At 33.8% G+C, this 265,261-nt stretch overlaps 15 protein-coding genes and 2 long non-coding RNA genes across 26 annotated transcripts; 8 read left to right on the top strand and 9 right to left on the bottom strand.

Moving 5' to 3' along the window:
• Positions 1-13,755: 13,755 nt before the first annotated feature.
• Positions 13,756-16,029, top strand: LOC123690183. The gene is made up of 2 exons (XM_045633295.1): positions 13,756-13,943; positions 14,999-16,029. The coding sequence occupies exons 1-2, from the start codon at positions 13,806-13,808 to the stop codon at positions 15,572-15,574; spliced, it is 714 nt and encodes a 237-aa protein (XP_045489251.1). The 5' UTR covers positions 13,756-13,805; the 3' UTR covers positions 15,575-16,029.
• A 19,995-nt stretch (positions 16,030-36,024) lies between these two features.
• Positions 36,025-41,538, bottom strand: LOC110997809. The gene is made up of 2 exons (XR_002600346.2): positions 41,358-41,538; positions 36,025-40,906 (listed from the first exon to the last, which is right to left on the bottom strand). It is a non-coding gene; the product is annotated as an uncharacterized LOC110997809 (long non-coding RNA).
• An 805-nt stretch (positions 41,539-42,343) lies between these two features.
• Positions 42,344-45,115, top strand: LOC123690154. Of its 2 annotated transcripts, XR_006750950.1 has the most exons (5): positions 42,344-42,424; positions 42,525-42,680; positions 42,834-42,942; positions 44,237-44,436; positions 44,724-45,115. It is a non-coding gene; the product is annotated as an uncharacterized LOC123690154 (long non-coding RNA). The 2 variants fall into 2 exon arrangements; XR_006750949.1 differs by lacking the exon at positions 42,344-42,424 and having other exon boundaries at positions 42,465-42,680.
• Positions 45,116-81,614: 36,499 nt separating this feature from the next.
• On the top strand, positions 81,615-84,219 carry LOC110996146 (calmodulin-like protein 4). Its single transcript, XM_022263687.2, has 6 exons — positions 81,615-81,772; positions 81,845-81,875; positions 82,250-82,363; positions 82,791-82,882; positions 83,121-83,228; positions 83,787-84,219. Exons 1-6 carry the CDS (start codon positions 81,770-81,772, stop codon positions 83,886-83,888), a joined length of 450 nt encoding a protein of 149 aa, XP_022119379.2. The 5' UTR covers positions 81,615-81,769; the 3' UTR covers positions 83,889-84,219.
• On the bottom strand, positions 84,215-91,209 carry LOC110996147. Its single transcript, XM_022263688.2, has 4 exons — positions 90,807-91,209; positions 90,414-90,498; positions 88,248-88,366; positions 84,215-87,675 (listed from the first exon to the last, which is right to left on the bottom strand). The coding sequence occupies exons 1-4, from the start codon at positions 90,946-90,948 to the stop codon at positions 87,503-87,505; spliced, it is 519 nt and encodes a 172-aa protein (XP_022119380.1). The 5' UTR covers positions 90,949-91,209; the 3' UTR covers positions 84,215-87,502.
• A 392-nt stretch (positions 91,210-91,601) lies between these two features.
• Positions 91,602-136,215, top strand: LOC110996170. Of its 2 annotated transcripts, XM_022263725.2 has the most exons (49): positions 91,602-92,020; positions 93,402-93,536; positions 94,097-94,232; positions 94,762-94,832; positions 95,356-95,457; positions 95,761-95,840; positions 96,665-96,744; positions 97,533-97,659; positions 98,279-98,415; positions 99,336-99,446; positions 100,402-100,516; positions 101,532-101,598; positions 102,087-102,240; positions 103,707-103,791; positions 104,233-104,299; positions 104,620-104,687; positions 105,585-105,676; positions 106,550-106,811; positions 107,949-108,069; positions 108,784-108,909; positions 109,143-109,237; positions 109,658-112,302; positions 113,092-113,192; positions 114,365-114,460; positions 115,067-115,132; positions 115,789-115,926; positions 116,599-116,685; positions 116,877-117,101; positions 117,311-117,606; positions 118,060-118,207; positions 118,951-119,110; positions 119,479-119,576; positions 120,420-120,527; positions 121,555-121,633; positions 122,400-122,513; positions 122,898-123,001; positions 125,489-125,623; positions 125,899-126,109; positions 126,303-126,454; positions 127,051-127,122; positions 127,767-127,853; positions 128,672-128,780; positions 129,555-129,969; positions 130,886-131,044; positions 131,773-131,980; positions 132,719-132,806; positions 133,476-133,574; positions 134,038-134,100; positions 134,663-134,709. In XM_022263725.2, the coding sequence occupies exons 1-48, from the start codon at positions 91,778-91,780 to the stop codon at positions 134,070-134,072; spliced, it is 8,709 nt and encodes a 2,902-aa protein (XP_022119417.2). In that variant the 5' UTR covers positions 91,602-91,777; the 3' UTR covers positions 134,073-134,100; positions 134,663-134,709. The 2 variants fall into 2 exon arrangements, with proteins under 2 accessions (XP_022119417.2, XP_022119416.2); XM_022263724.2 differs by lacking the exon at positions 134,038-134,100 and having other exon boundaries at positions 134,663-136,215.
• A 2,045-nt stretch (positions 136,216-138,260) lies between these two features.
• Positions 138,261-151,185, bottom strand: LOC110996154 (bromodomain-containing protein 8). 2 transcript variants are annotated; one of them, XM_022263698.2, is made up of 18 exons: positions 150,919-151,185; positions 150,420-150,600; positions 150,021-150,219; positions 149,566-149,667; positions 148,360-148,485; positions 147,092-147,254; positions 145,760-145,826; positions 144,926-144,988; positions 144,548-144,688; positions 143,938-144,098; positions 143,189-143,316; positions 142,620-142,783; positions 141,807-141,908; positions 141,668-141,740; positions 141,141-141,240; positions 140,630-140,764; positions 139,464-139,572; positions 138,261-138,418 (listed from the first exon to the last, which is right to left on the bottom strand). In XM_022263698.2, exons 1-18 carry the CDS (start codon positions 151,101-151,103, stop codon positions 138,284-138,286), a joined length of 2,334 nt encoding a protein of 777 aa, XP_022119390.2. In that variant the 5' UTR covers positions 151,104-151,185; the 3' UTR covers positions 138,261-138,283. The 2 variants fall into 2 exon arrangements, with proteins under 2 accessions (XP_022119390.2, XP_022119391.2); XM_022263699.2 differs by having other exon boundaries at positions 143,938-144,092.
• A 761-nt stretch (positions 151,186-151,946) lies between these two features.
• On the bottom strand, positions 151,947-156,420 carry LOC110996158. 5 transcript variants are annotated; one of them, XM_045633047.1, is made up of 3 exons: positions 155,897-156,420; positions 155,548-155,720; positions 151,947-155,270 (listed from the first exon to the last, which is right to left on the bottom strand). In XM_045633047.1, the coding sequence occupies exons 2-3, from the start codon at positions 155,717-155,719 to the stop codon at positions 152,971-152,973; spliced, it is 2,472 nt and encodes an 823-aa protein (XP_045489003.1). In that variant the 5' UTR covers position 155,720; positions 155,897-156,420; the 3' UTR covers positions 151,947-152,970. The 5 variants fall into 5 exon arrangements, with proteins under 5 accessions (XP_045489003.1, XP_022119398.2, XP_022119396.2 ...); XM_022263706.2 differs by having other exon boundaries at positions 155,545-155,720; positions 155,809-156,419; XM_022263704.2 differs by having other exon boundaries at positions 155,545-155,720; positions 155,878-156,419.
• Positions 156,421-161,547: 5,127 nt separating this feature from the next.
• LOC110996144 (putative histone-lysine N-methyltransferase 1) lies at positions 161,548-166,510 on the bottom strand. Its single transcript, XM_045633294.1, has 10 exons — positions 166,483-166,510; positions 166,194-166,361; positions 165,838-165,912; positions 165,063-165,158; positions 164,925-164,989; positions 163,859-164,026; positions 163,108-163,372; positions 162,476-162,622; positions 161,776-161,925; positions 161,548-161,598 (listed from the first exon to the last, which is right to left on the bottom strand). The coding sequence occupies exons 1-10, from the start codon at positions 166,508-166,510 to the stop codon at positions 161,570-161,572; spliced, it is 1,191 nt and encodes a 396-aa protein (XP_045489250.1). The 3' UTR covers positions 161,548-161,569.
• Positions 166,511-166,922: 412 nt separating this feature from the next.
• LOC110996161 (exopolyphosphatase PRUNE1) lies at positions 166,923-170,916 on the top strand. 2 transcript variants are annotated; one of them, XM_045633230.1, is made up of 9 exons: positions 166,923-166,954; positions 167,040-167,101; positions 167,308-167,585; positions 167,796-167,945; positions 168,385-168,527; positions 168,803-168,923; positions 169,278-169,407; positions 170,460-170,612; positions 170,733-170,916. In XM_045633230.1, exons 2-9 carry the CDS (start codon positions 167,066-167,068, stop codon positions 170,883-170,885), a joined length of 1,164 nt encoding a protein of 387 aa, XP_045489186.1. In that variant the 5' UTR covers positions 166,923-166,954; positions 167,040-167,065; the 3' UTR covers positions 170,886-170,916. The 2 variants fall into 2 exon arrangements, with proteins under 2 accessions (XP_045489186.1, XP_022119402.2); XM_022263710.2 differs by lacking the exon at positions 166,923-166,954 and having other exon boundaries at positions 166,961-167,101.
• Positions 170,917-172,878: 1,962 nt separating this feature from the next.
• Positions 172,879-184,139, bottom strand: LOC110996152 (solute carrier family 2, facilitated glucose transporter member 1). The gene is made up of 12 exons (XM_022263695.2): positions 184,010-184,139; positions 178,179-178,274; positions 177,788-177,948; positions 177,515-177,625; positions 176,760-176,847; positions 176,359-176,572; positions 175,504-175,562; positions 174,844-175,045; positions 174,259-174,395; positions 173,801-173,903; positions 173,508-173,608; positions 172,879-173,250 (listed from the first exon to the last, which is right to left on the bottom strand). Exons 1-12 carry the CDS (start codon positions 184,013-184,015, stop codon positions 173,113-173,115), a joined length of 1,416 nt encoding a protein of 471 aa, XP_022119387.1. The 5' UTR covers positions 184,016-184,139; the 3' UTR covers positions 172,879-173,112.
• A 9,284-nt stretch (positions 184,140-193,423) lies between these two features.
• On the bottom strand, positions 193,424-208,141 carry LOC110996139 (monocarboxylate transporter 12). Its single transcript, XM_022263677.2, has 17 exons — positions 207,906-208,141; positions 204,552-204,656; positions 203,804-203,929; positions 203,091-203,224; positions 201,959-202,149; positions 200,889-201,032; positions 200,447-200,629; positions 199,852-199,977; positions 199,207-199,352; positions 198,112-198,187; positions 197,413-197,539; positions 197,004-197,147; positions 196,778-196,920; positions 195,891-195,996; positions 195,479-195,552; positions 194,973-195,119; positions 193,424-194,450 (listed from the first exon to the last, which is right to left on the bottom strand). The coding sequence occupies exons 1-17, from the start codon at positions 207,936-207,938 to the stop codon at positions 194,326-194,328; spliced, it is 2,130 nt and encodes a 709-aa protein (XP_022119369.2). The 5' UTR covers positions 207,939-208,141; the 3' UTR covers positions 193,424-194,325.
• A 5,016-nt stretch (positions 208,142-213,157) lies between these two features.
• Positions 213,158-216,234, bottom strand: LOC110996140. 2 transcript variants are annotated; one of them, XM_022263678.2, is made up of 3 exons: positions 216,026-216,233; positions 215,824-215,946; positions 213,158-215,411 (listed from the first exon to the last, which is right to left on the bottom strand). In XM_022263678.2, exons 1-3 carry the CDS (start codon positions 216,167-216,169, stop codon positions 214,365-214,367), a joined length of 1,314 nt encoding a protein of 437 aa, XP_022119370.2. In that variant the 5' UTR covers positions 216,170-216,233; the 3' UTR covers positions 213,158-214,364. The 2 variants fall into 2 exon arrangements, with proteins under 2 accessions (XP_022119370.2, XP_045489220.1); XM_045633264.1 differs by lacking the exon at positions 215,824-215,946 and having other exon boundaries at positions 216,026-216,234.
• Positions 216,235-216,729: 495 nt separating this feature from the next.
• LOC110996141 (zinc finger protein 2 homolog) lies at positions 216,730-224,151 on the top strand. The gene is made up of 14 exons (XM_022263679.2): positions 216,730-216,897; positions 217,230-217,355; positions 217,439-217,592; positions 217,790-217,912; positions 218,224-218,399; positions 218,474-218,604; positions 218,760-218,834; positions 219,324-219,456; positions 220,030-220,151; positions 220,696-220,831; positions 221,577-221,690; positions 222,289-222,389; positions 223,176-223,272; positions 223,597-224,151. The coding sequence occupies exons 1-14, from the start codon at positions 216,796-216,798 to the stop codon at positions 223,726-223,728; spliced, it is 1,722 nt and encodes a 573-aa protein (XP_022119371.2). The 5' UTR covers positions 216,730-216,795; the 3' UTR covers positions 223,729-224,151.
• Positions 224,152-228,004: 3,853 nt separating this feature from the next.
• LOC110996142 (dynein axonemal light chain 1-like) lies at positions 228,005-232,211 on the top strand. Its single transcript, XM_022263680.2, has 5 exons — positions 228,005-228,250; positions 229,199-229,310; positions 230,138-230,284; positions 230,846-231,016; positions 231,765-232,211. Exons 1-5 carry the CDS (start codon positions 228,093-228,095, stop codon positions 231,816-231,818), a joined length of 642 nt encoding a protein of 213 aa, XP_022119372.2. The 5' UTR covers positions 228,005-228,092; the 3' UTR covers positions 231,819-232,211.
• Positions 232,212-234,352: 2,141 nt separating this feature from the next.
• Positions 234,353-259,922, bottom strand: LOC110996143 (BTB/POZ domain-containing protein 7). The gene is made up of 29 exons (XM_022263681.2): positions 259,648-259,922; positions 258,049-258,168; positions 257,127-257,188; positions 256,626-256,723; positions 255,325-255,616; positions 254,679-254,803; positions 254,196-254,261; positions 252,889-253,002; positions 251,874-251,994; positions 250,137-250,257; positions 249,560-249,628; positions 249,018-249,085; positions 248,104-248,229; positions 247,238-247,413; positions 245,940-246,115; positions 245,310-245,438; positions 244,422-244,756; positions 243,650-243,727; positions 243,255-243,319; positions 242,995-243,058; positions 242,184-242,302; positions 240,902-241,030; positions 240,236-240,291; positions 239,949-240,024; positions 239,105-239,158; positions 238,810-238,944; positions 238,353-238,419; positions 237,847-237,935; positions 234,353-236,879 (listed from the first exon to the last, which is right to left on the bottom strand). Exons 2-28 carry the CDS (start codon positions 258,112-258,114, stop codon positions 237,863-237,865), a joined length of 3,060 nt encoding a protein of 1,019 aa, XP_022119373.2. The 5' UTR covers positions 258,115-258,168; positions 259,648-259,922; the 3' UTR covers positions 234,353-236,879; positions 237,847-237,862.
• Positions 259,923-260,081: 159 nt separating this feature from the next.
• On the top strand, positions 260,082-262,548 carry LOC110996165 (E3 ubiquitin-protein ligase RFWD3). The gene is made up of 2 exons (XM_022263715.2): positions 260,082-260,253; positions 260,589-262,548. Exon 2 carries the CDS (start codon positions 260,603-260,605, stop codon positions 262,463-262,465), a length of 1,863 nt encoding a protein of 620 aa, XP_022119407.2. The 5' UTR covers positions 260,082-260,253; positions 260,589-260,602; the 3' UTR covers positions 262,466-262,548.
• The last annotated feature ends 2,713 nt before the right edge of the window (positions 262,549-265,261 follow it).

The following is a 265,261-nucleotide window of genomic DNA, read 5'->3' as shown; positions in this document are numbered from 1 at the left end:
ACTGCACACCTTACACCAATCTATTATTAATTCTACAGAGTTATTAGCCGTTTTCAAAGTGATAGAGAAACATGCACAAACAATTTATCCGGTAACAAAAAATAACTTGCTTAAATTAGAACGTAATATTATATTAAAGTCTTATATTGATAAGAATAAATTAGTATTTGTATTAGAAATACCTTTGGTAGAATCAGATACGTATAATTATTACAAGATTATTCCTATCCCTATAACAAAATCCTCTGAAACTTACACAATTATTCCTAAATATCCTTTACCTATTGGTGAATGGTTTGAAATACAGAAATGTATTGAGCCCTTGCGAGAGCATAGAGAACAACAAATACTTATGTTCAGAAGAAAATTTGGCAACAAATAATGAAGAAACATGTGTCGAAGAATTAATGTTAATAAAGAATAATTACAGCTTATGTTATCAACATCATATACGAATTGAGAAGCTAAAAATCCAGAAGATTATGAACAATAGCTGGCTGATATTCACAGCAGATAATATAATTTGACGGAACACTGCAGAAACGACATACATCGATTCAGTCTACTGGGGATTTACATCGTGACGCCAAGTCAGCGGTGCAGCATGCAAATTGGCAGAATGATTTTCGGCGAATCAAGCAACATGTCTGATGTAAATATGCAGTTGTCACTAGCAGTGATTCCTAAACTTCAACAGGATATAGCAACATTAGATAAAAGGATAGATTTAACAAACGTGGATTTCAGTGATGTAAAAGAAATCTTAAATAATGTTAGAAACATTAACAGTGAAATAGTTGTGAAAAGTGTAGTGACACATAACATAAGTGTATGGACATTAGTTCTCTATTTAATAGTGGTAGTAATAGTATTTGTTATTGTATTAAAGTTTAAATTATATTCTATTTGTAATAAAAGAAATTCTCCGAAGTCACCTTCAGCCCCTTCGGATAATTTCTCTCTTAGGGAGGGAGGAGTTACGAGTACCAACCCTACCCATATAAGCTTTGCTAGCACTAAACCAAATGTAGGTTGTGTGTCAGCAACAGCAAATACTTAGTAAGTAATTTTTAATGTATAAATCGGTGAGGAAATAGATATTAAGTTGATTATTGTTTAGTTCTTAATTAAGTGCTGTCACTCTGTTCATTTTAATAAATTATTTTTAAACCAAAAGTCGTTGCCGTTCCTTTACTCGGGCGCCCGTAATCGGGTTTCCCCAGGTTAGAAAAAAAAAGGAAATATTGAGATGGAAGATTTTGATGGTCAAAAGTGGTACCCAGCTGTTCTTGAGGATGTTATACGTACCAAATCTTAATTATAATTTATTTTCAGTAAGTCAGATGTTGGACAAAGGACACATTCAGAAAGTAAATGGAAACGAGTCAACATTCTATAATGAACGAACGGATGGCGTAGTTTTGCTCTTTCACGAATTTTGTAAACGTTTTTGACATTCATAAGCATGCCTTAAGTCGCATCTAAACTGAATAAATAAATTTTGATTTGATTATAGTTAGGATGGCAGAGACATTGTGGCTATATCAAAACGCAAGGGAAATCTCTACCGAATGATGCTCAGGAGAGAACAGACTAGCCTGATGGTCCAGTCAATCAGAGTGTGGCATGAGAGACTCGCCCACCAAAATGTCAAGTATGTGAGGGACATTCTGAAGAGGAAAGGAATAAAATATGTCGACGACTGGGACGACTATGTGTGCACAGTGTGCACATATGGTAAACAACACCGTACCTCACCCCCAACCAACCCAAAGACAGCTGAGCAGCCATTAGATCTTGTGAACATCGACACTGGCGAAATGAACATTCCATCACTGGGAGGAGCAAAGTACTGGCTCATGTTCAAGGATGATTTCACGTACTACCGAAGCTGTTACTTTATGAAGCCGAAAGGTGAAGCTCCAGAAAAGATTGCAAGCTACTTGAGACTAGTTGAAAATCAGCTGGGAAGGAGAGTAAAGGGTCTAAGATCTGACAACGACACCGAACTGAAGAATGCAACAACCAAAGAGCTGATGTACAAACTCTTTCACACCTTCACAAATGTTCACACTCCAAAACAGAATGGAAGGGTGGAGAGAGAAATGAGAACAATTGTCGAGGCAGCAAGAGCAGCCATACATGGAAATTATTGGACGAGAGAATGTGGGCAGAGGCACTGAATCATGCAATTTTCACAATAAACCAAACCGGAACCAGCAACGTACCAGGGAGCAGTCCAGCAGAATTTTGGTTCGGTTTTTAAACTCATACCGGCGCAAAATTACCAAAGTCAGAATTTGCCAGCAAAACTGGCATTCATCCGTTTAACCGCAATGCCGTCCAAGAGGAAGTTTTCTATCCTTCCATTTTACAAAAATGGAAGAATTATCAACCCGATAACGTCCAAGATAACCATTCGTCAGAACAGGATACTCCTAATAATAACAATGAGGACGAACGTACCGAAAAATTCATGCTTTTAAGGCCATCAGAGGTTCCTTATTTGTTTACATTTGCACTAATAAAAATTAATGCGCAGATTATGAACGGCCAAATGATTAAAAATTTCGAACAGAATGTCAGTGTCATGAGATCCAAAAAGTCAATGATAAATCACATTTTTCGAACAAAACGCCTAAAACAATGATAGAAAATGCTCCTACAATTGTAGATGTCTCATCAAAGCAGCTGCCAATACCTGAACAGATAAAAGAAAACCAACCACCGACTCTAAAAATTTCAGATACCAAAACGCCTAAAACAATGAGAAAAAATGCTCCTACAATTGTAGATGTCACATTAAAGCAGCTGCCAATAACTGAACAGATAAAAGGAAACCAACCATCGACCCTTAAAATTTTAGATTGCAAGACAGTTAAACCTAGAAACAAATCAATCCAGCTTGTTGTCCCGTTTGAAGAATTATTACTTCAAAAAATATCCATTTTCTACAATTCGCCTAGCCCTTGACAATCGATAATTAAAAACTTTTTCTCTTCGGGTGGCCCTGCTAGGAAACGGTTTCATGAGATATTTTTTTAATGGAAAAGCTGCATGTCCAACTATAACAGAATGTTCAGGAATATCTAAAGAATTATTTTCTAGTGCTTGTTTCAAGCCTGATCTTTCAAACACTCCTCCATCTGAAGCTCTGCCCTTGCATCCTATATCAATATAGGAAAAACAGTAATCGTCATCCACCAATGCTAGTAGCACTATGCTGTGGCTTCCTTTATAATTAAAATAATTTGATGTATCGTCAGGAGCAATAATATTTATGTATTTGCCATCGATGGCTCCAATACAGCCTGGAAAGTTCCATTTGGTTCGAAAGCCATTTTCTATCTCCTTCCATTCCTGCCTCGTAGGAATCTGAAAACAAAATGTCTGTTAATGCATATTAACATAAAAAATAAAACTACCTGCAACATTTGATTTTTTTTACAGGCACAACATTCCTCTCACTTGAGCACTGAAACAGAAACACCACCATCACACTCTCAAAGAGAGCAATCCTCCTCTCAAATAGTCCAGCAATCCTCCTCTCAAACAGTCAACCCACCAAACAACGAAACATTGACTGTGGCAGTCGACCAATCACACTCATCCGCTCAAGCAAGCACTACAAACGAGCAAGCACCATCACCCTCTCTCCAGGACCAAAGATCCTCCTCTCGCACTGCAGCAGTCAACCGACTACATAAAACTAGTCAGCCTAAGAAAAAACGTGTAGAACAAAACGAAACCTTAACTGCACTTCAACGCCTGGAAAATATTGCTACTGCAATCAATAATCCTGGATCAAATGAAAACAAAAGGATGAGTTTCATAATTTCGGACAAAGTGTTGCTGCTCAGTTAAGATCATTGCCATTAATTAACGCTCTGGATATGCAATCCAAAATTCAAGTTATGCTAAGTACAGAAAGGTCTCGATTGTCCACTCCGCCATCCACTCCGTATTCTAACACATCTACATATTCTGAAAAAATAGCAGCATCTGCCGATGATCGATTCATCCTACACACAATACCCACGCAGTCAAACACTAACACTATAACTTTTGGTGAAGAATCAGGACAGAATATTTTTTCTCAAGCTTGGAATAATGCCTAATGCCTATGCTGAAATAAATAAAAAATATGAAAGATATTCAAAATTGTTTTACTCACTTTAATAAAATCCTTTAGTGCAGTAGCTATTTCACTACAAACAACTGGAACGAACTGTGATATCGTCGATTTTCCTACTCTGTACAATGCTTCTAGAGATACAAATGAATCACCTGTAGCTAAAATTCTTAGTGTTATTTCCAATTTCGTTATTGCCGGGATGGCATTTCGCATGTGAGTATCATTCTTTGTTATTTTGTCCCGAATTTTTCTTCGATAGCAAATGTTGTCACCCAATTTCCTAATCTTGTTGATGAACATACAATCCAAAAAATTGACGATGAATACAGACAATTAAAACTTGATAAAGATGTCAGTGATTTATTAGAATCTGGTGGGAGTAATGCGAACCCAATTCTAAGTGTTGATAAATTTTGGGGTGCCGTTGGCAAAATCCGAAATTCAAATGGAAACTTAAAATACGTTTATGTTTCTAATTTTGTAAAAGGTTTGTTGTGTTTGCCAATGTCGAATGCTGCTTGCGAAAGGATTTTCTCTAAAATCAACCTCATAAAAACAAAAACGCGGAATAGACAAATAAACATGTCGCCTCTATTTTACATGTAGGTAAAACAGGGCATTAGTGAACATGGTGATTGCGTTTCATTCCAGCCAACTAAAGAAATGATTAAACAAATGACAAAAGCGATGTATAAAGAAAGTGATCAAGAAGAATACGATGCGAATACGAATGTATAATTTTTACTTAAGTTTTTAACTTTCTGTACAATTATTAAATAAAACTACAAAAATTACCGTGTCTATTATTTTAAATTATATTGGCATTTTGTACATAATTGTTGGGCAGGATTTGTCAGTTTTCTTGCCTAAGCGGGGCAGGATCCCCAATTTAAAGTTGGTCACACTGTTCGCTACGTATGAACAGTCGCTCCGTACGTGCCGGAGAGATAAGTAGTGACGCCTTGATCCAATCCAAGTACCTATCGAAAATGGACGACGAAAAACGTATTGAGTGTGTACGCTCATATCCAGCTTTATATAATTTAGCGAACTTGTGAGTTCGCTAAATTATATAAAGCTGGATATAATACTGTGGTATTTAGACACAAAATACAAGAATTATCTATGGCGTAAAATTGCTGTGGAATTATCGTTCACTGAAAACGGTAAGTGTTATTTTAATGCATATATTGTGGTATTTATAACTAAAAAGTTATAATTTTTTAATATGTAGCAATTACAGTTAAACTTTTTTATTATAATAAAGTGAGTTTCACCCGTAATTTTAATGGTGATGACGTGACATGGAACAGGTATTATAACACAATAATAAAAGTAATCTTAATATTCAGATACTTTATATTATAACAGATTAACCACAATTAAGCAATTCATTCATTATGCATGTTACAAGTCTCTATAGAAGAATTGAAAAATGCTTTAAATTTTTCTCGTTCACCAAATGCTTGTCGAGATGCACCACCGCCTTGAGGACATAAATTGTTAAGACTCGAATCCTGTAACGTGTTACTTTGTTGAACATCATTTTCAAATTTTTTTCTTATAAAGTCGTATATGCACATTGTTAGTATTACATTATCTACCGAATCTGGATTCATTTTGATTCTTCCCTGGTATATTCGAAAGTTACAAGATATAACTACGCAAAGGCTAACTGCTGTAAAATAAATGAATATCTTAACGGCATAGACTGGATTGACTCACTAAGAGGTGACACCATTGACATAATTGTACAGAAATTTTACTCAATCCTCCACCGAGGAATTGAGCAGTATGTGCCTAAAACTATCTCTTTTGCTTCTAACAAGTTTCCAGTGTGGTATTCTAAGTCTCTCATACATAAATTACGTGACAAACGATTAGCTCATTCTCGTTGGAAAGCAAGAAAAAACCCACGAGATTACGATGAATTCTCTTTACTTCGTGCAAGACAGTACAGAAAAAATGTCTTAAATTATATATGCAAAAAATATAAACATCGTTAAAGAGAGATCCAAAGAAAATCTGGTCATATCTAAAATCCTTACGTACTAATAACACTGGCTATCCTAATAGATTGCAATTAGGCAGCAATACATATAACAATGAATTGGAAGCATGCACGGGTTTTAGTACTTTCTTTAAGAGCGTATTTCAACTAGCAGCACCTTCATACCATGAGATCCTTCAGATTAATAGAGAAGTAACCGACAACACTATATGCAAACTAAACATAACCAAATCTGATATTTTAAAGATACTTAATTCATTAAATGCGGATAAAGGAGCTGGTTGTGACGGTATACCACCTATTTTTATTAAAAAATGTGCTCAAACTATTACTGAACCATTGTACATTATACTAAATCTATCTGTGAACATTTGGCGTTTATCCTGATGTATGGAAGGTCGCTTAAATAATACCGATTCATAAGAGTGGCTCGCGGTTGAGTATTGAAAATTATCGCCCAATATCGATACTTAACAGTTTCAGTAAAATCTTTGAAAAAATAATTTATAATGCCATCTATAATATAATAAGTAATTCACTTCCAGATGAACAGCATGGTTTTATCAATAAACGTTCCACAATAACCAACTTAACTGTGTTCACGAACTACTGAGATAAATTCTCTCTATTCGATTCTCGGTGTATAATAATAAACGCCTGCTTTGTTACAACAATAACTAAGTATATTTCCAACACTTCTTATCCTTAAACAACCACACAGCTTACAATTTAACGTCCGTCTTCGTCAAGCGGATCGGTCCGAATAACCTCACTTATTTTAGATCGTATCAAGACTACCCTTCATTATGTTTGTCACTGTCGGTATCGAGTCAATCAACTAACTTACATCGAGTAAAACATATTAAACAAATACAATCATCAAATAATCTATACTGTAAATTATAAATATTAATTATAAACATAATAAAATTGTAAAGTAATAACATATCATCATAAATTCGTTACATCGTGAATCAAGTACAATCATCAAAATAAAGTAGCTTGTAAATTGAATATAAATATTATTTAAAAATAAACGTGATTTAAATAATAAATTTGTAAAATAATAACAAGTAATCTTAAATTCATTACATTCGGCCGTCCGACTACGTGCGATCTCCTGACGCACGGTATATAATCATGGTAAGGTTTTATAAATTCAAATAAGTACACTAACAAAATATTTTAGTTGCATGTGACCTAATTGTAACCTATCTATACATTTGGTTTTTATCAATTATTCATTACATTCATATAATCATGGTAAGCTTTTATAAATTCAAATAAGTACACTAACAAAATATTTTAGTTTCATGTGACCTAATTGTAACGTATCTATACATTTGGTTTTTATCAATTATTCATTACATTCATATAATCATGGTAAGCTTTTATAAATTCAAATAAGTACACTAACAAAATATTTTAGTTTCATGTGACCTAATTGTAACGTATCTATACATTTGGTTTTTATCAATTATTCATTACATTCATATAATCATGGTCAGCTTTTATAAATTCAAATAAGTACACTAACAAAATATTTTAGTTTCATGTGACCTAATTGTAACGTATCTATACATTTGGTTTTTATCAATTATTCATTACATTCGGCTATTATTTTCTTATTTTGGACGTTGGGGGAAGAAGCTGGAAGACTGCTTGCGTTTCTTCTTTGATCACTTTTTGTGTCTCTTAGACTTAGTTGCTGCTTTGGTGGACGATCGTGAACGCTTTCTCTGAAGTTCGTCATTACGAGTAGGCGAGCCTTCGGGAGTCATCGCTTCATCAGTATTCATACCTCAAGAATAAAATATCATTTTATCATGTTAGTATATCAATTCATTGTCTAAACGTACTGAAACTATATGGATATTTTTAAAACATTTCAAAATTAAGTATTTAAAGAAATAAACTTCATTTATTTGAAATTAATCCTTGACTGAAAACAATATACAATAATGATCCTTTAACGTTGAAGCGCCCTAAGGGGCACGAAGTATTCTATAGGCATACTTAACTTCTTATTTCAGCACGTTTTTCTTCTTCTAGGTACACATGACCTCTACTCCAACATACTACACGCTCACAGAGACATACATAGCCTCGAGTATCTAAAGCACACATGGCTCGATAGGCATACATAGCCTCTAGTAGCTGAAGCACACTTGGCTTCCTATTGTAGGCACACATAACCTCTAACAACTGAGCACACATGGCTCGATAGGCATACATAGCCCCTAGTAGCTGAAGCACACTTGGCTTCCTATTGTAGACTTAGTTGCTGCTTTGGAGGACGATCGTGAACGCTTTCTCTGAAGTTCGTCATTACGAGTAGGCGAGCCTTCGGGAGTCATCGCTTCATCAGTATTCATACCTCAAGAATAAAATATCATTTTATCATGTTAGTATATCAATTCATTGTCTAAACGTACTGAAACTATATGGATATTTTTAAAACATTTCAAAATTAAGTATTTAAAGAAATAAACTTCATTTATTTGAAATTAATCCTTGACTGAAAACAAAATACAATAATGATCCTTTAACGTTGAAGCGCCCTAAGGGGCACGAAGTATTCTATAGGCATACTTAACTTCTTATTTCAGCACGTTTTTCTTCTTCTAGGTACACATGACCTCTACTCCAACATACTACACGCTCACAGAGACATACATAGCCTCGAGTATCTAAAGCACACATGGCTCGATAGGCATACATAGCCTCTAGTAGCTGAAGCACACTTGGCTTCCTATTGTAGGCACACATAACCTCTAACAACTGAGCACACATGGCTCGATAGGCATACATAGCCCCTCGTAGCTGAAGCACACTTGGCTTCCTATTGTAGGTACACATAACCTCTCACGACTAAGCACACATGGCTCGATAGGCATACATAGCCTCTAGTAGCTGAAGCACACTTGGCTTCCTATTGTAGGCACACATAACCTCTAACAACTGAGCACACATGGCTCGATAGGCATACATAGCCCCTCGTAGCTGAAGCACACTTGGCTTCCTATTGTAGGTACACATAACCTCTCACGACTAAGCACACATGGCTCGATAGGCATACATAGCCCCTAGTAGCTAAATTACACTTGGTTTCCTATTGTAGGCACACATAACCTCTAACTAATAAGCACATATGGCTTGCTATTGTAGGCACACATAGCCTCTAACTCAAATCAAAATTTATTTATTCAATTTAGATACGACTTAGGGTATGCTTATAAATATCAAAAACGTTTACAAAATTCGCGAAAGAGCAAAACTATGCCATTCGTTCGCCAAACTAAGAGGAGGCCTTGTTCTAAGGAGAACGGGCAAGAAACTCAGCAAGTTTTACCCTCCCTCTATCTACATACAATAATTCAAAGCAAAATGTCATAAACTACAACGTCATTTAAGTTACATAAGTAAAAAAAATTAAATACAAATCTGTTCTGTGATTTACCACATTCACCATTACATACATGTTCACAACACTTCCAAGATTACAAAACAAATTATAACAATATAATTAGAACTATTTCCAAGCGTTTTCATCTTCTACATAGTCATTAACTGTGTAACGTAATTATAGGTGTTTGTGAAGAAAAAAAAAAAAAATCTTCAAAAATATCCGCAATCTCTGAGCTTCTTATCATCTACCTTTAAAAATAATGAATTATTAAGGGATTTTAAGGTTTTCCAGTTTCTCTATAAACTATGATATTCCAAGTAGTTTTAATTTTATTACTTGAATTCTTAATTTTCTTACGTATATGCAAGGCCTTTTTATATTTACAGACTTTTCTAAAAGTTTTGGAATAATTTCTGACATATTTTATAAACACTGCGTTGTGATTATATTTTTTTTGAATGCATATAATTCATATAGCCTATTCCTACTCTTATAAATACAACTCGTGGCCCAGTCATCAAACTTGATATTTTTGTTGCACTTTGCAGTCTAATGGGTAAACTAAATCAAACTCATTTTGAATAACATTTAAAAAAAATCTTTTGCATTGACTCTCCGAATTATTTAGAATTGAGTAATCTAACAACACAGCACAAACCTTGGAATTAACGTTATGCCTAAAACTTTCAATGCGACTTTTTGTGAAGGGTTGATATTTAACGTGCTTGCCTTAATCTAATATTTTATCAGAGAAGCCATCAGACCACAATGGTCAGAAGTAAGGTTTGTTATTACGGATTTAGAAACACATTTGTCACTCAAAAATATGTTATCTAAACAAGTCGCTGAATGGGAGGTGATTCTAGTTGGTTCAGAGAATTGGTTTACAAAATTAAAACATTTAAAAATTGAAATAAATCTAGTGCTTACTGAAGTACTTTCAAGTATGTTTAGGTTAAGGTCTCCGTAAATATACATCTTCCATTACTGCCTCAAATTTGTAGTAATCCCCGGAAGGGGGCCTGTACACGCATACTATAACATAATTCTCCAGTTCTACACAAGATAATTCAATAACACATTCAATTGATAGACTTACAATATCCTTACGATCTTTGTATTTGACACTACTATTTACTAATATTAATGAACCTCCACGAATAGTATACATATAATATACATACACAATTGGAAGTTGTCAATGACAACAGTTTCATAACTTCTTAGCTAATGTTCTGTCATGTAAATAACTTCAATTTCGCGACTTTTTGTAAACAGTTCTAATTCTAATTAATTGCCAGCCAAACCTTGTACATTTTGATAAACAATTCTTAATAAAACTGGCTTGGCTTTTGTCTTAGGTCCTAGTTTAAATTTGTAAAAAGTACATTTTTCGTGGCAGTTTTACTATGTGTCACGGATACCTTTTTATTATAATCACAATCATATTTCTTTATCAATTTGACAGTTTCTTTAAAATTATATGCTATAACAGCTTAGCAATTTGTTCTTTTTTATTTTATAAGAAAGATACAATGTATATCTTTGGTCAGTGTAAATTTAGTATTTAGTAGTTTAATAAGAAACTTGTTTCAATCAAAATATAAAAAAATACGTCACTATGAAGACATGTCAGATGGTGCATAAATTGATTTAAATTATAAATCTGTCGATTAAATTTATAATCTTGCATATAGAAAGAACACAGTGTTATTTTACATTTTTTTTCTGCCAAACTCCAAAAGTTAGTGATTGTTTGAGTAATGTGGGTTTTTTTTTATTCCCCATACTGTCAACACACAATAATATTAATTAAGAGCTGCTACCTACACAATGATAATTTAATATTTTATCTACAATCCCTTGGTAAGACATTCCAGGTAAACAAAAAATGACATTTTGAGGTAACTCATACCCCAGTAACTGTCCCAGCCCATGCCCTAAGGCCTAACCTATCTGAAAATATGTAGGTATTATTATTTCTTTGAGTGTTTGAACTGCTTGTAGGATAAAACTCTGGCACGTGGGACTTTGGTGATGAATTATCTCTATTCAGCTGTGAAGGAACTTGGTCATTATAAATTAACTTATTACCTTGCTCAACAGCACAAGTACAATGCTTACTGGTGAGAGATGCATACCTCTCAGTACTATAATTACATAATTCAATGATGTCATGCCTTGCAGATACTTGGTAATCTATTTTTTTTTTTAACATGACATGATGATTATGACATTATTATTTATACATTGCTCCAGTTGATTACTCTCACATATGAACATTGACTTTCAATTACATTTTCTTTACAAGTTTTCCATTTCTGTTTTAATAATGTATGTTGTTGTCTTAGTAATAAGTGATGTTTCAAATAATTTTTCCTTTTAATTAATTTGTTGGTTTTTTTTTAATAAATTTACTAAGCCGGACATAATTTTTTTTAATTCTTTTCCTACTTGTGAATAGGGAACCGATTGGGTATGACTTATTGCACCCACAGATCAATATTGTTACATAGTTCATTTACAATACCTGGATCACAGCTTTTTAACTTACTGAACAAGCTCTGAGAGGCATTAGCTTCTATGGCAACCTTATTTTCAAGTATTTGGACAGTTTTATGTGCCTCTGACAAAGTTAATTCCAAGTCACTGGTGCAATTCAAAGCCTGTTCCTGAGTATCATAGCACTGTTTATAAGAGTCAATCCTGTAAATGCACACACTGATCCACAATATCTGAATATTTCATATGTATTTCAGATAGTTCACATTTAAGTTCACTGTTTTTCCTAACAATATTCTGAATTCCCGTTCACTGTCCTCGCGTTCTTGCAGCAATCTATTATTGAGATCCTGCAATTTCTTCTGCTCCAACAAAGCCTGTTTCAGTCTCATTTCAATATCTTTAGTTGTGGCTTTGCGAGTCATTATTTGTGGTGTTATTGTTTTCTAGACTTAGATTGGGTCTTATCCCACTTCTGAATTGAGATAAATTCTCTCTATTCGATTCTCGGTGTATAATAATAAACGCCTGCTTTGTTACAACAATAACTAAGTATATTTCCAACACTTCTTATCCTTAAACAACCACACAGCTTACAATTTAACGTCCGTCTTCGTCAAGCGGATCGGTCCGAATAACCTCACTTATTTTAGATCGTATCAAGACTACCCTTCATTATGTTTGTCACTGTCGGTATCGAGTCAATCAACTAACTTACATCGAGTAAAACATATTAAACAAATACAATCATCAAATAATCTATACTGTAAATTATAAATATTAATTATAAACATAATAAAATTGTAAAGTAATAACATATCATCATAAATTCGTTACATCGTGAATCAAGTACAATCATCAAAATAAAGTAGCTTGTAAATTGAATATAAATATTATTTAAAAATAAACGTGATTTAAATAATAAATTTGTAAAATAATAACAAGTAATCTTAAATTCATTACACTACTTACTGCAAAGTATGGATGGTGGTGCACAGGTTGATGTGATTTACACAGACTTTGAGAAAGCGTTCGATAGAGTGGATCACATCATCTTATTACATAAGCTTCAACTCCTAGGGATACGTGGTAACCTTCATAGGTGGTTTTGTTCATATATAACAAATCGTTGACAGGCGGTTGCGATCAGTAGTGCTAGAAGTGACTTTGTTCATATAAGTTCTGGAGTTCCTCAAGGATCTATACTGGGTCCCCTGTTATACAATGCATATCTCTATGACATAAATAGCAGCATTAAAGGTTCTAATTACCTTATGTTCGGATGACAAAAAGATATACTTAAAAATAAACAAAGAAGAAGACTGTCATAAAATCCAGGCTGACTTGAACAACCTTTGTAACTATTATAGACAAAATCGAATACCGGAATACCGGTTAATACTTCAAAATGTGTGAAGATAACGCTCACCAGAAAAAAAAACAAAATTAACTTTATTTATAATATCAATAACAAACCCGTTAAAGAAGTAGATTCTGTTCGTGATTTTGGTATAACGGCCGGTTCACACATGTCTCCGTTTTGTCATCGAATACTGGACGACGGAACAGTAAAAATATACGGATACGTAGAATTTTAACGGATAGGTATTGTGTGCGTGACGAGCGGTGTGTGCGGGGTATAGGAGGGGGAGTGATGCGACAGGTTTTGACTCGCATTTTCTATTGTACATTCATAGAGAACGCGCGCGTGCATTGTGTGTAATAATTATTATAATCACTGATTAACTATGTCAACCAAGGAGTGGGAAAAGTTAATAGACAAGGAAATGTTAATTAGTTTGGTGGAAGATAGGCCAGTCCTTTGGGATAAGACGCTGGATAAATACAAAGACAATACTGCAAGTATTGCAGGTTGGCGCGAAATATAAGGTATTCTAATGGAGGATTTTGAGGTTGTGGAACAAAGACAAAAGTTCGGTAAGTGTCTGTTTTATTATTTAATTACATTCTAAATAGCTTCATGATGCCATGGAACTGATCCAGCTTCGAACATGCAATAGTTTACGAATTCTGTTCGAACTAAATTGGCAGTATTACCACCTCGTGTTCTTACTTCATGGGGTAGGTTTTCGTAACTAAATTCTTCAGATACGTTATTATCACTGTTTGAGCCCTCCTTGTCCCTTATAAAGTTGTGTAGAACAGTACATGCCTTAACGGTCCATACAGCTGTTGTTTTATCGATGTCTAGAGGCCGATGGAATATTCTCCACTTATTAGCTAAGATACCGAAGGCACATTCAACGTATCTCCTAGCTCTAGTCAAATATTCGCTTATTTTTGTCCAGATGCGTCCCGCCAAACGGCCTTAGTAAATTTTCGTGTAATCCGAAACCTTCGTCTCCAATGACCACATAAGAAACTCTCGTTTCTGAGTCTCTTGTTAATGGGTATGGTGCTGGTATTTGTAGACTGCCGTCTAGCATCATTTTCCAAAATGTTGTCTCCTTGAATATTGATGAATCGCATTCTTTTCCATAAGATCCGACACTGACGTATACAAAGCGATAGTCGGAGTCTACGATCGCTAATAATATGATGGAAAAAAATCCTTATAATTGATGTACAGTGAACCGCTATTTAGTGGTTTTTTAAGTCGGATATGTTTTCCGTCGACAGCTCCGAGACAGTGGGGAAAATTTGCTTTTTTGTTAAATCCACTTGCTATCTGTTCCCATTCGTCGACTGATGTAGGAAGTCGCATAAATTTTTCACTTAAATTGTTCCATATGCATCTTGAAACTTCTTTGATAATGTTGCTAACAGTCGATACACCAACGCGATAGGTGTAATGAAGATCTTTAAATGAACACTCGGATGCTGCATACCTGAAAATAAAATTACTTATTTTATTTTCAGGAAAAGTGGAGACAGATGAGAGATGCCTGGGTAAGAACACTAAAAGATAAAAAATAATCAGATGTTATTTTTGAAAAAAGTAGTTGCTGCTGGTGAAACGCACGAAAGCGTCTCTGCTAAACAAACTGTAGAACACACCGAAGATGACACCACAAGATCGAATGAACCTACAAAGGAAGATGACAGTGTGACTACAATGACACAACTTGACAATGACAGTCAAAAAGACAAACAAAATCTAACCCCCCCGCCAAAACGCAGAGAACCAGCCAAAAGAAAATTTAATGAAATGGATGCCAAAATGATGTCCTACATTGACTATCAGATAAAACCAAAGAAAATTGAGCAGGAAGATCGCAATCTATCGTTTTTCAGAGGTATTTTGCCGTCTTTGGCGTTGCTTGATGATGACCAAACTTTGGAATTCCAGTCAGGGGTGTTAAACCTATTAAAAAATATTAAACATAGGAGAGTTGGCCAGTCTACTTATGACTGGTCAGCCTATACACAAACATCTGGTGCTAGTCACTATCAATCCCAGGGCTATTTTAGTACACCACAGCCTACTGATAGTGCACTATCGCCAGTACAATCTGTACACAGTGATGCTACGTTATTAGATCTGTCCGAGTTTTAAAAATAAAAGTACGTACCTTAAAAATATCGCTAGTTTTTCTTCTGGGCAGATACTTTTCCTCCAACGAGTATCTTGCATTTTTAAATCCTTTTCCAATAGTTTAAGAAGTTCATCAAAAGTGGACATTGACATACGAAAGTAATTGAAAAATTTCGATTCATCACCTCGTAATTGACTCATAAGTAAACTGTAAGCACCCTCTCTAGATCTTTGGGCCATAAGTGGATGCTGCCAATAACGTCGAATCTTCCTTCTCCGACGATAGTACCAATACAACACGACAGCGTCCATCCTTGTAGAATAACGGCGGTATACTGCGAGAGTTTTCTGTTCACACATCGGATCCAGTAATGACGGATCCGTTGAACGTTATACGGTGCATATGTGTGAACAGAGCATAAATTTATGACGTATCCGTTAAAAACGTACAAGTAAAACGGACTCCCATGTGTGAACTGGCCTTAAGGCTGGACTATAAAATAACGTACAATAACCATATTGACACAATTGTTGACAAAGCCTATAAGCAGCTTGGCTTTGTAAGACGTGTCAGTGAACATTTTCATGATCTTGAATGTATGAAAGTGCTATACTATACATACGTAAGAAGTATCATCGAATATGGCTGCTCGGTTTTGTCACCTAGTTACTCTGCACACATTGACAAAATCCAAAAAAACGTAATTAAATTTATTTCCTATAAGACTTAATAATTAATACGTATAGAGACGCGTGTGATTATTTTAATATTAATACCCTGGAATTTAGACGAAAACAATATGATATATGATTGCAGCTCACTTCTGGAAAAGTTGCCTTTCCATGTTCCTGTTTATAAAACTCGTACTCGTACATTGTTTCATGTTCCTCACATGAATACAAATTACGCTAAAAACTCAGTTTTATATCGCGCTGCTCGGACATACAATGACCACTATTTAGACATTGACTTGTTTAGGTTATCGCGGAATGTGGTTAAAACATGTATTAAGAATATACATAGCGCAAAATCATCTACATCATAAGCACGACCCACATACACACCATCACGTACACACACCCACCATTACACAACACAACCAATTTAGGTTTAATTAATTAAATTTAATCAGTTAAATGTAATAAATACTTTGTTTGTTTGTTCCCTTTTTTAAATCTTTTTATTATAATGTATCATATATTCCATCTGTGGCTATGTTCTCGGTGTATTTGTTTGTTATTATATGTATTTTGTGTAAGCTGTAGGAGTACAATATAAATAAATAAATAAAGCTATATAAAATATTTTTATCGACTCTCCACTGCATAAAAAATTGGCCGCCAAGTCAATCATTTTGTATGGAGATTGGAGAGTAGATTTTATTTTTTCATATCCGATTATGTTAGTTTTACTTAGTAGTATATATATATATAGTTGCTTTGGAAAAGTTCCTCAAAATGACGATCTCTGTCCATGGTTTAAGTTTTCGGATAACCGAAATTAAAATTTAATTTTATAATGATAATTTAGTAAATATTGTTTGTTTTAGATTGGGTGATCTGCAAACAAAGATGGATCAATATAAGAGACCAGTACAAAAAAAAAAAGTCTAAAAACTACCACCGGTCAGTCAGGCTGCGAAAAAAATCAAATTGTACAAATTTTATGAACAACTTCAATTTATCAAGGGTGCTGACGAGGATAGAGATAAAATAGAGAATTTTGTTTAGCAGCCAAATTATGCTTTCTCCACTATCAGAAGTAACACTGTCCAGGAGCAACAATTCAGACATTAATCAGCAGTCAAATTCGCAGACCCACATTGATCTTGTCGCTAGTCTATCTGAAGTATCACCAGTTGCATCTTTGACTACAAATAAGGAAAATGAGTCTCCACCAGATCTGCCAATACAGCGTCAGACCAATTCGCGACTGAAAAAAAAGACGTCTGCCCCTGTTCCTGAATCCGCTTCATCTACCCTAATGAAATATGTGCTCATGAATAAAAACGACAATACTGAAAAAGGGGAACAACATCCTATTGACGCATTTTTACAGGGGCTTGCACCTACTTTAAAATCATTTTCTCCATATTTGCAACATGTGGCAAAAGGAAAAATATTTCAAGTAATCCACGTTCTTTGTAGAGAGTGTGGTATTCTCCTTCTTGTTCTCTTTTATGCCATGTAGGATGTACAGAAAATCTCCTTTTTTTCTTGACGGTCGTAGCTTCTTCGTCATCTAGAGCAATAGCAATTAAAGCCAATTCTTGAATTGAAAAATCCATCTTTCGTTGTTCACAACACTAGCACATTAGATCCGAATCAATGTCACGGTGCGTATGCGTTTGCACCACGTTCCCGTTTTGAACGAGGCAATCACGTGCCCGTCCTGCTCACGTCCCGTCCGAAGTATTTACCCGTCACGTATGCAGTGGCCTTAATTGTCGTTACTTGCTAGAAAGAGACAGCTATATGACGCTGAACTGTCTCGGTAATGTGTAAAAATCCGTTATTTTTAGTTGAAACTTTGACTGCTTATCAACTGGACGCGTTACTATTTCCTAATTGTTTTTGAATATGGCTCCCTATGGTGATCGGTGTTTTAATTCGTTTCTCTTGACTCGTCATAAAAAAGGTGTAAAAATATCTAAAACATTAAGTGAAAAGTGGACAATTTCGCCTGATTTTTATGTGTGTGAGTCGTGCAGGAAACGGCTGTTACGTGAATCCCCTTCAGAGGCAAATATTATACAGTCACAATCAAGTCAGGCATCAAGTGATTATTCACAACCTACCAAAGATGAAGCTTTCATTCCAGAAGACAAGTACCAGACAGACTCATCAATGGAAAACGAAGAAATTTTGAATCAGCTCAAAGAAAAGTTCAATCATCCTTTCACTTCCTCATCCATCAAGACTTTGATACTCCAATAGTGAGTATCAAAGTCCGATGTCCTGGAGTGAAAATAAACTGCCTCAAGAATTCGGAACATCCCGACGACAAGCAAAAAAAGCAAAGCAACTGGTAGAACAGTTTGCCATGTTGACTTCACCGAATCCTCGCGATGGTCGTAAATTACCTGCGGAAACTGAAAGCTTGGTAAAAAATTACTATCTTCGCGAAGATATCAGTCGAGTGATGCCAGGCAAAAAAGATTTTGTATCCATTAAATTAGAAGATGGAAAAAGAACGCATGTACAAAAACAACTTCTAGTGTGCAATATAGATGAACTTTATCAAAAGTTCAAAACAGAATATCCGAGCGTAAAAGTTGGCTTAACAAAGTTTTTTACTTTAAGACCCAGGCAATGCATCTTCGCTGGAGACTCTGGAACACATATGGTATGTCTATGTATGTATCACCAGAATGTTAAATTAATGTTGAGAGGAGGAGACGTGGCCAATCTAACATCTGGAACTACCATGCATCTTTCATCCTATAAAGTGTGCCTACAAATGATGATGTGTGCCAATCCAACGCCGAAATGTCATTTAATGTCTACAAAGACAGCGAAATCTGCAAATGAGAGTTGCTCTTCCTTTCCTGGTTTTAGCGGAATACGTGATCACTTAAAAATGGTATTTGATGAAAATCTAGTGACAAATATTCAGTTTCAAAAATGGGAAGGTACAGACCGCTTCACGACAGCCACCCAAGTGCTTTCTACTGATCTACACCCCCATATATTGGTGACTCCGAACAACGATGGACAATCAAGACGCGCGTGACGCTCCCGGGATCAATAGCGTCATGTGTCAACGACGTGGCATGTGTTAACCACGTGGCGTCCCCGCACGACGAGATAAAAGAACTAAGGAATTGCGTTGTCGAGCCAACCAAGCAAGTCGCAGCCCTGTATACATATACATCTCCGCGTCGACGCTCGCGATTGGGTCAGTGTGCATACGAGTCGCGACGCCGATCACACAGCCATGGCCGTTCACGGGATGCCTCAAAAAGTGGCGTGTGTTGGTATCACCGCACATTCAAAGAAAACTCAACAAAGTGTCGTGCGCCATGTTCATATAAGGCAAACGACAACAGCAGTCATTAATGTTATGATGTTAATCAGTCCATGGCAACTGTAAAATGTATGAGAGTGAGTAAGTTAAGAATTACTTTTATATTTCCTGACATCGAGGACGTAGCCAGCGTCCGCCCGGAGGATATAAAGACAAAATTGCCTACACCAATGACATGGATGAAACGTGGCAGCTTAAAATATAAATTTGACAAGCCAATCTGGATCATACCAAATATAAGATAAGTTTAATTAAGTCTAACATCGTGCAGTGCTGATTCTAAGTCACATTGTTTAATTTTTCTAAAGTCTATGATAAGAAAAAATGTTTGTATTACAATTTTTTATAGTAATGTTATATAATACTTAAGCCTAGTAGTATAGTAAAGCAATTTCGTGCATATTAATAGATAAATACAGTGCCCAAACCTCCCTACAGGGGTGTGTGTATATATATAACTTTGAGACTAATTACAATATTGAAACCTATCCTAATAATAATTACTGCCAAATATGTGTGCTCCATATATTAGGAATAAAATTTTGATTATGATAAAAAAATAACAGTTTTATTAACATTTATGTAAAAACGTGTCCAATGCTCCCCTACCCTTCCTATCTAACCTTCAAGTACCACGTCATGTAGGTGTACCTAGAACTTCTTCACCCATACTGCTGGCATTTTGTGATGCCAGTGAAAAGGCCTATGGTGCCGTAATTTATCTATGTGTACAATCTGAGCGAAATAACACTATCCGTATATAGTATAGTAAATCTAAGATTTCACCGCTGAAAGTTGTTTCTTTAGCTCGACTTGAGCTCTGTGCCGCTCACCTCATGACAAAATTATTATCTGCCGTGACACGTGCCTTTGAAAAACAATTTTCTGTGCAGCGAGTAGTCGCTATGTCTGATTCAACGATTGTTTTAAACTGGATAAATTCCAGTCCCCACCGCTTAAAGATTTCTTACCTATTTAGGTACATAGGTAAATTAAAGTCTCGAGGTAAAATATCCTCTCAAGATTTACAAGAAACTGAAATAATTATCCTGCGTGCTGTTCAAAAAAAGCACTTTCATTTTTTAACTCAATCTCTTCTACTTAACAAATCGTACTTTACGTAGCTTTCCGTAAACTTAGCCCATTGTTGCACATGTTTATGATGTAATTCAAGTCGGCGGTCGTCTTTCTAACACCGACCTAACATTTCATCACAAACACCCTATTATTTTGCCTTTTAAAGATCATGTAGTGAATTTAATTATTGATTGTATGTATGCACAGAAAGTCAAGTGACGCTGGATTTAATTTCGTTGTTACAACAAAGATTTTGGATTTTATCTGCAAGTCAACCTATAAAAGAGGGTGTTATTGTACTTATTATGGAAAAAAACGCACCATCACTTCATTGGCCTTTAGGAATTGTAGAAAAAACTTATCCTGGTAAAGATGATCGTACTCGTGTCGCCTTAATTCGTACCAAATCGGGAACGTTTAAACGTGCTATAATACGTTTATGACCTTTACCTATTTTATTATCGTAGTTTAGTTTTTATTTGTATTATTATATATATATTTTTTTTTATTCTATCAATTTTTTCCCCTCTTTCTTACCGCAATCCTCTCTTTTGAAAGATGAACTTTCAAGGCGGGGGAGCTATGTGTTCAGTCAAAGAAGGATGACACTTCGATTTGACTTTGTTTAAACACGAACCGGAGGCGGTAGGTGGCGTGGCGCAAGAAAGTTGAAATTTATCCGTCGTCGCGTGCGCACTGAATGTATATTTACCGCAAAACCGTACCGCATTTACATATATTAATAGATTTAAGGATCCAGGGTTTGGAGCAAGACACACCACCGTTGATGGTAAGTGCTAGTTATAGTCTTATCGTTTGTTGGATTCAGATATAGCTTCCGGATACCGAGGCCCACACAGATGTAGTGATACTTTTAGTAACACTTCATTAATTAATAATAATTTAAATTAGATAGTGACAATAGAGGCGACCTCTAGCAAAAATTTTTCACAACTCAGCTCAACACAAACATGTAATACTATTATTAACAACAACTGTTTAAACTTGATGCATCAAAACATGCAAAGTATGTTGGGCAAAGAATTAGAATTATTTTTAAAATCAAGTAAAATTGATGTCCTATGCATTACCGAACATTGGCTTAAAGAATGCCAAATCATCTTTAACTTTGATCAGCACCAAGTTGCAAGTTCGTTTTGCAGATTGATGGGGACTCTTGATTATTGTTAACAAAATTTGAAGTGTAAATAGCGCAATGACATCGTTCGTCTATCTGTAGAACACTCTTTGGAGGTAGCCTGTGTAGAACTAAGTTATTACAAACGGTTGGTTGTTTTAATAATTTATTAGAAATTATACGGAAGGTAGAAAGAGATGCTACGATTGAGAACGTCAAGAAAAAAATAAATTCATTAAGGGCTGATTTTAGGGCTGAAAGAAATTTCAACGTCGGAAGCAAGGCGATGCAGTTCCTGGTCATCCACTGATGCTCTTGGTCGTATTTACACAGTTCATCCGAAGAATGATGAATGTTTCTATTTGCGGTTGTTGCTGGTACATGTTCGAGGGCCAACATCATTTGAATCACTACGAACTGTAAATGTTATCGTGTGCCCCACATTTCGTGCAGCATGTAAGAGCTAAATTTGCTTGAAAACGATACTCATTGGGACACTACAATCGCTGAACCAATTATTACTGCATCTCCAAGTCAGATACGCACATTATTTGCTATCATCACTTCAACATTAGTTAGGGAGGCGAATAGGGGAAATTTCGAAATTAGCCAACAATGCGACTTGTGGATGAGAACAAATGCTGGATGTCGGATAACGGATTACGACATTGCTGGTTTGGCCAAAGAAGCATTTATAAAAGTAGCTCGATTGGATATTGCAGTGTCTGGATTAAAATGCACTTGAATCCATCCATTTGACAGACATTTATTTTCTAACCTATATTATTTGGCTGCAGATATGACCAATATACCACTAGAACAAACAGAAACTTCATCGAACGCACTAAACAACGAACAAGCTGTCGTGATATCAAACTCAATCATAGAAGAGCAAATGAAAGAATCTGAACAATCTATTAGTGAGCCTATAACCACAAATCCCAAATCGTTGACAAGTTCTGCTCCCGACCTTGTTCAGATACTAATCCATAACGTATCACCGTTGCCTGACGCAGCAAAAAAACGAACAGCAGCTCGAAAAAGAAAGAATGAACGAAGTGAAATTTTAACTTCATCGCCATACAAAAAAGTGGCAGAAGAAAAAGAAAAGAACATGAAAGATAAAAAGAAGGAAATAAAATCTAAGTTTGAAGTAGCAATGGGAGGTAAAGGAAAGCAAACCGAAGAAATTAAAACTGAAGGAAAGAGCGTAGACAAGGGAAAAGAAGCGACAAACGTGAAGCCTAAAGGAAAGAAAGGAAGTGAAGTACGACTGTTTGGAATATAATAATTTTAGTTTATAAAATTTAATGAGGGTCATGAGGGTGGTCCCAAAAATATTTTAACTCGGCTGATCCGCGCATAGGTAATGAGTCGTTGTAGAGCATTCGTTGGGTTAAGTTAGATGCAATTTTATATATACTGTTTTTGTGCATTTCTTGCTAATAGTTACGTCCTGCATTAAAACTTATAGTGAGTGTTTTTGTGCGTGAACTATTATTGTAAGGCAAGTTCAACATCAGTCTAACCTCTCTTGTTTCCAAACTGACAGTTTCTCCATCCTTACGGCTGACGTCATTTTGTGCCTTTCGCCCTAATAAGGAGCAATACATTGAGGTATGTACTCAGGACTTATTTTAGTATAAGATTACGTATCGATGGCCACTGTTCTTTGTGATACAACGACCATTTACTGAAACATCTAACACAAACATAACAATTTGCGTAGTTTGCTTAGAAGACACTGACGAAGACTGGATCCAGTGCTCATCCTGTCGTGGGTGGGTACATGAAGCATGTCAGAGTGTGGAGATGGCTACATATGTGATCGATGCAGGTTATTTTGAAATGTCCGGTGCTAGGGGTATGGCAAAAATATTCGTCCGGTACTTGGACCCACTTTTTTAAATTATATTTTTTGTTACCAAAGTTTGATTGATAGTATTAATTATTTTTTTGCAGAGGTTGCATTTTTGTTAATTTAATTTCTAACTTTGTTATCTAACATAAGTCATAATTTAATAAACATTTCGTAAAATATTTTTAAATAACCTTAGGTGTCCGCCACTAGGAGACTTCCTCTAATTTATTGAAGAAATTGTCTATATTCATTCGGAAAAAATTTTTTCTTCAAACTGATGTAAAAAATCGGCCAAATAAATTGATTGTTGTATGGGAAAACATTATTTTCAGGCCAACCCATGGGAGGAAGGTTGTCGAGACGAAGTTCAACAAAACGAACGGAACAATGAGGATCTGCGACTGGCACAATGTTTTATATGCGAAAGACCACGGAAAAGTTTTCATGGAAGCGAGGTTTCCCTGGCCGTAAGGAAATCTGGCACTGTCGATCAAATAAAAAGCGCGGCACGGAATTTTTTGATCTAAAAATGTTGGAAAAAATCAGTTCTTTTGCTAACGAATCCGATATTCGTTATCATAAGTGCTTTAAAGATCAATACTTGCGCAACATTTCAAGGAACGAGGACCGAGGATTTTTCATTAAAAGGAAGGCATCAAACACTGCCTACACGGTTTTGTGCCAAACGTTGGAACAACGCATAATAGATGAAAAATAATGCTTGTTTTTTAACACTGTAAAGAAAGAGTATGACGAGTTACTAATAGAAGAAACGAAATCGCTATCACATTCTATCAAGACCACAGCAGTCTCTGATCGTCACTTGGAAAACAAACTGATGGAAACTTTCCATCGCAGGATTAAGATAATTAATGCAGAAAAGAAAAAAAATATTTTTTTACAAGTTTTTAAAAGTTTGACGTCGACATTGTAACCTACCAGGATTTATTCAAAAGTATGTCGATGAAAGAAAATATTCGGTCCATTGCAAAGACATAAGAGAGGAAATTGTGAACTACACCACGACAAAATTACCCCATGACCTTTCTGCAGAAGATTTACTGAAAGGAGAATGCAATTCCGTACCAGAGCTTTTGACTTGCTTCTAGGAGGCATTTATTTTAGGCGATGCGTCACGTATATCGAAGAAAAAGCGTGAAACTCAAAAAAGTCGCAACGAACTCACGATTTTTTTCTCTCGGACTGAAGATCTGATGTACGCTACGTACAGTTGCAGAGCTTTAACATCGAAACACGTTTCTTTGGGGTTGGCAGTGAAGAGCATGTACAACAGCTAAAAATTGTCGAGTTACTATCCAAGTTTGAGCATTGCTGCACATACGACACTCGAAGAACTGGAGACTGAATTGACATATTCAACAATAAATTCGACATACGGAGGATATTGCACGCCGCCCTGATTTGAATACTGGAGTCGCGTTAGATAATTTTGATCGCTTTGACACACTCGATGGTAAAGATACACTGCACGACACGGTGGGGATCATTTATAAAGAAATCATGCCGAATGAAGAGGCAATCATATCACTAGCAGTTTTCCGTACAGACAATTCCACCACCAATGAATCTGCTCACGCAAGTACGGTAGAAACATCGCTGAGGTCTACGCAGCAGGAAAAGACGCAGGACGTTCTGTTATATCATAGCCTTGCACCCTATGTTGCTGACATACTAGTACCTTCTGTTTAGTCAGCATTTCCCAACCGAGAGGTAAAATGATAATTAAAATATGAAATCAGTTCGGTATCATCCTTCGTCGCGCACACACATTTTTTGGCTTTCATTATAATATTCTGTAATCTTTATAATTAAATAACAGTTCCATTGTATCGTGATCTCATCTTTCTTTTTTTAAAAACCCAATTAATGGGATACTTCTAACAGTTCGAAGAGATCACATTTGAGTTACGACCATTTACAAAAAAAAATGAAGATTTCAGGATGGAATGAGCTTGAGGTTTCGCAACTTAATTACCCAGCTCATAATTTAACGAAATGTGTCCAACTGGATACTGCGTGGATGCTGTTACATAAGCTCAACGTTGACGATGTTCCCATGTGGGTCGGTTATCAAAGCATTATTACGATTGACATTTCACCAGTTCAGAAAGTCTCGTATCTCACACCGATCAATTTTTCTCCAACCAATCATTCGACAGTATTGAAAACTTTGGTAATCAGTCAAGAAATTGCAGCTGAATGCGAAGCCTCCTACATTCAAATCACGTATGATTTGGCTATCGCTCAAACGAGTTATTGTATCCAAGCTCAAGAATCCCCCCAATTCGACAACATTTTTATTCATTTGGGGGCTTTCCATATTGAAATGGCTTTTATCAAAGCGCTTGAGACCTTCATTGAAGAGAGTGGATTGACTAACATAAAGGTTGAGACTAATCTGATAATATGCTTGCCGACTCATTTCAGTATATAACTACCTGGCAAACAGGTAAGTCAAAATAGGTGACTCCATCGATCTGCTAACTTATCTAGGCATATTCTGTGTATCAAAAACTATCAGTCAAATAAATTTCATTTGGTTATCAAAAGGATGAAGGTGATGAAAAAAAAATCGATAAAAGTAAATTTTATTAAAAATAGCCAGTACCACTTTTCGATAGGCCAGCAATTTTTTATTTATTTATTCAATACATGTGATAAAAAAATACATGAGGGTACATGCAAATAACCATGCGCTGAAACCAACAGATTTAAGTGCGGCATGGTGTGGTCGCTGCTACTCGACTGTTTGATTACATAATTAATTTAACACTTACATAGTATCTTATTTTATAGCATAAAGTACAGTCATACGCCAACATTTCTAGATACAAACAAAGTGCCGGAAATATGTCTATACCACTTTAATGATAATATTATTACGTTCATTTTGTTACACAATATCAAGTCAGTCTTATCTGTATATTTTTAAGCATAACGGGACAAATAGTGGGATTTGAGTATAAATTTACTTTTGTTTATATTATTTAGTAAACTATTCAAGGTTTGGTTCGGTATATTATTTAAGATGCTAGGAAGCATGTACTCCCAGGTCCGTTGACCGTATGAATTTTTAAAGTTGGGTTTTATGTAGTTAGGTGAGTAGGGCAAAACACGTAGATTGTTATGTCTTTATTTTTTTACTAACGAATCTATATAGGCATATTTGTTTATAAAAAACATTTAATAAAAAATACGTCTCATCTGGTTATCAGATCGGTGAAGGACGACCTCCCACGGGCTCTCCTAATACGAGGTGGTTCAGGGAAAATTATTGTATCAAATAGCAAAACCGACACTCCACCACCTCACACATTGTTCTTTTACTTGAAATAAATAACTTGTACTGAAAAACTTATTAAAGCTTAGCTTCCTCGGCCCCGGGGCGTACGTCGCCGGGGAGGTAGGCCCACTAGACAATAATAATAATAATAAAAAAACAGGTCGGCTAAAAGAAAGAAACCCGCATGCACCCCGCCCTTTGATTCCATTAAAATAAGACAATATAGGACATTTCCCTTAGACCATGGAAGAAGGATGCTGCAGGTTCTGCCAAAAGAAAACTGTCGTCGACTGATTGATGTGGAAATGGAGAGATTCATAATATCAACAGCGAGTGATAGCGACACTGATTCTGATAGTGAAATTCAAGATATAACTGATAGCGATTGTGATGTTATGGAACTAAATCACGATGACCATACTTATTTTAAAAAGATCTCGCATTAAATTAAACATAGATGAAAAGTACCTATTTTTTTTATAAATCTTAATTTTTATCTATGCCTTATTTATGTTACGTTGGGGTAAAATACGTCAAGCATTAGCAACATCTTAGTTCACCGCACTAGCGCCGCGTCCATTGGCAATGAGTGGTTGCGCGGACTCTACAGCTCTCAGATTCCACCTGCGTCAGGCGAATCGAAGATATTTTGAAGCATATTTCTGATTGTATCATAGATGACTTGAAGAATTGTAAATATTTCAGCTTGGCATTTGATTCGAGCACCGATGTTTCCTTGAAATCACAATGCTCAGTTTTTGTACGGTACTATACGGAACAGAATATTGTTCGAGAAGATTTTCTGAAGTTTCTGCCCATGAAAGGTCAAACCAGAGGAATTTATTATATCGATACTATTTATACTTTTATGGATGAAAATAATATTGATATAAAAAAACTGGTAAGTGTTTGCACGGATGGATGTCATAGATGACTATGACTGGATCCGATGTTGGGTTTAATTCACTTTTGAAAAAAAAATATGATCTTAAAAATCTTCTATCATTTCACTGCATCATACATCAAGAAAACCTCGCAGCACGTACTACTGTGCCAGAAATTGACGCCATAATGAAAACCGTTGTAAACATCGTCAATATTATTAGAGCACGAGAACTGAACCATAGAAAATTCAAGAGCATGTTACAAGAATTAAATAGTGAGTATGGCGATGTTCTTCTACATACCGGGGTGCGATGGCTGAGTAGGACAAAAGTTGTAGAACGGTTCTACGCTTTAAGGCACGAAATAATATTATTTCTACAACAAAATAATAAAGTTTATAAAGAGCTTGAGCAAGACAGTTGGTGGTGTCTTTTAGCGTTTATTTGCGATATAACAGAAAAACTTGAACTTAATCGTCGATTACAAGGTGAGCATGACCTTATTTCTCAAATGGCAAGTAAAGTTTCGAAAACAAACTTCATATGTATATCGAAGAAATAAAAAATGAAAATCTTCATAATTTTCCAACATGGAAACAGGATGGAATTACGGTGTCCCCGGATAATCTGGTATATATTTCTAATTACTTACAACGAATTTCTGAAAAGATTTCAGGATTTACGTATAATAAAGAAATGTCTTCTCTTAGTTGAAATTCCCTGGCATTTAGAAGTAGTCACTACAACAGAGCTTGCATTATTGGGGTTTGATAATGTAAAATTATCTGATGAGCTGATTGATTTAAAAAATGATACTAATCTGGAGGCAATTTTAAAAGAGAAAAGAGAGACACATCAATATGAAGAATTTTGAAAATTAGTACCGGATAACTATAAAACGTTAAAAAATTGCGCACATATGTGAATCTTCATATTCAAAAAATGTCTACAGATCTCCACTTACTGATTCCCACCTAGACGACGTCTTGAGAGTAGCATGCAGTAACTATTTGCCCGATTTAACAAAAATTGTCAAGCTGTTACAATGTCAAAAATCACATTAACTTTTAAAACATACTTAAATAAATGCTTATATTTTGTAATATATAGTTTTATTTTATTGTCGCATAATCTTCCCTTCACTGTTAATAACAAATACGAAAGAAACCCAGTCTGTCTGTTACGCTTTCGTGACTAAACCATTGAATCGATTTTGATAAAATTTGGTACATAGATAGACTATTCGCTCGGGTCGTACGCGACATAGGTACGTAGGTAAATTACTGCGGCCCGTAAGATAAACAGTAGCATCTATGTGGCCCGGGGTAAAAAAAGGTTGAGTATTGCTGATATAAAAGCTAAGCTAAGAACCTCAAATCTGATTAAAGCCAAGAGGCTGATTGCAAGTGGAAAAAAAACTGTACTTCGGTATCAAGTGGCAGTGTCCGCCTCAGAGAACATATAAATTTGACCATTAATTTCACAGTAATTGGCAAGGTCCGCTGTGACGGACACCAGTTTTCCCAGCAGTGGGCTATTGTAGATTTTTTTTTAATTTTTCCAGAACTTTATGACATACTTCTGAAAGCACAAAGTTGTCAAATTCATAAATTTTTATCGGTGCGGTGTTATTGCGTTGATACATATCAAATGTGCTTAAGTCCACTATAATCTTATTTTAATGTTTTTGATTGACTTGATTTTACGCGCAAAAGTAGAGATTTCAGTTCAGAACAAATTAAATAAAGTCCACTCTAACTCATTGAAATAAAGCTCAAAATATCAGGTTTCTTTTCAATATTTCTTAAGTCACAATGTCGGTATAAATATAACTCGCCTAAGTCCGAATCGACCAATGACAGACAGCTCTGCGCATTGTCATAGCCGCCATCGTTTGCATAGACATGTCCATGTTCGTATCGTGTGCTTTAATTTTTAGCAAATTATGGAAGAAAAAATAAGTGTTGTGAAACCAGAATTAGCTAAAAAGAAGTCAAAGTTGAAGCTTAATGAAAAACATAAGAAAAAACAACAGGACTTGTAAGTTTACTGATCTAATTTCACTTTGTTTGAGTTGTGTTGTGGTCACGCAGTGATTCATACCGTTCCATAACAGGGCTGGACTTCAAATACTACTTAGTAGATATTAACAACTCCGGGTTCACAGTTCTGAGTTTATAAAATGGAAAGTATATATTTTACTATTATTTTTACTTATTGTATTTTATGTTATTTATAATTAATATTTTATATTTATAGATTTTAGTTTATTTTTAGTATATTGGCCAGTATTGGCCATGTATTCGACAAACATAACAATTATTGGTTCTCGTTAGATCACACAGATTACAATAAATGCTTTGCATCTCCATACAGTGTATGTAAAATACCGTATGTATGGAGTAAATCATTAGACAAGGACTGTGGGATCCATGCAATATCTGGTGGCTCAAACACGAAAACAATTTGCAACCTAGAGAGAGAAGTATCCTCCATTTCTGAGACTGTTAGGATTACTTAGATACTTCTAGTTGGCTAATTACACACTCCTTGGAGAGCTTATGGCTGTTAATTGTAGAAATGGGACTAGCTCTATCAACCGGATAGAAACACTCAGGGGCCAATCACGTGTCACACTACCTGGTAACTGTGAAGGCTCCATACAAGACTTCATCTTGACACCTCAGTTGATAGCATCAGAATGGTCTACTAAGGTCCCTCACTTAATACCTTACCAAGCATTCAACATGACTGCTCCTATCATATCCGATAATATTGCCAAACTAAGCAATTTGGACGCACAAGTAAAAAATGGCACTAGGAGATACAGGGACAACATGTATATCTTGACTACCAAAGTGCTTGAATTACACAAGAAGGTGGCAGATCAATCTCGTGTCGGTTTCGATATATGGAAATGGTTCAAGTCATGGGAATCATGGTCAATATTGCTCTGCTCAATAGAGGGCATTGTATCGTTGACTGTCATCCTCTTACAATCTAGGTCATGCTGGAGATCCACAATCCCTGCTGTCACAGCAGCTCATTTGCCTTTGAAAGGTTTTACTGCTTCCATCAACGAAACTAATGCAATTCAAGCTCCCATTCCGACAATTAATAGCACTGTTGAGAATGTAACTGATACCATAAATATCACAGAATTATTATCACACATGGCAAGCAAGTATTACATCGGTTCTATTGTTAATACTGATTTCCATTTACAGATTTTACAAACTTTGGCGTTCATGTTGATGACTATATGGTTAACAAAACGCTTATTCTTAGCTGAACATAGATCTTTGCTATCGAGATTGGGTTTATTCACACGGAACACAAGGCGCACTTTTTCAAAACAATATTTTATTAGTAAGCACAAAACCAAAGAAAAAGTTCCTGTCTGCCTCGCTGCGTTTTGTGGGATATTAAAAATTAAACAGGGCCGTATTAAAGGGGTCTCTAATCGATTCGCAGCAACAGCAGAAACCCCATCAAAAAAACGCGGAGGAGACCGAAAGTACTTCGATTTCCGCTCGAAAAGAGAAGCTGTGCAGAAATTTGTGATGAAATTTCAGCCTCTAGAAAGCCATTATTGTAGAGGCAAAATAAAAAGGAGAATATATTATTTGGATCCCAGCCTAAACATCTCTAAACTATACAAAATGTATGAGGACCAGTCGATGCCGGGTTACTCGGTGACTAAATGTTTTTTCAGAAAGGTATTTAATACCTCCTTCAATATTGGGTTCGGTTCTCCTCGCCAAGATGTGTGTTCGGACTGCTTGCAGTTGTTAGAAAAGATAAAAATAAAACAAAGTGAAATTGAGAAACAGAAATTGCGTACGCTATGTAGAATACACAAAATTAGAGCAAAATTTTTATTCGAAAAATTGAGAGAAGATGACCCAGAAACCTTTATTTTATCTTTTGACTGTCAGAAGAATTTACCGTTGCCAAAAGTAGCTGACCAATCAGCTTATTATTCTCGGCAGTTATATATATAGTACATATCTTCACAATTGTTGAGGGTAACTCTCACGCTAGCCTCACCAAAAACAATGTTTATTCCTATTGTTACGAAGACGGGTCAACTGCAATGTTTTTAGATTTTTCCACTACTTAGAGAACTTTTCAGCAGGTTGAAATATGATTTATGACCGTTTCGGGAGAGGGTCAATCACATATTAGAAAATCGAAATTTACGTAATGTTGCCGTAGTTTTCAGTCGGTTTCAGAACACGCATAGACGAATGGTACACTTTTCAGCAGACCCGTTTTCAGGCGTTTTCAGGCCTGGTTATAGCCCTTTGATGAAGGGATATTCTAGAACGAATTTTCTAGGTGTGGGACAAGCACTGTTTGATACGCGAAAGAGAGAAAAGATAAGAACCTTCTCCGACCGAGAACTCTAGAACGTCGTACGACAAGCACGTAGCAGTGTGCGAAAGAGATAGCAAGTACGCGCGTTCTAGAATTAGGCGATCGCTACTCAGTAGCGCTCCCGCCTAGAAAGTTCTCGTAAACATCGGAAACGTCGTTCGAGATTCTTCCCAGGGATATATAAGCGAGCCAAAACGCGACCACTCAGTTCAGTTTTGAATGCGATTACACACGCAAATGAATTGAATGCGATTTAAACGCTGTCACATAAATAAGATGCGACAGGAGATGGCCAGGAGCACCTTCAGACGTTCGAGTGCCAGGCGTGAACCAAAGCGAGAGGAGAAAAATCCGGAATCTATCGTTTAGCCTTGAGTTTAGTGACGGAGAAAAAAAATGTGTGTGCAAGTGCGTTATAAGTGAAAGTGAAATTGTGTCGTAAGCAAGGTGTAGTTATTATAAACATATACATATTTTATATCTTTCTGGTTATCCATATTACAGGTTCTTACCTAGTTTGGAAACCAGTCTCCCAATACTGTTACTATATTAAGAATTATTATTGTTTAATGTTTAAGGGAGAAAAATAAATAAATTATTATTATACATTATACACATTGTTGTTTTTGTACTTTATAATATTATTTTTTTTCTTTGTACTTAATATGTACATTTTATGTAAGAACTTAAATGTATGATAAATTAGAGTTAAAAAAGCAAATTGAGAGTATAAAAATTAATTTAACGAAAATGAGTAAAAGTAAAAGAACTAAAAAGTTGTTAGAGCAGAAATACTTAGAGGCAAAATGTTTATATAATGAATATATTAAATACCGTGACTATTTAAAGTTTAATGTTTCGAAAGGATATGTAAAACAGGACCATATAAATAGCGTATTACCTGTATTTGAGGAAATTGAAACGTATTATCAAAAAATCCAAACATTTTGTTTAGAAAGTGGACAAAATTTTAGCATCATGACTGAATTTGACATAAAAACTGCTACTTCTCTTCTACCTATTATGACAGGAGATGAAGAAGTTACAAAGAAGTTAATTGATTGTATCGAATTTTATTGAGACTGGTGACACATGCTCTCACTGTGGTGAACTCCATCACAAAGCGATTGCCCCAAATTTGCCATTGGAGAGCCCCCGTCTTGCATAAATTGCCGTAGATCGAACGGGGAAGGCAAGCCGCACAACGCGTTTGACGAAGATTGCCCGGTGCGCAGGCGATGGGACGCGCTCGCTCGAATCCCAGTGGCATACTGCTAAGGGCGCCCCAGGCCAGAATAGCGCCATCACATGCATCCAGGCGAACTTGAGAGAGCGCCACTTGCCACCGACGAGCTGATTATTGTAGCGCGGGCAAGGAGAGTCTCTGTACTGATAGTACAGGAGCCGTCGGACGGATAAAGGAGGACCGAGGTACGAGGGTTTACCAATGTAAGCGCGCCGCAGAGGGCCCCGTCAAGGCTGCTATTGTAGTATTGGATGATGCCATCGATGTAAGTTTGAAAAAGGATCATGAACAGTTACTAATTTCATTTGTTCTTAAAACTCGTTTATCTAAGCATGCCAAGTTACGTTTCGCATCTAAATATGATTCTTCCATAGATCTTGTTACCGACATGAGAAATAACCTGTTGACTAAGCAATCGGCCACGGCGCTACAGCTAAAAAATGTTAAAATCGAGACAAGGTTCGCAGAGTATTGAAGAATTTGGTAAGAAACTTGAGGATTTATTGTTGAATTGACGATTTCCCAAGCTAACGGTGACGATAATTCGACGATTAGAGATGTGCTAAAAAGTAGTGTTGTCGAGAAACATGAAAAAGTGATTTCGATACGCTTAGTTGCAGATGGTTGCAGTGGCCAGAATAAAAATTCTTCTGTACTTGGTATGACCTCTAAGTACCTTATGGATCATGCTCCGAATAGGATTAAAATGATCGAGATTGTTTTCCCTATTGTAGGCCATTCTTTTCTGCACCCAGACAGTCTTTGCACAAATCGAAAAGAAAATTAAAAAAAGTGGAATCAATACCTAGACCAGATGGTTATGAAAACTTTTTTAAAGAAGAGGCTGCTGTGCTCTATTACTGGTACTGACGTGCAAACTATGCAATGGAAAGAAGCAACTGAAAAAATATTTAAAACTACAACTGTAATGCACTTCTCAATTAAAAAATTTAAGAGATTTTTTATAAAAAAAAACAAACAAAAGACAAACATCGTGGTGCGTGCCGAAGAAAGTTACCACAACCGTCTGGGAGATTTTAAGAACATTTGCAAGAACGGAAAATCTGCTAGTCAGATTAACCCAGACCCTGTACGTCAAAGTACAGATCTGTACTTTGTAAGATACAGAGGTAGGAGAGAATTTACAACGTCGATGAAACAAGTGTTTGTACAGTTCCAACTAAAAACACTAGGTGTTTGCAAAAACTGGACGAAAACAAGTGGCACGTGTTCCATCAGCGGAACGTGGAGTCGCTGCAACGGCTGTTATTTGCATGTCTGCGTCTGGAACTTTCGTTCCACCTATGTTTATTTTTCGAAGAATCCGTATAAAGATTGAGCTTATGGAAGGGGCACCCCCAGGGTCTGCTTGGGCCTGTAATGCATCAGGGTGGATGAAGCTGGAAGTTTTTATCCAGTGGTTTTAAACATTTTCTACGCCACACGAAGCCATCCGAAGAGGATCCAGTAATGCTGATATTAGACGGTCACCCGTCTCACACGAAAAATTTAGACGTCATTTTGAAAGCACGAGCGAACCACGTTACAATTGTTTGTTTGCCGCCACACTGCACACACAAAATGCAACCACTAGATGTCAGTGTGATGTATCCCTTGAGTGTTTATCATAACCAATCACTGGAAAAATGGATGAACAATAACCCAGGAAGACCAGTGTCTGTGTTTCAAATTGCAAAAAAATTTTGGAGAGGCCTACCTAAAAGCTGCAATCCCAACAAATGCAGTCAATGGATTTGCTAAAATAGGAATATGCCCCTTAAACCCAGAAGTATTCACTGAGGTTGATTTTATTGCGGCTGCAACCACAGAAAATGAATTGGACGAGGAACAGCCGGAGTTGCCGAAGCCGCCAAGGCGTCGGGCTAATTCAGACACCGAATTTATAGATGGTACATCGCCATCTCTGTTAGAGAGATCTGCTAGCCCAGATACGCAGCGGCTGCTCGCTACCAGTGTTGCTGAATTGGATTTGGAATTGCCTAGAGCGCATAAAACTCCTTTATCAGTAAACGAATCGGTGCCGATTCGCAGTCCACTGTCGCCAATCCCATCTACGAGCCGTGCAGTCAACCACAGTGAGATATCGCTTGATGATAACAATATTGCAAATTTTGCCATTACACCTGCTTCATTGAAACCTTTGCCACAAATTGTGGGCAAAAGAAACACGTTGAAAAGGAAAACCACTCATACGACTGTTTTAATTAGCAATTTGTAAGGTTTTAAAAAAAAGGAAATATTTTAATGAGACCTTAATTAATTTCTGGTTTTGAGTATTAGGAAAGTTGGATAGATAAATATACTAGTAGTAATCGCCTTTATTTTTGGTTTACCTTGAAAAATATGTATTTTAGAGCGATTCCCGCTTAAGGGGATCATCTCGTACTACCTTCCCCTACTAAAAAATAAGATTGGATCATGTAGAGGAGCAAGTGTGTAAACAAGCATACATCATTCTACATGGAATAACAGCAGGAAGATTGCGGACACTACATGGAAAAATATGTCGAATTGAAGCTTAATTAAAAACGGAAGGGGCAAACGTGATGAAATACCACAATCACATCAGATCCTTTAAAGCGAGGCAGTCACATTCATAATTAAGTGAGAACCCTAATATAATGTATTTGGAAGAAACGTTGACCCTTACAGAAAATATACGTTTATTATATTATATACATTTAAGAAACGTAATTCGGATTAATTTTCTTTACATACTATATTAGAATGTATTCAAAACTGACTTCAACATAAAATTTAGGTGCCACACACCTCTCCATTAAGAACAAATATCAATGTCTGCAGGGAAAGTGTCAAACCTGATAAACAAGTGAAGATTTTTTCCGACAATTAATGCTGACCTGAACATACCCGACGGGTGTGAATAACCTTTGTTACTATACGTCTATGATAGATTACCCAATAAAGATTCAATATTACCAATGCAGTTACCTACTATTTTTTTGTGGTAAAACAACATACATAAGTCAAATTTTATTAATTTATTTTTGTCAAAGACTTATGTCATTGTGTTTTTTAACCTCGTCACTGAAGATTATTGTCAACAAACTAATGTTTTTCTCGAAACCCTTCATGTGATTTAGCGACAGAAAAATGGCAATGCAAATTCTTGAACAAAAAAAAACGCTATATAATATTTTCGCTGACTTGGGAGCGTTACACACAGAGGTGGCATTTTTAAAGCCCTCGGAAAATATATTGTCTTTTGTGGATTAGTGGAAATACTGGTGCAAGCAGAAGTATTAGATGGCGGCTCCATGAATAACTTTTTAGACAGCACGCATTTCAATCGTTTACCGCTGTCGCATTTAAAATATTACATTTTGAACAGTATTTACCACAACTAAGGTAACACTTGAGGCGATGGATGTACTGCTGCAAAAGCAAGTACAGAATGCATCAAATCAGGCTGCGTATGACGTCAACGGAACAATCTAGTTACCAGATTTATTGAATCGTATTTTGAACCTTTTTTTTGAGAAAATGGCTCAATTTTATTACCAGTGCTTACTTAATTTTTACCTTCGGTTTTCCAGAAGTATACCGGTAACTTTGAACTGTACTTACTAATGTGTCGTGACGGTTGACAGACGAAGAGAGAAGAGATGGGGAGCCTTGTTCACCTGTCTGACCACAAGGGAAGTACGGTTTGATATAGGGCCCAGCCTGACCGACGGACTCTACAATAATGGCGTTAAAGAGATTCGCTGCACGAAGAGGAACGACGGGAATTTATTTCGATAATGATACAAACTTTGTTAAGGCTAATAAGAACTCCAGTCATTGAAGAGCTAAGAGAGAAAATCGCCACGAAAGCAGAGGTCGGCCTACAATGGGAATTTATTTCGCCCAGCGCGCCGAATATGGGAGGACCTTTTGTAGCACTACTAAAATTTGTGAACCCAAAGGAGAAGGAATTTAAGAGTTTATTAATATTACTACGAAGACGGGTTAACTGAAATATTTTTCAATGTTTCCAAAAGTTAGAGACGTTTTCAGCACGTTGAAATGTGATAGCATAGTTTCATGAGAGGCTCTATCATATATTACAAAATTTCCATAATGTTATTCTCGTTGTCAGGTGGATGAAATATTTTTCTAAGAGTTGCAGAACACGTGTAGACAATTGGAAGTTTTCAGGAAAACCGTTTCCATGTTTTCTAGGCTAGAATAGCTTATACCTTTATATTATATATTTCATGAAGAAATAATGTACAGCGAATTTTCTAAATCTGGACAAGGACGGAATGAACACGCTGAACACTCTAGAACGCCGTACGACAAGACAAAATTTGCGAAAGAGTAGCGAACTAACGCCACCAATCCTGCCTAGAGAGTTCTAGATCTTCATTCTTTAACTTGTGAGGTATGTAGTGGCTGCTGCGGGTGATTGCCTTTTTGTTTTCGTTTAAGAAAAGAAAATCCCCGAAATTGTGTAAATTTGGCAGCCGTGTGTGATTGGTGCATTCTTGATTGACTTCACTAATGATGATCAAGAATTTTTAGTGAAAAGTACAGTAGAAAAATGGCAATATATACTTAAAAATGCATCTGATAGCTTACCAAATATAAAAAAAAATATTTCTTACCTACTCTTCGTTCCTGCAACTTCAGCTTTTACTGAACGAGTTTTTTCAGTAATGAATCTGAAGTGGCGAGAAGAGAGAAATAGAGCATCAATAAATTTAATTAAAAACGAATTATTTATCTATTTAAATTTAAATATTGATTGTCAAACAAGCTTTGTAACATTTAAAAGATAACAAGAAATTGTTATCATGTGCTTAAAGCACACAAAAATACGTTTTTAAAGCAAAAAAAAACATAAAATTTGAAATATACTTTTTTTTCTTCCTAATACTTTATTTTTTTCCTATCCAAACCACTTTTATACGTTTTATTTGTCAAAAAAAGTTGGCAACCCTAGGTCCACGACCTGTCTGATGACAGTTCATCGATGTATGTTTATCCTGACACTACTGCTAAGAAAGGTGCGAATGAAGGCACATCAATGTTACTCATTGATAATGCATTTTCCGGTAAGAGGTCATTCTAACTTAACAAATGACAAAGATTTTGCAAGAAGAAAGATTTCAAAAAAGAATAGGTGTTCAGCTGATGTTCTATTATTCTGGAAGCCCGAAAACATGGACTAATTCATCAACCTCGCCATTAAGAACAAATATCAATGTCTGCTAGAAAAGTGTCAAACCTGATGAACCGGTTTAAAACAAGTGAAGAATCCAGATATTTTCCGACAATTACTGCTGACCTGAACATACCCGACGGGTGTGAATAATCTTTGTAGCAATTTTACCAATGTAGTTACCTTTTTTTGTGGTTAAACAAGTTACACTTGTCAAATTTTTATAATGTATTATTTGTAAGACATGTCAAACTGTTTTTTTCCTACTTTTCGTCATTGAAGAACATTATCAACAAACTAATATTTTCTAAACCCCTCATGTCTAAAACCCTTCATGTGATTTAGCGACAGCAAAAATGGCAATGCAAATTCATGACCAAAAAAAACCGCTATATAATATTTTCGCTAACTTGGGAGCGTTCCACACAGAGGTGGAATTTTTAAAGCCCTCGGAAAATATATCGACTGTTCTGGATTAGAACTGGAACTTGGAAATACTGGTGCAAGCAGAAGTATTAGCTGACGGCTCCATGAATAACTTTTTACACAGCACGCTTTTCAATTGTTGCAATCGCTTACCGCTGTTGCATTATAAATATTACATCTTGAACAGTATTTATCCACAACTAATGTAACACTTAAGGCGAAGGATGTTCTGCTGCAAGTACAGAATGCATCAAATCAGGCTGCTTATGACGGTTATGATGACAATTGCTCAATTTAATTACCAGAGCATAGATTCATGAGAGGCTCTATCATATATTACAAAATTTGCATGTTATTGTCGTTCTCAGGATGAAATATTTTTTTGATGAAAGAGTTTCAGAACAGGTGTAGAAAAATGGAAGTTTTCAGGAAAACCGTTTCCATGTTTTGAGGATAGTTATACGCCTTTAATGAAGAAAGCGAGCAAATTTTCTAAATCTGGACAAGGACGGAATGATACATGAGAGGGAAGAACCTTCTTGAAGCCATGCTGAACACTAGAACGCCGTGCGACAAGACAAAATTTGCGAAAGAGTAGCGAACTAACGCCACCAATCCTGCCTAGAGAGTTTTAGATCATCATTCTTTAACTTGTGAGGTATGTAGTGGCTGCTGCGGGTGATTGCCTTTTTGTTTTTGTTTAAGAAAAGAAAATCCCCGAAATTGTGTAAATTTGGCAGCCGTGTGTGATTGGTGCATTCTTGATTGACTATTTTTCAATTTTTCATAACTTTTTTTAGAAACCAATATCCCATGCATGTGTTTCCAATTCTTCTGCCTATTTTTCTTGTTGTTGAATCATGATTGGATATTATAGATAGTTGTCCTTCATATAGACATGCCTATACATAGTCTATTGTTTGCATCCATTTTTATAATATTGGCATTTCTACCAGAACACTTATTAAATCTTCAACTTATTTACTAGCTGTATTTTGTTCTAAGAGCATTTGTTCAAGTTAAAGACTGCTATGTTGTTCACTAATCTTTTCCAGTTATGTTAAAGACTATAAATATATATTATGTTGAATCATTCCAAATATTTACTCTAGAACAGCTGTAAACAGTTTCAGCGATAACAGGTTGCCCACCAGTGAAGCAAATGCCTTGTTGTTGGCTGCAAAGCACGAGTAATATTAAATATTATATTCATGCACATTTTGGCCATCTGTCTAGCAATGTGTATGTGATCTACAGTCAAGAAGTTTTTTCTGTAGCCTGTCTGCTTTAGTTGTAAATATTCATCCAAGTTTTTAGAGATGCAGCTTAAAATTAGGCTTATAGGCCCTATAAATGCCAATGTCATCTATGTTTCTTTTTTTGTGCGATAGATAGATTTTGTGCTGTTTTGGAATAGCTCCTGTCTGTTTCCAGGATTATACTGAAGATTTTAGTTTTAGTTTATAAGATTGATAACTAGATTTTTTGTTGTAGTTTTATGGCATCTTCTTCCTCCAGCATTTTCTAATAGGTTCTCTAAAGTCTCTTTGAACACTAATTCTGAGATCTTTGCTTGGTTGAAAAATGACTGCTACTGCTAGTGTTGTTTGTATAATTTTTGCTCTGTTTACAGTTATTTTTTTCTCTTTTCTGCCTGTATATCTTTTTCTATTCCATATACTTCAGTTTCCTTACTAAATTTACTTAGAATATCTAAGAGTACACTGTAGGCTTTTAGTATATTCAGTCAATGTTGATGGCATAGTTAACAAGGCTGCAATTTACTCCTCTCCAAATTATGAGACGACTCGTGAGTATGATCCTATAACAAAATTAAAATTGGTTAACATATTGTTAATTAATTTTCGAATATCCTTTAGATATGCTAAAGGCCACTCAAAAAATATTTCATAAAAAACAATCAAAATAAAACTAAATTTTGTCTTAACTAGCGTTAGATCGTTGTTCGATCGTTGTCTAACGTTTAGATCGTTAATTGATTTGTTATATTTATCTCAAAGTTCCCTTCCCTTAAAACCAACCCTAAATTAGAACTGTAAAAATGAAACACCAGTTTGTTTTATTTTTACAGTTCACAGTTCTCTCTAGACAGTAAATATTATACGAGTATAATAAATAATTGCTACATTGACACAGAACTGGACTCTAAAAACTAGAAGCGCAAATTAATAAAGTAGGTACTTAATAAAAACAATATGGAGTCGCGTATTTCAATCGTTTGCAATACTAAAATAAAATCTGAAGAACTATACCTTTTAAGTCAGTCCAAAATATATTGTTTCCTTTACTGTAGATACACATTCTAGTTTTAGTCTAATTTCAATCTCCCTTCTCTGGAAGAGGACACAAAATCATTCCTAAGTAAAATAGTCCAACTCTTGACTCCATCTTGTGAGTTGTGAATGTTCGAATAAATGAACAATGAATCAACTATGAACCAGTGTGACCAGATTTTATTTGGCGAATCTACTGCTTGTGGAAGTTAAGAACTACTGAATTTTACCAAAATGAATAAGAAAATACCAAAAATTTACGTGTTACAACGTAAAACATGTTTTCTTGATAAATCGATAAAATAATAAAATGTTTAAAAAGCAGCGACTTCAAAGGCAAACAATATGCTAAAATTCAACCCAGGATCACCAGTAAACCAAGGTTCTTTAAAGCTAAATGTTCTAAAACTGTCACTTGTATAATTTCTAGAATGAGTTTGCTTTTGAGTGGAATTATAAGCTTTAAAATATAAAACGGGTTCACCTAAGTCAAAAGTATTAAATAATATATCAACAAGAATAATTAATTAAGAATTACATTCCACACATTAATGTACCTTGCGTATCAGTAAAATACCGAAATATCCTTTATATTCCTCTAAAGACGCGACTCTACTTAGTACATACTTTACAGTTGCATGCTTTACAATGAATTCGCGTAGTGTTTGTTTGCCTTAGATTTAGGTAACAAACTTTTGATCGAGGGATCTTGCTACAATTCATCGTAATATCGTTGTGTATATTTACGTTTCATTTTAAACTTCACTGTATTAATTCTCAATCATTTTTAAACCGAAATAACTAATTATCATGTGAATACACTTGATAACGCTTTTAAAAACCACATTTTTTTAGTTTAATTCTCAATTATACTTTATTTTTCATACAAATAGCCCATTATTAATTAAAACCGAGTGGCAACATCGTCACTGTTTAGTATATTTGTAAATAAAAAATCACGACTATACAGTGAAGTGTGAACTCTGAAATGTGAATGTTTAAAATACCTGTGGATGTTTTACTAAATCTGTGGAGCCTGGTGTCATGTAATTGCACTTTTATATTTGTATTTTATATTATAGATTATAGATTGCTACTCTAACGGCTTCAGCGGACAGCCAATACTCGTTGTTTTCTATTTTCCAGTTTCCACTGAATATTCAAATAACTTAATATTTAGACTAAATGGATCCACTAGAAGACGAGATATGTCATGTATGCTTAGATTCTGGAAGAAAAATTATCAAACCTACATGATTGTAGTCTCAAGGAATGTTTCAAACTTATTTTTAAAAAGCTACAGTAAGTACAATATTTAATAATATTTTAGAAAAAATTATTGAATTTTGTTTGAAAATTTGCCGACACGAATAGCTATTATAGCTGATTGAGAGATCTTTAATAATTAAGGTGTTTAAATTACTTATTTTTACTGAAACTTACTTTTCATTTCAGGTTTCTATGGAACCAACTATATTTTGAATGTGTGGCTATACTCATAAAGATTAAGAGATTTTAAGAAAAAGTAATAAGCTCAGAAAATCTTTGGAAGTCAATGAAGAAGGTATTATTTATTTATTTTGTTGATATGTAATTAATTTTTAACAGAGTTCATAAAGGTTGATATTGTTTTGTGATTAAAATAAAACTTAATGTAGGCTTATTTCTCCTCTGTTGATTGTACTTTAATTTTCCATCCTTCCCAATCAGTTTCATTGATATTGTTTCTATATATTTATGATATATTTAACAGTGTGTGCCCAAAAAGTGATGTTTATTTGGCATATGAAATTTGTTATCTATTCTAATACTGCTTCTATTGAATAGGAAAAATACATTAATTTTTGTCTGAATAGCTTATCAAACCACTAGTGAAGGTATGCCATTAAAAGTGTTTCTTCTGGTTAAGGTTTACAATTCAATACCTAGATTTTGAGGTCGGGCGAGGGTATACTTATCACCCCCAACCAATTTCAAGTACTAGAAACAGTTATAACAGTAGAAAAATAAAAATAAACCAAAACATACATATAATACCTAACATTAACTGGGCCCATCGTCCTCAAAGTCATCCACATAAGCCGGTCGTTTACCAAGCAAAATTCACCAAGTTTAAAAAAAACAAATAAAAGCACGCACATTGACGAGAAAACAACAGAAATGTAAAAAGTAACGGCTTTTTAACGAATAATCTGCACTGTAACACTAACACACTGTTCTGGCGGATTGTTTACAAATTTCTAATATTGCACAAAACATCGAAAAAAAAAAATTAATTAGCTTAAATTACAACTCAAGCAGCATAAATTACTCCAAATCTCACAGAGGTTTTCGAATCAAGGTCCCCCGAGACTCCTACATACTCAGTATAATCAAATTCAAGGTATTGAATATAAGATCCAACCCTTTCTTCTTTTACATTACATTTTTCCATTACCTCATGCTCATCTTACTTTCTTTTAAATATACCAAACAGCTATATGGACTGCTATGTCTATTTAAAGAGTTTTTAATTAACTAATGGCAAAACCAAATTTTTAAATACTTATTGTATGGAAATATTACAGTATAAAATTTTGCAAGAAAATACATGTATGCCCTTTATTAATAAAAACTAAATCAGTTAAATTTCACTCTCTTGAACCGCAGTAATCTTTCCTTTTTCTGTCTAATTGTGTTTAGACTATGATATAAAGAAATAAATGAGCACTTTAGTTAATATTGACATTGTTTTATTGTATATAGAAAGTTTTGTCTATGTCATTAATTATTTATATTAAACTATTTACAATTTTAGAACACATTACAATCTCAAACCAGCTTGCAAACAAATAATCTCTTTAATTTGTCATCAACAGATATAATAAATGAAGACTTAAAACTGGATTTATTGAAAGACTTCACTGAGAAAAACATTTATACTGAGGTGAAATTGAGTAGGGAGGAAATAAAAATATGTGATGCTTATGTCAATGCTATGCTTAAGTGTGAGTTGTGTATAACTACATATACAAATAATCAAGATCTAAAAGAACAAATAAGTGACAAACATGGTGAAGTAAGTATTTTTTACTTAATTCTAATTAATTCAATCTATTATATATACATAATTAAATATATGGGACACTTCAATATCATAACATTAAGTATATTTCAAGTCCTTTGTTGTGAGAATCTGGTAGTGCGTGTCTAGAAGCTATAATTTCAGATCAGATGAGGCTTCTGCCAGTTTGCCCTGTTCTATAAAAAAACAGTTAAATCTAGATTGAAATTAACTTTAGTTTTCACAGCATTTATAAATACAGATACAAATACAAAATAAGTTGAACTATGTTTTGTTTTCAGAAAACTAAATACATCTGTACAATATGCAAGTGCACATTTAATTCTGCCATATTATTTAAATACCACACAGATAGACATAAAAAACGTTATTAGTGCATGGTCTGTAACATAAGATTTTCATACAGAAAGGATGTCATCAAACAATACAATCTTGTACACTGTCATGGGTATGTTTTGCCTACTTATCTCTGAACAGGGCCGTCTTAAACAAGGCTGGGGCCCTTGGGCACACAAGAACTTGGGGCCCTTTTGGAAAGTAAAAAGCGAGTTATAATAAAAAATAAGTATGACCATTTATAATATGTAATCAAGTGTAATAATAATAATTTATTTATTTTTCTCCCTTAATCCTTATTATTATTAAATTATTTACCTTTCTCCCGCATGCGTGTGTTAGTGAGTGTTTAACACTGTGTGTGTGGACATGACTAAGAACATATTATGTGAAAATTATTTTATCACATCTAGTAGAATTTCCGTTTGGTCACAGTTTAAAGTAAGTAAAAATTTATGAACTGTTTGCTTTACACATTTTTTTGGTTTAGGATATATATTCAGAGTTTTATTAGTATGTTATACAAGTAACAGCCCAGAAAAGAGTATCTAATTTTTCTCAACGATCGTTGAGAAAAATTAGAAAAAGATGGGGTTGTACAAACGTTATATTTGCGACGTTTGTCCAATATAGCGGTATCAATGAATAACAGCGAATGTTGTTTAAGAATAGCGTATAAGATAAATAGTTGACGAACTGTTAGTACAGAACAGGTTTTATAAAGTTCATCAGTAGGGAATCGGAAGGGGAGAGACAATGAGGTTTTAAGAACTGCTCGTTGGGCTCGCTCAAGTTTCAGGAGAGACGTTTTATAGGTGCCTCCCCAGACCACCACACAGTAAATTAGCAGGGATTGGCAAAGCGCCTCGTACACCATTCTAATTGTAGTAGAGTCAGCAACCCCACGCAGGCTCCTGAATACATGCATTAGCTTACGCAAGCGTCCCGAAAGCAATTCAATGTGACCATTATAGCTGAGATTATGGTCTATAAGTACGCCGAGGTACATTATTGTGCTAACGTTTTGCAGCCGTGGGCAGTCGCACGAACCATTCGAGCGTTGCAGACGGGGGCAGCAATGAGTCACGATTGTCCACTGACGTTGTGGATGGCACCCTCGTTTTGTAAATGCCATGTATTTTGTTTTGTCTGCATTGAGCGTTAAGACATTGTCGCTAAGCCAATCCGTCACCCTATCCAGTTCATATTGAACGTGAGCGTAAATCTGGGGGAGATTTCAAGTCGGTGCATTAAATAATAAAGCCGTGTCATCCGCAAAGGTTACAATGGTTCCATTGGTTGTAATAAAATCATCAAATTTTCATTTCATTGATTGAATGTAATAAAATGAAGTATGATATAATATGTCATTAATGATATTAGAATGCTACTGGTTTTTTGGTTACGATTACGATAACGGTTTCTTTCGCGATTTCTGTTGAGCAAAATCTTCTATTGTAACCAGTAAGTCAATTTTTTGAAGGATATCACTTTCTATGCACATAATTCACAAATTACTCAGTCGTTCTTGTAATATTTTTGTTCACAATTCATTTTTTATTCTCTTTAGCGAAAAATGACCGCTCTCCAATACAATCGGTAACAATAAGGCAAAGGAATATTCTTGTAGCAATTTCTACGTTTGGAAAAGTTTCTTCCAATTTATCTGATTTTATAAGGTTGAGATATTTAAATCCGCTGATTGCTTTGCTATATATAACCTGTCGTAGATCTTCGCAGAGAGTATCAAAGCCTTATTGTCCGACTACATTATTTATGACAGCTTGAAATCTAGTGCGAGAACACTTCATATTTTCAGAAACTTTCGAATCTGGACAAATCTTCTGTATTAACTTGCCCAGATGGTCAGTGATTGCATATGGCAAGTTGTGTTCAGCAACAAAGCCGGCCATCCGAATTTCACCTGAAACAAGTTAGATGCAGTGAGATGAAATAATTTAAATAGTTTTGTTTTGTTAAAAACAACTTGTAAATCTAAACCAGGAATGTAGTCAAAAACATTCTATCCCTTAAACATGGACCGGATAAAATTATCAGTATTATACATTATTAAGTATAAAGTCATTATAATACTATATTTTATTTACCATCTTTCACTTGATGTTTGAGTTGTATCATTTCTCGATTCACAAAATTAATCATCTTAGGTTGGTCCGCAATGCATTTGACACTTTTAATGTGAATCTGGGAAGATTTTACAGCGTCGAAGCAAGAAGAAATATTAATATCTTTATTACAACTTTTGCAATATGCGTAATTTTATCTAAATTTAATTTAATTTTTTTAAATTTTTCTTTCATACTTTTATTAAGCCACTTTATAATTTTGGGCGTATTTTTTCCGTTTAACTCCAGTGCTAGTACTTGGTGTATTCGTATTTCCTTCCGAATCATCGGTATCGGACATTGTGAGACAATAGAAAGTAATGCAATAACATCTTTATACATTCAACAAACAACTCGTACTCGACCATCTAATTTTAAGGTAATTTCCCCCGTACACTCACCAAACAATTATCAACCTTATTTCAAAAGCACTTCGATCTATTATATTTTAAGTATACTGCGTGTTCGGGCTGCTGCCGAACACTTTAATGATAATTAAATAAAAGATTGCTTTGCACTTAAAAACTAATTTAATGAGTGATAAAGAAAAAAATTTGTGCTTATGCTACATAACACTATCTTCGATTATCGAGAATGCCTTTCGCGCACTAACACGTTCACTTTCATTGTGAACCACTGATTTTATCTCACTGTTATCACTGCGTTGCACGCCCGGTGAGAGCACCAGACGCCGCTGACGCCGACACCTCCTCCAGGCGACGACGAGCGCTGCGGACACGCAAACGCCGACCAGGCTGTAGCTGATGGAGTATTGATGTATGTCGTGGCCCGATAGCTCAGGCATTTCATCTATGTTGCTCTTTACGCTTATTATTTGGGATTCTAAGCCGTCTATAGAGCTGTTCAGTTCATCGATTTATGTATCGTCTTTGAAATAAGGCATTGTTATATTGATAATGTGGTTGATGTCTGTAACATCTGGTGTAAGGATGTTCGGTGCCGTTTGTATAGTATTGAATTGTTGCCCGCTTGCCAGTAAATTGAAATCCTTGCTTTTAATTTCGCACTTATCTTCTTGGGTGTCATGCTAGATAGCAACCTGAATTTTCAAGCTCATATTGATCTATTGACCGGTAGAATTAGAAAATTGATTTATATATTCAAAATTTTGAGGCACATTGCTAATCACACATTAATAAAAAACCGTGAGAACCGTGTGCACCCAATTATGGTTCGCGAAACAGCTTTTATTTTGCTGTTGATTGATTAATGAAAATTAATCTAAAATTGAAAATAATAAAAAGATTGTTCAAATTTTTTACTTGAGTACTTCTTGTATTACGCAAAGGTCTTTGGAGTCTTAAGTAAAGTAACGATGCATATTTTTTATCGTAGTGTTTAGAAAGTTTACATGTTGACTGGCGTCTTGAGTGTGTATCTGTCTTAGATCCGAATGTCGGTGTCAAATAAATGTTATCACCATCATCCACGAAAAGCTCGGCAGCAGGCTAATTTCCAATAAAGTAAGATCGTGAACCCTGCGGCACGATGCTAAAAGCAATACAGTGGCTGTTCTGCGAGCCGTATCGAATAAAGTATCCCTAGGAGGGTTGGAAGAAAGCCAGTCTATTACTATCCGCGGATCCCACGTGACGGATGATTTCATTATTTTTGGTTTAGCTACTCCTATTGCCCTGTCCTACAAGGGGACCGCAAAAAGTTAAAACTGATGATTTATGAACAAGGATGGTTGCATAGGATAAATTTTCTTTTAGAAAAAGTGACATGAAACATTTTGCAATATCGGCTGATTGAGGGGATTTTGGGTCCACTCGAGAATTGTCACACAATAAGAGCCATCTGTTTATTGCGGGTAAATAGGTGGGCAAGGTGGAGTGACACCAACTCTTCAAAAGTAGATCTTTTTCCTGTGAGGACCTGTCTTTTATTTGGGCACCCCACCCACGATTTAAAACTTTTAGAGTCTGTGGAGGAGGCAGTGCCAGTTGTCATATTATGTAGGAGTGTTTCCGATAGGTGTTGAATTTCGTGGGGATGGTCTAGAGATCTGGATTTCAGGTCCTGAAACCTCGCGGCCAATCTGGAGTAACTATCAGATAGGTTCCCGTCGCCCGGTTCAGGTGAGCTAATACTCTGGGTATTAGTGGGACTTGGAGGCGGGAACCACGTGGGACTTTAAAATGTTGGACTTATAAACTGACGTAATCGTTTTTCATCGGCCGTTTTAATAGTCTTTTTATCGTCAATGTTTGTGCTACCTACCCCCAAGACCAGAGTTTTCGATTTTTTATTCGACGGATAAGTTAAAAAAAAACCGCTATCGTAGTTCGTTGGTTGGTGAGTGGCCTCGTCATTGGACGCACTGGCGTTGACATTTGGCACATATTGATGAATTATAGAATTTGTAAGGAAACTCACCTGATTACATAACGCGTCGATCCGGGGATCGACCATTACCTGTGGTTTTCGTTTCCTTTTCTTTCGTGGCGGTTCCACGCGCTCCGAGTCGCTATCAGACGCACTGCTGGTGCACGTGGAGTCCTCTTTGTCCTGCTATTGACCTTGCTCGACACTTTTCACTTTTTCACTTTAGACTACCTGCCTGGTCGGCCTCATCGGCATCGTGAGTCGGCGCGGAATTCGTGACGCACGTGTAATGTATATATTAAACGGTTTGCTAATAATTAACACCAAGAAGGTCTATAAGAATAGTTGACTATGCACTGATTTTTGTTAATATTGAGTCGTTTCGGTTTCGACCGCACGCGGCGAAAGTACACAACGCTATGACGATGGAAATGACAACGTCCTAGCTGGTAAAGATAAGTATGAAGTTGAGGCGATTACAGCGCCAACTATTGTATTTAAGAGGAACTATTTCAGTCGGTAAGTATCGCACTTCATGGCTAAGTATACATTGCTTCTTCAATATACAATGCTGTATGTTTTCCGAAGGCACATCAATAAATATATTATTATTATTATTATTAGAGTTATTATTCCAGTATTCTTTATATCGCGACTGTGTACAGCATTGTCACATATGATCCGCAAATTGTATGTATCGCAACAGAAGTACAGATACTGGAGAGGATTGTTTAAGCTACTTTGCAACTGTTATTGATGTGATTAAAAACACAAAACTTCTCGTCAGTGCTTAGATGATAAATTGGGCTCTTCAATTCGCACAAGTAATGTCCCTCGTGTAATATGCATCCTTGTAACTCGTCGATTGATAATATGATGTATGCGTCCTTGTTTACATTTAATGACACGTATTGTGATAAGGCGACTATTTCAGTCATTAATTTGCCAAATTGATGTGGGATGGGTATTATCTGATACAACTGGTATATGTCCCTGATCACTAGAGGAAATTGTATTTCAAAGATAAGGTATTGTGTAGTGATTGTATAAGTCTTTTTGTATGTTGTCGATCGGTATGCTTAAATCTTTAACATTCAGTTCACTCTGTAGTTGCTTGGGAGTCGGCAGGTGGGCGTTCAGTTGGCCTTGATAAACGTCAGTGATGGTGTCCAAGGTCCATAGGTCGCTGGTTCATATCCGGCTCGAAGGACCAAAAATGTTCGGGCTGCAGCCGAACACTTTAATGATAATTAAATAAAAGATTGCTTTGCACTTAAAAACTAATTTAATGAGTGATCGCGGTGATGGTTGATGACACACTAATGTATAAAGAAAAGCGTCGCGCGTAGGCGGCGAACTATATGTACTTATGCTAATTACAAAGTGTTCGGTTTCTTTCCGAACACTGCGGTATTGAAAGGACGTACGAAAAGTCTTGGGGAATCCCATTGTCGCTACAGTGTTACTAGATACATTTTAGTGTTGCCACAAAAAAAAGAATTTAAAAAAACAAAACTGAAATTCGGGAGATTTGGAGCAATTTATCCGTTTTCCACCCACAAGTTTCGCCACAATGCTTTGAAAGCACTCCACAATGTTGCTGTCCACGTTGTGGGCTAAACTTCGTGAATGTCCTGCTAAGCTTTTAATTATGAAAAATTTTTTTGCCAAAGTGCACTTGTAAAAAAATCTGTCGGTACATCACCAACATTTTCCTTGTTGTCTGGCAAAAATGGCTTTTGCAATTGCAATGGTTGCCGAAGTTTGAATTTCTTCAAATAGTTTTTGTGTGCAAAAGTCAATGTTGTCTTCAATAGTTTTATTATGATGTACAATACATTTAATAACAGCAGACCTTATCCACATAACCCTTTGCTTCGTTATGTACTTTCAGTACCGTATCTTTTTCAATTTAAATGAGTACATATCTTTATTGCCTATTTTTTTAAGAATATCTTGGGGAATTTCATATGTATGGCAGGTTTTATTAAAGCTTTTGAGCCCTGTTCGGATATGAAGAATTGAATTCAAAGTGTCCAAATTCATTTTATTCCTCAGTTTATTTTTTAAAATGTTCATTGAACTGAACACCCTCTCAACATAGTAATATAAATGCCAATGAAACTAGTTCACTATAGGGATTTTCGTTGTTTGCATCTTTATATTCAGATACCTCTACCCACAACTTCAAAGTGTCAGTTACATTTTCCCATTTATTATTGTTAATACTTTTCCATTGGGAAACTATTTTATCAATGGTTTCTGGATTCTACCCAAAGTGCTCTGCCAACTTTATAACCTCGACAATGCCTTTGTTCGATTTTAAAACCTGTGTGACACTCATCACATTCATATCTTTAAGAATTTTAACATTCTCAGGAAGCCGTTGTTGCAATTCATTTATTAGTTTTACTGTAAAATCGATGCAACGTTTTTTTAATATCCGTTTTTCCGAATCTGTGAAGGATTCGACAGCGTTTTCAAAGCTGTAGCCGAGGTATGGCGACGGATCCAAGTAATTTACCACATTGCCTTCAAAAATATCGAAGGAAGGACGTCTTCCCGGGATCACAACTTTGTCACAAAGTGATTCCAGCAATTTGATCAAAGTTTGTATCAGCTTTGTTGGATCAGTATTTTCGCCTTCAAACGCTTTTAGCGCAGATTGTACCTGACCAAGTATTGATTTGATGTACATTAAATAAACTTTATTTTGTGGATCTTTGTACGAATTGCATAATAGTTCAGCTGTATAGCAATTGTTTTTGGTTCTGGCAATCTCAAAAAATAGTTTCAGCTCTTGCCATTGATCGAGAATTCTATGCACAACTGGTTCAATTGAGAGCCATCTAGTAGCACATTTCTGTAAAATTTTTAATGGCTGTTGACCGCAATTAATGGTTGAGAAAATATCTGCATACTCTTGTCGTCGAGTCGCTGACATGGAGAACCAATTGTAAGTTTCTCTTAGGATCAATTCAATATTCCGCGGAATCGTTCCTTCGGACGCGTGAGCAACAGCCAATTAGAGCGAGTGACAAACACATTTGACTAAAATCAGATGCTGCAAACCGTACTCTTCTTTCAAAATTTTATAAACTCCTTTATTAATTCCGATCATAACACTGGCATTATCGGTGCCCGGTCCCACTAAATTTTCAATCTTCAAGCCCATCTCATCCTGCACTGTCTTAACAATGGCAGTTACAATACCACTAGCATCGCACGTCTATAATTGGCTCAACGCTAAGAATGTTGACGTTATTTTCTTCATTGAATAACTGAAATATCTTACAAAAAAACCTAGGTACTTGTGTACAGTTATGTCCGTCGATTCATCAATTATTAGACTATATTTACTGTCACCAATATCCTGTTTCAAGATTGATTTAAAATGTGGCGCCAGAACATTTTTAATAATTTCACCACACGTAACTCACTTTTTTTCTTAAAGGAATATCCATTTTTGTAGGTTTTATATTCACTAATTCACAACTAAAAACACTCGCTTCGCATTACTCAGTAAATTGACTAAGACAAAGAGAGAGAGAGAGAGACATACATATCAGTCAGACCTACACAATTCGTTTCGGGGATTGCCGGGAATTCCCCTAACATAGATTAGATAGATATGGGCGGATAATATAAAATGTTGTTTACTTCAAATAAATGTGGCTCGTTTTCGTCGAGTTCCATACTGGAATGTGATAAAATTAATTGTGATGAAATAAAATTAACCAATGACGTTGACTGACCTGTTTGGATATTTGTATTTTTTGTGGACAAAACACTATGGGGGTATTTTAAAAATGATTCATAGGATGTGTCGCATAGGTTTTTCTAGTTTACTCAGCAATTCTGGATGTATCAGAAGAATCTCCAATATATGTGGTTCACAGTACCTTTATAAAGTATCGGATGCACTTTTTGTTGGGATGCACTCGGTATTTACTAGGTAATATAATAAATATTCACACACAATGACACTGCTGTCATGTCACGTACCTATATAATATCACGTATATATACGTATGTACAAAGCATTCCAAAATAGTTGTGTTTGCGGTCAGTATTTTGTCGTACAGTAAATGTAATTTCGGAATCTCAGATTGCATTTCTTTATTGAGATCGGTATATATAGGCAATGCAAATTTTAAAAACTCCAGGTACAATTCAGTTGTCGGTTCGAGGGTAGGGTTGGTATCACTGCCAGATGTATTATTATATTAATCATGCTTTTCCTTATATCTAACATGCAATAGTGAGTTAACAATATTCGTAAATTATCTTTTATTTTATTAATTTGACTTAAGATTGGAGATTCATCTTATTTTTTAATATATACTCATCTAGAAGAAGTCTAGCAATATATATAATCGTTGACACGTTTTAGGTCTTTGGCAAGAAAGTAAAGCCGTGATGCTTTTAGAGTTGAGCACTCTGTGATAAAACAGGTCCATCAAGGTTTTTTGATAACCCAAGGTTTTTCCCAAAGATCTTATTGTTTTAGATAAATTAACCCTTAGTAGCCTGATTTACGCGAGTCTTCTTTTTTAAATATTACTGTATTTGCTTGAGGGTCTAGATGAAGGGAAAAATAGCTAAATAAATCACAATATTTATTTTACATATTTATTTTAAAAAAAAAACAGGTATCAATTTTGATACTTCAGGGATTATGGCCATAAAGAAATCTTAAATGACCTATGCATGAAATAATGCGAAACATCGATTGTTTTTATTATCGCATAACGATACTTTGCATTTTTTACAGAACCAGGAGGTAAGTTTCCTACAATTACTAAATTTACATTTATTCCTAGACTCCATAAATATTTTTTCATGGCCAATACAATCGGAACGCACGTCAGTTGGGGTTAGTACTTGTGCACCTGTCCGGGGTTTTTTAGAGGGTACTGTATTGTCTTGTTGACTGTTGGTACTGGGTCTGCCCCTTTTATTTTTTGAGTGACTTTGATATCTACATAAAGTATCGGTAAGCTCAGTTCTAAAATCTGCTTACTTCATAATATTCTTCTGAAGTTTTCCTTTCCTTGTGTTTACCTTTTTGTACAGTACCCAAGCATTGATGACAGTCATGTCTAACAAGTGGTAGAAGAGCCTCGTTGTCCACTTTCTCGACTTTATGCGAATGCGATATCGACCAATGAAGCTATCCATCAAATCAACGCCGCCCATGTGTGCATTATATTCTTTTACAACCCGAGGACATGATATTTGAATATTGGCCTTTAGTTTTTTTTCGTAGCGGGTTATAGTATCCGCTGGTTCAGCGCCAACATACGTGGATAGTAATAATACCTGTTTGTTGTCTTTCCAACTTGTGGCCGACAATTCTAGGCCTTCGTGAGAGGCCACATTTTCGTGATATGTTCCTCTGGGTACGTTGGATTTCATAATCTCCCGTTTCTCCGGCAACTTGCACGACTTTCCAAGCCTGTTTCTCTGTACTGTTCCAAGACAATAAATACCTTCGTTGGTCAAGTAATGTACCAGAGGAATATTCGTATAAAAATTGCCAAAATAAATTATATGATTGACATGCCTTGGTACTGGTCGTAGCAATCGAATAACTGTATTCGACACAGCTCCGAGGTCTGGTTCGCCAGGTAAACGGTCCATGTCCTTAGCTCCCGAGTAAATCTCAAAACTGTAGGCATAACCAGACAGAGAGCATAACACGTATAATTTGAATCCCCACTTATGGGGCTTGTTGGGTAAATATTGTTTCATAAAATGTTTCATTTTTGTGGAACACATCTGCTCGTCTAGTGATAGACGATGCTCAAATGGTAAAGTAATAAATTTCTTGTTCAAATAGTCTATCACTGGTCTTACTTTATGCAGTCGGTCGTGCTGGGGGTGATCAATGGGCAAATGTTTAGAGTCGTCATTCATGTGAAAAATTTCTCTAATTTTATCAAATCTGTTGCGATTCATTGTTTGTACTATGGGTTCAAACTGTGTAATGTTTGACCAGTATGACCGGACACTAGGATAATGATATACACTAGTAAAAATAAGAATTCCAATAAATTTACGTAATTCTAAGACAGTTACAGGTTCTGTAAAGTTGGGATTCTTTTGGAAGGCATATTTATTTGACTCGTCCACTAGAAATCTCAAAATGTCTTCACCGAAAAAATAAGAAAAAAACTGAAATGGAGTGTCTAAGTTCATAATTTCTTGTGAATCCTCAGTATTTCCAGCAAACTGGAAAGCATTTTGGAATAAATCCATATTTTTTACTCTCCACACTAAGTTTCTAGAGTTGAAAGGTGCAGTTTGCAGGTTGTTCTGGCTGCTGGTTGTAGGAGTTGGGTTTCGTTCAACAGTCTCTAAATTATGTTGCATGTCGGTATCTACGTTTGCTGCAGGCGGATCTGCATCCAAGTTTGGATCAGTGGGAAAATTACCTACATCCTCTTCATCATCTAGCTCCATCAGACGATCTCTTTGGCTCGAATCTCAATCTATCATCATCTATCTCAGGTCTATGTCATCTTCATTGTCGGTGGAATCGTCTTCCGAAATTTCACCATTTTCTAACCGCTTCAATATGTTCTCAATCTCTTCTGGCCGCATTTTGGATAAATTTCTATAATAAATAAAAACAAAAGTAATCCCCACACCAAGCTATGCAGAAAAAATATGAAACGAAAGTTCAAAAAGTTTTATAGCTAAAGAGTTAGTAGGTAGGTTTTATGTAGGGCGGAATGCCTGAAGTATCAATATTGATACCAAAAAAAAAAAGCACTAATTTCTTCAAGTAAAACATGCATTTGCTAAAAATAATTATATCATAGCGAAAATAATGTATTCACTTACCTCAAAAGTATTTATATTCTTCAGAAAAAGAAAATATATCAAATTTATATTCAACAAAACTTTTAGTAAAATGTGTTTACTTGTTCACTTTGCCGCGCAAGTAATATGTCACAGATAAAATAAAACAATAATGACATTTGTTTTTTTTTTAATTTCGTTGGATAATACTATACAACAGTAAAATACATACAGCCAACATATAAAAAAAAACTAATAGTAATGTGAATATTCGGTTTAAAATATTAGTATCAAAATTGAAACTCTAGGTTATTAAGGGTTAAACAGTTATAGTTTTCTTTTCAGTATTTGATTTAGATTTGAAGATATTACTGATATGTGATGAATTTTTATCTAGTTTGAGATCTTGTTCAAGATACTCAACTATTTTCACTAGACCTTCTTTTGTTACCTTAGGATCTAGGGGGACGTTTTTTTTATTTATTTACTAGCTGTCCCGGCAAACGTTGTTTTTCCATGTGAACAATTTCTAGAGAATTTCTAGTGTAGAAAAAAAAAACTAACTCATTGGAAGTGTATAAGGATGTGGAATATGAGTGAATGAAGGCCTGGAGCGCTGTGCACGATTTATTTATTTATTTTATCACTACATTTTTCTATCTTAACAGTAATTACTAATACGATAGAATTCCAAAATCCCACACCAACTATTCTAGATAAAAACATTAAAAAATTAAACTTATATTCCTAAATCTATCTATCCATAACTAACAATATAGCTAGCAACTCTTGTGAACTCAGCCAGTGTACAAACAAATAGGTCCACCTCAATAGCAACTCTGTTCACTATCCGTATTGCCCGCGTGAGTGGCGCTTTGCTAATCAAGTTGGAATGTGCGCGCGGGTTCTCCAAAAGTTTAGACGTAAGTCTCAGGTTTCTATTTGATACCCGTAGACCCAGCCTCTCCATTATATCCGGATTATGCACCCTACCCGTAAGAATCTTAAATAAATAAACTGACACAGCTAGCTCTCTTCTGAGGCCTAGCTTGTCGTATCCCACCATACCCAGAACAAACAGGGTCGGATACAAGGGATACACTCCATACAGTCTCTTGTAGAGGTAGCGAGTGAATTTATTTTGTACTCGCTCTAACATGAGACTGTATTTAGCCTCATATGGGGCCCACACCATTGCGTTGCACTCCAAGTGACTTTGATCGCACCGATGTTCTCAAAGCCACAAGCTGTTCTTAATACGAACCCCAGATTTCTGTAGGCCTTTTTGCATACCATCTCTACATGTCGCGCGAAACCAAGATTCGTATCAAAATAAACTCCCAAATCCTTGACCTCTGAGACTTGAGCCAACGTTATCCCACTAATGGTATAATTGTACCGAGTGATTAACCGTGCCCTTGAAAAAGATATCACTTTGCATTTTGCCAAATTAAACTCCAATCTATTTCTCATGCTCCAATTAACCACTCGGTCAATGTCTTCCTGCAGCCGAATGCAGTCATCTATACTCTCTATAGGCATGTACAGTTTGAGATCATCAGCGAAGAGCAAGCACTTTGCATTCTTGACAACTTTCGGTAGGTCATTCAGCATTATCAGAAATTCCAACGGTCCCAAATTGCTGCCTTGTGTCACGCATGATCTCGTAAAGTAGGCCTCTGACCTACACCCAGCGTATTCCACGTATTGCGTTCGATCTTCCATAAAACTGGCCATACGATGAGGGAATGTTGTTTAAAAATTACAAAACACTAAGCATTAATTGTTTTAATTTATGAAAAGTAATAATTCTTTCTTAATGCTGCAGCGTGAACAATATTTTTTGTTAGCCCGTCTTCAGCTAATACAAAGAAACTTGATGGTTTACCCACTCGCGAGCATGCCATGTATAATTGTCCGTGTGAAAAACATGGTGTGCTCAAATCTAAGCCACAAACAGACATTTTTTGGCCTTGAGATTTATTAATAGTCATTGCAAATGCCAATCTTATCGGAAATTGAAAACGCTTAAATTGAATAGGCATATCTGTGGGTATAATAGGTAGTCGTGGTATCACTATATTTTCCTCCTCGAAACTTGCCATTTAAAATGGTGCCTTTCATTAATTTTTTTAATGACTAATCACGTATCGTTGCATAGCCGTGTCGGGTTCAAATTATGAAGCAAAATAATTGCAGATCCAAGCTTCGATAATTGTAAGTTATGTGGTGGCATGTCTGGCAAATCCAGTGAGTTAAAATACTTTGGTGCTAAATTTACAGCTTCAGTGTCATCGCAAACTGTATCAATAGATTTTATGATATTAAGTCCCCTGGCAACAACTGTTGTATCTTCAGATTTAAAATGTCAACGTCCACATTTTTGCAGCTAACATTGATCTTTCTGCAAGCCACTCGAGATTTAATGTAATTCGTGTGTAATTGGAGTTTTATTGGATTTATTGGTATATATTGTACACGAGGATCTTTATGTTTTAATGTCTCATTTTCTGCTCTCGGCTCCCTAGGACGAATAATTGGAGGTGGTGTATTTAATCGATTTAACTTCCATTCTGTTTATGTACGGGGCTTGTTTTAAAATCATCTTTAATGTGAGGAGGAGTATCCGGAATTGGAGACAACATTTCATTACATTAAACCATTTTTTTTGGGAATTCTTTATTGTCAGTGCGGGTGCGTTTTTAAATTGTAGAAATGGAAAAATAGTTTCCGAAGCATCAATGAAATACCATGACCTCTGAGGTAAGTTAAGCACAATCCCTGCAGATTCCAAAAAATCTATTCCCAATAATGTTCTAGTGTTCTCTCCTTCCAGCTTTGCAGAGAGTGTAATCTGTAGACAACAATTATATATAATTTAGACCTATATTTATTACTATATTATTACTATTACTATCTAAAATAAGCAAAACATTTTCTGGTCTTTTTTTGAAGGCTTTGCATACATAATAAAGTGGTGTAGCCAATCCACAAATAGGCTTTCATTTATCCATCCAGAGTCTGACACAGCTCCAACCATATTAGGGTTACTACCATGCAGTAATTGTGGATTCATACGCTTCCTTTTATATATGAAAAATGAAGGAATGTATTGGCCAGCTGCACTAAATGCACAAACAACTGTTGTTGTAGACCCCCTTTCAGCACTTGTTGCCTTACCAACTTGTTTCTGACCTTTTACTGCTATACTATTCTCTGATTTTTTTTGGACCGTTGATATACCTATCTCATCGACGTTCAAGATTTTATCAGGTTGAATATGATGTTTGTTTTGTATGGCCTGCAAATTATCATAAAAAATTTTAACGTCAGTTTCATTGAATGCAGTGATACGATTCAGTGAAGTCGCCCCAGGTGTTCTCAGAGATATGCTGGGATGTCTTTTCATGAAATTGTAGTACCAGTCTTTTCCAGCTAGCTGTTTCACTCGGTCAAATTTGTGTGGAAGTTTGTTCTTCTCGGCATATTGGTACGCAATTTGGCGAATTTTTTTTATGGTTAGGCCATAATAGAGTTTACTGCATTTTATGATATAATCGACAAGTTGTGTTTCCTGATCGTCTGTAAATAAAGGTTTGCGTCCAGACCTTGGCTGTTTTATCACTTTTTTTTTCAGGTAGTCAAAAATGGTTGTGTTTGGAATAGTAAAAGCTTCTGCTGCTTTGCCGAGAGTGAGTTTTTTGGTTTTAACATCGTCTATAGCTTTTTTGAGATCTTCTAAACTGTACTTCAGTTCGGTCTTTCTTTTGTAAGTACGAGGCATCTGAAACAATAATTAAAAAATGTTGAACGGAGAACCAACACAAGGGAGTGCGGTAATACCGAACGTTCGAGAATGCCCCCACATGTAGTGTTCGCCTTTACCCTACGGCAGGGTAGGCGACCTTTCTGCATCAACGTGCCATTTTTTCTAAAAAATGTTTAATGGGGTCATTGGCGTGCCATTAAATAATTTTGACTTTCTGATTATTTGGAGAATAATAATAATAAATACTATCAAAACTCTTTATAAAATAAAGTAAACAAAAGAGGTACATTTTGGAATGTTTTTATTACACGCATAAATTAAATTAGTGTGACTTCTGTTGCTGCAGGTTAGATGACAAATAATTTATGTCAGGGTTATAAGATGTTACTTTTAGCAAAATGCATGCTGAACTGGATTCATCTGTCAAACGATTTCAAAATGAGTTTTTAATGTTATTCATCTCTGAAAACAATGACTCGCAAGCATAGGTAGATGAAAACATTGTTAAAATCGCATGAGCCAGCTTCTTCAAACAGTTAAATGTGTCTGGTAACGCATTCCATGTTTCCAGAATTTTGTTATTAGCATTTTTACTTAAATTACTTGTCAATCTTTCAGTTTCAATTAATTCCAACTCTTTCCTTGTTTCAATAAATTTTTGAATCCATATTGAACTAGATTGGAAATCAATTAGCTGCATTTCAAATTCTTCAATATCCAACCAATCTAATTGAGAGAAGTTCAGTTCATGAAATGACGTCACATCCCATGTAGTATGTACCCATAATAAACTTGAGTATTTCCGACAATTCTTTGAACTGAGAGAATCTCCCTGAAAATTCCTTGATTAAAGAATCGATCACAGCAATAAATTCTTCAGTAAATTTATCTTTGTCTGCTGTCTCGTGAATATCAAAATCATTGATATATTTTTTCAAGTTTGGAAAATATTTGTAGTTTCTTGTGATAATATCGTTTCTGAAAACTTGCAGTTTAGCCTCAAAAGCGCGAATGAATCTATCATGACAATAATTGTTTTGTTTGTCCCTTGAAGCTTTACGTTTAATGTATTTAAATGTTGGCATATGTCTGCAAAAAACATCAATTTTGAAAGCCACATAACGTCCAACAACTGTGGGTATTGTTCAATTTTTCCCTCATTTTGCAAAAACAGTCTGATTTCTTCCAAGCAATCAATAAATCTTTCAAGTACATTCCCGCGACTCAACCAGCGAACATTATTATACATCAGTAAGCCATTATACACAGAGTTGACTTCATCCAACAAAGCATCAAATTTTCGCTTGTTTAAAGCCTGTGATGAGATGAGGTTGACTATTTTTGTAACTACCGCCATTATATTATCAAGGGCAATTAAACCATTCTTAGCACACTAGGCTTGTTGGTGAATGATGCAGTGGAATGCAAGAATCGGATGTCCTACGTCTGTTTGAAATAAACTTATGAAACCATTTTTTTTACCCACCATACTTGGAGCACCATCAGTTGTTACAGAAACAATTTTTTTTATATCAATTTCTTTTTCAGCAAGCGAATTTTTAACTGCCGTGCAAATATCTGTTCCCTTTGTAGTTATTAGCAACGATTTTATCGCAATTAATTCTTCCTTGATGACGTTTCCTACGCAATACCGAGCAAAAACAGCTAAACGTGCAGATTTAGTGACGTCAGTGCTTTCGTCAAGACATAGCGATCTAAAAGAAGCATCGTTAATGTCAATTTTTTGTTGATCTGTTATATTTTCGGCCAGTTTTAAGATTCTTTCTTTTATTGTGTTTCTTAATAGAGGAGTATCTTTGATGCGCTGAATTATTTTATCTTTATTAAAGACACTTTATCTTTAAAAAGAGAGGGCGCGCATGCTAACCAGGCTTCCTTCAAAAACTCGCCTTCTTTAAAAGGTTTACTATGCCGAGCAATGACATTTGCAGCCGCATAACTTGCCGCGCTCATATGACAATTTTTGCAAACAAATTTAATCATAGATGTTCACTGTTTGTTTCTGTCATTCAACGCACTTGCAATTAATTCTTTTTGCTCTGCTTCGCTTTTTTGACTAACAGATATTATGTGATTTGTTTCAAAATTCCGTTTAACAGACGATGTTCTACATACCACTGTTCCAGAACATAAAACACACACCGCTTTGTCACCTTTCATCATGCCATATTTCTCAGTCCACCCAGTTTGAAATTCTCTGATACACTTACTATCTTGCACTTTTTGTTTTTTTTGCGGAACTGGCCATATTAACTTTTAAATACAATTATGTCAACAAAACTCACTATTACTTTATTTATGCGTAAGCAAACAATGCGTCATACGCAATTGAAACCCACGACCTAATAAAAACAAAACAAACGAGCGCCGCGCAGCTCTTCCTGCCTGCCGCCGCACCGCCCCCACCCCGCGCACTGAACTTACTACGGAACTGAAGGGCCTACGGGATCGAAAACAATAAAATAGCAAAAAACAAATTAGGTTATATATTTTCTGCCTATTGCGTCGTTGTCATTCAGTTGATTAATATGTGATTATTCCACACTGTAAAAGCTTAATTACTATTGTAATTTAAATAAAGTTACACCAACTTAAAATTACCAAAAAATTACATCCAAAACATACAAAATATTGAAAATTACATACCCTGACAAGCACGTGCGTCTGCGTCTCCCGCGTTGTTGACTGGCACTAGTGGTGGCGTGATCGCCAGATGTGTGAGTGTTGAGCCAGAGTGTTGCCAGATGACCGTTTGAAGTTCTCAAATTCCCAAATCTTTCTCAAAATACTCCAAAATTCGCGTTTAACGTGTTAAAATAAAATATGACCATTTGGAGTTCTCCCCAAATACCCCAAAATTCAGGTATTACAGAATAAAAACCCCAAATTAAAAATATTTATTTTTTATAATTTATTTATTAAAATAAAATAAAAATTACATTATTTCAGCGATAGCCTCCATTACCGCTGAATCATCATTAGCTGAATCATCATCTTCAGACGCTTCGTCAGCAGTACCGGAACTACCGGCGTACATTTTTTCTGTATTAAATTTTTTTAACATTTTTTCATTAGGCTGAAAGTTTACACATCCACCAACGTGTACCTAATTCTTAAAATGGATTCGGCAGTGTGGATGACCATCCTGTTTCTAAGTTTGTCTTTTATTATGGACACTTGGGAGAAGGCTCGTTCCACAACTGCATTGGATAAGGGCAAAGACATAATCCCCAACGCCAATTTGCTTACGTGGCCAAATGACCTGTCACCAATAGCATTTTTAAAATTATACACTTCAACCCAGAACTCTTCGGTGTCTTGTGTGGATTTCCAGACTGAACGATGCAAAGCATTCCACTCTTGCACAACAGAATCAACATAATTACATATGCTCTTAAAAGATTTAGCTAAATTGGTAATATCCGGTTTAATTTGTGATGTTGCATTCTTCGGGCTTAGTATATTGCAATTTTCTAAAGTTTTCATGTTATTTGGGAGTCTCCTCTGAATTTGTTTACATATTTCTATAAGAAATTCTTTGCATTGTTGCTTCACGTCTTTTAATTCGTGGTCTCTTATACCCACAGACTTTTCATTAAATGCATATCCAAAAATCAATGAAGACGAGTCCATGATGTACTTTTCGAAATCATAGTTAGATAATCTATGTTTGTCTGCCTTTTCTAGCTGTGCTGGAGGTATTAAAACTGTTAAGTAGGTCAACAATAAGTTATGAAGTTCTTCTAGCAACTTTAAAGGGTCTGCATTAGTGGCTTGGAATATATTATTTGTCATGGTGATAGGTTTGAGATAAGTTCCAAGAAAAGTCATGTATAACAAATTTGTCTTACTTTTGAGCATACTGTTTAATTGTTCAGCAGTATAACAGCGTTCTCTGGACGCAGCCATCTCGAAATGTAATTTTAATCCATCCCCTTGCTCTAAAATTTTTATGAGAGCTTCGTACCTCGATAACCATCTAGTGCCAGCTAATTTGTTTATTTTTAATGGAGATTTTCCTTCATACTGGAACATGTATGTTTGCTTGTAATTAATCTGTCTCTTTGTACTATTGGAAAACAAGTTGTGACATTCTTTAATAAGAAAAATCCAAAAACCGAGGAAGGGTCTTAAATGCATATTCAGCTGCTAAATGCAATGAATGACAAACGCACTTTATGGTTACCAGTTCAGGGTTTCCTTCCTTCAAAATAGAAGAAAAAAAATGGTGTTCACCAACCATGACATTAGCACCATCCACACCTATGCCCAGAAGTTTGTCTGTGTTGAGACCATCAGCAGTTAGCTGTGCTTTGAACACATCAGCCAAAGAAGTTGCATCTGCAGATTCTATTTCTATCAATCTGTAGAAATGAGTAATAATTCTTTTCTGTTTTTTACTGAAAAATCGGATAATCATACACATTACTTTCTTAGTGTCAATGGTAGTAGTTTCATAGATGATCACTGAATAATGGCTGTCTCCAACTTCTTCCAACAATTCTTCCAAGAAACAAGGACAAATATCATTTTTAATCAAAGCAGTGCATTTTGATCTGTGTAACTTCAGACCTTCCAAAACTGAAGAAGCTGGATCCAATTTTTATTAGTACTCCTAGATAGTCCACAGCTTTGATACTGGAATGCTCAGCAACATATGCGGCAATTTTTAATTCGGCAATTTTTCGTGGCTCTGTTATGGGCTTTTCAAAAAAATTAGACATTTTACTTGACTGCCCGACGATATTAGATCGTTTTATAGATTGATCATGTTTTTTTGTTTTGGAATGTAATAACAAATCCTTCTTGTGGGAGAATAACGTACAGCGACAGGCCTTGCACCATGCTTTTGTATCGTCACCAATGCAAACTGTTAGCCACCCTGAAAATGGGGAGAAAAATATAACTCAGGTTGCGACAACACATGGGTACGGAACAAATCGTGTAGTTAAAACAAAGAACAAAGTGTGTATATTTTTTCTTTTGACCACTTTAGAGATTCCAGAAGTAGATGGTTCTGGATTGTCATATGGATTAATATTTTTGGTTTCTTTCTTTTTTAAAGAAATCTTACAATTCACGTCAATTGTCTTTAATCCGAGAGAACTACATTGTTTTAAATCAATGTAAGCTTGGTTTTCTGGTGTCATCCGAACATCTGATAAAATGGTAACCTTATTTTCATCTCTGTTTTTAGTTGCTGTTTGTGGAACTGTTTTCGATCTATTCATAATTTTTTCTGCATCTTCAGATGAAATAGAGCATCCTGCTTCTACTTTAAATTTTTTGTTTACTGCTCTTTTCTTGAAAGGAGCAGGCTTTTGTCTTTTTGAGATAATCAAGAAGTGCTGTGTCTATTTTATATTTTATTTCCTCTTCATAGTGTGGCAGTCTCCTTAGGAATTTTTGAGGGTTGAAAGGAACGATACCTGTTGCTTTAAAACCTGATTTAATGTTCTCTTTACTACATGTTTTGATTTCTGCCAGCAATTCCTTTAGCAGTATAGGAAAGTGAGATTTATTTATTTGAGTTTCAGATGGATTTTTTATCTTATAATCTATAAGGATTCGTCGCCAGAATTTTTTTAGTGGTCCGAAAAAGGCTACATCTAATGGTTGAGTGATGTGAGTAGAGTTCGGTGGTAAAAATGCAAAACGTATATTATGCTCCTCACAAAGTCTTAAAATGCTCACATTCAAGTGGCTCGACAAATTGTCACCAATAACGACTTTGGGTCCATCTCCCTCAGTAGCCCATGGAATAATAACATTCTTAAACCAATCCTCAAAAACTGTAGTGTCAAACCACCCTGACTTAGTTCTATTAAATCTCGCATCTAGTGGTCCACCTACGCACCATATAGACCATAAATTTTCGGATTTGTATAACAGGTAATAACGAGCCATCTGCAAAAGCAGCAAACATGATTGATATATTGCCTTTTGAATGATTTAATATTCTTTCGGGATATTTAACTTTGCGTTTAAAAATACACTGTCGACCCAGGATTATCCGACAAATTTGTCTCGTCATAGTTTAGAATATTTTTTGCAGGAACGTCTAATACAGTGCGTTCAAGATTACTAAAGTAATTCTCAAACTCTTCTACAGTTTTCTCTGCTCGTGCCTTTTTTATATTCTGCACCGCTCGTTCTGTCAACACATCCTTATTTCTTCTCAAAAAATTTCTTACCCACCACTTTCCTGGTATCTTACCGGAAAATATGCAAGTACGACGATTTTTATACAAATATTCAAAAATTAGTAAGCGTAAATCTAGTCGAGATAATGGAGAAACAAACTCTGCAGCAGCTATCAACACATTCACAATGTCCTTTTTCCCTGCGTTACTAAGTCGCAATTGACCAGCGGGAGGCTTCATGTGCAGACCCTTCACTTTATTTTCTATTGTACGTCGTGGTATGTGGAAACGTTTTTCAGCTTCCAATGATGAAATATTCTTGTTTTTTAACTAAATCGACGGCTAAGTCTAGCATATCTTTGGTGTAATTTTTATAGGATCTTGTTCCCTGTTTGCGTCGACTGCGCGGACCCATTTCCTAAAAATTATAAAAATAAATGTATAAAACCAACTGCTATTGCACCCAAATATGGACTAGTAGTAGTAGTAGTATTAAGTTTAACTAGCTAGCATGTACCTAAAGGTGAAAAATAGTTAAAAGAAATTATTATTTATTTTTTGTTTGTGTACAATACTAGCCCGTTTCAAAAAATGGCAAAGTCGCTCTCCCATGTTAGCCGGTATACTCTGGTAGCTTTTCCAACACAATTTTATGAAAGAATTCACTCACTACGGCACTTAAAACTTCATTAATCCATTCCTCGCCATAAATACAGCATTATATCAAAAATGTACGTACTTGGAGTCGAAGTAAAGCGGGAGAAAACCAAAAAGTTTGCGGACACTGTAATTTTCTCGAATGACACTGATAGTTTTTGAAACTGAAATGTCAAGAAACGGTTACCGTGGAGTGGCCTAATTTTTTTTTTTTTAATTTATTTCATAACCATGGATACAGAGTCCTTCAGTCGGAATCATAGAGATTACAATATTACATAAAATTCTAAAAAGTATGAAATGGACTTTATATCATAACATTTTTACTTAAAATATTCTTAAGCAATTAGTAATATAAAGTAGTTAATGCAAATTAACTTTAAGATATCTATACTAAATGACAACACAAAAATACTCTATATAATAAATAAAATACACTATACAATTGCAAATATTCTTACTATCGAAAAGTATTTAGATCTGTTCAACTGTGTTTGAAATAAATTTAAACACAGGTATGAAAAAGGCACGATTAGATAATAAATCTTGAGGGCGTCGGGGAAAACTTAATGAATTTTCATCAGCAACATCACCAATGACACTGACAAATAATAAACGTTGGATGTTAAACGTTTCACACTCGAACAAGACATGCTTAATATCTGCGTTTTCCTTTGAACAATATGTACAATTATCATTAAGAATGATGTTCTTCCTCTTGAGATGTGCTGGAACATTGCAGTGTCCTACACGTAAGCGATTAATGCACGTTATGAACTTTCTATTTATGTATTTAAAGCTGTTATACCACGGGATCTTTGGTAAATCTTTCTGTATTTCTGAGTACCAATGTCCTTTATTCAATATGTCTGTATTGTAGTTCCAATATTCTTTCCATCTTGTCTTGAGATTAGTCTTTATCTGCATATAATAGTCTGTGAAAGGCACTTTGAAAGAGTCTGATAAATCATCATCATGGTCCCGACGAGTCGCCTCGTCCACAACCTCATTGCCAGTTATACCACTGTGGGAGGGTACCCATACAAATTCTACATGCTTTTCTAACGTGTACATTAAATCCTTAATTTTACATACAATATAATTTTGTTTATGTCCTAATCTACAATTGCACAATGCTGTTAAGACACTCTTAGAATCACTTACAATCAAAATATTTACATTATTTACATTACTATTTACATATGTTAAAGCAGCTAATATTGCCCAAGCCTCGGCAGTGAATATACTACAAGATATAGGTAATCTCCAGCATTTGGTTGATTTCATTTGCGGGTCATAGTATGCTGCCTTAACAGTCTCACTTTTGGAACCATCAGTATATATAATATAAAACTCAAATTTATCACTTAGAAATTGTAAGAAGTCAAACTTATTTTTGACAGAGTCTAAATTACATTGAATATTTAAGTAGTTTAATAAAGAGTTATAAGGGCTTTTGTAAATTGGCCACTTATTACTTGTGAGCATATTATTTGTTAGGTTTTTTATATATGACATTATGTTTGGTATTTCAGGTAGCGAGCCTGAAATCAGTGTATTTGTTGAAATTCTGCTTGCTTCAGTTGACTGTGTTATTTCTATAGGATAAGAGACTCTACCAAGGATAACAGTGTTTTCATTTGCTAGCTCCTTCAAACAAAATCGCTCAGCCAACTGTAAGCGTCGCAAACACAGTGGAGTTATGCAATTTTCCACTTCCATACTGTTTATAGGAGTGGTGCGCATAGCTCCACTTATTACTCTCAGTCCAATATTTTGTATTACATCCAGTTTTCTTAGTAGTGTACTATTTGCATTCATATAAGCTAAGGAACTGTAGTCAAAATGACTTCTGACTATGCTTTTGTACAGCATGTTCAAAGTTTTTGGATCTGAGCCCCAAAAAGTGCCTGCCAAGCTCCTCATTACATTGATGCTTTTCATGGCATTTAGGCATATGTACTGAATGTGTTTATCAAATTTTAGTTTGTCATCCAATACTACACCAAGAAATTTATGGTGATTAACTATAGGGATTTTATTATTGTTATAGGAAATATTTACAGTAGTCTGTGCAAATGGATCTTTACTGAATACTAATACTGAGCTTTTCTCTGAACTTACTTCTAATTTCGTTAATTGTCGTAGCAGATGCCAGTCCACAAGCACAAGCCGTTGGAGATAATATTTGGTCCTAAATCTTAACTATGTGTAAGGATAGAGATCAAGAAAGAAAACAAATAGAAAAAAAAAGAAAACGGAGACAGGAAACGAAAGGCTGAAGAGTGTGATTTAATACCAGGAGACAAAGTGTAAACTTATTAAAAAAATCTGAATAAAGAAAATAAACTAAGCTTAGACTACAATCCAGAAACACGAAAGGAGAAGATATCACGGTAAGAAACGATGAAACCGGTCAGACTCGAAGAAGGAACGTTGTGCAATTGAAAAGAGTTCAAAGGGAGTGTGTGCCAAGATCAAAATTAATTAACGACGAGGAAATGAATGTTGAAACTTGACCCGAGTCTAGCTGCATAAAACTTGAATTTCATTAAATATGTTTGATTCATGTGAAATCCATTATATACATAAAGCGTAGTATAAGTTACATTAATAAGTATTAAGAGAGATTAAATCAATAAAAATAAAAATAAATTAAACAAAAAAGAGATGTAGTGTATTGGCTAAATAAAGTGTTGCTTGGTTGTCTCATGCGCCTACGTCACGAGTCAGTCGTCAACCGTCACCCGAGCGGAGCGGTTGTGTTTAAGACGACTGTATAGTGTTGTGGTGTTGGTGAGCCGTAATACTCCAAGAGGCAGGACATTACACTCGTTACAAAACAGAAATATTTTATTTACATAAGAAACTTAAAATTAATATGTATTTTTGGCAACCAGAAGTGATAATTAAATTTAAAAAAAACAATTCGAAATAACCTAAGAAGTTATTTTATGAACAAACTAAGAAAACACGATAATTTCTAAATCACACTAAAATTATCTTAAAACTGACTTATACAAACAAAACAACACGACTTTAGATATTCTAAAAACACAACCGTTAATCTTAAAACAATAACACAAAATCACACCGAATAAAAATAACATGGAACGAACTCGCAGTACGCGGCTTCGAAACCAACCACCACTCTAGTCAACGTCCGGGCAGCAAATGCTAGCGTGCCACACTGAGGCCTTCCTTTAATAGTAAGCGGGTGGGGATCGAAACCACCTGCTGCCCTCTGTTCAGTTTCTGCTTTCTTCACGCCTACTACCCTATCTGGAGTGTGAGTTAGGTATTGTTCATGTTTTGTACGAATAAACGTGACGCCATCACGATTGACAATATCTGTCCTTATTATGATCGGTGTATAGTGTTCGCGTTGTCGTATATCACTATATAAAAATAATAAAACTTGTGTGATCTCAACGATGTATATATTTTTCGTAAAAATAAACCGCGGCGTCGGCAGCGAGATGTACGTGTGTCACTTAAGAAGTCGTGGGCCGTACTGGTGGCGGAGCGCGCTGTGGAATGCGCGTGCCTCGCCCCCCGTCTGCCGCGGAGAACAATAGACACGGTCTATACGTAAAAGTTGGTAAGTGCATTTTTTGTAATTTAATATATAATTTATTTTGATAATTTTATTTCAGCTACCAATGACGACGAGGACGCCACATCACTCCCCTGCCGAGACCGTTTCACGGTCGATAATAGTCCGGAAACTTAACTAATCTTCCACTTCTAGTCTTTTTTTCAGGTAGCGGTGCATCGTGATTGGTGTGAAACGGCAGTACGGTCATCGGTGAACGAATGGTCGTGTCGTATTCTCTGTTTTCTTTCGTTAGGTAAGCTGGTTTTGTTCTGTCTATTGTTACTGTAACTTCTTTGCCTTTTATGTCTAATGAAAATTTTTTTGTATTTCTTTTCAGAACTTTATATGGGCCGGTATATGGTGATTCAAGTGATCGTTTTGCGGGACCACGGCGAAGAAAAACAAACTGTGCAGTATGTATGTCATTCGGCAAATAGAATGTTTTACTGTTGTGGTTTGATGCAGGAGTTGGGGTTAATGCTGCCATATGATTTCTCAAGCGAGCTGTATAGTCTGCTGGATTTAGGTTCTGGTCAAGCGAAGTTGAGAAAAATTGTCCCGGTAGTCGTAGTGGTTCTCCATATACTAGCTCGGCGGCTGATGCCTGCAGATCTTCTTTCCAGGCAGCTCTTATTCCTAGTAGCACTAGGGGAAGTGTTTCAGTCCACTGTGGGTTGTTGTGACAGATGATGGCTGCTTTTAGTTGGCGATGTAATCTCTCCACCATTCCATTGCATTGCGGATGGTATGAGGTGGTGGGACGATGTTCTGCGCCAATCAGGTTAGTGATGCTTTGGAAGAGTTGTGATTGAAATTGTAAGCCTCTGTCTGTTGTTACAGTTTGTGGACATCCATGACGAGATACCCAGTTGGTAATGAACGCGGAAGCACAAGTTTCTGCTGTAATATCCGCTAGTGGATAGGCATCAGGCCAACGTGTGAAACGGTCTATTGCTGTCAGGCAGTATCTAAAGCCATTAGAGTATGGTAATGGGCCTATAATGTCCAGGTGTACGTGGGCGAAACGTTCTGATGGTACTGAAAAGGTTGTAAATGGTGCGTTCGTATGTTTGTTGACTTTACTTCGTTGGCAGTCTACACATTCCTTTGCCCAAGTTTTGCAATCGCGTCTTACTCCGGGCCACACAAATCTTTGAGCTACCATTTTAGCAGTGGTAGGGCCGCTTGGATGGCTGAGTTGGTGTATGGTTTCAAAAACGCGTTTGCGATAGGCAGGTGTTATATACGGTCTAGGCGATTTGGTGGAAAAATCGCAGTACAACTGGTTTTCAGCGATCTGCTTCAGTTGTAGTGCTGTGTTTTTGGTAAGCAAAGCTTGCAATTCAGGGTCTTGAGCCTGATCTCTTGCAAGTGCGTCGTAATTTATGGTGACAATCTCTTCTACACGTGATAGGGCGTCAGCGACGATGTTGTCTTTACCGGGAATGTATTTTAGATCGGTGGTGAATTGAGATATATAGTCAAGATAGCGGAATTGTCTTGGAGAGCACTGGCTTCTGTTTGTTGTGAAGGCGTAGGTGATGGGCTTGTGATCGGTGTAAATGCAAAAGTTTCTTGCTTCCAACATATATTTAAAGTGTTTGATACCTTCGTATATGGCCAGAAGCTCCCTATCGTATGGACTATATTTTTTTTGCGATGTCGTCAGTTTACGAGAGAAAAATCCCAAGGGTTCCCAGTTGCCTTTTCGTTTTTGTTGCAGGACAGCGCCGATGGAGTCGTCTGAAGCATCTGTGAATAAGGCTAGATCCAGGTTGATTTCAGGGTGGACAAGAAGAGTGGCTTGAGATAGGCTGCGCTTGCACTCATTGAAAGCTGTTACAAGGTTAGTCATATCGATAGGTGCATTTCCTTTGATGTTACCTGTTAAGGCATCGTTCAGAGGAGCCTGTATCTTTGCTGCATCAGGGATGAATTTCCGGTAGTAGTTTATCATTCCCAGGAACCGTCGGAGTTGTTTTGCTGTTTTTGGCTGTGGGTAGTTGGTAATAGCTTCCACTTTCTCTTTGAGGGGGCGTATGCCTTCAGTCGAGACGCTGTAGCCGAGGAAAGTTACTTCGTTAATGCCGAATATGGACTTAGAGGTGTTTATTAAGATGCCATACTGGTTAAGTCGTTCGAAGACAGTTTTAAGGTGCTGAAGATGGAGTTCTCTGGTCTTCGAGAATACTAGGATGTCGTCAATATACCCATATGTAAATTCCAGGCCTTGAAGAACTTCATCGATGAATCTTTGGAAGGTTTGAGCAGCATTTCTTAAACCAAAGGTCATATACGGAAATTCGAACAGTCCGAATGGTGTCGTTATGGCTGTTTTAGGTATGTCCTCATTCGCGACAGGTATCTGATTGTAGGCCTTAATCAGGTCAATCTTTGAAAATATTTTAGCTCCAGACAGCTGGTAAACAAAGTCATTAATCTGTCTTATTGGATATCGATCAGGGATGGTTCTGGCATTAAGTGCTCTGTAGTCGCCGCATGGTCTCCAACCGTCGTCCTTCTTTTTGGCTAAATGTAAGGGAGACGACCATGGGCTCTCTGATCTACGAGCTGTTCCATTTGCGTACATCTCTTCAAACTCTTTTTTCGCAATAAGCAGTCTATCTGGGGCTAAACGTCTGGGACGAGCTGCGACTGGTGGACCAGGGGTAGTACGTATATGATGCTTCGTTTGGTGCTTGGTTTCTTTTGGATTTCCAGTAGGTTTCGTTACATCTGGGTAGTTGCGAAGTAAGTCATGGAAGTCGGAGTTTCCAGCAACTGTTTTGATGGTCACCGTTTCCACAGAAATGTTGGCGCAGCGTGGCGCGTTGACGGACAAACTTGTGAGGCCGTCGATGAGGCGGTGACGACGACAGTCCACTAATAGGTTGTAGTGGCCCAAGTAGTCAACACCAATAATGGGTCGTGTGACGTCCGCAACTACGAATCTCCAGGTGAAGTCCCGGCGAAGTCCGAGGTCCAGGTGTAAGGCTATGTAGCCATACGTAGCTATGATAGTGTTGTTGGCAGCGTATAACTCATATTTAGTTTTATGACGCTGGTCTCTGGTCGCCGACTTAGGAAAAACGCAAACGTCAGATCCCGTGTCTATCAAGTACTTCAGTTTAGTTTTCTTTTCGACGATGAAGAGGCGGTCATTAGGAGTATGCGTAAGGCAGTCGTTAGCCGCCACTACAGGCTGCCGTTCGCGTTTAAAGTCTTGTAGGAACAGGGCGTGAGACATTTTATGGCGTTTTCACCGAATTTTCTGTGGTAGTAACACACGCTATTCATTTTGTTTTCCTTCCATCTTTGGGTGGAGCGAGAGTGAGATCTTGATCTGTTATACCTACGTTGTGGTGATCTGCTTGATCGGCTATTATGCATGCTCAGGGAAGCAACTTGCTTGGTTAATTCGTTAACTTGCCTGGCCAAGCTTTCTAAGGCGGTGAGGTAGTGGTCTGGAGGATTTCCAGCATGTTGGTTAGCTGAGGACGATGTAGCGGCGTAAACATTTGGTGGGGTTGGGGCTGCGATGGCTATAATTTTGTCAGCCAACTCTGCAAGTTTCTCTAGCGGCATATCCATATGCGATGCAATGATAGGTTGAATGTTATTGGGTAACCTATTGTGCCATGCTGATCTAATAAATTCGTCTGGTACCTGTGGTCCGGCCAAATGTTGTAGGTGACGAAGAAATTGTGAAGGCTTTCTAGTGCCGAGTTCTTGATTGTCTAAAAATTGCCTGATTTCTCCTTCGCGCGGTTTACTTAATCGCCTTATTAGCTCCGCTTTGAGGGTTTGGTATTTGTTGTCTTTGGGAGGACTTTCTATAATATCCGCAACTTCAATAGCGAACTGTGGGTCCAGTTGGCTAGTCGCGTTATAAAATTTAGTCGTGTCTGACGTTATTCCCGCCAAACAAAATTGGCCTTCCAATTGAGCAAACCAGAGTGCAGGTCTATTCGGTAAAAATGGTGGTATTTTAATTCCAACTTTGAAAATTTCATGTGCACCTTTTTCCATATTGTCCGTGTCCCCACCGTTATCGTCTTGCATGACAAAAGTGCTAAGACCGCGTGGCGTGTAGTTTTTTCTTACTCTTATCACGTCGGGGTCACCAGTATAGTGTTCGCGTTGTCGTATATCACTATATAAAAATAATAAAACTTGTGTGATCTCAACGATGTATATATTTTTCGTAAAAATAAACCGCGGCGTCGGCAGCGAGATGTACGTGTGTCACTTAAGAAGTCGTGGGCCGTACTGGTGGCGGAGCGCGCTGTGGAATGCGCGTGCCTCGCCCCCCGTCTGCCGCGGAGAACAATAGACACGGTCTATACGTAAAAGTTGGTAAGTGCATTTTTTGTAATTTAATATATAATTTATTTTGATAATTTTATTTCAGCTACCAATGACGACGAGGACGCCACAGGTGTATTCATATACGACGCGGGTACAATGAGAAAATCAACATCCAGTGCGATATTAGATAGTTCGACAGTCTACGAGTAACATATTTTCGAGTGACCAACTCTTTGACACCTATTCCCTTCAAAGAACAGTTAATCGGTCCACGTAGACTATAAAAGATGATATCAAATAAACATTAAGTGTGCCAAACATACCACTATTTATTAACATGTCAACTGGTATATCCTGGACTACGGCTGTACTAATGTCGTTGTTGCGGCTTAACCTCGTTGCAATAATTTATTCTACGCTGGTTACTATTATTACCGTTTTGAACCACAGATCGAAATATCGCAAAGCAATCAATTTCGTTGTGTCCACGTTATTTACAAAAATAACAAACCGGCCTATCATCACTCTTTACGGGTATATTACGCTTCTTAGGGTACTTATCCCTAAAATGACCTCTTTCGCCACAAATAAATACCTAATTTCTGGTTTACTTAACTACAAAAATTACGCTTTTTAGCTGCATTAGAATTTAACGATTTCGACCTATCAAAGTTGCGATTATCGAACTTGCGGGTAGACTTAACATAAGTGGCTAGAAACGAGACCAGATTTTCTGTAACTGACCAGTAACAATTTTAGTCAGCTATGTTCATTCTAAAATGCATCTTTAATGCCTTTTTGAATTTGTCAAACACTCCAAATATTGCAAATTTGAGATGGTAATTGATTAAATAATTGCACACCCTCATACCTAATAGATTTCTTCAAATAATTTGTACGCGGCTTCGGCAAGACAAGCAAACTCGCTCGACGAGTATTGCGTGTCGTTGTGTATTTGATTTTTTTAAACGACAAGCAACTATGGATAGAGTTATTTAAAAATTTTTTTATCAAGATACAGGTGCTATATACATACAGTTGTTTAATTGTCATAATTTTGGTTTCTTGGTAGATTTTATTAGTCGGTGTTAAAAATTTAATTTTTTTTAATTTAATTTATTTGTATCGCATTATGAGGAAAAAATTTATGTAATGATGATGTATATTTCCGAATTATCTGTAGTACTTGTTTTGTTAAACATTTAGTTTATTTGTAGTGAAGTAATTTAATTGATGTAAAAAAGCATATAAATGATGAAAATATATTAATATGCGATTCTTTATCTAATGTGCAATTAATAATTTCCCATATGAAATTTCATAATTTATTAATTAGCTTTTGATTTGATTTTGATGTTCAAAAATGTTAGATATGAATTTAAGTTTGATTGATGCTGATTATAAGTTAGGTAATATTTACATCATTTATTTATTTATTTAGGCGATAAACGCCTTATACAAAAACACCACAGTGATCTGAGCTAAGATTTGTTGTAATTGAGGTTTGCATTGCCTCTGCATCTGTAAATACATTATCTATACATGTAGCAGTGGAACTTGTAATTCTAGTGGGCTCGAGAAACAAGTTTACAAGATTGTAAGATTTTAATAAAATATTGAATTTTTTACTAATGGAGGTATTTTCTAATAAATTTATATTGAAGTCACCACATACAATAATATACTTATTGTTCTTAAAACTAACTTTACACAATATTTCCTCCAACTTTTCTTCAAAAAAATCGTAGGATGCACTTGGTGGTCTGTAAACACTTAAAATAATGCAATTCTCAAGTTCTACACAGGCTACCTCCAAAGAGTGTTCAACAGATAGACGCACGATGTCATTACGCTCTTTATACTTCAAATTTTTATTAACAATAATCAAAGAGCCCCCATGAATCGCCGACAATCTGCAAAACGAACTTGCAACTTGGTGCTGATCAAAGTTAAAGATGATTTGGCATTTTTTAAGCCAATGTTCGGTAATGCATAGGACATCAATTTTACCTGATTTTAAAAATAACTCTAATTCTAACTCTTTGCCCAACATACCTTGCATGTTTTGATGCATCAAGTTTAAACAATTGTTGTTAGTAGTATTACATGTTTTTGTTGAACCGAGTTGTAAAAAATTATTGCTAGAGGTCGCCTCTATTGTCACACTATCTAATTGAAATTATTATTAATACATGAAGTGTTACTACAAGTATCACTACATCCTTTTAAGAAACTAAACTGCTCAATAGAAGCAGTTGTCTGAAAAGCTAAATGTTTAGCTTTAGTTGTAAATAAAAAGTAAGATAGCATATTAGCTATCTGTTGTAAATAATAATTAGGTAGGTGGAACCTATCCTTTGTCAATAAATAGTTATATTTAAATATACAATTTAAGTCAATTAAATTAGGTAGTGTACCTAAGTCACAATTTAATTGTATATTATTAGTTGTTAAACTATTGTGCAATAGCATGTTCAACTTATGTCTAATTTTATTTTCCTTAGGTGCATCTTTGATGTAAGGAAATGTAAACAAGATAATATTCTTTACATTAAGTGATTTTAATTTATCAATATATGACAACAGTTCATTTTGTCCTACATTTCCCCTTCTCCCAAAAAGCAATATTATGGTTGTGTTACTTGTATAGTTTCCACACAGCACTTTGTTTAAAATGTTAACAGGGGTGGCTCCAGGCATACAATAATTAGTTACAGTTTTGCCGGAGGACTGATATAATTTAGTGCCAATATTTTTCCCTATATCATCACTAAATAACAAAATTTCACTTTTATTTATAAAGTTTTTATTTATAATTTTAAAACTTTTTCTATGAAACTGTCACTCTGTACACTAGGCTCACATGATAACAATGGTGGTTCAGCATTTGTCTCATTAAAATGACACTGGCAATTGTTGGTGAAAGACAGAAAGCGTTGTTCATTGTATTGAGACAGCAGCAGAACCTCATTCATGGCCGATATGTGCTCCCCTATTTGTAAAAAAATATAACAACTAAAACTAACACATAATAAAAAAAGCAGTTACAAAAGATATAAGGCAAAGGGCGGCCTTATCGCTTACAAGCGATTTCTTCCAGGCAACCCTAATAAGAGACTATAAAGAAACACCAACAGAGGGTAGAGTAAATTATTTGTATATCTGTATCTTCTGTACATGCTATCAGTCCTGGTTATTCTGTATAAACGCCATAGTTCTTTTTTCTTCTTAGTTAGATGTAATATTTCATGATTTATCCCCGGCTTTAGTAGGTTTTTATTCTTGCTTTTAGTTTTAAGAGGTATGGATATTTTAATTGCGTCTTGGATTTGATCTTTAAAGTTGATCCACAAATCATCCGATGAGCTCCCTTGAATAATCAAGGATTCAAGTTGGTTACTTATACTAATATAATCAGCTTTATAGAAGTCATATTGGGTCTCTTTATTAGATTTTACTCCATTACCAATTATTTGTAGAGAGACCGTGAGTACCAAATGGTCACTTCTATCAACTGGAGGATAATAACGTACCTCATTTATAAGAGTATCGTCAACGCAAAGTACAAGGTCCAACGATGACTCCTCGTCGTTTCTCTTTCTTGTGATTTGGTTTACAAATTGATTTAAATTACTGTTAGAAAACATATTAAAAAAGGACTTTATCTAGTTTTTTACTTGGTTAAGATGCCATTTTAATTGTGGTAAATTGAAATCACCTATTATAAGTACCGTGTTCTCAAAGGACGCACTATCGATTATATCAAAAAGCACTTGGTCAGGTTCTTGCATAGTGCAGGATCGAGAACGGTACACACAAGCTAACAGAATTTTTATTCCTTTATATTCGACATCTAGCCATAGAGCCTCAACACGTGGATCGTTGTAGTTTTTATTTACTTTAGTATAAATTTTTATGTTTTTTATTTTGGTTTCATGAGCGGCATATATCAGAACTATTCTATTCGTTCTATCCAGTCTTATATAGGGTATAACGAGGTATATTAATTAGATTATCACTCAATTTGCCGTGTAAATGAGTTTCAGTTATCATTATTAAAGCAGGTTTGTGCGTTTGGACTTCAATCAGACAAAGATCGAATTTTGCCGTTATTGATTTAACTTTTGTTTATATCAGAGATTTGCTACTAGTTAATATGTATGTGAATGCAAATCATTTTTAAGTAAGGAATGAATAACAGTTTTATTTTTGGCAATTGAATTCAGTCATCTTGTCTGTCTTGTAAGTAGGAAAAGTCATAGAAGTGGTTCACATTACTCTTACCTGTAGCAATATTCCGGTGAAATAAATATGAGTAAGAATGACCTGTGTTTTATTTATTTTATTTTTAACATACAGGAAGTACAATAAGCAATGTTTCTGCCACTGTTTTTTCTTTTCTTCTGTAAAAAATATTATTGAATTCATAAAACCTAACATTAGATGTTTTGATGATTTCATAAAATTATTTAGGTACTTTGTAACATTGTATACCAACATTTGATACATAACATACAAAAAAATCTCCAGTGACATTTTGGGACGTGGAAAAAATAGAGATTATTTTTAAAGATATAATTCTTCCCAAAATCTACTAATATATTTTTTGATAATTAATGTATAATTCACATTAAAACTGAACTTATAAAGATAACATGTAGGTAAAATAACTTCAAATCAATCACTATTTCTTACTTCTCTCCTCTTACGTTTTACATTATTTATAAAATACTTCATCCCTCATTATCAAATTCCATTTCAAGTACATAATATAAAACATGAATTAATTAAAAGTCCAGTTTATTACATCCAGTCCATTGGTGGTTTCTTTAATACTTTTAGTTGTCTTATTATCTTCTCTTTTTCTGAAAATATAATATTTATTTTGTTAATGCTTTGATCAATTTGAAAACTAACATGTGTAAGATAGCTCCAAGGTTTATTCACTAGGTAACTTTAATATTAGAACATTCAAAATTACTTGATTTGTTCCTTTGCTACTTATTATCAATTAAAGTATAACCAAATAATGTCAGTAATTCTTAAGGGATATGAATTTAAAGTTTTTTCATTAATTATTATAATACATTTCTCAATATTAACTTAGGTAATGAATAATTAAAAATGTCTGCCTACCATTCGTTATTTTTCCACTAGATTTTATATTTCCAAAGTTCATGAAGCATAAACCAACTTAATTTAAAAAATTTAAATCAATATTATATCATTAGCTTCTAATTACATTAATATATTTAGAAATACTAATTATGGTCAATAATGTTTACAAGAAACAAGTATCTTTAGCATACAAGTCATATAATGTATTTTGCAAATTAAAGAACAATTTCACTAACTTAATGTAAATATCCGTACTTAATGTAAACTTAATGTATATAAGGATCCAATATAAATAATATGTTTGAATTTCAGTCTTCAGAAAACTACTTTGAAGTAAAAGTAAGAAATACTATACTAATTTGCTGACATGATATTTTCATATTTATCTGCATCTATTATTTTATTCCCGCATTGATGATTCATTATAAAATATAAACTAAAACTTCAAAATATTAACTTTATACCACGAATTTTAATTCAATTCCTGATTTGACATTAACTACTGTCATTTTGTAAAATAATGATACCACATATAAAAGTGTAGTGATGTACACAGAGTCTTTTAGTAAGTACGCTGTAGACGAAATGGCAGCACAACATCGGATCACGGTTTTAAGACTGTCCTCGTACCAATGCGAACTGAACCGTATCGAATTGATATGGGCGCTGATAAAGGGGCATGTAGCTCAAAATAATAAAATTCAAATTGACAGACGTGGGAATTTATTTGAAGTTGTAAAAGAAGAGGGAAAAATGAGTAGGCTAGATATGTTAATTGACAATATCACAGACACATTAATAATAAATGTTACAGAAAGTGACAGCGTAGCGACGACGGCGACGATTGATAAAATTATACATCTATTTGTTTTATTTCTCACGTCTCATGTCTTATTCTTCATGATTACTAATAATACACAATTATTTAAGAAAACTCTAAAATCCTTAGTAAAATTAATCGTCATAACTAAATTATCCGTTCAGAAATATTTAATTTCCTTATATACTTAGTTTCTATTAAAGTAGTTGTTTAGATATACATACTACTATAAACCAGAGGAATCGATCCGGAAATATTCCGTTTCTGTCAATAATTTCGCAACGTCACTATTTCTTACTCGTCTTAACGTTGCAACATTGAAATTGTTGAATCAGGAATCGAATTAAAAGTTCTAGTATAGTTTTCGACTTTCTACATACACTAGGTACTGTTAAGCTGTCTTGACTAGGGTGTTTAATTTTTGATGTGAAACATCTATAGCCGCACGTAAAACCGATTTCTGGCGTGGCGACGCATGCCGTGGCGACGCGTCCGGCGTCACCACGCTATATGATATACATACAACAGTCTAAATGCAGTAGAAAATTTTACATTAAAAATATTTATTGAATAAACATTTTTCAGTTTATTCAATAAATAGTCATCGTTATCTGGAAAAATATCGTAATATTATATTTTATCATTATGACATATTTAGTTCCTTTCACAGTCTGTTCTTTTCTGCATATTACTTTTACAAAATAATGTCGATGTTTCACATCTGCCAGGCGTGCCGTGACGGCTCACATTTTTTCCTTCCGGTATATTTTCGGCTATTTAAGAATTCGTCAATTGGTCTACATAAACTCCGATTTGATGGAACCATTGTAGAATTCTACAAACTTTATCGATGAATATTTTTATTTTACACCGTAACTGAATTTTGTACAGTAATGTTTAATAGGATTTGCTCTTCCAAATGCTAATTCAATGGCTTTTACAATATTTACACCATTGTCGGTAGTGACGGCCACATTTGTTAGTTCTGCAGAGTATGAATGATTATCAATTTAAAAAAAAAACTCTTAAACTCACGTACAAAAATCGATTTTTACTTTAAAAAAACCGATACTTTCCATATTCGATTATTCTTTCACATCCCTTTTTCTTCCATCCACTTTTAACTTTGTCAGATCGTAAAAAGTAAACTAATCTTACTTTGAAACTGTTTTCTAAATTCATATTCTTTACAACTTCTAGTCTCTAGATATACAGTTATTGTTTTCCTGAAGAATTTTAACTGAGCCTTTTATACTTTTTTAAATTTATTTTAAAATGGTATGTATGTTTAAAATATTTTTTCTTTTTAGATTTTAATTGATTATTATTATTTATCTTTTTTACTTACAGGCTCGCTATTTCAAAGAACAAGACATAGATGGTAAGTCTTAACATAACACACTTACAATTTAGAATATCATATTTAAACTCAGGTTCAAATATAGTAAACTTAATTAAATAAGTATATAAAATCATAGTTCAAAGTAGGCCAAATAACTGTTGTTTATAAACAGACTAGGTATATGAAATCATTCTCAGTCTTTGTACTTAATTGTAATTAATAAGTATTTAAACATAGAAGGATACTTTATGCACAAATAATTATTAATTAAAATGCTAAATACTCTGGTCCTTCCTTTTTTATTTGTAATGACTATATCAGATGATTTTGTAATACAACAAGATATATATATTTAAAAGAGCTTAGATATTTTAGTATAAAGTTATAAACAATGAATTTCTGCCTGGTTTCAGAGTTCCGTGAATGTTTCTACTTATTTGCTCGATCAGGACAGATAACATCACTGGATGAATTGACAGTGGTCATGAGATCTTTAGGAATGAGTCCCACAATACAAGAACTCACTGGTATGTGAAATAAATTAAGGATTATTATACTATTGCACATTTGTTTTAATAAGTCTTAAATTGTCTATTATGAAATTTTATATGAACAATATGACTTTTAAAGCTTGTGTCATTTTTATAAAATAATATGTATATTGTTTTCTGTGATTAATTTATTACCATAAATAAATTTATTGTTATTGACTAAGAAAACAATATAGTAATAGCTATGCTATACTCATACAATTACTATACATTAAATAACAACTGCCATATAAAATTACATTAATCTAAAGAATTTAGTGATATATCAAGATAATCTTAAGATAACTTAATATTTTACTTCCTGTAAATATGTTTACTTGATCCCTGCCATGCCATTAATTTCTATAATTTTCTTTAGATACTATATATATTATGCAGTAATTTTGTAGTATACATTTTTCAGGCTACTTGAAAGGAAAAGGTGGTAAAATGTCCTTTGCAGATTTCTTGGAGGTGATGCACATACATTCCAGAGCTGAAAATCTACCACACGAGGTGAATGAGAACATAAATATTTCACATTAGACTCTATTATTCATTAAAAATGTATGAAATTAGGGCAGCCTTGTACAGTTTGTAAATTGAAAAATTTGTTGCTTTAGTGGAACATGGCTGACGAAAAATTATTCTGTCTTGGAGTCATTTATTAGGAAACACATTTTTTTACTTGTTTTATTAAAAATTATTATTTGCAAAAAGTTTTATGCAATTAATGTAAAAATCCACATTTCAGGTAGTGAATGCATTCAAAGCAGCAGACAATGACAAAAATGGAACAATACCTGCAAAACAGTTGCGGACTTTGCTACAGAATTGGGGCGAAGGTTTATCAGCACGCGAGGTTAGTACAGTACTTTTGCCTTACAAATAAAATAATTTTGGTTTTTGACGGTGGGAAAGATTTTTCATACACTTTGTATTGGACACGAATAGAGGACAAAATATGTTTACATTAGTATCTTGATATTGTGTGTATTTAAGAGTGAATTTATTTTATATATGAGCAGCTGAGCAATGTTTTGCTTTGAAACTAGAGCAAGATTTGATATGATGAATCATATACTACACTTAAGAGTTTTTCCCACCTCAGTCTGTTTGCTGTTTGTTTTCTGCATATACATTAAATGTTATGGGTGTTGGAACAGATTAAAGGCATTTAATTTATTTTCTTTGAGATATGGGTCAAATTAAACCCGTGTCGAGGTACCTTCATCTATTTATATAAATAAATAATATTAACTGTAATTATCTATTAACAATTTTGAAGTTTATTTTAATAACACTTGACTGTATGTACTACCTACGCGTTTTAAGAATTGCAAGCAATCAACTCAGTTGCTATTGCTGACTGTGTATTTTATTGTCTGGAATCGAACCAAGTTTGATGATTTGCTTACAGATAGACAACATATTCCGTGAGGCAAATGTTTCCAACAATGGATCTGTTCGTTATGAGGACTTTGTGAAGATCGCGTGCGCGCCTGTACCCGATTACTATTAAGCAAGCTATTGAAACACAAATGGGACCAATTAGAAGTAGATTAAAAAAAAAATAATTTCATGTCCCATCCAATTTTTTACAGTATTTATTATTTAGAAAATATATTAGTAGTAGTATAATAACTGAGGTAAACTGTACCGAGCGCCAAAAGTTTTAAAAGAAGTTGCTTAAAAAATATTTTACCTATATTCTAACAGTTTCTTCAAATACAAACAAAAATGCAGTATTCAAATGCAATTAACAGACATGTGAATAACTATTTCTAAGCTAAGTATTATTATCTATTATATTTAAAAACGGTGGAAGGTAAATAAAACAATTATATTTTCAATCGTGTTTTATTTGTAAAACTTAACAAATTGATATGGCACTATGTGAGTGTGGTCCTTTTGACAATATTCGTTATATAATACTACAATAAATTATAAATGTGAGTCGTATACAGAAATAGAAGTATACACAAATGATACAAATAACAAAAAAAACAATAACGTATTTCCTAAAATTATGATTAAGTGACACTTACTGAAAAAAAAAATACGGTGGCACTTACTGACTTGTACTTAATTGAATTGAAATTCTTTTATTAGTAATATAATATAAATAAAGTCAATATTTACATGGCGATATTTAATTTTCTGTTCATAAAATAATGAATGCGTAATTTTACCTGTCACTATGGCAATAACATAAATAATGTGCAGAATTTAAAGTCTTCAGTCTAATTTAACCTGTAAACAGGCTAACATACTGTAATATCTTTTAACATCTTGTTGCACAGAACTCACAGTTATAATATATAGGATTGTTTTTTATAAGTACAGTAAAAAAAACTATTAAAGCAATAAGTACTATACGTATTCCAGATATTCTATAAATCTACGTTATAGTCCAGACTGTCAATTTCATTGTGATAAAATGAATTGACACAGCCAGAACATAGTTTTCTCTTCTTTATACTAACTTATTCTGGAAAAGCAGAACTACATAGCTTACAAAAATGTCAATAGTTTATTAAAATCATGTAAACTCAAGACAAATCAAAACATTAAAATCTATCAAGGGGTCTTGCAAGTTTATTTAAACTGGCATGAACACGAAAAGGTAAACAAACTAACAAAAACACTGCCTTATCTAGTTTAATATGTTAAAAAAAAATGCGAATTAAAGAAACTCAATTGTTTCAAAGTATTCTATAAATATTCAAAACACATTGCAATACCTACGAAGTAATTAGAGTGTGTCAAATTTGATATGTGGATGACGTCTTAAAAAAGGAAAACTCTGACCTGATCAGGGACAGGCAGGCTGATGAAGGCATTCACATCGTGTCTAAAAAGGTTAGGTAATCCCATAACTTATGCAATATAGTTATGGGCTTACTTTACGGATGCAGAGGACTGCTTAAATTGTGAAATCTAACGACTTACTTTTTTAACGATATTAGCGACTCCGGACCGAAGGACTAAATACTTCCAACACCAAGCGCGACAGTATTTTATTCCACTTTTATAATAAGTATATTCTGTCCACTGTCCACAACAACATTTTTACGAAAATAAACAAAGGTTTCAATCAGCATAAAAATCATTAAAGTAATAAAGAACATACTCATTCGTATATATACTCTTAACAAAGTTTTCAATAGTATGCAGTCCATTATTAAAACTACTGTTGTAGTATTGTTTGATGATTTGCTTTTTTAAAAGAGTACCTAGAGTTTTTTACGCCAACTTTTTCTCTCGGCCTACACCCTCTGTCTTTTTTGCCGAAGAGTAGGGGATGCCTACAGGTTCGAATTTAATGACGTGGAATAAGTGATACCTTGATGATCTTATGTTCCAAAATAAATGTATTTTATTTTTATTTAATTTTTTAGCTGTATATAAGGGTCTCAAGGAAAGTGTAGTGGAAATTTTTATATCCAGACAAAAGTTTCATGTTAACAAAATAGAAACAGATACTTTGCCCCCAATCGAAATATTATTACTATGGAGAGCTTATATTATAAATAACATTTAATATATTGCATTGGCACAGATTTGTACAAATTATTCCATTTTTTTATTGTGTTTATCTACGTATAGAAAATTACTATGGTTTATTGGCGTAAAATTCTATTTAGTTTAATATTGGCGGTTAATACATTGAACTTTCTAATTCTAAGGAATTATTTAAGTGCTAATGCAGTCTACTGTGTCTTCCCTTAATCTAATAAAAATTTGGAAATTAGGTTTTCCTTTATATTAAAATATACATGCCATGTCTATCTGTTCCACGCTTTTGAGAAGACTTAATCTACCAAACAAACCAACTCTGTCCCAAACTTCAGGTGATACGGCATTAAGATTAAAAATATGAAATAAACTAAACTAAGGAGATTATTGCAAAACTGCACACTTAAAGGTAAATAAAATATTTTTGCTTTCCAGGGTAATTTAAATTCAAAATTAAGATAGCTAATAACGAAAAATAACGAACAATTTATAAATAGCTCTTTGCGGTTTCCTTACAATGCGGATGTAAGGTTAATCCCGTAAAAAGGTGGCAGGAGGGAAGCCATATGTTGCACAAGGTATATAATAAGTATTATTATGTTTTACAACATACTACTATATTTGGTCACGTATTTTAGAAACTATTATGTAGGTAATGCGTGATTTTTTAACAAGGGGACGTCCATAAATTACGTGAGGTGTTAAAGAGAGGGTCGAGTCAAATCTCATTTAATCTTACGTTGGAAAATATCACGCAATTATTTTTTCTGATTACAAACAAAAAAATAGGAAAACGGTTGAGCCTAAAAGCCATCTCTGCAACAGAAAATTTAAAAACAAAAACACCTCACGTTATTTATGGACGCCCCCAATTAAAAACACAAAAATCTACGATCGAAGAAACTTCACTGTTTTTTTAAAGGTACATTAAAACGATAAAATATTATTGGTCATCGCGCAAGCTACTGCGAACATTCCGAGTACTAACTGACAACTGACATTTTTCAATACAACGCAAAAAAAAAAGAAAAAAATAGCTAGAGTGTAAATCCGATGTCAAAACATTCAAGCGACAAGTAATGAGGGAGTCACATTGAATATATCTTATTAGGCAATGGTGAATAGGAAGGTGCCTTGCAAAAAAACATTGTGCACCTTAAGACAAAGTACTATAAATCCAAAAACTTCTAAGCCTAATAATAAGGTTTGACTAGAAAAGATTGCAAGACTTATATAAGCCAAGGTTTCAGCAGATTTCAAAGTTACATAAGTCGCATGTCGTTCTCATTACAACTGACAACAATACAGTCATCAAGTATTCTAAAGAATACATTCGTGAATATTTTTTAAACAAAATTGTTTAGGCGACATCTCCGAACGAGTATTTAATTGTAAAGAACATTTGGTACAAAAAAATCTTAATTTACTAAATTGTAAATATTGACTAGAAACGACCTAACCATAACTGCGGGTTGGTCATTATTGCCGCACTCAAATGCGAAAGCGAGACAAGAGATAGAGAGATACTAATAGTGTATACATTGGACATATAGCTTGCTTTAGAATCATGGCATATTTAACGCCCAATATCTGCTTATCTCTAGTTATACCTGTCAATCAAACATGTTTATTTTTTACTGGGTTTCCTTTTCGTCTTCGGAAATTGCCCATCTGTCGTAGTATTTGCACATTTTCATCGTCTAGATCCCTCTCCATCCCTGATGTACCGGGAATGGTACCCCAAAGTTTTATTTTCGATGGCAGGTAGATTAATCCAAGGAGGGTAAGTACTGGCAATAAAAGGATTGAAATTAGTAAAATGGAGCATAAATAACAAAAAGAAACTCAGTCTCAGATGTCTGAATCTGTTTCGTGATCATGATTCTGAGAGGAAAGTAGGTGTTCAGCCTTCTGTAGCTGACACGCGCTTTAGGATATTAGGCGGATGTGGTTTCCTCACGATGTTTTCCTTTTCAACTAATATTAGCATATAGGGGCCGTTCAAGTATTAGGTAAGCACTCTACAGGGGCCTTAGACACCCTGTCTTTGATTTTCTTATTTGGTGATTACGTCAACAATAATTATATACTTTTTTACATATACATATTTTGGCCATAATATAATGTGTGGGACATTGTCTATGCTTGAAAGCGAAATGCATTTTCGGGGATTCCTACAAAAAATGAATTAAAAAAATAATAATAATTCCCGTAGAATTACTATACAATTACAAATGTTTATGACCCTAGTATTTAGTAGTTGATTCTAAAAAGCGTTGCGTTTAGTATAGTATAAAAGAGAATATTATGTATAGTAAAAGCAAATATTAATATTACAAAGAAAATATAAAAAATAACTCACTATTCAAAATACAAGGGAAGACTACGTAAAAGTTGAGAGTAGTCGAGTGAAAATAGAAGGCTTCAGAGAAATATAGCACGATATTCAGCACCAGCGACCAGTAACCCATCGAAACAACCCTGAAATATATAGAATGTCATACGTCTGGGTTGTGTGAACATTCACGATAAACAATGGATATATCGGCTAAAGTAATCGTTATATTAGCAGTTTTATATAGACATATTTAAGTAAACGAATCTTTTTAACAATGTTTAAATTATCACATAGAGTGTTAACGGTTCATTTTGTTGAGTTTATTTATATCAGAAGAAAAATATCATTTTTTATTATTTTGGCTCTAACACGGTTTGTGCATTAGTCAGCGTCAAGTATGGGATTATTATAATTCGTTGTTTTAATTATTTACAGTTTATGCATAATAAAAAAAGCAAATTCAAACAAAAATCGCGCCCGTCAAATTCGAAGGTTTCCGCGTTTTTTTTCTATCATTTTTATATTAGAATCAGAATGTTACAAAATATACCTAACGACAAGTTTGATATTATAATATCAAACTTGTTAGTTATATTATTGTTAACTGTTTGAAGTAATTGTCAGCAATTGCCAGAATAAAGTTGTAAACCAAAGCAAGTTTAGAATATTTTTTTATTCATTGTACCAATTCGAGTTTAATATTGAGTTTACTGTAGTTGATATGTATAGGTTTGTCGGTTCGGCTTGGAGCAACTCATCTTCTAGCATTGTTTATAAACAGCCTTTGTTTTTTTTTCAAGAACCCTTGATTCTTTCAACTTTTTGTTGCAAGGCTACACAGCTAATTCCGACAAGTAACTATTTAAATAACAAAACAGTAAAAACGCTTAAAAAAAACAATTTTAAGTGACTATAATGAAATCACAGTTTTCTGGTCTGTTACACACCCTATTAGATATAGTAGGAGAGCCCGTGGGAGGTCATCCTTCACCGATCTGATAACCAGATGTGACGTATTTTTTATTAAATATTTTTTATAAACAAATATGCCTATAATTGCTTGCCTATCGAAAAGTGGTACTGGCTATTTTGAATTAAATTAACTTTTATCGATTTTTTTTTCATCACCTTCATCCTTTTGATAACCAAATGAAATTTATTTGACTGATAGTTTTTGATACACAGAATATGCATCTAGGCATATTCTGTGTATCAAAAACTATCAGTGCAATGCTAGAAGTTAGCAGATCGATGGAGTCACATATTTTGACTTACCTGTTTGCCAGGTAGTTATACTCTGAAATGAGTAGGCAAGCATACCTAGGCATATTCTATATTAAAACAAGGCGAGAGATTAATTTGGCATAGTCATTTTTTTTAATAGTAGTAGCGGTCTATATAACCATAATTTTATTATTGACGCGATTTTTGTTTAAAAACATCCTTAATTACTGAAATAATCGAAAACTGATTTGCCGAGATTATAAATTAATTGAAATCTCAGATCAAGTTAAAAATAATTGATTTCAACTGCAACATAGTTATCAAGAGCAATTCAATCTCAATGATCTGATTCTTGACCCATTTGTACCAAACGAGTGGTGATAGTACCTATCTAGGGTAAGTGGTTAAGTACTTTTGAAGGATTTCTTGGTGGTTATAAAATCATAATCATTGTATAAAAGACCGACAACCCTAGAGTGATACAGTAAAGCTTTTACAAAAAATATATACAGAGTTCAAGAGATAATTCTTGAGGCTTGTTGAATGTATATGAATAAAAAGTTTTTTCACATTAAATTAAAATTGTGTTTTTATGCAGATAGAAAAGGCAGTAATGTAAATTTAGTAATTTATTTAAAAAAATATTATTACCCAATAATAAGTTCCTTTCCAAACAATATCAGAAATGGGGCCTCTAGGCCTGATTATTTTGATCCACATACAAATCAAAATCCTATTATTTATTTCTAAATTATTTTAAGTATGAATAATAATATACTAAGACTGTGGCTAAATTATTCTTTAAATTAATTAAAGAACCTTTGAACATAAACATTTCATTTTTGTTATGCCTTAACAATTTCAGTCTAAATGTCTTTTTTATTAAACTTGTAAATATCCTAATCTTAAATTTTTAAAATGTCAGTCTATAATATATTATTGCATTAATAATTGTAAGTAACTTACGGTCTATAATGTATATACAATGTGCAATGAATCAATGCCAAAGCTTTCAACACAGAAAACATTCCCAACATTCTTGATATTGTACCTAAAATAGAATTTTTATATATCAAAGTAAAAAGTAGATACTGTGTCAGATGTTAGATAGGTGGAAATTTTGCAAGGTAGAGATAAAAAGTAATCCATTTTTATATTGTATAATATAAAAATTATAGTCTACTTACTAGATTAAAAAGAAACTCAGACTCAGATGTTAAACACTTGTCTCTTATTCAGAAACTTATTTTATTACATTGTAAATTCAGATTGCTACCAATATTATTCAGTGTCATTAAGATAGATAATAGGAATAACATAATATTTTAACTAGTTTGATTAATTATAAAAGTTACTTACCATCCAAGGGATCATTTTCGCCGTTATGGCTTAAAAAGGACCTTTTTTCTATGTAAGATCTGCCGGCTGTCCCTAGGTCCATGAAGGCCACAAAAGCTATCCAGCCGCGAAATGCATATAGTACTTTATTTTGAATCGCCATGGTAAAATAATGCAAGTAAAGAAATAACTTAGTCAAATGTGCACTACGCAAGAACTCCTCGGATTTGAAAGTAGCATTAATTTGATGAATAGTTTCGATTAAAGATAATTAAATTAAACAAGCATGTAAAAATACCGAATGTAATTTATAACGCCCGACGCATTGCGGCATTTTACCTGCATTACTTATTTTATGTTTTAAATTTTTACGAACATTATGAACCTTTATAGCAGAGGGACAAGCAGTACAGTCAGGAGCTCGTCTAAGACCTAAAACGTCAAGTGTGACGTCCTGTCACAATAATTTTAAATGTCATTTTACTTTCAAAATGTTTTTTTAGTTCTAAGTTATTTCAATAAAATGTAGCTAGTCTGGATTATAAAATTCAAAATAATAAAATATATAAGAAATTTATGAAATATTTGCATGTATCTTAGAGAGAAAACTCAGTATCGGATAAAGTGCATAAAATTATAATAAACAGTTCTGAAATTTAATAAATTTATTATTTATATGCATTCTTATTTGCAAGGAAATAACTAAAAATATAAATACCTTAAAAAATACAATTTTATTATTTTTAATCTCTAAACACTCGAAGTTGCCATAGTGAAATTTGATGCTCCATCCGTCTACGGCTGATCATAAATTCCTAAAAATACCGTCGCCATATTGGTATTGTCAAAATCTTCGGGATCTCTTGGTGTGTAAGAGAAAATGGTTTTTCAAATCATCCAAATCGTTATTGAAAAGCTACTGTGATTACGTACAACGTTCTTGAACTTTAGATGTATCGTTTACCGTGTATTTTAGAAATTTTTGTTTGTAAATGATGTTTCCCATGCCGAAATGTTCGAGTGATACGGAGGCCGGGAGACCTTCTGATGAGCTTGAGTCTGCCGTGGCAGCAGTGTCGGATGAAATAGGAGATATCCTAAAGGATGAATTGGGGGATGCTGATCGCGCAGATCGGATTGGAGCCGAGTTAGCGGGTTTACGGGCGGAACTAGGACTTCTTGCGGGCCTGGCAGACGAGCCTCAACAAGATTTTCCGTCTCTTTTCGAAATAGCTGTAAGTAACATACTTTTACTACCTTTTCCTATTTTCCGACTGATGGTGGTATTCTGTTACACAGTTTAAAAATTATATGTGATATTAGTAGGTATAGATTTGTGGAAAATAAAATGAAACGAACTGACTATTAGGTGCACATTTTCATATAAATTTCATTTGTTACTGGTAATTTAAACATTTTCCGTATTGATTGTTTGACTGAGGTTTGTAAAAATATAATATAAGAGGTTTTAATAATAGAAAATATATTTTATGGGAATGTGTCATTGACCTTTTGACATGAACACTACCAAAATCATGAAGTAAAAGTTGTTTATAAATTGATTTCCAAATACAAATACTACCAATTGTTATGAGGATAACTTCCTTAAATTTATCAAAACAAGCAAGATTACTACCTGTTTAAGAGTAGGATAAGGTAAAGTAGGATATCTAGGTTCTTGTTGAACTAGATAGTAATCATTGATGTTTATATATATATTCCCATTTTTAATTTCAATATTCAAATTCAAAATTTCAATATTAAATTAGTTTAATTATATATATATAAGCTAGTTTAAGGAATTTGTTTCTTTACGTTACCAGAACAAACTTGTGTCTGAAGTCGAAACTACTACATGGTGTCTGAGACTGGGGCAGACTAAACCTAGTCCAATTTAACCCTAAGAAGACACAAGTTTAGCATTTACCACCAAAAACCACCCTTTGTAACTACTCATCTTTTTGAAAATACTCTTAAAGCCACAGCCAGCACTAGAATACTTGGCTTGACATATTAAACAACATTAAGTTTTGCGGTCATTTGGAGGGGAACGCTAAATTTGCCTCCAAAAAGCTTGGTCGGCTCAGCAAGGCGAGATGGAACTTTACTCCAGGCCACTGCTTGCAACTATATAAAGATCGAATTCAGACCCACATGGAGTGCTGTTCTCACCTGTGGCAAGGGCAGAGAAGGTTTAAATTGTCGATGACCAATCCCTATCTGAGCGGCTTGATCCTCTGGCGTTGCTTATAAATGTGGGGTCACTCTGCATTTTAATAATTTATCATATATAGTAATGGAGCTTTGTAAGTTGTGCTTACATAATAGTAATTTCTTGTATGGGTAGCTGGTTATCAGTATGTACAACAATGGTGTTTCATGGTATTATTATATATACATTCAATATTTTAGTTATGGTACGATATTCAATATAACATACACATGTTAACTGTAGTAGATGTGCATTTGAACTTTAGTTGCATAAAAGCTCATTTTAGTAAATAATATACTGTTATTCAGTACTTTTAGGCTAAGATTTATCAAATTATCAAAAAGTAAATTTAAAAAAATATTTTATAAACAAAGTCAATTTCTGATGGGTCTCTGCTATTTCAGATTGGTCATCGCGCATCAGGCAGTGGCTCATCATCTACATCATCTTCATGGTCTGGGGCTCGAGGGGCGAAAGCCCGACGGGCTTCTCGACCTCATCGCACGCAGCGGCGTCGGACTATTGCAAAAGGAAAAGAGGTAAGGTCTAAGAAATAAAAGAATGTTTATCTTGACCAAAACTTGAAATTTGAACTTAACAGACAGCCTTTTAAGTATATATGTGTGAGCTGGCTATGAATGTGCGTCCGCAGTATATAAACGATAACCATACCTACAAAAGAAAATCAAATTGTCTACATGGTCCAAAAAGTTACGGAGACAATTCTCCATCTGTTGTTAATTTTCTTAATATTTCCTTTACCATACAATCATGTGTTGTTTATGAGGTTCAGTCCCAAGCTCATATAATGATTTTTTGGTAAAGGCTTTCAGCCCGTGAGGGTCTGGCTAACATTAATTATTTAATAAAATAAAATAGCCTTTATTACTGTTAAAGTTACTATATATACATGAAAATTATAGAATGTCCCTAATAACAGTGTGCCTTTCGGCAAAGGCACCAATTCTTTCCACTCTGTTCTGTCCAAGGCGACTCTCCTCCAGTTTGGACCTGCTGTCAGTTTTATTTCGTCTGTATTGACGTTCTCTACTCTTTTTTCTACTATTAATTATTTAGTAGTAAACAAAGAATTCCATAGGTTTGCCGTCGTCGCAGTATTGCAGCTCGTCGTGCGGCTTCGCTTCGCATGCGTCGTATTGAAGTCGTGTCGGACGTGTCTGATGTGGGTGCTGACTCAGATTCTGATGACCAATGGACGGAGTTGGATGACTCTTGTAAGTTGTCTTAAATCAAGCTTCCGGAAATAATGACATCTTAATTTAATTATCAGTTTTTAAACACAATTTTTGTATAGTACATTAGTAGTTAACACCAAACACCTATTGCGTCCAGGAAAAAATGCTGCTTTGCAAGTGCTAAAGAAACTTAGAGTTACATAGAAAGCATCATTACAGGCTAAGGCAAATTAAAAATCTTATTTTGGAATAAAGTAGACACCTAATCCAAACTTTTCTCATAATTTTTTGTTTAGTCAAGGTCCTAAACATGTATCTTGAAATTGAAAACATACAAAAAGACACTAAAGTTGGTATAAGACAAAAAAAATTTAGTTGCCTCATTATGAAAACTATATTATATATGATAAGGTGTATTGTTGTATCGGTGCTTTGCCTCAAAGGTTGGTAGAGACTTTTGTGCCTGTTTCTCAATTGCTATTATTATTCCCACAAATATAATATTTTCTTCTTTAACTTCTGTGCACCAACTTGAGAGCTTTATGAAAATATTACAATGTTTTCACAGCATCTTCAGATAAAGACGGTGGTAGAATGGACGACATCTGCCGTGGTTATCAGGAAAATGAGAAGGGATTGGTGAGTAAAACTACCTTAGTGAATGATTCATATGGTATTAACAAACAAACAAACAGAGAAACAAAATATCTTTATTTATCTAGGTAAACAAGTACACTTATGAACATCAAAAAAATTAAATTAATTGTAAATTTAGATTTACTACCAGTTTGCAAGTCAAGGGCGTAGAGCTGATTCATAATAATGAAATAATAATCATTTAATGTAGGTGTAGACAACATGTTTATTAATTAAAAAATAATTTTTAATGTTTCATTATTTAATAAATATATATTAAAAAAATGGACTTCAAAATTTCTAAGATTTTTTAAAGTTCTATATGTTATAGATGTAATCTCGGCGGAGTTTCACTATTATAATTTTATAACCAAATGATTTCATGACTGTGTGAATTAGAGTTATCAGTCTCTTTCCTTCACAGCGTTAATTTGAGAGACAACAGGTTCTTTAGTTAACAGTGAAATCAGACTTTTTTTTAAAAGTAGCGGTATACGCTTTAAAGATATATTTTTATGATACTTAGGTGGAAGCTCCGGCGATGGGTCAATTCCTTCTCCCTCTGCTAAGTGCTGAACCGCCTCCAGAGCCAGATCACTTTCTTATCAGACACGAAGATATTCTTCAGGTATACCAAATATATTTTTATATTCTTATTTTTTTCTATTTAACCCTAATAATTTATAATAGTAACCTAAATTTATTAAATTTTTTCTTCTATATACATGTGTCTTCACTAAGACATCATGGAACATTACGATCTAGCCTGAATTAAGACTAATAAGTAATTTGAAGTCTAAGTAAGTGTCAAATAAGACTACTTACAGTCTCTATTAAAGGGAAGACACTCTGTTATATATTATATTATAGTATTATTAAAAATGAAAAACACATTCAAATAAGAAATCTTTAAAACTGGTTTTATTTCCAGTTGTTGGCGTCTGCGGAAGAAAGTGCACGCGACGAATTGCCTCTGGAAGACGATGGCGCCTTGGAGACGCAGCCAGACTTGTGAGTATTGCCATTATTAACCCATTGTAAGCCTCACTTAAGTAATACTTGGTCTTAATGCGTAATATTTTAGACAGATATTTTTAAGAAATTAAGAAAATTTAAATTTATTAGTCTTGTTTAATTATTCCTTATGTGTCGGTCAGAATTCTGAGTCTTTTTTTAATACTAATAGGATTTCCCATGAAATTTACCATCATAGAACATGTATTAATTGGTTTTGTAGAAAGAAATAGATTGTCAGTTGTACCTAACTAATAGTAACAGTTGTCTGATGATTAAAATAAAATTAAAATATGTTTATTTTGGAACATAAGATCATCAAGGTATCACTTATTCCACGTCATTAAATTTGAACCTGTAGGTATCCCTACTCATCTGCAAAGAAGGGGTGTAGGCCAAAAGAAAAAGCCGGGGTAAAAACTCTCGGTACTCTTTTAAAAAAGCAAATCATCACAATACTTATTTCAAAAGATATATAGCAAATTAATTAGAAGTCGTCTGCCCAGCACTAGTCCCAGGACCTTTTATCAACTAGATCATCTCTAACTTTTTAGTAAACCTTTTTACACAGCTTTTCTTTAATACATTTCTTAAATTTATTAAAAGGCAGAGATAAAAGAGGCTCTGGGATTTTATTAAAGAAGAGTAACCCTTTTCAAAAAAAAAATATTACTAACTTTAGATAGTAAACATACAAGTGTTAATAGTGCATGCTTAGCCGCTAACAGCTGCTGTAATTTAGTTTGTCGTACTAATCTTTTATATAATAGATAAAAATTACTTGAGAGATATATTAATAATAATTAATATGTTGTACTCAGATTGTCAGAAGGCATGTTTGACTCCGAAGAACCAGTGGTCACACCAGAGGATGAAGCTGCCCTTCTTCACTTTGTCTGCGGTATGTATAAATCAATATAGGTTTTACTTTTCATTTTCAAGTTAACTGTATTCTAAGTTATTAAATTTATGATGTAATAATGATTTTTTAAATTGTAATAATAGGTGTTACAACTCTATATGGGTATTGGCCTGAGATAGCATTTTTTTAATTGATCATTATTAGTTTTTATTGACAAGTGGTTAGCCTTCTGTGACTGATTTTTTGGAAACGGGAATGTCTTAAAACAACTAAAGATATTCCTTACAATTTTTTTACTGTTGTGCACATTGCATAAAAGCCATAGCTGGTGAACAGATAATGCAAACATTGTTACAATTTGTTGTACCACAGAGAACGGTTCTGTGGTCTAATTATACACAATTCATACTTAAATAAGAAGTCCTGAGTACATACCTCTTTATCATCTATCCTTACCAGGAAGAAAGACACACAATATTGTCAGCCGTAAGGATTTGGAAAAATTATATTAGTTTGAGTACAAAGAGAAGTTAGAGTGCTGATTGATACCTTGCCTCACAATAGTTCTAAAACACTCACTATAAAATTTTTAATAATGGACGTAACTATTGACACATAAAAAATGTATCTAACCTAACCCGATTAAAGAACATAAAGAAATAAAAATATTTCGTGATTGGCAGAGTAAAAATATTATAAAATTAAAATTGTGTATTTCACAATTGTAATTTTATAATTACATTATCACATTATGCGAATAAAACTTAAAAGTTTATAATCAATTCCTCAATTATTTGCTATTAATATTGTTTTTCTTATATTTTCAGAGACGGAACAAACGTCTTCAGACGAAGAATCGCGAACTTTCAAACCGGTTGAGGAATGGCTTCTCGGAGTCTATCACTCCTGGTGTGAGATCAGTGCGCTTATGTATACTCTGATTGGGACCAATATGTGAGTACATTAATGATAATGTCTAGAACTTAAATTATTTTTTAATAAATTTAACTTATTTTAAAAATCTGATAGACAGCTAATGTAATAATACATTGGATTTCATTTATTACGTTGGTTTTAGCGACCAGTTAGCTATGGCCACGTTATACTGTACTATATATATATATATATATACGTACAGTAAAATGTATATTTTGAGGCATGATTTAGTACAAAATTTATGTCTGTAACTGCTACCGGATTGGAATCGAATTCTTTGATTTATTATTTTGTGATTACGTCAACAGTAATTAATTTACGTATTAAGTGTTTATATGTCTACGTATAAATATTACACTAGTTTGAGAACTTGCGAACTGGTAGTAAATGTAAATTTACAATTAACTTTTTTGACGTTCATAAGTGTACTTGTTTACCTGTATGAATAAAATTATGTTGATTTTGAGTTTGTAATATTAACCTAATTACTGCTAGTAGACTATAAATTTTCAAAAGCTTTTTTTAGCGTTTAAGACACTTGTGGTTTAACGTAGAAAGAAAAGTTCGTTACGTATATACATACTCTTTAAGTTAAAGTTTATATTCCTGTGCGTTATTTAAATAATTTTTTTTACAGGAGCGTGGAAATGGTGAAGTCTCCTTGGTCGTATCGAGCTCGATTTGGCTGCCATTGTCGGCTTTGTCTCAGCGCTGCTAATAATGTTGCCGCGTTGAGGCATTCCCTTATCGATATTGTACGGGAATTGGCGCATGGTGAGTGAATGTTAGAATAGCTTTTGTGTGTGTGTATAACAATATAGAATACTGTTACTAGTCTTGTAATAAATCGAATAGAAATTATAATTTATTTTCATAGAAAAATATTAAAGTGATAGTGTTGAAGATACTAATTAGTATCTCTTGCATATATTTTAAAATATATTCAAATAATGGATTTTTTAAATAAACTAAATCAAAGAAACATGATGCCCGAAAAGGAGGCAGCTACTTAAGAAATGATGACTTCCTAAACGGATGTACCGATTTTGATGATATTTTGAGTATAAGTGAACATTCCAGATTGGTTATAAATACAATTGTTTTTTTACAGTCTAGATTGTTACATCTTATTAAAAGTTTGTTTTTCGTATTTATGATGTGTCTTTCGTATCCACTCGTAGACTATAAATTTGTCTTTTGAGAACAGTATTTTTTTATTTTTTTTTATTGATAAAGTTTGCCAACGCTCGGCACACACATTGGTAAAAACAAACACAAAATACAATTTTTAATGTGACAAGCACTTAGAGGCAAACATGACATTCATTAAGAGCACATACAAATATCAATCGAAACAATTGTTAAACAAAAAAAAACATTACATAACAAATGTTAAACTATGTATGAATATATCCTCTAAACTATTAAATATATCATCTAGTATTTTTGACAGTCTTCAAAATAATGATTGCAAATTCGTAGTAAAATATCACTTTATATAATTTATTTATTTACACACGAATTAACTATTATTATTTTTAAAGTTTTTTTTTAGTCAGTTAATACTTTAGTGTAATAATGTTGCAATTATAATTGAAGATTTATAATTGGCCCATGTTGTTATGTATATATTCATCTATTTTTGTATTGTGCTGTGAATCTTCTTATGAATAAATAAATAAATAAATTTTCAGTAAGTAGCACGAGTGGCGTAGCGGGTGCTCTCGTGAAAATGCTGTGTCTGAACTGCGCTGAACTGACGCCGGCACATTGGCGCCTTCAGCGGCTCAAAGTGCCTGACGAAGGTATGGATACATTTATTTATAAAGATTATTGGTTCCTTTCGTTTTATTGTGAACAGATCGATTTATAGTATTGTCTTTTATTAACATAAGTTTTACACATTTAAAGAAAAACACTTTTTTAACGGATTGAAGTTATGTATTATTGTAAATATTAAAACATAATTTTAAATTTAACCGACGTTTCGCGTGCTTTACAGCGTGCGTATTCACGGCGACTGAAGACAAAAGGTGTCGAATGTCAAAAAAGTATCACAGCTGTAGAGAATATTGTATTATCTGTATTTATTTCCCCGGAGTTGGTATTGACTAAAAGATATATAGTAATTATAAGTTTACAATAATACATAACTTCAATCCGTTAAAAAAGTGTTTTTCTTTAAAAGTTCGATTTATGTTTAGTGTAAGTATCTTTGTTTATTTAAGGCAGCAGAGTTAAATGAGTTACGAATTATCCATGTTAATTATAAATGGTATGAAGATCCCTGAAAGGTCGACAACACATCGGCGTTGCGTGGACGGCAGTGCCCACCTGTTTGTTTCTATAACAGGCATAATTTGAAGTGATGAAAATGTCACTGACAAATTAGTTTTATCATTTAAATACACCTTTACATATATAAGTACTTAATTATTTCACGACATTTTAGTAATAAATCAATTTTGATAATACGGGTCGTAGAATAGTTATAAAGGTTTTACAGAAACACTCTACTCAAAAACTACCAAAATATATCAATACCAAAATATATAATCCTTAACCGGCCTATGTCAACTTGTTAAAATATGCACACTTTCACGAAGAAAATATCAATAAAAACTCGGGGCCTAAGAGATGTATCTGGATTTCAAAGAAACATCACTGTGGAAAGCACCCCCGATATACTAAGAACATATAATATAATTAGTATGTTAAATCATAAACAAAACCCCGATGTATATTCATATTTTTTTCAAGGAGCGGAAATAATTCACCAACACCTAACGAGACTAGCGCAGCAGAACGAGACGGCCGAACAGTTTGTGAACAGAGTCTGTCTTTGTCGCTCCTATTATCGTCCGTTTGAGAAACAGTGAGTATACACAAAATATTTTTATAATATTTATTTATTTATACTTGATTACTTTATTCACAAATATACACATACAGGTTATAAAAGTTATAAGGCAACGGGCGGCCTTATCGCTTACAAACGATTTCTTTCAGGCAACCTTAATGTGAAACAAAAAAAAAACACCAACAGAGGGTGGATAAATGTAAAATAATTAACAAAAAAAAAAAAACGTACCCATATTTTTTTCCATTTTCGTTTCATGTTTATGCGACGCTGGTAATAATATAATAGTGCAGTTATTTCCACGTCCATTCCTGGCTGAGTTGAGACAGAACTAAATGCATTGCCGACAGTGTTCACAACCTGACGCCAGGCAATTGTCGTATCAGGGCCGAAAAATTATCGTACATGGATAGAAATTATCGTACGAGTCAGGAAAATGGATAAAATACTTTTAAAAATCATATGAAACGTGATAATAATATGTTGGAAATAATTTATACATAGTTTAAATCTTGTAAACTTGTGTTTGTAAACAAATTAAATGTTCGACGTATGGCAAGACCTGAGCGGGGAATGGACGAGGGCACTGCGAGTGTGACGAACGTGCCAAATTATAAATTCGAATTGAACAACAATAACAACCAATGAAAGCATTGCGCCATGATGCAACGGCATGTGATCCTGATAAAACAATGAACCAATAGATGGCACACATCTACAACACTAAAAAACTGTCATTATTATTGGGCTATCTGTGTAATCATCCAATTTTTCATGAGAACAGAAATTATCGTACAATCTGCGTACGATAGTCGCGTGCCGTCGTACGTAGCTATGAAATTATCGTACGGTTGTGAACACTGATTGGCGATTTGGCGAATCAGTCTGGCGACGCAGGGTCGCCAGGCGTAGTCATAACGTCGCTGGCCACGTTCTATTGCATTGCATGACATATGCAAAACACACAGTTATAGACAACCATTAGTTTTTTAGCGTCAGCTTATTTTAATTGTATTAATGATATTTTCAGGTACGCCGTGGAGAGGTTTTTTAAAATATTGGAAAAGTTCAAAGCTGCGTCGACAATCACGTTTAAGGTGAGATAGTTCTATCTTTTAAGTTTCTTGAAGAGATTGCCATGTTTCACATGATACTTGATATTTTTATTGTTATAATTACTTTGAGTCATGTGAACTAAGGTGTACCTGTTTCATATTATAAACATTTTGTGAATTAAACATGGCGATTAAAAAGTGACAGAAACTTTCTTGCCAGTTGTCGTCTTTGAGCTTTGGCAATGTAATTTTTAAGGCATTTCAACTCAGATTTCTGTATGTGTCGTAATAATTTATTAGAAAAGTGAGTGTTCGTCCTGTACGTACCTGACAGCCGCTTACGACTTTTTGGGTCTAAGGCATGCGATTTCCTCGCGATATTTTCATCCATTGTGCGTTGGTGCACAGGACAAAGACAAATGAGATTCGCACATCGCAAACACTAGGTCAAAACTTCTTTAAATCCTTACTTATTTAATACCTAAAGTTTACTATAAAGTGGTGTTTCTTATTATAATTGTAACTTTCAGGTGGATCTAATCCCCCCAGAAGGATCACCTCCGGAAGAATGGACTTGGATGTCAGCAGCAAGGCGGAGATTGGCCAGATGTCTCGCTGCTCATCATCGGAATAACACAGCGCATCGGTTGGCGGATATGGCTGCAAGGACCGCGCCTACTGACTGTTAGTATATCGCCAGTTTTAGCAGACTTAATATTTATTTATTTTTGACGTTCATAAGTGTGCAATATGTTACCTATATGAATAATTGATTATTGTTTGTTTGTTTAAAAAGTATACGTAAATCTTACCGTACGTACCGTATACCATTATTTACTTTTTAGATGTTCGTAAGTGACGTACGAATATTGTCATATTTCATAGTAAATTTCCTTTAGGTAGTTATTTATGCACAAAACATGTCTTCATTCGAGAAACCTGTTCCGAAGTGCTTTTCTAAAATTATGTATCGCGCAAATTCTCTAAAATTGTGATGTAAATACCTAACAAATATAAATGTGTCTCTGTAGTACATTGAAAAAGTTTCATTAAATTTAATTTTAATGAATTTAAAAACACACGCTACGAAACTTACTGCCGTTAAGAAACTTAAACTTATGTTATCATTTATTTATTTATTAACAGCCCATGCATGGCCAAACTCAAACTAAAAACAACGTAAAACCAAAAAATGTAATTATTTACAAAATTGACTATGCTATCCCCTAATCCCCTCCAAGTATACCCCCAAATCACAGTATACTACCCCCATACCCTTCACATATAGGACGCTCTCCGGTGTAGAGTCGAGAAACCCATAGCAGCGAGAGTATCCGAGCAATGGGTCCTTGTTGACGCTGGTTTATGTTTCCGGCAGTGGTAAGAATTGTCTAATGATATCTCGCAGCAAGTATGCGCTTTCCGATTCGTTTTCTATTAGGCTTAAACCAAACCTGACTACAACAACATCCCTACAAAGCTCGAATAATACCCTAACTACACTGACACTGACAATTATTTAGATACTTTACTGTAACATATCATGTTATGAAGTTTTGTAAGTTTTTGTGAGAAATAAATAAATATTATTATTAACTTAGTAAGGTAGAGGTAAGGCAACAAGGAACTTATTTTGCACCCTTTCAATCATATATGATTGAATAATCAAAATAAGTTGTAGGGTCATTAAGGGACCATATGACGCAGCTGGTTTCAATTATTGGCCTTAATGATGATTATAGCATGCTAGTGGCAATGATATGTAGCATCATATGATTTAAAGTGCAAGGCACGAAATGCGGCGCGCGACTAGTTTTGAAGTAGAGATATAGTAGAGATAGATATCAGATAATTTAATGCATTGTTCAAAGTTCGATATAATACATAGTATGACCAACCATAACAATGTGTGGGTAATATGTGTAATACACCAAATAAAAAAATCGAAGACCCCCTTTATATATGCTTAAATATCACTTAAATACCCCGGCGCACGTACTCAGCCACTCGGATCGATGTAGTGACACGCCGAATATTCAATATCAGTCGCCATCTTATGTTTTTAAAAACATTAGATCACCGAGGGATTGGGGATTGGGTATACTGTCTTCTTGATATTTATTTGACTATGAAAAATAAATGTTTTGCAGTGAGTGCGTGGTCTGACTATAAGCATCGCTGCGACTGTCTCACTCCAAGAACTGTCTGTGCTCAACAACGGAAACAACTTCTCAGGTAAAAATTATCATAAAGATTAATATATAAAAATATATTAAAGATTTTTATTCATAGACGAAGGTCATCTGCTAGGTTTTATTCGTAGGAAAATGTTCCCTTTTGTAAATATTTGAACCTTTTTGTTGATGTATTCCATCATTGGCTATATTTTCAGTGTATTTGTTTGTAATTATTTATGATTTATGTTAGCTTGCATAACGAAATAAATAAATATGAAATATAAATAAAATAAATATATCAGATAAAGCTGTTGCATGTGGTTATGACAAATTTAAGAAAATTTTATTATTTAGGTTTCAAGTATATATTAGTGTATACATGTCGCTGTTAATTGGTTTAATTAGCCGTTATTGAATAGAAAAGTAAATTTTTCTAAAGAGTAATATTTTTTCTATAATAAATACATAATATTTGTAATATAATATTTTGTGTTTTTAGGATATCGTTCTTCGGTATGATGCATGCGGTCAATAAATACAATGGCAAAGATGATCCCGATGAAAAGGTATTTTTATATATTTTTGTACTTAAAATGATTAACATATTCAAAATCAATGCTTATTTTGATTTTGAATATAGGGGATTTTCTCAATACATATTTTGTGTCTAGCCCACTAAAACTAATACAATCAGTCGTCAGTCTCTTTTTATCACAGCGTACACAGAATTTGACAGATAAAAAATGAGTACAGTTAATACTATTTGTGAAAAGGAAAAATTCACATTTTTTATTAGGTAGTGAAAAAAAATATATATATATATAGGCTGTGTTTGTAAACGAGACTGACGAAAGACGATTATATATTCGAATTTAATTTTTTTAAGCATCCAAACGATGTGAGGGGGGATAGCGCTGGAAGAGAATTGCAACACGGCGCCGGTACTGGAGCCAAGTGAGTATAGGAAAAATAAAAAAAATAATCTTTTTGAAAGCAAAATTAATAATTATTAATTATTAGAAATTATACATAAATAATATTGTCGAAGAAATAGTTAGCGATGGTTTATGGCACAATATTAATGTAAATTAATTCCTTTTAACACTTTGCTACACTCAATTATAACAAGCAACCGGGTCAGGGAACAAATCTTACTTTTAATCACAATACACTAGACCGAACTCGGTCCAACCTCAAAACCGCAATGCTTTGCTAAATACTCAATCGGTACTGTACTGAAAGTTTAGTCAAGATGCCTTGACAGTAGTGTATGTAGAAAGTCAAAAACTACATTTGTATGAAAATGACAGTTCGTATCGGTAAGTTTCTCTTTTTTGTTTTTAGTTTGACTAAGCAGGTGGCTTGATATTGATCCTCGACCCCACATTTACTCTGAATTCGTTCGTAACAATATTCGTAAAGTATCCATTCTATTTAGTTGTATTAATACAACATGCATGGTACTCTAACTATTGGCCATACCCTATACCACGATGTGATGGATTAGACACACAAGCATATCAACAGAGTGTCCGAACTTCCGTAACCTTAGTATACTAAGGTTACGGAAGTTTTAAATAATCTCACATGGGCTTTTAATTTTTTTTTTATCACAACCGGGAATCGAACCTGGAATACCTGATGGCTGATAGTTAAACATACTATCCACCAGTCCAAAGTGGCGATAAATATAGCCCCATAACTATCCAATAGGTTACAGCATAGTTTTTTCCGATGAACTGTTGAACTGACGAAATTTTTTTTGACAGTCAACTGTAAAAAAAAAACTGTCTACAATTTAAACAGAGTGGTTTGAAACCTTTTTCTTATTAAGTGTGTCATTTTTTTCAGACCTCCAGATAGTATGGAGCAACAACTTCAGTTGGTCAAAGCTAGTATGGATATGGACTTGATGGATTCGCTTAGCAATGACTTGGACGATTGTAAGTATATGTGATGAATAAACTAATGATTAACAAAATTGGTAAAAAGAAACTGTAAACATTGGAAAGTGTTATAACGAACTCAAGAACTTAAATACATTTATGCAAAAGAAACTAAAATTTATCGAGTGATCGAGCTCATAGTAAAATTTAAAACATATTTATTTTTAATTTTTGTTTTGTTTTATTTTTTTATTTTACAAACTACTCCGAACGCTTTAAAGTTTATTGTGATTTTTTTGTACACCTCATAGGTTTGAGAATAGTTTGTAAACTATTTCATATATTCAGTGATGAGGGTGGCCCAACCTAGGACAAGGACATTATTTTTTTTATTATTTCTTTTAATTACAATATATATTACCCAAAATTTTCGTCTGTACCTATTTTTAAAAGAATTGTTAGTATTGTAATAATATTTATATTCGAGCAGTGTTGGCCTAGTGACTTCAGCGTGCGACTCTCATACCCTGAGGTCGTAGGGTCGATCCCCGGCTGTGCACCAATGGACTTTCTTTCTATGTGCGCATTTAACATTTGCTCGAAGGGTGAAGGAAAATATCGTGAGGAAACCGACATTTCTTAGACCCAAAAAGTCGACGACGTGTGTCAGGCACTGGAGGCTGATCACCTATTTGCCTATTAGATTTAAAAATGATCATGAAACAGATTCAGAGATCTGAGGCCAAGACCTAAAAGAGGTTGTAGCGCCACTGATTTATTTATTTATTTTAATGATATTTATATGTCAAAACGTTTGTTATGTCAGCTAGTACACTGTACGCTATACGCATATACGCAAGTCTATTGTGGATGAGGGCTGTTATTTATCTTTCTATATATTTTTATACGTTGTAACAATTAATATTCCAGTATCAGAATCGGACAACTCGCTATCAGTTCACTCTGACGGCTCCATCTCCAGCCATTCGGGCTCCAGCCTGGACTCGGCTTCGGAGCTGCTAGTGCTGGCGGCCTGTGCCGTGGAGGGAGGGGGCTCTGGGGGCGAAGGCGCCGGCGAGCTCTGCAGGACGGTGAGGCACTTGATGCGCTCCATTGCGTCCATCGAGCGCCTCATGGATAGGGTCTTGAAGCATTGTGACGATTGGCCGTCTAGGGATGCGCCTGATGCTAGGTGAGTAGACGAAATGTTGTCATAGAATTTGTAAGAGACGTTTTTTATATGCTAGTTTTAATTTTTTTTATCTATACTATATATATATATATATATATATATATAATAATATTATAAAGAGGAAAGGTTTGATTTTTTGTTTGTTTGTATGAATTGAATAGGCTCCGAAACTACTTGGCAGATTTGAAAAATTCTTTCACTGTTGGAAAGATACATTATTCCTGAGTGACATAGGCTATATTTCATTTTCAAAAAAATAGGCATCCTTACTAAAATTACGATAACATTAACATTTGTTTATTATTTGATACAATTCTAACAGATGGCGCTGAGTTAAAGGTAGTTTAGTTTAGGTCCGTGTCGTGGTACCAACGTTTCACATAAGTTCTCCTACGGTTTCCCTTGATTAATTTACTACTATGTAATATAACAAAAACCTTAGCCACAGCAACTCTTGGCCGAGTCTGCTAGTATTTAAATAAATTGACTATTTAATTAGTAAAATACTTGTATTTATATATTTGTAAACTTAAATTCTTTTGTTCTCTCACTGTTTTGCGATTTGGATGTAGCCTGCGGTACGTTACCTTTGTAATGTAAAAATGAAATATGCACCGGATACTTTATCAATGTAAAAGTACTTTTACCTTGATAAACTATCCGGTATTTCATTTTTACGTTGAACAAAATTAACGAATTCTTTAGCTTTTATAATATGTATAGAAAATAAGTTAGAACTTAGAATACATAAAAGCTAGATTTATTTCAGTTAAAATATTAAAGGTTTTTTTTAATCCACTATATTGGTGAAATAAAGACCTAAAGTATACTTTAGGGTACCTCGCACAAAGAATTAGTCTAGCTATTCAAAGGAGGAACTCTGCCAGTATCTTCGGAAACTTGCCTAAAGGGACTCCTTTTAATAATATTTTTTAATAATTAAATTTTAAGGTTTAAGTTATTAGATATATTTTTATGTATTATGTTATTTGTTTTGAATTGTATTAAAGATTTAAGACTTTAGGGTTAGAGATAGATAGAGACGATATAAAGTCATCTTTATCCTCCAGATAAGGTAAATTGGAAATTATATAATTTTCATTTTCATTAGATTTACGAAGACTTTATTTTTTATAGAAAACGTGTCGATCTGGGTTTGTCTGAAGTAGATCGTAAACTAATGGCCATGTATCGAAGACTGCCAGAGGTCCATAGACGACAGTTGCAGGTTTATAGGCGACAGAAAAAATTATCTACGGTAAGATTCAGAAAATTGTTATACGTTTGGTTTAAGTTGTCTGTTCCGTTTAAACAAGTCCTAATAATGTCTTAGTAAATGAAAAATGCCTGATTATGACGTTATTTCAATCGACGTTTGACTGAGTCTTGACATGGCCAAAGGTTGGTTGAACGACTTTCTATCAATTTAATGTCTGTACCGAATCTGTGCGGTCATTATGAGTCTAGTAAACTAGTATACGATTTTAAAGTAGTCAAAAAAACTAGGATACGATTTTAAAGTAGTCAAAAAAACTAGGATACGATTTTAAAGTAGTCAAAAAAACTAGGATACGATTTTAAAGTAGTCAAAAAAACTAGGATACGATTTTAAAGTAGTCAAAAAAACTAGGATACGATTTTAAAGTACATATTCAAAAAAACTAGGATACGATTTTAAAAAGTAGTCAAAAAAACTAGGATACGATTTTAAAAAGTAGTCAAAAAAACTAGGATACGATTTTAAAGTAGTCAAAAAAATTAGTATACGATTTTAAAGTTCATGAGTTGATTAAACGTTGGTCGATTCGACGTTGTGGTTGACTGTTTTACTAAATATCTACTAAAATATCGATACAATTCAATGTCGGCTATGGAATAAAAATAATACATACATAACGTTCTCTAATAGGACAATCAGATAAGAGACTCATGATAAATCGTCTGAATCTATCTAAATATCGTTCGTCCGCAGGTGTGTACGGCGTTAGTGGGCACGGTGGCGCCCCCTCCGCCTGCACCGGGCTCTCCCCCCACGGCCCCGCCCACCTTGCCCCCCACTAGTCTCTGTCCCGAATATCACTTGCAGCGATTCAAGGAGGTATGTTTGTATTTTTTTTTCCTTTTGGCTCTAACACTGTTTGTGCATTAGCCAGCGTCAAGTATGGATGTTTGTATTTATGCTATTGTGTGGACGGTCTGTTTCAAATATTCAAATAAATAAGTTCAATAGAAAGAAGCAATCTTATATTCTTAGATGAATTTAGGTACTTTTACAAAGAGTTTATATAAAACTGTTTATATATGCATTTTTTTTAATGTTTAAATTTGTAGGTCCGTCGTAAAGTAATGCACATGCGCGATCAGCAATTGTATTATCATCGACTTAGAATGTGGCTTGAAGACCAACTGCGACAAGAAAGAGAAAGGTATTGTTTTTCCAAATTAATTTAATAAATCGTTATTTCTGTTGTAATACTAAAATTAGCTTGATTTTTCTCTGTTCACTTGAAACTAATTGATATGAACCCTAAAGATGAAAAGTTGTTAATATAACTTCAAATGTCAGCTGTCTTATGTTATTGAACCTTTGTTATTCTTTTTTGTAGAAACACTTATGTATTGTGTTTGAAAATTACGCATTTGTTCCTATTTAACAAAGTCAAAGTCATCATAACTTTGGTTCCATGTCATGAGAGTAGAGCAGGCAAGAAGAACGCAAGAAACTCTTTGCCACTCTTTTTAATTGCCTAGTTTTGAGTCATACAAATTGTTTGAACTGGAGCAAATCAATCCCAAGGATTAGTATAATTTAAATAATGAAATAGTAACAAATATATTGTTTACAGCCTTCCTGACAGCAGTGTGACATTAATAGATGACTTGCCGAAGCGAAAACTCCGAGCCCTCAGTTCGAAACTCCCACGTCTTGCTGCACCAAAAAGAAAACTAAAACCCACGCAAACTCTAACAAAATCCCATAAAATACTCCAAATGCTCAAAAGTAAACCGAACATGGATCTTAAATCACCGTATAAAGAAATTGACGATGAACCAATCAAGTCTGAAGTAGAACCTCCGGATGCTTTTCGATGCGATAGCGACGCCGAAACAATAGTAGCTGAAAAAGATGCCGATCTCTGCGAGGAAATGAAGGATTGTTTAGCGAAATTTGCTAATTTTGCCCTCCATACGTTAGATAACAACTTGCAAGAAGACTTCAAAGAGAAATACCCAGACTCTATAAGTCCACCGCTGCAGGAAATGTCGCCAACTACGTCCGAACCGATGCCTGTTTATCAGAAAAATCCAAGAATGCTCCCGATAAGCCAGTTTCTAAAGGATGATAAGAAGGAGGAGCACAAAGTCGAAGTGGTCGAGAATAAAGATTCCAATGTTTTTAAATATGTTACCTTCGGTTTGGAAATCAAAAAGGCCATGGAGGAATGCCAGAATATAATTAATACTTACAATAGCACGGAGAATGAAAAGGATAAAGAGGACCCAGATGGGCTGCTGTCGTTAGAACAAATAGTTGAAGTTATGATGAATTTAGAAAAGAATTCGCCGGAATTTTTAGATAAAATCGAATCTGACGATCTACATCTGTATGTGACCAATGGTAATAAGTTAACTGAAATTGTAGAAAATATGCCACAGATATTAGCAAATATGCCCGAAATTGCGTCCAAGCTATCAGAATTCGCAAACGCCAGCTTTGAACTACCAGAATTTGCGTCCATTATGAATAGTCTGCCGGAAGTCAACACTGATGCTCAGTTGACTCCGGAAACTCTTAAACAAATAAGAGAATTGAAGTTAAGTAAACGCGATAATGTTAAAGTTACTAAAAGCACTGCCAAACGTAAAAATAAACCTAGACTAAGGAGTACTGATAACGATATAGATAATGATTTAGATAGTAAGGATAGTGAATCAGACAAACAGAAAAAGGACGATCAACTACCACCGACATTGCTTGCCAAGTGTTTAGAAGATGAAACTATTGTTATACCGAAAGACGTGAAGTCTTCAGAGTCATATTTTAAAGCGGCAGAATTATTTGAAAAGGCAGTGAAGGATGCCTTATCCATGGATGAACTGAAGGGAGTTATGCGTCCTAAATTTACTTTTTGGCGGGATTTCGTTACTAGTAAAGTAAAATCGATCCCCCTAGAAATTCTACGCAATGAAGTAGAAGGAATGCTAGAGAAATTTTATTTGCACATCAAAGATATGGCATGCAAACAACAGGGGCCGCAAATAGATAGACTGATTGAAAAAGCGGAGGAGGCCAGAGAGACCGTTGACAGAGATTCAGACGAAGAAAGCTGTCCACAGTCTAAAGAATCGCTCAAACAAATAACTAAGTTATTAAGCACTTCTGCCGGTAACACGTTCGATCTACTTATTATGAAGCTATCAAAAATGTCGCAAGACAATAAATCCTCTATCAAAAATCTCAAATTTAAATACTATGACGTAATTAGACGGTGTTTAGACTCCCAACAACTGTCGTCTTGGGTTCTCTTAAACCCAGAAATAGCAACCAATGTTATACAAGAACTAACAGGAATGCAAGTGACTAAAGTAGATAATACGCCGGATTTCACGACCATACCGAATGAAATAAAAATCGATTATTTCATAAATCGATTGCGCGAAATGAATCGGAATTACATGAGGAGCATACCCAAAAATTGTCTAAGTGGAGATCAGTGGTTGATTATGCTATACAAATTGGAAGAAGTAGAGAAATCTATTAAAGAAACGTTTTTGAAAATCAAACCAGAAGCGACCAAACAACCTCCGCCGCCCAAGCAAAATTCGAATCAGCCAAGCGAAGCGGAAATTTTGGCAGCCAAAGGCCTTAGCAAAATAATAGGAAAAGCAAATATACGCCCAGTCAAGAAAACCCCAACTCCACCAGCGAAAGAAGTTAAGACCGAGCCAAAAGTCGAGAAAGAAGATAAGAAATCTAAAAACGATGCATTACTAGCTAAATGCGAGGCAATACTTGTATCGAAAGGCGAAAAGTCGTTGTTGGAGAGTTTTTACGCTATTAAATCATATATTGTGCAGGGCGTGCCCGTTCCAGAGACGTATAAAAAGCACGTGATATCAATTTGTTCCAGCATAGACGCGAGACTTCTAGATGACGATATAGAAGAGACGTTGAAAGTGGAAGACGATAAGAATTTATCAGTTATAGGGTCACAAAATCCGGAATTGTTAGCCAAATATTCCGCGCAAGCTTTGCGAAATGCTAAGCAAACGCTAAATGCGGTTGCGTTCAGGAACATGAAGAATGGTGACGAATGTGATACTCCGAAGAATAATTGCAAGTACACAAATGATTGTACGTGCGAGAGTTGCAAGGAGAGTGACAAGGATGATAAGGAGAAAGAGAGACGGGAAAGAAAGCCGATGCTCAAGGCTAAACCGGTGCAGAAGCCTTGTGAAAATGGAATGCATCAACCGCACTTTTGTAAAGGTAAGTCAAAAACCTTTTTATCTTTTTTTATTTAATGGGTTGTTTATTAGAGGTAGATAAACAAAATACAGTGTAAACTTCATGTAACGAGCTACATACTAAAGTGTCGAAAACTTTTGACTTCTCTGCCATACAATGATTCACTCTATTATACCCATCCTCAATAACGAGAATTAACTAATAAAAACTACTTTTTTACGAAATCAGTTAAAACTGCGGTGCTGTGTACGTTATTTTGTCACTTTATTGTCTTGACCGTAAAAAATCATCATACGTACCGTAATTTCTAAGAAATGCGTTCTTTTGATTACAAATTGGGATTGCTCGTACGTACTTTATCACGACGATGCCTCAATATCGTAAGATATGAATAAAAATACAAATTTATTTCTGGTTCAGCAAAACTGGAGGCGAAAATAACAGACTATACGCAAAAAAAATCCAATAATAATTGTGTTTATGTAACTACTAATAGTAGTCTGAAATAAACTTTTCTATATCTAATACAGATTTTTCTTTTTATTTAACAGAAATTCTTTGTAATGTCAAAATTTGTTAACACTAATATTTAATGGTTAATCAAAGACCGCTTCCATATTTGTGAAATAATTTTTTTTCGACATTAACAGCAATCTTCCGATTTACAAATACATATTTATCTAGTGGTATAAGAAATAATACATAACTAGGTATTAAAAAAATCATGTGCTTTAATAACACATTCATACTAAAAAATAATACATCTAATGTCACTATAAACTATGGTTTTGAATGATTTTATTTATACAGTAGGACACAGTAGTGCACCGGCGCCGGCGCAAACCGGGTGTTCCAGCGAGAATCCCGATCAGCCCTGTTCTTGCTGTTATTGCACAGTTTTTGGACACGCTGTAAGTTATAAAAAACCTATTATTATATAATTCTTAATAGTGAGTTTGGTTTACGTCAGAACGGCAATTTAAAATAATTATTTATTTATTTATTTATTCATAAGAAGATTCACAGCACAATACAAAAATAGATGAATATATACATAACAACATGGGCCAATTATAAATCTTCACAAATAGTTTAATTTAAATGAATATATATAACAAGAAGGTACCTAAACATTTCAAAAAATTTTAGTGTTAAACAAAACAATAACAATAAACAGAAAAACAGAATTTAATTTGTTGACAATGAAAATGAAAAAGAAGTCAATACATTTCATTCATCCTGGTTAAAATAATTTTGTACCAGAGCTCTCCTTGTTGCCTCCACACTCCAAGCGAACATATCAATGTCCACCGTTGAGTTATTGAATTTATTTGCTGCCCTAACCATAAAGTTTCTCCCTCTATAATTTGTGTTTACTCTCCTAAAGTTCCTCCCTATATAATTATTATGTATATCTGTGTTCAAGTGTATTTCAGCAGTCGTGGTTAGCGAAGAAAACAATTTTATTATTAGTTATTTTTATACTAGTTGATAATAATTTATTGACATTAGCTCGCACTATCTAAAATTCGACTGTGTACAGAATATCATAATCGTTATATTTGTTTAATCGTGAACTTTGCTCCTTCTCCTGCTTTTCAAGCCTTTTTAGGCCATTATTTTGAATAAAAAATAGCGAGCAAAAATAAGCCTTGTTTGGACCACTATAATAGTGTTAAAGTTCCTATTTTGTACTTAAAAGTATATTTTTTTCAACTTTTCATACCATTACGGCATTAATTATTGAAGAAAACACTTTTTTTACGGATTTAAGCTGTGTATTATTATAAACTTATAATTATTTTATATAATTTTTCCCGACGTTTCGCGTGCTTTACAGCGTGCGCTTTAATTTGGATATTATTGGATCCCAGGTGTTTGGTAAATTTTAAACTATCAAACACCAGGGACAAAAACTATCAACACTTTATAATAATACATAGCTTCAATCCGTTAAAAAAGTGTTTTCTTTAAATGCGTAAAAGTTATGTTAATAAAAGACAATAATATGAATTATTTGATTCAATACTATTCATGCGTATTTTATGTTGGTAATAAATACAAAATCATATATATTTTTCAGCCGCCTCTGACTACGCCAGTGCCGCGAAATTTCAACGAAACGAGAGAAAGATTAAGATCGATTCTCAATAAGAAAAAACAGAAGTGCAAGTCAAATGTAAGTTTTTTTTTATTTTCATAGAATGCCCTTTAGTCGATTGTAAGGTTGGGTAAGATACAGAGCCGAGAGGCCTTTTTCCAGTAGGTCATATCGTCGCAGTATAATAATATTACAGGAAACGATAAAAAAAATTCATTTCGTCAATGTTCGTTAAAATATTAGTATGCCCTTGTTTTTATTTATTTTTGACCATAGTTTTGGATGGTGAAAAGAACTTATTTATTAATAAAATAAATACGTCCTTACTTCATGATTATATACCAGTTAAATGACATAAGAGTCTAAGGGTCTGTTTCACAATGTATGGATAAAGTAACAAATAGCTATGCAACACATAAATTATTTGGAGGATAGAAGTTCCGAATAAGAAACTTCGCGTTTCGTGACGAATAGCGCTATCTAATAGTCGTGAAACGCAAAAATACTGTTTATCCTACCAATAATTATCCGTACATTGTGAAACAGACCGTAAGAATAAAAAAAAATGGTTTTATGACATATATAGATCTAAGTCTCTGAGTCTTTATAAAATAGATGGAAGGTCCTGAGAAAATTATTCTGAATTGGCGTATACTTTTATCTTATTCTTTATTTCTATTCTAGGGTGATTCAAATTCGCCAACGGCTGAAACGGAACGACCAAAAATACAACCAGTTCATCGACCACCCGTAAGTTTTTAATGACATCTTTTTTTTATAATGCAATGTCATTTAAAGAAAACATAATGTATGGCTGAACAAAACTTCATTGATTCTAAATTACAATTATAAAAATGCATGTTTGTTAGAAAATGTTAACATTTATTTAAAAACGAGCGACTCAACTTATGCATTACGAAAACATTAAACATTAGTTGCGATTGCGTATATAATGTGACAAATCTTATAACATATATAAATTATTAAGAAGCGTACACAAAACTACTTAACCGGATTCTAAACAAATTTGCACACGGTGTGCAGTTTGACCTAACTTAAAAGATATAAATATACTGTACGTGTGTATGTCACTGTATTCCTCTTAATCGGCTAGACCGATTGGAATAATTTTTTTGTATGAGTTTGAGTAGAGCCCTGGATGGCGTTGCTGACGGTATTTTAATACTTTGTTTAATTTCCTAATCGCTTAAAATATCACGCAGGAAAGCAAGCCTTCGGGTCCGCTAGAATGTATTATATTATATTGTATATAATTTAAAAAATATATATCATTATTTTCGATATGGAAAAAATTAAAAGAAATTACAATTTGTGGTATTAAACCACAATGCGGAAAAACGTATATTAAGAGCGTTATTTTTTAAAACATTTTTTGTAATTTTCAGGCTCTCCCTAAAACATTACCACCGAATTTAACCCCACAAGCGCAACAAAAGAAGCAAATTTTGGATAAGCAACAAAAACAGCTCGCTGACCAAATGGCCAAAATGGCAGTGAGTGAAAAACCCGAGACAGACACTAAGGTGAGAGAAATTATATAAATCAAAAACTTTACTTAGAAACTGTTTTATAAGTTTGATTTCGCTTATTGAATACCAAAAATAAAAGATTTTAAATAAGATATAGAAAAAAATTGCATAAAGTAGAATCAAGATTTTGTAATGAAATATGTAAATTATAAAATTTCAAGTTTTTGTTTGAAAACAAAGTAGTCAGTTTCCACTCGGTAGGTGTTAATTATTGAATTATTCAAATAGACTATTATTAACCATTAATTATTAAATTCGTATTAACCAGAATTTAAAAAATGATCTGTCTTCCACTTATATATGCGAGCTCTCTGCCATTGAGAGTGTCCATGGGCGGCGGTATCACTTAACATCAGGTGAGCCTCCTGCCCGTTTGCCCCCTGTTCTATAAAAAAAAAATAATAATATACAACTTCAGGTCTTGGAGTCTTTACAAATGCAATATAGTCTATAGTAAGCCTGTATTCACTTTGATTAGTGATTAGGAGAAAACAAGTTGGAACGACGACTACTATTACTTTTTAAAGCAGCCCCTTACGAGCATGTTTGTCTTGTCTTTAGTTTATATCTTTGAAAATGATAGAAGTTTAAAGAAAAGTTTTCAAAGAAGTTAAAAAAAAGCTGTTTAGTAAAATACATATATTGATAGGATAATTTATATTACAGCCAGTACAAAATTCAGCACCACCCACTCCACCGATAAACGCGGATTGTAAGGTCAATCCAAATGCAATGGAACAGATTAAATGGCAGGTGAGTTTTAGTGTAATAAATAATTAATAATGTTAAGTGTTTCAGATCAGTATTGGTATTTCGCTAAGGATATTTAACTTCTCCACCTGGAGCTTTTACACCAGGCACTGGTTAGGCTGGTCCTGGACCCTCCCTTTTCGTTGAAGAACAACACCTTCTTCCTCCGCAGATGAAGGAATTTTTTTTTGCAGGAACAACGCACTCCCCTACACCAGAGACAAGCAATTCTTCAACAACAGGAACAAATACACCAACGACAGTTACAACAGTTTCAACAGTTGGAGAAACAGCTACAGATGCGCATGCAACAGCAGCCGCAAAAGAAACCTGAGCCGATATACGATTTGCCCATACACAACAAACCAACACTGACGCCACAACAACAACAACAAATTCGACAACAACAATTACACCAGGTTTGAAAACTGTTTTAATCTAGAGCTTTTACCTAGAGTCTGGGATCATCATATTTTATTATTATAATTTTAAAAAATTACTTAAATGTGTATTAGTACATATTTATTAATTTCTCAGCCTCATTTAAGGAATTCAGATTTTAAAAACAAAAAAAACTTTAAAATTAAAGCGACACATTACCTACATAATATAACCGCTTAACTTACAGCAACAACAGCAAATGCTCCGTCAACAGCAAGCACAACAAACTCAACAAACCCAGCAACAGCAAGCACAACAAACTCAACAAGCCCAGCAACAGCAAGCACAACAAACCCAACAAGCCCAGCAACAACAGATGCAACAGCAACAGTTTCAGCAGCAACAGCAAATGCAACAAGCACATCTGTTGCAGCAGCAACATTTGCAGCAGATGCAACAAAGACAGAGCAGGCCGCAACAACAGGGGATGTCTATATACAGTAGGGAAACAAGTGTATATTCATCAACATCTCGTTGCTCTAGGTGAGTTGTTCCCATGAGAATGTAAGTGCCTGCTCCTATTTCACCATGCCTCCTGTTGATAGAGGAGTAATCTTTTTTTTTTTTAATTTATTTTATTATTCTTTATTACTCAATATGTCATATTATGGAACATGGTGTAATGGTTGCAGCTCCTTACAAACATTGTGTAAAAGAAAAAAACATGTCGATTAAAAAGAGTGGCGGAGAGTTTATTGCCAGTTCTTCTCTTCCGTGCTATGCCCTTGATTTGAGTACTGGCAGTAAATGTAAAATTAGAATCTTTTGAAATTAGTATATTTCTTTGAATTTAAACAACAGTTAAATCGGAAAAGCTGAAGTCATATATGATTTAATTACGCGACTTTGTTTTATGAATATAGATAACAAAGGAGACTTATCGTGTACTTTTTAATCGTTGTCAAAGAAGATCTTTAAATAGACAATATTTTTTAGTGGATCTTGCTGGCGTGGGCGTGGCTGCTCAAATAGAGTTGAGGATCCGCGGGATTTAGACGCATTGCTCCAGTATATTGAAGGACCGGCGAGACATGTTGACAGAGGCAAGAAAAAGGCTAAGAAACAACGACAGAAAGCTAAAAAGGTAGTTTTAAAGAAAAACACTTTTTTAACGGATTGAAGTTATTATTATAATTATTTAAACATAATTTTAAATTTAACCGACGTTTCGCGTGCTTTACAGCGTGCGTATACACGGCGACTGAAGACAAAAGGTGTCGAATGTCAAAAAAGTATCACAGCTGTAGAAAATGTTGTATTATCTGTATTTATTTCCCCGAAGTTTAAATTTAAAATTCTGTTTATATAATTATTATAATACATGACTTCAATCCGTTAAAAAAGTGTTTTTCATTAAATGTGTAAAAGTTATGTTAATAAAAGACAATACTATAAAAAAGTAGGTATTTTTAACTTCTTTAACTGTTTGCTTATATATCTGTTACTTAATTTAGGAACATGATGGTGGACTATTTTTTAACTAACATTGACTGGAAGTAATAATTAATGCAATCTCACTGTCTATATCTACAGTATATAGGTAGTATATAAAGTTTTGCTTCTTTCGTTAAAATAAACGTTAAGATAGATAGTATCGTTTCCCTTTAAATTATATTCACTTGCTATTACTTATTAGCTTGAAGTACTTCTTTTTAATAATATGAAAAATCGCATGCAAATGGATAATTCCGGTGTACATGTTAAGGATTAAAAATCAACTGTTGAATTAAACGTTTCTCCATCTCCAGACGAGACATCTCGTGTGGAGATCTATCCGATGGATTATTTTAGCGATTTTTAGGGTAATAAAAAGTGTTTGTGTTTAAGACGGAAAGCCGCGTATCGCACGAAGTGTTAAGTTTACGTGAAGAAGTTCGACGCGCGCAGGAAGCCTGTTGGGAAGCGCAAGGCGCGCACGCAATGAACGCCGTGTTCGTACGGAACGCACGCGACAGGCTGTATCAGTTGCAACGGGCAAAAAATAAATGTGAGTATACTAATGTTCAAAAAAATTAATAAAGGTGTGCCCTTTTACCTAGTTTATCCCGTTTTAAAATACAAAATTTTGTCAGCATATTTGAAATTGGTTCCTGTAATCGAAAATATCAATAAAATGCAAGCATTCCAAAAAATACTTGATAAAGGTTATGGAATAAAATAAGGTATAATTTATCAAATACATATGAGTCACAGGTTAGTGGGAGCGATAGCTTATTTATCCCGTAAAAATCTTGATTAATGAAACATATGTAAGATATTGAGAACTCTCTAGAAACAGTTTATTCCCATATACAAATTATGAAATTGACATGAATGAATAGAAAATCGTCTTAAGAAAATTGAATATATTTTTAGGTAAAAAAGTGAAAATGAACGTCGCACAACAGGCTAAGCTGAAGGTTGCCAATGAAGACTTGATGACCATGACATGCCTCTTCCACAACAGTGCTAAGGTAACGAAGACCATTATTTAGGCTTGTTTAGGTTATCGCGGAATGTGGTTAAAACATGTATTAAGAATATACATAGCGCTAAATCATCTACATCATAAGCACGACACACATACACACCCACACTTTTACACCATTACACAACACAACCAATTTAGGCTTAGTTAATTAAATTTAATCAGTTAGTTAATTGTATTGAATACTTTGTTTGTTTGTTCCTTTTTGTAAATCTTTTTAGTTATAACATATCATGTATTCCATCTGTGGCTATGTTCTCGGTGTATTTGTTTGATATTAAATGTGTTTTGTGTTAGCTGTAGGAGTACAAAAAATAAAAATAAAAAATAAAACTGTGGACATATATCTGAACAAAAATGCTGAGGAGGAATGCTTAACAAATATTTGCAAATACATAGTATGTCGATTTTTGTGTTAGAAACAAAAAATATCAATAGTGCATGCTAATTATGAATCCCGTACGTAAAATCTGATACATTTTTGATATTTTTCACCATTATTTCAACTATCTTGATATCACAGACAAGAAGAGATATTGATCTGATCAGCCCATGTAATGCGGGTAGAGATTAAATGCAAGTGTTTGGTCGATAATTACTATTATAAATTAGTTTGTGCCACAATACTTCATAAAATATAGTGACAGAGAGTTTGTTGTCCGTTCTACTGCCTTGATTTGAAGAACTGGCAGTAATTGTAAAATTAGAAGCATTTATTAACATTCATAAGTGTACATTGTGTTACATAAATGAATAAATGAATTCAAAAAAAGTTGTAATTCTTAGAAATAGAAGAATGGACGGTTTCATAATAGTTTTAAAATTGCAGGAGTTGGAAACAGTAATGAACCACTACTTTGAACTCGGCTCGAGTCTGGAACAAGCGGAGAGACAACTCTCGGAGGCGAGGGCCTTGCAGGGATTCAAAGATGTCGAGGTTATTATACAATCGCACTTCTTGGAAAAACAAGAGATGTATCTGATATCGATATTTATTTATTTATTTTCACTACATTTTTCTATCTTAACAGTAATTACTAATACGATAGAATTCCAACTATTCTAGATAAAAACATTAAAAATTAAACTTATATTCCTAAATCTATCTATCCATAACTATATATATATATATCTACTAGCGGATCCGACAGACGTTGTCCTGTCTACACGTCTTTAATTTCAAAATTTCAATTTTTAAAAAAGCCATTTTGATGAAAATTATAATTCATCTAACGATCCAGCACATGGTCACACACGATATAACACAATGATAACAAAACTTTTTTTAAATTTCGGGACAGACTAAAATTAAAATTCGAATATTATTTAAAATTTGACACTGCGATGGTAGCGCCGTCTGTCGGATCCAATGTAAAACATTCCAAAATCAACAACAACTAATAAATTGAAAATTAATTAAAAAAACATTGTCCAGCGGACAAAATTGTGAATCTAAACCATTCCCAGATCCCCTTGAACACACACAAAAAATTTCGTCTAAATCGGTCCAGTCGTTTAGGAGGAGTTCAGTCACATACACACGCACACAAGAAATATATATATTAAGATATATATATATAGATATATCGGCGATACTTTGGGTTTGTCGATATATCGGCAATGGCGATATTTTAATTGCTGCAACGATACTTTTCGCGCTTTAAAAATTGCTAAGGCACTGACTATCTAGCCCGGGGACTGACCGCGTTTTATTCAGTTAATTATTAGTCTTAATTTTTAATATAAATAACTTAAACTTTAACCAAACTTCATATATTTTTCCTTAATTTAATTATAATTCAATAAGCGTTGGTATCGGTATCGTATCGTCAAAAAGGCATATCGATACACCCCTAGTAAATCTATTAAAAACGAAGCATTAATCGTAAAAATTTCTTCAAAAGAAAAAAGCTGAGAATTTCATCGAGATTGGATTCATTATAACCCAAATATATTGTTTTCAGCAAAACCATTTAGTTGTGAAAATGAAGATGGAAGAAGTTCGGAAGTTTCTTAAAGAATTTATGGATAAGCAACTTATAAGTGAGTGGATTTTTTTTTATATTTTACATAAAGAGCAGCGTCGGTTTGTGATCCCTGAGGTCATAGCTTCAATCCCCGGCTGTGCACCAATGGAGTTTTTTTTCTATGTGCATTTAACATTCGCTAGGTGAAGAAAAACAGTGGGGGGAATCGATAATCTATTACCGCGGCATATGCCAAACAAATGCTAATCAAATCACTTAATAAATTATGAAGTATACAGAAATTTGAGACCAAGGGATAATTGCCACTGGCTTTAAATTAATAAATAAATGTTTGAAATATGTTTAAACGTCTCAATATAATAATTGTTTATTTATTTAACTCCATTGTCCAATATAGTTACAATTTTTTCTTTTAAATTTTTGAGTCGTGGTATAAATTCCCATTCTCTGGACTGATATAATTAGTATTGTAAATATATAAAGCCTTTATTTTCTTTTTTAGCAACCAGTTTTATACACAGTTTGTCTTTTGACATAGGACCCCCTTTTTTTAGCCCATTCTGCACCATCTTTTGATTGGATGTCCCCTATTCATTTAGGCTTCTATTAGAAACTATTCCACCATGCTTCTTATATTCCCAGTATCATTTTTATCTTCTTGATTTGTTTTAGAACCTTCATTTACTTTTCTTTTTCATAGACAGCTATATTATAATTAGCATACTTCTCTCTATGTTTGATTGGCAAACATAATTTACACTTTACTAGAAAGATACAAACCAGTTGCGACGCGATAAATTTATTGCAATTTTTGTTTCCAGGTATTGGTTTGGTCCCAAAATCCCAGGAACCAGGACAGAATATGGCGCAAGTCATAAGAATGGATAATGGAGCGAACACACAACAAGACGTCATGGACGATCACCAGGCTAAAGGTACAACTCCATCCTTATTAAACAGTTATTTAATTTCTTCGAATACTTTTTTCTAGAAACTTGTACTAAGATACGACTTTTTAATGATTGAGTTAAAAATTAAAGAAACTCAACTTTTTCAAATGTCTTTTTATGTCTTTCTGATAACAAATTTAGTAAATATCTGAATCTTCATCTTCTTTACATCATGTAAATATACAAAAAGAGTGGTGGAAGAAGCGCCAGTTGCCCTTTTCATTTAATTATGTTCAATGTTTATATTGTAATGTAACGAAGTGTTAATAAATAAATAAAAATAAGTTATATACATAACTTATAAGATGTTTTTAATAGTCTACTGTCTACTAAATATAATGTAATTAATAGTTGAATTTGATGTTTCAGTCATGGAATTACTAGAAGAAGCGCAGCAAGCAAAGAAGCAAGCGGATAAGAAGCAAAGTTGGGAGCAAGCTATTGCTCATATCAATCAATTAGCTAAGGGAAAGGTAAGGCTAGGTTTTCTAAATGCAGAATAAATATTCTTAATGTATATAAACAGTTTAAACTCTATATAACAACACTCAAGGGACTTCATAATTTGACGTTACAAAGAATAAATTCCCGTATTAGAAAAAGGAAATGTTAATTTTAGACTAATGTTAGTAAGTGTTGTATTTTTCTTATTGATATCTGACGATATTGAGGCATCTTCGTTATAAAGCACGTCAAAGCAATCCCAATTTGTAATTAAAAAACGGATTACTTGGAAATTGGCTAAGACAATAAAGTGACAAAAGCTCCGCAGTTTTATGTAATTGCGTAAAAAAGTAGTTTTTATTATTTATTTGTCGTTATTGGGGGTGGGTGTAATGCTATGTAGATTTTCATTGTATGGAGAACTAATCAAAGCAGAATGGGTCGTTAAATTTAAGGATTTTACACTGTACTTATTATTTTAACCCATGTAATTGTTTTGTCATAAATTTTGGGGATTTTACTGCACTTCATATTATCCCTCTAAACCATAAAAGTATTTTTCTTTCCCCCATAAATAACACGGATATACGAAAATTATTACATCGTTGAAAAATACAAAATCTACAGGATACGATAATTTAGATACCAAAACAATTAAATCATGCGCATTATTCCTACTTGATCCACTGACATACATAATTAATCTATCGATAGTAGAAGGGATCTTTCCTGAAAAACTAAAAATATCAATTATCAAACCATTACATAAAAAAGGAGCAAAAACACAAATGACTAATTATAGACCAATAACTTTAATTCCCATATTATCTAAAATCTTCGAAAAAGTAATGTATAATAAAATAGAGAATTTCTTTTTATCATACGATATTCTAAAAAAAGAACAATTTGGCTTCAGGAAAAATCGTTCCACTACCCTTGCGTGCTTTACCCTAGTTAAACAAATTACTGAATGCTTAAATCATAAAATGCTTATAGGTTGCATCTTTTTAGACATGACAAAGGCTTTTGACTTTGTATGCCATGAAAGACTTTTAAAAAAATTAGAATGCTACGGAATAAGAGGTAATGCCTATAACTGGGTGAAAAGTTACCTTCAAAATAGAATGCAATATGTGGAAATAACAAAGATTTGTAAACTAAAACAAAAAACCTATAGATCCAACTATAAGAAAAATGAGTACGGAACACCTCAGGGCAGTATTTTGGCCCCACTACTTTTTCTAACATACATAAATGACCTCCCAGATGCTATACACCAGAACTGTATACTATTTGCTGATGACACTACACTTATAATAAAAGGCAAAAACGACCAAGATTTAAAAAACAACTTAATTAAATCTCTAGACGACGCCATCAACTGGATGAATTCAAATAACCTACAAATAAACATGACCAAAACTAACATAATTCATTTTCAGACATATAACTCTAAAACACTAATAGACGTACAATATAAACACAATAAACTGGACATAATGAACGAGTGTGTATTTTTAGGTATAACGATAGATAAATTTTGTAATTGGAAATCACATATTGAAAAATTACAGAACAAAATAGACCGTTTTGTTTTTGTGTTAAAACGACTAAGGGAAACTGTTAACCATGCTGCGGTATTAGCTGCTTATCATGCATATATTGCATCTATAATTAGATATGGAATTATAATTTGGGGAAATTCAGTCGAAGTGAATAGGGTATTTAAGGCCCAAAAAAAATGTATTAGAGCAATTTGTGGAGCAAATTGCATCGATAGTTGCGTGCCTCTATTTAAGAGACTCAAAGTGTTATCTCTTCCATGTATTTATATATTAGAAATGTCCCTGTTCGTACACAGAAATATACATATTTTTAAATCGAATGTAGTAAGTAGTAGACATGGGGAGAAATTGGCTGTGCCAAAAATAAATTTAGAATTATTTCGCAAAAACGCCTTCTGTATGGCAATTAAAATTTACAATAGATTACCGAAAGAACTTAAAGATCTTCCGACAAGAATCTTTAAAAAGCGACTTAGTGCATTACTTTTAGAAAAAACGTACTACTCAATAAACGATTATTTGTGTGAGACATGGTAATTTATATAAATTTAATTATGTATGATAATTGGCTTAATTGATATGAATCTGACTAATAATGTAAAATCTAAACTAAGATAAATTTGCGCGCCACTGTGTGTGGCAGAATATGCGAACGACTGACAATTGTACCACCTTGACTTTTTATACCATATTCGTGCAATAAATAAATTATTATTATTATTATTATTATTATCTTTAACCAATGCGTTTCACTAAGCATAGGTTTGATTATTATTATTAAAGACCATGCAGTCAACATTTAAAAAAATATTATAGTAGGCTGACCTACTGGGCTGTATAAAGAAAAAAATGTGCGAAATGAATGCACAAATAAGACTTGGACAAAAGATTTTAATTAATGTATTTTTTGTTTAACAATTTTTTAAACAAATCTATGTAATTTGTTTACAGAAAAAACAGAAAGAAGCTCAGGCTCAGGCAAAGAAAGCAGAGGAAAAGAAGCAAAAAAAACAACAAAAGGAAGAGATCAGAGAAGAAACTCCACCTCTATCCAAAAAGCAGCGGAAGATGTTAGCAAAACAACAAGTGTGTATTTTTTCCTAATTATTTGTTTTATTTGGCATATTCTGGTCTCACAAATTCGTTGAATTCTTTGGGAGGTCTACGAATTAACTAACTTTAACAATATTTTTAGGTAATTTTTATTAATAATTAAAAAAAAATATAAATTATTTTAGGTCTTGTCAGAATTTATTGCTACTTTAAATACTTATTTATCTTGCCCTGAAGACTATGTAACCGCATTAATATCAGAATGTTGTTTAATGCTTAATACTAATTCAATGTGATTGTCATAACAGGCAGAAGAAGAAGAAAGAAAGAGACAGCAAGAACTTCTTCAACAGCAAGAGGCAAAGAAGAAGGCGGAGAAAAAGGAGCAGCAGAAACAAGAAACGAAAGACAAAAAGGATAAGAAAACCGAGAAGAAAGAAGAAAAAAAGAAAAAAGAAGAGAAGAAGGAAGTTAAGAAATTGGAAAAGGAGAAAAAGGAAACTAAACAGGAAAAAATAGGTTGGAATGTTTTTTTTTGTATAGTTTGATAAAGTTTTTTTTAAATTGTAACATATACCGTAAATATAGGTATTATGTGGTAAACTTTATTTAGGAAATAAAGTTTGAGCTAAAAAAGCTAAAGTTAGTTATGAATATTTTTTAGGCTATTTATTTAATTTTAAATATTCTTAATAGTTATCATGGTTTTCAGCACCAACAACTAAGACAAAGCCCCAACAACAGCAACAACAACAACAACAACACACACCTCAGAACACCAAGAAAGAGAAGAAGAAAGAACAGATCCAGAAAGTCATCAATATAACTCCTGATACTACTATAGAAGTCGTTAATAATAAAAAGGTTGGCACATTTTATATTTCAATAATAAACATATAGTAAGTACTATATTCTTACCCTTATGTAGAGGAGATTTGACTTAAGTGAACATTATATCCAGACTAAAGTTTTAAACTACCGGAAAAATCTGTTTAATGTAAAGAATATTCTTTGAAATTTGCCTAAAAAATATTTTTTTGTTTATAGGAGCTTAATAAAGATTATTATTGTTGTTCAGGTGTCAGCACACAAATCTTTAATATATATAAATCTCCTGTCACGATGTTTGTCCGCGATGGACTCCTAAACTACTTAACCGATTTTAAATTAAATTGGCACACCGTGAGCAGTCTAGTCCAACTTAAGAGATAGGATAGCTTAGATCTTTAATTATAGTCACAATTTTATTTTATTGCAAATATTTGTTTATTATTTGATACAATTCTAACAGATGGTGCTGTGTTAAAAGTACCTTTCACATAAGTTATTCTACCGTTTCAATAGTTTACTATGTAATATAACAAAATCCTTAGACACAACAACGCTTTGTCCAGTCTGCTAGTGGCATATATATTTGGTTAGATTTATATAATTTCAGTGTGTTATCTATTTATTTTCAGCCTGCAAGTACAAATGAAAGTGAAAAGCCATCGTCTTGTAGTATTATGGAACAGCTCAGTAGTGGAGTTCAGGTTTGTTTTCAACTATCAATAACATATAAAGCGCTTGATCCAAAAATTAAACTGCTGTTTGTATGCCAAAACTAAAGATAGCCAAAAATCCTAATTTCATATTTTAACTTATAATCATACATTCAAAAACATTTGCTTGCACCAATATTAAGAGGGATTGAAATAGTGTTATTGAACTGCTTTTATTACTAAATGGTATTTATTCTTGTTATAATTTTATTCTTGTTTTGTTATAATTTAAAAAAAATTAACAAGGTATAATAATGTTACCTCATAAAAGTAAATATAGAATTCGATGTATTGTCTGTTTCTGATAAATTGTATTTATGTTGTGATGAAAAGAGATTAATATAGTTACCTAAGTGTGAATTATATACTACGGCTACATTCAATGAATACCTTTTTTTTTCATTATTTATACATTTATATCTCAGATATAAATGACAGTTTGTGTCTACACATTTTCATACAAATTTAGTCTTCAACTTTCCTCATATACTACTGTTAAGGCATTTAAGTCCCTATGATGTTAAATTACATAAACAAAAAATGATGAATTTACAAATTTTACACACACCAGTTAGAACATAGAAATGACAAACTAGTCAAGAAAAACAGATAAATGGTATTTTTTTTAATTACAGGTAGCCGATCTTCGTCTCCCTCCCGGAATAACTTTGACAAGAGTACATCCAAATGAGAAGAGAGAGACTCCGCCCATTAAGTCCGTCGTAAGTATATAAACAGATCTGGTTGTAAATAGATGTTGGCAAACTTTTGTTTTGTATGTTTGACATTTTTCTATATGTAGTTTAACACATCTACTGTTAACTCATTGTTTGACCGATTTATACGCGACGACACCGCTTTTTATATTTTTGTATGTATGTTAATTTTGGCATATGTTTCTATATATATTCATATGTCCTAATTTTTGTGGTCCAAAAAAAGAGTGTCATTGTCAAAGTGAAAGATGCTCTCTAACGGTTGGCAATTGACACTCCGAGCACCCCGCGATCCCAATCTAACATTGGTGGGGCGCGTCTTCTTGAATTGCACTATCTATAATAAATTTATGTAATAAATGTTATTTTTAAATCGAATGTAGTAAGTAGTAGACATGGGGAGAAATTGGCTGTGCCAAAAATAAATTTAGAATTATTTCGGAAAAACGCCTTCTGTATGGCTATTAAAATTTACAATAGATTACCGAAAGAACTTAAAGATCTTCCGACAAGAATCTTTAAAAAGCGACTTAGTGCATTACTTTTAGAAAAAACGTACTACTCAATAAACGATTATTTGTGTGAGACATGGTAATTTATATAAATTTAATTATGTATGATAATTGACTTAATTGATATGAATCTGACTAATAATGTAAAATCTAAACTAAGATAAATTTGCGCGCCACTGTGTGTGGCAGAATATGCGAACGACTGACAATTGTACCACCTTGACTTTTTATACCATATTCGTGCAATAAATAAATTATTATTATTATTATTAAACATTTAATAATTACGTTATTATTATTATTACTCTTCAGCCCCTGTGGAAATGTAATCAGCTTCCGGCCACACCCACTCCTGTCGCGCGGCCACCGCCTGTTATTAATGCTGAACCATCTTTAATGATGTTCTCTACAGCACAGCCAGGTATGTGTTATAACTTTTATAATTAATTAGTACATTGTTTTCTGCAGTACTTATTTATCGATGTCACCGTAAAATTGTAAATACCGTTAGGTTGTAGTCTATCTCGCGAGATTGTAACCTCAACGTACTACTTACAATTTAAATTATTGTTATTTGTTAGATTGTAACCTCTCGAAACCTTCAAATTACGCGAGAATCGATTTTACTGTAACAAATATGTCATATTTTTGATCTAATTACATTTGTATCTAATTATTCTTAAAGTGAAACTTTTATAACATCGTCTCAAACTTTTTGGTGTGTGTGGCGCATGTCGCGTGACGGTCGGCCGCGGAGTAGGGATAAAGTGAAAGGCCCTCGTCATAGACAATATGGCAGCGCACATAGTTTGCAGCAGTTGACCGCGACTATTATTCATTTGTGCCAGTGCTCCACGCTATTTTAATATGTGTATATAATCTACATAATTGTTAAGTATTATTAGTCTACTTTTATTAGTCCCATTATCATTCCAATTTTCCAAGTATAAAATTAAGATTGATAAAGCGATTTTATACCCTTAATGGAATATTATTCCAAAAAAATTTAGTTAAATGTCTATAATGTGTAAAAAAGGTTTCACTTTTACCGTGGTTTCACAAAAGCACACAACATTTTTAAAACACTGTAGTCTTTACTTAGGAATTTCTCCCAATTGATTTTTTTAAATTTAAACTTAATAATTAATTTTTTTATGATATATTAATCAATTTTATGTATGTTTTTTTATTTCAGAACCGCCAAAAACAATAATAATCCCCGAGCAGCCGAAATCCAAAAAGGCCAAGAAAAAAGCTAAGAAAGCCGCAGAGGAGACCAAAGAGCCCAAAATGGTTACGCTCCGCAACCCAATGTTCCATCCGAACTTGCCCCCTGTCCAAATAAGTGCCCCTCCGAAGAATGACATTCGCATTCCGGACCCAATCCCGATGCCCCCCACTCCTTGCCAAGCGACAATCACCCCGACGTCTAACGGAATGTATACTATACGGAACCCGTTAATGTCCATGATGCACCAGCAGAGCCTGATGACGCCACCCACCAACCAAAATTATACGCCGTATCCGACGTATGTGGTGGACAATCAGAAAGAGGAATTCCCCAATCGGCTGATCAATTTGGCCTCCTTCACGCAGAAGAATGATGATGGGTATGTTTTTTACTGGTACCAATTACTATTTGTTTAGCTAAAAATCATTCAATTAAACTTTAAACTTAAAGATCAGGTAGAAACAAATTTTAAATATTCCTCCCTATACATAAGGGGCCGTGCAAGTATCACGTAAGCATATCCCCCCCCCCCACCTGAGGGGAGGTCTAGTCAGCAAAAGTAAACAAAGCTGTCAAAAATAATAGTATATAAAAGTTTTATTTTTATATAAAAGAAAATAATTGCTGTAAATGTAATCATCAAATAAGTCATCCAAATCAATAATCACCAAAATTTTATCAAAGATTTAAATGTCAAATTTCAGCAACAACATAGTATCACACTCGGATTACGTGTCTGTATTTGTTCACCCACACGTTGTGGTCAATATACCCTAACGCCCGAACCCAATAATGTATCCACAATCGTTTTCAATCTGAGTTCTGACCGTGACAGTCGATCTATCTCCATCCCAACGAAGACACTCTGTTTTTGGTGACGGATAGAATCCAATCTCTTCACTCTTTACACTCATATTTCATAATCAATATAAACCAAATAAAACCGAATAAATAATGTTGAAATATATCCATGTTTAAAACATATCAAATAGCTTTAAATTATTTTAAAACCTGGTGTAAGGTACAATCTTAAGATGGGATATTAGCACAGTTGAACTGTACATTTTCATACAAATATTTATCCACATACTCCAATCCCACCTGCCATGGATAGCTAGTATCGACTAATGGCTAATACAATCCATCGATCTATTATTTGCATAGTTTTATTAATATATAAAACTATGCGAATATATGACATAGGTCAAAAGTCGATTGAGATAGGTTATTGGGTTTGGGCGTAAATCCACTATATATACAAATCGTATATTAAAATAAAAATATTGTAATTGCAGATATTCCCTGTTTCAAACGAACGACGATACGCAACAGAAAAGTTTTTTAGCTCCCGATTTTTATGAGCCAAAAGTATCGCCGAATCCGATTGGTACCAGACCGAACGATTCGTTGTTTGCTAACCCAATACCGGAACCGATAGGGACGCCTTTGAAACGGTAAGTTAAAATCAATAGTCAAAATTCCTAAATAATTTCCTTTTAATTATTTACTAGCAATTTTTGAAGCGTTTGTAATAATGCTTAAAAAAATAATGCAATATAGTTTTATAATGACAGTTTACATGCATGCATATTGTCTTTATTTCATTTTTATGACTGTATTTGTTACTCCTTTGGTTCGATATTGTCTATGATATTATATATGTCGTTGTAAAGTAGTTAAATCAATTGAATCAGTTAGGAGTTAATTGAATCTCTAGACACGTAATTAAAGATCGATATTCAATCAAGTCACTAGCATTTTGATATCAGCGTCGTAAACGTTTAACTGTCTGTCCGACCGTTAACCAGCGTGTTGATTAATAATGTTTTTACATTATCTTATTTTGTTTTTGTTTCAAATTGTGGTCTTTGGTGAAATTGTAAACATGATCTCAACTCCACCATCACCATTTCAGTGTGATCGTGAAGAACAAGTGGAAATTCCGTGTTTTGTTTCAAACGTTTCGTTCAGTCATTTGTCTAACGGAACTTTAGCGACTTGATTGAATATCGGTCTTTAGTTAACTTTCTAGCCATTCAAAGAACTCTCTGATTTAACTTCTGTACTGCGACATCTACACCGTAACACAGTTATCATCTTATCAACTTTTTAACAAATTTTTTCGAAATGATGGAATAATACTATTCTGATATTGAATTTTATATTTTAAAAACATTTTCAGAGGAGAAGAAAAGCAAGAATACAGTATTTACACACCATTCGGGCAAGAAGATAGAAATGTGTTCAGAAACGCTCTGTTCAATGATAAAAAAGAGGAGCTTACTAACGGCGATCAATTGCCCTATTTCCAAAGGCTAAGGGCAGGATCGCAGCTTAACAACGAAGTCAGCATACACTATGTATCGGATTCCAAGTTTTACAAGGGGCAGGTAAGTTGTTCAAACTTTCACATTCTATTATAGAAATAGGCAATTAAAATATAAGTTTATATGGATTCTGAGATTGTCTACTATCCAGATCCAAACTAGCAAATCACATAATAATTGGATTTCGAATCTACCCTTACTTATTTTGGCATGACTTAAAAGTAATAAAAACACAGCGCACGATCACAACTCTTAGCTACACTCTCAAATGCATGCGCATAAGCACTCACGTATACACTCCAAAAAAAAATCAGTGGCGCTACAACCTCTTTAGGTCCTGGCCTCAGATTTCTTGATTTTTAAATCTAATAGGCAAGTAGGTGATCAGCCTCCAGTACCGGACACAAGTCGTCGACTTTTTTGGGTCTAAGACATGTCATGACAGATTTTTGAATCTGTTTCATGATCATTTTGTAAACTGATAGCAAGTAGGTGATCAGCTTCCTGGGTAAAAGACATATCGGTGGCGACACGATGTTTTCCTTCGCCGTTCGAGCAAATGTTAAATGCGCACATAGAAAGAAAGTCCATTGGTGCACAGACGGGGATCGAACCTACGACCGCAGGTATGAGAGTCGGACGCTGAACCCACGAGGCCAACACTTTCATTGAATTACTTTATATTGTTATTTATTTATTTAATATACATTAGTATATTCTTATACTCTTCTTGATTTGCTATTTTGATTTTTTTGCGCATATATTTATAGCATAATTTAAATAGAACCGTGTAAATTTCAGGAACGCTACCCTGAAATGCCATGTCAACAAGATGGGCGTCAGTCTGTCTTCTCCCATGGGTGGCCGGATCCGCAACAATACCACACAAGTGAGATTTAATTTCCGTAATTTATCATATAATACCTAATTATTGTTTGAACGCCTAGTTTCTATATTATTACTGACAAATTTGATTCAGATATAGTATTGTCTTTTATTAACATAACTTTTACACATTTAAAGAAAAACACGTTTTAACGGATTGAAGTTATTATGATAATTATTTAAACATAATTTTAAATTTAACCGACGTTTCGCGTGCTTTACAGCGTGCATGGTCACGGTGACTGAAGACAAAGGTGTTAAATGTCAAAAAAGTATCACAGCTGTAGAAAATATTGTATTATCTGTATTTATTTCCCCGGAGTTGGTATCAACTAAAAGATGAAGGGTTAAATAATTATAAGTTTACAATAATACATAGCTTCAATGCGGTAAAAAAGTGTTTTTCTTTGATTCAGATAGTTTATACCTAATATTAAACAATATATTAGATAGAGGTTTGAGTTTTTGCTTTTTTTTAATAGTTTGAACTAACTAAACCAATTCGAAGAAGGATATTGTATCGTTCTAATGATTTTGAGTTTATTCCTTACCTATAAATTTTATTGTAGTTATTATTTATTGTATGATTATTTATTTATTTATTTATTATATATTGAAGTATGTGCTCACTTGGGTGGTAAATATTATCTAATATATAAAAACAATATTTCAGGCATGCAATCTTCAACGAGTTCTATGACGTGTGAGTCTGCGTGTGAGTCGGGTGGGACATCGCCGCCTGACCAGCACGTGCCCCTCACACATCCGCCCGGTAACTTTGATTTTGCCTTGTAGCTCCGGATGAAATATAGTTTTTTGGTATCGACATTTCACTCGGCAAGATTTTGATGTTTAAGGGAAATTTCAAAATTAACTAATTCAGTCTGAACGTAAAAAAAACAATAAATGCTTCTAATATTTAGAGCCTGTTCTTAATTAATGGAACGGACAAAAACTGACAATAAACACTATATCACTGCATTTACACTTCACAGTATATCATAATAAAAAAGTAACTTTTAAGGCCTAAAGTTTTCTATTTCAGTGGTATCAATTTATGTTATACATCTACCGCATTGGCTTTTAGATTTTTGTATGGTTGTATAGTTATAAATAAATAAATGTTGAGTCTCAAGGCAGTGCAGAGCAATCTATGCTAAATACATACTCATACACATTTTTGAATGGTGCAATAGCGGAATCGACATATAGATAATAGAAATATTTTTTTCTAGTACCGTTAGGGAACGTCAAACACAATCTACGTTAAAGCACTTTCAAAAATGGAACATTAAAAGGTTTGGATTATTGAAACTAGTTGATGCACAGAGTAGTAAATAAGGTTGGAAGGGCGAATGGATTCAACGAGTTTGATATAGAAACTCTTTCGGAAATTAAAAAAAAATTACTAGAACAACACAGAAAGTTAATTTTGACAGTGGCTCTAATCTAAAGAAGTACATATATCTATTGTGTCCCTAATATTACTTCTTGTATATGATGGACGGATAATGTTTTATATTGTACTCTTCTTTACCCAAAAATATTACAATATTTTGATTGTTTTGTTGTTACCTGTTTATTAATAAAAAATGTTTTCTTGAAATAATTTGGCTCTTAATATGCGTTAAAGAAAATTAATTTTATGTGAACTTAATACGTAAAGACAATTGCGTTGTACTATAGTTTACTAAAAATAGCCTTTTATAAAATCCTGTTCTTTGTTTTCCGAAGTTTTTTAATATCATATGAAGTATTCATTCATAATGCATTATCACACTTCCATCCATATTTATCTATTTCTCAGTTTAATCCACGCTTTAAAGGTAGCCATATACTTACAAGTTATTTTTTTTCTAGAATCGAGCGTATTCCTGCCATCGAATACGAATTTATCGTCGCTCGAAGTCACAGATCGAGAGATTGAGTCGTTCAAACGATTCGATTATTTTTTCGAGCCGCCGCAACACAAGCCCAAAGTGCAATTGGACGTTAGGGACATCGCGGCTGCGTTGAGACAAAATCATAAATAATTGGAGCAAACATATCCATGTGCTGAGCACTATGTACTTATATTAAGAATTCTATTATCTATGGTAAAATTCGAGACTTAGCGTTGAGCCGAACTCCCGTATGTCAAAATCAAATATATGTTTGACAAATGTGAGTTATTCGCATTTAGTTTCGCTGAATTGTGCTCTAGGTGCTGTGGGAAAAAGTAAATTTACCGGAATAATATTCCACACCATGTACATCTGTGGTAAATTTAATACTAGACAAAAGTCATAGACAATCAAGAACTGGGACAGATATAAATAGGTCCATATTCTCAAACATGTCAAGGTCTTAACTAGATTTTTGTTTGATTGAAGTTCTAGAATATGGGCCTAAGTGATTATTGAGTCGCATTGTGATTCGTTTTTATAGATGTTTTTGTTTACTTGGTAAACTTTAATTTTGTTTGTTTTATAATAGACGTCACCTCAAGAAGGTATGTTTAGGAAGGATGACAAATTGGTAGAAACACCTTAAAATATACATCTTTGTCGTATATCAAATGATTTATATCATAAATATCATGATAGAAATATATCGAGAATCACTATAATAGAATATCAGAATATATAGAAAACATCTTACTCAGAGATAATCTGCTTTAGCAGTCTTTTTTGCCATGAACGAAATAAGATTCATTACTTTGAATTTATAATATCAAAATTTTAAGTCACTTGCAATAATTTAAAGTAATTATCTTATAAGCGTTCATGGTTAATTGATGACGTTTCGTATTGAAACTAATGGTTTTGACAAGTAAAATATGACATTCAAGGATATGACAGTGACATTTTAAATTGGAGCAAAGATGAAACGATTAAATATGCATCTGTTGCTTTCTCTAGAGGCATGTTAGGATTTCAATGCTCAAAACTATTTCGTCGCTATACTTTTCTTTCCACACTTGCTATAAGTCTACTAGAGGCTGTCGGATCTTTGCTCCATTTAAACTAATATAGAGACATATTTAAAAAGGAAATTTCAAAGATTTTCGCTTGACTCTTTATTTGGCGTTTATTTGAAAACACGGCCCTCTTGAGCCACGAATGTTCTTTAGAGCAGGGAATTGTCAACAGAAAATGCAATTCTTGGCAATACAGTCCTCGATTAGTGAACTAATTATTAATATATAATTAAATCATTTAGTATCTCTGTGTATCACGATACGGGTGGGACACGTCACAAGTGTACTCGCGGATGACAGCTGTCAAAGTGACACTTTTGTGAGCACACTCGTGGCGCGGAACCGCCCATGGTCACGCTGATGGTTGTAAGGTATTTTAAGTGAAATGTATATTAATAGAATCGTTTGTAGTGTTTATTTTAATCTTGAAATAAATACACGTTTATAAGCTGTGCTTTCTTGTTTATTTTGATATAATAAATACCTATCGTTAAACTGATATAAGCATCGACATGACGAATACTAAATTATTTCTAAAGTTTATTTTACATAATATAGTTTACTATATCGTAACTGGTACTAAAAGTAAAAGCACGCCTTCACATACACACGTCAATAAGTATTTATTCATTAGGCAAACTAAAACACCCATTTTGGATAGTATGGAAGTACCATGACAAATATATAAACTAATATCGATATCGGCCGCAATTTATCGAAAACATTAGGAAAAAAGCAACAACCTAAAAGTAAAACATGTATCCTTTGCTGCGCACATCCTTGTAAAATCGTTTGCAATCAAAAATATTGTTTCTGGGGCTTTGGGGGGGACTAGAGTACTAGACGCTAACGTAAAATGCTAGAGGTGTTCAATAATAAGTGATGAGTATGACCTAATCGTATCTTTTATTAAATAGTATTTTATTTTCGACGTAATCACCTTACATAGTACCTACACACAGCATATTTTTCCCCATATATATGTTCCCAATTAAAGAAAAATCTCTTCGAAGAATATCTCTACCATGTGACCACATTTGCTTTGAATCAGCCTGAATAAGTTTTTTGCCTCCTAAAAAGGGTAACTTTAGATAAATTTCAAATTTAAACTACACGCATAAATCAACTTGGCACCTGTGTGAAATGTTCTTCCCCTGCGAACACACCCCACCGCCTACCGCTCTCGGCCTTGACGCGACAGTACGCTCAGGAAATGAAATACTACGTTGACATTGTATTAAAAAATAAACTAAAATTATATTTGTTGTTGTACTATACCATACCATACTATATCCATAGAACTGTTACCAAAAAATATACCTACATTTAACCTTGTTGATAGACGTTGAAATTATAAATAATCAATAGATACCTTCTATCCCGTGAGTCGAAGGGTATAAGATTAGGTTAAAGTTTACAATTCAATAGCTAACATAACCTAACCTAACCAAAGTAGATAATAATTCGTTTTTTGGACACGTTACTTTAAATAAAATATTAATATACTAACCTAACCTAACCGAACTAGATAATATTTCGTTTTTTGGACGCTTGGATTCGTACATACTCAGTATAATCAAATTCAAGGTATTGAATTGTAAACCAACCCTGAGATTACTTGATTTTTTTATTAAGTAAGTACAACACTATGAGTGTTAATAAGTATTTTCAGTGATACACCCTCTTTTGAAAATGCCATAAATCGAATTTTAGCTTACTGAAAACGTATTAAGTTGTAAAAAAATCTAAAAACAACCCGCCATCGAAATAATACTTTATGCAAACAGAAACAGTTGCTCACTATAAATCACTCATCGCCCGCATACATACGTACTTTAAATAGTTTTCTAGTCGTTTTCTCTCTCAAGGTCAAATACATAATTAAAGGAGTTGCTGAAAATGTCTTGCGAGTAATTTTCGGCACAGGTCCACCATTGAACAAGTGCATATAAAATAATGCCAGCCAATTAATCGTTTTAAATCTCATTAGACTAGAACGGTTTTATTATATTTTACGAGTTATTTAATTTTTGTTCCTTTAAACCTTGGTTTCAATGGGTTTGACAAATGATAATTTTATATCAAACATTTTTCTGAACTCCCTATATATGTAACAGTCAGTTGGTGCATTTCAATAGAATGTTACACTATACATTCTTCAACCATTGTTTCTAAGCCAAATATATTACCTGTTTATCATTGAAATTATTGTTTTATGTATATAAGCATCGTGCGGAAACCGGCTCGCTTTAAAAAAAAGTCGACAATCTGTGTCAGGTACAGGAGGCTGAACCAACTTGCCTCATGAAACAGATTCAGAAATCTGAGGCCTAGACCTAACTTGTAACGATATTTTAATTTTATTGTGTTAGATTACCTATAATATGTGGGTTAAAACCATCCTATATAAAACTTATTAAAATATTTTTCGTATACATGCCTATTTATAGAGATTTAACAAAAACTAATGTATTACGATGAAAAATTAAAAACCATATCATTCCACTAATTTATTCTTAACATTACAATCTCTGAGTCTTGAACTGCGAAGGTGAATTTGGATTTGTCTGCGGTCGCCTTTTGCGCGTCGGTGGCGCCGAATTCACTAGACCTGCGTGCGCTTGCGCAGCTAACAACATCCCCAGCTGACATTGCGCCTGTAATATATAATAATATATAATATAATTATATATAATATAATAATATATAATATAATAATATATAATATAATATAATTATATATAATATAATAATATATAATATAATAAGTCTTTATTCATTTAAGTTGGTACATCTTTCTTTTCATAGTGTAAGATTTGGGAACCCTTTTAAGTAAATATACCTGTGTTAGGGTTCCCAAAATAACATTATAATGTAATAGACATTTTTTTAGTGATTTAACTACTATTTAACGTAGTTTTAGTTCAGGTAACTGACCATACTTTCTCGTTCCGAACGGTTCGTTAAATAATAGCTTAGGTATTAAATAAAAATTAAATTAAATAGCAGTATTTCTAGGGCCTGTGCCTCAGATTTTTGTATCTGTGTCATGATTATTTTGTAAATCTAATAGTCAAGTAGGTGATCAGCCTCCAGTGCCTGACACACGTCGACGACTTTTTGGGTCTAAGACATGTCGGTTTCCTCACGATCTTTTCCTTCACCGATGGAGCAAATGTTAAATGCGCACATAAACAGTCTAAGTACACAGCCAGAGATCGAACCCACGACCTCAAGGATGCGAGTCGCACTCTGAAGCCCCTTTTCCTTGTAAACTGATATTTAACTCAAACTCAAAAATATCTATATTCATATAGGTAAATATGTACACTTATGAACGTCAAAAAAAAATTAATTGTAAATTTACATTTACAACCAGATCGCAAGTCAAAGGCATAGAGCGGGTAAGAAGAACTGGCATGAAACTTTCTGCCACTCTTTTCAATCGCCAAGTTCAAATAATATGTATAAAAAATACAAATTATTTGAACTGGAGCAAATCAATCCCAAGGATTAGGATCATTTAAGAATTCGTCATTTATAAAAGGCTTTATTAATTAATTTACTTTTAACAAGGGCTTTGAATTTATTTACTGATAGTTCTCTAATTTCGAGTTTGTTTTCAAATAAAGATAGGATGTAAAAACACTATTTAGAAAATGCATAGATAATAAATAATATAAATATTTCCGTGAATCTCACCTCTTCAAACATATCTTTAGCCATTGTGTAAACACTATGCGATGTGCTGTTGTACATGAGTGCGTTCGACAACATCAGTAACACGTCACGCTGGAATTGTGCTGTGGTTCTGGAAATTTTGATAAAGTGAGGGTAGTTATCAATTCATAGAATTTTGCAGAACTAATAGGCAATTTTAGTATTTTTAATAACATGCGTTATTAAAAATAATAAAATTGCCATGCCAAATAATAAAATTGAATTCCATAGCAGGATACTCTATCCTGCTATGGAATTCCCTACCAATCGATATTAGACGAGCGCAATCTTTAAATGTATTTAAAAAGCTTCTTTTTGATCATTTTCTTTCTACCTCGTAATTAGTTCTGCTTATATATATTTATTTTTATAGGTTAACCTTTTTATTGGCTTTTAAATTTTTGTCTATAATTATTTTTATTTATTATTATTGCTATTTTTTCTTTGATTTTGTTTTATTATATTCAATTAGTTATAGTAACGCTTGTTTTAAGTTTTTAGTTTTTTTGTTTTTTTTTTGTTAATGGTTTTTTATTTTTTGTACTCTACCCTCTGTTGGTGTTTCTTTTTCTTTGTCTCTTATTAGGGTTGCCTGGAAGAAATCGCTTGTAAGCGATAAGGCCGCCCTTTGCCTTATATCTTTTGTAACTGTTTTTTTTTATTTATTTTTTGTTATGTGTGTTTTTGTATAAGGCAATAAAGGATAAATAAATAAATAAATGAATAAATGATCTAATTAAAATAATTCGCAAGTCACAAACTGCCAATGGGCCATACATTCAGAATTTCCTTAATTACTTTTCTTTAGGCAAGAAAGTAGCTCACGTGAGGCAATATTCGTGTTCTCCATGTTATACCTTTCAATCGGAGTCTTGATTTAAAATTTATATAAGGTTTTCTAAATAAATATGTAAATAGAAAAACCATTGGTTATATTCGGGATTTAAACGCAAGACATTTATAATAATCGCCATAACCACAAAGTAATAAATAGAAAAATATTCAGGGTACCCATATTACCCATATCAAGATCGAAAACTGCAGTGAAATAAAATCAAAAAATTTCCTATAATAATTATAACGGTATATTGTTAACACATTTTTAGAAGAACCCTTCGAAGCAAAATCAGTACAATCAAAAATATTACCTAATATGCCCGGCGTCTATATTCCGTCGTATGGTGGAAAGATCCATAGGCCTCTTCACTATAGTGCTATACCCCGGAGCCTCTTCATCGGTGATAGGTCGCAGGAACAACGACGCGTACTTGTGTGCGCATAACCTTATTTGAAGAAAATGCACTTGATTTTGACAATTTTCTTTGATTGATATTTTAAGTCTTACTGACTAGAACTTTGTATGGCCTTAATAAAATTTTGGAAATGGATAATTTATAAATAAATCTTCGATCGGAGGAACAAAGTTCATTAGTATAGCGAAGACATTGGAAGAAGGGAGAAAGAGAAGAAGAATTTGCAAATAGTCAACTTTGACTCAGAGAAAGTAAGTTTGTTAAAATTGTATTCATCATCTGTAGTTAAAATTTACTTTACTATTTCCGAACAATGCAATTTGTAGGATTTACATAATAATAAAATTTGTAACTATGTTGTATATTTTAATCTTGTTAAGCTGCCCTATTAAAAAGCGATTCATACCTGCTATAGACAAGCATAACACTCTTCTTCCAAAGTCGGTGTTGTCTCTCTGCTTCGCTTGAGCTCGGTGAATCCGGGGCACTTTCCGAACCAGAACACGCTTAAAATATAACATGATGTCTCAAATGTCATACAAAAAATCTTCATCCAAAGTAATCTATATTAATAATCACTATCGTATCAAAAAGGCATATCGATACGTCCCTAATGTAATCCTTCCAAAATAAATAAGTATTGTTTAGTTAAACTTTACTGACTACGATTGAAGGAGCCCAAATTATGAAAAACTCGCGTTAAAAGTCGTATTGGAGATAAAACTTCTATCTTGTGACATTTTAAATCCTGAAATAATGTTTTTAAAAAAGGCGCCATTTTAAGCTAATTTTGCCGTCCTAGTTTCCTAGAGTAAGATTCAGAAAACTTAGCGGTAAGTAACTTCCAGTCGACAAAAATGTATTATTAGATTTTGACATTTTAAGGTTTCTAAGCATAAATACGTCACTTCATAGAACACTTAGGAAACTTACTTCTGGAATCCGGTTTCTTCTTCCTTGAATAATCTCTCTTTGTTTTTCCTTCTTTATCTTCTTCTCTGCTTAACTAAAAAAAAAACAATTATATTTAGTTATTATTACGACATATTATAACCACATTTCTTTTACTCACCTCCATGGGAGTATCGTCATCTGTTTCAGTATGAGCATCTTCTTCTTTGTCTTTCTCTTGTACTTTTTCTTCCTTTATCATATCCTTTAGTGGTATTGAGTCCTAGAAATAAAATAATAATTAAGGCGTTAACCAATTAGATGGACCGATGGAGTGAAACACTCAAAGCTCATTACAGTAAGAGAAGCAATAGTCAGAAACTATGTATTATTGTAAACTTATAATTATTTAAACAAAATTTTAAATTTAACCGACGTTTATACCAACTGCGGAAATAAATACAGATAATACAACATTTTCTACAGCTGTGATACTTTTTTGACATTTAACACCTTTGTCTTCAGTCACCGTGACCATGCATGCTGTAAAGCATGCGAAACGTCGGTTAAATTTAAAATTATGTTAAAATAATTATAAGTTTACAATAATACATAGCTTTAATCCGGTAAAAAAGTGTTTTTCTTTAAATGTGTAAAAGTTATGTTAATAAAAGACAATACTATAGTCAGAAACTGTTGGAAATAGATTGTCCGCTGCAGATGATAAAAATATTATTTGCATGTTTTTGTTGGGGACAACGGGTTTCTTAGGGTATGATTCAGAATATGGATTTACGAAACACAGAACGCTACGTCTGCCCCCGTACGTGATTTCTCTTCTCTGTCGTACCATTAATGGTTTAGGTATATTCCTCGAATATTAATCTAACAGCAATAAAATTCTATAGCCTTTTTCTACCTTTTACACCAAATGTCAAGAGGAAGTTAGAAAGCCATACTTAAGTTTTGGTTACCTAACAAAACACAACCTTACCTCATCTTCTTCTTTCTTTTCCTCTTTCGTCTCACTAACTTCTTCCATTTCCTCTTTACTCTCTTCGGTCTGCGGCAGCGGTATATCTTGTATTTGCACATTCACTTTTGTATCGGCTTCTTGTTCAGGCTGTGAATCCGTTGCTGTCTCTTCAATATCTGGTTCTAGAATTTACAAATTTATTTGAAATAATTCTTAAATCAGGTGATACTAAATCAAATATAAACTTAATTTAACTTAAGTTAATTAAAAAAATAGTATACAGTTTCTGGTAATACAGTTGATTAATACAATACAGTGCCCTACGAGTCCGGCTCGAAGGACCAATAAATATCTTTCATACTTGCTACATATATACCTATACGCGTACCATACGCGCTCTCGCTTCACAAGTATCGAATAATTTAAATTAATATTCATAACACAATAGATTTATCGTAAGTTACTAATTAGATTGAGCAGTTTAAGTTTAATTCGAAATAAATAATTAAAAACTGTTCTTTTAATTGCGTAATATTCCCTTATAATTTAGTATATTTTTAAAGGAAAGGAAGAATTTCCCTGTGTACCTTCAGGTTTAGGTGACTCCGGCAAAGGTATCTCTTCTGTCGGTATGTTTGTCTCCACCTCTGCAACTTCTGGCTCAGGCTGTGCGTCTTCTTGTGGTACATCTACTTTTACTGGTGCAGGCTCGGGTCTGAAACAAATTATTATTAGAATTTTTTTATATGTCTACATTTTTGCATTTAGTGAAAATAAAGTCTTCTGAAGACCGAAGCCAAAATAAATTATTAAAAATACAAACGATCACTCTTGATCGATGCATCAATCTTGCATTACGTACGCATACGTACGAACTACGGCAAAAAATGTTACCTATGAAAGCACACAGCTGTATAATAACTACCCACAAATAAAAAAAAATATTACTTCTTTCTATTCATTCAAATCGAAGCACAGCATCAGTTTAAACCACTTAACCAATTTTAATGGAATTTGGTAAAGAGAGAACCTTGATATTAAGACAAAAGCCTCATATAGCGAGAAAATGGTAAAACAGGGATTGCACTATAATCGGTGTCAGTCAAAGGATGATTTTAGCTTTTGACTTTTAACAAGAATCGCTGCAGCTGACATTAAAACGCATTTTCTTATTACAAATACAACTTTGTAGAAAGACTTTTTGATTTGATTTGAGTTTAATCGATTTTTGGATTTGTTTTGTTACCGAGACGTGGTAGCTTAACCAGCGTATATTGTAACATGATCAGGAGATCACATAGGTAAGTTTGTATGGAAGTTATATTTTTATGCTTACTCATCTACTTTCTCCTCTATTACTTCTTTCTCCGGAACATCTTGAATTTCTTCTACAATCGGCTCTTCTACAGGATCCTCAATTTCATTTGACTCTTGTTTAACTTCTACCTCCAGCGGGGGGCTAGCTTCTAGCGGTTCCTGCTCTACTTTTGGCTGTAACTTTTAATGGCATTTGCTTCATACAGTTTCAATGCAATAAGCTATTAGACAGTATCAAAAAATATTATTGAGAGTAATCTGTATAAAACACTTTTAAATGAGTTAAATAACTTGTAAATAATCATTAACTTATACAAAATTCCATAATACAATTTTTTAATTTGTGAGTCAAGAAACCCACACACACAGGTTAGTCAAATCGATGTTGACGTAGTATGCTTGTAAATAATATATGTTCGCGTGTTTAATTTTAATAATTCTTTGAAGGTTTATGTCGTCGAAGACTATAAAATAATATATTATCTGTAACATGTATGTGTTATATTGATAATTAATACACAATCGAACGCGATCTTGCGTAGAAAAATTATTTGGCGAGTTATAAATTAAGGCTTTAAAGGGATTTTAAAATGTTCTAAAATAGCCAATTAACGAATTCTATGAAATACCTGCGTATCATCCGACTGTATAACTTTTATTTCCGGTGTCGGAAACTTCACTTCCGGGAAAGCAATTTTTACTTCTGGCACTATTTCCGTTTCCGGTATTATTTCTTCTTCCTGTATCACTTCTGTTTTTATCGGTTCAACCTAGAATATGTAAAGCTTTTTGAAAATTATCTGTTTCCTCGATACTTTCTTCTGTATAGGCGTAGGTGCTTAGGTTTTTTTTTTTTTTTTTTATAGAACAGGGGGCAAACGGGCAGGAGGCTCACCTGATGTTAAGTGATACCGCCGCCCATGGACACTCTCAATGCCAGAGGGCTCGCGAGTGCGTTGCCGGCCTTTTAAGAATTGGTAGGCTTTAGAATAAGTGAATTAAAATACCTGTACATCTTCCGTAGTAATCGATGGTTCTACTGTCGGCTCTATAACAGGATCTTCTTCAATCTGGAATGCATCAATAAATATATACCATCTGCTATTTGTTAGAGAGCGTATACAGAAGGTAATATTCCTACTTTACTTACAAAGTGGAAAAAGACAGTATTTTTTAAGTAGCGTTACTTTCAAATAAATAATTCATTAATAGATGTACAGCATAAAAGTAAATAAATAACAAATAGTGCACCTCGTACCGCTAGCGCTCGATAAGGCTGTTTCATTTGTATCACCTACCGCCGACATATGTGTGTGTATATACATGTATATGTCGCAGATTTAACGCGATTAATAATTACAAAATTGGTGAGACTACCGTCATTATTACATAATAATTAAACACAGTACGAACGTCCGGCGCAGGCGCCGATCAGAGAGCAAATCAACGCACTACTGACAAATTAACTTTGACACATTGACATTTCGCAATCTGTAAAATGTCTATGATATGGCGTGGTGTTGCCATTCTAAAAAAATAATTGTGTTTGTACAGCAGCACATAAGTGCTAGTCTATTTGGTTTTGTACATAAGAATTAATGGACACCAAATGGACTAACATTTGCTTTGAACGTAACCCAAAAACAATCTTCTTTTTTTAGTTTTTTTTTCACATTTTTACTGTCAGCTGAGAAATTATTTATTTATGTTACATATATATTATAGATTTTAAGTTCCAATAATTATAACTATTATTATCGTTCTAAGGTAATTAAGTCTCTTGTGGTGATATAGAGTACTTTTAAGAGGCCACACTTTAAAGAAACGCTTGATTTTCTCACCTTATCTTCTGGCATAGACTCCTCAATAACACATGGTTCTTCTTCTTTCTTAAATTGCTTTTCCACCCTAAAATTATAAAGTAATTTTAACCGAGGAGTATTCGCCAAGACTTAAGATTTGTTATATTAGTTTTTATAAGGCATTTACGAGCGACGTGCTTTCAATACCAAGTTGTGGACTTGAAAGCGGACGTGAACAACCAATACTCATACGTGACGTCATGTCGTGACGTCAAAATTAACGGGGCTTGTCTAATACAGAAGACCGACTAAAAAAATAATCAGACAGAGGAAAAGAACCAGCTTTATGGTAATATAAATCTTATTTTCTACGTACGCGTAGTAATTTTCAATATATATTTACATTATATACTTTTGATTTTGAAGTGAAACTTCTTTAGAATCGTTGTGATTTCAAACCGGATGCAACGAAAAAGCGACAGTAAAAAGAGACAGAAACATTAATTCATATGATTTAACGTGGGAGAAAATGAGATAGATAAACTTCTTTCGAATCGTCGTGATTTCAAACCGGATGCAGCGGTAAAGAGAGACAGAAACATCAATTCATCATATGATTTAACGTGGGAGAAAATGAGATAGCAGGCATTATACAGCCTCTCTTTACTGCCGCTTTTTCATTTGATCGAATTTCAAACTTTCGATGTTTTAGTTTTTCCCAAATTAAAAATTTATATTAAACTTATAAATTAAAATTTATCATTAAAATATACTGTTTTAAAAGAACACACACATTTAGATAATGGAAAATGATTAATTTATATATGATTAATAATAAAAAAAATGTTTTTGAAGGTTTCACTTCTACCATGTGTGAATTGCACATATGTTTTTTTTTTCCATATTAACAAAAAATAGTGTATCGTATAAGGACGTAAGACTAGCGATTTTTACGTGCGTATAAGCTCTTTGGTAGCGGATAACATACATAAAAGACGCAGTTTTGGCACCATCCAACTCGTACGAGCAAGCACGTACGTATAAGTAATATTTCTTCGTCAGAATCCATGTTGATACTGACACGATGCTACTACCCATTCGAGCGAAGACGCCGAAATATGCCCGTTTACGCGCGTCGTTTTTAAGCGCGTATACTTAAATGAACGTATACGCGCATAAAATACGCTAGTCTGAACCGCCCTTCGTGTTGTCGACATAACAAAAAAAGGAAATTTAGCACTGCAATCTGACTTCCACAGACTTATAAAGCCACAATCTTGTCTTGCTGTCAAATATGTGCAATACAGATTTTTTATGGTTCCATGACGTTCTAGAATATGAGCTTTACCCTTAACTAAAAATATAATTTACCTTGGCTTGTGCATGGCAGCCACGGGTGGTATATGTATATCTATATCACTGAACGCATATACATCTTCCGCCTTTATCTCTATATCATCTATGTCCACTGCAGGCGTGGGAGCTGCTGTTACCACTGTAGGGGGATTAGGCACTGGTGACCCACTAGTGCTGGCTGTGTAAATATTCAAATGTTATGAACTGCTTACTTGCTCACACAAAGTTTGTGGGATGACCACAATTGATATGATATTATGATAAAATAATAAAAATGCAAGCAAATGCATGTAATTTTAATCAATACACATTGTTTCACATTTTCCCAGAATGTTTATTTTATGGGCGTGGTGGTTCTATCATACAAATCAAATAGGGGATTTCATTAGCTTTCAAATGATACTTATAATGAGAGTACAGTAAGGATCTTAGGAGTAATAATTGCTTGACACGAATTTTAAGAAAGGTGCGATTTTTTTACGCCGAGTGTATGTATGTTAGTAATTGTGTGTTGTTTTTAATAGTTTGACTTATTAAAAAAAAAATGCTGATTTCAGTTGGGTATTAACTCAGATCCGTCCAGACCTGTCCAGTCGAAAAACAAATTTTGAATTCGAATGTATATAAAACTGGACCGTAATCTAAATGAACTGGCAAGAGTAAGGAGGTTTTCGCCACTAAACATGGGGCGTTCCACCGAATTGAACGACTGAGCCCCAGAACTCACAACGTGGTGGCAAGAGAAAACCCAGCTGAGAGACTGAGGCTGTGTTGGTGGGATCTGTCAAGGACCCAGGTGTTTGAAATTGGAATGCAAGAAACACGATAAATATTGTTATTGCGAAAGGCCCATGGGCTGTACAGCCATGGATAAACTAAACAATTTTTTTTTATAGAAAAGAGGGCTAAAGTTTAGGGAGGTACATCCTGATCAGAAGATGGTAAGTGATACCGCCGCCCATCAGAATTCTCAATTAAGAGGGCTCGCAATGTGTTGCTGGCCTTTTAATATTTGGTATGCTATTTTCTTGACTCGGATTGGTTTAGAAATACTTCAATGGGTAGCTGGTTCTACATAGTAGTAGTTTGCTGCAGATACTGCCTTTAAAAAACGCTTTATATGTAGTCAAGTCATCATATTGATAACGAATCATCAATGATGTTCAACAATCAGCATACAAAAATACAGGTATTCTTTTGGTTTCGAAGAAAATCTTAACAAAATAAAATTCAAGTTTAAACCAATTTTAAAAGTTAAAATGTTATAAAACTTAAAAAAATACCTTTTAACTGATGTTCAATTTGCACCAATTGACTTTTAATATGTTCTATCGCTGCATGTTTGTTATCTTGTGGCTGTTCCAATAATAGAGACAGTGTTGGGGCACCGGCACTGGGTGACACTGTTTCTGAAAACATAAATAATCCAGTTAAAATCAAATTATTCAAAAGTCAAAAATAATTTATTCATATAGGTAACATAATGTACACTTATGAACGTCAAAAAATGAAAAGAAATATAAAATGATTCTAATTTTACATTTACTGCCAGTTCTCAAATCAAGGGCGTAGAACGGAAGAGAAGTACTGGCAATAAACTCTTCGCCACTCTTTTTAATCGCCAAGTTTTTTTTTACACAATGTTTGTAAGGAGCTGCAACCATTACACAATGTTCCTTATTAATAAATTAATTTCAAATATACAGATTCCTTGTTAGTAACATATAAACTCTATGTTAGTTTATGGTATTTCCGATTTTTCTTCAATATGAACACCTGCAAGAAGGAAAATAGATGTTCTGGAAATTTGGTGTCCTGAATAGCTAAGAACATAATTGTGTCTATACTAAGACGGCTTCAGGTCTTATGACACTTTGTTACATACGTTTTTGGCATTGGTCCTCAATTTGATGGACGGATCAAATCAGAGGCTTGAAGACAGGGGAGAGTGGAGGAAGTTAGGACCTTCACAATTTAATTCTACGCCCTTGATATGAGAACTGGCAGTAAAAATAGAAGCATTCAATGTATATTTATATTTTGACGTTCATAAGTGTACATTGTGTTACCTACATGAATAAATGATTTTTGACTTTTGACTGTAAGCTTGTGACTGGAGAAGTTAACGTTAGTTAAATTAAAATGGATTAGTAAACTAAAAGGAGCTACATGAGGCAGAAATAAATTCGTTTATGCACAGCCGATATTAGAAGGCACGCTACTACGCTAACACTGGTTATGTGGGTGGTAGTATTAAACTGTTAATAAATGCAAGATACTATATACGGTAGACTTAATAATAGTTTGTAATATACAAAACTGTCAAAATGTCTAGACTCTAGAGCATTGGAATAAAACAAAAGACGAAACGATGACGCGTTTGTCTTCTTGTCGCGATCTTGCTAACCAATCTATAATAAATAATAATTTGAATCACAAGTACTTTAGAGTAATGAGATAATATTAACACAAGGTACACATAAACTTACCAATGGAATTGTTTGGGTGTAAGATATGCTGTGGCGTGGTGACAACTGGTGTGGACTTCAACAAAGAGGATAACAGAGGTGATGAGGGTGTGGAAGATGTAACTGAAATGTATAAGAATGTTATTGGTACTGTATCTAGTGAAAAATAGGCAATGTTAAATCATAGTGAAATTTCTTTCTTACTTTCTTCTTTCTCTTAACTGACAAGACATAGTTCATATTATTTGGTAAAAAACACTATTTACATAACTGTGATGGATAGTTATTTATTTCTTGCCAACAACACATAAATGTTTACAAAAAATAATTCCCACACAATAATCTTTAGTCACTATAAAAGCGATAAAACTACACCTGTATATTTCTGTAATATAATGTGTGCAATTTTAAATTTTTCATGATTTCTCAAAGATAACTGCCTATCTGCTTATATTTCTTCACCGAAAACTACTAACCTTGTGTAGTGATGGCAACAGTGGTCTGAGGCCTCCACGTCTTTTCAGCCTTTATTATACGCTCCTCTCTTTCTTTTATCCAAGCTGCACGAGTAGCATTTTCTCGTTCTTTTTTCTGTTTGGACGCTTCAATCTCTGCCCATATCTCTCGAAGTTTTTCTTCAGATGTTGCTGAGTTACGCACTTCATTTACTTCATTCTAAAAGAACACCAATATTGTAATTCTTCTTTGAGAAATATTTTTATATTTGTCAAATCTAAATTTTGTTGCAAACATTTAATAGTACAAAATCAAATAAATGGCTTAATAATAACTATAGTTAACATGGTCATAAGTTGTGCAAGGAATTATAGTAGCTATAAAATCTTATGAATATAGTAATGCTTAAAAATGCTTACCTTTATTTGTTCATATTCTGCATTTATTTCAGCTAGGCTATTCTTTATCTCCTGTACTCTCTGATCCCTAAGCCGTTTGAGGATGCTTTCCTGTGGTGTCTCCACACCACCCTCTGAATTCCTCTTCTTACGCTTTGGAGTTTCCACATGTTCCAATAAAGCACCATACTGTACAGCACAACTAAAACAAACAAAATAACAAATGAGAAAAAAAACTATATTTCATTTCAACTATATTATTTTAGAAAAATTATTTTATTGTTACAGGGAATTCATTCATCATATTATGGAACATGGAACTTTTAATATATTAGGATTATCATTCAGATATAGAGGATTCTTAGGCATAAAGAAAACTCAATTTTTTGTGACATTTATAGAAAACCTGTTCAAATAAAATTACTATGTATTTATTTATTAGAAGTCGACGGGATATATAAGTAAAACTAGTCACAAATAAAATTTGGTAGTCGGAGGTTTAAATATCTTAATTGCTTACTTTTTTTGTGAATACCAATCCGGGGGGCGATTGGGATCAGCAAGAGACTTAAGTGCCCGCGAAACAGACATCCAATTTTGATCGCCACTTCTGACAACTGCTGAGGCAAGACATAGCTGTTCTCTTATATTCCATGTATCCAGCGGTGCACGCTTAAGTTGTAAGCGCTCTTGAATGGAGGTCATTTAAACTATAATTATAATTATTATTGCAAAGATGCCCTAAACAATAACAATGGTCTCAGGATTCAGAAGTATTTGATAATTGACATTTTAAAAATGACATCTCCTTGTCATCATTTTACATTTTTAATGAAATATGCTGTGGTAAAAATATAGATTATAGTGAACACTTCACAATCTTTTATGCGAGTTGAAGATGATATACGGTACAATAAATAAATTGTTTTGGATTTGTCGGTCTATGAAATGCATCTCATCATCGTGGGCGAGAAAAACTGTGTCAAGAGAATGATACAGTTAAAACTGTCTTAAATTAATCACATGACTCTTGACTCATTTATTTATAATAAATTGCCCCTAGAAGTTTTGAGTATAATTAAAAAACTGTAGTTATTACGTGACAGTACAATAAAAATGATAATAGAAAAAACGTCAAAATTGCCATCTAAAGTTCTAATTTGCAACTACAAAACGAATACTTGATATATTCACATAGCGTTTTTTTGATCTCCCTTACTCTCTCTCCCCCACATCTCGCTCCATAGCACTGTGCGTGATGCGACGTTCGCTCTATCTCACTCTCTCTCTTGATCTTTCTCACTTGCTTGCTCCCTACTCTCACTGCACCGATATTTGCTTCATGCTACGTTCGCCTATACTCACTCTTTCAATCGGTCTCAATTACTCTCTCCATTTTATTCGACAAAAACGCTGCACACCTTCGTGACGCTAATATTATAATTATTGCGTTTCATCCGTAAAAAACCCTCATGCGCCTAGAGAAGTTTCACCCCAAAAATACATGAAGGTTTGGAAACTAAGAGTGAGGTGCAATAAATACTAAAATTAACAAGTAAAAAATTTTATTGTCAAAACACAATATAAATTCAGCTTAACTGTCTATCAATAAACATAATTTCAGGCACTTACACAATTTTACATAGTTGAATAATGAGAACTACACCAATAAAATGTGATAATTTATACTTTTATACCTTTAGACTTATACCTTTACGACCGTATAGCATCGTCAAGAATCACTTGTTTGACACACTTTATCCAGTTCTAAAACAACAATAATTATAGATCCAGAAAAAATATCATGACGTCAACATAGCGCACCATTCTAGCATTACTGTAGTCTGTAACACTTGTTAGATATAATTAACAATATAAGCAATAGCTGATCATAAAGGGGATACTTTCCTTTAGAGAAAAGTATATCAATAACGATAAACGTGCAACGAATAATAATATAATGAACGTTGCAAAACAAGCCTATTAATGTTGTCTAAAACGAGAAAATCCTTTTTTAACGATACAATCATACAAAAGCGAATTTGGTACTTTTTTTTTTAATTTTATGGCAAAATTTGGTACTAGTTTATCTGATGTTACGAAAATCGAATGGTCAAGGGAAGTGTAATATCTATAACCATACTAGTAAATTAGTCACTGCCCCTGCATGGCGAATGCTCTTTGGAAGTTGGAACGTACCTAAGAACTGATTGGAAATTATTAAAAAAAAATGAACTGATCACTTTATTTAAAGAAGTCCTACTTGCATGTTTTCAAAGAATATAGGATATACATGTAGAGTTGTGAAGTAACGTCAGAGCAGCGAGTTCACATAGAACTAGGAAAATACAAACTAAAAACTTTCAAACCGTAATTTTAAATATGTGGATATATTTTCTTTAGGTCTCAATAAATATAGAAATATTAAAAAAAGAACCAATCAACAATTTGGATTGCCGTCAATTTTTTTAAAATTTGAATGATGTATTTTAAACATTAAGATATCTCTAAGTTGACTATAATATAAGCACACAGTCATGGAAATTAACAAGATTTCTATATTAAAAAAATGTTAATATGGAAATCTTGGATGAAGATATTGATGCATTCTGTCACTTATATGCTTTTTAACATTTTGCAAAGAAGTACTACATATTTTGCAATAATATTCTCCATCAAGTATAGTGATCCATTCATTTTTTAATAACTTTTCATCATCTTGTCGAACATTAAGCTTTTCTTTTAAAGAACTAATTTCAGTATTGCTTTCTTTGGTTTTTAATGGAGGTTTATTAATGTCATGCTCTATAAGGGTACTTTTGTCAGAAGCTGTGTGGGTTGGACTTGAATCTATCTTTTCAAGGTCAGAAATATTTTCATTGTATACATTATTACAACCAGGAATTGATGGAATTAGGTCTTGCGCCTTTAGATCAGACACAGAACAGTTTTGGTCTTTTGTTGAATCTGTTGTAACCAATATTGATTCTTCTGCAACATGTGCCTCAGTAACTGATAGTTGGTTTGTGGTTTGGTCTACATTTAGTGTTGGTTTAATTGAAAGATTTTTGATATGTAGTTTATTTTTATTTTTATGACTTTTTTCTTCAATATGTTTTAAAGGATTCTCTATATATACATTACATGCTTGACAGTAATGTTTGTTATCATCGGAAACTATATTTTCTGATTCTAAAGTAAGTTTATAATTGTTTAAATGTACTTTACCCTTGCCATGTTCACTTATATTTGTTTTAGTATTAGGAAGTTTTACTTTGCACACTTTACAAACAATTTCGGTTTTTTTCTCTCCTTCTTTTGGGGTTGGCAGTTCTTTTGTTGTAGGTAATTCCTGCAATTTTTTTAACTTCTTTAAATGAGATGCTCCAATATTGTGTTGAAGTATCATGTTGCTGTCATTAAGTAAGCTGCATTGACATATGTCACAGTAGTATATTAAACCCTTGGTTTCATTTGGTTCACTTTTCACAAATGATTCCGGAACAACTATTATTTCTGAATACTGTTGAGCCTTCTTCTTATGTGAAGCTCCATTATTGTGCATCTCTATATTATTTGGAGTGTTAGGTACATTAACTAGACATATCACACAGAAATATGGTTCACTAGTCTTAGTTTCATTTGAAGAAGGGTTGTCAATAGTTTCAGCATTTCTTTTATTATTCATTATGGCTTTATCAATACCATTTATAAATTTGTCCTGTTTACACTCTACTTTAGTTTTATGTAAATCAGAATCATCATGATTTTTGACTTCATTATTTGGTATTAATATATCACAAACACTGCAAAATGAGTAATTAGACCTTTTTTTATGATGTTGCTTACAACCAAAAATATGGACAAATTCATTTCTTTTAGGAATAGTTTTGTCACATAATTCACAAAAAATTCGAGATCTTGTGAGTCTGATTCCATTTTCTTTCAGATTTTTTTTATATAACATTGTATGGTTTGATCCCTTACAGTGGTCCCTTGCTGACTTAACTGAATTTTCTATAATATTGCAACAAACAATGCAATACAAATCATTTCCAGATTCCTTCATCATATAATGTACACTAGATACCATGTTCATTTTATGTCTTGATCCATTTATGTGTGAGTTTAATGAATTTTTATTGAAAGTTGAATAACATACATTACAATTAAAGTTTTCACCATCAACCGAAATGTAATCAGAAAGCTCTTTATTCACAACAGAAGCCTTGTCAAATAGAATAGATGTAAAATTAGATTTGGAGTCACTTTCTTCAGAAACTAATTCTTTACTTTTAAAAATATTATTTGTTTTACCTATAATAGTTTTTGAAATGGACGAGTTGGAAGAATCACATTCAACATCCAATCTTTCAAGGTCCAAAATTGAATATCTGTTTAATTTTGAACTATCTAAACTCACATTAGGGTCTTCAGGCTGTTTTTTATTACTAACATATTGTATTGAATCATTAGAATCCCAGTCCAGCTTAATGCCATCAATTTTGTTTGGTATATGTGAAATATCTGCTTCATCATGTCTATTCTTTGTATCACTTTCATTTGCATAAATTTTGTAGAGGTTTTCTAATAAATTGTCAAACATAGCTAAATATTTATGAGATTGAAGGTTTTCATGTGACTTTTGGTCTTTTTGTGAGACAGTTAAATCACATTCAGGACAGAAGTATGTTTCACATACATCATTCGTAATTTCATAGTCTTCTTTGTTCTGTAAATGTTTTTTCATACGATCTAATGCTATTTCTGCTATGCATTTATTAATGTTATGTCTTTTACTTTTACAGTGGTCATTAAAGAATAATTTTGGTACTTCTATGGCACAAATGTGACATGTTGCTTTAATAATAGCTGAAATACAATTATGTAAATTATTATAGAAATATTTGAATGTTACAATAATTTAACTACTACATATTTAAAAAAGGATTAATGAATTTACCACATTAACCAGTTAAAAATATATTTTATTAGAATCTTAAACTTAATGCTAATTTATATCTTAATGTTAATAAATGAAAGTCATGGAAAAAATGCATGTATAAGCGGCATTTTAATTCTAAACAAATCTTTGTTATAAAACTTAATAATCTATTAAAAAAGAAACTTCTGTATAAATACTTACAACCTTGTGTATTGTCATCAACTTTTTTTCGGATTTCAAATTCAAAGTACTCATTACTATCAGATCCAAAACTCCATATAGGAGCTGTTTTGGTGAAATCTCTTGAAAATGATATGGGTAAGTAATTGAAGTCCATTGCATCTAGTTGTAATTCGTATCTTGATATTCTTTCCATTCTAAAAAGATCAACATGTACAGCAGTTAAACGTAATAAGAATTTAAACAACAATGGTTTGTCAAACTTAGACCGACTACTACGAATACCTATACGAGGATCACTGTTCACTGATCACTGTTTTTATTGGCAACGATAGTCGATAACACAATATTTACCATTAAACAAATAATGTACCTATTTCATTTATTTCGTTCAACAAACTTGTAGTTTTATAGTTACATAGATCAGATAATACTAGGCACATAAGCAGCAGTTCCAGTAGTCAGTCAATTAGGTTATACCCAGTTAATTCACTTATTTCACTAATGACTAAACAATCCACCACGAATCACTGTTTAACAATGTAAAATATTATTCATATAATTTAAAATCTTTATTTCTTTAATCTTTTGTCTTCAGTGCTACCAACTATAAGACAATTATCCACCTACAAGGTAAAATAATAAAAAAAAACATCCCCGAAAACCATTATGTATAGATTTATCAATATTACAGATATTTTTATTAATTTTGTTTTAGTTTTCAAAATATGAACTTTTCTTTTGCAGTTTGCACAAGTTAGCTTTGTAGCTAAAGGTTTACAATTACTATTATTACTTGTGAGATTATGTGAAAAAAAATATTTTTGGGGGAATTCCTGACCGTAGACAATAATGAGAGAGGTTTTTTTTCATTAATTGACCGTTGACTACCAAAAAGCGTGAGCGTTAAGAGCTTATTACACCACGCGATATTCAGACAGTCTTAGAGGCTTATTACACTATGCGATATTCAGACTGAAAGGCTTATTACACCACGCGATATTCAGACAGTCTTATTAAGATTCAGCCTAGTGTAATAAGAGTTAGCCAGTTAGCCTGTCTAATTAGACCGACCGAATGGGTTCGGCGGTGCTTACTGGCTTACTTGCTGAATATCGTGTAGTGTAATAAGACTTAGCACGCTAAATCATTCAGTCAGCGCGCGGCAGTCGCAGAGCAAAGACGTTTGTACATGTTTGTTTTCTGTGGCCGCGTGCACCATGGCGTGTTCGCAAGAAAAAAAAGTACTTTGGAATGTTTTTTATTTTTTATAGATAAAGTTAGCCAACGCTCGACACACTGATACATTGGTAAAAACAAACATGACTCTTAAATTTAGAAAGAAGGTTCGGACAATCAATCTTATTATAGAATATCTTAGCTGCAAACGATGTGTCAATAAATTTAATTAATTTTCTGCGATTCTCTAATGACAACATACTAAAGTGTGCCAGCCTGGTTCTGTTCTTGATTTGTACCGAGACATGCCATTTTTATTGCCATATTGAATGTATGGAGTATCTATTAAATTACATATAATAATATAAATTACTAATATAACATTTTAATAGTCATTCAAACTCGGCAGCTCCTACTCTAAGGTAGTTTCTTAAGTCACATGGCGACATCCGTCACCGACTACGTACGCTTTGCAAATGAGTAAAAATGAGTTAGCATGCGGTATTCAGTCTAGTGTAATAGCGAGCTTGCTAATTAGATTTTAAGACAGTCTTACTAAGTCAGTCTGAATATCGCATAGTGTAATAAGCCTCTGACTTAGTAAGACTGTCTTAAAATCTAATTAGCAAGCTCGCTATTACACTAGACTGAATACCGCATGCTAACTCATTTTTACTCATTTGCAAAGCGTACGTAGTCGGTGACGGATGTCGCCATGTGACTTAAGAAACTACCTAAGAGTAGGAGCTGCCGAGTTTGAATGACTATTAAAATGTTATATTAGTAATTTATATTATTATATGTAATTTAATAGATACTCCATACATTCAATATGGCAATAAAAATGGCATGTCTCGGTACAAATCAAGAACAGAACCAGGCTGGCACACTTTAGTATGTTGTCATTAGAGAATCGCAGAAAATTTATTTAAATTTATTGACACATCGTTTGCAGCTAAGATATTCTATAATAAGATTGATTGTCCGAACCTTCTTTCTAAATTTAAGATTCATGTTTGTTTTTACCAATGTATCAGTGTGTCGAGCGTTGGCTAACTTTATCTATAAGAAATAAAAAACATTCCAAAGTACTTTTTTTTCTTGCGAACACGCCATGGTGCACGCGGCCACAGAAAACAAACATGTACAAACGTCTTTGCTCTGCGACTGCCGCGCGCTGACTGAATTATTTGGCGTGCTAAGTCTTATTACACTACACGATATTCAGCAAGTAAGCCAGTAAGCACCGCCGAACCCATTCGGTCGGTCTAATTAGACAGGCTAACTGGCTAACTCTTATTACACTAGGCTGAATCTTAGTAAGACTGTCTGAATATCGCGTGGTGTAATAAGCCTTTTACTAAGATTTAGCCTAATGTAATAAGAGTTAGCCAGTTAGCCTGTCTAATTAGACCGACCGAATGGGTTCGGCGGTGCTTACTTGCTAACTTGCTGAATATCGTGTAGTGTAATAAGACTTAGCATGCTTAACCATTCAGTCAGCGCGCGGCAGTCGCAGAGCAAAGACGTTCGTACATGTTTGTTTTCTGTGGCCGCGTGCACCATGGCGTGTTCGCAAGAAAAAAAAGTACTTTGGAATGTTTTTTATTTTTTATAAATAAAGTTAGCCAACGCTTGACACACTGATACATTGGTAAAAACAAACATATATAATATAATATGTTACATACATTATAGAATATCTTAGCTGCAAACGATGTGTCAATAAATTTAAATAAATTTTCTGCGATTCTCTAATGACAACATACTAAAGTGTGCCAACCTGGTTCTGTTCTTGATTTGTACCGAGACATACCATTTTTATTGCCATATTGAATGTTTGGAGTATCTATTAAATTACATATAATAATATAAATTACTAATATAACATTATATTAGTCATTCAAACTCGGCAACTCCTACTCTAAGGTAGTTTCTTAAGTCACATGGCGACATCCGTCACCGACTACGTACGCTTTGCAAATGAGTAAAATGAGTTAGCATGCGGTATTCAGTCCAGTGTAATAGCGAGCTTGCTAATTAGATTTTAAGACAGTCTGAATATCGCATAGTGTAATAAGCCTTTTAATGTGTGTCTTTTTGTACCACTGTCATGGCTTGAAAATTTGTCGATACGAACTGTCATTTTCATACAATTAATGTACTTGTCGACATTCTACATACACACGTTTGATGATTGTATATAAACGGTCACGTGCCATGGCGTGTGCTAATGTCAATCTCATAATAAAATATTTACATCTGCCTATAAGTGATTTTAGTTTTGTTTATATGAAAGTTCTACTTTAAATATTATGTATCTGTTCCCTACCCAGATGTTTCTCCCATTTTTTACTACACTCACTCACACTAGTGATTTCAACGTCTTGAACTTCTTGTGGTAAAAAAAATGAAAATGAGATTATGTGTTGACCTTAATATTACATGAGATGTTTTTTAAATATAAGTTGTTGAAACCCAGCAGATAGAGATTCTATGTCTGATTGATCTTGAGCAATCATAGTCTGGATATTTGAACCAACGTAAAATAAGGAGGTGTCATCAGTGTAGAGAGTGGTATACATATAATTACAATTAATGCAAGGTGTTCATTTATTTAAAAAATATGTATATTTAAAAAAATACTATTTTATTTGAAACCAAAGCGTCAGTCTGTTATAGTATGGTTGTAAAGATAATAGTTTTTGAATTTTATTTTCATTGATATTACTTTCAATTATATGGTGTAAATACAGAAATGTTCGCAAAAACATTTATATCAAACTGTTTAACTTGTCCTTCAGTACTTTATTGTTTAGCATGTGTTTATATAGGCAAGTTTTTCCCAATTGTCTTATTTTATATTTTTCCAATTGTTTTATTTTGTTTATAAAGACCGCTACAATGTAAAGGAAAATGTGCATTTACTGAACGTAACAGTCATTTTGTTTACTACCTAACCTTAAACTTTCTTGAATTCGTTCAGCGACTCAAGAACGCGGGGGTGATAATATACGAAAGATGAAACTATTTTAAGCTTCGTTCAATTATAATTGGCTAACAGCATCTAGCCCAATGGGGGTTTGACACACGACATGATGCGTCATGACATCGCGTCCGCTTGATCTATTAAAATCAAAACGCCACTTTCGTTTTACTCCTTTTGTTCTTTTCATTTTTTTTAAATTATTATAAGATATATATCTGGGTGTAGTACACAAAGAAATTTATTACAGCAGTGGAAATACTACAGCTTGTTCAAGCGCAAAAAATTCAGTCGACTTTGATACGTAAGGTAAATAATATAACTTCATTGAAAATGGCATTTAAGAAATTAATGAGAAATGTAACTAATTCAAGGACTAATGACAAAATGTATGAAAAAATTATGCGGCGTATTTCTGAAAGGTTGGCGCAGGACAATGTAAGAAATACAAATGGAACATTGAAATTCAACGAGAGTGTTGAACGTATTAAAGTGCTTTTAGAGGCCCAAGTAAAAGAAATCCATTTGAAATTCTGAAACACTAAAGAGTCTATCTACTATAAAGTAAGTTCGCTTGGAGTGTGGTAACAGCAAGGAGAGCATTGGTACAAAATTACTTCAACCAGGATGAATGAAATGTATTGACAACCTTTCATTGTCAACAAATTAAATTCTGTTTGTCTTGTTATATATATATATATAAAATGAACTATTTGTGAAGATTTATAATTGGCCCACAATGCCATATATAATCTATTTCTGTATTGTGCTGTGAATCTTCTGAATAAATATATAAATAAATTATCTAGTTGATAAAATGGCCTGGGACTAGTGCTGGGCAGGCTACTTATAATTCATTTGCTATACTTGTTTTAAATATTGTAGAATTGTTTGATGATTTGCTTTTTTTTAAGAGTACCGAGAGTTTTTTACGCCGACTTTTTCTCTCGGCCAACACCCTCTGTCTTCTTTGCCGATGAGTTAGGGATGCCAACAGATTCGAATTTAATGACGTGGAATAAGTGATACCACGATGATCTTATGTTCCAAATAAACGTATTTCATTTCATTTTTTATCATATCATTACTCGATAGTAGCAATTTTAGATATCGAATCAATCATGGTGAGCTATTAATACAAATAATTTATTTCATAGATTGCCCATATCAGATTCAGGTTTAAAGATTCCTATAAAGAGTGGTCGTCATTATGCGATACGGCAAAAAAATGTGACCAAATCGTAAACTCACGACGTTTTCATCATATTGAAGAAATAAATAATATTTATAATAGCTGCAGTCTAGTAGTATATTTCTACTAAAGTCCTTAGCCGCAACTAAGATCCGTAGCTCTCCAAAAGAACAAGCGACTGACACATCGGTGCGTTGGTTAGGCTTTGTAATATTGAGTTGATAAAAATAATATCGAAATAAAAATGTGATTTAAAACCACCTTAATTAGTTTGATTAGTCCAATTTGTAAGTAAATAGTATTAGTAGACGTATGTGTCCGAGGGTGACGGCAAGTACGTCTAAATGACCCGCGTTCTCGTCTACCTCCATGTCCCATAAAATATCTTAGGTTATTGAAACCGGTGACTTTAGGGTATCATATTAAACAGCAGGACAAGGCAAGAAATGGCAAGTAGTTGATCAATCTTGTGCCTGACACTAAGGAATGCCGGTTCCCCATATTTTCCATGTTCCACATAGACAGTAAGCCCATTGGTGTATCGAACAGCTGGGGATCGAACGTACGGCGCTAGAGATGAGAGTCGCACTGTAAAACCACTGAGCCAACACTGATGAATATGACACATAAAACATAGATTATAAAATAACACTATTTTTAAGATGTTTTTATTAGTATGTACTGTAATTCTAACGGTTGAAGTTACACTTAGGATCACCTGAAACATAAAAAAATAAACTAAAAAAGTTATTAAACAAATAAAGAGATTCGGTTATATGATAATGTTAAAAGTATTTTGCACAGAATTTTATAAAATCTAAATCAGTACAAGCGGTGTTAAACTAAAATAGTTAGATTTCAGGTGGTAAGTGAAAGTTCTAAAATTAAAACGAACCTTTATCCAATCTACCCTCAGCTCTGCAACGTATGAATTGTAACACTCTGTCATTGTCACTCGGCTCGTGCACACGTCCACTTGAAGGCGGAAGGTCGGACAAAAAAGGCGCTGATTGTATGCAAGGCTGCCTGGATACTAGCGATAATTCTAAAAGTATATTATTAAATATATATAAAATAGCTTATTTAAATAACTTATTTTTCTTACTATTAAATTAAGTTGTAGAAAATTAACATTAACGTTTTTACTTATTATACACCTACCCTAACTAGAATGTAGATTTTCTGATGTATGGCACTTATGTTATAATATTATAACATAGGTACATGTATGTATATAATATATGTGTGTATATATAGATATATACACACACATATATATATTTAAAATAAAATATAAATTTAAAGCTTTACGTTAATAATATTAACATTACATTTTTATAAGACAATAGTCAAAAAGCTACCGTCAAATTTTGGAACACAATCTTACACTACTCTAGATGACCTACCTATATATAGTTGTGTCAAAACTTAACACACATTTTTTTTAAATAGACCAACGAAACCTTTCCTGACCTTCGAGATCATAATTAGCCAAATCGGTTCAGGCACACTCGAATTTTGGCGAGATAAACTTACAGCAATTAATTTTTATATATATTAACAATCTAAACTATATCTTAATAATACCTACTAACTTTCATGTGTGTGTGCGCAAAGAAATGCTCGTAAATGGCACACACTCATAAAGGTACGATATACGCCGTGATTGCATCGTGCACAAATCATCATATCCCGCAACGAACATGTAGATGGGCAATCTTTGTTATCCTCTTCTAGATTGGCTGAAAAAGCAAGGAAGACGCAATAGATTTTCTTCACTATTATCCAATAAAATTTGAATGTTACTTGCTGTTTTGCATTTTCTCTCTGTATTGGAGAGTTATACCGGGCGTCTCAAGAATATGTGACAACAAGGGAAAGTACATTAAATATTGTACATAGGATATTTGCTGAAAGAAGACTTTCTTTCATTTTTAAAAGTAATACTGAATTTAATGATTTTGTCTCGTCTGGGAATCGACCCGCCTCAAATATGAAAAAAACTCCCCTTATTTTAAGAGAATGGACAAAAATTAATTATAATTACCTAAGAAAAAATAATTTGCTATAAAAAAACGATACGACAACGTGGGCGAGTCACAAATAGAATTGTGGCATATCATATCGAGTATTCACCATAATATCAACATTACCATAATATGATTAGAAGATACCTACCATAAAAATAGGTTATGTGAAAAACAAATTACAAGTAGGTATAACATACCGTTATTTTCTTCCGTATGATCATAATCTTTAGGTACTTTAACATCATCATTAAATACTTCCTTTTTTTCACCGGAATTTGGATCGATTCTTGTTTCTTCATTTTGCGCTACATCCTCGTTTTTTTCATCACTTCCCCTATCGGTAAAACTTTCTTTATCTTTGTTGGTTTCAGTACCATTGCTATGATCTAATGTATCATCAAGTGAAACACCTTGTTCTTCATCAATCACGTTAATTGAATCAAGACCTTCATCTTCTTTATCCTTTAATAACATATTATTGCTATTGATCTATACTTGATGATTATCTAATAATGCAAATTCACTTCATTGAGAACTAGCTCAACCATAATTTACTTTCATTCGCTAAGCGAGAGATTAGATAAGCAGTCAAATGCGTACAATTTGTTTATATCGTTTTCTGTTATTTATGCTCTCGAACATCACACATCTCAAAATCAGAACAATCAAACACTAATGTAAATGTTAGAAAAAGGATATACATGCGTGAAAATGACATGAGAACTTAAGGCGCCTTGTAAACCAGATCTATGGACCATTAAACGATGATGACAAACGTGAGACAGGCGTATTAAATGGATTCTACTTAAGTTCTGCTGTGGATAGGGATTTTGTTTAAGTAGTAGGTACGAGTAGTAGCAGAGCAGAGAAGAATGCTCAACAGATTTTGGAATCAGAAAGAAACGGAAATGATCACATGATGAAAATCTTTGTCATAGTTTACTTTACTTTATGATTGTGATCTTCGTTTGGTGTCATAACATGTTTTTCCACACTCGTAGAATTCAATACAACTAACGCTTCTGTACTGTCCATACGAGGTGTATCATCATCATCGATTTTATCATCTTGATCGTTATTATTTTCATCATTATTGTCGTTTTCATTACCATCTTGCTGAAATATGGTTTATTTATAAGATCGCGAGTCATCGACAGACCACATGATATGAGTTTAAAAATTAACTTGAAAAAAACAAGAGGGCTTCAAATGTCACAATTACTATACCCAATGTCAACGCATGCACATGGAAGAAAATTCATATGGTTGTGACTATCCAACCCTTGCGCTAGTTAACAAACCTGTTTTGGGCCCGATAATTCTAGTTTCACATGAAAGGATAGATTCGCATTAGGAACACATATATATGCGCAAGGCTGAGGGGCTGAATTAACAAAAAATCTCGGTTTGTTTTACATGGCATCAGTGGAATCAGCAATCGATGTCTAAGTAAATGTCCAGAACATGAAACTTAAAATAGATTGCTGACTTATATGATATTAAATTTTTTAACAATATTGTGCCTTACAAGTGGTATTTTTACATATTATGAGTTGGTAGAATACTATTTTCAACGCTAACAAAATGGCGTATTTGTTGAAAAAGTGGTAAGGGGTGAATACTTTTTACAATTTTCAAATGATGAAATTAATAAAATATTTCGCACTCCAAACGATATGAGCCATTACAATTACGGCAGCAATATTAATGGCTCAACAGCATACGGAGGGTTCAAGCCAAAAGTCTATAAGGAATTTTGACACCATTCGAAAGGAAATCTAAGCAATGATATCTATTCTTAGCGAACATCATTTATAAAAAAAAACATTTTTAATTGTGGTAAGCCATCACAAAATATAAATATAAAGGTGAGTATATATTACAACTTTTGATATTTTATAAACAATTTGGGCACAATGAAACGACAACGTCTCAGGTACACAGTGCGTCGTTCTGAAGTTACAGTCATAATTCGTAATACTAAGAATAAATAAAAATGAAATAACATATATACCTCATTCTCTAGCTGTTCGTCCCTTACTTTGTTATTGAGTTTTTTATTGCTTAGTTTTTTCTTTGCTGTAAAAGCTGTATACGTTTTTTAACATGCATTTTTTTAAATCGAGAAACTTAACGTATATAAGTTACGTACGATAATTCTTCACGTCGTCAGACGAAGGGTCACTCAAGTTATCTCCATATAAATACAACTTCTTCCCTTTACCAATTCTGTGAAATGTTCTACGAGCTGAGAAAAGAAAATTTTTGATTTGTCTATACTGAAGATCTCACTGTAACCCTCGAGTGTAAATATTGAATGGAAGTCAAACAGACTAAAAAACTAAAATCTCAACAGTATTAAATGGTTCTGTTCGAAAAACGTTGATTACCCATTAAACTACACAATTAGTAACCAGTCATATTTTTTTTATTTAATAATTTAATTTCATAGACAGGAGTGGAATTGTACGCAAAATACTTAAATAACCACAGACATGTTAATATTGGAGTTACATTACAACACTAGTATTGAAATTGTTTCCTTGGTAGGAAACAATTTCAATACATATATACTCAAACTTAAAATATCTTTATTCATATAGGTAAACATGTACACTTATGAACGTCAAAAAAAACAAATTAAATTTACATTTACAACCAGTTCGCACTCTTTTCAATCGCCAAGTTTCTAATACAATTTTTGTATTTTAATTGTTTGAACTGGAGCATCTTACGAGTATGATACGAAGTAGCTGTTACTATAGGTATATATACATATTATAGCAGAATTATTGTCGATTGTTGAACCGTGAACAATGTCAAATAGAGATGGAGCTGAGAATTAACCCTGAATGGTAAATTTCAATAAATTGACGTACGGGCTTTTTATTTTTAATGAAGAGTTTTTAACATTATTTTATCCTTACCTCTTTTAATCTCCCGTTTCGATCGTTTAATACTTGAATGACAATTGCGCATTGGTAGTATATATGCTTTCATGCCTAGAAATATAAAGTATTTATATAAAAAAATATAAAACTTTACGCCTAAGGCTAAGTACGCTGAATTCGGTAAATTGACAGAGTTTGTCTAAGACAACACAAGACAAATTGTCTTATCAGTAAGAATAACTTTGTTATTCGGTAAACGATTCAGGGTATGACGTCATCGTAGTTATTGTAGCCGTTGAATGTAATCACTTAACGCTGCATGTTTTTACATTAAAATACTGCATTTAATATACATGTCCCTGTATATTGTATTGAAGTTTTTTTTGCCTTACCTGGATGGCATTTTATATAACCAATTTCGCATTTATTATATACTATCACATTATATTCAATATTTTTAAATCCTTTTCTATATGTCACTTTAACACAGGTTGAGTCTTCTTGGTTCGGGCATTTTAAATTCTTGCAATTGTCACTTTGTTTTGATAATAAGGGCAATACTGTAAACGATCCAAAAATTATGACACAGGCGTATGGAAGTAATAAGAAAATATTTTTTACGAAAGTGCGAATCAAGTTAAGACTAACAAGGAAAAAGTTATAAAAGGAACACTATCATACCCAATAAAAAGTAGATTTTAAAGGACATGACTTAACCGCTTGAAAAGTTTCAGTACCGTCGTAAATGTTAGTAATAACACGCTTGGTTGGAGCAGAAATGTATATACTTTTTGTTATTGGTTTAAGATAATTTAAAAAATGAAGTTTGTTTATTGCGATTGTATGATATGCATTGTAATGAACATTTTGCGTTTATAATGATGAAAACTGTGCTTCATAACCGCTTTGAAGCATATTTTTGTCAGTAAACCAAACGTAAATAATTACACGTATGCTTTGGTACATGCCACCAAAATTCGAATATTTTAGACTAAATCTTCGAACATTTTAATCCACAGATTTGTAATATGTATATTGAAGTTTAATTTCTAAATTTTTGCTATACACTAGTTTTATGTCCATTGTCATTCATTTTATGTCAGTAGTCTCTAGGTGAATACTTAAAAAATGTTATTGCTATAATAAATGCTAGGTAAACTAAAAACACTTGTCAAAGACGACGGTAATTTTGTAATTTGAAAGTTTGTAAACATTAAAATCAGAAATTCCAATTCCAGGTGCTTTTGTGTCTCAATAATAGCCAATGGAGGATTACCTTAATTATACTTTAAATGTTCTGGTAAGTGTGGTTTATATTTCATACATTGGTGCTTCATTTGTTATACAAATTTGTGTTAAAAATAAATATCTTCGAGCCTTCTCTTTGTTAAATGTATTATTAGTATTCATGCTATTCATGATAAAATAATAATAGAATATAATTGTTTTATTAGAATGTAATTGCTCATTACTACGACAACATTACTAACCTTTTTGTTTTTCTAGAAATCACGAAATTATGTTAATCTCACCATTGTCCTTGGTAACGAGAGTTGTGATCTCGATTCAGCAGTCAGTTCCCTCGTTTACGCTACATTTCTACATTGGCAGCACCAAAAAATGAAATGTAAAGTTTGTACAAGAAATAAAAGAGATGAAAGTACATACAAAGATGACATTTTTGTATCTTTATTAGATGTAGATAGACAGGACTTACCTTTGAAGACAGAGGTTGCATTTTGTTTTAAGGAATATGGTCTGAGAGATAATTTTTTGCTTTTTAGGTAAGTGTTTTTATTAGAAAGCTGTGATAACTATTTTTTGTTCCAGTGTTAGTATACACTGTAGCATTGCATATCTCTAAATTTATTTAGAAAATGACAGAGACATCTTATAGAAAAATTATAGTTTTTTTCCACACAACAGTTTAAAATTTGTTTTGACAATGATTTTATTATTAATTAAAGTATTATAAATTTTATTGTTTTTTTTAGAGATGATATAGATCTAAAAAAGTTAGTGGAAGATAGTAAAATTAATATTGTACTAGTGGACCATCATGTTTTGTCAAAGAAGTATGAGTTTTTATCCCCATATGTCACAGAAATTATAGACCACAGGCCTATTGATAAGAATAACTGGAGGTAATTCAAAATTATTTTATGATTACTTTAGTATCCTGACTCTCCTTGTCAGAATGGTGGTGAATGTTAACACTAATTTTGCATATCTGTCTTAGCTGGCAACTAAGTAACCATATAGATACAATATCAGAACAAGAAATTAATTTATAGAAAATTTTTTGGAATGATAATCTGGCCCTATCACTTTTGCATTCATTATTTTTTCAGCAAGTATGGTATGCGTCAGCCTTTTATGCTTATAAATTATTGGCATTTATGGATGAGATTCCTGATGAGTCTCAGTGCTATTTTGACAAAAGGTTGTACAAAGGCCTGTCAGACACACAAGGCCGAAAAGACATCATTAACTATACAATTTAAGGATCCTAGAGAATTTTAGCCAAAAATATGTAAATGGTTATTTTTGGCTAAAATTTCAATGTAAAAGTGTAAATTTCAGTTACAAAGATGATGTAAGGAGTACGATAGAAATTGTAGGATCTTGTTGTACACTTGTAACTCAAAGGATTCAGGATCTTTCAGCATTAATGAATAGAGGTGATTTCTTTGAAGATTACAAAGTGTGTGCTGATTTATTACATAGTAAGTAAATTCTATAAAAAATTATATGTATTGTATCAGTTAAATACTAGGTTACGTCTTATGATAGCTTCTAGATAATTCATATTCTATTCTTATGGATAGGGATTCTTGACCTGGATGACTGTCAACATGAGCTATCTGCCATCATTACTATCCACTAGTGGAAATAAGAAAAACTTGCCAAAACAATTATGTACATAATAATAATAATTAACAGACTTAATTTTATGTTCTTTATACATGAATAAATATTGATTATTTAATTAATATTTTAGGTGTAATATTATTAGACACAGTGAATTTTTCCAAAGAAGTAAATAAAGCAACGCCACATGATATAGATAAAGTGCAATTTCTCGAAACTATATTGAAACCTAGTGATTGTATTGAAGAAAGGTAAGTCTTCTCTACAAAGTTAGAGCCTCCCGGTCTCTACTCTCTACACAAACATCATGACCAGGGTTTTAGTGCTCACCCAGTCACTGAATAGCAGAGGTTCTATTATTCAGAGTACCCCTGTCACATCTGGAGGCAGGAGATGCACCAAGCATTCCTGCCTCGGATATCAGAAACACATCTACTGTAGGAAAATAATTTATGTATTTTATGCATTTATTATGCAGTCTTCTTTAGTAAACAGCCATTATAAGCAGTTATAAATATTATCAGGATTTTTTTACACATAGATCAACAGTTGATAATAATACTTAATAATCTGTACTCAGCCTGCTGATTTATAATTAATTTTAGGAAATCAAAAGTGCAACGTCTAGTTGAAGCGAGGTCTGATGTGGCGTTACTCAACGCCGCACAATTATTGAGGAAGGATTTTAAAATTGTCGGCGACGTTTTCATACCCAGCTTTCCGATATTGGTTGAGGTTTGAATATCAGAGATTTTAATATATATTTCCGCTATCCTCGTCTGACAAATGGTATTATGCGTTAGCTCTCTTTCACTCTACCCGAAATATTTATCATCTTTAACAGCTGGCAACCCTTATTTGCGGCCGATTTATCCAGGCACCCATATACGATAATTTATAGAAAAAAATAGCTTCAATTTGATATATAATTAATAATTGTACGTTATGAAGGTATAAATGTATCGAAATCATACCTATTTACACCTGGCTGTGAAGAAGCGGCCATGTGATTTTTTTAAATCTTTATGTAAAATGTCACCATGTAAACAATGTTTTATTTAAAATTACAAGTGAAGGAAATGTTATCCCAAAAATCAATTTAAACTAATTTCACTAAAAATAGTAGCGGCCAAATTTTGGTAGATGGTAGAAAAACATTCTCCATTCGGATATTAGACCAAAATACGTACTATTACTATATAGTTTGCGTATGTAAACTATATTTCAATAAATAAATTTTATATTTATATGTTTTTAAACCTGTCAGTTCTACCAACCTTATAGATTATTTGATTAATTAATCTTGGGAAACATAAATATTTTTTTATATATCGCTTCTCGCTTCTGACTTGTTGCACATAATTAACTTGTGACATGGAAACCCCTAGTTAAATCGTTCCGAATAACAATTGCTTTGAGATGATAGGTATGGAGTTCTCAGGAACATGTCGATTATTATAAATAAAACATATGAATAAATGCACCTATTACTATAGGCACGTAAGTCTAGCGCTGGCCGATACGTGGAGGGGATTTATGTGTACTGTGGGGGGGGGGGGGGGGCGGAATGCGACTGGAGAGCCAATCGACGCTCTTCATTCCGCTAGCCCCCCTCAGGTACCTTATTTTTTACTTCTGCGCAATAACGGTCAGCGCTAGAGTTTCGTGCCGCTACTAATACCTAATGGACTCTTAAAATGTATCGATTTCGATTATGAGAATATTTTTTTAACTAATTATTCATTATAAATATAACACTGCCATTTTAAACACGATTAAATATATAGGTATATCTAAGAAAACCCGAAGCCCTAAAGGCCGTTAGCGAAGCACTGTCGCAAAGGAAGTGTACCGTAGCCCTACTTCTAGGCATGGACTTAACAGGAGCTCTGCGTAGAGATGGGGCTATTATCAGTGATGATGCGGAAAAAGTTGAATTAGTGAGTACATAGCCGTCCAGTTGTTTCCAAACGGTGTTTTAAAATCGTCAAGAAAATGTCGTAGTAATTCCTGGTTTTTTATAGAGCAGAACCGATTTTAACACAATTTTGTTTTTTTAGTTATCAAAAATACTTCAAGAATGGACAAGTCCGTGCCTCCAATTATCGCCAGAGGAAAAATCTGAATGTTTCTTTTTTAAACAATTGAATTTATCAGCATCAAGAAAGCAATATATAGAACCTGTTAACGAATTTTTAAATAATTGTAATTAATGTTTTATATATTGTTAATAAAGTTGTTGTTGAAATAGTTGTGGATTTATTTTTCCTTTACTCTTTCTCTCTTCTCTTACCTATATTGACAGACACTTGCAATTGCTACGAATGTAATTGGTAAACGGCTTTTTCTATTCGCCATAGGCTATATGCACAAATAGAATAAGGAGGTCTGACCAAAAAGTCAAATATAAGTAGCTTAAAATTGTCACTAAATCTTTCAAAGTTTAAATATATTTATAGAATACGGATAAAATGAAATCTATTCGCTCTTTTGCACTCTTATTTGATAATCAATATAAACCAAATAACTAAAACCGTACAACTTATATTAAAATATAAATTTCTATGTTTAAAACATATCAAATAGCCTTTTCATTATTTTAAAGTGTGTAAGTTAAAATCTTAAGATAGGATATTGGCACAGTTGAGCTATCATACCAAGGTGTTATCCACATACACCGATCAGACCTACTATGGATAGCTCTTATTGACAGATGGGTATTACAATCCGTCGATTGGTTATTGGCACACTTTTAGCAATCTTTTTTTAAGATATATGTCTCAGATGGTCAAAAATGGATAGATTATTGGGATTGGGCGTCAAAAAACGAAAATAGAATATAAATAATTATCCGGCTCCTTAAAAGTGTAAGTACCATAAATAATTAATAAAAGCGAAGTTCGTATGAAAAACATTTATTTTTTAACGTACAAAAACTTCTTACTTAACAAAATGCATATTTACAGATTATTAAAATTATGACAGTTACTTGCAATGTAAGCTTAAATCTTTTCAAAATTGTGAAATTATATAAAGTAAAATTTTATTGTAACTTTCTGAATACCACAGACACAATACTAATATAGTCTACGAAAAAACTAAAGCCACAGCTCATCATGCTCGAATAAATTCAAGACAAAATTTTCAATATTAATATTTTTGTAATGAAAGCTTAGGCGGCGGGCGGTTTCAGACTTGCGCATTTTCGCGCGTATAAACTCGTCTTTGAAAGAGCATTTGGGCACGTATGAGCTCGCCTGTTGCCATACTTGCTTACAAGCCTGAAACTGCCCTTCTAGTTTCGTAACAAAATTTATTAAAAATACATTACAACATTACAAAAATATAGTTCACTTTGTTGTTCGACTGGAAAGTTGTTACTTTTAAAAATATTTACAGAAGGATTTTTCACTTTTTATCTTATTATCATTTTTAAATTTAAGTACACATATATTGAATAGTTTTAAATTATATTGTATTTCACAACTTTAAGAAGTTGTGTGTAATTGTGATAATTTATCTATTTCCGTACCTAAACATATTATAAATTATTAATTCAAATATGCCTCCTTTTTGTGTTGAAATACATTTGGCAGTTAGTGTAAGAAATTAGGAGTGTTATATTAATTAATGTAAAAATAAATTATAACAACCTTACTTTATTTAATCTCATATGCGAGTTATTCAAAATGCAACCCTGTTTTCATCTAACAAGACCTATTTTTTCCCCCCAAATTACATACACAGAGATGATCCCAAATACCATATACGACGGACATTGTCTTATTTTTTTTACAGATGTAAAATCATTATACTAATACATATGTTGGATATTGTAACATTAAACTTAACCTACGGAAAATGTTTGTCAATAAATTAACTTACATCGGATCTAAAAGATAGATAATAGTTTACATCTAGTTCACATCTGAAACTTCTTTATTACTGGAGTATTAAGAAGTAATACATATACTTAGATATCAATTAGTTATGCTTGGGCTCCATGGTTAAAAGTTTTGGCGCGTTTTAATATGACAATTTGACGAACCTCAACAACTAGAACCCAGCCTAGTTATTTATTGACAGAGGTGAGTCTGTGACACAGATAATATTGTAGTCTTTCATAGACAACAAACACAAAATTCATAAACCTTACAACCCAAGCTCAACACATGACAAATAAATGAAAAGTAGTTCTTTCTAAAAACATTTCAATACGAATTCAGATCTAGCGATTTAATCGCACGTTGAGTGTAAAAATGGTAGATTGTGATGTTTGTTCATTGCATTAGCTTTGCTAATATTATATATATCCTACGAGATTGAGGAGTTTATTTAATAGCAGGAAGACGTTACATAAGGCTTTTGGTAGAAACACTTTAGCCAGGTCGCAAGGCGAATAAGCATAATAAAAATTGATTGGAAGTCTCCGTAAATGCCTTACAACTGTTGTCTAAACATAGCTGTGATCTCCTCAATAGTTTTGTTTTTCGTTTCCGGGATTTTGAATGATATGAATAATATAAATATGAACTGAAGAGCAGCAAATATGAGGAAGACGTTCGTGTCTATTATTGACTGAAAAAAGTTAATATAGGTTAGTCATTTGATTTTTTTAATTATATTAATCAAAAAAAAAAAAACTCAAGCTCGGTTTGAATAATGCACATAGCGTGATCACCTAGGTACTAGTCCACACACCTTTGACCCTCGAAGGGATTAGGTACTTGTTGATTAATTTATTGACTTTTAACGAAGTTGGAACTTTCTGTTCAAAGAGTTAGCTGAAAGATATTTTACATGAAGTAGCTATATATAAAATATATACTATTTACCTTAAGTGGCAGAAAACTTTGCGCTACTATGAAGTTAGCAGTCCAGTTAACCGTGACGGCTACTGAAGAAGCTGCAGGTCGAGCGCCTTGGTTGAACAGTTCTGCAGATTGAATTATAAAAATAATTAATTTACAAGAGCGAAACATGTGTATATTTCCACTGCTCCTTATAATCATCTTTTGACAGCTTAAACTGTTTTTTTTCGGTTTACGCGCTTTTATTATATCAGTACTAAAAACGCAAAAGTTTAATAAATAGGAAGATAATTACTGTAGGCTAGTTTTACACTTACCTGTAACAAGGAACCAGGGTATCGAACCGGGTCCGACAGCAAACATTGTTACGAAAAGAATCACCAATGCGATGCATAAATATGGTACCCAGGATATTGTCGTCTGGAACACAGATAAAAAAATGTGTAATTAACTGTTTCTTAACATTCACGCATTTTTAGTACTCTGTGACTGAAAGACGTATTAGAATTACTAAACGATTTAAAATAAAAATAAAATTTAACAGACGGGAGTATAAATATTTTAAATCTTACACCCCACCATGTAACTAGATTAATAAAAAACTTAAGAAGGATGTCCTTGCATTGAACACTAAATTAAATGCGTTGAAATGTAATATTAAATAATTTCTATTACTAAAAAAGTAACAATACAGTTTCGCAAAATTAACGAGAACTTTAAAATTATAGTAGAACTTAAGCTAAAACATATTTTTCTTGATTAACTTTAGACTTACATATTTAATAGCAATACACAACGCAATGGTGGTTGCGAACATTCCGCTAAATCCAATGAGAAGTAGGGTCTTCCTTCCCGCCTTTTCCACCAGTAGGAGACTTATCACAGTCATTACCACATTCATGGCGCCCATACCTAGATTATAATATGAACAATTAACAATAAGAAAATAATGCAGCATAAATTTTTTTGGCAGACATTTAAGAATTTTAGTTAAATTTAAAAAAATGACTAGCCTAGTGGTTTCAGCGTGCGACTCTCATCCATGATCTTGTAGGTTCGATCCCCGTCTGTGCACCAATGGACTTTCTTTCTATGTGCGCATTTCACATTCGCTCGAACGGCGAAGGAAAACATCGTGTCGCCACCGATATGTCTTTTACCCAGGAAGCTGATCACCTACTTGCTATCAGTTTACAAAATGATCATGAAACAGATTCAACAATCTGAGGCCAAGTCCTAAAGAGGTTGTAGTGCCACTGATTTTTTATTTTAATAGTTATATTAGATGCTTATGGTGTGTAGATAGTTCAGTTGAAATTATATTAATTGGTAAATCCCTATTTGATTTAAATGTACTCACCCAATGTAGCGTACTGACTCTGCCCCTCGTTCAAGCCAGCGTTCGTGAAGATATTTGTGGAGAAGAACATGACCGCGTTTATTCCCGAGAACTGCTGAGCAACCATCACCACCATGGCGATGAGTAATGGCTGACGAAGTTGCTGATTTCCGAAGAGTTCACGAAGCGTGACTTTCTTGCTTATTTTGTTCTTTTCTGCTTCCTGTAGATGAAAAAAATAGAAGTACTAGTCCTGTTGGGTTACGAAGACATATAAAATGTTTTTTTTAAATTTTTGTGTGTGTCTTGATATTTTTGTGTTAAAAAGTATGTAAGTTGCATATGAATGGTGTAACAGAGAATCGTTTATACAGAAAGTCTATTTCGAATCAAATCAATCAGATTTATTTTTTACTATGAATTATTATAAAATATAAAAGGTTTAAATTTACGACCAGAGCCCAAATCAAAGCGGGGAAGTATATTTTTCTTCAGATCCAAAAATTCGACAGTCGTATGGCACAGGAACTTGATAACCTACTTGCCAATTAGATCATGAAACAGATACAGAAATCTGAGGCCGAGATCTAAAAAGATTGTAGCGCTTTTCTCTAGATATTCGATTAATTAATTATAGGGCAATTGCCCAATTGACTAATTATTTAAGAAAATTATTGTCACCTGATGCATCTCCTCCATTTCTCCATGAACAGCTACATCGCCGCGGAGCCAATTAAGGGCTGAAACAAAACATTCTCAAATATCTCTGTCTATTCTAATTACGGATGATAAGAGGATGAGGCTTCTTAAAAAATTATGAATATATTTATAGGTAAAAAGGAAAAAGAAATACGGCTTAATCCTTAATTCCAGGCTATAAACGTCCATATTTGACAGTACAAAAAATACAGTTTTATTGGCGTAGTTTTCGTGTGAGAAATGGCATTAAAAAGCGTTTGGGTGAAATATCTTGGAAATAATCATAAATTTATCTAATAGCAATAATAAATACTAATTATTTTAATGGACCATGCTCATGCTTGTATATAATGTCTTTGACTGTGTAAACTGTCTTGGAGTTTAGTTAGATATGTTAACGGATATATAATATATCTCTGTATCTGAGAATAATAAAACACTTTAAGTGGTTAGTAAGTTTTACGTGGTTACAGGAAACTCATATGTACGCGACGCCATAATGAAACGTTTTGGCGGGAAAAGATGAATATTTTAATTTCTTGTTTTTGTATGTCATGTGTTTTCTGTAAATGTTTGTATGTGTTTCGTTGTGCCTTTTGAAATAAATAAACAAACTTTTAATACAAATCTTTAAATACTGTTTTTAAAATCCTATGTCAAATAGCATATTTATTAGTCTAACTACACTATATATATCCCTTCTTTAAAAGTGAAAATCATTTTCTTTGTGTTGTACTGCGTAAGTCTTCCAAAAATCTCCAAGCAAGCGACTAGCGTATTATATAACATAAGGATTAAGATAAATGTTTAATGCATCTTTTATTTAAAATATATTACCTCTTTGTGCCTTCAATTCCGCGCCCTTATTTAATAGCAGAAACTTGGGTGTTTCAGGACATAACGGTAAAGTACAACATTGTACAATTGCTGGCAACACTATCACAGCGAGTAGCCATGGCCACCCGTTAGCCGTCCCCAATACTACTTCTAGCCCAAGTATTTGTGAAAGAAGAATTGTTATTGTAATTACTAGCTGATATACTGTTCCGATCTGAAAAGAAAATACAATAATCGACACTAAAACACAATTTAATATTTGTTGTTCTTTGATTTATATTTTAAAATGTAGAAGTGTTGTAGAAGATCAATATAGTAATAAGAAATCTAGTAGGTACTAAGTAAGTTATCGTTTTAAGATATTCCAATTGGATACAATGTTCTGATTTGTATAAACTTACCGAGCCTCGCAATGCCACAGGCGATATTTCAGCCAAATACATTGGTGTAAGCCCTGCGTTTAATCCATTGTTAATACCGATTATCAATCTGAAAATATTCGTTTGAAGGTTTAGATATGAATTAGTAGACTCGATCTTGTTTTGAGATACAGAATATATGTTTGCTAAATCCAAGCAGTAAATAAAATAAGCGTAAACTGTATTGTAAATTTATACCTAATCCTCAATAAATTTCGTGTCACGCTGTTTGCCCGCTATGGACTCCTAAACTAACGAACCGATATCAATCAAATTTACACACCGTGTGCAGTTTGATCTAACTTTGAAGATAGGATAGCTTACATCTCAATTTATACCCGTAATACTATTTTATTGCAAATATTTGTTTATTAATTATTTGATACAATTCTTATTTCGCTGTGTTCACATAAGCTTTCTCAGTTAAATCGACTACGTGACAAAAACCTGAGCCCCCCCCCCCGATCCTGTGACTGATCGTAGTATTAAAGACTCCGCTCCCCCCCCCCTAAACGGGTCACATAGTATGGATGCGTTCCCTAAGATGTTTAACAAAACGAATATGGAGTGTTAAATTAAGATATATAGGGATTTCAATGTGGTAGTATTTTGACAAACTCCCCTATGAACATATATGAGCGGTTGTAACTAATGGTAATAGAATACGCGCTAAGGCTCGACTCTGAAACTCAAACGGTCTATATAGACCTACACTGTGATACGGTGATATTACATACCTGCCAACTATTAGCATTTCTGAGGACTGTGCAGTTTTGGATAGAGCCTCCAGCATCGCAGCCACGAAGACCAGGAGGTTGTTCCACAATAGACCACCCTTTCTTCCTAGCCTGAAAGAATCCTTAATTATAATCGCAGCTTATGTATCTCTTTTTTCCAATCTAAGATTTAATTTGTGAATAATTTAATTAAATTCTCTTCTATTTCAGTTTCTTTTGTATGTTAACAGCAGTTTACAAAAACCCTCGAACCTTATCCAAAAAGAATTTTACCTATCAGCAACCAATCCAGTAATGACACCACCGATCATTCCCCCCACACAATAAATGGATACAGTCAAAGACCAGATGTTGGTCACAACTGGGTCATCCTTTGCGGCTAGTGATAAATTGGTTCCAGTTAATGCTTCCTTCTGGAGCCATTGCGACATAACCTGAAAGTATTTGATATGATTAGCTAATGATAATGCGTGCCATTTGAAATCAAATTTAAGCCGCAAAAATAGTAGCAATTTCCCCCCCAATAGTCCCTAATGATAGGTAGTCCCAGTCTAGTTTCATCGGGGTATAGAATCCAAGAATATAATAACGAAGACCGGTCTCTCTATTACCTCAGTAGTAGGCTTACTGTTTCTTTCAGTGAAATAACAATTAGACAACTTACAAATTCTGGAGCGTTCATGACTCCCGTGTTATAGCCATGCTGAAATGCTGACAGTGATGCCGACATTATAGCGAACGCGAGCCTCGCATTCATACTCTGAAAATACAACGAATATTGTTAAAAACCTAGAATAGAATCGTAAAACTATTGCTAAAGGATTTTTCGGCATTGCATCAGTGCTATGAAGTATCTTTGGCCTAGTGGCTTTAGCTTGAAAATGTCATCCCTGAGATTGCGGACTGTGCAAATGGACATTTTAAGTGAGCATTTAACAACCGCCTGTACGGTGAGCATGCCTCATACCTGAGGTGGAAGGTTCGATCCCCGACTGTGCACCAATGGACTTTCTTTCTATGTGCGCATTTAACATTTGCTCGAACGATGAGGGAAAACATCGTGAGGAAACCGACATCTCTGAGACCCAAAAATTCGACGACGTGTGTCAGGCGCTTAAGGCTGATCACCAACTTGCCTATTAGATTTAAAAAAATGATCATGAAACAGATTCAAAAATCTTAGACCAAAACCTAGAGGTTGTAGCGCCACTGATTTTTTTTGTGTGCACACAGAAGGCTGATCACCTACTTGCCTATTGGAAAAATATAATGTTCACGAAACAGCCTCAGAAATCTAAGACCTGAATACCTTTGTAACGCCGGTTTTTGTGCATATACAAACACTGAATCGTGGGTGGCTCGTATAATTTATTTTCTTATTCATTGATGGCACAGATCAATTATCTATACTTATTCATAAAAACTAAAACGTAAACATAATTTGGCAGAAAGAGACGAAGTAGTACTTTAAGTTAAGGAATAATACTATTTTATTCAGTTAGATGGTAAAAAGGTATTTAATTTCTATCACACAAATATACATAACCAACATATATAATAATAATTAAATATGGAAGAAAACATATTTAAAAAGTTTGATAGCCGTTGCTTCTGTAATGGCATGAATTTCTTCGAGCAAGGAAAGTACCAGATCTGGAGTACTATCACAACTGCAATAGGTACAATATCTACCAGATGCCAACTTAAATCTTAGTTTAAGGTTAGATTAGAATCGATATATATAAAAATATGTATGTTAGTTTAGTTAGCTTGTAAACCTACCGAATATACATTTTTTTTTAATTCTTAAGTATTAAGTATCATTTTTATCAATGCGAGTGCCACTTGTCACAACGTTTTGCCCTCAAAAAGACCAAGACAACGGCATTATACACTCTTAATATTTATAGATAGATTAAATGGAGACATTATTAAAAGTGACGTGACGACTCGTTTGTTATTTTTTGTGATTACTATCTATTATTGAATTGCGCAATATTAACAAACTTTACAAAGAAATATTAAGACTTTCCTGGTAAATTACTTTTCCGTTACATTATTATTAGCTTATAACATTATGTCCGAAGTCAACACGCCATTTTATTTTTGGGAAATCTCTTGCGCCGGGGTAACTTATGGAAGTGACGCTGTAATGTAGGCTCGGGAGCTGTGTTAGACCCCCTAAGATTCAACGGCTTCATATTATGTTCGCTCCGAGGGGGCGGAAGGGGGGGGGGGTTCGGAGAGCCCGTAAACAATGCCTGCGACAAGAGTTGCTCATGGGCATTCAACTTAATGCAATGATCCTACTAGCGTAAAAACTATCTAGTAACAAAATATTAGTTTTCTGATAAAAATCTGTCCGGCGGTATGTTTGTTAATTAATAGATAAAAATATTATCTATGACTGAGAGACGCATTATATAATACAATACGTAGGATGCGCAATTTAGGAAATATGGTATTAATTTTACAACAAAAAAGGTTTTAGTATCAAGCGTAAGAAATATGGCGTCTTTTTAAATTCAAAGAGGAATCACCCGTAGTTTAGTTTTTCGTGACTTTGACCGTTTGACCTAACGCAAGAGAAGCTCTCAAAAACCACACAAATTCTTCCACAAAGATTATAGATGTAAAATTCCTATTTATTTTATTAGACTATTTATTTCCAATATAGAAATATCCAATATTTTTAATCTCTAAAAAAAGCCTTACAGAATCCCTTTTAAATGCGCCAAAACTTGTAACACCCTATGTGACCCTGTCACTTTTGAGTAAAGTATTTTTTCTTCAATGTGAGGTCCGAAGTAAACAAAAAGTTATGATATGAAAAAAAAATATTTCGTGAAATATAATATTATTTTTAAGACACTCCCCATAAAAAAACCATAAATAGTATGTCTAACGAAAGGTCTTATCAGTACCAATCTAGTAGGAACTATAAAAAAATTCTTATAAAAACGCAAAATAAATTAAATGAACATAATACAACCGTAGAACATTTTTTGCAGCTGTTGACCTCATCTATCCCCTAGTAGTAGACTTTTTGGCCACCTGTATATTCTTTTTTATTGTAATCATTGTTTATGTCAAAATTAATTATACAGTGCTTTTCATTAAAATTGCTGTATTGATTTTGGAGTATTATACTAGTATAATGTAGTATTTATATGCACACGATAAGATGTGACGATTTTTTATAAGGTATTGTTAGTTAATTTCATTATTGTATTATTTTAGACTCACTTTTGAAGCGTAAATAATAGACAGAAGTATAAATAATAGAGGAAATATTTACAAATAGTCGTATTTAAAATACTTATGGGACTTGCAGCTTTATCACACATCCGGGAAACTTAAAAAATAATGAACTTTAATTAAACGTTATCAACAAACTCAAATGCTCAGTTATATTATAAACACTTTGGAGTTTTATTTATAGTACAAACGTATATTTATAGTATAAATGTTGTAAAAGTGTGTGAAAAGTTTTTATTAATACATTTGAGAAGTTTCAATTGTTCGCGTTAACCAAAAACAACATGTATGTAATTATTTAAAAAAAAAATATTTTCCTCGACCTTGTGCCAAGAAACTGTCATTTTAAATGTCAAATTGCAAGTATACAAGGTGAGCCTGTTATGTCATGATTATATTTATTATATATTATAATTTTCTATAATATATTTTAAACTGGTTCCAATGTTTATAACGTGAAATTTTAAATACTACACTACTTACTAGATATAGATTGTAATCATTGCATCGAAAAAAACTTGAATATCAATATATTTGTCAAAAACTACAAAGCTTTTTTAATAGTAAAAGGAGACTAATAACCTAAAATTTCAAACCGCGCAGGCCAAGAACGAAAAGAAAAACCTAAAATTTTTGTCGTGTCTTATATGTAATTTACATTCAGCCGTAGTGAGCAGGGAAGTGGTCAGGGAATTGGGCAGGGAAGTGGGCAAGGAAGTGGAATACTTCGTCGTAAGTATTGCGTTTACACACTCGTCCTGCCCATTTCCCTGCTTACTACGTCTGAATGTAAATGCGGCATTGGAGCCTAAGCGCACTAGAAATGGTCAGAAATCAAATACTCGAGCAAGAAGGGGGCTGTTGCGCATGAAAAGTACTTAAGATAGTATTAAAAAACATAGCGTTTGATATCTTTTTGCTTGTATAAATAAACTTATATCATAGTGAATAAAAATGAAACACGAAACGAAATATAATTCCACAAGTCGTTTGGAATCACGAAAACATGTAATAGGATCTATAAGGGGTCGTTTTCTGCTTTTGTTTACGTACAAAGAACTAATTCTTTGTACGTAAGAAGCAATCGCTTCATTAGGTTCGGCCCACGAGTTGCTCTATCTGTTACGAGATCATTTGTTATTTCTAAAAGAAGATGATCAGCTTTCTGTCCCTAACGCCAAGAATTTTTAGGTCTAAGGCATGCCGGTTTCCTTACGATATCTTCACTATTTCGAAATCCATTAGTGTAAAACCGTGATTGGAATGCAAGAACTCAGGATTGAGTCTACTACGCCAACACCAGTGGCGAGTGACCAGCAGGCTGAGTAGGATGGAGCCTAGAGTGGCAAATTTTACGGGGATGGAATTTATATTAATAATATTATAATAAAATTAAAATATTATTTTGCCTATTAGAAATATAAAAATTAATTTATAAACAATCCTTTTTTTTATAGAACAGGGGGCAAACGGGCAGGAGGCTCACCTAATGTTAAGTGATACCGATAATATACATGCTAGACTATTTATTGAGTAAATTTCAGTACGTGAATTGTAAGAATAGGATCTACACAACGATTTCTTAGTGCACAATTATATTATGACGAATGAATTGCATTGTAATTGTCAAAAAAAATTGTCAATTACAATGCGTAACGTAAAATTAAATTGAAGAGTTAGTAGGCGCGAGAAATGTGTAAATCCGTTGCAACACTGCTTTTTTATATAAATCAAATTTGTCCGTGTCTTTGGCGTTTGATTCACGTATTGCGTATGAAGACAACGGTTCCATTGAAGTCCCATATTATATATAATATATACATTTATATCACCGCTTGGGTTTCATTATGTACACATAAAACCCGGCTATACATTCAATTTCCTTGTGACCTGATTGTAGACTTAATCATTAGTTTGTAGTTTTTAAATTTGGAAACAGATCTATTAGGACGTTTATATACTTTCGCTATTATCCTTTTTATATACTTGTGCAACCTTTGCCTTACTGACCGAAAATTATAAAACTAACCGACATTTACGCTTACGGCTCATGCCCACGAGGCGGGTCTACGTTCGGTCACAGTTCACTGTCTTCACATATAATTATTATACTTATTTATATTATATTATACTTATTTAGCTGATGTATATTAATATTATAAACCCTATTTTAAAAGAGTAAGTGTTGAGATTCTTCTCTACGCGCACCTTTTGGGAGGGGCAACTAGAATCATCTTTATATTTTATTTAACGTTCAAAAGTGCCATTTTAGGTGGTCATCACTTGATCTGGTAGCCAGTTTTGTATGGGACTCCATGACGCCGGCCTTAGTGCCGGCTCACCGCTTCGGAGCAAAGGCCGGCGAAAAACCGTGTCGTGGGCATGAGCCCTTAAAGTTTTTTGCCTTCTTTTGTTTTCGTATCTTATTGTGTGTATATATAATAGTTTATTTATTATTTACTTCATCTTTTATTTATTAAACGTATTGTTTCAATAACCAAGTAAGATGATTCTATTTAAAGATTGTTTTAAAATAAAACAGTCAAACGTCTCATCCGATATTAAGTTATAATAATCTAGAGGACTCGCAATCGCACTGTAGGCCGTTTAAGAAAAAATCTGGTTATAAGTGCTCGCCTGACGGTTATACCACAAATATTCAGCACACGGTAAAAATTATACCATCGAAATATTTCCCGCTCAAAGGAATATCGCTCTTCCGGAACGTAGGCGTATGTGGCTGCATAAACAAGCGTCATTTTTGTTGACAATTCTTATTGACAGTACCATTGCTAATTCAATGGAATTGGTATGAAGGATGATGATTTCTTCGCTGTCTCTTTTTTTATTAGAACATTTTCTAAATTTAAACTACCATTACTTTAAGCCGAAATTACAAAATTAATCTAAATTGGTTCAGCCCTAAACCCACTTTCCAGATTTTTAATAATAAACAAATAAAGTAGGTATTATTATACACAGTTGGCACCCCACAGTTAAATAATTATTAGTATTACGTATAATTGTTAATATTAAACGATAAGAGCGTGCAAAAAATACGTGCTTCAATAATTAATTTTATATTGCTAATTTATACATAGATTATAGGAAAATTTTCATTAAGTTACATTTACTTCAAAATCTAGTTACCAGGGCAAAACCAAGGCGGTTTCAAAATTAGAACAGAGAAGGAAATTATGATATCCATGCGCATGCGCAAAAAGAAGTAAAACTTACCGCCATGATGAATGAAAAATAAAACCTCCTTCGAATACGAAACAACCTTTTTCACCTATAAAAGTAACTGTCACAGTGACATAAACGTACTCGCGCCGTAAATAATGTACGGGGTCGCCGAAATTCGAATTTCAAATGACGCGGACGCGGTCTGTGTGGTCAATGACGTCATCTGAACCGGTTATCCTACGCATACCATAGCCCCACCATCTTATTTTGTACCTTACCCCTTACTAATTAAGTTCAAAATTATATAGTCATTAATATTATTTCTCCATAAGAACTATATTTTAATATTGTACTTTATCTTTGGGTAATAAGGCTTAAAACAGCGTGTAGTACTAGTTGTTTTCTTAGGTAACTGAACGCTCGCTACGACCGTAGTATGAAAAAATGTTAACCAGAACAATATAGCGCTTTTAAGCGCTGTTTTTAAGAAGCCTGCTGAACTAGGTATAAAATTTTCACTTAAGTGTCGATCCCAATATTTATAATGCTTCCCAAGTCAAGTAGCTCATTGAGTCATCTATGGATCTTATCTTTAGCACCTAAAAGTATATATATACCTAAATTAAAACTAAAAAGTAATACTTAAATTTTAAATTTACCAAATACATATACAACATATTCAATACAATTAATAAATCATTTAAAAACGTCGATCTAAAAGCGACAAATTATTCCTGTTACATACAATATAATAATATATATTTACATGTATATTAATATTGTATATATTTTACCTCAATGATATGATAATGTCTTCAACTCTATGAATTAGCTTTCTTTGTTCCTGGTCTAGCACACCTCACATGGCACTTTCTTGAATTAAATAGAGATTCGACCTTTTACCGCAATCACATGTTTGCACAATGCATATTGCCAATTAAAAACCCATTATGTATTTACACTAGTCAAACAAGATGGCGCCTTTACGATTTTTAGCCATAGTTCCATGCAATATTTGTAAGTAGGTTTTATTATCGTGTCAGGCAAAGATAATAGAAAATAAAAAGAAAAATGATCCATGAACCAGATGCCAGGCATTATTGTATGCCTCGCTAATTCGCAAAGCAGCAATAAAATGCTGCATGTAATAATGCATTCAAATATAATTGTATAAATTGAATCACTAAAACGGTATAATTTGTAGGATATATAAGTGATTGTTTTATATTGTGTTAATTTTGAGTTTTGGATGAAAAAAAATTAAGTTACGGAGATAAGAAACAACAACTCGCCTCTTTTACCTAATTAAAAGTTGTTGAGTTTATAAGTATCTAATGTGTTTTATTTACCTGTAACATATAATCTATCTATCTATAATATATCTAATATGTATATAATCTGTAATAATATCTTCGTAAACGAATCAAATTGTATTAGAAATATGTCATTGATTAATGCTTCTTATTTATCAATAAATTACTAGCCACGACGTACAAATAAAAAAAAATTAAATAATTACGAAATTGAAGTTGCCGTTTTTAATAGTACTTGGCGGCTTCGTAAATCAAATAAAAAGTTTATATACATATCAATATTATAAACTTTCGCTTCTACTACCTAAGACAATTAAAGTAATTTCTTTAATTATTATCTTTGCTGCTACAAGTTTAAATATTTTGTAACAGACAATACACGCGCAAATCTAAAGCGCAGTTTCGCTGAATGCGTCAACATGGGGGCTCGGTCCTGACGTCACCGATACGTGACTAAAATACAAGTCATTCTAACCTTCGAATTGTTTTAACCGCGTTTTTAACCTTGCACTGGTTACTCAAAGGAAAACAAATAATTTACATAAAACTAACTGTAAATAAAGATTTACATGTATTGTTCTTTCAAAAATCATGATGAAATTGATGAAAAATGAAATTTGTAAAACGCGTTGATTATACATATAATATAAAAATATAATAAGTCTGTTGCGATTTTTTTATGTCTGGCCACAGATTTATGTATCTGTTTCATGATCAGTTGTCACCCTCCTGTGCCTGCACACGCCGTCGAGTTTTTGCCTAAGGCAAGCCTCCTTTTGCTAAGGTTTTCTCAAGATGTTTTCATTCACCGTTCGACAGAATGATAAATGAGCACATAGATAGAAAGTTCATTGGCGCAGAGCCGGGAGCTCGGGATAAAAGCTCGGGAGTCGCACGCTGAAGCTACTACCCCAATACTGCTCTCATTATGATGATTATCTTAACACATATAAATTACGCGTCAAGTTGTTTGTGCGGTATGGCGGCGCTATAAAAAAAACTTGGCGATTAAAAAGCGTAACGGAGAGTTTATTGCCAGTTCTTCTCTTCCGTTCTACGCTCTTGATTTGAGAACTGGCAGTAAATGTAAAAATGGAAGCATTCAATGTATGTATATATATTTAATTTTTGACGTTCAGAAGTGTCCATTGTGTAATCTACATGAATAAATGATTTCTGATTGTGATTTTTATGGACTCTTAAACTACTTAACCGATTTCAATCAAATTTGCCCGCCGTGTGCAATAATGCATAATGTTCATTTAGAGGTATTATTTTATTGCTATAAATCTATTTCCAACACACAAATATACAGTAATTAAAGACAAAAGTTCCTAGTGAACAACCCGCGTCCTAATGCCAGGTGATTGACAATTAGAACATCAGAAAGAGTGCCAAAAGTAAGTTCTTGTGTTTCAAAATATGTATATGTAATGCTGCTGAAATAATTGACTCGCATTTTAAGTGCCGCAGATCATATTAATAACGCAGGTGAAACAAGTTTTCAAGTAGGCGTTAAAAATCTCAGAAAAAGACGCACACTTATGTTCAGGCAAAAGAGTATAGAGATTTTTGCTGTCCATTTATTATCTATGCGTATAAAAAAATTAAATTCTGCACCTGCTTGGATTGTACTCAATTCATTTTCAAATGAAGTTAAGACCTGTATTCACTTTGATTAGTGATTAGTGCAGGTGATTAGTGATTAGGAGAAAACATGTGTGGACAGCGACTGATTACACGGGTCAACATGAAATTTGACTTTGATTGCAAAGCATAAAATTTCTGTAGTTAAGGTCGTTATAAGACGGAAAAAAAAAATATGGCATGAAAAACTTTGCTTTTGTGCTTAGAAGACTGATTGAACGAAATTTTTAAAAATCTCGGATTTTAATTTTTGATTGAAAATAAAACTATTGAAATAAAAATGTTTATTATATTTTTATTAAGTTTTACTATTAAATTAGCTTACTGAAAAGTGGATAATAACTTAAAAGTGCACACATTTACTTTTTCTTTTGTGTTCATAGCTACTTTCTATCAATAAACCCCAAATATAGTCGCCCATCATGTTTTCATTGTATTGGCAAGTATTATTATTATTACTATCACTAAAGCAAACTTTATACCGAAAAAAGGTATTTTCTTATCGTTTTTGTGCATAACTAACTGGAAAATATTAGTATAAACTTTAGGACAAAGAACGAAAATTTTTTTGTAGAGTCGTGTTAGGTCAGGTGATTAGTTGGCTGCGTAGTAAAGTGATTAGAAGCGTGTTCTATTTTTTTGCGAATGAACCGCGAGTAGTGACGTCACGTGCCCCCCTCCCTTTCCCCCTCGCAGCGTGCTTGCCAAACTATATGACAATTGAATTTACTTATCAGAGCCACTAAACAATAATTGGACACTACTTGCACTACGCACCTGCACTAATCAATGTCAATTACTAATCACTTGCACTCGCACTAAGTTTATTACTTAGTACTATTACGATGATTTATTTATTTTCTAAGTTAATTAACTAAAAACTTTGTTACTCTGTTAGAAAGGAAGTTAAAAAAGACTTGGAAGAGAGGAACACGAGGCTTTAATATACTTACGAAGGCCTGCCCCAGGCAGCGACCACAGATCTCCACACGTTACCATATTTACCTCTGCTTCATTCGCTTTCATGACATTCATCATACATGTAGATCAAATGACTTAAATAAAAATACTTTATATCATATAGCATATATTTCTTTTGTAAATTAAACCTTATTGTATCTTATTGATATATTGTTAGTCTTCCTGTTTTTTAAATATTATATATTGCCGAGACAAAGTACGATACATAACAGATTCAGTGGGATGGTTTTAACCAGTGCTTTCAGAAAGCTTAAAGTCAGCAAGTTCGGGAGTCAGCTAGCCAGTTTATAATCTTTTGAGACTTTAAATTCAAATCATTGAAATCTCTCCTAGTTGCGTGTTGTTGTTAATACAACACCTAATAAAAAAATGAAATCTTTATTAATTTCTTTCAAGGTTTTTTTTACTTTATAACTTGTAGCGATGAAAACCTTATATATTATACCTTGAACGCGCAAACACACATATTTAGATTTTTTACAATCTTGCAAATCTTTATTACTATATAAAAATACTTGTCTAGAAGCACTGGTCTATACATGCATATTTCCGTCACTTGTGTTAAAAATTAAGGTTCATTATCATTTTTGTGTAGACATTCAATTATGTTTCAGATGTGCGATCACTGTGTATGGCATCGTTGTATAATAATTGTTGATTAAATTGTGTTCTTAGCTACATTTATACCTTGAAAGTTAATAAATATATAGATTTTAGAAAGTAGACTAGTAATTGATTTAAAATATTTACAGTTTAATTTTTATCTGTCACACACGGTAAACTATATACGCTCCTTATTAATTAAAACTAAATTATCTGCACTCTTTTAACTTCTCTTCCGTCTCTTTGTGTTTATGATGTAATGAAGAGACAATAGTTAGTTAAAATGAGACTGATTATTTTTAAAATAAAATATTGAATTCTTATAATTTAACCTACGAATCCATTTCTATAAGAAACCTATTTCTACAACTATTTCGTTCGATACGCTTCGGCCCGCTGTTGAACTATAGTTCAATTTAGTAATACTATATATACTAACCTTACCTAAACTATATCCTACTACATATTTAACTAGATACGATATTATTAAGACAGACCCTTTAAGTTCAGTTCAACACTTGCTGAGTTTCTTGCCCGTTCTTCTCAGAACAAGGCCTCCTGGTAGTTTTGCGAATGGATGACGTAGTCTTGCTCTTTAGCGAATTTTGTCAACAATCTTGACATTCATAAGCATGCCCTAAGACGCATCTAAACTGATTAAACGTATTTTGATTTTGATTAGGCTATGCTAGCTAGTGTTGCCCAAATGCAAGACCAAGACGAGACTTAGACCAGTCTTGGTATTGGTCTTGCGTCAATACACCTGGTCTTGTTCTTGGTATTGGTATTGCGCTTTCAGTCTTGGTCTTGGTCTTGATCTTGCAGCAAGAGTCTCGCAAGTCTCGCAAGACTTGTAAATACCTATTAGCCTATTGCTATTTATTCGTCACTCATGTCAAATTGTAAACATTCACTCCGAAAGCAATAAGAATTTAGAGTATCTAGCTAGGTAAATGGGCGAGAATAATAAATAAGATAGACTCGAAGCGAAACTCAATTGGAAATGACTGAAATTGAAATAAAAACTCATATTTATAAGCACACAAGCCGAAGACCGACAAATTCAAATTCCAAATTTCAGGACACTTCCAAATTTGCAGTGCAATGTCCTTCAAAAAGGTATAATAGGTATTAATAATAATATAAACTAGGTATATTATTATAACTAATAATTAAAAATATTTTTTTATAATATCCTTACGACTACAATCTTCCTTGCGAGGACAACATAATCTACGTCCGTTCTGAGCACCTAAAACCCTATTTTATTCTTTGGAACCATAGGCAGTGACGGCGACCTTTGACATGAAAGCGACGCGACGGCGGCAACACAAAGTCTAGGACTAAAATTTTTACCTATTTTGGTAGGATTGTCAATGTTGGCATTAGCACAGAAAAATAAAATTAAGTAAACACAACGTTTATCACTTTTTTAATAACTAGGTATTCACGATAGAATATTTTTTCTACTAATTCCCTAAGTACTCAGTCTTAATATATTTTTCATAATTTTTTGTTTTTTTTATAATTTATTGTGTGTAATTGAATAGTAAACTCTAAATCTTACTTGAGAGCTTTTTTAAAATAAACTTAAGTTAATAAAACGAAAGCAATTACATGGCATATACAATTTTCAATGTTGCTGCTCACACTTTAGTACCTAGGTATGTCACTCACTATCTATCATTTACCGATATTAACAATGATTATTTCGAAATCAAAATATTCGCAATTCAATAGATGCAATACCTACTTAGTTATTAATAATTATCATCTCGCCCGACAGCCAGTGTAAGAATGTATTTGTACAAGAAACTCAGAGCATTCAATTTATACCTACCTACTGCTAGACATCTTCACGGTCATTTAATTTTATCCTCCTGTACCAACCCTACCAAAATAGGTAACAATTTTGTGCGCCTCTGTTCGTACTCTTTGTCGGCGAATGCGGCGCTCAAACAGTGCCAAATGCTGTGAAACACTTCTTGCAAACCGCGGCGTCTTTGTCGGTAAATTATCAAATTTGTAGGTACCAATAGTTTATTCGCAGAACGTCACATTTTCCCAATCAACCTTGAACCTTAATACTCTAGGGATAAAGTTGAAAATCTGTTAAAGAAATTTGATAACGCCCAAATCTCAGTTTGTCCTAACTGCAAGACGCAAGAGTATTGCAGGCTTAAGTATTGTCTTGCTCAAGTCTTGCAGGCTTCAGTCTTGGTATTGGTCTTGCTACGATAAGGCGGTCTTGGTATTGGTATTGGTCTTGCAAAAATGCAAGAACAAGACCAAGACTGCAAGACCAAGACCGATTTTGGGCAACACTAATGCTAGCCAGTTCCATTACCTGCTATGAAATTATATCTTAAATAAACTTTGTTTATATTAATGCGATTGTTTTCACTGACAATAAATACTTTTAACATGAAACAATTCTCATAATAGCAGTGTGGTAAGAACGTAAAAAACGTAACTAACTGTTACGTTTGATTGTGATTGGTCATGTCTTTTTATATTAAAGACTTGCGACTGTGTGTCTGACCATGCATCTGTCTCTCCGTCTGACCATCCTTTTACAATCTTACCATACTTGTTGATATACTATGTGTTTTTGAATACTAGCATTAGATTTATGTAAATACATGCACTAGACATTTCATTACTTATATACCGTGTGTGACAGTCAAGATTAACGAGTTACGATAAACAAACTCTGAAAAGCTATTGTTGAATACTATAGCTACATTATTGTATTTTTTTGTAGAAAAGACATCGAAAGCACAATTGATTTATAGTTATTCCATTACTCATGTACACTTACGGTAAGATTCAGAAACTTAACCATGCCCCTTGTATGTCAAAATCCAAGCTAGATTCTCAAACTGTCAGAAGTTAAGCGGCTTTTATGAACCAGTACTTTTCTTCTTTTCTTTTACAAAACAGAGGGCAGGACGTTCACCTGATGCCAAGTGATCCTCCGTACATAGACAATCTCATTACCATTAGAAGGCTCGCAAGTCCGTCTGGACTTTTAAAAATTGGTACGCTCATGATGGACCCTAAGTCGAAGTGGATCCGAGATACTTCGATGAGCGATCTTAAGACGCCTCTGATTACGTACGAAGCTAAGATTTTTCATAAAAATGCATTTTAGTATTTAATATTATATAGTACCTGGATGACCGAGCCTTGCTTGGATTTTTTTTTATAAATTGTGTTTTTTGGAAATTATATTTAAGTACGAATTACATACTAATAAAATGATGAAATATTAATAATATTTTTCGATCTTACCGACAGAATAATAATAAAAAAATAAACTGATTTTTTTAAAGTTATTAATTTAAAGAAAAAAATCATGAGTGTGATAGAACACGAATAAAATGAAATTTTCTAGAAATGGTTCCTAGCTAGATCGAATTTATCTCCCCCGACTCGTTGGAGCCGATTCCGAGATTCAAATTACAAATACACACATATATATATATATATATAAGAATTGCTCGTTTAAAGATATAACATAAGATATAACTTACTGACACAATTCATATGCATGGACAGTCCAAACTTAGAAAGTAGCTAAGAACACTATTCAACAATCTTACAAAAAAAATATACTTTCCTCGGAATAGTATGTTTATTTCAGACTGTTTGACGATATTTAAGTAACTGGTGAATAAGACAGATCGATAATTTATTGTTACACTCAACCACACATTTAAAAAAGGACATTTACTACCACACTAAATATTGATTTAGTCCGTAAAAGAGATGTACATATCCTGTTCATAGTCTTGATATTATTGATATTATCAAACCTATTAAAGTCTATTTGTCTTTGATATTATGGAGTATGAGAAGTATTGAAATGTCAGGCACGAAGCTTGAAACATGCATATAAAACTTTAAGAGTTCTTTGCATAATATATAATACAAAAACAATATTTCTTCGAATGTTATACATAGTAGAAATTTAAGCATCTGGCGATATCTTTGTAATTTGATATAATTCGGCTAAATCTGTTTTAGTTTAGTCGAGGTGCACATAAATTACTGTTATAGTTGCAACACACACCTTAAACAAGATTTGGTTAGCCTATCTATGACACAAACCAAATAGATTTGCACCTTGATTTATAAATTAATCACAGATTATAAATAAGCAGTAGACAACAGAAATCACATTTTGAAATGTTCTCCATGGGTATACATTCAATTTTGATGGAAACCTCGTATATTGTGTTGGGACTTAGGACCTTACAAGTATTACGCCCTATGGGGGGATGTTCAACCTGTGTTTTCTTATTTGGTAATTACGTCAACATTGAATTTGATATACGGATACTTAGCGCTAAGCGTCGACTCTGAATCTTCCCCTTACTAGAAATTTATGATTAAATGTAGTTATGTTTCTGGAAATGTTAACACACAGGTTTTGAATATCAATACTCTCGAAAAACATTTGTTTTTAAAATCAACCATTTTCAGTCAAGAGAAGGCGCAAAATTTAATACTAATATTACCATAATTTTTTTTAGTACTAGCCTTCAGGAATATTTTCTGAGACCACAAATACCAACTTAAATTACAATGACATAAGGTTCACATCTATATATTTCAATACCTACGTAATCCTAAAGCTATAGATTAATGACTGATCTCTAACTAAAATCAGTCAGTATTTATTTACGTACAAAATACTTCGCAGCACGGATCTTGAGCTTTGGTTTACAAGCAAATATGAACATTAAAGCGCAGAACACATGTAATACAGCAATGCAATATAGATAATTGTTTTCTATGAAAAAAAAACAATAGTTTACATCTCAAGATTCGTACTGATATACCTACATAACATACAATCAGGGATGAACTTTGACTTTTGTTACTAGTTAATGAGCAGTAAATTAAAAACCGAAGATTATCGAGTCACAATATTTATTTCACCAAAAAACCTGATAATTGTATAGATCAACCCAAACCATGGGTTAAATACTAAAAAAATATAACTAGGTAGGAGCGAATCTAAATATAGATGAAAACGAAAATTATTGTAGGACTGAAACGTCTTGAGACATTAATAGAAATGTTAAACAAACATTTCTATTCAGGCCATGGAATGGCTTGAATAAATGCTAAAAAGAGTAAGCATTTAAAAAAAAAAATGAGTGAAGTTTGATGGATTATTTACTTACTTTTTAACATCGACATACCATTTTAATAGCGTTGATATCTTAACTCTAAGAGTAAAATTCACAGACAACTTAGTGACTAAAATGACAGATCAATTGTCTTTCACATTGATGACACATGTCAGGAAGAGACGTATCGGACTTAGACTTGTCTCCGAATCTTATGACTTACCAATGTATGTTCAGCACGACATGATTGGCAACTTTAACCAATATAATAATCATTATAAAGCAAATATTTAACTGCAACTAAAATCAGGCACTAAAGAAGTAAATCTTCTTGTCTAAAGTAATTAAAACTAGGGTAAATTAAGGTCAATTCTAACTGTAACAAAACTGTCTAAATTTAATCGGTGATTTGAGAACAATATTTCAAATTATAACTTTAAAACGCATACTTTTATATAATCGAATCGCAAGTGATTATATAATATAAAAGCTGATAAATTCACGATCTTTCGGGGGTGAATTACCCTTAATTTGTTTCTTAGATCGTCCCATATAATATTTAATACATTATAACTCGTTATTGAGTTGGATATTCATTATAACGATATAACTTATAATATGGGAACATATTATATTTTAGTTACCCGTGGCACATTTTAACACCAAAATTGTAAACGGTCGTTCATTCTTTCTCTTTGTTTTTTGTGGCAATATGAAAGGCTATGACAGGAATAGAACCTAGGACCATGCAGGATCCCATTCCGTAGAAACAGCATGAGTAACCGCCTGTTACATCACGTATTAAGCCTGAAAAACGATAATTATTTTAGTCGTGAAGAAACCTTAAAAAGCCACTTTAAAATGCATATATGTAAAGAGTTACAATTAGAGATGAAACGGATGGCAGTTTTCGCCTTTTTTTTCTATTACATTAATTTACTATTTTGTGATTAAAAACAATTACAACTAAAACTAATTATATTTCTTAAGTGATACGAAGACTGAATAAAGCTATTAATTACCTAATAAATTTTTTTTATCCAAATATTTTAATTATATAATTAATATATAATTATAATTCAATTACTTTTTCTTGACGTTCATAAGTGTACATGTTTACCTATTTGAATAAAGATATTTTGATTTGATTTTGTGTCTGGCCGGATACCGGATAGTTACCGGATATCCGTTTCATCTCTAGTTAAAATAACTGAATAATGAATTTGGTTTTCGTTTCTTTACGTCCGAAAAATATTTTTAGGATGTCTGTAAAATGTCGCTAAGAGTATGAAATTGAAATAGAATAGATATTTGTGTATAAAAAAATACCAGCAGTCGGTGGTACAGAAACAGCTGCTAAACTCTGGAACATCCTGACAAGACCGTATGAAGACGCGATACGAGCAGTTCCAAAGGCATCAGCTAGTAAAACTGGTACAAGGAGGAACCAGCAACCCAAACATAATCCATAAGCACCTGGAAATGAAGATTAATTATTAAGTTATATTGTTAGTTATAAGTATTGTTTTAGGTTATTATAAATTTTGGTGCAATCTTTAATAAGTGAAGGTTTTAGTTTTTACAACAAACTCCCAAACGAAATTAGAGAATTATCATTGAATAGATTCAAAACTCGTTAAGCATAAATTTATATAAATAAATCTTTTTATAAATTTCACAATCAATGTTTGAGATTGTTTTGCTCCAGTTCGTTTATTTTTGGCTGATCTGCCTTACAAACAATTTGTATGACTGAATATTAAAAAGAATGGAGGAGAGTTTCTTGCTTGAAGAACTTTCTTCCCCGCTTTAAGTGTGAGTTTTTTTAGACTTACCAGATGCAATTGCTAACGCCCACCAAGATGTCAAGCTAGGAAGCGTCAATACTGCCACACCGGCCACAATGATACTGTGGACAATAGATAAAAAAACAAACTACTATAATATATACTGATACTGATATGGTCTGACTCCATTGAGGACCCGTTTGTCAGGGTGGATGTTTTTTTATTCGTAAACTATGAATTATGAATATATTAAAAATAATACAAAACTCATTCATACACTTTTCTATTCTCTTTTGTGTTGATATTTGTAATAAAATAAACAGTGAAATAGGTATATAAACTTATTTTTTTATTTTTGGAAAAAAGAATGTTTGTACCACATTTTATCTATGGCCTCAAAACCCGTCATTAGATACTAGATGTGGTTATTTAAATGTTTTAAGGATTTTTTATATATTACCTTATTATGTATGCTTTTCGTCGGCAAAATAGATGTAAATCACACAGCCATCCCAGTCCTAATCTGCCACATAGATCTAATACAGCACTGATGGCTACAAGGCGACCTGAAAAACATAATCTACATTACATAGTGGCACAAAGTGAAATATTTTTAGCAAAACCAAATTTTTAAAATAATTTCAAGGATCAAAACGATTGATCCAATATTTAAACGCATGTTTCGCGTTAAATTGTAACAAATTATCTATTTAATTATTGTTTATCAATATTAATATAACATCGGTTACAAAAAATATATCTCATGGTATTCTCCAGCATCATTTTGAAAACAGAATTGGAAACATGAAACCTGGCTAGCGTACTTCAATATATTATCATTGGAGAATCGTAAAAAAATATTTGATATATCGCTTGCATATAAGATATTTATTTTGTTGTTGTTTTTTTTTGTCCAAAACTCACTGATATCCAGATTGAGCATTTTGAGAAACCGGCTAGGTCTGGATTAGTAGCACCCACTAGTTTTTATAATTTAATTTGTTCGTTTAATTTTTTATTTTTATAATAATTGTATTTTATTTTTCTTGTACCAATGTTGGCAAACTTTTATAAATAAATAAGTTATTTATGGAAGTAATTGTCAAACTGTTTCAACTAAAGTTATCTACAATCATTTTTTTCTTACCAATCGTTTTGACGTTGTGTTAAAAGGGACAAATCTGATCTCACCGTGATAAAACGTAATTTTTTTTAGATTTTAGTTTAGTTTTAGTTTTTTCAGGTTGGTAAAAGAAATCGCTTGATCAGGAAAAAAACTTATGTAACCTGGTTTTCATATGAATGTTTAATGTAACATAGTTTAAATTAATAAAAAGTATATTATACCTGCTGCAGCCTTACTATGGCCCACGGCCACAGTATAAGCTGGTAAGTAGTATAACGCATAAGGAGAACCACAGGACATAAGTGCTACTGACGTACACAAGAGACCGAAGCGCCAGGACTTCAGTAAGGAAACGTCCAAATATCTGAATAAAAATGTAAAAAACATATATAACTGATTGAGATTCGGACGTTTCTTATTAATAGAAAAAATATTCTCTTGTATTACCTTGATATTGTGGCGACACATCCCTTCTGTATTACCTCTTCCAATTCCTCTTTCTTCTCTTCTTCGTCCTTCTTTAATATCTCCGGTTCCTGAACTTTATTAGGGATTATCCGGCTTGGCAAAGGTGGCTTTATATATAGCGATCTGTAATAACAAATATTTCTCAAAAAATATTTAGATATTTAAAAAAAGCAGTGCGCATAGACAGTCCATTGCACAGCCGGGAATCGAATCTACGACTTCAGGGATGAGTGTCGCACGCCGAAACCACTGTTATTGTAACACGTAATGCAATGAAGAGTTATAGAAATGCGTCTCAATGTTCCAAATATTTTAAATATCCTATAGTATAGGGCCTAGATACATTTGTATATTTAAAGTTGGAGGCCATAAGTCACTAAGGGGAGACCTGCTAATCTTCCTTCGACTCGCTTTATAAACACATGTGCTGTCTGTGGATAGATCTTCCACGGAGTGTAGGATTGACGATGAGCGTGTTGGACGCAGACGCAGCCGGGCAACTTCACGGGGCAAGCCTGGAAATATAGTTTTTTATATGTAATCCTATTTTTATATTAACCGCACGTTAGCAACCTCAATTGTTATTATTATTAAAGTATTACCATTTTTCCTCAACGGGAGTGTGAACGGTAAAATGTAAGTATAACTTCCATTTGTGTTTGTGTAAATTTATTTAGGTTTAATTGGAAAGAAAACGGAGAACTTCTCAAACACAAACTCAACATAACTTAATGTATATAGGTAAACAAATAGGTACATTTATGAACATCAACAGAAAAGATATTAAATTTATACTAAATTTACATTTACTACCGCTTCGCAAGTCACGGGCAAGAATCTCTCCACCACTCTTTTAATCGCCAAGTTTTTAATACAAATTGTTTGAACTGAAGCAAATCAAGCCCAAGGATTAGGATCATTTAAATATTGGTCAAATGTATAAAAACCTTTATTGATTAATTTACGTTTAACGAGAGTTTTGAATTTATTCAGTAATAATTCTCTACTGACATGAAGACGAAAGTTCTGGCCATTACAAGTCAAATATATAGGAGTTTTAATGGCCAGTTCATATGAAAGTACATACCAACAACTCCTAAAACGTCCATCCCTTCGGAATCTTCTGAATCAGACATCTGGCAAGGCAGTGGTGGCCGGGCTACCTGTACCAATGAATTTTCCGTTAAAATTGTTGTATAATATAACTTTAAAAACTACGAAATGTGTGAGTATCCTATAGTTAGTGATGTCTGCTCTTTGTTTTATGCATTGACGAGTAACTTCATTTTGCATTCAAATCCTGGTCCGAAAGGATCCGGTCTATAATGTTAGCTTTTTGATATTCGAGATTTTACTTGCAAAACGTTTTATAAGTAATATCATTCAGTGATTCAAAAAATAAAAACACTAGAGTCTAAGGATTTATTTATTAGAATTTAAAGCATTAAAACTCGCGTACTCTAAGCTGGTTGTAGCCGACAGAACCAAGAATAAAGGTCGGATACATAAACCGCTCAAACATGTAGGTGATTTCATAGAGAAATTGCGGAATTATGTTCTATCTATGCTATTATATGACTTCTCACCAGCGCATAAAATACACTCTAATAAAAATGTAACGTGAAATAAATCATTGCTTGTCTCAGTACAAACTCAAGTTTTTTATAAGATATTCGACAAATCTATCTTATGTGTTTACGAAAAACCGAGTCGGGCGTAAAAAAGCCGAGATTTCTTGTCTTCCTTGTTTGATTGATTCCGATCCTATTGTGTTATAGACAGGTTAGAGCGGGTAAAACTTATAAAACACTTCGCAGCATTGAACATCAGTTTCATTAAAATACTTAAAGAAATTTAAACTCTAGAGACTTATTTATTTGGACACAAAACATCTTTAAAATAAAAACAAAGTTAAAAATAAAACATGACAACGACATATATAGATACATGTAAGATGTAGGACATTAACAGTTGTTTTAAACTATTTTTAAATAAAGCAGTAGAGGAGTGCGAAAAAGGGTCGATGTTTTTGACAGAGATGCTCGCAATCAGACATGTTTATATATGTATAGTAAAGATATAAGGTAGGACGATTCTGTAAATTAAATTTTCAAAAACCTTCACAATTATCTTAAGACGTAACTGAACAATCTAAGTTTGTAGCTATAATAAGAAACTATACCTCAATTAAACTTGGATGCATAATTTCATTGAAGAAATTAGTTCGTTTGTCATCGTTGAGTAGGGCATTCTTCTGGTTCATTGCTATTTCACTCTCTGGTTGGAAAAGGTTCTGTAGTTTGTTATCCTTCGCCGGTAGAGCTTTACCTTTAACCAAAGAATAATTATAAATTAATAACAATCTACAGATGTTAACCACAGAGGCATTACAGGTAGAAATACAGAAATTTAAAAATGTCGTATAAAGGGTACATATTTTTATAGAGGACTGGTACAAGCCAGACGACATGTCGAATGTTGTGATATTAATGGACTATGTGAGAACTAGTAGATATCACAAAAATTATCACAACACCTTGGTGGTATTGCCAAATCGCATTAATTCCTGATTTATTTGGACTTTCTATGTGCGCATTTAACATTTGCTCGAACGGTGAAGGAAAACATCGTGAGGAAACCGACATGTCTTAGACCCAAAAAGTCGTCGACGTGTGTCAGGCACCGGAGGCTGACCACCTACTTGCCTATTAGATTTAAAAATGGTCATGAAACAGATTCAGAAATCTGAGGCCAAGACCTAATGAGGTTGTAGCGCCACTGATTTATTTTATTTTTTAACATATATACGTACACTTAAAAACCTTACCATCTTGTATGTCATTAAGCAGAGTGGTATTCTCAGTCGTGGTTGTGGTGACTGGAGTGTTGGATCTTATCGTGGGAGGTGGACGATAAAGCGTAGCTGCCACACACACATGTAACATACCACCACCTAGAGATGATCAGTTCATTACAATATATGCGAGATGGCGGCGATATTTTTCACCTACTCCTGTAGAGTGCGACTTATTTAAATATGCTACATTCAGATTTCTCCTCCGAATGTGGTAAAAAAATTCATTTTGTTGTTTCACAAATCTTATATTTAAATGTTATTAAACGGATTTTGGTTTCGGTAGCTTAATTAGCCGTCTAATTAATAGTCAAGCCTTTTAACTAAAAGGTGCCGTACTTGCGGCTTGAAATATGTCTGATAATGTCTCGTATGCACGTTCTTATATAAGTATGTATATATGAGAACGTGAGTGGTTTATTTATAGGCGTATATATATTTATAGGCTATACTAGTTTTACACAGATATATTTCACCAAATCAATGCCGCGTTTATTGAGTCAAAAGATTATTGAAACACGTTTGCCATTCTTATTTCTTGTTTGGACCTTTTTCACAAGTTACTTACCTAATAATAAAACAGTCCCATGCAGCCCATACACACCGACCAATTTTTCTATCAGCATTGGGAAAACGAAGCTTCCAGCAGCTGTGCCACTCACGCATATGCCGTTTGCCAATGCCCTGTGTTTGTCGAAATATTGCGATACTATTACTATGCCAGGAGTCGTAGACAATCCACCTCCGATACCTGAAAATTATCATAAGTATTTCAGTTGAATAAAAGTTATGTGAAATGTGAATATATATATCACTATAACAGATATAAACCCGAATTTAAGTCTCAAAAGCATTTGAAACATGCTATGTAAGTAATTTTATCTTATTATTAGTAAAATTCTCTGAGCTCCTGTTGTCAAATTACATTTTACATTAATCAAATTACGAGTACGAAGATCTAGAATGAAGTTAATTTTTAATTTTTAAATATTATTTTTAATTGGCCTTACCAGTCATAACCCCAAAGCTAAGTAGAAGATGCAGCAATCCAGTACTGAAGAAAGAGAGAGCGAGGCCAGTTGCACAGAAGAGTCCGCCTATGAAGACGACCAAACGACAGGAGTACTTTTCACACAGGGCTGATGATAAAGGAGCTGGAAAAATGTATATGTGGTATAAATTTTAATTGGGATTTACGTTACCTTAAGGCTATCTTTCTAGAATTTGTGGTAGAAAGAATATAGCTTCAACTGTATAGTATATGAATAGTAGATTTGTTTGATCGATTGGTTGATTTAAGCTCAACAAACCTATGTAAACTCATTTCAAACCAAGCCTTGTGGTGTGTTCAATTTAGAACAGTAAAAAGCGAAAAAATAATACGAAAAGCTAAAGGTATATATGTCATATGTCCTAAAACAGAGGTAATGGCGAGGGGCGAGATATATATTAGATGTTAGGATATTCAGTAACAAGAGAAAAATTGTGTATTTATTTTATATAACAGGGGGTAAACGGGCACCAGTCTCCCCTGATGTTAAGTGATACCACAACATACTCTCAATGGCAGGGGGCTCGCGAGTTCGTTGCCGGCCTTTTAAGAATTGATTCGCTCTTCTCTTGAAGGATCCTAAGTTGAATTGGTTTGGCACTTCAGTAGACACATGGTTCCACATAGTGAAGCGCGACAAAAACTACCTTAAAATAGGATCAGTTTTTGAACGACGGACGTCAAGCTGATATGGGAGGAATTGTCAACTTTTGTAAATAAATAAACGAGTTTTATTAATATTTTTATTATTCGGTAGCTTCCAAGTGTAATCGACAGCGATCCCAAACCCAACAATGAGTTTCCGTTCATCGTTCATAATTCGCAACCATCGCTGTCACGTTTAGAAGTTACAAAGTAAGAACCCACATATATTAAATTTTCTTCGTCATCCAGTTCGTCTAGCTTCTTAAACACTTGCTTAAAACTCCTATCCGTATAGCATTTCTACAACGTGGAGATGTTTTATTTTTTATACCATATATTTTTTCTATTTAAATTGTATTGTTATTACTAAAAACCATGTATTACCTAACGCTAAGCACAAAGTAGACAGTGCAGCTGGTATCCAAGAAGCGACACTCTCAGAGGAATCTGGGAAAGTTTCCATAATCTCCACATAAAGGACTCCATATGACTTGAATAGTCCAGCCACCCAGAACTGCACCATGAATGCACCAAATACTACCACCCAGCCGTAACCGCCATCTGGTGGCGATGTGCTAAAACATTTATTATGAAGTCTATCTTTACTTTTTGTTTATTAACTTATTATTTAATTAAGGGCCTGTTTCACAAATAAGCTATTTATTACTTATTCGTAGGATAAATAGTATTTTTTGCGTTTCACGACTGTCAGATAGCGCTATACGTCATGAAATTCGAAGTACATTTCTTATTTGGAACTTTTATCTTTCGAATAATTTATGTGTTGCATAGCTATTTGACACTTTATCCATACATTGTGAAACAGGCCCTAAAGCTGCTATTTATATTTTTAAAGCAAATTAAAATCACTGTCAAAAAGTCTATGTCCAATGGTAGACAGACCTAAATCTGTCAATGCAAGCTGGGCAAAACTTGATGTTTTATTGCTGCCCATCTTGTTTGCGTGTTGTTATATAAAAAAATTTAAAAATTTTTATTACAAATCTTTAATAACATAAAAAACCTTTTCGTCAAAACTTCCAAAATATAACATGTATTTAAAGATGGCGATAGCGGTCCCGAATTACGCCCGAACCCAATAATCTATCTCAATCCATTTTTAAACTTCTGACATCTTAATCCAAACATTTATTTAAGTGCCAATAACCAATCGACGGATTCTAATAGCCATCTGTCGATACAAGCTATCCATGTTAGGTCGGATCGGTGTATGTGGATAGACCTGTGTATGAAAATGACAGTTCAACTGTGCTAATATCCTATCTTAAGTTTTTAACTTACACCACTTTTTAAAATCTATCATTTTCGTACAAATTTTGTTTTCGACTTACTAGCACTAATGTGAAGGCATATTGTATGTCGCAAAATCCTTATACCTTTTCATACTTTAAAGTTGTTTTTGCCTAGACGTAAAAACATTGCCTTTTAATTTTCATATTATTTGTAACTTAAAGATAAATTCGTAGAAACCTTTATATATAAATTCCCTACTCACTCTGTGCTCTCGCTTTGCGGCCTCAGTTTTCTAGAAGCGGCTAGTAGCGGTCGTGCTGTGACTGACGACAGCGTAAGAAGAGAGTCTTCTTCTTGCTCCGTCGGCGACATCGCTGATAGGTAGGCGCCTACTTGCTGCATGTTAAAAAAATTTATGACAAACGTATTTGACAATTATCTGTTTATACACCAAATATGTGCGTACATAATAATTCACGCATATATAGATGAAACACTATTAAATTTGACCATCAAGAGATTTGCTTTCCCTGCAAAACTGAAATTATATGTACATTTAACATTCTTATACGTTCATAAATACAAATATAATAAACAATATGTTCATGATTCCTGATATATCTTTCATACCAATAGAAATATTATTGTACAGAAAATATTATCTTATGTTCAGTTTATTTAAGTATTTATATAATTATAGGAACTTTTTAAAGATAACGGTGTACACGCACGCTGTAGTCGGAAAAAGATTAATATTATGTAAATTAATATAATATAATTGTAACTTTATGATAATACATAGCTTCAATCCGCAAAAAAAAGTGTTTTCTTTAAATGCACATTTAAAGAAGCATCCCTTGTAATTTTTATATATTGTTTTATTTGTGTTTCTTTGCAACGAAGTGTAAATAAATAAATAAATGTGTAAAAGTTATGTTAATAAAAGACAATAATAATTTTCAAACATATACTCACAGTAGCCAACGGCAGTTCTAAGAGTAAACTGACAGGTCGTTCCCTCTGTTCAATCCTCTCACTCTGTTCTGGAGGCGCAGACTGAATCGACAGCAAGGATCCTGCTGCCTCGGGGGACAGCACCGCCTGGGTATTTACCATGATCATCAAAACAAGGCTGATACAATCATAAGATTTTGTCATACAGAAATCATAGTTCTCGCTAAGTGTCGTTTCTGACTCTAAGGGCCTGTTTCACGCCTGATAAGTTCCAAATACGCTATTTGTTACTTATTGGTATGATAAATAGTATTCTTGCGTTTCACGACTCAGATAGCGCTATACGTCATGAAATTCGAAGTATCTTATTTGGAAATTTTATCTTTCGAATAATTTATGTGTTGCATAGCTATTTGACACTTTATCCATACATTGTGAAACAGACCCTTTGTATTGATTCTTATCATTGCACGTTGCTGTACATTACATGCAGGCAGCAGACTTGCTCATACGAAAGTATTAATTAAAAATTTATTTATTTATTTCACTACATTTGTAACATTAGTCAGGATATAAATGACTACGGTAGAGTAGAAGGATCAAACTATTGTACAGTTTGATACTTCTACTATTAATAAATAAATAAACACTTTGAACAATGAATTTTACGAGTTGGTTCAATTTTGTTTTGTTATTGATGTCATCCAAATGAATAAAAGATGCGAAGTCTCCCTTAGTGGGCCTTAGGGAAGAATTTAATAATTTATACCTCTGTAATTGCATCTCCTGGAAGATCGATGGAGCAGGATACTGGCGCTGTCGACGTTGGCGGTGCTGAAGACCCGAGGATATCGCCTTCCAGCTTGGATAACTCCTGGAAATATTTTTACCTTAAAGCAAATGTTGATTTAAAAAATCAATTAACACGGCATTGCATTACAGGATTCGTATAATTATGATGTTATCTAATGATAACACAACATAATATATTCGATGTCGTTATTTTAATATCCAATATTTCGAAAGCTTAGTAGCGTTAAAGTTAAAGGGACCAAACTTTTTAAATTTGATTTAATTTTCATTTTTAATAATTATTATTATTACTATGTAGGTTAAGAAAATTGTTAATACTGTAGACCTATTTTATTAATTCATCGTTATAACTAAACTAGCTGCTGTGGTCTCTAGCAGAATGACCAGTGCTGAGGAACATCCTGAGCCACCGAGCGAGCCAAATCAGAAAATATATTTTTTTGAAATATTTTTTTATTGTTTGTGATATCTCTTTTTTTCTTAGATTATTGTTATTTTGTGTGGTTATGTGTAGGTGTTATGTTTGTAATAAATGTTATGTATGCCTTATTATAACTGTTAACATAGATAAAGTAACTTGTTCACTTTGCTAGTGTATAATTTTAATTCAGAAATTGCTTAGAATGGTAATCACAAATCGGTGTTACGATTCGATATACATTATTACTACACTACTTACATACCAGCTGTTGCATTCAAACCGTGTACTCAGTCTTAAAGTATATTTTTAGTGGTTATAAATCCAGTTATAAGCCAATAAAATAAATCGGTTAACGTTATATAATATTGAATCACTCACGAACAAGTGTTTAACTTAAACACGGAACTTAGAAGGCTTCATTGCGTGAAATGTTATTTAAATATTACAAAGTTTCTTAAAATCTCTTATAATTTGAATAACTGAGTTCTATTTTGCATGTGGCCGTGGCGATTATCTGGAGTAATTGGACTTTGTTCCCAATGATATACAGCTCTAATACTAACTCAGTCACATTAAGGACATTTCAAAGCGATCACATATCGCATTAATAAGCATAACACGGCAACCTCCGCATATCGAAATATTAATTTATTTTAAAAGCCAATAAAATGCGCGTATTCGTAATTTTTCTTGCAACAAAAATGCTAATCCCATGGTGAAGCAACCGCAATTAAACCCAAAAAACAACGATACATATACATATACCATACTTCTCCGGTGTGACTTACATTACATTGTGAATTATCATCATCAGTCAAAATCAAGTTATTTGTACCAGGCTAATTTTTGCATAGTCAATAATTATCGTCGTGCAGCCATTTAGGAAAATCACCATGGCATACTTTTCGGACGGTTCCGCCGTAAAATCAGCATTTTTTTTTGCCAAACGATTTGTACCAGTCTAAAATTTCTATCGTAGCTACGACCTCACGGGTAAGATTCGAACGCCGAAATCACTATGCCAACACAGCTATCATAAACTCTTTTACATTAGAAAAAGTTGTAGCGTATTGATGGATGTTACAGTACCAACTGCGTTTTTGTTAAATCGCTACAGTTTAATTTAAGCCCAGTGTGCAGTTTAGTTGGGCCAGTTTCTTTGTGGGTGCTATATTTTTTAGTTTATGTTATATATACAACAGCAACAACTCAGTTTTTATATACAACAATCATTTGTTGCTTGGGTATTAACTCTCAGCTTTAAATATAATACTGTTGAATAAAGAGCATATTATTTTGATACTTTCATCTTGTCAAAAATTCCATATTAAGCATTATGTTCAAATCAAATCTAATCAAAAATATCTTTATTCATATATGAAAACATGTACACTTATGAACGTCAAGAACAACCCGTCAAATATTATTTTTTTTTACCAAAGTCTATAAAGGAGGTTGAAAACGTGGAGTATATAGCCGCCACAATGTAGATATATAATATAATAACTGGCGTTACAACCCTTTATATATATCGGCCAGGGATTGTCAGCTTCATTGATAATTTGTCGTTTTCGTGACATTTAGCGTTAAGTCATACTTACTTAGGCGCACTGTTAATTTTTATTTTTTTTTATAGAATAGGGGGGGAAGGGGCAGGAGGCTCATCTGATGTTAACTGATACCGCCGCCCATGGACACTCTAGATGCTAGAGGGCTCGCGAGTTTATTTTAGTATTACCTTTTCATACCGTTTTACTTCAACGAATGAGCAAGTGTTACTAAAAATAGTGTCGGGGTATAGACAGAGTTCAATCGCTCGAACCCACGGTTGACCCCCTAGAAATCTGTACCTCTCGGTAAAGTTCGATTTTAGTATATGTTATATGTTAACAAACGTTTTTATGCAATGCATAGAAACGAAAATCTATTAATGCATCAATATTCTATTAATATCGAACCAAAAAATATTTATTTTCTAAAATTAAAAAAAAATGAGGCTAAACGCTAAATGAGAATGAAGAAAGAAGAAATGAGGTAAAACGAGATGCCTAGAACTTCTGCAATAGTCTAGATTTAATAGTTGACCTAGGTCACGTAAAATCGATATCATGATATAGGAAATAGTTCCGTATCCGCCTGTGCGCGACAATTTGCTCGACAATCGACAATCATCGACATCAAAAGCATAGGTTTGCTTGTATAAATTTGAAAGGTTTTCTTTGTTTGTTCAGCTTAAGTACTAAAAGTCATAGAAATTATTTTTTAACTAGTGTAATTTTTATAAAATCGATTAACTAGTTTTTGAGATATATAGATAATTAATGACGATTAATTTATAATAATTGCATATTTTGTAGCTTCCGATTAAATTTGCGCTAATAGTGTACATTTGTGTTATTCAAATTAAAAAACATATTATATACCTACCGGGAGTATGTAATCATGAAAAGATTAATGCATATGCTACAGCCATGAAGTTCTGTATTAGATACCCCTTACAAGAAAAATCGCTTGTCTATAAAAAATATCGATCAAACACATACGAGTCTGTTCAGTCAGACATTATGTATATGCAGAACTAGGTATAAGCACTAGAAAACCAGGTAGAATCAATTGTATTATGTAACGCGGATTCCAGTCAAAATAGTAAAAATGGAATAGCACATTTTTCTAAAAAAACTATATTTTGATTTATTCTAAATACACAAATTAAATTTGCAGAATAAATAGAAAACTAGTCTAAAGATCTACATGTATATATAATGTGCCCAAAGTTATAGAAAAACAACGAATTTTCTATCTGTATTTTAACCGGAACTATAACTAATAAACGGAACTTGATTTTTTTTATACACAATGCAGAGGTGGTCGTTTATTTCATACACATACCTGGTTGTATATAAATTCTCTTGGTAAAGACATTTTTTAATGTCCGGCGGTGCTGGCGTGACAGTAAAATGATCCTCTGATTCCGTCGATTCTAATCTTGGCCCATTTACGGCAAAAACCGTATAATACATTGGTTTGTTCAAAATTTCACTTTCAATACAATAATATCACAAATGTATTGTATTAAAAAAATTACGGACGCATTATATAAATGTGTATAAAAGTGTATACGCGAGACAGAGTTTGGATAAAGACTGAGACACGCGTGCGCTGAGAAAATCGATAACTGACATAGGAAGTACTTTTAACCCGTTGCAAAATGTTTGGGGAGTCTGTGGCCTTTTCGATGAACCATCGACGGATTCAAGGCAGTTAAGGGTCCGTCAGGTCAAATCCACAGTACATCTATTAATTTTTTAAGGTTTTCTTGTGGAAATGCCCAACCAATTCTGTTCGCATTAAAAAAAATAAGACATTTTGATTCATAACTAATCATTTTTAATATAATTACGTAAATTGATATTTGTGGTTGACTATAATAATACATTTACGTTTCCAATTGATGGATGTACTGAGTTGAACAGCAGTTTACAGAACGGTACTGAAACGGCAAAAATTCGCTACGAATATCTCCATAACGACATCGGCAACAGTGGTATTTTTTACCACGATACATATATTTTAATATCATTTTAGTTGGATTTGACAACTACCGGTACGAAAACACGGGGATAATAGAGGCTTTTATTTTAAAAAAATTCTTTTAAATCATCGGCTTATCCAATTGATGCAGTATATATATATTCCAAATTAATCAAAAGTTAGACACAGATATATTTTACATATTACATCATTAAGCGTTGATTAGATGCAAAATTTCAATGTATTCTACAACTGGCTCGTTAAAAATTCAGAATGAAAAATTTATATTTAACAGACAAACTCTAATTCAAAAGTTACACACAAAAAATCTTATATGTACAATGATGTATACACGCATCACATCGTCAGTAATAGTAGAGAGACCCGCTGGAACGCATTGAGACATCGAGATATATATAACATAGGTGATATATTTTCTTTAAAATATGTAGTAGATTTCGAGATTAGAGAAACAAGCTTTCTTTTAAATAGTAAATTTTATTTTTAATTTATCTAAATTATACTAATTTATTTCCAACACACAAATTTACATTAGTCACACAGTTCTTAACCTACACAGTCATAATAATAAAATTTAATACATTAAAAATTAAAATAAATTTTAAAGGTTTGGTATGTGTGGCAGTGTACCATTAATTCTGGCAGCATCAATACTCGCTGTATTTCGATACTTATTCATATTTTATTAGTATTTAAGTATTTAAATCTGGTAAGTGATTTTATATTCATTAACAACGTTTCCTCGTCGATTTACGGAATTTTTTTTTACGAAAAAGTTTCGTCTCCGACCGAATTGTAGCGGCGATGGCTCCGGATGTTACGATTTATTGATATTACAGTAAATATACAGTGAGCTTAGAGAAAATAAAAAAAAATTGACCTGAGCCTGCAATTAAGAAAGCGTTTCTAGCTTCTTCCAAGCCAGCAATCTCAAAGTTTGAAGGCGATGCCCTTAAAATAAAACTTGAGATTTGCTAAACTATGGACAATAGATAGAAAAGCTAGGTAGGTAGGGATGCTTAGGTCCAAGATTGCTCGTTTCTCTGCATATTAAGAATCGATTCAAAGCTAATTTTGCTTACGTCATATACTTGGGACAAAAGATCTGTATGATTCCAAAAGAAGCAGCAACGGAGTACATACGTAAATTTTGGGACGAAAAGACAGAATTTTAAGAGGCAAAGTGCAGTAATATGAGTTTATTTCAAGGAGACGGTTAGCAGAATTTTGAAATTTAGTAATTGAATAAATAAATTAAATTTAAAAAAAGGTTCATCAAAATTGAGAACCTAAAAGGTAAAGGGAATTGCTGTTAACTTTTTTAATATTTGGAGCCAAAATATTAAATTTTGTTTTACGTCATTTAAATTTATGTCGCATTTATAAAAAGCTCGCTAAAATTAAGCTTACCGATGGCTTCAAATTTATTTTTAATTCAAAAGAGGTGCGAAAACACAGTATCTACATCACCTCCTAGGGTTCCGTCGTCCAAATACCAAACGTTGAAATAAATTTAAAATTTTTAATTATCGGATTTATAGCAATACTAAAAATTGCAGGCCCAAGGTATTCACCCTTTTGACAACATACTTCCGAGGACAGTTCATTATAACCATATAAGAACTTTGCAGGATCTGCGTAACTGACAAGAAGATAATTGTATATTTCTGGTATATGTTGTTTTATATACCTCAGCATGGTATCCTTATTAACCGAATTGAATGCATTTTTGCCATCAATTTTGAGCAACACGTCAGGCTGTCTGTAAGTAAGGAAAGAGCATGGCATCGACGCTGCCTCACACATTCCTTTTACACCTAAGTCTAGTACGGTACGGGTTCAAATTCCGAATTTAATTTTGGCAAAATATGTCGAACAGCAAGCCAGACGTAGTCTTGAACCAACAGTAATTGGTCTTGCCCCTCCGTCTTTTTTGTGAGGGCAATGAGGTTCGCGCTGAAAAGAATTGGAACAATTTCTGGATTGTTCTGAATACATTAAGTTATTTATGTTTTTTAGTTTAGTGATCGAATTTTGAAGTTGCTCGCCCTTAGAATGTGATGTTAAGTCTTTCAAATGTTGGGGTGAGATTCCATCCAAACCTGCAGCCGAACCTGGTTTAAAAGATAAAATGGCAACAATAACATCTTTGCTTTGAATTTGAAGGCATGATTGCCTTGCTGGTCTGGAGGTCATAGCACGTTTGGATGGAATTGGATGAGATTTGTGGAACAGAGATTTGAATAACTTGTTGCACTGTACATGTATCGGTCGTGTTCGACGTGCCAAAAAGTCCTTAAAAGGTGGCTGCTTGTTTTGGTAACAAGACCTTGCTTGAACTTGCAAATGGATGCTGCAAAGGTAGAGACCTAGCGACGCAAGCCAACGCTAGGAGAACCAAAGGCGGCCTCAGCAACCGCGAAGGCAGCAGTAAAAGCAGCAGCATAAGCTCTAGCAAACGCGGGAGCACAGACAAAACAGGAGAGTTCACTACATATTAATTTGTTCATTTCTCAGACTCACATTTTTCTCTCAGGTTTTTCGTATTTTAATTTAAATTGATATTGTTTATATTTCCATGCAAAATATATTTTATAAAATTCGTACCACTATCAATTATATTTCATTAATTTAAATTTCTTAAATCTCATTTCGTATCTCATCGTATATTTAAATAATTGATGTTGTCACATTGACATTTATTTTTATTTTTATAGAGATATGTTTATATAGATTATAGTCTATGTATCTTCCTTTTGCATTATATCTTTTTTTTAATAATATCCCCTATTGTTTTTAGTGAGGGCTAAAGGCCCCAGCCCCAAACCCTGTATATGTTTGTGATTTAAGCCATCTCTTTCTTTGATATTTGTTTATGTATTATACAAATAATAAGTTTTAAAATTTACAGGTTGTAATTGTGAGGTTAAGAGTAAGATAAAAAAACAACTTGGCTCGACTTAGCGGGAACAATGACTGTGACGGATAGGTGGTGAGTATTTTCTTCATCCAAGGAAGGATCCTGGATCAGTCTAATCACGGACTGGCCCGAAGGCGCCCGTGGCTAAGATCGAGAAGTTGAGTATTGCCTGAGCTAGCGAAATAACATGCGTTACAGGGTATTATATTATATTTATTTTATTAGGGTATGACGTCATCGAAGTGTATAGTAGAATGTAGGTATCGACCGTAGGTAATTACGAGAATATGTATTCTTTTTATAGAATATGTATTCAAATTCTGTGTATGTACATAGCGTCTTAACTCGATCTAGTTAATCTAGTTGATCTTAATCTCATCTTCTCTTCTCCTCACGAACTTTTCCCTTACTGTACCGTCGAGTGTTTAGCACAAAAGGAAATAAAAAATGATTCGTGTACTAACGGGGTACGAACCTACAAACTTAGGTTACCCTTACCGCTACTTAACTGCTCTAGTCAATAGTAATATTAAATTAACAATGGTACTGTTGATCTGATCGCTCATTTTTTCATACTATGATGTGAGTTGCAAATTGTCTTTACGTATTGTACTTTTACGGTATATATCTAATCTTTCTTTTGAATTATATCATATTAAGATATTTTTTATTAGACTATATGTATATCTTAAATATGAGAGGAAATTGACTGGAATCTTAGCTATAGATGATACATTATGCCTTGGCGCCCTTTGATTAAACTCAGTAGTTCCTCAACCGGGCGGTATCACGTAACACCAGATGAGCCTACTGCCTGTCATATAAAAAAGTAAATTCATAACATTTGATTAAGTAGAAATAGTTGTTTATTAAACGTGAGTGGTTGTAAATGAAGACTGAAATTTACATTAAGTATATTTTGTTTTTATTTTAGCGTTTAAGATACAGGTTAGGTCTAGTTTAAACGCCAGTGCTTTTAAATGTACCTTACCTATTATTATGTATACGGTGAAGGAAAATGATTATCTCAACGATTTGTTGCATATTGTATGTTTACAATATTTAGAATCTAGTACAAAATGTTATGTTTTTGCTTCAAGGAAATTAATTTTTAATCATTTAAATTACCACAGCCGAGGAACCGTAGGTAGGTAGAAAATACAAGAATGGCTGTACATTTAAATTTTAATAAGACCTAAAAAAAACCCCATCCGGGTAGGATTGAAAGGTAAAATATATATTTTATTAAAAAAAATTCGAAACCATTTTTCTCGGGTCGAAAATACTTTAGCCATTAGTGGCTTTAGTGATTTGAAAGAACATTAGAAATTAGTTCTTTTAATTTAGACCATAGACGATTCGACAAACTGCGTTACATTTAAACCGGATATAGAATAGAAATAAAAAACTAATTAAATTATTAAAACAACATTTATTTACTAGATTTTTTATTTACACCTTTTCTATATGACAAATAACAATTCCAATGCGTGATATTTTTCATAAAATGTAATAAAAATATATTAATATTTTGTATAAGAAAACATACTTAAAAAATTATAAGAACTCATAGTCCCAACAATACGCATATCGAAGTAATGATACTAACTACATTTGTATGAAACGTTTTATTTAATCGTACAGAAAAGTTATTGTATTTAAAGATTAATTATTAAAGATATTGTATAACTGAGGACAAAATGTTCAGAATTCTTAAGAACATCTGATGAACGCTGAATAATCCTTATACTAACACTTTTTTAAAGACAGACGAAGAGGAACTAATCTTATAATCTAATAGAAACACAAAATTATATTATAATGTGCAAGACATTAATATATTTAAATAAAATGAAAACAAGCGTCTTTGAGGTCATGCACTAAACTAAAATCCCAGAGAATGTTTTCCTGAGCTATTCAATGAATTCTTTTAATAAATTAGATGGTAAATATTAATCATAATAACATCAGCATTTTGCTACTAGTGTATACCTAATAATAACAATCTGAAAGAATATGTAACATAGTTCGAATAATGTTCCTATAAACTTTTATAAAGTAGGGGAGATCTAGGTATTTGATGTCTATCGAAGACTTGAAGTTAAATAAAGACCAGCAACGCACTCGCGAGCCCTCTGACAGTGAGAGTGTCGATGGGCGGCGGTATCACTTAACATCAAGTGAGCCTCCTTACTATTTTCTAAGTTATTACTTAGAAAAAGTTACAATGTGTAATAGTCGCTCATTTGACTCGATCGTTTGTTTACGAATTGTTACGAATTGACACAAACATCTCCCCGAAGTTGGATGGTCGAGTCGGAGTAGGGATGAGATTATAAAAGTGGTTGACACATGCGCACGGGCATAAACATCAGACTGGAGTAATTAAGAATCAGACTAGGGTAAAAATCAGCTTTCGCCGGGGAAGGCTAGGACCTTTACTTCGTACTTCGCTCACTCCAGTAAGCTTCCGTCCTGCTCTTTAGGCGATTGACCCCCCCGCGACGGCCCAAGCCGAGGTTCGAGTCTCACAGGTAAAGGCCCTTTAGGCCAACAGCGAGATTCCTTACAAAAAAAAGCGCACGGGCAATTCCTTCTACTATAAGTCTGAAGTTATACATTTTACATAAAGTCAAGTGAAGTAAATTATAGTGAATCCAGCCGTTATTGGAGTATTTAATTTCCTACCCTAATAACTAGATCAATAGTCAATTGCAATGGGGTAATGCGTGTTTTACTATAGGCAAACATAAGTACGGAGCATAATGTTATGTGAACACGCAATTATATCCTTCTAATCATCATCATCAGCCAATTGTCAATAAAACAAATATAGCTATGTGATAAGCCCAGTTGTGATCTGCATTTTTTTTGTTTTATGAAGGCTTCTTGCATTCAGTGTTATACTCAGGAATAAAAAAATTACATATATTATCTTCATCAAATGACGTTTGTGTTTCAGCTGAATTAAAGTTTGAAAAGTCATCTAAATCCAATGTCTGTGTTTCAGTTGATATACATTCATTTGAGACCTTTTCGTGTACTCTGCTTGAAGAATCATATAGACAATCACAGGTTTGAGTTTTCTTAGTACTTAGGTCAGAGGATTCATTTCTATCTTTCACTTTTGTTAAGCCAAATTCTGATAATGTTAACGAACCACATAGAGATTCGTCTTCACTAGTTTGAGACTTAAGTGACTCATCAAAAACTGTCTGAGTTGAGATCTCATCTGTTTTCGCCTCACTATCAGATTGCCACGACAACAAGACATTGTTTTTAATTTTCTCAAGGGTCTGTGTAGCGGAGGAGCGTTTCAGTATCAAATCTTCTTCCTCTGCTTTTTTCGCTTTCTTTTGCAAACTCTGAGCTTCGGACTTTCGCTTTTCTGCCTTTTCTCTCTTGTATCTTTTGTGAAATTCTGGATGGTTTCGCATCAGATGGACCATTAGCCTTTCATCTGTCACATATTTCTTATCACAAACCTGACACCAGTGGAGGAAGTTACAGGATTTCAAATGATGTTTATAGTCTATATCCTTTGAAAACTTGAGATTACAATGTCCACAGAGAATTTTGTCTTTGTGAACTTTACTGTAATGTTGATTCAACTGTTTTCTTTTGGAAAAATACTTTTTGTTTTCTATATGGTAAACACAATCTGCATGTGAGCAATAGAACTGTATTTCAACTGCAAAATCAGGATTTTTATTATGTGATTTAACAAAATGCATAGATAAGAGGGATTGTTTTAGAAAGGTCTCATTACAAGAGTAGGGACAAGGGTACATAAGCTTCTCTTCCATATTTGGTGCTGTTATCATATATGTTATTTTGTTTTCATCAAATCTAAATTTTATTTCATTATCACCAGTATCCTTAGGAAACAGAACTACTTCTTCTGTCAATGAAGTTAACTTTTTCTGGAATTAATAAATAAATTTAAAAATTGATGATGATTGTAAGTAATAACTGTACTATTTGTTAAATAAATATTATGAAATTTATTCAATCTATACATAATACTGGTATGTAAGCATTGATGCTGAGTGACTAGTGAAGTAAATTTTCACATATCCTATTAGTAGATTTGAAACAAAGGTAATAAAAATACATTGTTTAAACTACTTAGATTCCCAACTGTAACTATAGTTACAACTGGATGTGAAACTTTAAAGGATTTTTAACCCTTAACTATTATAGAAACTATTGAAGATAGGATGTTGTCTGCTTACTGGTAAGTTAAGTTTTACGAAAAAGAATTATATGATACTGATAAATAATTTACTACTTTAACATTTCATTAACAAACATTAATAGATTAATGTATCCAACCTTTGATATGTCATTTAATAAATAATCCGATTTTTCACATTGCCTCTTAAATTGTATACACTTTGTCAGCATATCTTCACATCCAACACATATAGATTTAGAAATTGTATCTGATGGTTGCAACTACAAAAAACACCAAATCTAAATGCTCTTAAGTTATTAAATCTAAACGTATTAAATTTAATAATAGAAAAGTACTAACAGAAACATTTGTTAATTTGTAATAATCCATAGCCAGGCCCCAAACAAACATATCTTTTATAACTCCTGTAGTAGACATACATGCTCGACAAACAGTACTCAGATCTAGGTTTGTTAAATCTGGATTTTCTTCACGGAATGACATTTCCAAGGACTTTGGATTATTTAAAAAAATATGACTATATAAATTTTATATTATTCAAATAATGTAAATAATAACAATTTTGCCTCTTTCAGTTTAAATACTGTCAAGTGTCATCTACAGTGTTACCATTCCAGAATATTATTAATAGCCCCGGGATAGCCCCATCATGGCGGGAAAGTTGAAATAAATTCATCAGCTTATTACTGCATATATTATATTGATTAAATTCGTACTATTAATTAATAATAACTTATTTTCAATATAAATAAGATTCAATTATGGAAACTGATTGTTGCTGTAAAAGTTATTTTTTTTGCATAAGAATCTGTTAATTAAATATTTCTGAAAAAAATTTGCCAGCGGATAAAATAATAAAGCAGCTCGGTAAGAGAAATAGCCCCATTGGCGCTAAATAGCCCCATCTGGCAACACTGTAGCCAGACTCTATATTAATAATTGTGGGTGGTTTTATATAGTCTGTGGTTTTTATGTAGCAATTTTTAAATGTTACATTGAAAACAAAACAGTCAATTTTTTGAAACTACTAAGTCTTACCAAGACACACTTCGACTGCTATTTATCTTACACGAACTGATAAATTTTTAATATATATTAGTCTCTTTAAAATGACGATACTTTGTTGTGTTTGTCTAACAGAAAATGTACGATTTTATAATTTAAGTAATACTTGTTTATACCAATTTTATGAAAAATTACTCGATTACAATGTAAGTATCCCAGTATACTCGACTAAAAGCGAGGAACCATAAAATTATTTGAAAAATCTAGTGATATGCTGTTCAAATGACGCCGGTGTACTTAATATTTCGTTTTGTAACAAAATCTTATTTTTATGAAGAAAGAGTATGCAATTAGGCTTTCATGGCTTGTATAGTATACGCAATTAATGATTTATGTTCTCAATTTAAAACAGATCATACAAAGCTTATACCTTAGCAACTAACATATTATAGTGTAAATTATAACTTCAGCCGTATTCATGGTTTAAAAAAATTTTATATCTTAATTCCTTATTATTATTTTTTTTAATATTTTATAGGTACCATATAATTCAACATGCTGCTGCTATATTTGTTTTGCACTATTGAAGAAATGTTACAAGTTTGTCCTTCAAGCACTGAAGGGAAATAACATTTTGACAAAAATTGAAGATAGTAATTCTATGGTAAGTGAAAGATATAAATTTGAACTAAAACATAAGTTTATATATATCTTTAAATAAAATATTAAGTTGTTTACTATTTTCAGTTGACAAATCAAAATGAAAAAATTATAAATTTAACCACAGTCAAACTTAACAATATAATTATTGAGGGTGGATCTGATATTTGTAGTTTTGATGGAAATGGAAAAGAGAGTAAAGACTTAATCAAAATTGAAGATTTTGGAGGTGGAAGTGACAGTAAGTTGATTGATTATAATAATAAACACACTCATACTTAGCTCTTTGGGTACAATTATGCAAACCTATTTGACAGTTTGTGGACCCTTGCTTTGTGCTTTGCTTCCTGGCACAAGCAGTGTATTAAAACTAATTTAGGAGCTTATGAAGTATTTTATATTATGCTTTAAATAACCAGCCCAAAAAAATTGTTTCAGATGAAACACATGTTAAACTAGATTATCTTAGCACTAATCAGTCTGACTCTGATGAAGATCTTCCTTTAAGTGAGCTCAACACCGACACGGATATTATAAAGGAAGAGAAAAATGATTATAAAGGTGAGTTAAATTAAAATTAAATATATCTGTATTTAATTATAATCACAAACTGTCAATGCAATAAACTGGTACATGATTAACTAAATAATGTAATGATCAATTTTCATGAGGAATTTGAGAAATTTAAATGTGAAAAAATGTGATAGTCAATAATAGAAAATTTGTCAATGGTTCTGCATAAACAGTTCTGTAAATTCAGGATGATTTTTTGAATTTTAAATAACTTGTCTGCATTGTTTATAATAATGATTTATGATGTATGTGTGATTTTTTGATTATATTATTATTAAGATCAAAATCATATATTTCAGTATTAAAGAGAGTAAATGCACGGGAATTTATATTGACCACAGAAGAGCAGAGACAAGAAATGGATCAAAGAGCAAAGAGTATAAATTATCTGAATTCTCCATATAAATGTGCCTTGTGTTATCGTGGCTTTATAGACCCAATAGCCTATGGGAAGCATAAACAAAAACATGATGAGGTGATATTTTAAGAATTTAAATTAATTAAATCGTCAAATAATCAATTATATTTGTATTTCTGTGTCCATTGTAGAGCAGTGGTGAACATAAATGTGAAATGTGTCATCTCCGTTACTCGACTAAACGGCAACTAAATAGCCATTATAAGGCGGCACATTTAAGGAAATTTGAATGTTATGTTTGTAAAGAGATCACTCATACAAGGTGAGTGTGTTTGTCAATTTACTTGAGTAAGTTAGTTTCTTGTCAAGATGACATTTATAAGTAAATTATATTATGTTTTGAAATATCAGTGTTTTATATATAGAACTTGTCTCTTGTTTAATATAGTAATGGAAAACAATTATAAAATTTTTCAGAAATCAAGCAAAACAACATGAGGAGTGGCACAAGGGTAGGACATATACTTGTCATTTGTGTGGGAAGGCTTTCCGGTTAGTGATTTTAAATCTAATAATTTTATTGGAATTCATTTGTAGCTCTATTATCTGTAGTAGAGGTTTTGCTTATGTCCTATATACAATATTCTTACCAGATTCTGAATTTATTAGAGTCTATTTTCATTATGAGCATGGTTTAAAAGGTGTAAGCACATAAACTACTATGATGATTTTTAATGATTATTGTTAAAACAAAACAAGGTAACAGCGTACCAAGTCCTAAAAGGCTGGCAACGCACTGGCAGCGTGAGTGGCCATTGGCGGCGGTTTCAGTTAGCGCCCCTTTTCCCTTCTGTACTGTATTAGATATTGTAATCACTTTCTCTGCTTTGTGCTATATGATACTTCTGACATCCGTTTTAAACTTGACTAAGTATCTCTTAGGAACCATTTTTCCTTATTTTTATACGATTTAATTTTTTTAAAGAGTTTTATTATTTAAATAGAAACATTTATTATCTTTATTGTTTTATTGTCTAACAGCAAATCGTCGTCCTACTTTACGCACGTTCGTAAGTCTCATAAAAGCGTGCACGCGTGCTCGCTTTGCGGAGATAGTTTTGTCAGCGAACACGGGCTACGTATGCATAGTTCCAAAGCACATAGAACCATCGAGGTAAGGGTACATACTCCAATGGTAAATAGTGTTAGGAAGAGTAGGAAAGTAGAAAAGATTTCTGTTTCATAATTTCAAATAATAGAAAAACTTTGTTTCTCAAATAAGACAAAAATGTCACTTACATGAGAATAATACTTTAGCCGAGCATTGGACTAAAGAGTAACTAAAGAAATATGAATGAAAGTAATTGTAAAAAATTACTTTAAAAGTAATTTTGTCTAGCAATTTCGCTTAGCTTCGATTTGAGTGAATTGAAAGAAGTAATATTTTTTTTATTTTTGTGGGTAGTTTATTAGCTGTGCGCCTTCGTAGGTAAACATTTTTTTAACGTAGTTCGTACGTATTTAAGGTAATGCAAGATAACTCTTTTTATTTGACCATATTCGACCCATACTTCTTTGAATCATATGTTGCGGTTTGGAAAAAAAATGAGAAAGAAGACTAGAAATAATTCTCTTATGGTATATTAACTGTTTTTATTGGCCTCGTCAAACCTTCGAACATATCTAATTTTTGAAAATTTATACATAATATGTATTTTAAATGTTGTATTACCGTTTTATGCTCTAGGTTGACAAAAAAGATGAACAAATTTTGGAGAGTTATTGCAAAGAGTGTAATGTACAATTCAAAACATCCGATGCGTGGGAACGGCACGCTTTGACGAATCATTATAGTTTAGATGCTAAAAGGTAAGTTTTAGTGGACTATGCCAAAGCAATATTTCGCGGAGAATCGAACCCAATACCATTTAGGTATTATATATCTGTATTAGTTAATATGGACTGATGGAGATCCTCAGTATATATAGAGAAAAGTATCTATACTAATATTATAAAGAGGTAAAGTTTGAGATGTTGTAGGGGATTCTGGATCTATTGAAATGATTTTGAATATTATTCTGTGAATTTAAAAAATTGTAAATTTAAAAAACTTTCTCGTGGTAGCCGGAATTGGGAAAGTCAGAGCAAAAATTGTGGAACGAAACGTTAGCAGCATTGCCTTAATGATATATCTGTGGCAATAGGTCAGAAATACCGGCAATTTCATAACTTTACAGGACAAGCAATTAACGGTTTTTAATACGATTTTCATCAATATCAAGAATGTGAGGTTTTGGTATATAATATTCAACGGAATAGAAGTATATCTTAAACACTTTAAAGTGTAAAGCATTTTACCCTTTCAAGAACTCTGTCGCTTTCTCTTTGACAGTTTTTTTAATACCCATTTTAGCGCATGCTGCCCTGTGTGCAAGCAAGATGTTAAACTAGAAGAGAGGGTTTCTCATAAACGTACACATATGGACAGACATACAAGTGAACATATATATGAGAAAACACCAGCACTTTCTGCCCTCAGTTGCGGACACGTAAGATTTTTTTTTTTGTATTCCTGTAAAGGAATGAAATATAATTTTTCTTTAGGCAAGTAGGGATATCTAGGATAAAACATAATTTAATAGACCATTTGACAATATGAAAAATAAAGTTTTATGAGAGTTTTTTTTAATAGATAGATAGCAAACAGGCAGGAGGCTCACCTGATGTTAAGTGATACCGCCGCCCATAGACACTCAATACTCGGGCTCGCGAGTGCGTTGCCGGCTTTTTAAGAATTGGTACGCTCGTTTCTTGAAGGACCCTAAGTCGAATTGGTTCGAAAATACTTCAGTAGGCAGATGGTTCCCAAAGTTACACTACAAAAATATTGATTTCTATCATACAAATCGGTCACAGATTAGTTGAATCGACGACATAGAAGTTAATAATGACCGCCTGTCTAATGCTAATATGGTCTTGGAGTTTAATTTCGTCGGAGACTTTTTAATTTATATATAATATGTATAATAAAATAAAGTAATATAAACATATAAAAAACTTTGTCTTTACATAGAAATAGTGCGACGCCATGTTCTAGTTGTAGAGAATCGTGATTGCGGATTCTTCAAATTATGAATATTTAATTTGAATTTTCATAATCAATTAAGAGAATTATACTTAACAATTTGTATAGGTTCAATCTGGAATATTTTTTTAAAATGTAGTTGTTTTAATTATAATTTGTAGACATTTATTAATTTGGACATTAGCATAATGTAAATTTTGTACATTTAGTGCGATTCCAAGTTTCTGAGCGTACACAAACTGCGCGCTCATATGAAACGCGTGCACCTCGGTCTCAAATATGACAAGAATATCGTCTGTGAAGTGTGCGGGAAGCATTGTACTGTAAGTTTTTTTTCATAAGTTTATTACTATACCAAAATTTTAAAGAATTTTGAGTGGTAAATGTTGGATCAAGAGAAGTGTTGGCCGGGTGGCTTCAGCGTGCGACTCTCATACCTGAGGTCGTAGGTTCGATCCCCGGCTGTACACCAAAGGAGTTTCTTTATATTATGTGCGCATTTTAACATTTTCTCGAAAGGTGAAGGAAAACATCCTGAGGAAACCGACATGTCTTAGACCTAAAAAGTCGACGTGTGTCAGGCACTGGAGGCTGATCACCTACTTGAAACAGATTCAGAAATCTGAGGCTAAGACCTAAAGAGGTTGTAGTGTCACTGATTTATTTATTTTATTTTAAATGTAGGATCAAAATTTTATTTAACACTTTTCAGTATATTTGCACTCTTTAAGCTTATCTTTTGTCTCGTTCCGTCAAATGATGATTACGCTGAGATGAAAACAGAGATGAGTACTTTAGTTACTGCGGTGCGAATATGTTTTATTAATAAAGGGGAAAGTATACTTTATATTTTGACGTCGCAGACTCTATGATGTCCACATTTAGTTCACATCGATTGGTTAACTCGTGTAAACTTTTTAGTCGCTGGCAACACTGAAGTACCACCAAAGACAACATAACGGAGAGAGACCATTTCCCTGCGTTATCTGTGGGGCTCGATTTACTTGTAAAGAAAATCTTAGGTGAGTTACTAAAACTGTGTTCATGTCGCAGCCAACAAGCTTAATAAGCCGTTCAATTATCAGGCTAGCCGTTTAACTAACGGCTAACTAACTAACATTTAATAAACTGGCTGGCTAATACTTAGGCCTTTCGTACGATAGATTGATGTGGCAGAAATAAATAATATGAAACATATTGACATAACAGATATTTCTTTCAAAATTTAATTGCTTTAGTCTATCACAGCTAAATTGTGTTTGCCGACGCAATATAGACAGTTGGAAGAGTTTCGTTTCGTGTTTGAGATTGGCTGAATATGTAACTTTTAACTTAACAGTCAACAGGCTAGGTAAGTAAGGAAACGTCATCCAAGTCATCTGCCTAGCTGTTTGATCAACTGACTGAATATCGTTCAGGCCGCTAGTTAAACGGCGCTGTTTAGTTAAGAGGCTAGGCTTTTGATTTAACTAATTTAGCTAGTTGGCTATTCATTTATACTAATTAATAGTCCTTAGCTAATGTGGCAGGTTGATCACTTTGAAATGGCAAGTAGATGATCTTTCTCCAACTGTTGATTTGCCAACATAGACCTGTGTATGGATTTGAGCTGAAAAAAAATCTGAAAATTTTTATCTCTAAATTCCAAGTGCTTTTTATTCGAATTTTTATTTATTTATTTATTATCCTTTCAGACATGTATGTATTTCTGTTCATGTTCTTATTTTCTACATTTGTTTATTCATTGGTTTTATTCATTATGACACACTTATAAATTATGTAAGGGATGTATGTTAAATATCTTTTAGAATCCACACAAGAACACATTCGGGTGAGCGTCCGTATAGCTGTGTAGTTTGTGATAAGAAATTTACACAGAAACCAGCGCTTAACCGACATTACAGGGTAAGTTAATTCAGACTCCACAATTCTTAGGCTCTAACAATCAACTGACCGCGTCTTTCTCGGAACCGAAAAATATCTAGAGAAATCCGGTACATAGACCTAAAAACCCACACACAGAATAATGAAACAGCGAATTAATTATAGATATTTTTTTAATAGAAATTAAATTAAACTTATATGCCTAAATCTTATAACTAACAATATAGCAAGCAACTGTGAACTCAGCCAGTGTACAAACAAATAGGTCTACGTCATCAGAATTCTTTTTTTATTTGTATAGCTCGCGGGAGTGGCGCAATATTGTAACATTAATTTCTCTTTCAGGTTCACAACGGTTCGAAGCCATACGAATGTCAGTATTGTTCGAAACGTTTTAATCAGTCCAGTTCATTAAAATCTCACGTTAACACAATTCATTTGAAAATACCTAGAAATAAGAAGAATAAACTTTGTTGACATTTAACAGTTAACTTTGAAAAATGAACCTATGTTGCATTTAGTGGAATCAATGTTAATAAATGGATTCATTTTAAACACCAATTATTCTATTGTTCAGTCTGAAATAACAATATACATATTTAATAATGCAAAGAAGTCTTCGTGGAATTTTAAGTGACGAACAGAATGTATCTGAGGCAAAACAAAAATAATAGATGTTGCCAATATTCCCTGCAACTCAAATGGTGATGAGCAGAGCAGAGTCCATTATGCAGATGGAAGGTCGTCAAAAATAGTAACTGAACAGACTGGTCCAACAAGGACAGACAAAGAGGGTGATGGGCTTAAAAGATCTCACTCTCTCTCGACGGGGACCGCATCTTTAGATAAATACTATTTTAAATATCTTTTGTAAATTATATTTAAACTACATGTGGATAAATAAAGATTTACAAAATCCAAAAATGGTACAATTTGATTTTACTTTATCCGATTGATATTATTTTATTAATAGTACTATTTTATTTAATAGTAATTTCATAATCTTTATTATTTTTAGTGTCAGCTCCTATCATTTATTGACATAAAAGTTAAATTTGTTCAAAACCGTTTGTAGATCTATAAATTAACAACTATTCAATGGTCGATAATAATAATGACACCATATTCTTTAATATTATTAAAAGTAATTTTTAATAATTTTGAATAATAGAAACTTTATAACAATAAATTTTCAAATAATCTTTGACACTCTGACAAATTCTTCTTCTTCTTCTTTATGTCCTATAACCCCTAGGTGGGGCAGAGGGCGTCCACAGCGAGCCTCCATCCCGTTCGGTCTTGCGCCTCGTGCTTCACCTCGCTCCAAGTCCTACCAGCTCTCTTTACCTCGTCCGCTACTGTACGGCGCCAGGTTTGTTTGGGACGGCCACGCCTTCGCTTTCCTTGCGGGTTCCAATCAAGCGCCTGTTTGGGAATATGACTGGGATCCCTTCGAAGTGTATGGCCTATCCAATTCCACTTGCGCCTCTTGATCTGCTGACTGATCGGGGTTTCTCGGCAGCGCTCCCAAAGTTGCTCGTTGGAGATTTTTTCAGGCCAGTAGATACCCAGAATATGGCGAAGACAGCGGTTGACGAAGACTTGGAGTCGGTGCGAGATGTCTTTGGTGACCTTCCACGTTTCACATCCTTAAAGCAGCACAGACTTGACGTTGGATCCGAATATTTTAAACTTGATTCGACGCGTCAGCATCCGTGACTGCCATACAGGGCGAAGTTGTGCAAAGGTTGCTCGGGCCTTGGCAATGCGTGAGGCGATATCCTCCTCTGTACCTCCATTTTCAGACACGACGCTTCCGAGGTAAACAAAGTTTTTAACAATCTCCACGCTCTCCCCTCCCATCCGCAGTGGGGTGCGGTTATCAACTCCAACACGCATTTCTTTAGTTTTCCGGGTGTTGATTTTGAGTCCCGCCAGTCCCGCCTCGCGTTCCAGGTCGTCTAACTTGGATTGCATGTCACGGTGCGTGTGACTTAGCAGACATAGGTCATCGGCATAATCCAGATCTTCCAATATGTTGGTTAATCCCCACTCTATGCCGCGGCGCTTGCTCTGATGTGTGCGATGCATAATCCCGTCGAGAACAACCAGGAAAAGTAGTGGCGAGAGTAAGCAGCCTTGTCGGACGCCCGCGTGTACTTGAATATCGTCTGAGACGAGGCCATTGTGAGTCACTCTACAAGAATAGTTCTGATAGCTGGCCTTTACTAAGTTGATTATCTTTGGCGGGACACCAATGACAGAGAGTCGCGACCATATGCTGTTCCAACTCAGCGTATCGAAAGCTTTTTCAAAGTCAACAAAGGTAAGATAAATCCCCCTCTGCCATTCTGATGCCTGTTCGAGGATGATACGAAGAGTATTAATTTGGTCAGTACATGAGCGATTAGGCCGGAAGCCAGCTTGTTCAATGCGGAGGAGGGGCTCGACGGCTCCAGACAGCCTGTCCAAGATAATTCTGCAAAAAACCTTGGAAGGGACTGAGAGCAAAGTGATACCTCTCCAATTGCTACAGTGGCTAAGATCACCTTTTTTGGGCACAGTTATAAGTAGGCCCCTATTCCAGTCTTCCGGAAGCTTCTCGCTTGTCCAGATTTTGCCAATCAAAGGTGTCAGCGCGTCGACGGTCGTAGCCAAGTCCGCTTTTAGCATTTCTGCCGCTATCAAGTCAAGACCTGGTGCTTTACCAGTCTTAAGCCCCATGACCGCTCTCGCTACTTCATCACGTGTGGGTGTTTCGATATCGATGTGAAGTAGCCTGGGTGGTGGAGATGTGTCTTGCGGGACACCAGGCGTGGGCAATTCTGTGGGACGAAACGTTTCCTGAAAGTGCTCACGCCAGCGTCGCAGTTGCCCTTCTGATGTTACAATGAGCTGACCGCCTTTTGATTTTAGAGGCTTCTTACGCTGACTTCTCTTTCCTGCCAAAATTTTAGTTGCCTTATATAGGTCTCTCATGTTGCCGGTGTTAGCTGCAATTTGCGCTTGGTCAGCAATACCGTCAACCCACAACCTTCTGTCATTTCGCGAGCTGCGATAGATTTTCTTACGAATCTGTCGATACTGCTGCCTGAGGTCGGCTTGTAGTAGCTCGTCGTTGGTTCCTAGCAGTCTTAGGTGGAGTTCCCTACGGTCGTTTATCAGCTGCCAAGTGGCTTGTGAAATCCATTCCTCGCGCGAGTGTTTAGTGTGACCTAATACGAAAGAGCTGGTCTCTGTGTAGGCCACTTTGATGCGTTTCCACTCTTCGTCTATTGAGTCATCGACACTGTGAAGTCCGGCGAAGCGGTTACGGAGCTCAAGCCTGAACTTGTTCATAGTTTCAGGATCTCGCAGTTTAGTGACGTCAAACCTTCTTCCAGCCCTACCAAGATCACCAGCTGGTCGCGCAATCGAAACCTTAAGTCGCATTTCGGCAACAACGAGATGGTGGTCGCTGTCAATATCAGCCAGGTCGAACTGATAGCAAGGTGGTCAATTTGGTTTTTCGTGGTGCCATCCGGGGAGTTCCATGTGTATTTATGTACATCTCTATGAATGAAAAGTGTCCCACCGATGGTCAGGTCATGTTGTTGGCAGAACTCTATAAACCGTTCGCCATTCTCGTTTCGTGCTCCAAGTCCGTGTTTGCCCATGCTACGCTCACAGTTGCTGTTTTCGCTTCCAACCTTCGCGTTAAGGTCCCCCATGACGATCACAATGTCTTGCTTCTTAATACATTTAAGTGTGGCATTTAGAGTGTTGTAAAAATCATCCTTGGTGTCCTCCGCAGACGTGTTGGTGGGAGCGTAACACTGTACAATGGAGATCTTACGGGCTCTTGAGTTGAAACGGGCCCAAATGATTCGGTCTGAGATCGGTTTCCAGTCCAAAAGACTCCTCTTTGCGGAGTTAGAGAGGAGAAAAGCGACGCCATATTCAAGGTCATCATCCTCATTTTCCTTCCCGGAGTATAGGAGAGTTAGGCCTTTGGACGTTCTCAATTCACCAAAACCATTTCTGCGCACTTCGCTTAAACCAAGTATTTGCAGATTGTATCTAATCATTTCTGTCTCTGCTTGTGCTAGTCGAGTGTCGGTGCTAAGCGTTTTTACATTCCAAAAAGCAATTCGTGTCCGTGATTTTATGCCAAAGGTCGTCGGTAAAAGATCGGTCCGGTTTCTTCTCGCTGACAAATTCTGGTTGCTATAAATACAGGAACTAGTTGGTGCGGCTATCTTCAGGTCGAGCTGAGCTCTAAAGCCTTTTAAGGCCAACAGCCAGATTAAAAAAAAACGCTAAGTTAGATTGAATGGTCGAACCAAGCAGAAAGACGCCTTCAAAAAGTAGACTCCAATGTCATTACTAAATGGCTGATGCCAACAAACTAATCAATTTCATCAGTTTTGCTGACGTCATAGTCATTGTCTTCAACAATTTATCACTGTAACTGTTTCTGTTAAAATACAGATCGCGTTTTGGAAACATTATTTAGTTAATAATCGATCTATGTCCATCTCTACCATCTAATCTTTCCGTTTTAATTTAACTAAGCTATATTACATGTGTGTTTTTATTATATTGGAGTCTGGACACTATAGAGGCGTAGCGCCAACATATACATTTTTAATTGAATTGACCAATTAAAGTATTTTTAGAAAACACAATTAGCATTGTCTCAATAAAATGTTCACTCATAGCAACGCTTGTGTAATCAATAATTCGTTAAATTTTCTTTATACTGTAAAGAAGTAACCCTTTTACTATAAAGGATTATAGTTACGGAAGTTAGAAACAAAAGAAGTCTAAAAAACTAATTGTCAATATTTAATTTTGACGTAATGGCTGCTCCTAAAGCTACGACGATAAAAGAAGCTATTAAGCGCTGGGAGGAGAAGACTGGTCAGCATGCAGCGACAGCGACAGAAGTGTGTCTAGTTTTCCAATGGCCACCGATCGAGAAAATGGACAATACATTGGCGAGTCTTTCTTGTTGCGAGTGAGTAACAGAGTTCGTAAGTAGTTACAAAGGTAAAAAGGTTAGAAATGACGGAGAAAATGGATGCAAAGACACTGAGGGCCTGCAGTTTACTGTCGACCTGTATGTATGTGTGATATGTATCACAAATTAGTTTCGTCTGCTTTTGATTCAAAAAAATGTGTTCGTATACCAGTGTTCACACGAAACTTCTTTATTAACTTATTTTTCGAAAAATGATCTACTATATGCAATTACAGAAATTGGTTAAATAAAGTAAAATTAGAGAATTACTAAATTAAATAAAAAACTATTTATATTCTGAAATATATTAGGTATATATATATTGTTTGTAAATTAATAAACTAATTTTAACAGAATTAGAATTTCATCAATTGTAATACAATTATCACTATCATTGTTATAGTTATTATGTATATATTATTGTTATTAATGGCATCGAATCTTTTCGACTCAACCTTGGTGACAAGAAAAAGATTATGGAAAAATGTGACGCGTAACCGAAAAATGTGACGGCAATTTTTTTTCCGACGCTGACAAAGAAGTTTCATTTCAATAATTATTATTACGAGGCAGCGCGATTGTATACTGCCAACTCAGGAGGAAACAGGATCATAGTTTCCGCAATCGTCACGGCTATATAGTCGTCTTATTAACAATTATGTATTTCATTTATTTTGAGTATCTAATTAGCACTTAAGATAAAATAGCTTTAGTAATATTTTAGTTAATATATATACAGTGCGTTAAAACCCACACATTGAAAGACTCTTTATAGCGATACGCCATTCTCTATTACGAAGAAATGTGTTCATATTTGTAGACAGTATCTATCAGTTATATATCCTTCAATTCAGTTGACTAAAATCGCTTAGATCGTAACGCTTTAATGAACTAATTAAGTTAAACGGAATTTTAAAAAATATATTAACGTTAAGAATGTTTCAGGAAACTTAGTCTATCAACGAACATGATAGAAAAAGTATCAAGCCTAAACAGTCTGAAAAAGTTACGAGTACTCTCTTTGGGGCGTAACTACATCAAATCTTTTGCTGGAATGGTAATTTATTTAAATTATTTAGCTCGAATATCTGGCCTACAAAAAATTAATTCTTTTGGAACATAAGATCATCATGGTATGACTTATTCCACGTCATTAAATTCGAGCCCGTTGGCATCCCTACTCATCGGCAAAGAAGGCAGAGGGTGTTGGCCGAGAGAAAAAGCCGGCGTAAAAAACTCTCGGTACTCTTTAAAAAAAAAGCAAATCATCAATCAATTTTACAATATTTAAAACAAATATTGGAAATTAATTAGAAGTAGCCTGCCCAGCACTAGTCCCAGGCCCTTTTATCAACTAGATAATCACTAACTTTATAGTAAGCCTACACAGCTTTTCTTTAATACATTTCTTAAATTTATTAAAAGGCAGAAATAAAAGAGCCTCTGGGATTTTATTAAAGAAGAGTATCCCTTTTCACAAAAGAGAATTACTAACTTTAGATAATTGTACGGGGAAATTGCAGCCTGCGTTTATTCCGAGTATTGAATGAGGCTTATATACAAAAAAGATTTTCTCGTTTTGTTTAAAAAGGGTAACTAGACTTAATTTTAAATAGAAGTCAAAGTAACCATAAAGACTGCTAATCTTCGCAATGAGATGGCACTATAAGAAGTCCTACTGCATACAGTTCTCTCGGGAACCGGTTTAGATTTTTTTTTATAGAACAGGGGGCAAACGGGCAGGAGGCTCATCTGACGTTAAGTGACACCGCCGCCCATGGACGATGCCCAACGCCAGAGGGCTCGCGAGTGCGTTGCCGGCCTTTTAATTATTTTTTTTAATTTACAATTTGGCCTCTCTAATTCCTTTTAATAAAATTCTAGGAATGCCTAGGCGATACCTTAGAAGAATTGTGGCTTTCATATAATTTAGTTGAGAAACTGAAGGGAATCAATGTACTGCGGAACTTGAAAGTTTTGTATATGAGCAATAATTTAGTTAAGGAGTGGAGCGAGTTTAACAAGTTGCAGGTAAGTTTAAAAAAATAACACAAATAGAAATGCAGTCCCGAATGTAGAAGTGAAACTTGGTATTGTGGAAATGAAAATGGGAAGGGGTAGAAATGGATTTTTAGTGAAATCATATTGTTTTTGAAGACAAACTTTAGTATTGTCTTTTATTAGCATAAATGTGTAAAACATTTAAAGAACAACACTTTTTTAACGGATTGAAGTTATGTATTATTATAAACTTATAATTATTTAAACATAATTTTAAATTTATCCGACGTTTCGCGTGCTTTACAGCGTGCGTGGTCAAGGTGACGTAAATTTAAAATAATGTTTAAATAATTATAAGTTTACAATAATAGATAACTTCAATCCGTTAAAAAAGTGTTTTTCTTTAAATGTGTAAAAGTTATGTTAATAAAAGACAATACTAAAGTTTGTCTTCAAAAAACAATATGATTTCACTAAAAATTAATTGAATCCCTTCAATCCGTTAAAAAAGTGTTTTCTTTAAAAGACAAACTTTATTGATATTGCTTACACATATTACATATATACGGTTGAGTATTTCCAACGGTACAGGAATTGCCAAATCTGGAGGACCTCCTATTCGTTGGCAATCCATTATACGACGGCTGTGAATTGGATACATGGCGGTCAGAGGCTGCCCGTCGCCTGCCCAACTTGAAGAAACTTGATGGCGAGACTGTGTTGAGGGAGGACGACCCTCCACTAACAGTTGCTGATATGCAGGTATTCTTTCGATGTATTTCTAGGTCTTTCTCTAGTTTATATTGTCGTCATTATTTTATTTTAGTAACCTTTTCATTGAAATAATGTCGAGAGCAATTTTGTTCAAACTACGAATTTGTCTGTATAAGCCACAGCAAATAATGAATTTAAAGAAAAACACTTTTACTAACAGTTATGTATTATTATAAACTTATAATTATTTAAACATAATTTAAAATTTAACCGACGTTTCACGTGCTTTAAGATAATAGCAAATAATGAATTGTTTTAAAATAGTTTTGATTATCATAAACATAATAGTTGTGTAGTTTAGGGACAGCCGTCTTCAGGGTTTTACCAGGACAATGTCGATCGATAAATGAAACGTGTAAGATTGATTTCACAATTTGAACCATAGTTCCAAAGATTAATCAAAAACTGATGAGTTTCATAATATTTAGATAGGATGGTTTTCGTCTTATATTAATCCTCCATTCTCCATCTTCTGATAGCTATATTAATTATTGTCAAACCTAATATATATTTTTTAATGTTATTACGTACGACTCTCTTCCCCTAGTTCGTAGACTCAATGCTTGGCTGTGCATGCACCTGACACCCATAGCTGAAGAGCTGCTTAGACTAAGAAAGTCACGACGTGTGTCAAGCACAGAAGGCTACAAATACACAAATCTGAGTTCTAGACCTAAAAAAACTTGTATTGCCTCTAGTTTTTTTATAATTGATATTTTAATCTACTTTTTTTCAGCCGGATGGTAGTGACGCGGTGGAGACTTTAGTCAGCGCAGAAACTAATGATTAGAAATATTTTAACGAATAACATATAGTTAGTGTCAGTTACTGATTAATAATCTATGTAAGATAATCAGGTACAATTTTATAGAGGTTATAGGACTCTTTAAACGCGTAGTTTTAGACAGTGATTCCCAAAGTGGTCTATATCGACCCTTAAGAGTCTATGACAACCTGCAAGGGGTCTACGTCAGCGAAAAAAACTTTGGGGGTCCATGAAATGAAAATGGGGGTCCACGATAGTGGATCTCAACACATACACAGATAGTACGTATTTACTTACATCATACTATCTTATAATATCAAAACATATACATTATTTATAAAAGTACCTACATATGAAGTAAAAAAAATATTATATATGTTTATAAAATTGTGTAAGTTGTAGGATGTTAGTATTCGCTTTGTGGTTGCAATACATTTTGAACTTGTAAAAACAAAAAAAAAACAATTAATAAATGTATAAAATAAAATGTGTTTTTACTTTAACACTAAACTTATCATATAGATAATCAATATCAGGTAAGTAGGGGGTCTACCCAACACAGAAAAACATGGCAAGGGGTCTACGAAACAAAAAAGTTTGAGGAACTCTGGTTTAAGAGAAGGAACAATTAGACGGTAAACCATATTAAACCAAAATAATCGTTCTAGTAATAATGGTTTGATTTCTTCGAAAAATCCAAAAAGGATTCTCCGGCTTTGTTGTAGATTGTAGACTTGCCAGAGTGTAACATCAACCAATTGTGGGGCTTAATAAACTTATTTACAAAACTGCAAAAAATATTCGTCAATTATCTATTTCTAGTAACTATAAGTTAAAATATAATATATATTTATTTGTTTACCTGATTTATAGCAAACTCGTCTTTATGTTTCATCTAAAATTGTTGCATAACGTATTAGAGACGAGCCAAGTTGCTGTGATTGGAATCACGGGAATAATACTTAACATCAGGTGAGTCCTGCCCGTTTGCCCCGTTCTATTAAAAAAAAATTCAGTTAAAATATAATACCTTTAGATAAAAATCTTTGTGCATATGATCGTAATTGTCCTGAAATTCAATTAGTTCACATCTCAATGTATCATCTTAGTTTAATCATTATAACCTTGTATGTAGATGTGAGAGAAGAAATAAAGATTAATATATATAGATAGCATAGATTTTATCGCGGGCGACTGAATCAAGAAATTCCGTATCGAAAAAAACCTAACACGATGACGTAATATAGGTGCAGCCGGTACGCGTTAGAGTGAGACAGACTATATAGGCGTTTTTGTCTGGTAGAGTGGTAGATTGAAAGTTACTGACGTTCATAATTAAGCCAAGAAATCCAATAAAACTAAACTGTTGTGAATAAATATTTATTAATATATAATGTAACAAGGGGCGACTAACAACAATCGAACACAAATTAACAAGTCTTATTTCATCCACAAGTTTACCCATGGGAACGCCCACTAACCGGACAGTCACGGATTCAAATAGGTCAAAACGGGATTTTATTGCAGATTCCTATATTATATGAATCATTTGCTATATCTTATGTATGCTGCATTTGTGTCATGAACATTTCCCAGTTGAATCCGCGCTTGAATACAGAGAATCTATTCCAGTTGGTCCAATGTGAGTATAATACAAATTTTATATTTGAGATCGGAATGTTTATGACTAACTTATAGAAATCGGCATTCTTTATAAAAAAAATCGGAGCATTAATTGTTTTTGTTGAAAATAACTCTTCATTTACTTCACACATTGAAATTGATTTTTGTTTAGTTTCTTAAGTTTTTTTTTGTTTATTCAAATAGTTCTTTTGTTTTGTTTAATATTAGATCTCTTCGTGTATATCATGTTTGCCTATAAGTGCTTGTCACATTAAAAATTGTATTTAGTGATTTTCTTTTTTTTAGCGATGTAACAGTGTGCCAAGCGTTGGCAAGCTTTTTTTATCAATAAAAAAATTTAACTACAATATAATATTCGATTTGAAACCCGGATAACAATTATTGCTGTTAACACCATTTAAATCGATTTTCCGAAAAATCTACAAAATTTGTACCACACTCGATTCTCTTGTCATATCCTTGCCATGTTAAAAAATTCATAACCTTAAATACTATTTACAATTTATGACTCTTTACAAACTCACCGACATTGAAAAAAAGCAATGTTATTATACATAAGGCAGGATATTTGAACACTGTTATCGAAAACAAATTTAGACAAAGTTAAAACATACAATTTTATTTTGTTTTAACTATAAAAGGAGCTGTTGGCCTAGTGGCTTCAGCGTGCGACTCTCATACCGAGGTCGTAGGTTCGATTCCTGGCTGTGCACAAGTGGACTTTCTATGTGCGCATTTAACATTTGCTCAAACGGTGAAGGTGTCTTAGACCCAAAAAGTCGACGATGTGTGTCAGGCACTGGAGGCTGATCACCTACTTGCCTATTAGATTTAAAAATGATCATAAAACAGATTCAGAGATCTGAGGCCAAGACCTAAAGAGGTTGTAGGGCCACTGATTTTTTTAACCATACCGTATATATCAAACAATCCTTGACACTTCTCAGACGTAAGCCTATTTATATAACAGTCGAATAATAAACCTCTGATGTTGTTAATAAACTTGAATATCCTGCCCTTAACTCGGAGAAAATATTTCATTTGAAGATTTTAAATATGTATTTGTTGTTATTAACTATCCTTACTTGGTCATTGTTAAACCGGTGAGTATTTTACTTGAGTATTTGTGATGGCATTCGGAAATATTCTTCCGGCTTACCAGTATTCAAAATAACGACTCGTTATTGTTTTAATATAGAAACCCGACGTTAGACACGTCTGTTTTTTATTAACTTCGCGACTTCGAGTGTACTGAATCACGAAAAATATTCGTCCTATTGAGAATGATGTATATGAAACAAGTGAAAGAAAAATAATAACAGAGTTTCATATGGGACACAAATCCGTGTGAGTTTTCCGAACCGAAATATGTACGTCCCGCTCATCTTCAACGAAATAGAAAAGGACTGCCTCAATTCAGTATACGTAAAAAATTTGGATTGCAAAATAAAACTGTCACAACATAAATGTCAAATCATCAAATTATGACGTAATGTCAAACGTTATACCTGTCCTTTTCACTTTAATAGGAAACGAGCGAGTTACCTTCAATTACATGTAAACTAACATATGTGCATCAATTTATGTATCTACTGTCATAAATGTGTGATTACTGATTACTTCTAAAATATAAACCAATTGTCATTTAAGAATTACTTAATTGAAAAAATCGTTTATTAAATTTAATACTATGTAATTATTTTTATTTTGTATTAATTTAAATATTATGAAAATAAATGCAACACTGGCCTAAGACTACAACAAAAATCGAATTCAGCAAGCTTAACCACTTATTTTCGACAATTCCTAACTCAATTAGTCAATAGGATTTAGTACCAATTCAATTTTGAAAACACTAAGGGCACGTTCAAGTATTACGTAACGAATTTTGGAAGAGGGGGGGGGGGTCCCCTCTAAAACACGTTACGATGCCAGATTGAATTACGCGTCATTGTTCATATAATTGGGTATAAAGAGTCACTGTGGTCAATAAAAAAAATGATGTGATGTCGTTGGACACCAGGTAGGAACGAAGTTGCCTAATATAGTATCGACACAAATTGCAAATGTATGTATAATGTGAGTATTCGCCATGCTTGTCCATGAATTCATGCGTATATACTACGCATTGGCGGGGTGGAGTGGTAATAGAAAGAGAAGGGATGAGAGAACGAAAAGAAAGAGGGAAAAAGAGGTATTACATACACTACTCGCTTGTGTATGCGACTGTCGCGTCTGCGCACGTCTCATTTAACGGTTTTTTTCCACGGACTTTTTTCAGTTCGGTCGCGCAACAAAATCCCTATCCCCTCCAAGCTAAGGGACTTCGTTTCAAAACGGCGCGTTGCATGGGGGGGGGGGGGGGTAAGAATCTCCAAAAATTGCGTGACGTAATACTTGAAAGCGAACGTGGTAACATAGTATTAGTTAACATAGTCTTTTATTAATATAGCTTTTACACATTTAAAGAAAACACTTTTTTACCCGATTGAAGCTATGTATTATTGTCCAAAGTTACAATAATACATAGCTTCAATCCGGTAAATAGTGTTTTCTTCTGACGTAAGTTAGCTGGATTATATTTTTGTTTTTAGTGCCAGTGTAGTTTAGGATTTAAAACATAAACTTGAGTATTTTGGAATACTTAATGGAGCAATAATTTCATTTCAATTGTATTCTTTTTGAAACATTTTTATGACAGTAAATCCAACGTACATACTATCTTGGTCGCTTATATAATACACAACCACTATACTATATTGCATTATCGTGCTTCCATCTCTTTCGTATGCGTTTAGAAAGGGACATCACTAGAACGTACAGCAAACTCAAATGTCAATTATGACAGTGGACATTTGACACATAAAAGTTGACAGTTATTTTACTATTGACATTTTAGTTTTAGAAATATATTTAAATAAACTAACATTAAACGAATCTGTCACTGTCACTTGTTAAAATTTTAATATGTCGCGTCTCTTTCTATCGCTTACAGATAGAGAAGGAACTAGAGTAGATTTTACATAATTTATATATAGAGAATGTACAAATTATTTACATTATTTTACATTAGTTTGACGCACACTAAAATGTCAAATATGGCCGAAATTAATACTATTTATCTGGTTTTAAAAATTCAAACAGTAGTATAAAATAATTTTTTGACACATTTTAAATTTTATTATATTTATTTATTTATTTAGCCTTGATTATATTGACTAGACATCGTTGCTTGATAAGCGAGAATTTCATAATACTGTCCAAAGCTTAAACGCGATTCAATCATATCTTTCGTGTGCGCCAAACTTCCTTATAATTACATTAACTTGTTTATAAAGTCTTTTAGTACACCTCAGGAAGTGCTGAACAATTATTGATGTCAGTGCGTGTGTCTATTCGTCTTGAGGTGCGTACTATGACGTCAGTCTGCCCGGCGTACGTCTGAAAACACAGATTTAAAATGAAGAATTATAAAAACTATTTTATTTTAAAAGCTATTTGAAACAGACTGATTAAGACATACATCTTTAACAATTAATATGGCCAAGATAATACATTTTTAATTTTATTTTTAAAATTATAATAGTACGCAAATCATTAGGTAACGGGCCTCATTGAGGAGCGATTTCTCCCAGACAACACTAGTAATAAAAAAGAAATACTAAATGCTAATAATTTATTTTTTGTTCATAACAAAACAAAAAATAAATTTACAAGTAACTAAAATCCAAAATAAAATGTAAATCTAAAAGATTCCAAAACACAAAAAAAATAATTTAATGATCGTTTTCTAGAACGCCAAGCTTAATTCAAATTTCAAGGCTAATATTTCTGTATGTAATTTGACGTATTTAAAAGTGGATATACACTATACGTTTAAAATGTTGTTTATTTCTCTTTCACACAATGTTGGGTATAACCAAGATGGGACGATTTATTAAAAAAAAAACAGTTTTTGAAAAGCCTACTACCGCCAAACGATTTGTATGAAGATGGTCACGTGACTAAGAGTGATGCAATGCCACTCCCATACAAATTAATTTAGCGGTAATGGGTCAAGCATGTCAAAAAGCGATTTTGTCTCAAACCCCTGAAACTACTTCTCGACATACTTCTTTGAAACACTTCTACGAGAACTTCTAAAAAAAAACACGCTTATTTTGGAACATAAGATCATCGTGGTACCACTTATTCCACGTCATTAAATTCGAGCCTGTTGGCATCCCTACTCATCGTCAAAGAAGTTAGAAGAGAGAAAGAGAAAAAGCCGGCGTAAAAGACTCTCGGTACTTTAAAAAAAAAACAGCAGATCATCAAACAATTCTACAATATTTAAAACAAATATAGCAGATTAATTATATATTATGATTTAATGATAGTGTTGACATATATATATGTGTGTGCTCACCGGGTCTGTGTGTGCGCTAGGAGCGATAAGCAGGGCTGTGTGAACGACCACGACTGACGCTACTTTCACCACTGTAAACCCCACCCTCTCTGAAATCAACAAGAATTTCATTTTACAATCCAGTCCAGTCGCAATCCTTTAGAATTTTGGATTCAAGACACGTATACACGTGCACCTATACCGTACACGCAAGCGTTAATTACGTATAAAGAAATAAAAATCGGGTCCAAAAATAGGTTCATCCGGTATAGCCGATTTAATGTCTGATGTACCTTTTAATAATAAAATTAATTATGACAAAATTAACATATGACTACCCCCACTGGGGAGTGTGTTGTGTGTATTTAGATGACAATTATTATTACAAGTAAGCCTCTGTAGATTCAAGAAGTCCAATTTGGCTAGCGTAATGTATATTAATATTTCTTTATTATTTTTTAAGACATCAATATAAAACAGAGTTGCTCTTTAAACCAAATCAATATACGCACGATTCTAAGACATACCTATCGTATTCCCTCTCCTGACTGACCCGCTCCGCTCCGCTCACTCCGCTTATGCCGCTAACTGACACTAAAACATTACAATTTATTTAATAACCATTTCAGATTGTTTATCTGTGGCCATGAAACATATAGTAATTTATTAATTCTAAGTATTTTTTTATATTAAAACCACATGACTTGGGTACAAAAAGACAACAATATTTGAATACGTTAGGTAAATGTTATTTGAAAATTTTAACAAGTATGCAAAGATTTGTCAATTGTCTAATCGACAATGACGTAGATTTGACAATTGACTAATCTGTGACCGTCACAGTCACAAGTCTGACGTATATCTGTTTTTTAAATTATTTTTAATTTAAATCAATTTATTTTTCACACTCTCAAAGAAAAAAATTCGCCATCAAGCCCACGATCTCCATCATAAAGTTACAATAATAGTATTCATATCACTCACATGTCCTCGCATGGGGCGAATGCCTAGCGCTCCGAGCTCTCTGCATGCTGCCCCCGGCCGCTCCCTCTATGCTCCTTGGTACAGCTCCCTCCAGCGAAAGCGCCGGGGAAGCACGACTGCGGAGTGCTGAAAAATCTAAAAAAAATATTATTAATATAATTGTTTGCATCATGCAATAGCTAATGAGAGAAAAGCGGAATTGCCAATTTTATAATTTTTAATATTTATATTAAATACACTTTTGAACGTCAAGAATATTATATATCACATGCTTCTATTTTATTTATATACGAACCAGTATTTGGTAACAAATCGGCACGACGTCCGCTCGCCTGAAGAGATCCGTACGCTGCCAAAAACAGTCACATCAAAATTGTTGTTTAATATCAAAACACGATAAATTATTTATAAAATATACAATATTGCACAAAGGAAAATTTATTACAAGATACTAATCAAAGAACGCCATGAAATTAACAACAGAAATAATAATAAAGTAATTTAGAAAAACCAAAGCGACTTCCAATACCTGCCCTATACATGCCCCGCCAGAAAAACGTCTACGTTTCTCAAAAACTACTGGACTGATTTTGATGACGTTGAAGTGGGTTTGTAATCTCGAACATGTCAGCTATAGCTGACATGTCAGAGATTACTAACCTATTTGACCGAGCACATTTTTCATATATATAAAAATCTATATACATACATTTATTTGTTAGTGAATGTATCGATTTTAATTGCGGTGGTCGACATTAAAAGTGGGTTTACAGCAAGTAATAATTACGTCCCTTTTCATACGTACAAGTAACGATAACATATTATTTGAAAAAAAAAAAGCTTTACTAAACGTGGAATCAATAGGCAGGGATGCCAGCTAAAGAATAAAGCAAGTAATTAAAGTTAATTCGATATATAGTTCGAACCAGCACTTATAAAATGTCAGAATTCCTACGGAATGAAATATCAGAGTTTAGATTTGTATTTCACGGATCTGTACTCCACATACCGATAGGCAAAAGTCCCTGAAGCGTCAAAATTAATTGATTTTATTGTAAAATCTTTCCTATAATAACTTTGAAGGTCAGAAAACACCCTTCAACCTAGCTATATTTTGTTTTCCCATCACCAATACTGACCTCTAATAACAGAGAGTTCTATAGCCACACGCAGATCGTCGTCGTCAGTTGTCCGTCCACGGCCACAAGAGGAACTCTGGAAACACAAATTAAAATTTAGATACTGTTATATTGTTCAATATTAAAATATTCTTGTATCAAATAATCTTAATCATTTAAAGAAAAACACTTTTTTAACGGATTGAAGTTATGTATTATTGTAAACTTATAATTATTTAAACATAGTTTTAAATTTAACCGACACGGGATCAAATAAAAAAAAATGTATAATACTAAATAATAATTACCTGCGCATGCTCTCTGTGCGTCCTTGCAGACATGGCAGCTCGCTGTGCACGAGAACCTGTAACAGATACATATTTCATTAAATAAGATTATACATAAATAAAAATGAATCGCAAAATACGTTGCTAAGTTAAAAATACGAAGAGGGCTGGACAAGTATGCTTTCCATAAAAGATTTATATGACATTTTTTTTTAAATATTTACTCCATGTTTTTCTTCGAAAAGAGAACAATTTCTATTGAGAACCAAAAGCAAATGTTCGATCTGTATGTAGCTACTAAAAGGGTAAGCTAAAAAAATCATATTAAGACGAAATGAATTTCGCGGGGACTTATCATAATTTTTTTTCTAGAACAGGTGACAAGCGCGCGGGAAATTCACCTCAGTCAAAAAAACACTAAGTGAAGTCTCGCAAGCACATTTTCGATCTTACTAAATATCTCAATTATTTATTAATTATATGAACACAACAAGCATATCAAGAAAATAGACCGAAGTTGTGTTTACATTGTCAATTGTATAATAAAAATGCAATGACATTTAGTGTTGCTAATGTCACTGCATTGACAGTTAGTATTGCTAATGCTAACTCTCTTGAGGTTTATTTAATATAATTACATTACGTTTGAATAGTATTCTTGAAACCTGTTTGAAAATATTATCTAACCAGGTCTTGGAGTGTGCGTAGCGCCATCTCCTAAATCGAGTTGCACGAGACCAGCACCGACACTGCCCACACTGCTCACGCTGCCCACACTGCCCGCGCTGCCTGCACTGCCCACGCCTCCTCCATATTCTGCCCAAAAGTATTATATTTAGGTTTTTTCCCTTCCCTGAACTTCTTTATATTTCCTGTTTCTAAGATTTCTAGGTCAAATATCAAACACTCTAGAAACTGTTTTGATATTCAGTACATTCCTGGATCAGTCAGGATGTTATAGAGGAATAGGTTAAAGCGTATACAGTCAAAATCTGTTATAACGACATCGAAGGGACTTCATATTTAGTCGTTATAACCGATAGTCGTAATAGCCGATAACATATTTATTAAGAACCTAATACAAAAGAATTCAGCCGGGACCATTGATGTTGGTCAATATAACCGGTATGTTGTTCTAAACGATGTCGTCGAAAACGGTTTTGACTGTATATCCGAAAAACAACAACTATAAGAATTGGCAAATGAATATCGGATCCAGAGACTATTGTAGCAGCGGAACTTCTCTTTGATAAAAACTAAATAATGTATCTATTGAAGGGTAAGAATTAAGATGCTTAAGCATCAAATGTTCTTAAGGATTGAAAGTTCTTAAAGACAATTAAATAAAATTAAAATTACTTTAATAGTTATACTTAAAAATTACGCTACAACAAAGTAGTTCAGTGGCACCAGCATACAGGAGTGTTTCATATGTTAGTGAAAATACAGTAAATTATGGGTTTAACGTAAAAAAATCTTCGTAAATTCCAAATCATAACATTCCTACTTACATTGAACTGTGACCAAACGGAAATTCTACTAGATGTAATAATTTTCACATAATATGTTCTTAGTCATGTCCACACACACCCTTTAACACTCACTAACACACGCATGCGTACCCTTCCCCACTATCACACACAAATACACACACTCTCACATACACAATCCCTTACAAACTTCTATTTTGTTACTACTCTATATGACTTGCTATGGAATGGAAGCCTGGTTATCCATATCACAGGTTCTTACCTAGTTTGGAAACCAGTCTCCCAATACTGTCACTGTATTATTAATTTATTATTGTTAATGTTTAAGGGAGAAAAATAAATAAATTATTATTATTATTATTCGTTTGGGATCTTCAATGCTGCAGACATATACTCACCCTTTTGCGTCGTAGCTTACCAATGAAGTTATTTTAACCTGTATATTTTAACAAACATGTAATTTAAACTACTAAACTCACCTGGTCTCGGCGCATGCGCATGTCTCGTATAAAGATAATGCGGCGTCAGCAAGTGAGTGTTCCCATTCGGGGCCATGGCCACGTCTGGAACAGCTGCCGATAAGCGACCCAATGTGGACCTATAAGGGACGAGAATTTAAAACTATCAACAATGTACAAATAATTGACAGTGACATTTATTTTGACATTGACGTGCAGTATTAAATTTATTTATTTTATTTTTTACATTGTCCGCGTTTGTATTGACAGATTGGAGATGATAAATACATTTGTTGTTTTTTTAATATGATTTTGCGCTTTGAACGATGACTGATGAAATGATGATGTCAAGACAGTTTGTTTTTTATTTGTTCCTGCCTAATTCTAAGTTTTTTGCATGAAATTTCTAATCGACTGACTATACTCTAAGGCTTTAACACCTTTCTTGGAAAGTTTCTTGCCAGTTCTTCTTACCCGCTCTACGCCCTTGACTTGCGAACTGGTTGTAAATGTAAATTTACAATTAATTTAATTTGTTTTTCTTGACGTTCATAAGTGTACATGTTTACCTAAATGAATAAAGATATTTTTGATTTGATTTCACCGACGACTTTGATAATCACACTTATCAAACTGAGAACCTAACCTAACTCGTATAATCAAATATCTAGGAAAATAATATGTGTTTACAAACATTTTGTCTCTCAAATTTCGGTAACTAAAAAGAGTGGCAGATATTCTCCTTCATTCTCATGATTTGGAAAATAGGCCATTTACGTAAATTAAAAAGCATTTTTAATGATATTTTACATACTTTATAGTTTTGTCTTACCTATGTGGTGTGTCAGGCGGCCTAGCGGGTAACTCGCGACGACAGGAGCCCGTACTATGAGGTTCTGAAAACATTTATTATCAAGAAAATTACTCTTATACGATACAAAGTTAACATATTTCATGGATTGGTTTTGTGGATTTTTAATATAAACAATAAATTTTAATACTACTCATCTAGAGAAATTTAAATCATACGATTTTTTTATGATTCTCAAATTTCAGGAATATTTAAATGTTTTCGAAAATTCCTCAACTTACCAGTGGGCAAATGCAGTGAAGGCACTGCTCTGAGACTACCGGCTGAACCGCATCGAGTACTTGACCTGTAATTGAATATTTTTGTATCTTGATCTTTTTACCTAAACAAATGCATCGATTTGTAATTATTATTATTTTGTAATCTCCGACATGTCATAAAATGATAGCCGTCAGAATTCTAGAAATTAAAAAACAGGAAATTGTTAACGAAACACAGTAAGTAAATTTTCAAATGTAGCATTCTAACGGAAAGTACTATTTTTAAAACCAGTTGTAGTTTTTTTTTGAGATTATTTGTCATTAACAAAAATACAAACTATTCCACTTTATAAAGTTAGTACATATTTCGTTAATACAAGAAATAGGTGGTTAATAAAAAAAATTACGTTTCTCACCTGCAACACTCCACTTCGGCTGAAGTCGCGCCGCGAGACTCGCTTCGGCCCTCGACCCCACTCGCGACTGTCGACTCTCTATAATATTGACTCAAAAGGTTATTATCACATTTATTGAAAGATGGGTAACAATTACAGTGAACACAATAGTAATTCAAAACTTAAATAAAAACTATATCTTGTAACTACATTAAAAAAAAATCCAATTATAACCAGTGTTGAATCGTAAAAGTTCGTTTAAATGTTATTTAAATTGATTCTGTATTCAATAATAAAAAAAAAATATTAAAATCAGTATCATCATCAAAATAGCCTGATAACTAATTAAACTAACTATATAATGTGGGAGTTTAAATTACCTCCCTCTACGAATAAACCCGTAAATAAAGAAACTCCTAGTTATATTTAGTAAAGTGGTTCACAGATACGAAAACATAACTAAAATAAACAGAAATATCGTTATAAAAATTGGAAACATGAAAATATAAGCAGCCATCAAGAGTACATGGACGAAACAATAATTATAAAAAAGATTTTAAATAGCGCTGTCAATCAGTAGGAGACGAAACATATAAACATTAGAAAGAGCGTGTTATAAGAATTACATATTCTGTGTATGGTGGAGGGAGGAGGGTGTTTCAATAATGGTTGAGAGGTAATTCAAAAATAAAGTAACTAGTAAGTACTGAGGCCTTCAGACCAATCTTCATTACAAACCATCTATATGTGTAAATCAAAAATAATTAAACAAAATCTTTCAGTCTTAAAATACCTGTCATTATCCTCTCCATCCAACAACAACTCGGCACATCCATCGGGCAGCGACATCTCCCGAACCGCCCGCAACGCTATCTGCCTATTCACGGGCCTCTGATCCGAGTGTAGGGCCAGCGCACGCGCTGCGTTCGGAGTCGCACGCAATTCACGTACACGTGCACGTGCACGCGACAACAACCGTGGCGGGATGCACGCGTGCTCGGTGCTCGCACGCGGCTCGGGCGCTATATCCCGTAACATGTACAGTGCGTCGGGGATTCTGTGCAGCATCCGAGCGCGACGTTCAGCCGCTAGTTCCGCGGATGGGGCTGTTTGGGAACTAACTAGCGCCTGGAACATAGAAATTAATTATCGTAAAACTGTGAAACAATAACGATAATGAACTTATTTCGACTTATAAAGTAAATTTCAGGCATCGTTTTAAATTTTAAGGTGTATGTATTGTATATTACAGTCGGTACAAATACAGTGAAATGTAATCAATTAACTGTTAGATTGAATATATAACAAAAATATGAATATACTGCATACAAAAGCGATTAAACTTAAACTGCAGCGAATCCGCGCAAATTATATATTTGGAGAACCTGGTATCAATTAAAATATATACATAACTAAACTGTTTTTCAAAAAAACACCCGAAAATTAAAAAGTATTTTTTAATGAAACTGGTCTGTGGCTCTTCAGGTTATAGTATTATTGGATTTTTGGTATTTTTATAATTATAATGTTTAAGTTAATTTAAAAAAAAACAATTCGAGTAAATTTACTTGATAGTACACAATAAAGTTAAAACTATAATATAGTTAACAAAAACAGGTGTTTTAATAGGTACAATAATGTCACATAATACTTGAAAAAAAACATTTCATAAATCTCATACCTTAATCTCATCGAGGTATGGCAGAAAACAGCGAGGTGAACGAAACGCCCCGCGCCCCAACCATGCGTCGGCTGAGTTGACACCACTTTCCAGGTGTGCTGGCGCAGGGATCAGACCACGGCGGATCATCTGCAAAGTTCTTACATTAATGAAGAAATAAAACACAAACACGCCCTGACATACACACAAGAAGAAAATTTGAATCCTGGATAATAAGAACATCTGCAAGGAGAAATATAGATGCTCTGGAAATGTGTGTGTTGGAGGTTTGTTGGAGGCGGATTCCCTGGTAAGCTAAAGAAATAAACGTATCCATACTAGGATGATTACAGGTGAAAAGTCAGTCGACTGTCAATACTTTGTTACCAACTCATCCTGAAAAACTTATTGTGACTGGAAGTATTGAGGACACCAGAACTCAAGGCTGATTTCCTACTCGCTGGATTGATGAAATAAAGGCCCTTACAGGTCTTGCCACCAGCCAGGCTCAAGAGGCATGCCGAAGACAGGGGAAGAAAGTTGTGCGGCGCCTCTTACACGAGCTTCAATAAGAGTGCTACTGAAGAAGAAGACAATACTATGTTAAACCACTCGTACCAAACTCAATTATGGTGAAGAGCAAAAACTCACCTGTTGAAGTAGGTCACAATCGGCGGGCAAATGTTCAGTCCGCAAGTGCGGGACGAGAGAAGCGAGGGCGTCCCTCACCCCAGCCTCGCTGACGTCACGACGTCGCCCGCCACGCGCACGTCGCGACACCGAGTGCGCCGTGTGCCATACTACGTTTGGCTCGCACGAACCTCCATCTAGAACATTCATTACCACAATTATACGTGCGACGCTTCTAAACTTGTTGACATTGCACAATACAACTAATATTATCAAGAGGAAATTTTTTTGTTTGTAATCTATAAATTCGACTGAATCGATCAGCGAACACTACTATGTTTATTTATTTCGTAATCCTACAGCTAACAAAAATTATATAAAATAACAAATAAATACACTGAAAATATAATACAATACAAATACATCATACATTTTACTACAAATAGGTTCAAAGATTAACTAAAGGGAACAAACAAACAAAAAGTATTCAATACATTTAACTTTTTTTTTTTATAGAACAGGGGGCAAACGGGCAGGAGGCTCACCTGATGTTAAGTGATACCGCCGCCCATGGACACTCTCAATGCCAGAGGGCTCGCGAGTGCGTTGCCGACCTTTTAAGAATTGGTACGCTCTTTTCTTGAAGGACCCTAAGTCGAATTGGTTCGGAAATACTTCAGTTGGAAATACTATTATAAAGAGGAAAGATTTTTTGTTTGTTTCTATTATATCAAAAAAAGATGCGTGTCAAAGATAAAAAAAATAATGAACATATTTATTAAATAAGACCTATATTTGGATAATTGAATCTCTATCTATTATACTAATAATCGTCTGGGAATCAGGAAGTTACGGAATTTTGAAATAAATGTGTATATATTTACTAGCGACCCGCCCCGGCTTCGCACAGGTGCAATGCTGATACTAAATACATAACAGAAAATCTGTGAACGTTGTATATAAAAATGTGGGTTATCCATAAGAGATAGACATATACCATCACGGACTTTTCTGAAGACCTTTTCAATGTGTACAATACTTAGTACATTATTCTGATAAAACTCGTAGGGTTCAGCCTGCGTTTGCAATGTAAGCGGATAAAATGTAATTATTTACGACATTAGAAACCTCAAAAATAACAGTACTTCTCCACTATTAAATGGATGTTATTATACATATAAACCTTCCTCTTGAAACACTCTTATCTATTAAAAAAAACCGCATGAAAATCCGTTGCGTAGTTTCAAAGATTTAAGCATACAAAGGGACATAGGGACAGAGAAAGCGACTTTGTTTTATACTATGTAGTGATAAATTACCTCTCGTATCCGCAGCCCGTTCAGCCCACCGCAATGCAGCTCTCAATGCTTGAGGTTCGCTTGCCTGAAGGAACTGCGAAGACAGGGCCTCCGCCAAGGCCGCCCTTGGCAACCGCGCTGATGCGGCACAGGACATTATCGTGGGGAACTCATCGCGAAGGTAACGCATTGCTTGCCTGAAAATTTAACTTGATTTGAATTTAGGAGAAAATGTTGGCTAAGTTAAACAGGTTTTCAAGAAATTTAATACGTAAATACACCACCGCATCGGACTACTTGAATACTAACCAATTAAAATTACAAAAGAATGAATGAAGATGTCCAGACAACATAATTTGAAAGGATTGTTATTTCAAAAGATTAGATGCACTTATAAACTGTTCTTGCACTTATATAATAATTAAATTGAAAATAGAAATTATGATTATACAAGATTAATACTCTCAACATTTATTAATTGAAAGATCAAGCAATATTTCATTAAAGAAGACGATCTGTCCAGACGCACTAAATAATAATAAAGCCTTATTACTGTATTAAATATACTAGTAATAGACTAAATAAAAATACGAAGCATGAAAAATAAAAATTCCTTCCTTCCTTCCAAAATTCCGGTCGATTCCTGTTGTGCAGCTTGTCTTTGTACATCCTCTAAGGCTCTCACGATTTTTAATCTGTAGAATTCTGACAGCTATCATTTTCTGACATGTCGTTAAACGTTATGTCAGAATATATATATATATATATATATATATAATATAACAATTCAAAATAAAATAATAATATATAATAATAAAGTCTTTGGAATTGGTGTTTTTTTTTGCCCTGTTCCACAAAAATAAGTTTCTAATAATAAATAAACATACCGATAGACCCAAGCACTGGCGTGGGGCTGTGCGCACCAACGGAGGACGTGGGGCAAAGTCTCAGGCGACAAAGCGAACAGAATAGCGTCTTCACAACCTTGGGACACGATTGCCATCTCCAAAAATCTGTAACACACATTTTATGGGGATACTTAAAGTTCAAAAAAAAAAAAAAAGGATATCTGCTTTAATAAAATCCCAGAGGCTCTTTTATCTCTGCCTTTTAATAAATCTAAGAAATTTATAAAAGAAAAGCTGTGTAAAAAGGCTTACTATAAAGTTAGTGATTATCTAGTTGATAAAAGGGCCTGCGACTAGTGCTGGGCAGGCTACTTCTTATTAATTTCCTATATTTGTTTTAAATATTATAGTATTGTTTGATGATTTACTTTTTTAAAAGAGTAACGTGAGGTTTTTACGCCGGCTTTTTCTCTTTCTCTCTTCTAACTTCTTTGCCGAAGAGTAGGGATGCCAACATGTTCTAATATAATGACGTGGAATAAGTCATACCTGTATCTTATATTCCAATATAAAAATATTTTATTTTTATATATTCATATTGCAGTTTGAAATTCATTTTTAAGTGAGATTAAAAGTCCCAACTTAAGGATATTTTTTCTATGTTACGGGAAGCAAATAAACAGGAGGTGTTAAGTGATACCGCCGCCCATGGATACTCGCTCTACCAGAAGGCTCGCAGGTGCGTTGCCGGTCTTTCTGGTAAACTCTTCGGATATTTTGTTCATCAATATAATCTGTTTTGGCTTTGTATATTGTCAAGGTATTTTCTATAATATGGATTTAATATGGATATGATATACGATATTATACATTAGTATACGTAGATGTTGAGCCTCAGTGTGCGCTGTGTCCAACGGGCGCACCTACTCAATGACGTATACCAAAATACCTACCTTGCTATTTCGTAGAGCTGAAAAGCGTCGTCCAACTGTGACGTAGTTGAGCTCCGACCACTGCGCGACTGAAAGATTATATATAAATTGATCAACTAAACAATACTTTAATTAAAATAGAACCAAAAACTACAGTCAAAACCGTTTACAACGTCTTTTAGAATAAAATACCGGTTATATTGATTCATCAAAGATCCCAGCTAAATTCTATTGTATTAGGTTCTTAATAACAACATCGGCTGTTACGACTATCGGTTTTTACGACCTGAATATGAATAATCTCTTTGATGTATCTATACAACCAAAATGTATTATAACGCCATCTTCATCCATTCATTCATCTATATATAGGATAGAACTAAACCTTTACACATACGATTATAAATTCGAATGTCAATCTGTTACGCTTCCACTCTTAAACCACTGTACTGATTTTAATGAAATTTAAAAGTGATAGAAAGCTTGGACCTTTTATCGCAAATGGAATAAAAAAGGGGAATGAAGTCTTTCATATAACTAACTTAAAACGTAAATACACTTACTGCTGTCCCCGTTGAGTTGCCGCTCGTTGAAGGCGATGATGTGTTGCGGCTTATCAAGCTAAGATCCACCTGTAACATTACATACCACTATCTCACTTTATACTGTATTTATAACGAATTACAGATATTATAATTTATTTACTTCTAGGGTTAACGTTTAATCGCCTCTCAACTTTATATTTAAATATCTTTTTACTAAAAATCAAAATTAAGCATATAATTTAAATTTGTAGTAAATATTTTTTTTCGAAATGTCATTAAAAAACGAGATGGAACTGTAAAAATTTATATCTTTTGGATTATTGCGTAAAATAAATAGATCTTTAAAAAAATTCATCAAAGCTGAAAATTTTCCCATTGATAGATGACGGCTGTTCTAACGGAAAACAATACAATTATTATTGTAAAATAAAGAAATAAACTCTTTCTAAAATACAGAAAGAGAAAAGTTAATAGTGTTAAACATATTGTAATTGAAAACTGTTCAGAAATACTTATGCTACATAATTATCATATAAATTATAAGATTACTGTCAAACTATAATGACGTAACAGACTCGTCACAACGACTCCGTACCTGGTCCGTATACGCGGCGTGCAACAAAGCGTGCGCGAACCTCCTTGGAAGAACTTTCTCATCGACACACACCGTCCCACCTACGCCGACGCCTGTCGACCCGCGACGACACATCACACTACTGTAATTTAAAAAAAAAGAAAAAAGTTTATTTGGCCCAAGGGGCCGTTCATAAAATACGTCACACTGAAATCAGCTTTTTTTGACCCCCTCCCCCCCATTGTCACGCTGTGTCACACTTTTTGTGACCCCCCTCAAGAAATATTTCGTCACAAAAACTAAGACCCCCCCCTGCTGAGTATGATAAATTCTAAATGATAGTAGACAAATTCTGAAAATTAAAAACATTTCTTTAGTTATTATAATAAAATTTAAATAAATTAATAAATATCTTTCATAACGAACATAATATAAATAATAAATAATATTTCTATTATTCAGAAGTCCAAGGATTTTCTAAATGGGCCGAAATATCTAGAGTCGCGCCACAGAGCTAGCGCTCATGTCAAAAAATAATAAACGGCGAACGTCACGCTGCCCTATACACCCCCTCCCCCCTTGTCACACTCACCCAGAACCCTCCCCCCCTTGTATGCGAACGTATTTTATGAACGGCCCCCAAAACAAATACCACATTACCCATATTACAACATTCATTGTGGTCAACCTTTTATATAATATACATCTATGAGCACTAGCGTTTAAACTAGGCCTAGCCTGTACCTTAAACGCTAGTTTCTTGCAGTGTCATCAAGAAATTGGCCAAACTGTTTGTGTTTGCCATTGGACGTTTATTTTTGTTCATTTAACCAAATGGAGGTGGAATCAAATTTAAATTGTCGTAGTTAGATTGGTGTAAGTGTGAACTTCGACAAAATAATTTTATTTTAAATCTAATTAATTAATATTATGGGATGATTATCCAACAGTAAAATATTTATATTTACCTACTTGTACAAAGAATGTTCTTACTAGTTCTAACTAGGCGCGGAAGGAATTTGTACCTCAGAGTTTCCAAGACAAACTAAAAATAACTTTATTTCTATAGGTAAACAAGAACACTTATGTACCTCAACGGTAAATATGTTAAACTAATTCTAAATTTACATTTACTACACCCTAGGGGAAGAGAAGAACTGGCAAGAAACTCTTTGCCACTCTTTTTAATCGCCCAGTTTTGAGACATATAAACTGTTTGAACTGGAGCACATCAATCCCAAGGATTAGGATCATTTAAAAAAAAAAAATTGATTAATTTACGTTTAACGAGAGTTTTAAATAACAGTGATAATTTTCTAATTTCGCTTAGGAGTTTGTTATAAAAACGAATACTTTATACTAGAAATGGTACTAGATACTTTATAGGAGAAATTTGTGTTACACTATCAAAGTAATTTCTGTATTTATCACTTTACACTAATAAACTGAATAGGATAACAGTTATAATCATTAATTTAACAAATAATCCATTATTAAATGATTTTTATACGTCAGTCACGTGACGATAAAACGGTCACATTTTAGATCCAATCGACATGTTTCAGTTAATAATATCTTCGTTCGTATAATGCTCTAGTAATGCTCAAACTAATAAAATAGCCGACTGTACATCCCCTGGCTTTTATTAGAATTGAGATCTTACTCTGTAGAAGAGAGAGAGAGAGAGAGAGAGAGAGAGAGAGCACTATAGCTGACTCACATGACCAGTTCCAAAGTATTTTAGTGAACTCTACTAACCGGAAGAACGGTGACCTTGCAGCTAAAAGGAGGGTGTGGCAAGGCAGTTCCAGGGCATTGCGGAAACCGTACGCCGATCCACCTTCGCACCGCCATGATAAACGGGCATCGCATGATTCGCCTGAAATATAACATTCGTTTTTAGTATGCAACACGCAGACTATAAGTACCAGCATGTAAACATATCTGATGGCGTGCCTGATAGGCTAGGATGCCTAAATCCTAGTTAATCTATAAAAGGGCCTGTTTATAAAATAAATAAATAATCCCTGTTCATAAGAAAATACTGATGGAATGTTTGCATTTTTCAAAAGAAAATTTTAATTTTATTTCTTTGATAGATATTTTGTATAGATATATATAAAGATGGAATAAATGGAAATCACAATTGAATTAATCAAGTTACATTAATTTGTAATCATAAATACAATTATGTCATATTTTTAACGAACGAAAGCTGCCGAACGCATCCGATTGTGCCTCTTTGTCGCTCGTTACGCGCTCTCGCTTGCACTTCAAGCCTTAAATTGAACAGAGGTTAGGCCGCATTCGTCATGTTTTTTCGTGCGTACAACCGGCTCCAAGGAATTATGAGGTTGTCACGTCAAAAAAAAATTGTAGATCTAAGGCTGAAATTTATAGGCACTTTGCTGTCATCACGACAAACCCCAAACATCGTAAAATCATCTAAGTCACGAAATAGATACAGAAATTTAATGTTTAAAGAACTTTATTTCTCATTACAAAACAGAAATATTGTATTTACATGAGAAACTTAATATTAATATGTATATATTATATACGAGCGAGATACACGTCGCCATTAGCCGTAACAATTTTAGTCAGCTATGTTCATTCTAAAATGCATCTTTAATGCCTTTTTGAATTTGTCAAACACTCCAATATTGCGAATTTGAGATGGTAATTGATTAAATAATTGCACACCCTCATACCTAATAGATTTCTTCAAATAATTTGTACGTGTAAATTTAAGGCTCATAGTTGTATATCTTACCAGAATCCAGTAAATATTTGATATCTCTGTAAAGCGAATCGAGTGAAAACCCAAGTATGGCTGACAGACGACGTATGGACGACACATCACGACGACAAGAACATGATCGACGGTCTGAAATTAAAAAAAAAAACTTAACTCAATTGTATCAGGACGAACAATAAGTCAAACTATCCAGTTAAACGTATTTACTTAATTCTGTTGTCATAGATCAGACAATGATAAGTAGATTGCTTCTCAGTATTATCATATTATGACCTATGGCCACAGTAATATTTTTACACTACTTGCTACACCCCACCACTATATGAACACATTATGGAACCAGTTCATCCAGCCATCACAGAAAACCTGGTGTTACGTGTGTCCCTGGGCGGCGGGATGAAAATATACCATTAGTGTAATTTTTAAAGATTTTTATGAGTATTGTAATTTTCAGTAACATTTTTTTTTCTATATTGTTTGCAATTCAAGTGACCCACCCACCCTGCTTGCCTCCTGTTCCATAATCTTAATATATATATTTCTTGTGTGCGTGTGTATGTGACTGAACTCCTCCTAAACGACTGGACCGATTTAGACGAAATTTTTTGTGTGTGTTCAAGGGGATCTGGGAATGGTTTAGATTCACAATTTTGTCCGCTGGACAATGTTTTTTTAATTAATTTTCAATTTATTAGTTGTTGTTGATTTTGGAATGTTTTACATTGGATCCGACAGACGGCGCTACCATCGCAGTGTCAAATTTTAAATAATATTCGAATTTTAATTTTAGTCTGTCCCGAAATTTAAAAAAAGTTTTGTTATCATTGTGTTATATCGTGTGTGACCATGTGCTGGATCGTTAGATATTGTCATAACATTTGAATAATAATTTTCATCAAAATGGCTTATTAAAAATTGAAATTTTGAAATTAAATACGTGTAGACAGGACAACGTCTGTCGGATCCGCTAGTAATAATATATATACGTATACGTTTGCCATTGATTAACATGACATATCTCTTATAAATTAAAAGGTAATGATCCTTTACAATCGGATGCCATTATGCTAGATGAGAACTGGATTATCTCGACAAATTGATAATGGAAGTGAGGAGAAATCGGGGACTTTAGTCTGACCAAATCAATTATAATTTGCAATCCCTAAAGCCATGAGCTAAGAGGGAGATAGAACTGTGTAGGCAGCAAGTATAAAAGAAATAGTTCTCGTAATATTTTTAAATAAAATGCTGTATATGAACATATGTCTATTTTAAAATCTAAACAAAACAAATAAATAAAATAAAAAGTATTTTATACTTACAAGTAGCCGTATTCTCAACACTGATGATATCCAGGTCAACTTCAGAGCCCATACCACGCTCCCATTCTGAATATACAAAACGAATTAATTACATAAATGTGTTTAAACATTTGTATATTTTGGAGCTTCACATTGGTACCATTTGGAAGTGCAAATATTTTTTAATTTAAAAAAATATTATGTTTTATGAAAAAAGAATGAAATACGAACTAGTCTTTCTGTCTTTAAGAAGAGTTAGTTAGAAGCTTTTCTAAGCGTTCGTCATGTGTTCTTAAGAATCCTGACCATTTTTCAATTATATTTCCAATTAATATATCTTTCTTTCTTTTCTCATGTATTACATAAGCATATTCCAACAGTGGCCGTATATAATCTGATTTTTTTTATATAAGTGGTTCCCATTTCATGGCATTGTTTAGAATAACACCAAGATCATGTAGCGTTTTTACTATACTAGCTTTATAAGAAGACATTCGTTCTTACTGCGACAGGCAGGACAGGGCGGCGTTGGCGGCGGAGCAGCCCCAGCGTACAAGGCCAAGAGAAGGGCTTCGCCCTCTTCCCTGCGTAGCCCTGCACAAGCACCCTCCAATGGCACACGACTCGACCTGTAAATGTCATAATATTCTGATTCGAAGGACCAAATTTTTTTACAACCAAAACGAATTTACGTCTATTCTCTATATCTACGAATATAGTGGGTTACACAAAACACATGTTTATTTAAAAAACCCATCAGTATTATAGTGTATTTTAACTAAAATATTAGTGCCTCTTTTCATTATCATAGACCAAAAACACTGTGACAAAAACGAAAGTGAAGAGATTGCTATAACTTAAGTAAATAAAAAAATACTGAAATGTTTTAAAATGTTTAAAAACTATTTGTATTGGACATTACTATAACAAACTAACACGCACTCTTTTTGTAGGTCCTGTTTATGAATCATCAATTATAAACAAATAAAATATATTAAAAGTGTAATTTTTAAATATTTTTTTATGATTATTGTAAATTTTTAGTAACATTTCTTTTCTTTATTGTTGTTTGAAATTTAAGTATTTCTAAATATATAGACAGTTATAACATCATAAGAAATCAGACCAGACAAATAAACTTTTTACATACTTGGGATACCGATGCATCAAATCTCTGAAGTATGTACACCGTGCAGCCAATATGAGCCTATGAGCTGGTAGGGCCCAACCCGCGCCGCATACTTCCACATCACAGGCCACTCTGTCACGTAACAACGCCGCCAGATCTGCGTGCAAGGCTGCTGCCGGCTCGCGTGCCAACTCCGCCTGTGTCACCAGGTCCCGAAGGGCCGCCCCCGCCTCCAACTCGGCGCATAGCAGAAACACCTCTGCCACGCGCCAATCACTTACGACCGATCGAATATACCGTGCATGTTCGCATCCTAATAAAAAAAAAAGAATACAGATAAAACAAAATTTTATATATTCATAACTATGATTAACACCAATTTTCTACTTTTTAAATAAATTTATAGGGAGACGGAAGTCGTAAATTTTACTATAGTTAGTATGGCATTCTTTTGTTTGACCCAAAAGTCAGACAAGAGAATGCCCTACTCTAATCCAAATAAGCGTACGCTCAAAATAAGTGTACGTGCGCTCACTTAATTGTAGTGACTACCTTCTGTTTTTTTTTTATATAGAACAGGGGGCAAACGGGCAGGAGGCTCATCTGATGATAAGTGATACCGCCGCCCATGGACACTCTCGATGCTAGAGTTTTATCTTAATATTTTTTTAAGACAAAACAGAAGTTACGAAGAATACGTGCACTATATATTTCATTTTTATGTCTCATTTAATTCATATTCGAATATTGGAAAACATCCTGTATTTGAACGAGAATTCTCGTCAAAAATAGGTTTCTTGCATCGGCTATCAATGGAATGACAATGTTTCATTGGTTTATTACGTTTTTCGTGCAATTTTTGATGGTTTAATGGTAAAAATGTTATATTGTATATTATGTCACTGGCCTTAGTATGTATAAGTTAATTATTTAAATATTTTCGACGTCCTAGTGGACAGAAAAACTATGTCCAGTTTGTGTTTCCACAACACCAACTTCTCTCTATTTAAGATTATGTTTGAACCCGTGCTGTTTAGTTAAAAGGCTAGGCTATTAATTTAACGACTTATTAAGTAACTTGGCTATGCAAATCACATACACATACTGTATATGACTTGGCAACCACAAAATTGGTAATTACATTTTTAAAAATGCATATAACTTTTTCTTTCATTCAGGCGAGTACTTAAAAAAGAAGCTTTAAAGGTGGGACCCATGATTATTCAAGAACATTCCAATCCTTGCCTGCTGTTATTACAGTATGTATTCGTGTGTGTGTGTGTTTTTGTGTTTATACCCGAAGTACTAATACACAGCCTCACCGCGATCAGGCCGAGAGTCGCGGGGCCGGCGTGCAGCGGCCGCAATTCTCCGTCTCAGAGTACCCAGTCCTGCACCGCCAGATTTCTTCTTTCTTTCACTGGAATATACGACTAAAATTATCTTCTGAGTTACAATTAACTGCCTTTCATCTGTGGTCGTACGTTCAATAGGTTGTCCTATTTTTTTTTGTTATATCAAATTGGCTACAACTGGGAAGGGGCCAATCACCCACTGATGATAACACAAATGACGAAATGATATACACAAACAGAAATCTAAGGCTGAGGCCTCATTGGGCTCAGTTCGTTCATCAAAATATGTACTACTTTAAAAAATGAGTTATATTATATCGTTCACTTAACACACAATACTTCAACAACTTTTAACAAACATTCAAATGACAAAGATCTCCAATAATCTTTAGCCGTAAAAAAAAAAATACTAACGTTAATCGTAAGAAAAAAAATACTAACGTTAATCGTAAGAAAAAAAATACTAACCGTATCACGTCGGCCATGGTTGGCGGCGAGGCGGGCCCACCACCGTCACACGCCTCCCCTTCCTGAAAAATATGATTCAAAGCTCATTACGCTTTTCAAGTGAAACTTCTTTAGGTGCATGAGGGTAAATTTCTTACGGATGAAACGCAATAATAATATTTGCGTCACAAAGATGTGCAGCGTTTTTGTCGAAGAAAAGGGAGAGAGCTATTGAGAGAGTGAGATAGAGCGAAGGTCGCTTCACTCAGTGCCATGGAGGGAGAAGTGGGAGAGAGCTACGTGAGAAAGATTAAGATAGAGAAAGGGATATCAAGATAAAATACATGCTATTGGTTGATGTACTCGTTTAGTAATTACATATTAGAACTTTAGATGGCAATTCTATCGGAAAACGTCTTATTTATTTATTTATTGGGAAACCAAACAGATACATCCTTATAATAAAAAGAAAGTCAAAAATAAAACACAATACAAACACATTGGATGCATCCAAAACAGGTTACACTTATACAACCATAAAAATAATACATGACAACAACACAACACCACACATAATAATAGTATACAGTTAAGACATTAAGAGCTGCTTTATTTTATTCTTAAACAAAGCAGTAGTGGAGTGCGAAAAAGGGTCAATGTTTTTTGTGTAGTAAACGCAGATTATTTATTTATTCATTATCACACAGTAAAAGTGTGAACAGAGTGAATAAATATATACAAATATAAAGAGAGATCATATACTGCTACATGATCATCTATTGGGGCTTTTACCTTACTAATAATTAATTTCCAAAGAAGTTTAACTTCTGACATACTTTGTATGCACGCACTTTTTTTTCCCCTATAGAAGCATAAGCGTAATAGTCGTGATCGGTTTCAGAATGCCAACAAATAAATGTAAACAATAGATTAAAGACATTACCTGCGGGTGCGAGAGCGCGGCGCCCATGTCGTGACGCGCGCGCAGACAGCACAGCAGCCGGCTCATCCCCCGCCATCCGCCCTACCCGCCATCACCGCCCCAAACCACGGCAACATGTACCTTCAGATAGATACCTTAATTTAGTTACATCTTCAATTTTTGCTTTTCTTCCCTTTCCTGTCAAATTTAACTGATGAGCTTTTATTTGAAATATTATTATGCAATTAACTGTCAGTTTTTGACATATAGAAGTAGTTAGCACTTAGCCCTAACTCAGAATTGTACTCTAATCTTCTAAAATCTAACCATAACTGTACACTGGGGTATCTGGAATCCTATTAATTCATGATAATTCTTTTACAAATTTAGAGCACTTTGCAAGGATTCAATACACAAAACAGTTCATCTTATTACTGTAATGTGTAATTATTATCCAACTTTTCCAACAGCTGTAACCCATGAAAAAATTTATATTCATACATATGGAGTAGCAATTTTTTAAATTTCAAATAGTCATTCTAATATACCTAATAATTAACCTTAAAATTTTTATAAATAAAATATATTATTATAATGAGTCCCTTTAGGCAAGGTTCCGAAGATACTGGCAGAGTTCCCCCTTTGAATAACAATTGGGTATAATTTTTTTAGGCACAACTTTCAAATATACATGGCATGTTAATTATTTTGCCCATGTTATCAGTGAAAAAACAACCTAAATTTCTAAAAATATTGAATTAAAAATTTTCAACTATGAGGGAAAATTTTAAATTTAGAGAAAATGCAATACAGTTGCACTTATCCATTTCCAGCAGCATTTCTTATTAATGATAAAATAAGCTTATACTCCCATGGCTGCAATCCTACTACACTTGATATATTGTACTATAATGCAGACTAAATTTTTAGTTATAAATGTAATCTTATATCATTTCCAAACCTATATTATATGCTAAAAAAAGCTATAAATTTTTTTTTACCATTACATTTTATTATGCATTATATTATGAAATACTAGATTGGGTCTTGGCACTAGAAGTACATAGTAATGGAGTTGTGGAATGTGCTTACTGTAGGCATGTGATACAAAAAAAGCAAACTTACTTTGGCCAATTGCTGTTATGATATACATATGATATATAGAAAATTGTGAAGGTTTCATTTAAGTAGCCAATGTAAACAGTAGCAACTGTCACAGTTTCTCCCTATCAGATTGTAGATAATATGTACTATGTAGGTGGCCTACTTATCAGTTATACATTGAAAGTGAATGTTTGGGGGTGCGGCTAAGGGATGTTCTGACGTCATTGCGCGCGCAATCCGCCCCCTGAACTCACATGACCTACTTCCCTTTTGCGACACACTATTGCGATATACATTAAAATGTCAACAGGGCTCGCCACAAGCGCGCTATTGACCAACACTGGCCTAGAAACTGATTTGCACAAACCTCACACACAGTAAACAACTGTTGTTACATGTAATCTATATCAAAAAACATTCAACACCCGATTACGACGGGTTGAACCAACTAAAAAAACAGTTAGCAAAATAAATATGTATATTATGAGATTTTAATCAATCCAAATAAGTTCTTACCAACGGTCCTACTCATTACAATAATTAATTCCAATTTGTATTAACACTTTTCACATAAACATTTTGCAGTACGCCGCCATTAAAAACATTCACTTAAAACACAAAATCAAACATCACTGCATTGTTCGTGAAACCTCTTTGCGTCCTAACGGAATACTATGAGACTGGTAGTTTTTATAAAGTACAGCTAGACTACGAATAAAACCTAGTCAACTCAATAAAGAGTCAAAAAATCAGAAACTAGAAGAACCCGTTATTCCAACCAAGTTAACTAGATTCTGATATTCTGATTTTTGACAGAATGATAATTGACAGTTGAATTGTATTTTTCTTTTGATGATATGACAATGGATACAAGTTCTTTAGCTATGAAATGTTTTCAAGTAAGGCTATTTCTGTGGTTCTTAGTAGCGCTTTAGTCTGTATTGAGACGTCGTAGAGTGTAGACTAGCGTTTGTGGTTTTAACTTTCAAGATGTTTCAAATTAATAATTATTTAATTTTTATTGATATATTTTGATATTGTGACACTATTCTTTTATAATTCGTTTGTTTACACATCATCTCGCAAATTAATCGATCGCACACAATTTACATTCTTATGAGGGTAAGTATTTAAAAGATAAATTCATTAACAATATTAACATACGCAAAACGGATCAAATTTGAGTAGTTGCGGAAAATGAGTCCACCTACCTACCTAACAATATTAACACATCTGCTGTACGAACGATATTAATTTTATCTGTAAGGTTAAAAGAAGACATTCATTTTAAACTTTTAAATTAAATCCCTCACAACTTTTTTTAGCATTTACGATAATTTGATATACATAGTACATATACAAACTAGTTTGTAGATTTTAATAGACTCTTCTAGATATAAAATATATTTAATCTTAACATTCTTATTCACCAGTTTATACTTATTGTATTTTTTCAGGAATAGAAATTGCTATGGGGGACAGCTCAGGCAGCAGTCCTAATATTATAATTGATGACCATTCATCCAACAATGCCTCGGAGAATCCTTCACCACCAAGCCCAGACATTCTGGATGACAATTCTCCCTTAAATGAACCTTCCCCACACTATGAGCCTTCTTCTCCACACTATGCGCCTTCTTCTCCACACTATGAGCCTTCTTCTTCTACAGTGAATCCTAACTCACCAAGTTATGATGTTATGACTTCTCTATATCGGCCTGCTGCACTTGAATTACATCTTGATTTACCCATTTATGAACCTGTAAATCCTTCTAATAATATTTATGTTGCTATACCATGGACTTATGAATCCAGGAATTTAGAACAATCAGAAGATAGCAATCCAGCTATAGTTAATGAAGAATCAAGTAGTTCACCCCAAGACATAGTTAAAACTTATGAAAATTACCAAGAGCCACCTGCAAAAATACGACGTTTAAGCTCCCCTAAACAAAATGATGACTGTGATGGAGAAACTTGTCCAATATGTTTAGATAACTGGGGAAATTCTGGTGACCATAGACTGGTTGCACTCCGATGTGGACATTTATTTGGAGCAAAATGTGTTGAAAGGTGGCTCAAGACACAAGTGTCTAAGAACAGATCTTGCCCTACATGTAAACGTAAAGCATCTATGAAAGATCTGAGATTTATTTATGCCAGACGATTAGTAGCAGCAGATACTACACAAATAACTGCACTTCAAAAACAAATAGAAAACTTACAGGCTGAGAAAAATAGAGTAGAATTAGAGCTTCAAACATCCAAAATTGCACATCGTTCAAGATTATTAGAATTAGAAGTCCTGCGAAAAGCATTACTGAAAAAACAAGTCAATAAAGAAGAGACACCACGAAGATCTTGGAGGTTTGCCTTAGAAAAAAATTTGGAAATATGTAAGGACGGTGATTGTCGGGTCCTTACATACAATTGTCGAACTTATGAACTGTACATATCACAAAAAAGTTCTAACTACTTGTTTCCTGGTTATGGAATCAGAAAAGTAAGTTGTGTTGACTACAAATTGGGACAGTTTATGCACTTGCATCCTAAACCAATCAGAGATATAACATATTCTCAACCCAGAGATTTACTTTTGAGTGCTGGCTTAGATGGTTGTGTTAGAATTGTGGAAAGAGGAATACCCAGCTCTACTATCAAGTGTGGGGTACCTTTGTGGTCATGCTCATGGGACAATCTAAGAAGCAATGAGTTCTATGTTGGGGGCGTAGGTGGTGTCATTTGCCAGTATGATGTTCGTAATCCTAATACTTATATAAATAAAGTTTCAATACCTGGAGATCTTTCACCAGTTGTGTCACTATGTTCCACAGAATTTGGACTGTTATCATGCCAATTAAACTCTTGTAATTTGTGGAGTGTGGGTAATACAAGACAATGGAAGCCGCATGCATTGCCGGTAGATGGTCCTTTTATGTCACTGTGTTATAATGGTGCATCCCATCAAGTGTTGGTGTCAGGTAGAGCTAGTGGGGCAGAAAGGTCAAAGTTGACGCTGTGTAAGTTAAAATCAAGTTTTAAAAGTGATGAAGTGTCATTTGATGTTGAGCATACATTCAGTGGATCTTCTCGATCATTAACAATGTCTCGTGCTGCATGGGTAACAGCCCCAGGAGCAACTTGGGTGGGTGCTCATTCAGAAAGTGAGTCTGCATTATTTTTACATGGACTTGATGGAGCAAGGACAATGTCTTTGCCTGCAGCGGAACCTGCATTAGATGTTTGTGCGGCCCAACTAAATGGTGACACAGTATTAGCAGCACTGTCAGCCTCTCGACTTAGATTGTACAAAGCAGTTTCAACAAATTCCTGACAGAAAGACTACTGGACATTGTAAAGGCTGTTTTGCATTTAATTATTGACTAGCTTAGCTTTTAATTACATATTTAAATTGTCTTTTATTTCTATGTCTGTGTAAATTAAATTAATGTTAGAGATAAATGTATAATATTGTTGGTTCTGATTAGTGTAAATAAACTGAGAACTAAAGGTTGTAAATTAAATAGCTTTGTTAAATAAGTCTGGCTAGCTAATTAATTGGTTGTCTATAGATATCGATTGTGTCTTGAAATAATTATAGACTAAAACAGTTAAATAAAACAAATTAACATTTTCAACCAAAATTATGTAGCATCCTGAATAAAGTACAACAAAGAAACTAAGATGGATGACATCAGTTATATATTTCTTACTTTGCTATAAATGCTGTGAAATTTACACTTCTTATATATTGGGTGATAAAGTAACTGATCAATATATTACTTAAAATGCTGTCATGGACTGATGAGAAGTGGGAATTTATAACATGTACTTAAAGATACAGCATCCTTAGGGCTCAAGTCTAACATCAAAAATATTTAGTCAAATATGACCCCTTGTAAATTCAAGTGTTAAGGAGTTTTGACACAGAAATAAACCTTTACTTAAAAGGATTATTGTGTATATCTGAAATGTTACAATTCCTAGAACCTAAACTAGAATCCTTTGAGTTAACATTTTTTTTGTAAGTGGGTGCATACCTCATTTTTGTATTTGTTTTGAAAATGGCTGTCTGTAAAAGCTTTAAAATTGTGTGTAATAAATGTTTTAATTCAGTCTTAGCTTATAAAAATACAGACATTTGCATAGAAAAATGCTGCATATATAATAATATGTATGTATGTTTGTAAAAACGTAAGCTAAACAGGTTGTTTCAAATTGTTTATTTGGAGTTCCGCGACGGCGACGACCGCCAGGCGCCAATAAAAACAATGTCACCCATCAAATTCAGGACCAGGCAAGAAAGTGTAGTGATCTTTTAATGATGAATGAAGACGTAAAGATCTTTAACGAGATCAAAATCGAACTAACGACACTTAGAACCGAATAGATCGAACTAAAGATAGGTATTAATCGAACTGATAAAGCTCTTATTTCTAATGTTTAATGAATTAATAAATCTCCAAATTAAAATAGTCAAAAATTATTTATTAATATAGGTAACATAATGTACCTACACTAATTATGAACGTCAAAAAAATGAAATAGACATTTTTTTCTTTTACTCAACGTTTGTAAGGAGCTGCAACCGTTACACCATGTTCCATGACATCTTGAGTAATAAAGAATATTAAAATAAATTAAAAACAAAGATTTGTCCTCCAGTGGAACGATATTAAATGAGATACAGCCTACCTACGATTGGCAATTAACAAATAACACAACTGAACGGTATCGCTTAATCATAAACATTTAACTCTAAATATAATATAGGTCAGTTAAACTATTAATTTACAAAAAAAAATAGTTTATCATGTAATACCTATAACATAAAGATATCGCTTATTCCACGTCATTAAAAATCATAAGTCATTAAGCCGTGAAAAGTCTAGCTGTATCGACATCAAATCAAAAATCATTTATTCATATAGGTAACATAATGTGCACTTATGAATGTCAAAAAAAAGAAATATACATTAAATTATTATTATTTTACATTTACTGCCAGTTCTCAAATCAAGGGCGTAGAACGGATGGGAAGAACTGGCAATAAGCTCTCCGCCACTCTTTAATCGCGAAGTTTTTTTTACATAATGTTTGTAAGGAGCTGCAACCATTACACCATGTTCCATATGACATTTTGAGTAATAAAGAATAATAAAATAAATTAAAAACAAAGATTTGTCTCTCTTGAAAGATTTGGGCCTCTATCAGCAGGAGGCATGGTGTAATAGGAGCACGCACTTAAAGGCTTATTACACCACGCGATATTCAGACAGTCTTACTGAGATTCAGCCTAGTGTAATAAGAGTTAGCCAGTTAGCCTGTCTAATTAGACCGACCGAATGGGTTCGGCGGTGCTTACTGGCTTACTTGCTGAATATCGTGTAGTGTAATAAGACTTGGCACGCTAAATCATTCAGTCAGCGCGCGGCAGTCGCAGAGCAAAGACGTTTGTACATGTTTGTTTTCTGTGGCCGCGTGCACCATGGAGTGTTCGCAAGAAAACTAAGTACTTTGGAATGTTTTTTATTTTTTATAGATAAAGTTAGCCAACGCTCGACACACTGATACATTGGTAAAAACAAACATGAATCTTAAATTTAGAAAGAAGGTTCGGACAATCAATCTTATTATAGAATATCTTAGCTGCAAACGATGTGTCAATAAATTTAAATAAATTTTCTGCGATTCTCTAATGACAACATACTAAAGTGTGCCAGCCTGGTTCTGTTCTTGATTTGAACCGAGACATGCCATTTTTATTGCCATATTGAATATATGGAGTATCTATTAAATTACATATAATAATATAAATTACTAATATAACATTTTAATAGTCATTCAAACTCGGCAGCTCCTACTCTAAGGTGGTTTCTTAAGTCACATGGCGACATCCGTCATCGACTACGTACGCTTTGCAAATGAGTAAAAATGAGTTAGCATGCGGTATTCAGTCTAGTGTAATAGCGAGCTTGCTAATTAGATTTTAAGACAGTCTTACTAAGTCAGTCTGAATATCGCATAGTGTAATAAGCCTCTTACATACTCGTGAGAACAACACGCAAACACGTAGATAAACAACTAATATCACCGCATACACGAATTCAAGTACGACCAGTAACCACAA

This window comes from Pieris rapae, chromosome 22 (assembly GCF_905147795.1).
Source record: "Pieris rapae chromosome 22, ilPieRapa1.1, whole genome shotgun sequence".
NCBI lineage: Eukaryota > Metazoa > Arthropoda > Insecta > Lepidoptera > Pieridae > Pieris > Pieris rapae.
Note: the sequence above shows the minus strand (reverse complement) of the source record. Positions and strands in the feature narration are given on the sequence as shown.

Excerpts from the sequence above, each read along its gene's own strand:
- LOC110996146 (XM_022263687.2), top strand. Across the intron at positions 82,364-82,790 it reads CACAATACAAGAACTCACTG|GCTACTTGAAAGGAAAAGGT; the intron begins GTATGTGAAATA and ends TACATTTTTCAG. Across the intron at positions 83,229-83,786 it reads AAGGTTTATCAGCACGCGAG|ATAGACAACATATTCCGTGA; the intron begins GTTAGTACAGTA and ends ATTTGCTTACAG.
- LOC110996165 (XM_022263715.2), top strand. The coding sequence starts at position 260,603 with ATGGGGGACAGCTCAGGCAGCAGTCCTAATATTATAATTGATGACCAT.
- LOC110996158 (XM_022263706.2), bottom strand. The coding sequence starts at position 155,719 with ATGGAAAGAATATCAAGATACGAATTACAACTAGATGCAATGGACTTC. Across the intron at positions 155,271-155,544 it reads TGATGACAATACACAAGGTT|CTATTATTAAAGCAACATGT; the intron begins GTAAGTATTTAT and ends ATTGTATTTCAG.
- LOC110996170 (XM_022263724.2), top strand. The coding sequence starts at position 91,778 with ATGATGTTTCCCATGCCGAAATGTTCGAGTGATACGGAGGCCGGGAGA. Across the intron at positions 127,854-128,671 it reads CTCCGCCCATTAAGTCCGTC|CCCCTGTGGAAATGTAATCA; the intron begins GTAAGTATATAA and ends ATTACTCTTCAG. Across the intron at positions 128,781-129,554 it reads GTTCTCTACAGCACAGCCAG|AACCGCCAAAAACAATAATA; the intron begins GTATGTGTTATA and ends TTTTTATTTCAG.
- LOC110996152 (XM_022263695.2), bottom strand. Across the intron at positions 175,046-175,503 it reads AAATGGAGGAGATGCATCAG|GAAGCAGAAAAGAACAAAAT; the intron begins GTGACAATAATT and ends TTTCATCTACAG. Across the intron at positions 173,904-174,258 it reads TGTGTATTGCTATTAAATAT|ACGACAATATCCTGGGTACC; the intron begins GTAAGTCTAAAG and ends TCTGTGTTCCAG.
- LOC110996144 (XM_045633294.1), bottom strand. The coding sequence starts at position 166,510 with ATGTCCTTTAAAATCTACTTTTTATTGG. Across the intron at positions 166,362-166,482 it reads TAAAATCTACTTTTTATTGG|TATTGCCCTTATTATCAAAA; the intron begins GTATGATAGTGT and ends GATCGTTTACAG. Across the intron at positions 161,599-161,775 it reads TGAGGGTAGATTGGATAAAG|GTGATCCTAAGTGTAACTTC; the intron begins GTTCGTTTTAAT and ends TTTATGTTTCAG.
- LOC110996143 (XM_022263681.2), bottom strand. The coding sequence starts at position 258,114 with ATGAGCCGGCTGCTGTGCTGTCTGCGCGCGCGTCACGACATGGGCGCC. Across the intron at positions 254,804-255,324 it reads TTGATGCATCGGTATCCCAA|GTCGAGTCGTGTGCCATTGG; the intron begins GTATGTAAAAAG and ends TGACATTTACAG. Across the intron at positions 239,159-239,948 it reads AGAACTCTCTGTTATTAGAG|CGTACGGATCTCTTCAGGCG; the intron begins GTCAGTATTGGT and ends TGTTTTTGGCAG.
- LOC123690183 (XM_045633295.1), top strand. The coding sequence starts at position 13,806 with ATGTCAACCAAGGAGTGGGAAAAGTTAATAGACAAGGAAATGTTAATT. Across the intron at positions 13,944-14,998 it reads TTGCAGGTTGGCGCGAAATA|ATGTTATTTTTGAAAAAAGT; the intron begins TAAGGTATTCTA and ends AAAAATAATCAG.
- LOC110996161 (XM_045633230.1), top strand. The coding sequence starts at position 167,066 with ATGGAGGATTACCTTAATTATACTTTAAATGTTCTG. Across the intron at positions 167,102-167,307 it reads ATTATACTTTAAATGTTCTG|AAATCACGAAATTATGTTAA; the intron begins GTAAGTGTGGTT and ends TTGTTTTTCTAG. Across the intron at positions 170,613-170,732 it reads ATGCGGAAAAAGTTGAATTA|TTATCAAAAATACTTCAAGA; the intron begins GTGAGTACATAG and ends TTGTTTTTTTAG.
- LOC110996142 (XM_022263680.2), top strand. The coding sequence starts at position 228,093 with ATGGCTGCTCCTAAAGCTACGACGATAAAAGAAGCTATTAAGCGCTGG. Across the intron at positions 229,311-230,137 it reads TCAAATCTTTTGCTGGAATG|GAATGCCTAGGCGATACCTT; the intron begins GTAATTTATTTA and ends ATAAAATTCTAG. Across the intron at positions 230,285-230,845 it reads GCGAGTTTAACAAGTTGCAG|GAATTGCCAAATCTGGAGGA; the intron begins GTAAGTTTAAAA and ends CCAACGGTACAG.
- LOC110996140 (XM_022263678.2), bottom strand. The coding sequence starts at position 216,169 with ATGTCATTCCGTGAAGAAAATCCAGATTTAACAAACCTAGATCTGAGT. Across the intron at positions 215,947-216,025 it reads ACAAATTAACAAATGTTTCT|TTGCAACCATCAGATACAAT; the intron begins GTTAGTACTTTT and ends TGTTTTTTGTAG. Across the intron at positions 215,412-215,823 it reads TATTAAATGACATATCAAAG|AAAAAGTTAACTTCATTGAC; the intron begins GTTGGATACATT and ends TATTAATTCCAG.
- LOC110996139 (XM_022263677.2), bottom strand. The coding sequence starts at position 207,938 with ATGTCTTTACCAAGAGAATTTATATACAACCAG. Across the intron at positions 199,978-200,446 it reads TGGGACTGTTTTATTATTAG|GTGGTGGTATGTTACATGTG; the intron begins GTAAGTAACTTG and ends GATCATCTCTAG. Across the intron at positions 194,451-194,972 it reads TTCTGTACCACCGACTGCTG|GCTTAATACGTGATGTAACA; the intron begins GTATTTTTTTAT and ends ATCGTTTTTCAG.
- LOC110996141 (XM_022263679.2), top strand. The coding sequence starts at position 216,796 with ATGACGATACTTTGTTGTGTTTGTCTAACAGAAAATGTACGATTTTAT. Across the intron at positions 218,835-219,323 it reads TTGTGTGGGAAGGCTTTCCG|CAAATCGTCGTCCTACTTTA; the intron begins GTTAGTGATTTT and ends ATTGTCTAACAG. Across the intron at positions 221,691-222,288 it reads TGTGCGGGAAGCATTGTACT|TCGCTGGCAACACTGAAGTA; the intron begins GTAAGTTTTTTT and ends TAAACTTTTTAG.
- LOC110996154 (XM_022263698.2), bottom strand. The coding sequence starts at position 151,103 with ATGACCTCCATTCAAGAGCGCTTACAACTTAAGCGTGCACCGCTGGAT. Across the intron at positions 145,827-147,091 it reads GCTGCCATGCACAAGCCAAG|GGTGGAAAAGCAATTTAAGA; the intron begins GTAAATTATATT and ends TTATAATTTTAG. Across the intron at positions 144,099-144,547 it reads TACAGTCGGATGATACGCAG|TTACAGCCAAAAGTAGAGCA; the intron begins GTATTTCATAGA and ends TGCCATTAAAAG.
- LOC110996147 (XM_022263688.2), bottom strand. The coding sequence starts at position 90,948 with ATGGCGATTCAAAATAAAGTACTATATGCATTTCGCGGCTGGATAGCT. Across the intron at positions 90,499-90,806 it reads CGAAAATGATCCCTTGGATG|GTACAATATCAAGAATGTTG; the intron begins GTAAGTAACTTT and ends ATTCTATTTTAG. Across the intron at positions 87,676-88,247 it reads CTTCCCTTGTATTTTGAATA|TACTTACCCTCCTTGGATTA; the intron begins GTGAGTTATTTT and ends TTTTATTGCCAG.